At 44.6% G+C, this 288,358-nt stretch overlaps 1 protein-coding gene across 4 annotated transcripts; it reads left to right on the top strand.

Moving 5' to 3' along the window:
• The first annotated feature begins 163,394 nt into the window (after positions 1-163,394).
• Positions 163,395-277,072, top strand: NTF3 (neurotrophin 3). 4 transcript variants are annotated; one of them, XM_060254218.1, is made up of 2 exons: positions 163,395-163,863; positions 275,768-277,072. In XM_060254218.1, the coding sequence occupies exons 1-2, from the start codon at positions 163,846-163,848 to the stop codon at positions 276,563-276,565; spliced, it is 816 nt and encodes a 271-aa protein (XP_060110201.1). In that variant the 5' UTR covers positions 163,395-163,845; the 3' UTR covers positions 276,566-277,072. The 4 variants fall into 4 exon arrangements, with proteins under 4 accessions (XP_060110201.1, XP_060110203.1, XP_060110204.1 ...); XM_060254220.1 differs by lacking the exon at positions 163,395-163,863 and adding an exon at positions 164,583-164,603; XM_060254221.1 differs by lacking the exon at positions 163,395-163,863 and adding an exon at positions 212,874-212,894.
• Positions 277,073-288,358: the final 11,286 nt, after the last annotated feature.

Below are 288,358 nucleotides of genomic sequence, written 5' to 3'. Positions count from 1 at the left end.
GTTCACTGAGTGACCCTGGGCTGTTACTCACTCTCAGCCGAACTTACCTCACAGGGTTGTTGTGAGCATAAAATGGAAGAGAGGAGAACAATGAATGAGGTTGTAAGCTATGGGTCATCATTTGGTTGGGAAATTGTGGTATAAGTATCTAAATTTAAAAAAGGACAAAGCTGATACCCCACAAAATATTATTATTATTATTATTATTATTATTATTATTATTATTATTATTATTATTCCTCATCCAGACTAATGCCAGGTTCTAGGCAATGTAGAACAAGAAATACACAAAAAATCAATAAAACTGGTAATTTAAAACAGTTGCAACCCAATGACCATACTTTATAATGTGCTATAATTCTGCTTTCTAGGCACTGAGAGCATTTCCCTCCTTAAGTGGAGGAGGGGCACCAGCCTGTCCTCAAGCAAAAGTCTGGTGGAACATCTCTGCTTTACAGGCCCTGCAGAATTGTAAAAGATCCCACAAGGCCCTGGTATCTTCAGGCAAAGAATTTCACCAGGTCGAGGCCAGGACTCAGAAAGTCCTGGCCCTTGTCGAGGACACCCAAATCTCTTTAGGGCAGGGGATCACAAGTAGAGTTCAACCAGTAGAGCATAGCGCTCTTCCAGGGACATAGAGGAGGAGGCAGTCCCATAGATACATCAGTCTCAGACCACTCAAGGCCCTATTGGTCATAAGGATGCTGGATACTGTGTCCACCTGGGCATTGGTCTTCCCCAGGCTATTAGTTCTGGGAGATTTCAATGCCCATGTTGATGACACAGCATCTCAGCAGGCACAGGACCTGGTGTCATCCATGGAGGTACTAGGACTCAGCCAATTTGTATCAGCTCCCACACATCAGGCCAGTTACACGCTGGACATGATATTTGGGGCAGGTATATTACCAGATCTGGTGACTGCGGAGCTAGTTCTGTGGTCAGATCATTGTGCCCTGAAAGCCCAGTTATACCTGAAACTTTCCTCCTGTTTAGGCGGTGAGCGGATTATGCTCGCCCGCGGAGCCAAATGGACCCAGAGCAGCTTCAGGAGGCTCTGCGGGAACTGATGCCCCCTGGCAGGTCATTGAATGAGTTAGTGGAGGACTGGTAATCCTGGTTCTCCAGTGCAATCAATGACATCGCTCCCTGGCGCCCTCTTCATTGTCATACCAAAGCAGCCCCTTGGTATACCGTGGAGCTGCTGAGGATGAAACGGCAACTTAGATGGTTAGAGCGAGTGTGGCGACATGCTCATGATGAAGAGTCAAGAACCTCTTATAGAATGTTTATGAAGTTCTATGAAGGGACTATGAAATCTGTTAAGAAAGAGTTATATGCGGCCTCTATAGAGTCTGTGAAGTCGCGCCCAGCCCGATTATTTAGAATAATTCAGTCATTAACAGTTTTGCAATCGGGCAATCAAAATGGTAGGGAATTGGATATTGGTTCTGAGACCTCTGTGACATATTTTGCAGATAAAATCTGGACTCTCCACCAGGACCTACCTGCCATGACTGATACAGTATGTGAACTGGAAGCTCCTTGGCCATCTTCTGGTCCTATATTGGACTGCTTCAACAGGCTCTTGCTGGAGGATGTGGACAGAATCCTGGCTGCAGTGAAGCTTACCACTTGCGCCCAGATCCCCGTCCATCCTGGCTGGTGAAAGCCTGCCGGGATGGTATCAGGGACTCTCTGGGTGATATTGTCAACTTGTCCCTTTCAACAGGGACCTTCCCAGAGAAATTGAAGGTGGTTCGTCCACTTTTGAAAAAAAACATCATTAGACCCTGGGGTCTTGGCCAACTACCACCCAGTTTTGAATTTACCATTTCTGGGTAAGGTAGTTGAGAAAGCAGTGGTGGAGCAGTTACAGGTTTTCCTGGATGAGACATACGCCTTGGACCCATTCCAGTCCTGCTTTCACCCAGGCCAAGGGACGGAGACTGTCCTAGTCACTCTCACAGATGACCTAAGACGGCATCTGGATCAAGGTGGGTCAGCGCTGCTGATACTTCTAATCTGTCGGCAGCGTTTGCCATGGTTGATTGCAACCTTATGACACACCGCCTCACCATCTCTGGAGTTTGGGGGTGGCCTTACAGTGCTTTTCCTCCTTTCTCCAGAGATGAGGACAAAGGGCGGTGCTTGGTGAGCAGGCTTCCTTGTGGCATCCACTTATATGTGGAGTGCCACAGGGAGCCATTCTCTCGCCAATATTATTTAACATCTATATGTGGCCCCTTGCCCAGATTGCCCGAGGTTTTGAGCTGGGTTGCCACCAGTACGCTGATGACACCCAGCTCTCTCTGTTGATGAGTGGCTGGCCAATCGCTGCGCCTGACCAGCTGTACGAGGCATTAGGAGCTGTGGCTGGGTGGTTACAACAGAGCCGGCTGAAGCTGAATCCAGCTAAGATGGAGGTCCTGTACCTGGGTCAGGGTGGGGTGGGTATGTGCATCCAGTTCCCGGCTTTGTATGGTGCCACATTGGTGTCAGCCCAACAGGTGAAGAGCGTGGGAGTGATCTTGGATGCCTCCCTTTCCATGGAAGCCCAGATCACAATGGTTGCCAGGTCTGCCTTTTGTTATCTTAGGCAGATCAGGCAGCTAGCACCATATCTATCCCCCCAGGACCTGGCTACAGTGATCCATGCAATTGTCACTTCCAGACTAGACTACTGTAACTTGCTCGATGCTGGCTTGCCCTTGAGACTGATCCAGAAACTGCAACGGGTGCAGAATGAGGCAGCTCGCTTGCTGACTGCACCACCTCTATAGGCGGGCATTTGGCCGGCACTCCGCAGTCTGCTCTGGCTGTCCATTGAGTACCAGATCCACTTCAAGGATCTGGTAAAAGTTTAAAAAGTTTTAATTTTAACTTTTAAAACTTACATGGCCTGGGACCAACATACCTGCGGGACTGTCTCCTCCCATATATGGCGGGGACGTCATTACATTCGACCTCCCAATATCTGTTGGCCATCCCCGGCCCAAGAGGCACCCGCCTTGCCTCCTCTAGGGCCAGGGCTTTTTCAGTCCTGGCCCCAACCTGGTGGAATCCACTCCCTACAGAGATCTGGGCCCTAACTGGCTTATTAACCTTCCATAGCGCCTGTAAAACAGAGCTGTTCCACCAGGCTTTTAGTTGAGGCTGCAGGCGTCTATTCTTGATCTGGTTGGCCTGAGGGCGTCTATTCTTGATCTGCTGGCACTGTCACCTGTGCTATAAAATGGAATAATATCTGCCATCTCTATGGAATAACATCTTATCATGATGTGAGACAGCCAGGCTGGGCAGTATGTGATGATATGGAAAATTTTCTGAGTGCTGTTGAGTTGTCTGTTTATACAATGGTGTTTTTTTTGTATTTTATTGTTTTATATGTTGTACTCCGCCCTGAGCCCTATGAGGAATGGGTGTAATAGAAATATACTAAAATAAATAAATAAATAAATAACCAAAATCTTGCATCTAACTGGGTACTCAACCGGAAGCCAGTGTAGCTGATGCAGCACAGGCAGAACATGTGCTCTGTGGTACTGCATTTTATTTATTTATTTATTTATATTTGGACTTATATCCCGCCCTTCTCACCGAAGTGTCTCAGGGCGGCTTACAACATTATAATTTACATAGATTTGGTTTAAAACATTTACAAATAAGTTAAAACAATAATTAATAAAACAGAGTAAGAATAAAACCAGCGGTCTGTAGATGCATTTTTGTTCCATCCAAAAGATGTTCTCATTGTCGGTTAGATGTTATAGGCCTGTCTTACAGAAGAGGGCTGTCTTACAGGCCCTGCGGAACTGCCCTAGGTTCCGCAGGGCCCGCACCTCCTCCGGCAGCTGGTTCCACCAGTAAGGTGCCGTTATTGAGAAGGCCCGGTCCCTGGTGGCCTTTAGACGGGCCTCCTTTGACCCGGGGATTACCAGCAGGTTTTGTGAACCCGATCGTAGTACTCTCTGGGGAACATGTGGGGAGAGACAGTCCCTAAGGTAGGCAGGTCCTAGGCCATATAGGGCTTTAAGCATTCTAGACTAATTGGAGTTGATTTCCTGTTCTGGCTTCAGCTCAGCAAGGTGGGGGGGGGGGGAATTGCAGCTCTTGTGAACTCCCCGAATTGAGCAGATTGATGGGGTCTGGGAAGCCCAGATACCTGAGGGGACCCCTGGAAGGGGAGCCCTGACAGCATGGGAAACAACATTCTCAGGGATTTCGTTGGTGGGCGAAGCCTGGTTCTTTGTCTATCCTGAAGCCTCACTGCGACAATCGCCATTTTGTATGGCACTAGCTGTGTCTACTGGTAACAAAATACTTTCTTCTAATCGTCTTTCTACTTCAACTGACGAACTATACCCTGCAAGTAAGTTCACTTTGGAATGTAACCTATCAATTAAATTCCTATTCCTATTATAAAGTCATTTTTGATGGTTCAAAAGGAGGGGGAGGAGGCTAAAAGACCCCCCCCCCAAAAAAAAAAATTAAAAGAACAAGCTTATAACTATTGTCTTTAATTCAAATAAAAGGAATTGGACTGAGTATATAGTTGTGGATAGATCTGGTTTAAAATTAAATAAGTGACAATTGGACTACCAACATACTATACAAAGCTTGATCTAAGGTAGAATGTGACTTTATAGAAGAAAAGCTGGATTTCTGGATTTTCAACCTGGCACTCTGAACTTATTCTCTGATTTCTACTATCATACTGATTATAACAGCAGGGAAGAGATGAATAATTAAAAAGATTTTATGGCTACTATACTCTTCATAAGGCAGGGACTTGGTCTTTTAGCAGAAGTGGTAAAGGAACAGATGGGAAAATTCCTGGAGAATTGTAAAGAAATGGAAAATGTGGAAAATATACAAGAACAGAGGTATCAAGGAGCACAAAATCTGTCTGAGAAGCGGGCAAAAGTGAAACGACAACTGCCTGAGATTGCCTTGCCTGATTTTAAAATGAATGCAGTTTATGCACTTACGCAGGAGAAACGAAACCTACAGTTCACTGAGACAAAGAAAGGGGGGAATAACATCAATTCAGCTCCAAAGCTCTTTGTAAACATGCTCAGCAATGAAAGGGAAAAATCAGTCGACTCAATTAAAATCTACAACCTCAGAGCAAGTCCAACAACAAGGATTATGACTTGGAAGGCTTTTAGAAAGAAGAGAATAGAAACTCTTACCATACAGTGGCTTGACATGAGCATTATATTATGGATCTGACATAACATCTTGGAATGGATATTCTGATTTTCAAACTAAGGGATCTTCGTTTTTATTCAAACTATAAGAAGAGATTATAAGACTATTCTCTAACAGGCTCAATATTATGGGACTTAATTTTGAATTCCCCTCCCCCCCTTTTTTTGAGGGATTCTTCAAACCTAAAGCAGGATTATTTGGTTTTTTATTTTTCAAATTGAATGGGCAGCTTGTTTTGGTTTGGTGTGATTTTCTGCAAAGCTCTGTTGCTAAAAAAGAGGGGTTTTAATGACTCTAACAACTTGTAAAACTTTTTAAAATTTAAATATATGCTAATGTAAGGCTAAAAATTAATCTGTTTAATTAAAATTTGGACTATTGTAGCTAGAATTACATACACATATATATAAGGAAAGTGTATACATACCTTTAATATTTTTGCTTTTTCTTGAATGGTTGGTGAGAAGTTGCCCTTTGTTCATTCCCATGCATAGAGATGTCTACCAATGAATTAATCCACTAAGAGTTTTTTTCTTTGCTTTTCAGGGAAGTAAATGAGTACAATTTGATGGGAGTGAGATGAATCTTCCTTATAGATCAAGGTTTCCCTTTCTGTTTAGTGTGAGGTTGTGGGAGCAATTGGGAATGGCTAGCACCTTCTGAGATGAGAGCTGCTGTAAAAACAGCATTCCATGAGTTTGTTTGTTTTTTCTTCTCCTCCCTTGCTTACTTTTTCTCTTTTCTTTTTGAAGACCCATCCTTTTTGTTTATTAAATAGAACTAAATGTTCAAGTAGATGCCTAAATAAGACATGAGTATCATAACTATACCCATCTAACTCAAAAGCCTTTCATGGTTAATGAGAAGCTTGTTTTATTTTCATTCAGCCTTGAGATTCCTTTGTAAATTAGATAGAAATGCAGCTGCTGTTGCTACGTATTGAAACCTCTTGGTTAATAAGCTAGTACTGAAGACCAGAATTTAAACCTTTCTTTCTCTTCTTTTTTTTTTCTTCCTTCTGTTGCTTTATGTAGATTAAAGATACATAGATTTGGTTTTGTATGATCACAGATATGATAGATAAGAATCTGGAATCTGCCACTAAATAGTTATTAGAACAGGAGGATTTTACAGTAATATCAAAAGATCATAAAATATTTGTAGACTTTAAAGGTAATATCTATGCATTAATTTTGAGTCCTTGCAGGTATAATTAATTATATTTTTTTCTTTTGTTTTTCTTGATGTAGTAATAACTGTAATCTATTCTTTTATTTTTCTGTGTCCTATCCCTGATCCTTCCCCCAATTCCCTAATTTCCCCTGTTAAATTTAATAAAACTTGTTATCCTAGACTCATTGGAGTTTACAGGTTAAAGTCAAGTATATGCCAGCACAGAGCGAGTTACAGTAGTCTAACCTGGAGGTGACCATTGCATGCATTACCATGGCTAGGTCCTAATGAGGCAGAAGGGGAGCTAGTTGCCCGGCTTGGCATAAATAGGAAAATGCCATTTTAGCAATACGTGTGACCTGGGCCTCCATCGAAAGAGAGGCATCAAAGGTCATTCCCAAGCTCTTGACTGTTGGCACTGGTGTTAAACGCGCCCCATCAAGAGCAGGCAATCTGTGCTCCAGCTCCCACCCCAGTCCCCCCAACCACAGAACCTCCATCTTTGAGGGGTTCAGTTTCAACCTACTCTGCTTCAGCCAGCCCACCACAGCCTCCAAACCCTCAGCCAAGGATGATGGGATCAAGGCTGACTGGTCACCCAACAGCAAATACAGCTGAGTATCATCTGTGTATTGATGACACCTGAGCCCCAAACTCCATACCAGCTGGGCAAGGGGGCACATGTAGATGTTGAACAACATCGAGCAGACGAGTGCCCCTTGAGGAGCCCCACAAACCAGGGGGTGTCTTGAGGACACATCCTCTCCTTGCACCACCCTCTGTCCCTGTCCATGGAGAGCCACTGTAAGGACAACCCATATATTCCCATGTTGGCAAGATGGTGAGTCAACAGATCATAGCTGACTGTGTTCAATGATGCTGTGAGATCTAATAATAACAGCAGTGCCAACCTGCCCTGATCCAGCTGTATTTGGAGGTCATCTGATAGAGCAACTCGGACAGTCTCAGTCCTGTGGCCAGGGCAGAAACCCAACTGAAACAGGTCTAGTGCCAATGTGTCCTCCAGGAAGCCCTGGAGCTGCTCATCTACTGCTCTCTCAATTACCTTACCCAGAAACGGTAGATTTGATACTGGGCAGTTTGCATAAAGTAATGACTTGGGAAATTTCTCTTGGGGGATGGTTCCAACATCGTTGTATTGTCCCCTTCCCCAGTGCTGAATCTCAGGGGAAAAGTGTGATTTTCCAACATCTTTGGCTTGGATCATATGCAATGCTGTGCCACTGACACATTTTCACATGTTGATTAAATACTCCCTGATGCCCTGTGACCAAGTTTTGCTGATGCAACCAACATGAGTACAGCACTGTAGAAAGGCAGCTTTCTTTGCTTTTTTCCAAAATTACATGCACAAAAGCACACCCCAAACCCTCCATATCTTCCACTGAATTGATGACCATATTGTCACTTCCCCACGGATTTGAAACAAGAACCACATTCAATTTAGGCCCATTCGAAGGATCTCAGGTAAGTGATTTTTTTTGCAGGTGAGTGCATATTTTGAAGTAGAATTGTGAAGGATATAAAAAGAAGTCTTTTGTTCCAAGGAGAGAGACTGAAGACTTGAAATATGACAGAAGCACAAAGATTCTCAGAGCTTTGGAATGCTGTAAGTAACCCCAAGAGACGTTAAATACTCTGCTGCAGCCAGGTGAAGAAATGGTCAAACATTCAGAATAAATTGTAGAAATGTGTGTTAAAATACAGCCCTCACAGGGCTGTAGCAGTGCTTATTATTATGAGGGGATCAGGGAGAATAAAAGGCTTTTCCTAGTTCCAGAGAAAATGGTTTGCAGGGTCACCTACAGAGATGCCAGATCTGCTATAAATCCCTCATGATTTATTTCCTTTTCTTTTAAAAGATCCGTGTGGGACCAGCGAAAGTGTTCTGAGGGAAAAGCTCTCTGTTGGAATGTTTGAGGGCTCCAAGGTTTGATAATCACTGCACTAACATCCTCTTTCATACAGACTGATTCCAGACTCCAGCAAACAATAGTGGCCACCGGTTTGAAAAACGAGTACTTACAGGTTCCTTCACATCCTCCACTTTCCCATGAGCTTTCTACTTTTCCTCTCTGTGGCTTCAGATAACTGTGAAATCTCAACAAACTGAGCCAATAGTAGGTGGATCACTGGTAGATGTATGCCACAAGGGAAGAGAAGAATTTCAACCTTTTCCCTTCACACTGCTTTCCGGACCTCAATCACCCTTCCTAATTGCTCCTCAATCACCCCTCCTATTTGCTGGTTTCCCCAGGGGGGGAATATTCCTAGGACTGGCCAAATGTTATTGCGTCAGAAACCCAGAGCAGCAGAAACAAAAGTCTGAAGCGTATCACTTGGATGATCCCTTAAAAATCCTGTCTTCTATCATATCATCACTGCCAAGAAAAGCAGAACCTTTAGCAATAAGTAAGAGCTGTGTCACCCCTAATTCACTGGTCCTGATATCCTTTGGTGCCTCTCATAAAATAATTTATGTTGTATGGAGACATGCCTCAAACATTGTAAACAGAATTGTGGGTTTCTTTCTATTGTCTGCTGATGTTTTGTCACTAGCACTCTAGGTTGGGTTGCCAACAAAAATACTGGACATGACTGTTTTTGTTTTTTTTAACCAAATAGTCAAATACACACACATGTGCACGATAAGAAAGAAAGATTCCTTGTCCCTTTAATAGAGGCTAGAGTTGCCAACTTTGGTTTGAGAAATTCCTGGGGATTTGGGGGTGGAAGTTATGTGTGGAAAGGAGCTGTTGAAGCTTTTAATGGCATGGAGGTAAATTAAGGTAAAGGGTAAAAATAATCCCCTGTGCAAGCACCAGTTGTTTTTTACTCTGGGTGATGTTGCTTCCACAATGTTTTCATGGCAGACTTTTTCCGGGGTGGTTTGCCATTGCCTTCCCCAGTCATTTACACTTTAACCCTAGCAAGCTGGGTACTCATTTTACTGACCTTGGAAGGATGGAAGGCTGAGTCAACCATGAGCTGGTTACCTGAACCCAGCTTCTGCTGGGATTGAACTCAAGTCATGAGCAGAGCTTGAACTGCAGTACTTCAGCTTTACCATTCTGCACCACGGGGCTCTTAAGATCCCATTAAGCCTTTATTAAAAGTACAAAATATTTTTCTCCAGGTAGCTGGTAACACTACCCAGGATCTACTCAGTCCCGGTCTGATATGCTAACCACACCTCCCCCCACCCTCCATTCAATACATAAAAATACATAAAGGGATTTCTGGGTTTTCAATAATAGAATAGGTAGAAATTCAACAGAGCTAATAATAGGTGAAGTTTTCTTTATACTGCTATTTTATACCTTTTGAAAAAGCAAAAGCACTAAGTTCCTAATTATATTATGGTCTCCTGGGGAGGAATAATAATTGCAAATGTTTATTTAAGTGTTTCATGTGTTTTGCCAGTTGTTGGTTCATCTTACAAAGCGGTTGTGATGACAACCCTCATCTACGGCTCCGAATCGTGGGTTTTATACCGTCATCACCTGCGACTCCTTGAGCGCTTTCATCAGTGCTGCCTTTGCACCATCCTCAACATCCACTGGAGTGACTTTGTGACCAACACTGAAGTCCTCAAGCGGGCGGAGGTTACCAGCATCGAGGCACTGCTGTTGAAGACGCAGCTGCGCTGGGCAGGGCATATTTCTAGGATGGAAAACCACCGCCTTCCCAAGATTGCTCTGTATGGCGAACTTTGCACCGGCCATCGAAATAGAGGGGCACCAAAGAAGAGGTACAAGGACTCCTTGAAGAAATCCCTTGGCACCTGTCGCATCAACCATCACCAGTGGTCTGACCTAGCCTCAGATCGCAAAGCATGGAGGCACACCATCCACCAGGCTGTCTCTTCCTTTGAGAACGCACGCATAGCTGGTCTTAGGACAAAAGGAGATTGAGGAAGAATCGCACTGCTACAGCACCAACCCCAAATCAGACCTTTCCCTGCAGCCGCTGTGGCCGGACCTGCCTGTCCCGCATTGGTCTTGTCAGCCACCAGCGAGCCTGCAGCAGACGTGGACTACTGCACCCTTCTTAAATCTTCGTTCGCGAAGCCAAGCCGAGAGAGAGAGGTTCATCTTAAGAACGTAAGAGAAATCATGTTGGATCAGGCCAGTGGCCCATCCAGTCCAACACTCTGTGTCATACTCTGGCCAAAAAACCCAGGTGCCATCAGGAGGTCCATCAGTGGGGCCAGGACACTAGAAGCCCTCCCACTCCGGCGCCCCCAAGCACCAAGAATACAGAGCATCACTGTCCCATACAGAGAGTTCCATCAATATCCTGTGGCTAATATTCACCGATGGACCTCTGCTCCATATGTTTATCCAATCCCCTCTTGAAGTTGTCTAAGCTTGTAGCTGCCACCACCTCCTGTGGATGTGAATTCCATGTGTTAATCACCCTTTGGGTGAAGAAGTACTTCCTTTTATCTGTTCTAATCCAGCTGTTTAGCAATTTCATTGAGTGTCCACGAGTATTTCTTGTATTGTGAGAAAGGGAGAAAAGAAGTCCTTTCTCTACCTTCTCTATCGCGTGTATAATCTTGTAAACCTCAATCATGTCACCCCTCAGTCGACATTTCTCCAAACTAAAGAGTCCCAAGTGTTTTAGCCTTTCTTCATAGGAAAAGTGTTCCAATCCTTTAATCATTCTAGTTGCCCTTTTCTGCATTTTTCCCCCAATGCTATAATATCTTTTTTGAGGTGCGGTGACCAGAACTGCACACAGTACTCCACAGTACCTTGGTTTCTTTCAAACTTTTTAAGCTTGGTTTCCCCCACCCCAGCCTTCTTCAACCTTTGGGAGATGGCATGCACACATAGCATGGACAGAACACTACCATGCCAGGGGAAATACTTAGGTGGAGCTCTTCTCCCTGACATCTAGTTTTCTATATGCAGAGGGGTATTTGCTTCATTTTATTTATTTGTTTTATTGATCCCCCACTTTTCTCCCTGATGGGAACCCAAGGGGGTTTACATCATTCTCGCCTCCATTTTATCCTCCTGCAGCTCTGTGATGCAGGTTAGGTTGCACAATAACTCAGGAGCCAGTTAGGTGTAGTGGTTAAGTGTGCGTACTCTTATCTGGGAGTTTTCTGATTTCCCACTCCTCCACTTGCACCTGCTGGAATGGCCGTGGGTTAGCGATAACTCGCGTAGGAAGGGGAGCTGCTGTGAGAGCCCTCTCAGGCCCACCCACCTCATAGGGTATCTGTTGTGGGGGGAGAAGATATAGGAGATTGTAAGCCGCTCTGAGTCTCTGATTCAGAGAGAAGGGCAGGGTATAAATCTGCAATTCTTCTTCTTCTAGACTGCAACCTGCAGTTTAAAAGATAATGCCCTGAAATAACAGTATAGTTAAAACATTAAAACCATTAAATTAAATTCAGTCCCCCCTCTTTGCTAATTATTTTTCACATACACAGTTTCCCAGTTATCTTACACAAAGTGATAGGAGCCTGGAAAATGTTATCAAGCTCTGCGGCAAAGAACTTCTTCCTCTCCTGCTAAGCTCTGTATACTGACTAAAGTCTTACTATGCTAAACTGGCTAGTTTTTAGGTTGTTACATTCTACTCTATGAGAAACTGTTGTCTTGATCTGTTGTTCATAATCTGTAAAATTGAAATTTGGAGACTTGACAGAAAAATTAGAGAACTGCAGAATAATTTTCTTAGTTTAAGCCTGACACTCCATGAAACTACTGGAAAACTTAAAACAAAGTCATTTAACTTGGACAGTTTGGCCTGGGGGATACTGCACTGAATTTCTCTGTGTCTACTGTGTTCCTCAGTTCTGTGTTTGCTCACTACAAGTGACTCCCGGGGCACAATTTTTGTTGCTCCTGAAAGCACTAAAATTTTGAGGTATGGTAACCTACTGAAGAAAAAAATGATGAGATTTATGGAGTTTTCAGCATCAGGTGTAGCTGATTCCTAATTAAAAAGTACGGTGGTGACCTTGGCAAATCATTAATTTGAACTTTACCATACATTTCTCGGCTTTTCTGAGGAAAAAATGTAAACAGCCAGAGCTCCTTGGAGGAAAGGTGGCGTTAAGGATTTGTGAAACTTTCTTGATAAATTGTGTTAGCTGTATCAAAATACTTTGGGTTTCCTTCAGAAATCCTCAAATGGTTTGCCTAAGGAACAAGGTAAATGAAATATTTGCCCAAGCAAATGAAACACTTTACATCTTGATGAATTGCCCATGTTCTATCTCAAGAATAGTTGACATCACTTACTCCATGGGTGAATATCTCAGTGTGAATAAGATCCATTCTGTATATGATTAGTTTTATGCATATCTTTAATTAATGGAGTGCTCAGTTTGAATTTTACCACTAAAAAGGCTTATTGCTGAAACATATTTGGTATTGGTTTTTGCATATGGAGACATTATGCACCTTTTAACCTGTATTTATGCAAATAAACATTTGTCTTTACATAGGAATTAGGTACTTACAGGCTTAATGATAGGATTGCTGTTTTTAAATATTTTAGCATTCACAACTGTATTATTAAATTATATATTATATTTTGTATATTTGTAATATTTGCACAATTATATTTTACTTTCTTTTTCTTTGTTTCAACCTTTTTGGCTACCTTTCTCTTGCAGGATTGTGTTTTTCTCCCTTTTTTTTGTTTTACTCATTGTCTGAGAAACAACCTCCAGTTCACTTCAGGGAAATCTAGCAAAAACGTAGCACTAGTCTTACTGAAGCTCTTTGGGCTTCCTCTGAAATTTTCATAATTTTGCCCTCACTCTTGATGCTAGCAAAGAATGCCAAATACATTATGGTGAAATAATTTGGAAGGAAGATAATGTGTGTGTTATGTCTACTTTGAGACTCATTTTTCAATGAATGTTGTGTTGGAAAATTCTGATTCTCTTCAGCTTCGCTTCTGTGAAAAAAGTGCCATTCCACATAGTCCTTTAGGGGGCTCATTACACTTAAACAGCAAAATGTTTCCAAAAAACTCCAATTTAGGCAGAGTGCCCACTCTTGTTCTCCAAGTTGGCTTGGGTTCATAAGAGTCATAATTGAGCTTTAGGTTGGTATTTCATGTTGGACCACAAAAATCTATGAAATTAACTAAATATTGGCAGTTCCAGAGCTTTTGAGTTTGTGAATCATTCTAATTATGTTACTAGAAGGGAGTGAAAGTTGGCAGTCCTACTTTTAAAATGTGATTTAACTAGAGTGGAAACCGCTTCTCATTTTGTGATCTCCTATCTTTTGATAATTATCAGCATTTGATTAAAATACATCCATGTTTTTATATTATTATTCTTGCAACCATTTTCCTTTTCTTTTCCCATCTCTGTTATGGTTTGCTCCTCTCTGAGATTCCTTGTATTGTAACAACTGTAATGGCACCTCTCTGTAGTGTTCAGAAATGTGTGTTATGCTGCCTCTTTTACTGCTTTATGATTTCCTAATAATTTTCGCTATCACCAAAGGGTCTAGGCTTCCCAAACCTCCCGCTCTGGCGGGAGACTTCTGGGTTCGCAGCCTCATCTCCCGCTCTTCAAAACTCTGGAAGCGGGGGTGGGGGGTGGAGGGAGGGGAGAACATACCTTTAGGCTTCATGTTGTAGAGCTCCTGAGCCGTTTGCAAAATGTCTGCCCCTTTAAGGCTTGGCAGGAAGCAGAAAGGGCTTCTGAGAACGGCCCCTCTTTTTCTTTGCTTTCGTTTTTCACAGGAAGTAGAGTTTTCCGGAGGAAGATCTGGTAAGTGTGTGTGTGTGAGAGGGAGGGGGCAGGGGATTCCCTAGTTTGGAGGCCCTCCCCCCCTTTAGAAAGTGTGGGGGGAGGGAAATGTCTACTAGGCACTCTATTATTCCCTATGGAGAACGATTCCCATAGGGAATAATAGGAAATTGATCCGTGGGTATTGGGGGCTCTGGGGGGGCTATTTTTTGAGGTAGAGGCACCAAATTTTTAGTATAGCATCTAGTGCCTCTCCCCAAAATACCCCCCAAGTTTCAAAACGATTGGACCAGAGGGTCCAATTCTATGAGCCCCCAAATATGGTGCCCCTATCCTTAATTATTTCCTATGGAAGAAAGGCATTTTAAAAGGTGTGCTGTCTCTTTAAATGTGATGGCAAGAACTCCCTTGGAGCTCAATTATGCTTGTCACATCCTTGTTCTTGGCTCCCCCCCCCAATGTCTCCTGGCTCCACCCCCAAAGTCTCCTGGCTCCACCCCCAAAGTCCCCAGATTTTTCTTTAATTGGACTTGGCAACCCTAAAAGGGCCTCACCTTAAATTTATTCGTTTTACTGAAATAATAAGATGGCTTAGTTATATTTGATTTATATAGAATTAGTTATATAAAATGACAGAATGGTCAGTGCATGGGAGTGGTTCATTGGGGTAGCTATGAGGTAAAAGGGGATCTTTTACTCTAAGTAAAACAGCTGTTTTCACCTAAACAAAAAATAGAGTTTATTTAGAAGTATACTAGCATAATGATTTCCATATGGTTCATAACTAGGGTTGCCAGGTCTGTGTTGGAAAATACCTGGAGACTTTTTTTTGGGGGGGGGGGTGAATCTGGGAGGGGGGGTTGGGGAGAGGCCTCAGCATAGTACAATCCCATAGAGTCCACCCTTCAAAGCAGCCATTTTCTCCAGGGGAGCTGATCTCTGCCAGCTGGAGACCACTTGTAAAAGCAGGAGATCTCCAGGCTCCACTTGGAGGCTGGCAACCTTACTAACCAGTATGATTTCAAGATTGGTAAAGTTCTCCTTCTTTCTCTTTATCATTGTTGTATTTGCCGTCAAATCACAGCTGACTTATGGAACCCCGCAGGGTTTTCAAGGCAAGAGATGTTCAGAAGTGGTTGGTCATTTCCTGTCTCAGTGTCATGACCCTGGTATTACTTGGCGATATCCCCTCCAAATACCGGCTTAGCTTCCAAGTTCTGATGAGATTGTAGTAGTCTGAGCTATCTAGGTCAGGGCATCTTCATTCTCTATTCCTTAAACAGACCTAGTCAAAAAGGCTAATTCCCCTCATTTGCCACTTAGTCTAATGACGTCCATACAAAGAACACAGGCTTTTCTCAGTCTCCACAGCACCTCACTCAGTCTCTTCACTCACTCAACTCCTTCTTTTCTCTCCTGCCATACACAAACCCTCTGACCAAACCAGTCAACTGTGTCCCCTGAGGTGCAACTACCAGCCAAACGTCACCCACCCATCCAGCCCCCACTCGTTCTTACCTTTAAAAAGGTAGTCCCCTGTGCAAGCATGATTCGTTTCTGACTCTGGGGTGACGTTGCATCATGACATTTCCATGGGAGACTTTTTATGGGGTGGTTTGCCATGGCCTTCCCCAGTCATCTACATTTCCCTGCATCAAGCTGGGTACTCATTTTATCAACCTCAGAAGGATGGAAGGCTGAGTCAATCTTGAGCCAGCTACCTGAACCCAGCTTCCGCCGGGATTGAACTCAGGTCGTGAGCAGAGCTTGGACTGCAGTACTGCAGCTTACCACTCTGCGCCAAGGGGCTCTCTTTTCTTACCTTAAAGATCTGTGTTTTAAACCACATATAAAACCCTACATAATATTATAGAAATAAAACACAAAATATTTATATAGCAAAACACCACAGTCACTGACCCTCTGTCAGGGTCACCAAACTCAGGGACTGCTACATTTCACATCATGTGCATACTGCTCTCATTGTGTCAATTTCAGTCAGTGGTTTTCTAGCAAAACCATGAGAATCATCCAAGCCAATCAAATAATATGGCAGTGTGGTCAGGGAGGAAAATAGCAAACAGTTGGCAACAAGAAAAAACAGCAGACTATGGGGAAATAAGGGTGTCAATCGGCATCAAAATAACATGAATGTCTGTCAAGGTGAGCATGTTTTGGATCAATTTGTTTGGCTGCATTGAAAGGGCAGTGTGTAATACGAAATCTCCAACCACCAGATGGCTGCTGGCTTAGATTGCTTTAAAAGGGGATTAGACAAATTGTTGGAGGATATTAGCCATGATGGATAAATGGAACCTTGTACCTTTAATACCAGTTGCTGGGGAACGCTTTGGCTCTGTACCCTGCTTGAGCTTTCCTGAGGCATCTGAATAGCCATGAAACAGAGTGCATAATAAGATGGATCATTGCTCTGATGCAGCACAGTAAGAGAGCCAGTTTGGTGTAGTGGTTAAGTGCGTGGACTCTTATCTGGGAGAACCAGATTTGATTCCCCACTTCTCCACTTGCAGCTGCTGGAATGGCCTTGGCTCTGCCATAGCTCTCATAGGAGTTGTCCTTGAAAAGCAGTTGCTGTAAGAGTTCTCTCAACCCCACCCACAGCACAGAGTGTCTGTTGTGTGTGTGGTGGGGGGGAAGGTAAAGGAGATTGTGACCGTTCTGAGACTCTGAGATTCAGAGTATAGGGTGGGATATAAATCCAATATCGTCGTCGTCATCATCATCGTCTTCTTCTTCTTCGCTAGTGTTGAAGAGAGTTTTAAAATTAGAGTAATCAGAATAGTTCAATGCTTAATGAAGAGATTGTTTTAAAAGAAAAAGACATGTGGCTTTTCATCAGCCTGACTAAGATTCATGGCTCTGTTCTAGCTGCTGGCCATCCATGAGAGCCGCCTTGAACGCATTTAATTGCATTCTGCTTCTTCATACTGTCAACTGATCTCTTTCAAGAATAAAATACAGTCAGTATTTTATATATATGGTTGTGTTTGGTTAACAGAATTCTTTCAGCACCCAACTTCTATGCTGGCGCCTTTAAAAAAAAAAGCTGCTGTATTAGTAATATAATGAACCTTTTTAAAATTTATCTGGGGGGAAATTTCACCTCAGTTGCATGTAGCAGGAGGCTTACAGAAGAGGCTTTCCATCTTTGTCTTTTTAGGACATTGTCACCTGCACACTGGTAAAGAATGTTACCAAATGAAAAGCCACTTACAGGCCCTGTTCAGACAATGTGTTGAGTCCGTGTTAAACTGACCTGGTTCTGTTCTGAATATCTTTGTTCTGGATATTATCGATCGGAGTGCCATGCTGCAATTCAAATCACTCCGTGGTGAAGCTGTCTTCTGCCGTCCACACGACGGCACTATGCAGGGTTTTTTTTGTTTCCCCCACTATTATGCGCATAAGCACGTTATGCTTAGATGCACATATGTGCATGCGCATAGATCAGAAAACATTATATGGTTATGCAGTGATGCACATATCGTTAAGTATTTAAAAAATGGCGACTGTAAACCAGATGTCTGGGGCTTCTTTTGCTCTGGGGCAGCCTTCAGACATCTGGAAGTTGGTTAATATCGCAGCAGAACTATCCAGACAGAGAAAACTACGAGGTGAAACGGGACAACTCAAAAAACACTGCAAAGGAGCAGGTAATAAAATAATCCAGTTTGGAGAACGATTGGGGGGTGGGGGGCGACAATGATTGACTACCGGGGGGGCAGATGTTGCTGTCTGATCAGCTACTTTTAATCCGGCAGGAAACAGCAGTGACAACTGATTAAACTGTGCGTCTGAACAGGCCCACAGTTTTCTTTCTGTAAAGACAAACAAACAACAAAAACACACAGTGAAATCTTACAGCTGTCAGTATTGCACAAACAATAGGCTTTTTTTGGAGAATATTTACTGCACCATAGAGCTAGGGTTACCAGGTCTTGTTGGAAAATACCTGGAGACTTTGGGAGGAGGGGGGGGGGGTGGATCCAGGCGAGGGTGAGGCCTCAGCATGGTATAATGTCATAGAGTCCACCCTTCAAAGCAGTCATTTTCTCCAGATCTCTGGCAGCTGCAGATCAGTTGGAAAAGCAGGAGATCTCCAGACCCACCTGGAGGCTGGCAACCCTATGACAGATAACTTCTAGGGGCAGCAAAATAACCCCAACATCATTAGTGATTAATAGTGACATTTTCCTTTGCAATTGTTGGTTTCCTAATCTGATTATTGTGAAGCCCTCACTTCTGAGGGTAACAAATATGACTTTTGATGGGATTGATGAGCTCTCCTTTGGAGATTTTTAAGTAGCGGCTAGATGGCCATTTGACAGCAATGCAGATCCTGTGAATTTAGTCAGACCGCCAGAGGGCCGGCAGGAAGGTATGAGCTAGTGCTTTGCTCTCATGCCCCTTTCTTACTTTTCCAGGGTAATGCTGATCACCACTTTGGGAGGTTCAGGAATGAATTCTCCTCCAGCCCAGATTGGCCCAGTCAGAGGATCCTGGAGGGTTTTTTTTTTTTTGCCTTCCTCTGGGCATAGAGTAGGGATTACTGGGGGAGTGGGGTGGGAAGTTTGTTACTAATTTCCTGCATTGTGCAGGGAGTTGGTCTAAATGACCTATGAGATCGATTCCAGCAGTATGTTTCTATGATTCTTTCTTTGGGGATGGTAAGAATTTGTCTTCAAGGAGAGAAAATACTTAAACTATCATTTGTGTACACTTTCCCACAGGGCTTTATAATTAAATTACAGGGGGGTAGATTATGGTGGAATATTTCCTTATGGTAGAATGGTCCAACAATGAAATTAGTTAGACAGGTGGGGAAAGGGGCTCTCCCTCACTGGATTTTTTTAACAGCAGAAGCTGGTCATGCCATCTTTTGGGAATGTCCTACTTTTGGATTTCATGGACCAAGCAGGAGTTCAGACTTTAACATTATCTCTGTCAATTGCTGCATTAACCAGTGATCTCAGAACAATGGGAATAATTTCCTGCAATGGACTTCAGCTCACTCAGAAAATATGAAACTGTATATAGGCCATACTTACATCAAAGATCAACAACTGTTCTGTAGCTCTAGGAGAACTTTAAACCCAGATTGGGAGATTGCAATTGCATAAACTGAGGGACCATTTTGATTGTAATGGTTGTGAAATTTTTATTTTAAATGAATTTGTATAACTAAAACTGCAAAAAATACATTAGTGCTGCAATGTGACTATGAACAGGCATAATCTAACTGAAGTACTGTTCCAAAACTCTTTTATGTCCAAAAATAGTTTGTTTAAATCTGTATCCAGATTTCTCAGTCATTCACTCACTATATATCAAAATATTACGAAGCTCTCAGGTAAATTTCAGCATACTACAAATACTAATAACCTTTGAAAGCATATATGCAAGTAAATAAATAAATAAAATAAAAAATACAGTACAATAAAATACAACATCATTTCTTTGCTTCAGTTATACCCCGCCTTCATCCCCAATTGGGACCCAAAGGGGCTTGCATTGTTTTCCTCTCATCCATTTTATCTTCATAGCAACCCTGCAAGGTAGGCTATGCTGAGAATGTGTGACAGCCATCCAGAAGGCTTCCATGAAAGAGTAAATCCCAACCCCCCCGTTATCAATATAGGTAGCTGTCAGATCCAAATGAACAAAATAATTGCATTCATGTATGTATATATCAGAGCAAAGTCAATAAGGTTTGTATTGTGATGGAATTTATCAATGTGGACTATTTCTTTATGCAAGATCATGTCCTTCTTGGGTTTGAACATAATAAGTTAATTTTGACTTAATGGTCATATCCCTGATCTGTAGAAACACTCGGATAAAGCTGTCGCAATGGATTTATTCCGATAATGAGCAGCTATTAATAAATCAATACCATTTTTCAAATCACAATCTTCTTTAATAGTACACCGAAAGGATCTCCTGGGATTTTATAGCCAGTAATTTGTTCTATATACAATAGGACAGTGTTTCAGAATCTTTTTATTCTGTCACATTTTCAAGAAATATTGCCAACAGTGGCCATATGCTAAGTTGTAAATTATATGACAGATAATGGTATGGATAATAGATTTGTAAAAAGTTTTCCCTGAAGTTCACTGAGATCAATTTCTTAAGAAGCATATCCAGTGCCAAATATCTACCTAGATCAGCCCCCAGTCCCCTTTCCTTCCCATCCGGGAAGAGGTAAACCTGTTATTTCTAAGATTAACCATCCAAGAGACTCGACCTATTAGTCCCTCCTGTTCATAAGACAAACAAGGCTCTTGGCAATGCAACCCTGGGTAGTTACTTCAGCATTTGTCCACAGATTTCAATGATTTTAGACTGGATTAACTCTGAGTAGGATTTCCCTGTAAATGTTGCATGTTTTCTGGAATGCACACAGACAACATATTTTGGTTTGGATGAGGGTCATTTTGTTCACTAATAATTTTGTTCAGATTCTTCATAATCATAGTGGCATATGTTTAGACCAATTCATCAGTTGTTTCCATTTGGATTGTTTTAAACCAGCCTTTATTTGTAACAGTCCCCTCCTACACTTTTTGTGTTGTCTATAAAAATCATCGTGATGGATTTCCAGATATCTGACAAAGGGAGTTTTGACTCTTGAAAGCTTATACCCAGAAAACCTTGTTAGTCTCTGTTGTGTATTGGCTGTTTTGACCGCTGTTTTTTTTATTTTTACTCCAGGACCCTCCAGGATCCTGATGCCTACATTCTGATTGGCTGTTCTTTAGAACCAGCCAATCGGGACACGATGCATTTCTCTTAGGAAATGCAAATAAAGGATCCTGGAGAGACCAATAGGGTGGATTGCTGACCACATAAGGGGTTGTGTTTAACTCAGGCCAAATATATATAAGGAACTGCCCGTTTGTGTTCAGTTCATTTCTGCTCTTGTTCAATAAACATTCGTGCCTATCTCAAGCTGGCTGAACTCACTGTACAATAGTCTCTAAGGTGCTAAGGTCACTGAAGATCTTTCAAGCTCAGAACGGATTTTTCGTTAGGAAGGAGCTTTGAAAGGTTCACTAAAGCCTGGATTCCAGAGCCAATAAGAACAAGGCTTGACCAAGTGTCAGCGACTGATTGGATGGAACTTTCAGGAGAGGGTATAGAAGTGGCAGTTGAGAGAAGGATCGGGGAGAACGGCAGCAGCTCTTCAAGAAGAAAGTTCAGGAAGAACTGGGTGAAGGAGCGGCTAAAGAGAAAACAAGAGCACAGCCTAGGCAGAGGCTAGAAGCTCTGTGGCTGAGTTTGCCTGCCAAGATGGGAAAAGGGCCTCAGGGTAGACTGCAAAGTAGCCTGATTCAGTCCTATCCCAGCATCAACAGGAAGCTGCCAGGACAATCAAGACATTCTTCAAGAGTAAGTCTATGAAATACTGGCTGGAGAGAAGGGATTAGAAAATCTGGCCATTTTATTTTAATGGGGAGAGTAACTGTTAGAGTCTTGTGAGGTTTGCAAACCTTTGGGGTTTTATCGGATTATCACAGGGTGAAACTACCTTTTCTTCCTTCACAGGCAAAGGGCTTATTAAAACTCTGCACTGTTAACACAGAATGAAGAGAAAGAAGAAAAAGCGGGAACTTAAAGACTTAAAAGACTGCCAAGAGAAAATAATATCCTAAGATAACAAGGTTCATTATGAGGAGTGAAAGTAGATTCCACAAAAGCTGGAAGATATTTTTATTTTTATTTTTCTATTTTTATCCCACCCTCCCTCACAAGAAAGAGAAGAATGGAAGATCAACAATCCCTCAGTCTGGACCCCACCACACTCTTCTGGCACTTGCCATGTCCTGAAGACCTTCGCATATACCCCAAAGAAAATCAATTGTGTACCATTTTATGGAATCCCCTGTCATAGTCCTTGATTTTAGAAAGACTTGCCAATAAGTGAGTAAGGCCACCCACCATACCACTGGGTCATTCAGGCAGTACGGTCTACTGTGGCTGGCCATGGTTTACAGTAGGATCATTCTCATCCCTGCTCGCAATAGCTAGACATGCCAGGGATTAAATTAATTGGATTAATACATTTTGGAACAGCCATGATTTGGCCATCACTGCTGCTTGTTTGGATCATGCAGGTTTGCTACTAGACTGAGCTGAGTACAAATAGGGAAGGGAAGTAGGGGGAGGGATGGCTGCAATGGGTTTGGAGAGGACTTTGGGGGTCCAGCCTTCCATTCCATTCCATCCTCTTCTGGAGAACCAGAAGAGAAGAAGAAAGAGAAGAATGGAAGATAAACCCTGTGTCAGACACACCACACACTTCTGGCACCTGCCACATCCTGAGGACCTGTACATCCAAAAGAAAAATCAATTGTGTATTTACTTATGGAATCTCCCATCAGAGACCTTGATCCAAGAAAGACTTGCAGTTGTAACTAAGGCCACCTAACACACCACTGGTTCACCTTGGCTGTATTATCTACTCTGGCCATGGCTGAGAGATGGATAATTCTCATCACAGTACATCACAGAGATGGATAATTCTCATCACAGTAGCTAGAGAAGCAGTGATTTTATCAGCAAAGCAGAGAATGCAAAGCACAAGCTACATTACTGAGCAATGAGTTTTAGAAGAACTTTTGCATGTCTGGCCCTTGCAAATTTGCTAAGACTGAACTGAGTACAATAGGGGAGAAAGTGCTTACCCCACTGGCAGCACTGGACACTCTATGTAGCAGGGGGTGGCACGGCAGATGTTATGGGGTTCAGGTGGAGTGAGAAGTGGATAGGAAGATAATAAGGGTCATCACTGGCTTCTCAGTCCATTAGCTCCTCTTGGGGACCAATGGAAAAGGCAATGCTTTGGCTTAGACCAGAGGATGGGGTGGTAGAGGGAATAGAATAAGGAATTGTGAGGGTTCCTTTCCTTCCTTCCTTCCTTCCTTCCTTCCTTCCTTCCTTCCTTCCTTCCTTCCTTCCTTCCTTCCTTCCTTCCTTCCTCCTCCCTCCCTCCCTTCTTCTCTTTCTTTCTTTCTTTTCTTTCTTCTTTCTTTCTTTCTTTCTTTCTTTCTTTCTTTCTTTCTTTCTTTCTTTCTTTTCTTCTTTCTTTCTTTCTCCCCTCCCCTCCCCTCCCTCCCTTCCTTTCTTTCTTTCTTTCTTTCTTTCTTTCTTCTTTCTTTCTTTCTTTCTTTCTTTCTTTCTTTCTGTTCTTGTCTTTCTTTCTTTTCTTTCTCCTCTCCCCCTCTCCCCTTTCCTCCCCTCTCTCTCTTTCTTTCTTTCTTTCTTTCTTTCTTTCTTCTTTCTTTCTTTCTTTCTTTTCTTTCTTTCTTTCTTTCTTTCTTTCTTTCTTTCTTTCTTTCTTTCTTTCTTTCTTTCTTCCTTCCTTCCTTCCTTCCTTCCTTTCTTTCTTTCTCCCCTCCCCTTCTTTCTTTCTTTCTTTCTTCTTCTTTCTTTCTTTCTTTCTTTCTTTCTTTCTTTCTTCTTTCTTTCTTTCTTTCTTCTTCTTCTTTCTTTCTTTCTTTCTTTCTTTCTTTCTTCCTCCCCTCCCCTCCCTCCCCTCCCTCCTCTCTCTCTCTCTCTCTCTCTCTCTTTCTTTCTTTCTTTCTTTCTTTCTTTCTTTCTTCTTTCTTTCTTTCTTTCTCCCTCCCTCCTTCTTTCTTTCTTTCTTTTCTTTCTTTCTTTCTTTCTTTCTTTCCCTCCCTCCCTCCCTCCCTCCTCCTCCCTCCCTCCCTCCCTTCCTTCCTTCCTTCCTTCTTCCTTCCTTCCTTCCTTCCTTCCTTCCTTCCTTCCTTCCTTTCTTTCTTTCTTCCTTCCTTCCTTCCTTCCTTCCTTCCTTCCTTCCTTCCTTCCTTCCTTCCTTCCTTCCTTCCTTCCTGTGCCATGAAAGAGGGGACCCAGCATATCCAGACTCTGATGAGAACTGTTTAATTATGCCACTAGAATTCGTCTTCTGCCTACTTCTTAAGCCTGAGCTGAAGACAAGATGTCACTTCCAGAGTGAATCTGAAGAGAACATCTGTGTTTGTGCAAGAAATAACATCATGGTATCACCTATTAGACCTGCATTTGCATGTCCCCACTTCCGCTCACTGTTAGCACACGTTGGCAAGGCTAAATTGTCTCTAATTGGCCTCTGGGAGTTCAGGGTCAGAGTTCTCCCACTACAGTGGTCCCCTCCCCCCCTCCACAGGCTTAGTAGCCCTGTTCACACTACAGTGAGCATATGTATATTCTGCAGGTACGTGCATACACCTGTTCATAAGAAAGAGCCGACACACATTCAATTTGCAAATGAAACCAGGTTCCAGTATTTGGATCAATGTGGGATTTCAATCTCATATTCAGCTGAACATGCTTTGAATGTAATATAAGAATCATTCAATGTACATAGTAAGAAATATAAAGAAACAGATTGTACATGCATTCACTGTAACTTGTGACTATGGCTTTGATATCTAGCAAAAATGTCTAGTTGTTTGGCTTTGCATTAATCCAACCAAATGCACATCCCTAGATTCCTGTGTCTTTATTTTAAAACTAGGGAGTGACCAAACAGCTGGTCCCTTTTCCCAGTGGGAACTGATTTTTCTCCTGCTGTATAAAACGTTTTCCTCTCCCTTTTGTTCCGATGTTTTGTCTTTTGTTTCTATGTTTGAGCTGTTTGGGTGTGGATCTGAGTGTGTCTGATGAACAGGTCCAGTTCTGCCTTGCTTTGTGAGCAGCAATGAGAGCTGATGGAATGTAGGGAGGAGGGCCAGCAGTTAGAGCCCTCAGTTCACCTAGAAGTCCATTGGAATAAAATCTAGAGCAGTGTAGAAGTAAGAGGAAGAACTGCAGCCTACTGCTGTCTGAAGAAAAAAAGATAACGTGGCAATTAAGTATGGGAAGTATGAGTAGAGTGATCATTCAAAAGTTTGTTGTATGTCTTTTCAAGAATCACTCCAATGTTGTTTGTAACCTTCAATAAAAGTTAACTCCTTGTTTATAGTTAACCCTGCTGTCTGAATGTCTGCTGTCTGAGGGGAAGAAACACACACACACGCACAGAGTTATAAGCGCTCAACCAATCTATATGTTAGGATATGAATAAATGGTGACAACATCTCTCTCTCTTTTTATGTGCATGTGTGTTGTGCATTTGAGTGTGTGTGTGCACCTGGTGCTTACCAGAGTTGACCCAGTTTAGCTTCTAAAATCTGAAGAGATTGGGTTTGCCTCGGCTATCCAGGTCAGGGCTTGTGACAACATCTGTCTGAAGCAGCATTTGAGTCCCAACCCCAATAGCTCTGCGAAGTGTTTGAGTTAGGGATGGTTGATAAAGGGGATTGTGCTATCCAGTCTGATAGTATCTTTGTGAATGAGAGCAGGGATGTGGTGTGTGAAAGGGTCAGGGTTCTGGATATATTTAAAAGAGAAAGGACAGGGGCTGACCCATCTGTATCCCTGAGCCTGTGTGACAGAGGTTGTGGTAGGCAGTAGGATCTGTTAGTAAGGGTCACAGCATTTCTTTGTCTGCTAACTGGAAGCTAACAAACATGACATACTGGATTTGTGTTTTAATTATTTTTTTTTCTGACTGCACATCAGCAGTCTCAATACAGAAGGAAGTCAGGCAATTGGAGCAGTGAGGATGAGAAGGCCTTTCCCAAGTCGCCAAGCCAACAAGCACAGTTGGGGGTGGGGGGTGGGAAGGAAATACATATTTGCCGAATTACCTTCTATTTTGTGAACTGTTTAACTGTGATGCTTGGAAAAAATTCTCTGTTTTCTTATGCCTACTTCAGACTCTGTACATTCTAGGATGCAAAGGTGAATATGATACAATTACTGCAACATCTGCTTTTAAATTTTTTTACCTATTTATATCTCAATGTAGGTTTTAAAGCAAAAGGAATCAAAGTTAAGGAATGCTAAAAATGGGGCCGAAATCTAGGTTGTCCGTTGAAATTTCTTATTTAAAAACAGACAAGGCAGCTATTTTCCACCTGCTCTTGGGTGTTCCATGTGGTTTCAACAGGGTTAGTGAAAGCTCACACCCCCCAAAATGGAAATATGAGGAGAAATTTTTATTGGCAATGCTATATACAGAATAATTATTAAGGCACTCCTGACAAACTGGGTACAAACTAAAATTGCTTACATTGGATAGTTCCCCTCTCCCCTTAGGTTTTCTTTATAATGAACAATTGATGTGCAGCTATTTATTCGAAATACTCTGATCTGTGAAAGGAATTATTTTAACAGATTTGTAGATGAACAAAGTTTGAGTCCAGTGGGGCTTTTAAAACCAACAAAGTTTTATTCAAGGTATAAGCTTTTATGTGCATGCACACCTCTTCAGATACAGTGAAATGGAAGTTATCGGTTCATACATATAGATAGAAGGTGAGCAGTAAAGTAGCATACAACATAATGAAGATGTTTAACAGATTCAAGGACCAAACAGGAACAACAAGCTTAGTTTATATGGTTACTATTCCTTTGAGTTTAATTTCAGGGGAGAACATAGTGAAGGAAATAAATATGTCAAAATTGGAGATTGAGGGGCAGAGATATCCTTAATTGTGGAATGCTGAGAATAATTAACTGAGACCCTGACATTACACCCCATCCATCTCCTCTCAAGCATGGAGATGACTTTACAACATTTTCTTTGAAGTGGGGTGATTGAGTTATCTCCCCTGTCCCCAGATCAGAGAAATACCAGCCTATCATTCCAAATTACATTTGTAGGTGGTTGAACATGGTATCTGGTGAGAAGAACAGAGTCACAAGAGACTCCCTCCCCAGCTGCTGGGTCTTCCATGCTGTTGCTATGGTTGGGGTAAGGTGGGATTTGTCATAGTCTGTCAGGATTCTGGTCTTCTCACAAAGCACTCTGTTTATCAGTCACCACACATACAGGGTTCAAAAGCAGTGAGAGTAAGAAAACAGGAAATAAGAAAAGCTTTAAATTGGGAAATAGGAGATGGGGGACTGAGTCCTGCCAAGATGAAACAATGCAAACATTTCATGGGTAGCATCTCTGAACATTCACAGGCTTTCCATGTATAATTCTTAGCTTTGGTCCCTATTCTTTCCTGATGATTCTTCAGCGGCAAGGAGGCTTTTCACCCCTGAACATAATGTAGACATTGCTACATTAGATCAGTGGTCCTCAACGTTTTTGGCACCAGGGACAGGTTTTGTGGAAGACAATTTTTCTAGGGACTTGGGGGGTGGAATTCGGGATGATACAATTGTGCACTTTATTTCTATTAGTTTGGTGTGGTGGTTAAGTGCGCGTACTCTTATCTTGGATAACTGGGTTTGATTCCCCACTCCTCCACTTGCAGCTGCTGGAACGGCCTTGGGTCAGCCATAGCTCTGGCAGAATTGTCTTTGAAAAGGCAGCTTCTGGGGAAGCTCTCTCAGTTGTGGGGGAGGAAGGTAAAGGAGATTGTGAGCCGCTCTGAGACGCTGAAATTTTGAGTGATGGGCAGGATATAAATCCATTTTTTTTATTACTGCTACTGCTGCTGCTACTACTACTACTACTACTACATTGTAATACATAATGAAATAATTATGCAACTCACGGCCCGGTTGCTAACATGCCACGGACCAGTACCCGTCCATGGCCTGGGGGATGGGGACCCCTGCATTAGATGGATCAGAGCATTTGGTACAAGGCAGATCTATAATATATGGAAACATATATGTGTCCCCAGATGCCATCCTTTTCATAACTGCTGTCTCAGAATACCAGCTGTCCAAGTGTGGTGCCTAAGGACTGCTTGGTTTAGCATCTAACCGACTGCGCTGATTGTATTAACTTACCCCACATAATCCACCTTGAGTCTTGGTAAGAACTGCAGACAATAAAGAAATATGGAGAGTTACACCCTTTGAAGCCTAGAAAGATGCAATTCTTCTTAGGACAGCACTGTAAAGCTGCAATTCTGACACAGAATCATAGTTGGAAGGGACCTCCAGGGTCATCTACTCATCAATGACTAAGGAGCAAGTCCCATTCACATACATACATAGACCTTTATTGGCATCAATACAAAAATACAATATACCTTAAAACCAACAGTGACACAATGGGATATAATAAAAGACCAGCAAAAGTTAAATGGCATAAAAATAGCTGTGGGCTATGCATGAGTGAAAGCCTCTCTGATTTGGATCGCAACCTGTAAAAAGCAAGCAACGTGAGTGGTAACAAAGTTGTGTTTCCCGTGAAGTAAAAAGCGGGCCTTGGCATTGTCAGAAAGGCCTTGATGGTCAGAGAGCAGAGCATCTAGGTATTTTACTCGTGGACTGCTATAGAAAGGACAGTCCAGAAGAACATGAGGGACCGTTTCGATGACTCCTTGGCTACAAGGGCATCGTCTAAGATTGTGGGGGATTCTGTGGTATCTTCCAGAGAGAATGGCCGAAGGTAGTGCATTAAATCTAGCCAGCATGAATGCTCTTCTTTGGTGAGGGTCAGTTAAGGAGAGGAAATAGGGAGCTAATAGCCCGGGGGCCTGGGATAAACCCAGATAGCTTGGGAAGCAAGTTTTCCGAGCTGCCTCAGTTAGACGTTGCGACTGGATGTCTAGTAATCTGCGTTTGATGGATTGAAATACCACAGGAGCAGAAGATAGGTAAAATGCATCCAAGGAAATTCCTATGGATGTGATTTTCTTTTGGATCAGAGTCAACCATTGGGATGCATGATGGTCCATCAGCATCAAAAAGGTGAAAGTCCCCTTCATCTCAGTGGGGCTGGCACCTGTGGATGCGTGATTAGGTTTGCCCTGCAACTTTGTCGGCGATCTCTTAGGTTGCAAGTAGAACAAGCCTGCGGCTCAGTAGTACAGCAAGCCAAAGATCACAGGTTCAGCCTTCAGTTAAAAGTATCCGGTATGAGGTGATGTGAAATGCCTCCGCCTGAGACCCTGGAGAAACACTTCCAGTCAGATTAGACAATACCGACCTTGAAAGTGTGATGATCTCACACAGTGTAAGGCAGCTTCTTCTTCAAAGGGCCATGGCTCACTGACAGAGCATCTGCTTTGCATGCAGAACATCCCATTTATAATCCTGGCATCTCCAGTTAAAAATGATCAGGTAATAGGGGATGAGAAAGACTTCCACCTGAGATTGTAAGGAACTGCTTTCAGTCTATGATGGTGGTACTGACTTTGATAGACCAAGCGCCTGATGTAGGGATGGACCTGAACCCAAGCCAATGTTCCATCTAAACATTGGCTGGTTCGTGAACCCCGGACCAAGGTTCGGGAAAGGAGACTTCCCCGAACACTCACCAAACTTCTGCTTGGTTCAACTGTTCAACGCCCCCATGTGCACATGTCATTTCCAGGTGGTGCAGACACTGCCCCCCGTGTGCTTGCATCATCTGGGAGTGACACGAGCATGTCACCTAATGTGCCTGCATCACTTCTGGGTAATGCTGCTGTGTTGGGAGTGCTGCCCAATGCCAACTAGAAGTGGTGTGCATGCCTCGGGGAGCTGATGTACTTGCCGTACATCTAGATGATTTCCTGTAGTTTCCTGTTTGTATTGTACTTCTAGATGATGCGGGTGCATCATGGGTACCAACTGGTTCAGTTCCAGCAGGCTTTGCTTGGGGGTTCGGTTTGAGGCCACCTGGTTTGTGAACCCCGAACTGGGCTTTCCTGGTCCGTGCCCATCCCTAGTCTGATGCAAGATAAGGCAGCTTCACGTGATCATATATTATGATCATCCTTAACTGTAACCAGACTTAAAGAAGAGTAACTGCAGTGACTCGTACTCATCACTTGTCCTGGTCCCTTCCTTCTCTACTTCTATTGTTTCCCATAATGTCAGCATTCAGTCCTATGTTGCAAACAGCACCAGTTTGTTTATCTGGTTAATGGTGTTCCATGGGCATTGATAGCACTATATGAAATAAAACCATCAACTACAATCAATGTTCCCTCTAAGCTGCAGAGTCTTGCGAGCAAAAATTCTACTTTGTGAGCTACTGGCATTAAAGTTGTGAGCTACTGCATAAATTAGTGTGCTCTGGGGTCATCCTTCCTGAACTAAGACAAAAATGGGTGAGCTGGAGGCTAAAAATCTGTGAGCTAGCTCACACTAACTCAGCTTAGAGGGAACACTGATTACAATGACGTTACCATTCATGTATGTGCCAGATGATCATTTAAGTGTCTGCCAAAAGACAGTTTGTTCACCACAAGAGCAGTGGATTCCCCTTTAAACACCTCGCTCTAGCATTCCCTGAACTTGGAACTCTGTGCTCTCCACCTTACTTCATGGAATTCATTTAAGGACATCTTATTATTGTCAAATTATTATTTTTTCTTTCTCGAGGCAGAAGCAAGAGCGCACTGAAGGACTCAAGACGCCACACGCCACAGGAATGTCAGACTTCCTGCAGGCAAATAACTGGGTAAACATCAAACATTCAAACTAAGTTCAGAGTCTTCCTGCTCTCTACTAACCTTGGAGGTAATCCAGCCAAAAACTGAAGCGCTTCCCTGTTCTATTGATTAAGCAACGTGTACTTAACTTTCTTGCCAAAATCCATGAGATTTAAGAGCACTTAATTTTGGCTGTATGGCTGTAGCTAGCACAAACTCATTCTTTTAAGATGGGAAACAATGTATTTTTTTTTTCAAAAAACGTTGCCAGATGCTCAAACTTGAATAGCTGGCCATCAGGTGGCGTCTCTCAGGGAGCGACAAGTTGCCCAGAATGAGAAAAGGCAATGCCTCTGGGAGGGAAATGGTGGGGAAATTTGGAAGACCTCTCTGGCAGCACACTAGCAGTGGTTGAGTTGCATTTGGCGAAACTCAACTGCTGTTAGCCTGCTGCCCAGAAAGATCTTCCCTCCCATCGTTGCTTTCCCTCATTCTGGGCAACCTGTTCCTATCCCTCCAGGTAACCATGAAATGATGAGCATGTCCAGAGGCACAAGCTGAAGGGCTCTTAGCCCATGGCGAAACCATCTGTTAAATCTTGGCATATTGTTCTGTCTGTATCTTATTTATAAATTGTATTTTTTGCTTTTGTAGTTGTAAGTGGCTTTGGGTCTCTTCAGGGAGAAAAACAGGATGTAAACCATCAAAACAAATTAATACATTTTAATGGACAATTCTAAGATGTCCTTAAATGGATTCCATAAAGCTTTTAGTGACTGAGTATCCTGACATCTTCGCTAGAGGTGTAAATGCTCCAGTAGGAACTACCTTTAGTTCCTTCTTCAGACCAACAGCCACAGTGACACAGGGGCTCAGTGACAGTGGCAGGTCAAATATAACGCGCGCGTGCATACGCACACACGCACATAGAGCCTGAGGTAGTATGAGCCATTGTCCTGCCCTTTGAACCAACTACATCGTTTTTCTGCTGCTGCTGAACTTCCAGGACCCCTTTTGAGTTGCAACACTAGAGGGCGCTCTGTCTCTGTGATATAGAGCTGACAGGTAGCTCTTGGTAAGGAGGCTGTCTGTTGAGGGACTCAGCAATTAAAAAGAGATATTTTCTCTGAAAGGGGAGGGGGAGAACGTGTCAAATAAGGGCATTCTAAAGGCGGGGGTTGTTGTACATCGGAAGGAATGGTAGCCTTATCATTGGAATGGATAATAAATGTGTTTTAGTGTAAATAAAACCCCTCACAAATCTAGGAACCATAACCCTCCCTTTAAATCCCACATATTTTCAAAATTTTGAAATGTACCTGGAATATGTTACAAGATTTTTATTCAGCCCAAAAGACAGTGTGTATAGCGGTTAGAGTGTAGAACTAGAAACTGGGAAACCTGAGTTTGAATCCTCAATTTGCTATTGAAACTCACTGGGTGATCCTGGGCCAGTCAAACACTCTCATTGTAACCTACCTCACAGAGTTATTGTAAGGATAAAACAGAAGAGAGGAGAAGAATGTAAACCACCTTGAATCCCCATTGGAGAGAAAGGCAGGGTAAAAATGAATTCAGCTAAAGTAAACTTGTGAGAAAAAGACATGAATGTTGAACTTGTCTTCTCTCCTTAAGAAATTACAGAGTGTCCCCCTCACTATAAACACAGTAATGTCAATACTGGATTGGATCCAACCAACTTTTCTGTTGCTGAGAAATGAAGAAAGGTTTCCCTTTGACACCAGCAAAGGCTATACTGGGAATCATGGGACCTACCTGGACAAAAACCACATGAGACAGAGGCTGTAGTAAAAAGAATAGGGTGAAATCGAGGGGGGGAAATGACCCTAAGCATAGCCAACTTCTGATTCAGATTAAATCACTTTTGCTGACACCTTGCTTGGAGTCAGTGGTTGTGATCAGACAGGCTATTTGGCCTGCCATAGACACCCTCTCCCCGCAATGTGCACATCTGTTCCCCACCACCTGCTCATCCTTACCTCATTGTAGGATGACTCACATATGCATTAAATAGCCACAGGAAACTTCCTGCTGGCAGAGTCCTTACTGTGCCTCTGTTGCATGTTTCCAGCTGTCTGATTGGCCTGGGCATGCCATGCACGTGCGGGATAGGTGTGAATGCTCCACCCTGTTTGTGTGTGTGTGTGGCCCGTGCTTGTCTCAGCCAGTGGGCAGGCACCATCTGATCACTGTGGCACACCTCAACCTGGGTCAGCTTTTTTAAAGCCAAAAGGCCACCGCGGCAACCAGCTTGTCTGATACTAACCAGAGTGACCCAACAAGTGTGCTCCAGAAATGATACCATCTTAACCATCTTAACCAACTAAATGTCCCTGTGTTTGGAGACCAATACAATAATAACCTAACAATCACTGAGTCCTTAGCAAGGAAGGCAGACTATCAAGTAAGTAAATAAATCATCATCATCATCTACAGGTAGAGAGAAAGAAAATTAGGGAAGAGTTTATACTGAGAAATTGAATGAAGTAGACCCCTCTGATGGAAGGATTTTGGATCCCATCGAAGGACAACACAATCTAATTTGTTTAATTTGTTATACACTTTTTCATGTGAGTGGGGTGGGATCAGGATTTTATTTTATTTTTTTAATTAATCTTTCTTTATTTCAACACCATATTGATGATATAACAACATAAATAACAGAAAATACAAAATACATGATAATAAACATGAAAAGTGCAATCAACCCTCCCACCACCATTCAGCCACTCTCCCAATCACCCAAGGAGCATTAGGAGTTTATCACTTCACTATTTCTATTATACCAAAACCAATCCTTTGCTTTTCACCCAACAATAAACAGGATCCCATGCCTCTTTACATTTTTGTAAATTGCCATCTTGTAATCTTGTGGTCAATACATCTAATTCTGCAGCTGGGATCAGGATTTTAAACCCCAGGCAAAAACATTTCTGGGCCGTGGCCCTGACTATTCAGCTCCTCAGGAGGAAACAAATGACGCTAAGAACTGTCACACTGACAATAGACTCCAGGTGGTTGTCCTTCCCGTAGCAAATAAAATGAACTCATAGGGATTGTAGAAATTTAAATAAGAAACTTTACTTGTTCAGTTGATATGGTTTTTGAAATTTAATTTGATTTTTGAGTGCAGTTATAGAAACCATAAAGGAAATCAGATATCCATCCCTGTGGTGAGCTGCCTTCCTCCAGGGTAGCTTGGTTGTTTCAGAGTATTTTGGAGAGTGGTAAAGAGAACTGTACCACACACAGCAGAACATGCCAATGTACTATGGTCTATCCAGATTATTATGCTTTTCTTCAACTTCTTTATGAAGGATGCTTCAAATGTGCTTCAATGGTGCCATCATATCTCTAAGCAAAGACAAGGACTAGTCTAGAGCCATAGAACAGTGCAACGCCCTCTACGGGTTCAAGGAGCTTAGTGTATGCCTATCAAGCACCAGGCCACTTCTGAAATTTTGGGGACTTTCAAATGTAGGATGGGACATGAATTCTGATGCCCTGTCCCCCAGTTATTGTGTGGGCTATGTAAAACAGAATTATTCAGAAGGGCATTTTTATACAGGAAAAAGGGCTGTAGTAGAACAGAATGGTTTGGGAAGGTGCCTTTGAAAAGGGAACAGGGCTGCAGTCTGTGACTGCAGTCACACACACTAAATAATCCACTTCCAATTCACTTCTCAACTGAGTTTTGCCAGTTCACACAGTAAAATCCAGTTGGAAAGTGCACTGAAAGTGGATTGAAAGTGGATTATTTAGTGTGTGTGACCACTGTAATATGATCACCATCTTCAAGTACTTGAAAGGCTGTCATATAGAGGATGGTGTGGAATTGTTTTCTGTGGCCCCGGAAGGCAGAACCAGAACCAGTGGGTTGAAATTAAATCAAAAGAGTTTCCAGCTCAACATTAGGAAGAACTTCCTGACCGTTAGAGCGATTCCTCAGTAGAACAGGCTTCCTCAGGAGGTGGTGGGCTCTCCTTCCTTGGAGGTTTTTAAACAGAGGCTAGATGGCCATCTGACAGCAATGAAGATCCTGTAAATTTAGGGGAGGTGTTTGTGAGTTTCCTGCATTGTGCAGGGGGTTGGACTAGATGACCCTAGAGGTCCCTTCCAACTCTATGATTCTACTGTCAATGACTATGAGATGTATCATGCTGCTCTTATTGCATTGTCTTCAGATTCTGTAATTACGTCTCCATATTGTTTGAAATGTCAGGTCTGATTCTTTTTTTGCACTATTTGTAATTTTTATAACCGTAATCATATTGCACTGTTTATTAGCTATCTCAAATTATCGTGTTATTTATTTGCATTGATTTATACAGTTTAATCTGCCTTGAATTATAATGAGGAAGGTGGGTGATAAATAAAGTAAGTAAATATTTTGGTGCCGGGGGGGAGGGCACAGTGGGAGGGCTTCAAGCCCCACTGGTGGACCTCCTGATGGCACCTGGGTTTTTTTGCCACTGTGTTACACAGAGTGTTGGACTGGATGAGCCATTGGCCTGATTCAACATGGCTTCTCTTATGTTCTTAATAAATTCTGTGTTCCCAGGGCCGTAATGGTTGGGAACTCCCAAAGTTACCCTCCGCTTGTACCTGCTCTTCCGATGGCTTCAAATACCTGCCCGTTCTGCCTGCATTCTCCCTCTCTCAAGGCTTCATTCCCATACTAAGAAATGCTTCCAGTTTGCTCAGTGCATATTAACGGAGCACTGAGCAGCCATGAATGTTTGTGTATTTGTGCTTGGAAGTAGAAAAGATTGTGTATCTCATTAGTTTTTTTTTTTATTTAAAAAACCACTCTTTATATTAAAGACAGTTTTTAGTCTCCAGAGAGCAACCCTATTAAGAGCTATTTAAAAAGCATGTGCACCCTATTTAAAAGTCAACTGGGACAATGTGCAAGCAATTTATAGGAGGACCTCCCCAGTCAGGAACTGTTTTGTTCTCAGGACTGTACCATTATTTTAATCTGTTTATATAACTGAAGCCCCCCACCCCACCCTTGGTAATAGCACCCTAATGGCAACAATACAGTTCAGGGATGGGAACATCCCCTATTTATTGAAATACATTTTATCCAGTAGCATAACAGACTCCTGGGTAGCAGATAGGCATTTTGAAAGGATTTTGGTATAGGCATTTTTGAGGAATTGTAAAATCTCTGCAGGGACATGATTTGTTTTATTGTAAAGTCGTGCGTTCTGATTTTAATGTAGTAACGTATGGCTGTGAGAGTTGGACCATAAGGAAGGCCGAGTGCAGAAGAATAGATGCTTTCAAATTGTGGTGCTGGAGAAGACTCTTGAGAGTCCCTTGGACTGCAAGAAGATCAAGTCAGTCAGTCCTAAGGGGAATCAACCCTGACTGTTCCCTGGAAGGTCAGATGCTGAAGCTGAAGCTCAAATACTTTGGCCACCAAATGAGAAGGGAGCACTCACTGGAGAAGATCCTGATGCTGGGAAAGACAGAAGGCAAAAGAAGAAGGGGGTGGCAAAAGATGAGATGGCTGGACAGCGTTACTGATGTAACTAACATGAATTTGAGCGGACTTCGGAGGATGGTGGAAGACAGGAGGGCCTGGCATGACTTGGACCATGAGGTCACAAAGAGTCAGACTCGACTGTGTGACTGAACAACAACAAAGCTGTGCATATGGGAACATATAAGCCTACTAACTTGTAATGCTTTGAAATGTTATTTTGAATTTTTGTTTTGTTTTTTGTAAGAAATTCAACAAGCATTTTATCATATTTTTTTTTTAAAAAGAACAGATTCCCATTAAGAAGAATGTCACAGCCCAGAATGCATCAGGACCTCCAATTAATATTGAATGTGTTGGACTGAAGAGGAACTCTCCCTCACACTTGCTAGAACTTTTGGACGAATATCCCAGATTTCATATAGTTACCGGCACCGGGAAGATGGCAAGTCATAGAGATGGCGCATGCTCCGATGGTCCCTTCTGACCAAGGACAAGCACTTATCTGTGTATATTCACCACTGCTGCTCCCACCCTGTGGAATGGCCTGTCTGAGGTAGTCCCAAAGGCCCTACGCATGGTAGCATTTCAGAGAATGTGCAAACCAGGAGTACTCAGGAGGGCATTTTTACAAAGAGATGGAAATGATACTGTAATAGAAGAATATAAAGGGTTGCTTCTGTAAGGGACAGTAATGTAATCCATCTATGTAATCACCTCCTTGAGAGCCAGCATGGTGTAGTGGCTAAGAGCAGTGGACTCTAATCTGGAGAACCAGGTTTAATTCCCCACTCCTCCACATGCAGCTGCTGGGTGACCTTGGGTCAGTCACAGCACTCCCAGTCACAGGATGTCTTCTTCTTCTTCCTGCAGTGCCTTCTACCTTTGTCACTCCTCTCCCTTTCTTTATAACAGTTTGCCATGCCTTGGACCAGTTTGTGTTTGTAGCCCCGCCCCCGCCCCTCTTTCTAGCCCGAACTACATTGTTTAGTCAGAGGCCTCTGCTGTTTGGCTGAGTTGCGTTTCTCATTTTGTAACCCACCTTGGGCCTCCATGAGCAAAGTGGGCTAGAAATGAAGTTGATAACAATAAACATAAGAATCAAGATACCTTTTACAACTGTTAAGGTGCATTCAAGCTCAGACTACATCCTTCCCCTTAACAGTCCCCTGCCCTGAACCTCTTCTAGTTCAATCTTCCCATGAGGACAGCTGCTTCTTGACCGTGGTGCACACGGACACAGGAGATGCCAATGTGGTGTTTCTTTTCCACTGCCACCCCATAAACCCTGTTCAGAAAGTGTTGTCGGCTGTGTGTTCCTGTAGAAACTGCTCTACAAAGGAGCTGGTCCAGTGTGAAGTTAAGCATTCTGTTAAACATTCTTATTTAACCAAAGTGTCCAATTTACGAACACACCCAGCTTTTGAAGCCAGCGCATCTTAATCTGTCCAGAGTAAGTGGAACACAGAAGAGAAAAGCCTCCAGAAAATGTGCAAAATGGGCAATGGGGGCGGGAAGGAGGGAATGCCCAGGCAGTGATCCGTAGTATGAGAACAGAGGTGTTAAAAGTACACAAGAATGTTCCTGTTTTCATCTGTGAAATGTTGGAGGCTATGCTGAATGTACTTTTTCCGAAAGGCAGGGAGGGAAGAATGTCAAAATGAAGTTCCAGATTTGGCACAGTTCAGCCTTTTGTTGCAAATAACCCAAGCAGCCTCAGAAGTCAATGTGTCTGCTACTCTGGAATACATTTAATGGCTATCAGATAACATAAGTCACACTGGGTTTTTTTTTTTTTTAGTAGCTTTTGTCGCAAGTACAGATGGCCTGGTGGCAGAACATAGCAGCCTTCCAGACAGTCCCAGAGCTGATTCATGCAAAACAAAAGCAGCTTCATAGAGCCAAAAGAGAACTTTGTTCAGACAGAGAGAGGGGAGAGAAGGGGGAAGGTGCCACATGAAAAAAATGCAGGGAAAAAGAGATGGAAGAGAGACAGGGGAACCTCATGCTAGTGTCAAATAGAGATGTTAAGGTTTTGTTCCCCTCAATTTTCTTCATCTAGTAGCAGCTAGATAGTCAGAGTCACCTGCCCCTTTTGCTTTCCTCTGTCACATGAAGGGAACATGTTGATTTGTTGCTTTCCTTTGGGACTCATAATGGGCAACAGTGCAGAGAATGACACTTTGCTTGGGGAGAGAGTGGGTCACATTTGAAGCAGGCATTTGCCTCCTTGGAAGCAACCGGCACTCGAAACTTGCACCAGATCTTTGCATCAGGAAAATATATCTTTTGATGTGACTTCAGGGATTGCCCAGGACTTGTTCACAACATGGGGAAAGTATGGTTTCTGTGCCAAGATTTTACAACTCTTGTGCAAAGCCTAAAAGAAAGGAAAACAAACTGGCTCTTTAACAATATCCCGGGAGGCACTGAAACAGGTGTCCAGCCGTGAAGTGCTGAAATTCATGCAGGCAATGTGGCTTCAGATCACGTTCTGTGATTATTTTTTTTTTAAAGAATCTATGAGCTTAAAAGACCACACATTTTTAGAGTTGCAAAGCTGATGTTTCTTTTGGTTGTTCATATAATGTGTTACTCAGAGGTGGACCATTTCCTAGCTAACCACAGACACGTCTTGAAACAAATTGCGGTGAAAACCTGACAGCGATAACCGTGTCATAGAGAATTGGGAGGGACATGATGCACACTGGCTCATAGAAACATCAGAAAAAGTAATTGCAAGTTGATATAACGCTCACTAACATCCTTCTCGATTTTTACATTTGGTTATGACTGTGCTCAGCTAGCATAGTATGCTATAATATCTGAATATCTGAGCTGAGTTTTTGTTTTCCCTTCCAGTTTCAAAATATAAATATTGAAGTATTTAAGTAAGTAAAAAAATGCTGGCGAGTGAGAAAACTCCAACTCTGCAACCTGGAGAGCCATTGTAAGCACAATAATTATAGGTTCCACTGAACTCAAAGCCAAACTAGGTGTACTTCCATCCCTGGGTTCACCCTGAGGATGCACCTCCATTTTGGAGTATCTTGGAATACCTTTTGTGGAATCCTGGAACACCTCCCCTGTGGTGGAGGAGTGGTTCCTGCCTCCTCTCCCCCTGCTGTTTTCCTGACCCAAACAGTGCCAACACCATCCCCAGTGCCATTTCAGTTGTAGGGAGAGACAAAAGCCTTTCACCACTCCCCCCCACTCTCTCCCTGGCTCTTCCCCCCCCCCCTCTAAAGAAGACATGTGCTTGCACACAAAAGCTTATACCTGGAATAAAATGTTGTTGGACTGCTGCCACAGGACACCTTTTTTGTCTCTCTCTTTCTCTAGCCCTTTCCCTCTCTCTCCCCTGCCAGCCAGTCGAGTGAAGGGTTTCTTTCTCTCCTCTGCAAAGCAGGAAATAGGAGAGACTGGACAAAAGGAGCTGCAATGCAAGAAACAGGAAATAGGAAACAGCAGATAGCCAGTTGTTCAGTGGAACAGATAGGACCACTACGGGAGCCAGATACGGCCCCCGTGCAGTATGTTTGACACCCCTGCCATGGACAGCTCTGCCACCCACAGGGCAGTTCAAGGTATTTTTGTCTCCTTATGCCAGGTGTATGTATCCCCTTCTGAGCCTGTACCACTGTTGGCTTGGTGGGTCAAGACCTGTAGGGGATGAGGAGGGACTGTGTGTCTCAGTAGCAGAGCATTTACTTTGCATGTGGAAGATTCCAAGTTCAGCCTCCAGCACCTTCAGTAAAAAAGGCTCAAGAACTAGGTGAGGTGAAAGACCTTTACCTGAGATCCTGAAGACTGACAGTGAAAGTAGACAATATTGACCTGGATAGACCAGTGATCTGGCTCAGTAGAAAGTTGCATCCATGTATTTAGGAGGGTATGCCACCAGGTTTACCAGCTGTGGGTTGGGACATCTTTGGGATTTGGGAGTGGAGCCTGGAGGTGGAGTTTGGGGAAGGGAAAGCAGAGCTAAATTTCTGCAAAGTGGGATTCTGTCTTCTGGCTGTTTGAGGAATAAATCCACACTGAGCCTTGTCACTCAGAAGTGAAATAGAAGTCCTTTATTGTAGAAAGCCTCCGTTCTTGATAGGAAAGGCAGAGTAAGAACTTCTAGCTGTCTATCTAAGCTAGGATGGAGAAAGATTATTAAAAGCATGTCCAGCCTTGCACAAAAGGGGGAAGAGAGAGAGATGCGCATGACGAGAAGAAAGGAACTCCTAAGAATGGCATCCTGGGTAACTAATGGACGGCAGCAGGAATGTACTGAAGGAAAGGTCAGGAAGCACTATATCTAACCTTTACTGACTCTCTCCTGCTCTCCTGAGACTGAGATGTCTGCACAAGCATTAAGTGGCATTGCCATTGCCTTCCTCTGCAGAGTCTTCCGTGGAGTTCTCCCTTCCAAGTACCCACCCTGCTTAGCTTCCAAGATCTGATGAGATCGGGCTATGCTCGACTGCCTTACTTCCCTCTACAGCACTTATACCCTAGAAAATCCCTGTCTCTGCCACCCTGTGGCATACCTAGAATGGTTTTGCGCTTAGGCTTATTATTTAATTCAAACTCAAAGAAGGATCTCAAAAGAATTTCCTTTTCAAATAAAGAACTGAGGGATGATCCCACCTTGTGATGCTTACATTAATGAAATAACAATAAGCAAACTTCAGATCTCTTTTTTTCATACATAAGTAGGGCTGCCATGTTATTAAGCCATGTTGTGGCTGGAGAGCTCCTGGGATTACAACTGATCTCCAGGTGACAGGGAGAAAATGGCCACTTTGGAAGGTGGATGCTACAGCATTATACCACATTGAAGTCCTTTCTCTCCTCAAACCTCACCTTCCTCAAGCTGCACCCACAAAGTCTCCAGGTATTTCCCAACGCAGAGCTGGCAACCTTAAAGATGGGCTATATAGCTCAATAATTAAGGTATACAGAACAATAATTAAGATGGAACAATTCAGGCGGGCTGTGCCCAAGCAGACTTAGGGTCAGGGCTTTTTTTTTAGCAGGAACGCACAGGAATGGAGTTCCGGCTGGCTTGGTGTCAGAGGGTGTGGCCTAATACGCAAATGAGTCCATGCTGGGCTTTTTCTACAAAAAGCCCCGCATGAAACAATGGTGATGTCAGGGGGTGTGGCTTAATATGTGAATGCGTTTCTACTGGGCTTTTTCTACAAAAAACCCACCGCTTAGGGTATCACAGCTTCTTCTGTCTTCAATCAGAAGACCCTTGGAGAAGAATGGATTTGTAGTTTCTTGTAGTCCTTAAAATATTAATATATAATTTTATCGACAAGCTGGAATCCTCCTGAAGTGACTACCTGCTATTTTATGCTCTCCAATCATTTACAGAAGACTGCACCTTTCCCCCCTTATATGGATTATGACAACTATTTAGCCCCCTAGTAAAGTCAGGGTTCCATGAACCCCCCTGCATCAAAAGCAACTCATCTCTTCCTCATTGTTTGCTGCCCAGAAGAAGAATCTGTCATGTGGTCCATGACTTTGTCAACAGACCTGCCCACAAACATTTTATAAAGTAACATTCTGTGCCAAATTCTGCAACAAGAAATGTGGAGTTCTTTGGATCGTATAAATTCTGAAATTAAAAAGGGGCAGAGAGGGTCATTATTTTGTATAAAACATGAAGAATTCTCTTCTCCCCACCCCCATTTTGCTACCAGCTTGTGTTTCTCTGTGCCAGTGGAAGCCCAGGGACCGAACTCTGCTTGAAGGGTCTTATCTATTTGCACTTATGGGTGGACTGTGGTATTATGCAACCCCCTTCCTTGATCCTTGATCTGGGAAGGCTAAGCAACACTACTCCAATCGGGATCATATTCATGCCATTCCTGAGTCCTGCTTTAGCCTTATAGGAGAGCTGGCTGCCCCTAAATGAAAGCAGTGAGCTGTGAGGCAAATACAAGGGTTTAGGTGTCCCCAGGTGCCAATATTATTCTTTGAGTATTAAGTGTGAAGTGCTGAACAAATAACTTTGGCTGTGAGGCACTGGGAGAAGAGTGTGCCAAACACCGTCCGTTTCAGCCTAGTGACCTCCCCCCAGCCCCCACACTGTACCTTCTTTGGGTTGCTCAGCATTTCCATAAGAAATGTCTTTCCAAAAGTTGGGATATTTTTTAAAAATAGGTCTCCTCTGGGCCAATGAAAACCTGGTATTTCAGTGATCCAAAAGCGGAGGTTTAAGAAGGATTATTTTTTTATTGGGCATTATTAAGCAAATAACTGTGTCTTGATCAAAGGGAAGATTTTTGAAAAAGGGAACGGGAACAAAGAAGGAACAAAGAAGAAACTTCATGCTATGTTTGTGGAATAGCAACAACACTTGCCACCCTGAAAGGAATTGGTAGGAGTGTCAAAAGCTATTGTAATGTGGAATTTTCTGACATTTTGCTAGGGAACTCTGTGGAAGAAAGAAGACATTTAAGATCAATCATGCCTGCCACATGGCTCATCTTCAAATTCCAGAGATTAACCATAGAGCTTCATCAAGAATGTCAGCCATGTTGGCCACTCTTGTTCCAGGGAGTGAAGAAAACCCAGGATTGGTTCTTTGCTTTGAGGTAAGAGGTCCTTTGGGAGAAAAACCAAGTGGGCTTATCCAGGGGCGGATTAAGGCTCACTGGTGCCCTAAGCACTGACCAATCTTGGTGCCCCCCTCCTTTCCACACTGACCCAGTCCATTTTAGTTGTTGACCTGTCTGACCAGATATACAATGCAGGTTGCAACAATACAAAAATTTATTCATATGATAACACAATATACTGTACAAACTAAGCCAAGCTTGGGCTACACAAAGTTCTACAAAAATGCAATACAACATCTATTTTAATATTTCACAAGTTAAATGTATCAAAGTTCCAATATTAATGACCTGAAAGGCATTTTTCTACATTTCATTTTCTTAAAATCACTGTTAACATCCTCAAAATTAATACTTCTCAGAATGTCTGCTTCAATTGTTAATATACACAGTGAGTTGAGTCTTTCTTGAACTGATCTATTTGGGTTTTTTACACGTTTCAGTTGTGAGAAAGACCTCTGTTGTGCAAAAAATATTCTTAAGGGAATTTCAGCATTTGGAAAGGCACTCTCTAGTTTGTCTTCTGTAATTGTGTTGTAAAGTTCCATGTGAGTGAAAGTTTCTTGGTTGCATCCAAAAGTTTCTTGGTTGTTTTAAACTTATGAAGAACATATGAATGGAACTGCTGAAGCTCTGTAGACAAAGTGTTGTTCATGTTATCTGGATAAGCATCAATGAATGTCTGACAAGTCTTTGAATACCTTTCACTGTCTGATAATTGGGAATTAGCACCTTGTTGGGTGGCATTAGAAACATTTGTCAGACAAGAGAATCTGTCTGCTATTTCAGTGTACACCTTTCGTCTCCTCATTTCTGTTTCTAACTTTTCAACAATTACATAAAAAGTGGAGGTACGGAATTTGTCTCTGGCACTGAGAATGACCTCTGGTGCATTTCCATTGTTGGGCATTATCTTTCTTATATGCTTACGCGTTTGAGTTGCTATGTATTTTACATCAGGAAGCATCCTTTGCAAGTGATTCAGATCTCTCAAACTCATCTCTTGATGTGTGCAACTGGTCTGCCAATGATGAATGCAAATCTGCACATGTTTGCAAGATCACATTTTCACTTTGAAGAAGTTGACTTGTTCTATGAAACTTTTCTTAAGTTTCATTCCAAAAATTAAGCATGAACACAAATTCCAGTTCTTGCATCTTGTTTGCAATACTCTTTGCCTCCGTTCTAGTGTCACCTTTTTGCAACTGGTCATCTGATAAATTTCCCAAAGTTTCCAGAATCTTGAAGAAAGAGTTGATCATTGCTGCAGTTGCCACAGCATGTGCTTCCCATCTAGTGTCTGAAAGTGATTTCAACACTTTTTCTGTTTCCAATGCAATCTTTGAGAATTCTCCACTGAGCAGTTGAGGCTGAAAAGAATGTGTAGAGCAGTTGTACAGTGGAAAAGAAATCTACTGCAACTTGACAGCAATCCACAGCACTTCGTCCAACGAAATTTAGTGAATGAGCTGCACAGGGTACATAAATGGCAAACTGATTTGCATCCAAAAGTTTTTGCTGCATGCCATTGTAACGTCCAGACATGTTGGCAGCATTGTCGTATGACTGCCCTCTGCATTTAGCAAAATCCAATTTACAATCATCACATAAGTACTTCAACAGCTGCTGTGCTATAGCTTCAGCAGTGTGGTTTGTAATTCCAAAAATGTGAGAAATCATCCAACTGACTGTCCATCTTGCAAGTATCTGAGCACCATGCTCAGTTGGTCAACATGCGAAAAATCAGGCGTTGAGGCCACAGATAGTCTGAAGTACCCAGAAACATTAATTTCGTCAATGATGATAGAGTGCACTTTCTTTGCCATTAACTCAATAAGTTCCTCACATATCGTTTTGGACAGGTACGAAGGGTTGCTGTTTCCAGCATTGCTATACCGTGATATGTGAGCAGCCAAGAATTGGTCAAACTGACTTATCAATTCAAGTAGCCCCAAATAATTCCCATTATTGAGAGACCCAAATTTTTCCACTTTTCCTCGGAATGCCAATCCTTGTTCAGCCAATGTGCAAATGACTGCTACAACACACTGAAGCACATTCTCCCAGTAATTGTACGCCTCTTTAATTTGCTTTTCCAGTGGCTGTGTCAAGCCTAAGCCTTGTTTCTGAGTTAAATATGTCAACATGGCATCTCAGTGAGTTGTACTTTTTTCATGGTTGTCAATTACAGCAGTGTTTCGCCAGTCACTGAATCCCTCAAAATGTGTTGACCCTTTGGGCGCAAATAGTTTACAAACAAAACAGTAAACTGATCCTTTTGAAGGAGAGTACAACAGCCATTCTCTCTTGTAGTGTTCACCATTGGCTTTTATTCCAATTTTTTTTTCTGTGAACAGTATCTCTTTGGCTTCCCACTGATGAAATTGCAACACGATTTGTCAAATGGCCCATTGTGGTGCTGACATTCACTGGGTCCACAAGCAACCCAATAAGTCACATCATCGCCATAAAATTCATCCCACATCCCTGGGTCCTTAGCTTTGTTCATTTCATCCTTGGTCAGTTCTTTAAACACTTTGGACAGTTCAAAAGCATTTACACATCTTGTCGTGGAAGTAGGTCCAGGTTGTGGCACTTCATCATGTGCAATGACATCATGAAAATCTGGCCTTGCACCAATACTGCCTGTTTCTCATGAAGGAGATAGATTTGATTCACTTCCTGTTTCTGAAGACTGACACTGGTTTTGATCTGTACCATCTTTCTCTGCAGTTTGTAAGAAGAAATCTGTCAGCTTTCCTGTCTTGGCTACAACAGACAGATTATTTTGCTCATTCTCTTTTGCATGTTTTCTCTTTTGCACACCACTCAACTGAACACGCTTCATTGTTGATGTTTACATGGGGCTGAAATTAAAAAGGGGGCAGAGAGGGTAATTGAGATTAACTAGGGATTCATAAAGAATGTCACCCATGGTGGCCACTTTTGTTCCAGGGGGTCAAGAAAAGCCAGGATTGGTTCTTTCCTTTGAGGTAAGAGGTGCTTTGGGAGAAACTAAGTGGGCACCAGAAGAAATTTTGGGAAGTCCCATGGCAGCCTTGAGCACTGTATTTTGAACTACTGGTGTCCCCATTTCTCTACCCTATCCTCTCTTCCTTCCCTGCTTTTCTCTATTTATAGCCACCTTGTAATTTAAGATTTTACATATCTGTGATTAAAATGTTTAAGAAATAGTTACATTGGTAGAAAAGGGAAAAGGTAAGAATGGGAAGAATAAACAGTAAATTAATCAAGTACATCAATAAAGGAAACAATGGGAAAGGATAATTAGCATAAAGCAGACTTGCTGAAATCTTACTCATGATGAGAGGATGTCCATTCTTTTATTACTCTTTTACTTTTATTATTTTTTTACTTACTCATGATGAGAGGATGTCCATTCTTTTATTAGGGAACTTAGATCTCCAAATAATCATGTATTTTGAAATGTATCGATTACTTCTTCTGAGGTTCCATAGTTTAACAAGGCTTATACTTGATGTTCGGTCTGAGGAGTGTGTCTGGATCCTCAGAAACATGCCAGCTGGAATTCCTGAATAGTGCAGGTCCCAAAGCCCTGACCTGGAAAGCCCAGATCTTGACAGGTCAAGAACCAGCATGGTGTAGTTACAAGCGGCAAACTCTAATCTGATGCACTGGGTTTGCTTCCCCACTCCTCATGAAGCCAGCTGGGTCAGTCACAGTTCTCTCAGAACTCTCTTAGCCTCACCAGCCTCACAAGGTATCTGTTGTGGGGAGAGGAAGGGAAGGTGATTGTTAGCTGCTTTGAGACTTCTTTGGCTAGTGAAGAGTGGGGTATAAAAACCAATTCTTCTTCTGATTAGTACTTGGATGGAAAATCACCAAGGAAATTGAGGGTTGCCACGCAGCAACAGGCAATTGCAAAGATTCTCATGTCTGTTACCATGATTTTTAAAAAAGAAGGTCCCAAAATGATGACCAGCATTATAACACTTAGGAAAGTGTTCAGAATCACATTCCTTCTAACCGTAACTGTGTTCTATAATACAGGGGTGGCCAACGGTAGCTCTCTGTGCTGGGGTTGATGGGAGTTGCTGGCTGGGGTTGATGGGAGTTGTAGGCAAAAAACATCTGGAGAGCTACCGTTGGTCACTCCTGCTATAATAGATAGTACCAAAGGGGATGAGAGAGATTATCAGATGGGAAGCACTTGTCATGTTGTTGCTTTTTTCAGCAGGAACATACAGGAATGCAGTTCCGGCTGGCTTGGTGTCAGGGGTGTGTGGCCTAATATGCAAATGAATTCCTACTGGCTTTTTCTACCAAAAAAAAGCCCTGGTTGTTGCAGAATTGAGGCCGTAGATTTCATCTCTCTGATCCTCAAGGCTCTGATCATTATTTTTTGTTGAGTAATACAGAGATTTTGGTCAAGAGAAAAAAAATATACAAAAAAGGTATATAATAGCATCTTATCAGGACCCACCAAAATATCTCAAACAGTGAGCAAGCTCTTGATTTCTCCAGAATTCTTCATAAAGCAGGATAGTCAGTGCACAAAAGAATGGGGTGATGGGAAAAAGACACTACAGAGTAAGCAAAGGACTAGGGTGGAGCCCATAATCTCTAGCCAAGCACTGTGCTTTGGGGGTATTTGCCATTTAATGTGGGTGTGGTCTAATTTCTGGTGGAGAACTCCCGCCTCAACAGAGTTGCAACTGAATCCAGAAATATTTTAGTGGTTCTTATGTTCCCAGCACATCCAAGTAAAATATCTACTTTTAAAATTGCATGCACTGCCGTGGGGCAGATCAAATTCAGCTTGCAGCAAGTCAGAGAATTTGAAAAGCAGCTTTTGAAATCAGTTGTGATTGATCAAATACACTTGCCCATTTTCCCTAAAGAAGTGTTTTATGGGCTGACCTATGTGGGTTTCCACAAAACGTTAGGGTGTTGGTGGCAAAGGGTTTGAAATGATTAGCAATTATTTGCTAAGATTGTGCCATAGCTGTTATTATTGATGTCTGCTTCTGACTTTTTGTTAGGTATGAAGAACTTGGCGCTGCCCCACCAGGACAGCAGAGTAAATACATTTCAGTTGCAGTGTGTTGATTCTGGATGCTTTCCCCTTTTGGGTGAATTCCAGCCTTTAATTTGGGCTATCAGGTGAATGAGTTAGGAAAGATATACTACACATACACGCACAAGCACAATTTTAATGGTAGCTGCAGTTTGTGTAAGGTGTATACAAAGCTGGCATTCCTTATCCCATAGGAATGGTCTAAACATTGGATCAGTTATATTAAATCATTTGAGAAGGGGAGAATGGATGATGGTAAGACTCTCAAAACCAGTCTGAGGACAATGTTCATTTTTAAATAACATTAATTTTTGCCCTATAAACTCATTTTGATTCCCATCAACTTATTTAGGTTTGGGTCTAGGTATGTCAGCAGATTACCCAGATTAACAGTGCAGTCCTATGGAAAGTTACTCTGTAGGCTCACACGGTAAATTTTACAGCTTGGATGACTTTTCTTGGAACTGCAGTCCTAAGAAGAGTTACACCCTTTTGTGGGCCTTGATTCTGCTTAGGCCTGCATTGCTGGAGCACTTGGTAGTGTTTGGTAACCTGATAATTTCTTGAATTAATCTGTCATATTCATCTGGTTGTTCCAGATTTATGAGGTTTGGCATAGGGCTACCTTGTGTTCTTTCAGTTTGAATTCCCTAGATTTCAGAAGACTGTCAGATTTCTCACACCAATGACGGAAGGGCAAAATCAAAGAATAAGGGTGTCTATGGGGGACAAACAAAACAGTTGTCCAGTGGCACTTTAAATACTAACAACATTTTTTTCAGCATGAGTTTACATGAGGCAGAGCTCTCTTTCTCAAAAGCAATGGAAAGGGAAAAAAGCAAATGTCCTTATTGTAATACTGAAGGGGAAGTGGGAAAGGGATGAGCTGAGCAAAAACAGGCTAGGTGTGTTAAATCATGTGTGATTCTCTGTGGCAGGTACGTGACCAGTTGAATGGCTTACCAGGTTTAGACTGTTATACCTAACAGATGATGAGAGAGGTCAGAGGTTCTAGTCTCTGTCCCATACAGCAGAAATAAACAAATGTGCAACAAAGTAGGGTAAACAAGTGGATGCTTCACTGAAATTGGAAGGCCTCAGATTTTAGACTATTTCCTGTTATCTGAGTAGTGGTAGTGATACAGACTATTTTAATCCTTTGTGTTAAGGCCAGGAAACAGAGTTTCCTCAAGTCAAGAAGTCCCCATTAACACAATCAAAGGTCTTATCTGCATCCAAAAAGATAGAAAATAGAGCCAAGATAGAAAAAGAACTAAGGTGGTCTTCTCCCTCTTAAATGGGCACCAGGCTGGGCAGAGAACTGGACAATTAGTCAAAAAATCTTGCTGTTAGAATTTTTAGGAACTGTTTTATGAGGGAGATTGGCCTTTACCAGTTAGCATATATCTGAGGGTCCCAACTTGGCTCTGGCAGGACAATATGGTGACTTCATACACTGTCTAATGCAATTTTTAAAAATGTCACTGACCAGATGTTTCATAGGGGGTGAAGCTATGTTTGCCATTGCTGCCTACCATTCTATCCCGTAAGTCGTCTGGGCCTGCACTCTTTCCGGATTTCAACTGTTTTATTGTTTATTCTGTTTCAAAATTTGCAGTGGGAGACAGGAGATAGTTCTGCTGCTTTACTAAGAACTGTGGCATTTCAGCCCCTCCCCCTCCCAAAACCTATCAATCATTTCATTTGGGGGATTAGTATAGCTTTTTATACAGCTTTGAATGCAAGTCTAAAAATGTTTGTTGATGGATTTTGTGTGACTGGATTTTCTCCCATGCATGTCTTCAATACTGGAAATATGAGTTCTACTTCTAATTTGTTTCAACCTACAGGCAATTTTCTAGCCCTCTTTCCAACCTCACAGTAGGATTAGTACATGCATGTTGATAAGAATTGTGCAAGTTAGACACTAATTATGTTTACTTTGTATTAGGTTTAATTCATTGCAATTTTTGATCTGATGGACTAGAACAGTATGAAGCTAAATCTCTTCATAATTTTCTTTCAAATCTTTAACCATTTTTATTGTCTTTGGTATGTGGTGTAAGAAATTATATGACCTCATACAAAAATCTTCATGGTACCAACAGTTTGGCTCGCTCTTGGGTTAGAAAATACAATTGTGCTGTCTTATTTCTGTATGTATCTAAAATTTGATCCACACATTCAGGAAACAATTAGTCTGGTAGTTTTGAAGTTGGCCAGTAAAGTAGAAAGACGATTTTGCAAATGCAACTGGATGGTCTTTGGAGGCCTAAAGATATAATGTAACTCAGAACTGAATTCCTTGTTTCTACTATGCTATCAACTCTGAGTAGGGTTGCCAGGTCTTACCTAACTCCCCAGGGGGTGGGGGGCGGTGGGGAAGAATCTTCTCACATGTGCTTTGTGTATGTGGCATGATGACATCACCTAGAAGTGGGGGTGCTCTAGGAATTTGAGTAAAAACTCTATGGTGCCATAGCATTTTACCCAAATTGCTAGAGCATCCCCCACACTATGTGCCCAGTGTGATGATGTCACTTCTAGGTGATGTTATCATGCTGGGCATGTCAGGCATGATGGAGCTCTTTGGGGATGGGGATCCCACATCAGCCAGTTCCTTGCTGAAACCAGGGGAACCCCCACCCCACCTGGAGGCTGGGAAGCCTAACTCTGAGCACAATATAATACTTTGGGTTAATCACTCAGAAACAGTGGAGAAAGATCCTGCTATGTAGACTCTCAAAGATGCTAAGGATGTGTTTAGGTTTACAGAGGCTTAGTAAACGGGGAAAATATTTTATGGTTGAATCATGCAATTAAAAATGTTCTGTTTCTACAAGAAAGTCCTTTAGTCCAGTATTAGCTCCCCAAAGGATCTTGAGGATTGGTAGCTTGTAGAACAAATGGCTGAAGTAGAATGCTAAGGCAACAGAAATATTTGCCATGCGGTGTAAAACACAAACATTACAGTACAGCCAAGTTGGTCCCACATGATGAGATAAAGACCAGGCACTGAGATAAAGGTCAGCTTAGATCAGATGAGAGGTTTTCAAATTGCGTACTGGAGGGCCTTGGGTTTGTCTGCTTGACTTGAATCTTGACTGCTTGGTTTGTACCATGGTATAGAGAAAGTAGTGGCATATACTCTGACCATGGGTACTGCTAAAACTTGAGTGTTTTTAAAAATTATCCCAAAGGTACCCTAAGTACATCTTGGGAAATAGTACTACAGTGTATTATCTAATATTTGATTTATTTATTATTTATTTATTTATTCAATTTATGAATTGCCATTCCCTACAATGTAAGGTTTTTGACTTCCAGTCAATCATCTGTGTTTTATGCCCAGTTTATCATGTCAAACCTCTAAATACCAAACTTCCTTCTTCTATGCTCACACACTCCATTGATTCCCCCCCCTTTTACAAAGTAAAAGCCTCATTTTGCATAAAAGGGACTAACTTTTTTGATTGCTTGTTAAAACTGTTATGTATTGAACATAAGCTGTGTACCGCATGGCGATCACTACAGAGGCGACCCATGGGTCCCAGGATGTAGCTCGCCAGACGCCCCACCCATCAAGATCTGTGGCGGGAAGTTTGACTGACCAGGATTGGACTGGTCAGAAGAGGGGGCAGTCCCGGGGAATGTATATAAGCGGGACCCGGCCGCGTGTTCCCTCTCTTGTAATGTGCTACTGCATAAACCATGTTGCCTTCAAACCGTCTCGGTTCTCAGTACATTACAAAAACTGAAATGGAAACATGTTGCTATAGTCCTTCTGTCCTCTGGATATTCTGTTGTTTGGTTCCCTCCTTTTTGCTGTTGTTGTGTGTTTCATTTTTTTAACACACATCATTAGATGACCTGGGCCTGAACATGCCCTCCTTAACACATAAGAATCATTCAAAACAGCACTCTTTTTCTGTCGCAGGGAGAGTACAGAATTAAATAGTCTAATTAATGGAAAGACAGGTGACCTCCCCTCAGAGGTGACATGGACAAAGTCTTGGATCTGAGGCTACAAAGTGACAAAGAGGTGAAAAGAACTGTAAGATACCTGAAGATAAGACAGCGGACCAGAGAATTTCGACTGTTTCTTGTAAATTGCCCTAAACCTAGAGGATAGAGGAATGAATCTAAAGGATTTCTGACAAGTCTAGTTACCACAGTAGGAGATGCCAAGGATGGAACTTGGTATCTTGCACATGGGGAAAAACCCCTACATGTGTATAACCCTGAGCCATCATGTTAATTGAAGGAGGGGAAGAAGAGGTGACTCTTAGGGATTGGCCAGCTAGCTTGTTACTTCCCACAGGCTGTTGTCTGATTGGACGAAATAATTCATAGCCTCTTCGTGGAGTCTCCCTCTGCCCAATTCCCAGCATGGACCAGGACAGTGGAAAAAGAGTGACTTGAATTGAAGGTCCAGATTGGTCACATACTTCACAAGTATAGGCTGTGAAACAAGGTGTGTCGAGCTTTCTGCAAAGGGGATAGTAAAAGGGTCATATTAGCCTGTTGGTTCACAACTTGAAGGGAAAATGTGGCAGAGAAATTCCACCTCCCATCCAGGCTAACATCTGACTGCACTCATATTCCACAGTGGCTGAATGAGAGATGAAGTGTTATTTCACCTGTGGGCCATCCATCAACAACAGTGGAGATGACCAGTGGAATCAAGCACTGTAGTAGAAGCCAAACCATCAGCTAATAATTAGTGTTTACACGGGGCAGCTGTGCTGAGTATAAACATAAGATGTCCTTTTAAAAGAGGGGTATGGAGTGTATCTATTCCCCATCTTATGGCTTATAAAATTTTATACTTTTCCATTCCATTCTCACTAGAACCCTGTGAGACTGGTTGGGTTGAGAGAATATGATGGGCCCAAGGTCTCAAGCAAATTTTCAGACAGAAGGGCATTTGAACCTGGCTCTCCCAGATCCTGGCCCACTCGACCACACTGGCTTTCAGTACAAATGGTGTCTCAACAGAGTGACTCCAAAGACCATCTGAACCCAGCTGAAATAAGAGCTCTCTCTCAGAAGCAGCAGTGAGAGTGGGAACCCTGGGGAAAGTCAGGGCCATTCCCTGGTAGGAAGGGAATGCCGGTAACCATGATCTGACAAGAGGAAATTGCCTGCAAAGAGGCTGGGCTTGGAAGTGTTATGTTTATCATCGAAACAGTAGCAGCCAGGGAGCCCCAAACCATCACTGATAGTTCCAAAGACACCCATGGAACTGAGAAGAGAGGCAAACTACTCTTTGAGGAAAGCCAGTGAATCTGAGGCTTTGTCATACCACACCTCACTAGGGAGGGGGAAGAATCCTTTAGTCAGGCTGGCACACAACCAAAGCCTTTGAAAAAGAGCCTTTTGACTCCAGCTCTATCAAATCAGGCCTTTCGGCAAACTGGTGACAGAAAGAGCAGGCAGCTCTGGTGTGTGAACCCCAAGGCATAGAAGGCACAAAGAATGGGCTTTTATCAGCACCATTTTAAAAAGCCACAGTTGGTACAATCGTGAGGAGGCCTGTCCCTTTTTACCAATAATAACATAGTGGAAACCCACACACATTTATTCTTTAAATGTAGCTTATTCTTCACTAGAATGACTTGGAAATGTTTCCTGTGGCTGGCCTGTGCACACATGCGATGTGTGCCTGCACAGAAGCCATGACGATGAATCCTGAAGGAGCTGCAGAATTGACTTGCTGCTTTAGTCATGACTCTACTCATCTGCTCTGACTCTCTGGGATCTGTATCAAGTTCAGCACCAAACAACTGAAAGCACAGTATCCTCACAGAGTCTTGACACTTCCTTTCTTTCCTCAAGAGGAGGAATCCCCAAGTTCCTGTGTTCTTCTGCTGCCTCAACACTCTGCTGCCGCCTCAGTAATAAATTATTTCTGGAGCTTATTTTCTAAATGGTTTTGCTATAATAAAAATATTGTTTCAATACAAATATATTTAAAAAGAGCAATCACAATATCAGGTGGTGAATGGCCAGGTACAAAATGAATCATGCAGATTTGCTTATGAGATTGAGCTGAACACAGTACAAAGGAAAGTGCTTACCTCACTGGCTCCAGTGGAAGACTTCTCTAGCAAAGGGCTGCACAATGCAGCAACTGTGCAGTTCCTAAGGGAGGGAGAGGGTAGAAAGATGGGGTCAGCCACAGGCCTTCCATTCTGTTGGGAAACAATGGAATGGGAGGTCTGTAGCTGGCAGGTACCTGTTTCCCTTTTCTTCACCACCCTCTACCACTCCCTCTACCATCTCACTCCACCCCATCTCCAGCTCACCGGTATCCCCTCCTCCACTAACTCTCTGTTTCCTCTCTTACAACTACCCCCAACTACCCCCAACTACCCATTTCCCTTTCCTTCTCCACTCCTACCACTCCCTCTTTTTTGAGCACCCCAGTGTTGTGAGAAAAAGACCCCCAATTTCAGAACATCGTAGTCACCCGTTTGGTTGCCAGGATGCCTGGAGATTCAACACACACACATCTGCCAGGAGAACATGGGCTTTGTCTACCAGACCATAAGGGACTTATGTGAGTACTAACAGCCACAACATTGCAGCAGCACTCAGTGTCACTGGAAGAGTGCTAACCAGGAGAACAGATGGGTTTCCAGCCGCTCTGTGCATGCACCATCTCGGCCGTTGCAGCGGAAGAAGTTGCGCCACCAGGAACTGTCCAGGCAAGCGGTTTCCAGCCTTGACCATAGAATCCATATGGGAAGGCTAACATCACCAGCAGCTATCTTCCTGCAGTGCCAGACTCCATTACAGGGAAGCGGGAGGCTCACGTACTCAACAGATGTCACCTATGCATAAGGCAATCAAGCTTATCTTAGGTGTGGATCCTGTCAGACTGCCTAAGCCTTTGTCCAACGGAACCCAAGACAAAGGATGGTGCCAGTAGAGGAATGAAGAAGAGGAAGAACATCTTCACCCAAAGCCAAGTTTCTTTGTATAGATCGGGTGTTACCTTAGGTAGCAATTTGGCCACCTATTGTCACCTTTTTAGATAAGTTTTGATAGCCTTACTCACCTCCACCCCAATAATTTCTCCCATTCTTTCCCTTAATGGTCATCCTGGAGCCTCCCCCTTTGGTCCATTGTTACCTGGAAGTCCAATCAGGTAATCAGGGCCAAGTCTGCTCATTGGCCAGATATAGGCATCCAATCAGGTGCCCTAATAAACTGGTTATTGGCTACCGCATAAGGCCAGCCCTTATGGTCATTGCAGAGCCTCCCCTTTTTCTGAGGTCATGTACCAGCTGACCACTTGTCATCTGCCCCTGTACCTCCCATCCCCTAAGGGCTCAAGGTAGTCCTTATAACCTGTGACCCAGCTCCCCACAGGTGTGCATTTAGCAGTACCCCATTCCTGATGTTTAGATACATCCTTGATTCTTGGCCAGTTGAGGGTCCCTTCCCCCTAGTCCTTGTTTGTCACCATTGGAGCCTTCCTTGAAGACTACGATGGGTAATTATCACCCTGTTTGTTCATCCTTAAGTTACCTCTATGCATTTCTCTCTATTTTTATTAGGACTGTATGTGAAGAAGAAGAATTGCAGATTTATACCCCGCCCTTCTCTCTGAATCAGAGACTCAGAGCGGCTTACAATCTCCCATATCCTCTCCCCCCACAACAGACACCCTGTGAGGTGGGTGGGGCTGAGAGGGCTCTCACAGCAGCTGCCCTTTCAAGGACAACCTCTGCTAGAGCTATGGCTGACCCAAGGCCATGCCAGCAGGTGCAAGTGGAGGAGTGGGGAATCAAACCTGGTTCTCCCAGATAAGAGTCCGCACACTTAACCACTACACCAAACTGGCTCTCTCTCTGTGTTGTATGTATTCATTACCTTGTATGTGTGTTCTATATTTTTCTGTAATAAATTTTAATAGTTTTACTTAATTAGTGTCTTTCATAAATTTAGCAATAATTTCTGGAAGTGGAATCCTGTATACATAGATTCTATATCCTTTTTAAGCCAAAGGTGCCCACCTGTCAATTCCCCAACCTCTTTTGAGGGCATTTTGGCTTACAGTGTGTCTTCTAACCCATTCTACCAATGGAATGGGAGGTCTGTAGCTGGCATGTACCCATCTCCTTTTCCTTCACCACTCCCTACCACTTCCTATTCCATCTCCTCCATTAGCTCTGTCATTCCCTATTCATTTCCCTCCACCACCCCAGCAAGGGGAACAGGTACAACAGGGAAAGAAGCTGGTAAGCTAGTGGGTTAATGGGGGTGGTGGAGGGAAGGGAAGTGGGGATGGGGAGGGGAGGGGAAGGGAAGGGAAGAGGGGATGGTGGAGCTAGAGGAGGGAAGAGGAAAAGAGTAGTAAGAGTGATGGGAGAGAGGAAATAACAAACAGTGGGGATGGGGGAGGTAATGGGTTAGAAGACACAGTGGAGGTAATGTGTTAGAAGACATAGTGGGGGTGGTCAAAAGAGAGGAAACAGAGTTAGTGGAGGAGGGGGTTCCAGTGAGCTGGGGAGGGGACAGAGTGGGAAACTCCAGATCACTGTGTCTTCAGCACAGCCTTCACCAATCTTGCTGTTTCTGGAGCCTTTGAAACAATACAAATAAAACAGCAATTATTTTTTTTAAAAACCCATTCAGTCAGACACATGCCCACAGCTCAGTTCCCACACTGTGTGGAAGGAGGCTTCTAAGATGACACTAACCTCCAGAGGCTCAGAGCCTAAAACATGCCCTGAGAAAAATTCAGTGCTGAGACCACCCAAATGAGGCACATTAGCTCCATCTCAGAAAGAGAGAAAAACAAATCTTGGCGTCCCCTGAAGAGTAAATTAGAAAACAAAACCCAAATTCATGGGGTCACCTGCAGATATGGGGAAAAAATGCCAGAAATTGCGGCTGGGGAAGCCAAAAAGGTAACAATTGTAGAAGAATAAGGACTGACTAAATTTTATTTATTTATTCATTTGATTTTTTTAGTTGACGCCAACCTGAAGGGTCTAAAGACTGAGAAAGGCAAGGAAAACTCAAATGGTAGTCTAAAAGGGTTGCCCTGGAAAGTATCAACAACCACCCATCAACAGAGCAAGGAAAACAATAGAGTAGCCTCACATGGGCTACCCAAATAGCTCCGCATGCTGTAAACCAGCTAAGGCATAACCCCAAATTATGGGGAACATTGGTGTTCTGCCACTGGCTTGCAGCTTCCACATGCAATAGCAGATAGACTCTGCAGGTCTATGAACCAGAGAGGCAAGTACAAGTTTAAAGACTCTAATTAAGGTCTCTTGTTGGATGTGTTTCTTTTGAAGCTGAAGCCAAGTGTCCCCTCATGGGCTGTAATAGCACTGCTGTCATATGTTGCCGGCCCATTTCTTTATTCAGCTAATAGTGCAGAACTGTTGGCTGATATTTTTTCAGCGGCCACTGATTATTCACAGATAACTCTCTGCTAGTTTTGTTAAGTACCCATGGAGGGTGCATTCATGCTACATTAAATAATGTGTTTTGCAACTGGATTTCTACTGGGCAAGAATAGCAAAAATCTAGTTGCAAAACACATTATTTAGTGTAGTGTGAACGCAACCGGAGACTTGTAGGAGATGATTTCTCCCTTCTGAATGGAGAGCTGTATAGCTCTCTGTTTGCGAACAGAATTCAACATCAAAACAGTTAATCAGATTATGTTGATCAACTTAAACAGTGTGGTGTCTTTTTAAAAAAGACTGATTTCTTTTAAAAGAAGAAGAGAATAACATTGATACATTCATTCTTGCTCAGGAGAAGAGACCTTATTTGCAATAGTGTTCCCTGGTACCGAGATTAGAGGACAGTGTCGCCACTCTTGATCCAGGTCTTTCTCTCTGTTATTTTATTTTGTACAGCTTTGGCAATAACAAATCCCCTCTACCTTGTTGTGATCCATCTATTAGGGGAGCACAACACTTATTGGAGAGAATGTTGCCCCATCCCCTTGTAAACGGCAACCCCAGGCCCAGTGCGTCCATTGGGCAGCTGTAGGTGGCTGCCTGGAGCATCAAACTGGGGAGAGGATGCCAGTTTGGGCCCTCTCATCATCCCTTGCTCCTAAGTGGATGGAAATAGTCTGCTCAGAAGTGGCAGTGAGACTCCTGGTCTCAGCATGCACACTGCTGCCACCCACTTCTGCTCTGCCTCTTGCGTCACAGATGTGAGATGTAGATCAACAGTGCGCTGTGGTGGTGCACACATGGAGACCAAGAGCATCACTGCACTCACCCTTGCTGGTGTTGGTGGCAGGGTGGTGGTGGCACCTTGTCTGGGGCACTGGCCTTGGGCCGGCACTCTAGCCCTGCCACTGGGCATCCTATCCCGCAAATGTAGAGTCCCATATGGTAAAGTGCTATGAGATTTGTGGTGGTGGTGAGGATGTAATTTCTACCATTACTGTGTTGGACACTGCAGAATTGTTCTGCTGGTAGAAGCACTTTAGTGAAAGGAGCCTTTCCCAGACACAAAAACAATCCACTGTCACTCTAAACTGTCCTAATGCTGTGGCGGATAGGCCAAGATTCCTTGGATTCACTAGGCTGAACTGCTCTGAATAGAGCCTAGAAAGGCAAGTGAAAGAGGGGGAGAAGAAGGGTGGTCCCAGGACAGGAGGAAGTAAAGTGCCTGAGGAGGCCGCAGATCCAGGAAATTGGGGAAGAAGAGAATTCAGAAGTTGAAAGAAGTGACTCAGAATTAACAGGAGAAGAACAAGTGGGAGTGCATAGAAAAGTGGGAAAGGAAAATGGGCAGAGAGGAGATGGGCATGAGGCTGGGAGATGCAGAAGTGAGCCAGAACAAAGACTATTGCTTTAAGTAGGAGCTTGTTTAATTTTGCTCTGAAGAGTTGTTCAGCAGGTAGCAAATTAATAGAGTTTAGGTGCACCCAAGAATTTGCTTCATGAGATTGTAACATTTTGCCTTCTAAATATTACAGTGGGAATATTCTTCAGCTTGATACAGTCAACAAAAATCCACAGGGTGGGCTTACAAAACCAGTTTGTTCATTGGTCCTTGCCCACCCTGTCATTTCATCTTTCTCCTCCTTTATCATACCTCCTCTTTCAGCATAAGGCATGTTTAGTCCACTCAGCTAAAGAATATGAACTCTCTGAAGGGGTGATCTCCTAAACCTTGTAATGGCATGTATGGTGTGAACTACAGCACCATTTCCCCCTACAATGTATAGCGTCACATAAGCACACACACATACACAAAGGCTTCTGTGAACAGGAATTTACATGCTTAACTCTGAGAATGGAGTATACACTAGAGGGAAGAAAGAAAGAGAGAAGCTTGAAGAACTGAATATAGCTAGACGTATTCAAAGTTAACTTTACTTAAACCAAAAGCTACCCAGAAGGGATGAGTTTGGGGTTTCATTTGGGATGGGGATTGCATGGGATGTCAAGTCCATGGAATAAAAAGGGCTAACATGACAGATCACTTGTGTAATTGGGAGGCTACTAAGAATAAGCTTTCATATGTGGCAAAACTGCACATGCTAACAGGATTTCACACACCTTCGCTCTGGGGCCGCTGGTGGACACCCACTGATAATTAATAGGGCCAGTACGGAAATGGTTGTAATGCTGTCATCATCAAAAAAGAAAAAAAAATAGAACACCAAGGGGTTCAATAAGTTCCCTAACACATGTTTAACATACCCACATGGCTAAGCAACACTTTGGAACGGCTTGTAAAAGGAAACCACATCCAGCTAGATTGGGGTAGAGGAGGATTTACTGGTCCTGTGTTGAAATTCAGATTTTTTTTAAAAAAAAAAATAGCAACCCAATGTATAGAAGAAACATCTTTGGGGCATGGAATCCTTTTAGTATTGGGTGTTTATTCCTCCTTTTAAAAAACGTGCCAAAGGATTACAGTCAAACATTTCTTGTATACATGTTTGGTACACACAGCTGAAGCATTTTTTCTCCCTCCCCATGGTAAAGTAAATTTCAGGGCCTAATTAGATGAGTTGTAGAAAGATCCTTGATCAGATCTTCCTAGAAATTTTGAAAAATAAATAGCAGTTGCCATGGGAACCCAAATCAGATCAAAGCCCTCAGGGGAGAGGGTTGCACTCTTCCATGCTTGCAGGGTTCTACCAGTCAAAACTACAACCCTGTTGCTATTATGAGCTTTATGGAGGAGTCAGTGTCAATTGCTGATACCTGGGGTGACCTTGGAGGCCTAAACAAAAGTTCAGGATGGAGCCCCAGAACCACAGCCATAATCCACTGGGGTACTAAAAAGTAAACACATGAGATCCTGGGGGTAATCAAGCTCAAGCAATGGAAACCCCCAGTAAATAGTACTTTTCAGTCTTCACTAATACTTTACCATGTAATAGTATATAATAGTATCAGACGCCTCTCATGTCCATCCTATGTCTTACTCAGCAGGCAGGGCATTCTCCACAATGTGCCATGTGTGCTGAGTAAGACATTTAAAAATGAGGCCTGGGTTCTCTATTCTTTGAGAATTTTTTTTCTCCTCTGTGTTTAAAACGATGCATTAAGAGGACATTGCTCTGTGAGAGAAGCTCAGCTGTGGATCAAGATTCCGAAGCCGGACCTTTTGCATCAATTACCGGTCAGTTGAATGGATATTTTTATCCCCGTGAATAGTGCCATCAGAGACTTTTCTATGTAGCTACCTGGAGAATTTGTAGCAGAATTTTGGAGAGCAGTTTTGACTTATGGAAGTATGGACAGGGACTCAGGAGTATGTTTGTATATTTTTGTTGTTTGTAATTTCTAATTGTACTATTGATAGTTCATTGCATACTGTCTATCTTGATACTTTTGATATTGTATGAGAGGTGTCTGTTTGATACTATTATATATTATTACATGGTAAAGTATTAGTGAAGATTGGAAAGTACTATTTACTGGGGGTTTCCTTTGCTTGAACCATCCACTGGGGGCCACTTACCTCCCCCCCGTCAAGGGGGGGAATCCTGCTAAAAAATGTAAATATCAAGGCCAAGCCAGTGAGGTGGATTAGGCTGAGTGTGTGTCCAGGCCAAATTCAGCCAGCACATTTTCTTTGCAGACTGGGGATTTTTAATCCTCCCAGGTAAATAAGCTAATACTGATCACTATACATTGCTGCCTCTCTATTCTTGCGCTGCCTCATAGGAGTTGTAGTTATTTCTCTGGAGAAGACTAGTTTTGTAGACAAACACATAGCCGTCATGGTACCTTCACATGTTCTTGACCAGCACATGAAACAAATTATGTACAAAAGCTTGCAATACCCAACCATTTCATGTTTTTCCTTGGGTCTTAGGCTCAGAGCATTGACCATGAGATATCTGTAATGAATGTCAATAAATCAAAAGAAGGTTTGCAACTTACAGATACACACCTGAACAACGCCTGAACAGCATACTCATGATTGCTACAGTACTGACATTGTCTTCAGATTTTGATGCAATAATTCAGAGAAAAAAGGTGTCAGTTATCAGAGACTGTTAAATAAACAAAATATCGCAAGAGTGCCAATGTGTTAAGCATGTTTTATTTTATGTTTTTGAAAAATCTTTGTGTTTGTGTCCATAAACTTTATATCTCTACTACCTGATATCGCATAGTGACGCTTCAGTCTGAGGGCAACAATCTATGGTAAAACTGCCCTCACACCATACAGTTTTCCCTCAGAGTGGTATCGCTGCATGATGCCTTGATGTGATGACATCACATATCACTGCTGAGGGCATGGTTTCCCCACTGGTCAGCTGACCCGCAGTGGGCAGAAGCCCCGAAAAGTGAGGGATCCCTTACCTCCACCTGAGGAATGGGAGTCCTGCTAAAAAATGTAAATATAAAATATGTATGTTTTAGCTACTCAGCCTTCTAGATTCCTGTTGTAATTTCAGCCCTTGCCAGTTTATTTGAATGTTACCCATCACAGGGTGCTCTGGCAGGAAGGCAGGAAAGTGTGACTGCCCTCCTGGTGCTGCATGGGCTCCTTCTCTGGCTTCATCCTGGTTGTGCCTCTTGCCTGAGCCAGGCTCAGAAAGACAGGAGTCTGCCAGGGTCACTTCACTGCTTGTAGGTGTCTTTGGCCTCCTGTCAACCAAGCACCTTCTTTCTTGTTCTCCTAAACAGCCAGCTTCACAGGGTCTCCTTTTATCTTCTTCTCCATTCCCAGCTTCTCCCCTTCCTGCTTATCTCCATCCATGTTCTACCTGCAGGTAAGTTCCATAAGTGTGAGGCTGCCTCTGCTCCAGAGTCCAAGATCTTGGCCATCACCAGACAAAAGGTTTGAGAAAACATTGCCATTTTGGAGTTTTGCAGAATATCCCTTCCTGCTCCTCAATTCTTCAGATTTATTTCATTTATTATTCAAAACATTTATTAGCTGCATTTCAACTTTCTGGAACTCAGTGTGGCTTGCAATATAAACAGAACAAAAAAATTAAAATTCCTCTTTGATTTGGAATTGATTTGAAACAGACTCCAGATTCCCCCAAACAGGACAAGAAATGGACTATTGGATTTCAGGGAGAAACTGGGTGTGGCGGAATTACAAGAATTTCTCTTAACAATGTTTGTTGCAGGTCATCCCCCCTACTTCTCTTTTTGCATTTTAATTATAGCCATGTTGTCCTTCGAATAAACAGACAATTAAATGCAGGGGGTGTGCAAGGACTTGTGAGGGGCATCTCATTACCCCCTCCAACAATTTTTCTTCTTTCTTTCCCTAAAAGCCTCCACATAATCTCTCCCTTTTCCTGCTTCCTACTCACCCACCAGCCACCCTAGTTTCTATCATTTATACCCCATCTTCCTGCACAATGGAGACCCAAAACAAGTTACAGCATTCTCTTTTCCTCCATCTTATTTTCATAAGAACTCTGAGGTGCATGAGGCTAAGAAGGTATAACTGGCCCATGATCACCCAGTGAGTTTCCATAACAGAGTGGGGATTTGAATCTGGGTCTCCCTAGTCTGAAATGCTAAACCCTACACCACACTGGCTTTTGTGGGATGGCTGCTGTTGGACAGTAGTAAGTGGCCAGGCCTAGGTGAGTCATGCAAGTTGGGTGGTAACAAATTGCCTGGCAGTTGCTGCCAATGTTCCCTCTAAGCCAGGAGCGTCAAGCTCGTTTGTTATGAGGGTCGGATCTGACATAAATGAGACCTTGTCAGGCTGGGCCATGTATATCATAAAATATAATGTCAGTTAGTGGAGTTATAAACTTTAAAAGGACACAGACAAACACAATTAAATATTTTTAAACAAAACCTGAAATAAAAGATGCTTAAAGGATTATCACTCTTGCAATATTTTGTCTCTGATAACTGACACCTCTTGCTCTGAATTACTGAATCAAAATCCGTAGACAATGTCTGTGTTGTAGCAATCCTGAATACACTGTTCAGGTGTTGTTCAGGTGCGTATCTGTAAGTTGCAAATCTACTTTTGACATTCATGGTCAATGCTTTGAGCCTAAGCCCCAGAAGAAAACATGAAATGGCTAGGCATTGTGAGCTTTTGTACATAAGTTGCTTCATGTTCTGGTCAGTCAATGGAGATAATAGATGTTTGCTCTGTAGCTCCTGTGCGATTGAGCAAACCTGGCAAAGCAAGCTGTGATGCAGAAGGAAGCAAGAGAGGGAGAAGGAAGCAAACAACTGTGAGTTGCTCATGGGCCTGATAAGAGCCCTCCGGGGGGCTGATAAAGCCCTTGGGCTGCACATTTGACACCCCTGCTCTAAGATGTGGAGTCTTATGAGGAAAAATTCTACTTTGTGAGCTACTGGCATTAAAGGTGTGAGTGAGCAATTTGGCTACTGCATAAATTAGTTTGCTCTGGGGCATCCTTCCTGACTTAAGACAAAAATTGAAAGGGAATTGAAGGGAATTGAAAACAAATCAGTCAGTATCATAATGCCCCTGTATAAATCGATGGTGCGGTCTCATTTGGAGTACTGTGTGCAGTTCTGGTCACCGCACCTCAAAAAGGATATTATAGCATTGGAGAAAGTCCAGAGAAGGGCAACTATAATGATTAAAGGGCTGGAGCACTTTTCCTATGAAGAAAGGTTGAAACGCTTGGGACTCTTTAGCTTGGAGAAACGTCGACTGCAGGGTGACATGATAGAGGTTTACAAGATAATGCATGGGATGGAGAAAGTAGAGAAAGAAGTACTTTTCTCCCTTTCTCACAATACAAGAACTCGTGGGCATTCGATGAAATTGCTGAGCAGACAGGTTAAAACGGATAAAAGGAAGTACTTCTTCACCCAAAGGGTGATTAACATGTGGAATTCACTGCCACAGGAGGTGGTGGCGGCCACAAGTATAGCCACCTTCAAGAGGGGTTTAGATAAAAATATGGAGCACAGGTCCATCAGTGGCTATTAGACACAGTGTGTGCGTATATATAAAATTTGTTGCCACTGTGTGACACAGAGTGTTGGACTGGATGGGCCGTTGGCCTGATCTAACATGGCTTCTCTTATGTTCTTAAAAATGTGTGAGCCAGAGGCTAAAAAAATGTGAGCTAGTTCACACTAACTCAGCTTAGCAGGAACACTGATTGCTGCTAGGCCTGGCCTCAATGAATCAGCCCTTATAGGCCAAAACAGCTGAGAAAGGGTCCTGGCCCCTCCCCCTGCCTTTTACTGGCAGAAACTAAGACTTGAAAGCTGGCAATATTGTTGTTGTCACCTAGCAACAGCCACTGAGGGCATTTATTTTTAAAGCCAAAGGTGCTGCTTTTATCATGGAGGGGGTGTGTGGTTAACCTACCAGTCTAATTTTATTTCAAATTTTTCTGCAAACCTGAGGTGTTGTTCAGGTTTGTACAAAGATCTGTCTTGTTTATTCATGGCCCCATTTTCCAGATTTAAGATCCACAGAAATGGCCACTCTAAAAAATAAGAGATATTGATTCTTCTGAAGCAAAATAATTTGTAATACTGATATACAACCCTTTTTCATAGACATCTTTGTTTATATCTTCAGTCCTATATTGGAACTAACTGGTGAAATGACCAGAAGGTGCCTCCTAGGCAATAACCACAGGTGGTCTGTAATTTGATTCCTAAGACTAGAGGTTGCTACGGGCAGAGAAGGAAAGTTTCTATGCACAGTGTCTCATCAACAATGTGATCCTAAGCAGAGTTCTAAGCCCACTGTCTTCAAGGCACTTTGAAAGGTGTAACTTTACTTAGGATGGCACTGTGAGAGGCTAATCTACAAGCTGGCAAGTGTTAGGGTAAAATTCTACTAATATTTCAGAGCTTGATTTCCAAGTAAATTACAAACTCCTTTATTTTTACATTTAAATGGTTCTCCAATGCTAAATTCAAATGCGACCCTACGGGTAATAATGAACAAGGTCTAAATAAATATGATGATGTATGTCACAGAAATGAATTCTAGAATAGGAGCTGAAATACCCCCACAGGGAGTGGGTTCCCGCCCCCCTGCTGAATAGGACCTTTGGTGTCCATTAACAATGGACTGACTAATGCTGAGTTGTAATAAAATGTCCGCACAATCGATACTACATTAATGGCTTCAAACTGTATGCTAATTAGAGCTGCAAGCCAGAGGACTGAAAGGGGCTCCAACTGAAAGCGAGTCACAAGCTCCATTTTTAACAAACACTTCCATTATCACCCACTCAGTGGTGAGTCAACTTTGCTTGTGTTGGAAGCCACTACGGGATTTCCTTTAGAAAGTTTATTAGCTATGACTGATACGCCCTTAAGAAAAAAAAATCTCACAATGACTGATGTTTTCCCGTCTTTGTCTGGCACATTCTTTGTCATCTGTTTGTCTTTTTGGGAGGGACTAAGGTTCTATGGCAGAGCATCTGCTCTGCATACAGAAGGAATCAGGATCAATCCCTGGCAGGTGTTGGGATGGACCCTCTGCATTTGGAACCTGGAGAACCACTGCCAGATGTTACTGAGCTAGAAGGATGAATGGTCTAACTTGTAGCCAGACCCTTGATCTATCAGACATCAGACATCTCTACTCTGACTGGCAGCAGCTCTCAGAGGTCTCAGGCAGAGGTCTTTCACATCACCTGCTACCTAATCTAGCTTAACTGGAGATGCTAAGGACTGAATCTTGGATCTTCTGCTTGCAAAGCAGATGCTCTACCACTGAGCTATAGCCTCTTATTTACACTGCCTTTGTTGGTCTATCAAAGTTAGTACTGTCTAGTCTGATCGGCAAGAGGTCATTCACATATATTACAATCTGACCAGCGAGCCTGCAGCAGATGTGGACTACTGCACCTTTCTTAAATCTTCGTTCGCGAAGTCAAGCTGAAGAAGGAATCTGACCCTTTTAACTGGAGTTGCTGGGAACTGAATGGAGTGCATACAAAGCAGATACTCTACCATTGAGCCATTCCACTTGTTATAAGGTAGTTTCAGTCTTTTATCCCTGGTTTTGCAATGGAACTGTAAACTGTAGAAAACGTGAAGTGAACTAGTATTAAGTACCCATTAGCATTCAATAGAGGTCATCTGTTAGACTTGAATAGAGTTAACTATTAAGTACCCATAAGAGTTCAACAGAGTTTGCTATTTTCCTCAGTTCTTTCAGGAGGAGGAGATGAAGAAGAAGAAGAGAATGGATTTATACCCCACCCTTCACTACCCAAAGGAGTCTCAGAGTGGCTTACGATCTCCTCTCCCTTCCCCTTTTCACAACAGACACCCTGTGAAGTAGGTGGGGCTGAGAGAGCTCTGCAAGAACTGCTTTTGAGCAGAACAGCTCTGAGAGAGTTATGAGTGACCCAAGGTCACTCCAGCAGTTGCATGTGGAGGTGTGGGGAATCCAACCTGGTTCTCCCAGACAAGAGTCCACAGTAGGTATTGGTGTGAGCAGACCACTATACCAAACTGGCTCTCACTAAATGAGAAGTTAAACAGAATTGAGTTAAGGCAGGAAACAGAATGTAAGACTGATTGGAGGTGTAACAAAGAGTAGGGTGTCAACACTGTATAGGTTTAAGTTACATTTGTATAATCTTCAGTTTAGCAGATCTTCTCAGTCAGGAATTTTGAAAGAGAATGGGTGGACCTTGGCCTGGACCCAAACAACTGTCTAATGTCCTTCATACCCAGTGGAGTTTGGACTTGTGTTTCTCAAGCAGGAGGTATCGGCTCTTCCCATTCCACATGACAAAACACATCTGAAACTGTCCAGCTGAGTACTGCCTCATAAGCTGAGTGTTGAGTTTGTTAAGAAGAAGAAGAGTTGGTTTTTATACTCTGCCTTAAAGAGTCTCAAAATGGCTTATAATCACCTTCCTTTCTTCTCCCCACAACAGGCATCTTGTGAGGTAGGTGAGGCTGAGAGAGAGAACTGTGACTGCCCCAGGTCACCCAGCAAGCTTCCTGTGGAGGAGGACTGGGGAATCAAACCTGGTGCTCCAGATTGGAATCAGTCACTCTTAACTGTTACACTACTCTGGCAGAGGGATGGGGCTTCTGTCCAAAGTGAAAATGTAGAATAAATTCAGTAGTGATTTATTTCAGGTCTCCTCAAGGTGGTATTTCTGTCACCATTGGAGGCACAAAAACACACATACACACACTTCTCTGCAAGTCTCTCTGATCTTTGGAGAAGAGATAGAATCCTTCTCTGCACAGGAATCCATGACAGAACTGCAGCTCCTGAATGAGTGGTAGCATACCTAGGATCTAATTCTGTGTCCATTAACTACCTCCAGGCACAAGAGCTTCCATATGGAAAGATAATTTTCTCCTGTAAAACATGTTTTATTGGCTGTAAAACATGCTTCCGTTTTGGGCTTTGGGCATTTGACTACCAACAATACTGGCAGTTCCATCGATTCCTTCTCATTCGAGGTGGTGCAGGACACCACCTGCATTTATCAGTGGGCAATCAAGCCTGAAAGTCATGCAAAATAGAGATTATTATTAACCTTGGGCATACTTGGAGAGAGATGAGGGTGAGTTTTGAAGCAGAGGGCTGCAGCTTCTGCATCAAGGGCACCAAGTAATTGGCACATCTTCCTCCGTGTCTACACAGAGTTGTACCCTCTGCTGGCAGAAATCATTATCTCCATTTAACAAAGAAGGCAAAGAAAACAACAGCAGTCCTGGGGGCTCAGGTTCACCTGGATGGGAGGACAACAGTCACACTGAGCCATGCTTGCTTGAGGACATTGGCCCAAGCCTGTTCCTCCATGTAGGAGATGCAAAGCAAAGTGAGCATTTAAAATTCCAAAGGAGAATCATGACTGTGAGTCTGCCTTTCCATCCATTTCAGTCAGCTAGTTTGGAAAGCCAGGCATATGTCTTCAATTAGCTCCACCCTCCTTTGTAGGAAGTAGTAGGGAGGCCAAGTTAGAGATAAATCAGAGGGGAGAAGCAGCTTCTCCAAATGCGTCAGGGTCTGTCCCTCCAGGACAGAGGGGCTGAACATCAAGGGTGTTTGTGCCTACCAGCCAGCCATTGAAGGAAGGAACCTTTCTTCTGCCTTTGCTGAAGTCTGATTCTGTGCTCATTTATTCAGAAGTAAGCCCCATAATTTTCTGTGGCACTTGCTCCTAGATCAGCATGTAATTTATTGTGAATTCACTTTGCAAATGGAATACATGCTAGGCCAGGGGTAGCAAAGTCTGGCCCGTGGGCCAGAACTGGCTAGGGTTGCCAAGTCCAATTCAAGAAATATCTGGGGACTTTGGGGGTGGAGCCAGGAGACTTTGGGGGAGGAGCCAGGAGACATTGGGGCGGAGCCAGGAACAAGAGTGTGACAAGCATAATTGAACTCCAAGAGAGTTCTGGCCATCACATCTAAAGGGACAGCACACCTTTTTAAATGTCTCCCTTCCATAGGAAATAATGAAGGATAGGGGCACCTTCTTTTGGTGCTCATAGAATTGGACCCCCTGGTCCAATCGTTTTGAAATTTGGGGGATACTTTGGGGAGGGGCACTAGATACTATATTGAAAATTTGGTGCCTCTACCTCAAAAAACAGCTCCCCCAGAGCCCCCGAAACCTCCAAATCAATTCCCCATTATACCCTATGAGAATCGATCTTCACATAGGGAATAATGAAGACGTTTCCCTCTTCACCCCCCTTCCCCCTCCGTGCCCCCCCCCCCGTTTCTGGCAAATTTGATGCAGGGGACTGGCCTCTCTACTCACGAGTTGCTGCCAGCTTCTCACAGCAACACAGGCACACCAGCTGGGCACTTTATGGCATGGAATAGGAAGCCGGCAGAACTCACTCACCTCCGGAGGTGCAAAGGCACATGGTCCTTTGGAGGCGGGGCTGGGCTCCCCTCCCTTCACCGGCCAGCTGACTGGGGGCAGGAAGCAGCCTGAGAAAATGGAAGAGCTCTGGCTGCTGCGATCGGGGCTGGATGGGAAGGGCTGCCATTCTCCCCCCCTCCCGCTTTCCCTTTTTTGCCGCACGGGGGGAGGAGGCTCCAAATCGGGGGTCTCCAGGCCAAGCGGGGGATTTGGGAAGCCTAGAACTGGCCCACCCAGGGCTTTAATCAGGTCTGCAGGACTCTTTTCTCCTTCTCCTCCCTCCTGTCCTCACCCTTTGAAGCTCTGAGGCTGCTGAAATTCCCTGCTCCTTCTTCCTTTTCTTTGTAGGCTGAAGCAAGAAGCAATTCTGGGCTTGCAAAGCTGCAAAGAAAATGCATAATGGACTTTCCATTTTAAGGTCTCTGTGCCCAGAGTAGTCTATCTGGGCACAGAGACCTTAATAGAAAATCAGTTTCATGTTTTCCTTGCTGCTTTGTCTGTGCTGCAATGCATTTTAATGGAGCAGAGAGCTCAGTTTCACTTTTCAGCTTTTATATGGCCAGTTAGAAGCTGCTCCTTGCTGGGGTTGTGTGACCTTGAAAATAAAGAATTGATGCTTTGAGCCAGCATGTCTCTGCTGAACAGACCTTAGAACTGGTGCTTAGTGAGTACTCTCACCTGGGAACCCACAGCCAATGGGGGATATTACACTGAAGAGCCATTGCCAATCTGAGTAGACCTGAGGACAGGGGAAGAAGCTTGCAATGTCCAGCTGTTCCTTGTTTTCCTAAACCCAAAGCATTTTATATTTTTGGTTTATATTTTTAGTGTCTGATGTGATCCTTGTGCTTTTTCTTGATGTTTTGTTTTCAAAATTGCATCCCCCCACCTTTCAATTTTAAACAAAACACTACAAGAGTTTTAAGCATGTTTGTATTTTAAGTAAAATATATATATCTTTAATTGTGTTTCTCTCTATCCTTTATAAAATTTATAATTCTACTACCAGGCATTATACCTCCATTACCTGGCCCCACAAAGTCCCATTTATCTCAGATCCATTCCTAGTAACAAATGAGTTCGACACCCCTGGGCTAGGCAATTTGGAAGGCTAAATGTATTTTCAGATCTCCCCACCCCAAACATATAATCCCTACTCCCATTTGTTCTCTTCTAGGTTTTCCAGTCGCCATGTGGGGAATGGAGTTTTCTCAGAACTCCAGTTGATCTCCAGATTATGGAGATCAGATCCCATAGATAAAATGGCAGCTTTAGCAGGTAGACTCTATGGCATCACATCCCTGCTTAGCTCCCTTCCTCACCCTAAATCCCATCCTCCCTAGAGTCCACCTTCAACTCTGCAGGAATTTCCTATCCCTCTTCTCTGGTTTCCCTTAAAAGGTTTGGACATCAATGGAAGAAAAAGTGTTTTCTTTTCATTTTCTCTGGTATGCTGGTGGCGGCCAGCCCCCATTTAATCTTCCCCACTAGAATATCAGCAATGAAACAAATCCAAGTGGGTTCACTGGTTTCATCTTAAGCCCTTCTCCCTCTAGCTGCCCTGTGCAATTTAGCCACAGAATCCAAGGCTTTTGCAATTCAGTACATACTGCTAAAAAGTAGACGTCCAACACAATTCTTTGTGAAGTCCCACCTTCTGCCATGGAATCTTCTTAAGGTTGTCCACTGAGAGCCAGTGTGGTGTAGTGGTTAAGAGCAGCGGACTGTAATCTGGAGAACCAGGTTTGATTCCCTGCTCCTCCACATGCAACTGGGAGGCCTTGGGTCAGTCACAATATTTGACCGAGAGAGAACACGAGTTTTCTGGGTTACATCTCTGAGGATGCCAGTCACAGTTACTGGTGAACATCAGGTCTCACAATGCCAAGACCATGGCCACACAGCACGTAAAATCTACAACGACCAGTCACAGTTTTCTCAGAACTGTCTCAGCTCCACCTACCTTACAGGGTGTATAAAACCAACTCTTCTCCCAGAATTACAGCTGATCTCCAGAGTAGAGAGAGAATTTCCCAGGGAGAAAATGGCAGCTTTGGCAGGTAGTTTCTATGGTAACAGAGCCCTGCTAAGTTCCCCCCTCTCCAGACTCTGCCATTCCTAGGCACTGTCCCCAGTTCTCTAGGAATTTCCCACACCAGAGATGGCAACCCTACTGCTTTTCCTCCATCCCACTCCCCAACTTTATGCATCAGAACAACTGAAGGAAATGCATTGTACTGTCCTGTTGATTGTACTGACACACTATGTAATTTGCGTTGAGTCTTTGTGAGAAAAGTGGACTAAAATGAATAAATAAAAAGTGTAAATCTGTCAAGAGACCCTCTGTCCTTTTCTTTTCTGTTTCCATATAATCCTGAAAGTCTTGAGAGAGATCTGGGGTGATCCTGACACCAATTAAGTTGTACTCGAATTGTCCCTTTCCCGTAATCCCACGGGTTTGCAAACTGGATGTGGCTACTTAGAGACAAAATGGAGGCACTCAAAACTTGTTCTGAGGTATACTCCCCTTTTAATCTTTCTTTCTTTCCGGGACTTCTAGAGAGCCCTCATTTCTGAAAGCAAAGATGCTGGAGGTCTCAGAAATAGGTATTGGTGTGGGCAGACCTCTGTTGCTTAAGAAAATGCCCTGGGATCATCTGTACTCAAAAGGTGCACCATCTTTTTAAAAACTGTTCTGCTTGGTTATGGCTGTTGTGGTTGTTGCCATAGGATTAGTGGAGTCTTCTGCCCATAGTCAAAGGCATTCTTATTTTGTCTATAATAATTTCTGTTGAGCCATAGTTCAAATTAAGCCAGGCCATGTACGGCTTAGTAAATCAACGGAAAAGAGAAGAAGATATTGGATTTATATCCCGCCCCATACTCTGGATCTCAGAGTGGTCACAATCTCCTTTACCTTCTCTCCACCCCGCCCCCAACAGACACCCTGTGAGGTAGGTGGGGCTGAGAGAGCTATTACAGCAGCTGCCCTTTCAAGGACAACTCCTATGAGAGCTATGGCTGATCCAAGGCCATTCCAGAAGCTGCAAGTGGAGGAGTGGGGAATCAAACCCAGTTCTCCCAGTTAAGAGTCCGCACACTTAACCACTACACCACACTGGCACGTAAGAGTATCTTTTTCTTGGACTGGAATGTCATCTTATCCCAGAGATGCTACATAGTAAAAGTTGCTTCTTTCCTCACCTGGATGTGGTAACATGAAGCGATCCAGTCTTTTTGTGAGGCAGTCATGGCCTTGCCACAGACTCTTGCCATATCAGTGGGGATATAATGATGACATGATGATTTATACCATGCTTTTCTCCCCAATGAAGATCCAAAGTAGTTTACAACATTATTCTCTGCTTCCTCCTTTAACCCTCATAGCAACCACCTTACAAGTTAGTTTGGACTGAGAGAGATTGACTGTTTCAAGGTCACCAAGTGAGCTTCCATGGTCAAGGAGGGGTTCTGACCTGGATCTCTCATCTTACTCTGACACTAAGCAAACATGGTCTAAAGACTCTTGGCTTCCGCCCTGACTCAGATGGCCCAGGCAGTACTTGGATGGAAGACTTCCTTGAAATACCCAGTGGAGAGGACAAAGGCAGACTCTATTCCTCTATTCCTTTATATCCTGCCCTGAGCCTGCTTCGGCGGGGAGGGCAGGATATAAATAAATAAATAAATAAATAAATAAATAAATAAATAAATAAATAAATAAATAAATAAGTAAGTAAGTAAGTAAGTAAGTAAGTAAGTAAATAAATATTCAGCGACTTCTCTGAATATCCTTCAGCCTCCAGTAGGAGTCAGTCACTAGAGGTTGACATGACTTTCAGGTGCAAAGACAAACACACACACAAAAGAAGATTCTTGGCTTCTTTTAAGATTGTGTGTTGCCCTAAAGATAGGAGCTACAAAATATTTTTTAGACTTCCAAGATCCATCTACTGAAGTTTAAAAACTCTTTCCTGTTTGCTCACAAACTATATTTCTTTGCATCTAGCATTGAAAATACTTAGTTTCCTCTTAAAATGTTATTTAAATAGGCTGTGGTCCCTGAGTGTGGCACACAATATAAGTAACCTTGCAGAAATTAAGCATAACTGTAGGAGACCACCTGGGAATTTGGCTTATTCCACCTTGAATTCCAAGAAGGAAGAAATTTGGGCTATATGTCTGAAAATACACATCACCAGACAGACTCTTCAAGAAGATGCTGTCATGTTTTAAATGAAAAATCCTTTTAACTCTTGAAGCAAAGACTTGGTGGAATCATTCACATTCAACTTCCTATGATACAGGTCTTACAACAATAGTAAAGTCTGTTGGCTTCAGTTGGAAACAGATTATTAAATCTAACTTTCCCCACTGGGATGAAACACAGGGATTGTATGCATAACCCAAGGGGAACCTCCCTGCCCAATTTTAGGCATATCAGAGAAATATTAAATGTATATTTACTGTTGTGAAGTAACACAGTCTTTACAGGTAGCCCCCTGCTAGGGTTGCCGATTCCCAGGTGGGGGCAGCGGATTCCCTAGTTTGGAGGCCCTCCTCTCACTTCAGAGTTAGCAGGAAGTGGGTGGAGGGGGAGGGAAATGTCTGCTGGGCACTCCATTATACCCTATGGAGACTGATTCCCATAGGGTACAATGGAGAATCAATCCATGGGTATCTGGGGCTTGGGAGGTGCTATTGAGATAGAGGCACCAGATTTTCAGTATAACATCTGGCAGCTCTTCTCAAAACACTCCCCAGGTTTCAAAAAGATTGGACCAGAGGGTCCAATTCTATGAGCCCCAAAAGAAGGTGCTCCTATCCTTCATTATTTCCAAAAGGCCTGCAGTCCCTTTAAGTGTGATAGCCAGAACTCCCTTCGGAGTTCCATCGTGCTTGTCACACCCTTGCTCCTGGCTCCACCCCCAAAGTCCCTAATTATTTATTGAGTCGGACCTGGCAACCCTACCCCCTGCTGCTCTGACTCTGCACTCATTCAGTGGAGCAGTGGGACCAGAACAGGTGGAGGGAGCACTGAGCAATGGTGTAGGAATTCCCCAAATCTCTTTGGTTTTTTTCATTGAGTGTTCAGAATTTCTAGAGATTTGTCACTATGATGTTTCCCCCACTTGCTGCCTTCGAATGCTCCCATTCTCCATACCTTCCCCGCCGACTGGGCCCAAATTGCACACATTGATTACAGTCAGAGATTTCAGCCACTAGAGGAGCAGTAAAATGTTCCTCTAGCTTCAGAGCTCAGCAATCTTATGCATCAATGTTTTTGGGAGATGGGTGATTTCACAATCTTTTATCTCTGATCAGGCCCCCCCAACTTCTAATTTTCTAGTACTATCCAAGCCAGCCGCTACAATTCATAGTTGGCGAGACTTCAGGAATTTAAACAAACATTTGCAGATGCCAAAGAAGCCTCTTTTATGTTGGGAGGGAAAGCCCAACGAAAGAATTATATTTTCAATTGTCAGAAAATCCAAGGATAATAAGGAGCTGGATAGTCTCCCAGTCTCTGGTGTTCCTTTCTTCCAGAAAGCACCTCTTGTTAGGCCAGCACTGAAAGATGAGCAGGTGGTCAGTAATAAACCAAATATCCTAAACAGGCAAATGTGCTGTTTACTAACATTGGGTCAGCAGGGTGCGGAACAGAAAGGATTTGACGTTTTAAAGTCTAGAGTATGACTGAAGAAAAAGGAACGTTCAGGTACATTTTCATGCTTGAAATTCACTTGGGAGCAAAATCTCCAGGATAGTGAGAGTTTATCTTTAGGAGTGGCTCACTAGAGACAATGTAGAGTAGTGGTTCATGTAGGTCCAGGATCCGAGTTCAAATCCTTTTTTAGAAGAGAAACAGAACCTTCTCTATACCAGCGATCATTAGTGACAGATAAAGCTGCTGTCCCTTTAAGAAACATTTTGTCATGCTGGATTCAGTAATATCACAGTAAATCCAAGAGAGGGCTTTTATCATCTTTGTCACAGAACGCCTTCACTGACCTGCAAGTGCCATTCTATTCTAGGTCCTCTGAGAAGTCGACACATCCAGTGGCCATCCCAGGTCCTGCCCAGTGGTGCACCATTCTCCCAAGCCAGTAGTTCTCTGCCGCAGCACAATGAGCTTCACTGTGTGACTGCAGGTAAGCTGTGTGTATGCAAGAAAATACTTTAAAACAATCAGTTATTTTTAAAAAGTGTCCTGTTTAGGGATGGGTAAGAGCCGGGGAAATGTGGTTTGGTTCGTGACATGCCCAGTTTGTGAACCGTGAACCATCACGAACTTTTAGCAGCTAAATGAACTGATTCACTTCATGAAGTTTATGATGCAGTAAAATGTTCTCCTGATATGCCAGAGGCACCAAACTTGCAGGCTGACTCTCTTCTACCTGCCCTCCAAGTTTGGTGAGGATTGAATTCATGGGGTCTGAGTTATGGCCCACAAAGAAGGCACCCCTAGGAAAGTGCTTTCTGGGGAAATATATCCATTGACAAACTGCCACTAACTGCCACTAACTGCTTGAAAGTTTATGGAAAGCTTATTCTGGTTGATCTGCTGTGAATTTGAATTCGCAAACCAGAAACCAGCAAAATTTGTCAGCTTGTGCCCATTCGTAGTCCTATTAAACAGAGCATCTGCTTGAAAACTTGAAGAGTTACTATTAAAGTCATACATGACTTCACTCTTCATCATTTTGTGGTTGGCTCCACCACTTGTGGCAGCCATTTTGTGGTCAACTCTGCCTTCTGTGGCAGCCATTTTGTGGCTGTGCTCACCACTCTGTCAGAATTCCACAGCCACCCACAGCTGAAAATGTTTTGGGTGAATGCAAGAGTGACACCACATGTGATGGTGTCAATTCCAGGTCACACTGAAAGTGGCATCATGGTATCAGTGTGACAACAATCATTCCCCATCCCCTCATTTCTCTCAGCATTTTCCCCCAACTATGCAGCTGAGCAGCTGGAAACAGAGCCTGCAAGAGATAGGATGAATCTCAGTGAAGTGGGAGACTTTGCCTCCCTAAATAGCTATCACAAAGAGAGTTTCTAAGTTTATAACTCTGAGAGGAGGAGGTACTTTTCCTTGAGCTTGCTTCTCTCTTCAACCCTACTCTCCTTTTCTAAATTAATTTAAAAGGGAAAGGAAAACATTTGAAGGGATGAGAAGTTCTGTCTGTAAAATGGAACCGTAATAGCTCATATTGGTGGTGGAAAGTGTCATCAAGTCACAGCTGACTTACAGGATTTTCAAGGCAGGAGATCTTCAGAAGTGGTTTGCCATTGACTGCCTTTGCATAGGAACCCTGGGCTTCCTCGGTGGTCTCCCATCCAAGTACAACCAGGACCAACCCCGCTTAACTTCCAAGATCTGACGAGATTAGGCTAGAATGGGCCATCTAAGTCCGGATGATAGCTTATACACTCATATAAATCATCACTTGATGATTTCATCCAGTGATGACTGTGTGAGAAAACTGGCCCTCAAACATATTCTGAACATGTTTCTTCTTTCAAATCAAACTCTGTCTCACACACAGAAGCCTTAGATCACCTTTGAGGCTCTGTAGCTAAACCTCTGTTGTAAATGCCAAATTTGATAAAAAAAAATTGGAGACACATTTGTAATGCAAATAACCCATTTTGGCCATGGCAGGTTTTACATTTGCATTGCAAAGCCACAGAACAAGACTTGCTTTCATATCTAGGAATGGCATCAGAGGTACATTTGAAAAACTGTCTCAGCGATTTGAGAACTGCACTCAATGCCAACCTTCTGCAGTACCCAGATAGCAAATATGTTGAAAATGTTCTTCATTGACTAAAACCTTGCACATTAATCAATGTTTAAATATCTTTCTCTGAGCAAAAAGAAAGATATATGAAAACTAGCTGAAAGCCATAGCTTCTGGGTTAGAATAGTTTGGGCAATGTTTTCAATGCACTGTTAAGCTGAGACTTCAGAAGGGGAATTGGTTCTCCTGCCAGCAGGAAGCAGAAATCAGGCAGGCATATGAACATCACATGTAGGCAAAGAATCTACAGATGTGTTAGCAATTTGGGCTCAAGGGAGAACAAATTTTAACAATTGTATTTGTATGCTCTTCATTTTAGAAAAATAAGATGCGGCCAGTAAAAATAAGATGCAGCCTATATTTGTGTCCGAATGGTATATTTTTGAAGCATAAGGACATTCAATAACCTGATGAGAGGTTTCATTAGATGACAACATGATGGAATGAAACCTGCTCCCCTCCCCAGGTCATAAATTCATAACAAGAATAATCTTTAGAGAGCTAACATTCGTTATTTAGAGAGCTAACATATGTTTTAGAACTAGAAATTTATTTATTATTTTAAATATTTATAATTCACTTTCCTCCCCAATGGAGACCCAAACGTCACTCTCCCTTCACTCGCCAAAGTGAGCTTCCATGGCATGCAAAAGCCTGGGGGAGGGGAAATAACAACAACAACACTCTCCAGCTGGACAAATGTTCTCTAGTAGGGAACAGAGATTTGGAGGACTTAAGACATTAGAAAGACTTCAGGAAATTTTTCCTGGAGACTTCACAAAAAACTTCTTTGACCTGGCCTGACCTGGTCAGTGAGAGGAGAAAGATAGATGATAAAACTCCTGAGAGTGAGAAGGAGGGCATCTTTTATGCTGATTCCATCAAGGCAGGCAGAACTCTTGCATGAAGTCTGTAGGAGGAAGCCATTGCCATGTGCTGGCTTACACACCTGAGCAGAGGCGTCAAGGTAATGGATCTCCTTTAGAACAACTGTAACCTTTTAAGTTAAGGAGCCTGCCTTATACTAAGATCCAGTAGAGCAGGGTTTTGGGGCCCAAGGGCCAGATCAGGCCCCCAGAGAGCTCCTATCAGGCCCGCAAGCAACTCACTGTCATCTGCTTCCTTCTGCATCACAGTTTGTTTTGCCAGGCTTGCCCAATGGCATAGGAGCTGCAGAGCAAAGCCTCTTTTTTTCCCATTAGCTGACCAGCCCATGAAGCAACCTATGTACAAAAGATCACAAAGCCCAACCATTTCATGTTTTCCCCTGGTTCTTAGGCTCAAAGCATTGGTCATGAGATTTTGCTGATGTGGGAATATGTGGGGTAGCCCTCCAATGGCTTTCCTTCTTTCTCCATGGTTGGGGACACAGGGTGATGCAGGGTGAGAAGGTGTCCATCAGGTTCCCCCTAGTGTGCTGGGATCCTCAAGGATTTTGCTGATGTGGGAATACGTGGGGTAGCCCTCCAATGGCTTTCCTTCTTTCTCCATGGTTGGGGACACAGGGTGATGCAGGGTGAGAAGGTGTCCATCAGGTTCCCCCTAGTGTGCTGGGATCCTCAAGGATCACTTCTTTCTCCAATGTTGTTTAACATCTATATGCACCCCCTTGCCCAGCTGGCATGGAGTTTCGGGCTTGGATGTCATCAGTATGCAGATGACACACAGCTATAGCTGTTCCTGGGCAACCAGTTGGCCAGTGTTCCACAAGATCTGGCCAAGAGTCTAGATGTCGTGGTGGGCTGGCTAAGGAAGAGCAGATTGAAGCTAAATTAATCAAAGATGGAAGTTCTGTGACTGCGGGGAACAGGGCTGGAGCTGCAGTGCAGATTACTGGCACTTGATAGGACTCCACTAACCCCAGCACCATCAAGAGCCTGGGCGTGACACCTCAAAAAGCAGCCCCCACAGAGCCAAGGAGGTCCAACTTATGCATATTGCTACGGTGGTGTTTTTTTCATCTAGGCAAAGCTCAGCAATTAGCTCCCCACCTACTCCGTTTGGACCTGGCCACTGTAATCATGCAACAGTCACCTCCAGACTAAACTACTGTAACTTGCTCTATGCTGGCCTACCCTTGAGACTGACCTAGAAACCCTGTGTCCCTAACCATGGAGAAAGGAGGAAAGCCATTGGAGGGTTTGGAATGCAGCAGTGCCAGTCCTGCCAAGAACTCTATGGATGGCACATATACAATCTGTGTTGCACCAGCTGCACTGGCTTCCAGTTAGGGTTGCCAATCCCCAGTTGGGGGGCAGCGGATCCCCCGGTTTGGAGGCCCTCCCCCTGCTTCAGGGTGAGCAGGGGAGGGGAAGAGAAATGTCTGCTTGGCACTCCATTATTCCCTATGGAGATGAATTCCCATAGGGTATAATGGAGAATTGATCTGCAGGTATCTGGGGTTCTGGGGGGGAGGTGTTTTAAGCTAGAGGCACCAAATTTGTAGCATAGCATTCGATGCCTCTCCTCAAAATACCCTCCAAGTTTCAAAATGATTGGACTACGGGGTCCAATTCTATGACCCCCAAAAGAAGGTGCCCCTATCCTTCATTATTTCCAATGGAGGGAAGGCACTTAAAAGGTGTGTGGTCCCTTTAAATGTGATGACCAGAACTTCCTTGAGTTCAATTATGCTTGTCACAACCTTGCTCCTGGCTCCACCCCCAAAATTCCCAGATATTTATTGAATTGGACCTGGCAATCTTAGAAATCAGATCTTGGCTGATAACTGTTCTCTGCACTTGTACGTAGTTCCCTGGAAATTTTAACTTGGAGAGAGCAGGAAAAATTGTGTTATATATACTTTCAAGTCTTTTTACTGAACAGCCTTATTCCATCCAAGAAACTTAATAAAAGGTACTGTTTTTTCCTTGTTTCCCTCTAGCTTTATTCAGAAATACCACTTTTAGAAATCAGTTGGGATGTGTCTATCAGGTGGTGGTTGGCATAGAGACTACACTGGTCCAAGTACAAAGTATGGTACCTCATTTAAAATGGTATTCAAAACCCTAGCCTTGGCCAGTCACTTCTGTCTTAGCTTAAGTTACTTCACAGAGTTGCTGAGAGGATAAAACAGAGGAAGTTACCTCACAAGGTTACTGTGAGGATAAAACAAGCACACTAACCTAGATCTTTGATGGAATAATAGTGTTTAAAATATACTGAATAAATAGCTCAAGGATGTCCATAGATGTAACTCAAGAATATCAGGACTCACTTAACAATATTTGGGGTTAGGGTTACCAATTCTTAGTTGGGGGCATGGGATCCCCTGGTTTGGAGGCCCTCCCCCTGCTTTAAAGTTATCGGAAAGTGTGTGTGTGTGTGTGGGGGGGGTTGAATGTCAGATGGGCACTCCATTATACCCTATGGTCTCCATAAGGTATAGTGGAGAATTGATCCATGGCTATCTGGGGCTCTGGGGGAGCTGTGTTTTGAGGCAGAGGTACCAAATTTTCAGCATAATATTTGGTGTCTCTCCTCAAAACCCCCCTCAAGTTTAAAACAAATTGGGCCAAGGTGTCTAATTCTATGAATCTCCCTCAAAGGTGCCTCCTCTTCCATTATTTCCAATAAAGGGAAGCCATTTAAAAGGAGTGCAGTCCCTTTAAATGTGATGGCCAGAACTCCCTTTGGAGTTCAGTCATGCTTTTCACAATCTTGTTCCTGGCTCCACCCCCAAAGTATCCAGATATTTCCTGAGCCTGACCTGGCAACCCTGTTTGGGGTATATACTGGTGGCTATGCTGCATCTGTTGTACTCCTGTATAGTTTTCTAGCGATTTTGCAGCAAAAGGCTGTCTCTACTTTATAGCTTATTTCAGAAGGGAACAAAGTGTCCCCAGCTTGGAAATTTCCAAGTTAATAGAGGAATCTGGCCCATCTGATCACGGCTTGACAGGGATTTCCAATAAAAATTCAAATAAAAGACCACACAAAAAAAACTACATCACCCTCCATTATTTTTTGTTTCTTTGTCAGTTGTTTCTGGTAAAAACGTAGCAGAATTTCATGAGCTCTTTCATTAACATGGATGATTGTTTCCCAGTTATTATTAACATGTTGCTATTTTTATTAGTCCTTTAATTTGTTATTACAAATTTTGAATAAAATGACTAATAGAGAGCAGTGACAATGAAAGTGGGCCTGTAGGAGTTCCAGGAAAGGAAAATAGACGCTTTCTCCTTTGTGTTTTCCCAACAGTTTCCAACATTGTGTGTGTGAGAGGCCTGGTTAATTTATTTATTTATTTTATTGGATTTATACCCCGCCCTCCACGCCAAAGCAGGCCCAGGGCGGCTCACAACAGTAAAAACATGTACAGATATTAAACATTAGCTAATTAAAACCTTAAACAATATAACAAAACATTTTAAAAACAATTTGGTGCTAATAATACAGTCCAATAATTTCAGTTAACATAGTCGTTGGTTCTGTGTTCTGTGTAACAGTCAGTTGGCTACATCAGTCCAGGCCTTCTCTCGCACATAAGGTTGCCAGGACTTTGTTGGAAAATACCTGAAGACTTTGGAGGGTGGATCCGGGATAGGGTGGGGGTTTGGGGAGGGGAGGGGCCTCAGCATGGTACAATGCCATAGAGTCCACCCTTAAAAGCAGCCATTTTCTCCAGGAGAGCTGATCTCTGCCAGCTGGAGATCAGTTGTAAAAGCTGGAAATCTCCAGGCCCCATTTACACACAGCTCCTGATCCATTTAGTCTCCAGTGGCCTATTTACCTTGTAACACCAAGGAGAAATCCCAGGGCCACAGTGACTTTGGTGTTCCTCTTCCAGGTGGGGTTCTAGCTTAGTGGAGAAGCTTCTAGGTTCAGTTCCTGGCATCTCCAGTTAGAAGGATTATGTAGTTGATGATGTGAAAGACTTTGACCTGGTCAGTCCTGGAGACCCATTGCCAGTCAGAGTAGACAGTATTGACCTTGACTGACCAAGGGTCTGGTTCAATATAAGGCAACTATTGCTCTGACCTGGATAACCCAGGCAAGCCTGACCTTATCAGATCTTGGAACCTAAGCAGGGACAACCCTGGCAAGTACTTGGAAGGGAGACCTTCTTGAAATACCAGGAGTGGGAGGCAGAGGCAGGGTGTAGCAAAGGTGTGTATTATTTGCTCTTTCCACAGCAACGGTCCCATGGGCACTCATTCTTTCAGGGTCAGTGGCCTCATGTCTCTAATACAACTTGAATGTCTCGCCTCCAACCCAGAAGACACTCCCCCCCACCTAGCATGTACACAATTATTGTTTCAGAGCTGAATTTACTTTTTCTTAGTGCAATGGGCTAATGGATCTTTCTGCACTTCCTCACCACCACTGTGTTCTCCTCACCAGGACTAGGAATAAGCCCTGTTGGGAAGAAAAATACAACTGGCTCCAGAAAGAGGCTCTGGGTGATTGCTCCCCCTTGCTCTCTTCCAACCCACCCAAGTGAAGGTACTCACTCCTCTCCACCTCAAGGGGAGCTGATCTCTACCATCTGGAAAACACCTGGAGACTGGCAACAGTGGTTCCCCAGGAGGAAATGCCTGATTTATAGTGTGGAGTCTATGGGATTGCACCTGTCTGAAGTTCCACCCCTCTTCAAATCCTATCCTCTCCAGGCTCCACCCCTCAAGAAGAAGAAGAATTGCAGATTTATACCCCACCCTTCTCTGTGAATCAGAGACTCAGAGCAGCTTACAATCTCCTTTATCTTCTCCCCCCACAACAGACACCCTGTGAGGTGGGTGGGGCTGAGAGGTCTCTCACAGCAACTGCCCTTTCAAGGACAACCTCTGCAATAGCTATGACTAACCCAAGGCCATTCCAGCATGTGCAAGTGGAGGAGTGGGGAATCAAACCTGGTTCTCCCAGATAAGAGTCCACGCACTTAACCACAACACCAAACTGGCTCTCTCCTCAAATCTCCAGGAATTTCCCAACCTGGAGTTGGCAACTGCTAAGTCAGACTGGCTGTCATAGGGGGACTGCTACTGAACAGAAGCAAACAGCCAAGCCTAGTTAAATCATGCCAGTCAGATGGCATGAAGTCACCTAGAAGGTGTTATCAGGCCTAGGGTAGCCAACCTCCAGGTTGTAGTGACAAAATTTACTAACACCCATTAATATATGCAAATTATTATATTCATCAACAATTCTATTCAACTAATGGTAGAATAATACACATGTGAGGCAAATATCCATATGACATTCAAAGTGTAGCAGTATCAATATTGGAAGTCCCTGTTAATAACAATTCTTTTCCTTAATGGGAACCAATGCTTCCTCCTGAAGAGAAAAAATGTGTATATTCTTTTCTCATAGACGGATTCATCTTTTATGGAATCCCAAGGACAGGCTGTCAGCTTCTATCCACCTGTTTCAAAGCTTTCATCAATGAGGGATATTCCACACTCTCAATTAATTCCAAACATCAACCAATCCTTCAGATAGTTTTTACATATGGGGCATGAAGCCTCCAAAACGCTCGCTCAAAACCGGCACATGGTCAGATAAGGCTCCATAAAGTGTGAACATGTCTGTGAGAAGAGAATGACACTTTTTTTTTCTCTTCAAAATTGATACAGCTATGTTTTGAATGTCATATGGATATGGTCACACTCCCTCTCCTCCCCCCTCCCCCAGTTCTGCTGGCAGAGAGATCAAGAGCAGGACCTTCAAAAATGACTTTAGCTTTTGAGCCGGACTGTATGAGATCAGACCAGCTTCCCTGGTTTTCAGAGGTATCCCTTGGTTAGTTCAAATCAGGCAAAGAGAACCAGGACCCATGCTTCCTTGGAAAAGCCACTGACAATCTTGCTGGCGGGATCACTATGTGGTGTCTAGCCTGGGTATTCAGCTGTAAGTTGAGAGTGGACATGTTGGGCTGCAGTAGAACAGTTTGATTTGAGCCCTGTAGCACCTTAGAGAACAACAAGAGTTTGGGGGTGTAAGCTTTTGAGAGTCAAGCTCCCTTTGTTGCACCCCAAAATTCTTGATGGTCTCTAAGGTGCTATTGGACGCAAATCTAACTGTAACTTGGAGCTGAAGGCCTCCACCAGTCATCCCTGCAGTGCAGTATGTTCTGTGCAAGGCCTGTCACCTAGGTGATCAGTGGTGGCAGCCATTGAGTGGCTGCCATATGTACTTTCAGTTCCACATCACAGCTGATCACCTGGGGGGGGGGGGTCTGTGTTCTGAAGTGATCAGCAGTGGTGTAGGAATGGGAATCTCATGAGAGAAAAGGAGGGGGGGAGGTGACTTATTTGGGCCCCAAATTAAGTTATTAAAGTTCAAGAATAGCACTTTAAATTGCACTCAAAAACATATTGGATTTGAAAATCAAACAAATTAATTTGGAACAGGCATCATATGCTCATTGTGGTATGTTTGTGGTAAAAATCCTGGCTGCAGCATTTTGGATCATATTAAGTTTCCAAGAGGTTTTCATGGCAGGCCTATGAGGTATGTGTTACAATAATAATATAATTGTTATGTAATGAGAGTGTGGATTATTGCAGTGAAATCATGTCTCTCTAGGGAAGGGCACAATGGTGCACCAGCTAAAGTTGGCAAAGGGTACTCTGAGCCAGGGGTACCAATGGAGCATCCAAAAACCAGGACAGTTGCTAAACCACCACCAAAAAGCAAGACTGACCCTTTCATGGGAGTGCTAGCCTATCTAGCACATGAAATCGTGTAGCTGCCTTATACTGAATCAGACTCTTGGTCCAGCAAAGTCATTATTGACTGGCAGCAGCTGTCCAAGATCTGAGGTAGTGGTCTTTCACAGTCTACAGCCAGACTCTTTTAACTGGAAATGTTGGGGACTGAACCTGGAACCTTCTGCATGCCAAGCAGATGTGCCACCACTGAGCTATGGGCCCTGCACAGGTCACAAAGTGCTATCCAGGTTCAAAGTGCACCTAACAGCCGTTCTGTTTTCTTCAGATTCCACTGAAGTTTCTTAACTGTTTTCCAGACTGTTACAACCATCATCGGCTGGCTCAGCATGTCCACAGCCACATCTGACATTGAACACATGAAGCTACCTTCTACTGAATCAGATCACTGGTCCATCCATTGTCTATTCAGACTGGCAGCAGCTCTCCAAGGTTTTAGGCAAAGAGGGTTTTTTTTTTTTAACACATTTCTTCCTTTCTGGTGCTTTTAACTGGAAATGCTGAAGACTGAACCTGGGACTTTCTGCATGCCAAGCAGACATTCTAGCAGAATGATTCTACCACTGAGCCACAGCCTCTCTCAAAGATTGGTCACTCAAGAAATAGAAAGGAATGTTGCTATGACTTACTGGTGCCCTCCCTGTAACCTCTAGTCTGACAGTGAAGCAGAAGACATGAAACCAAATATAATTGAGCAAGAGAAAACTTAATCTTCCAAGTAGAGACAAACAGTGACTAGTCAACTCCAAGATTGTAGCCAGCAAGAACTCCTTTAGGATTTTGTCCTGGAATGTTGTGGCTAGCTAAGGAAATAAGTTGATAAGAGCTTTACTATCTCCAAAAAATTCAGATAATATGCCTTCAGAAAACTTGGCTTCATGGTGAGAATAAAATTGCATTGCAAGAATGTAGTGTGTTTGCAGATCCAGTATTTAAAGCTTCGGAGAAGAGACATCAGACTAGCCAATTGTTTTGAAGCTTAGTGGTCCAAATTTCCAAATCCTCTTTCTGAAATGGTCAAATGAAAGGCACTTCTCAATTATAAATGTGTGAGTAAATTCCATCACAAGGAGCCAAGGAGTTCTACCCAGGCGAAATTGGGACACATAATCTTTCTGAGCCTCAAATAAGAATGGATTATGTCATTTTAGACTCCAAGAAGATCAGATAATTTATCATATCACTATCCAGGAAAAGATGATGGAAAGCATGAAGGCCCCAAATATGTCCAAAGAAAAGGGTTGCTTTCTTTTCAGGGAGAATTTGCCCAACTGTAAACACAGTGGGTTGGATCCAACCAACTTTTTTTGCTGGTAAAAAAAGAAAGAAGAGGTTTCATTTTACCACCAAGAAACATTATGCTGGTAATCATGAAATCTGCATGGGCTAAAGCCATATGGAGTGAGGGCTATATTAAGCAAGAGAATCAGACATGATTGAAAAAGCCAGCTGGATCCAATTGTCAGTGTGTTGCAAAATCTCCATGAACATTGAAATCCATTGTTGATTAACTTTATAAGTGAATATAGGAAAGCTAAGTGTAGATTCACAAAGAGGGGGTACATAATAAAATAAAGCAGAATCCAAAACACAGTATCCGATGGTATCCATGAGAGATATTTATTAGCCCCCACCTCTATTTGTTAATAATATTTATTATTTTAAGTTAGTAATATTACAGAACAACTGAGATGTCATCCAGATTTTTTCTTGTCTGCAGTGGCTAATGAAGTAAGTTTCCAGTCTTAATGTCCACAGATGATCACTAACTCTTTGTGGGTAACTCAGATAGGATTAAGATATTTGCTTAATGGATACAAAACTATTTGTAAGAGAAAACAATAAACTCTAACAAAACAAAAGTCCCGTTTAGTAAGAGATTGTCAATACAGTGGATTTATGATCAGCCAGTCGAACTGGTAGCATGTTTTTAATCTTTAGGGATTCTATCCCATGAAACTTTTTTTGGAAGAGACATTAGATGTGTGTGTGTGTGTGTGTGTGTGTGTAAAGTCACAGCTGACTTACGGTGCCCCCATAGGCAAGTGATGAAATAGAGGTGTTTTGCCATTGCTTTCCACTGCAAAGGCTTCCTTTGGTCTCCCATCCAAGTACCAATCCTGCTTAACTTCCACAATCTGATGAGATCAAGGCTATACTATCCTATTCCAAATCTCAACATTTAGATGCCCATACTATAATATCCTCAAAACTGTGCTTGCCATCTTACATTTTACAGGTTTTTGTAGAAGTGCATTCCCCTTCCCCTCTTTGGAGGTTTGAAATGAGCAAAACCTTCACTCAGAGTTTTAAAAGTCCCCCTGCACCCTCCCCCCGAGCAAAGAACAGGCTCAAAGGGAGGAAGTCAGTCCCATTGATTTCCAGCTTACCTTCATACAAATGCTAATAGGAGCTAGCAGGAAAGATAATGGGTGGATCAAACTCTCCTCCTTCTCCAAGCAGGGAACAGAGATATGGGAGGACTTTAGAACTTTAGACCAGAAAGGCTCCAGGAATATTCTCCAGGAAGAAGCTCCTGGAAACACTTCTCTGACCTGGTTAGGCTTCCCAACCCCCCCCCCCCGCCCTGCCGGGGGACCCCCGAATTAGCAGACTCCTCCCCCGCTCTCCAAAAATCCGGAAGCGGGGGGGGGGGAGGAAATGGCGCCGTGTCTCTTTCACTGCCTGCCTCCCTCGCAGGCTTCAGGTTCCTCCCTTCCTCTGGGTTGCAAAGACCCGCCCACCACCGGCCTGCTATTCGCTCCAGTCCAGCCTCCCTTTGCGAGGTGCATGCTGGGACTCGTAGTCCTTGCATCCTCTCCAGCTGCTGGGTGGCATCTCCTCAGGGAGTCTGGCTGGTGGGGGGAGAAGCTCCGCCCCCAGAAGACCATGTGTGTTTCTACCTCCAGAGGCTTCAGTCGCTGATTGAAAGGCTTCCTCTTGGGATGGTGTGTCTGTGTTACTTTGAAGAAGTTGGCAGCAACTTGTGAGTAGAGAGGCCAATCCCCCTTCAAAGTCGCCAGAAATGGGGGGGGGGGGGGAGTCTGCTAAGCACTTCAGTATTCTCTATGTGGAGATTGATTCTCATAGGGTATAATGGGAAATTGATCTGGAGGTTTCAGGGGCTCTGGGGAAGCTGTTTTCTGAGGTAGAGGTGCCAAATTTTCAGTATAGTATCTAGTTACTCTCCCCAAAGTATCCCCCAAGTTTCAAAATGATTGGACCATGGGGTCCAATTCTATGAGCCCCAAAAGAAGGTGCCCCTATCCTTCATTATTTCCTATGGAAGGTAGACATTTTAAAAGGTGTGCGGTCCCTTTAAATGTGATGGCCAGAACTCCCTTGGAGTTCAATTATGCTTGTCACACCCTTGTTCCTGGCTCCACCCCCAAAGTCCCCAGATATTTCTTGAATTGGACTTGGCAACCCTAGACCTGGTCAGTGGGAGGGGAAAGAGTGGTGATAAAACTCAGGGGAGCAAGAAGGAAGCTCTCTTTCTTTGGGGGGTTGAGTCCATGAGAGGGGAAAGAACTCTCAACTGAGGAGGCAGCCATTGACCATGTGGCTGGCCTAAAGAACTAGAGAAAGCGGCCTCTGTAGAGATCTGAAACTTCCTAAACAAAAGGAGCCTGTCCTATTTTAACACATGATAAGGCATGTGTAGAGAGAAGGACAGAAGATATGTATTTACCTGTTTCTTTTAAATCCTTTGCTCAGTCTTGTGCTGTGCTAAAAGTATGCTTGTGAACATTTTCTTTTTAATAAATACTTCATACTCTTTGATGCTGGTAGTGATTCTCTGTACCACATTTACCATCTTGGACACACTATTTTAAAAGGAGCGCCAGGGGGAAGGCAAGCAGTTGGCAAGTGGCCATTCCTCCAGGGGCCTGCAAAGGTGTAAACTGTCCCTGTGATGAACAGGCACTGGGCAGTGAGAGACATAGAGGCAAGGTCTCAGAACTCGGAAGGAAAGCTGGGAGTTCTGACCCTCTCAGTCAGCAATTCCTACAAAGGTCAGTTGATAGTAGAAGGTTATCATAGAGAGAGAAAAGCCTCTTCAATGGTGTGTTCACACTACACTAAAATAATGCGTTTTACATCCGGATGTTTGCTATTCTTCCACAGTAAAAATCCAGATGTAAAATGCATTATTTAGTGTAGTATGAATGCACCACAAGTGTTGCAAAAAGTGGAACATAGCCTGCAGGCCAGAGCAGGCCTGTTTCCCCACAGAGTGTGTGGGAATCTGGTTTGCCCAGTCATTGAAGCCTGAATTACTTACAGTGATGAATCTCAAAGGAGGAAAAAAATCCTACTGAGTGATCTGGAGATCATCCAACATGAGAATTCTCTTAAATCTCCTTCAAGGAACCCAAGCTGCTCTCCTTGCAGTTGAGGTTAGGCCTCCTTCCATAGTGGTACAACGCTAAAGGTTATGCTTATGTACTGGATCAAGCATCATCAGACGCTAGTAAACAGCCTTCCAAAATTTATGGTTGAACAAACAATACCAAATAAATGGATTAGGCAGTGTGAAAACATTGTCCTTTTATGGTACTTCTATGGAAAGTCTGGTAACTTTAGAAATCTGTGCTTTTAAGGAGAATTAACAAAAATTTACTCCAAAGAATCTTACAGTGATTTGCAAGTTATTCAGAAGAACTCTTTCTTCTCTTAATGGTGTTAGGTGAGTCACAGTGGTCACGCTCAACATTTGGAACAACAAGATTTAACATTTTACCAGCCTTGAAATACTTTGACAAGGCTAGTACATTAGCATATTAGATTATATTTTTTAGACTGTTTTTAGATTATTTAAATATTTAATTGTTAACTGTATTGAACTGTATAATCTTGTTTTATTGTTTTAATCTGGCTTTTGCCATGTCCTGTAAGCTGCCCTGAGCCTGCCTCGGCGGGGAGGGCGGGGTATAAATAAAATTTATTATTATTAGCATATGACTTTGGGTAAACCACATGGAAAAGACTTGGTAGAGCTGCATCAAGATCTGTAGTCAATGGACAATTAAAGACATTACATCTCACATTGTGCTGAAGATTATGCTCCCAGAGCCAGGCTTTTGAAGGATTACACTCCTTGACAGATACCTCCTTTCTTTGTCTTTTGCTCTCTGATTTGGATAAATATGCTAATGACTAAACATCTCCATTTGCCTTGGCAGCTTGTAAGATTTATTATAAATGTGCCCAATTGATTGCTGTTCTCTGTTACATAGAACATTTAACTTAACTGTTGAATATAAAAGTAGTAATCTGTGATAGAACTTGCAGAGCAGACTTGACACACCAGAAATTTGTGTTAGATTGCTGTTGAGAAAATGAACTTCACGTGGAGTCTTTTATCTTAGTAAAGCAATAGGAGCCCTTTATTATAAGAAACTTCATTCTAGAGAGGATAGAGGTAGTTCAAAATGCTAACTAGCTAAACTTGGATGAAATCTGTACATCAAAAGGATAGTATCAAAGCAGTAGGAAGGGACACACAGGTCCTGATCCTGCCCCCCAAGTCTTCCTCTAAAGTCGAGACATTATCAAGTCCTTTTGAGCCACTCCTCCTTGACCATTGATTTACGGGGCTTAAATAACCCAGGCTGGTCTCCCTTGGCTCCACCACTCTTATCTCCCTTATTGTGAGGCCCCTGGGCCTTGCAAGTCTTTCTTCTTTCCCTTGGGTTTAGGGGCGTGGTCACCTGGTACCCCAGGAGATTCAAAGAGCCTCCGCCTTTGGGAAGCCTGGGGGGACTACTCAGTCACTGTTTAAGTATGGCCCTGCTAGCCAGCTGATTGACACAGCTAGTTTCATCAGCCTTGGCTGTGCCCATGGTTTTGTCATTGGCAAGGGTGTAGGGATGGTTGATTGGCCTGCGCCTCAGTGGAGCATAGCTGCAAGACGGAGCTGTTTGTTAGTGACAGCAGGGAGGTTGGAGCTAGGGGGGTGGGGTGGTCCTTGCTTCCAAACAACTCTAAAGGCCAAACTGGATGTTATGTTTTTTGGCAAGTTGTGTCTGGGTTTCCCTGACCCAACTAGTGTTCCCTGCAGTCTCATAACAGCTTCAGGGAATGTTATTTTAAAGATCAGTGGAAGCCTTTGTCCACTTGGAACTGTGTGGGACTGGGAACCCCAACAATATGAGACACTGAGGGTGATTACAGACTGGCACTTTGGGCCGACTCAGAAACACCTCTGAAATCAATGCAAAAAATCCTTCCAAATGGCAACATCTGCTGCCCATCCCCATCCAGTCCCCACCATGTCCTACAGCCTCTGGAGAGCAGCTCAAAAAGCTACCACTTTGGAAGTGGCAGCAGATTTTTAAGCCATACGGCAGTCACCTCCTCACCATCTGGAAGTGGCAGGGTGCAATCGAGGCGCCCTGGCCTGTGAAACAGCCAAGCCAAACTGCTTTGGGCTTTCCTCCCCCTTAAAAATTGTTGAGAGCACTTGAGCACTTAACTTGTTGGGGGGGGGGGGGAGCAGTCCAGCTTCTGAGGCACCTCCACGTCTGGAGGCATCCAGCCACCTCACAGATGAAATGCAGGCATTTTGCTGGGGAGCATGTGGAGGCTTCAGGAAGGCTCTTTTCCAGCCGGCCCAATTTGGGACACCTCCCAAGCTGCCCGTCTGTTAGCAGTCTGAAATGACCGAGCTAGAAGTTATTTACATAAATTTGGAGCAGCACATGTTGGGAATATCCAGCACACTACCCCAAAAGTTACGTAAATTCCCTGTTTGGGGGTTCTTTCTCTCCATGGCACAGTTCCAAGTGGAAAACTACTCCCTCTGCTCTTTAAAATGACATTCCCTGCAGGTGATGTGTAACTGCAGGGAACATGATTTGGCCAGAGGAATCCAGATGCAACTCACCAAAAAATGTAAGGCTTAATTTGGCCCAACCCTGTTTCCCATCCCACAACAACATATTTGTAATTTGAAAGACTTGAGTGTCCATCTCCAACTGAATAAAAGCAGGGGTCTCAAAACTTTTTGAGCACATTTGGAATTTTAACACAATGTGGTGAGTGCAGCCACAAAATGGCTGCTGTAGCAGGTGAAGCAAGGCACAAAATGGCTGCCACAGCTTACTTTCAGTCACACAGTGGAGATCCTAATGCTGTGGTAACACCTGTTGCAAAAGTAACATTTTGTTAAAAAAAAAATCTGCACACCCAATCAAATCTTCAGCGGCCAATCATAAGCCCTGCTAGGCAAAAGCTCCACCCACTTTCTGAAAACGTTTTGGCACCAAGAAAGTGTTGGTGGGTGCTGAGGTGCCCATGGACACCTCATTGAAAACCTCTGGCATAAAGGCTGTTTCAAAGGACTGTGAATGATTAAAAGTCACTTTTAATTCTTTTATTTCCAGCTGCCTCTTTGCCAAATTACATTGAGATGTATTTGATCACAAACATACTGAGAATGCTCCTTGACTTGTTCTCTAGAAAAATGTGTTTATATTCAGAGTTCGCCACAGCTGCCACTAATGATCATCTAGTGGAATATATAAAAGCAACAGCAATAACAAAGATAAATAGAGGGGAAATGAGAAAATCCATCTAACCCATTGCAAATCATGCCAACAGAAGTGAAATATTAATTAGCCATTTCTCTTCACGCACACCCACTGGTAGATCTTCTATAGCAGTTAAAAACTGCCTTTGAAGAAGTCACCCTGCTGCAAACATTTATTTATGCATTCATTACATTTATGTAATTGTACAGAGACGACTATTATCCATGCTCTTTCCCCAATAAAAATTAATCCCCAAACTGTTATCCTCTACAGGTACCTATATCAAGGGGTTCAATTTCCTTTCCTTTAATGACAACTCATTCGACAAAAGGTGTCAGGTCAGGCCACACTAAATTATTTGTTTGTCCGTTCGTTATAAGTAGTATATTTCTATAATATATATATTATAAGTAGTATATTTCTATAATATTTTAAATTCTATTTTATTTCTAGATTGGAATTAACCCTTTAATTTTTTTACTTAACCCCATCATAAAAAAATATCTTTTTCCTTCCATGTAATCACCGCTGAGAAGAATTTTGCCCCGGCTAAACTGTAATCCCATTTTTAAAGTTTTATTGGGGCAATGATACAGAAGGAAAGGCTTGAATCCGGCCTGCCTGTGGGTTGTGGACTTGATCCTCATTGCCCCTGCCCAGGTACTTTTTAATGTTGAATCAAACATGGCAAAATGTGATCCAGGATCTCCCACATGACATGACATGCTGCTGGATTTTGAGGGAGACTGACCACCCCACTGAATGTTTAGTGAGGCATCAAATGTACAGTTGAGCAGATGTGCCAGGCAAATATCTGAAAGTATGAAGATATGGCACTGCCCAAAGAAGCAAGTTAATACTATGGTAATCGTTGATGGAGGCGAACATTGCAAACCATACCAAACCACCAGTGTCATGCTCCCACTATCCTCATTGGATGGTTAAATGGCCATGTTGGATGCATTCTCAAAACTACTTAATGATAGTGAACTCTGCTGGGGATTACACCTTAGGAAATGTGTTTTGCAGAGTCAGTTGGAAGTATTCAGTACCTTCAAACAAGGTAAAAAAGGTAAAGGTTGTCCTCTGTGCAAGCACTGAGTCATTACCAACCCATGAGGTGATGTCACATCATGACATTTTCCTGGCAGACTTTTTACGGGGTGGTTTGCCATTGCTTTCCGCAGTCATCTACACTTTACCCCCAGCAAGCTGGGTACTCATTTTACTGACCTCGGAAGGAAAGAAGGCTGAATCAACAGTACACCAGTACAAATTACATTCCATTCTTGGCCCATGCTACAGCAGGTCCAGAAGATGACATTAGTTGCTTTTCTTGCTGGGAACAGTCAAGTCTGGGACAGCCAATCCCTATGAACACCCCCCTCCCACAAGTGCTTGAGTGGGAAGGTGCAAAATCCCAGATGTGGCAGGGATTCATTTCAGGGCAGCTTGGTAACAAGCCCCAGGCAGGGCTTGAATCCGAAAATGGCCATCTGGCCTCATTGGTTCAATAGAGAAAAGAAGCTAAGGAAACACTGCATGGCTTAGGCAGTGGACACACAAGAGAAAAAGTGTAAATGTGGGGACCCTGGACCAGGGAGCCCCAGGAGAGAAGCAGAATTGGGCATCCAGATGGCATTTGCCAGCCAAATCCGCAGAGAAGAAGAAGACCGCAGATTTATACCCCATCCTTCTCTCTGAATCAGAGTCTCAGTGCGGCTTACAATCTCCTTTATATCCTTCCCTCACAGGCAAATATCTGAAAGTATGAAGGTTTTGGCTCCCTGTGAGGTGGGTGTGGCTGAGAGAGCTCTCCCAGAAGCTGCCTTTTCAAGGACAACTCTTGCGAGAGCTATGGCTGACCCAAGGCCATTCCAGCAGCTGCAAGTGGAGGAGTGGGGAATCAAACCCGTTTCTCCCAGATAAGAGTCCGCGCACTTAACCACTACACCAAATTGGCTCTCTGGTGTTATTGTAAAAGACCCTGACAGCCCCATGACCATGACCTCATCCTGATTCATCCATTCAAATGACCTCCCGGAGCTCTCGAACAAGCTTGTACCGCACAAGAAATCATTTTATTGTTACCTGTGAATACTGAGTAATGCAACACTGGCATTTCAAGTGGGAAACCTATGATTATACTGTGCCAAGCAATTTTTTAAAAAAATTATACGGTGAGGTACATATGTTTTACATGCAGCAACGTACAATTACAGCTGATTCTATTTAAATCATTGCAAACAATAAAAAAGCACACAGGGCAGTTAATAAACGAGGAAGGTGTCATGTGGTAACCTGTCCTATGTTAATATCCCATCAGATGGAAAAATTAGACAATGTGGCTCTTTTTTCTGGAACCACCACGGAAAAGGGAATGCAACTGCCTGTACATCCCTTCCAAGGACACACAGCCAAAGGAAGTGGCAAAGGAAGAAGATTCTTCAATAACTCATTCATTTTAAAAATGCTCATATAAGTGAGAGGCCTAATAGTTTGTGGAATGAACAAATTCATTCTTAATGGAGGGACGCCGGTTGTTTCAAGTCCTTTCTCAGAACCCACCTTTTCTGCAAATCCCTTGCTTAATCTACCTCTGTTCCCTAACCCAGGGGACCCCGACCCCCGGGCCATGGACCGGTCCCGGTCTGTGGCCTCTTAGCAACCTGGCTGTGAGTTGTATAATTATTTCCTTATATATTACAATGTAGTAATAATAATAACAATAAGACGACATTGGATTTATACCCTGCCCTCCACTCCGAATTTCAGAGTCTCAGAGCAGCTCACAATCTCCTTTACCTTCCTCTCCCACAACAGACACTTTGTGAGGTGGATGGGGCTGAGAGAGTTCTCCCCAGAAGCTGCCCTTTCAAGGACAGCTCTGAGAGAACCATGGCTGAACCAAGGCCATTCCAGCAGCTGCCAGTGGGGAAGTGGGAAATCAAACCCGGTTCTCCTAGGTAAGAGTCCATACACTTAACCACCACACCAAATTAACAGAAATAAAGTGCATAACTGTGTCATCTCGAAACCATCCCCCGCCCCAGTCCAAGGAAAAATTGTCTTCCACAAAACTGGACCTTGGTGCCAAAAAGGTTGGGGACTGCTACCCTAACCACTAGCGAGGAGTGAATCCTTCCCCAACCCAACAGAGTGATCCTAGGTAGAGTAATTCCAGACTGTGCTCATGAGCAGAACTCTGCAAAGGAAGAGCTAGTTTTATACCCACCCTTTACTACCCAAAGGAGTCTTGGAGCAGTTTACAGTTGCCTCCCCTTCCTCTTCCCACAACTATCACCCTGTGAGGTAGGTGGGGCTGAGAGTTCTGAGAGAACTGGGACTGACCGAAGTCACCCAGTTGGCTTTAGGTGGAGGAGTTGAGAATCAAACCCAGTTCTCAAGATTAGAATCCACCACTCTTAACCACTGCACTAAACCAGCAGAACTGTGCTGTCTGTCAGTAACTAACAAAACTTAATAGACAAGAGCAAGAGTCCAGTAGCATCTTAAAGACTACACATTTTGTGGCATGGTGTGAGCTTCCATGAGTCACTGCTCCTTCTTCAGTTAATTTTCTTTATTTTGAAATAAAGGATCAAAGGCTGGGTAAACAAACATGGATTCTGATATTTGGATACACTTAGTTTACAGGTTAGGAACATCAACATTTATTTTATTTCCTTTTTATATATATCAACTTCATATATACCCCATCTTTCCCACCAGTGGGGACTCAAAGCAGCTCACACTGTTTTCCTCTCCTCTGTTTTATCCTCATAATAATTCTGTAAGATAGGTCAGGCTGAGAGTTTGTGACTGGCCCAAGGTCACCCAGCAATCTTCCATGGCAAAATGGGGATTCAAACCTGGATTTCCCAAATCCTAGTCTGACACTATAACGTAGGGGTGTCAAACATGCGGCCCAGGGGCTGAATCAGGCCCCCGCAGGGCTCCTATCAGGCCCTCGAGTAACTGGCTGTCATCTGCTTCCTTCTCCCTCTTTCTTGCATCCTTCTGCATCACAGCTTGCTTTGCCAGACTTCCTCAATCACACAGGAGCTATAGAGCAAAGCCTCTATTTTCTCCATTGGCTGAGGCTCCTCCCTTGTGGAGGAAAGGAGAGGGATAGCTTGCTTTGCCAGGCTCTCTCAATCACACAGCAGAGCTACTGAGCCTCTCTTCCTTCTATTGGCTGAGGCTTCTCCCCCTCCTGGTCTCCTGGGGAAGGAAGGAACGAGCCAGAGCTTCCTTTGCCTAGTTCTCTGGATCGCACAGGAGAGATACAAAGAAAGCACCTTTGAGACCAAGGAGTGCTAATGTTTTAAGTATATTATAGGGATTTTTACAAAAATCATTGTGTTTGTCTGTTTCCTTTATACAGTTTATATCTCTATATATACAGTTTACATCTCTAAATATACAGTTTATATCTCTGTACAGTTTATATCTCTTATGATACACAAGGCCTGGCCCAACAATGTCTCCTTTATGTCAGGTCTGGTCCTTATAACAAATGAGCTTGACACCTCTGCTCTAACCACTCTATATCACATTGCATGTAGCTGTTAACTAAATATTCAAATAGCTTTTTCTCTCACCCAACTAGACATTGAACTGTTTTCCCATCCTCACCTTACCCTCAGGGCCCAGCTGGGATTTTTTTCCTGTGTTTTGTCTAAATGACTGTTTTTCCTTTACACATTTAGCTGTCAAGATTGCTTTATTGGGAGAACATCTTCCCCTCACTTCCCAACACATTTGTTTTGAAATAAAGTATACTCACACATTTGTTTGGGAATAAAGTATACTCACCCCCATCCAGTTCAGGATGTGACATACACACAAAAGACAGCCTTGTGCACGTGTATGCCTAACTTCAGGACTTTTTTTGATCAGGAACACACAGGAACAGGGCGTCAGAGCCCAGCTGGGATTTTTTCCTGTGCTTTGTCTAAATGACTGTTTTTCCTTTACACATTTAGCTGTCAAGATTGCATTATTGGGAGAACATCTTCCCCTCACTTCCCAACACATTTGTTTTGAAATAAAGTATACTCATACATTTGTTTGGGAATACTCACCCCCATCCACCTCAGGATGCGACACACACACACAAAAGACAGCCTTGTGCATGTGTATGCCTAACTTCAGGGCTTTTTTTGAGCAGGAACACACAGGTGCTAGGGCATGTTGCCTAATATGCAAATGAGTTCCTGCTGGGCTTTCTGCCTAACTTGATAGTGCAACTAAGGATAGTGCATATAGAAATATTGCAGCCCCAAGGTATTTTGACAGCAGAAGGTAACATGAAGGATCAAACAGAATTAGAAGAGCAAAGCTTTACATTAGATTGGTGGCCTAGAATGCAATTAATATCTAGGTACAAAAAAGATAAAATGATTGAGTTTTGTAAGGAACAATGTTTATTTGAAAAATTAATATTAGGACCGAAGGAGAAACGGATAAAAAAATGTATGGGTATTTATTACAGATCAAATTAGAATAGGAGACAGTCAAAGAGACAATGATTAAGTGGTCGCAAAATTTAGGGGTTGAAGTAAACATTGACCAATGGTCTCAAATATGGAAAATAAGTTATAAAATGACAAAATTGATAACTCTTAAGGAAAACTTGGTAAAGTTGTTCCACCGTTGGCACTTAACACCCAGTAGATTATCAAAAATCTTCGCTAAAACTCCAAACCTGTACTGGAAGTGTAAAGAGAAACCAGGTACATTTTTTCACATATGGTGGTTATGTAAAAGGGCTAGTAATTATTGGGGGAAGATACATGAATGGTTACAGAAAGTGTTGAAAAAAGTTATACCTTTTACACCACAGATTTTTCTCCTTAGTATGATGCAACAAGAAATCAAGAAAGAAGACAGACATATGGTAGTACATTTTGTAACAACAGCTAGAATTCTTTATGCTGCTCATTGGAAACAGATGCATGTACCTACAAAGGAAGAGCTCATAGGAAAAATTTTAGAAATCGCAGAACGAGATGTTTCGACAGATATGGTAAATGGTAAATCTAAGGAAGAGGCATTAGTTAAATGGAAGAAATTTTATGATTGGCTAAAGTAGACAAAAACAAAATATGTAAATAGATCATGTGAATGGAGGGAATAGTAAAGATAATGTAAACTGAAAGGTGAAATTTATAATTATTAGTTAATATTATATAAAACTCTTAAAATTTGTAAGAGAAACGTATTACTAATTGGAAATGATTTTAGTACGGGAAATCAGATATATCCCTCAAATAAGATATTGTATAGCTTATTCTTACCTCTGTACGTAAATTTAAATTGGTTTTTACAAATGACCTACTTAAGGATACTGATGATAAGTGTAAACATTATGGTTTTTTTTTCTTTGTGGTACCATATCGGTCATTTCCATGTTGTGATAATATATAAGTGAAAATTAATAAAAAATTATATATATACATATATATAAGAAATACTTGCTGCAAATATGTTTCCCCTCTCCAAGCCAGTAGCAGCAACCAAACAATCAACAAAAAACCCCCTCGTTTCCAAAAGCTAAAATCTTGGTTACCGGGGAGCATGGGTTCCACCCCCCCCCCCAGTTTCCCTTTACCAGTCAAAAACCTGGTAGGTAGAAATTATTCTGTTAAATGAAAGGATTCCTTGTTAACTGCTCTGACAAGAATCCATTGATTTAGGGTTGTCTTTTCTGGCAAGAGCCCCATGGTGCAGAGTTTGTGACTGGCCCACAGTCACCCAGCAGTACTGCAGTCCTAAGCTCTACTCACAACCTGAGTTCGATCCCCGGTGGAAGCTGGGTTTTCAGGTAGCCGGCTCCAGGTTGGCTCAGCCTTCCATCCTTCTGAGGTCGGTAAAATGAGTACCCAGCTTGCTGGGAGGGAAGTGTAGATGACTGGGGAAGGCAATGGCAAACCACCCCATTAAAAGTCTACCATGAAAATGTTGTGAAAGCAATGTCACCCCAGAGTCGGAAATGACTTGTGCTTGCACAGGGGACCTAAAGTTGCCAAGTCCAACCCCAGAAATATCTGGGGACTTTGGGGGTGGAGCCAGGAGACACTGGGGTGGAGCTAAGGGGGAGGGGGGGAAACGGCGCCGGGGAGCGTGGGGTGAGTGACTTAGTATGCCTGGACATTGGAGGGCACTACATCACTACATCACTCTAAGAGTGTATAGGTGTTATCTCTTTGAACAGGATCTCTCTCTTTATCCTAACCTGGGAGCTGCCTTCTGACCCCTTCTTTCTTTGTCCTCTCACTCTTGCTTTACATGGCCTTCCATGGAGACACATGTCTCTGCAGTTCTCTCCTGCAGATATAATTCCCCGACACTCCACACACATGATACTGGGCAAGCTGGCCATTTGTGATAGGGAAAGTACTCTTTAAATTAGGCTTCTCTATCTCTTTTTGATTGCAACTGGAATGTGAACTGGATCTACTTGAATAAACATAAGTTTACCTTTTTTTGCAATTTACTCCTTGGGATATTTATTTACTGCACTCAGTATCATGATTCTATGACTGGGTAAATTCTGTTATAGTAGCCAGATATCCCAATACAAACACATTCAAGGGTAAACAAAGAAGTAAATTGAGCAGTGAGCTTGCTACTGAGGCAAATTCACCATCATTGCAACCAATGTTCCCTCTAAGCTGCAGAGCCTTGAAAGCAAAAATTCTACTTGGTGAGCTACTGGCATTCAAGTTGCGAGCTGCTGCATAAATTAGTGTGCTCTGGGGTCATCCTTCCTGAGCTAAAACAAAAATGTGTGAGCTGGAGGCTAAAAATCTGTGAACTAGCTCACGCTAACTCAGCTTAGAGGGAACACTGATTGCAACACCCATAAAGTCTTCTAAGAACTGGCTACAGGAGAAACACGTTCTTCTAGTTTTAGGGCAGAACCTGGATCAACATATTGCTAATTGGTTGGTCCTTCTGTCAAATTTGAAACCCCCTTCCCACCTCTCCTGAACCCTATTTCATTCTTCATATAAACAGTGGGGAAGAAAGGAAGAAAAATAAAGCATCAGACAATGTTCATAGTAGATAAATTTGACGGGCATTTGAGGGAAAGGTTAAAAAATAAACATTCTCATCCAAAGCAGGGAGGAGGACACTTCCAGTCTACAGGCTGTGCATGAGCAGAGCTTACCTTGTAGCCGGAAAATCCACACCCATCTTCCTTTGAAGGTACGTCTGTCTTCACCCTGAGTTATAATAATAATATGTTGTGCCCGAGGAACATACCTAAAACTTTGCTAACACTTGGATTTGGGCTCAGTGTTTAAGAAGAAAGAAAGAAAGATATTGGATTTATATCCCGCCCTCCACTCCGAAGAGTCTCAGAGCGGCTCACAATCTCCTTTACCTTCCTCCCCCACAACAGACACCCTGTGAGGTGGGTGGGGCTGGAGAGGACTCTCACAGCAGCTGACCTTTCAAGGACAACCTCTGCCAGAGCTATGGCTGACCCAAGGCCATTCCAGCAGGTGCAAGTGGAGGAGTGGGGAATCAAACCTGGTTCTCCCAGATAAGAGTCTGCACACTTAACCACTACACCAAACTGGCTCTCCTCCTTTAACCTCCTTAATCTGCTCAGGTTCATGAAATGCTATTCTGATGGCATGCGATAGTATCAGAATTCATCCCATTCAAATCTGGACATCAATTCATATTACACATTTAATGCTCTCCTGTTGTGCCCCCCCCCCCCAAAAAAAAAACAAGGAAAGCAAGGCGAGATGGACATACATCAGTTTTGCTATAAATTTTGTAAAAAAAAATGTGTAATGTTACCCACACCCCAATTATTATTGTGCGACCTATGCTATTTTCTGGGTTTAGTTACCTATCTTCGTCTGTAATTAACAGTGAACAAACCAAAATGCAAATTTAAAACCACAAACCAAGTACCATCTTCTTCATGTGTGTGTGTGTGTGTGTGTGTGTTTTGGTAAAATAGCTCTTCTTCCATGTCAACTTTGGATGGCTTCTCAGTTAAGTCAAAGGTTCATTTTTGGCACGGAAGAACAGCCAAAAATGTATATTTACATTAAAAAGTAGGGTCTGGGTGTTGTACCACATAGACCTTTATAACTTGTCAACCATTTGCGTAAAAGGCTCTGTACTCCCATGTTTGCAACTTTGCAATTTTTTTTACATTTTAAATGGTTTATTAAAATCTCAAAAGTAATACAAAAATAAAATAAAATAAAAAGTGAAACTCAAAATTACAGAGCAAAACAAAAACAAACACAAAATAGAGCAAGACTGCAAAATAATACATACATAGTATATCCATACCGACAAATCATCAGATACTCAACAGCAAACAAAATTCAAGTATCTACTTGGCAATTTACAACATGGATTACTTTGGGAAGTTACGTATTGAAAAAAACCGAAACCCTTTCTCTTCAAAATTTGACATATACGATGAGTTATCAGATGTAAGAATTTGTGATGCCAACATATCTGAAACAAGGATATCCCATACTTTTATAAACCACTTTCTAACTGTTGGAGCAGACCTTTTCTTCCAGTATTGAGCTATTCCAATTTTTGCAGCAAGTATTAAAGAAGCTACTAAATGTTGCTACAATTTAGTAACTTCTGTATTTCCCCAAAAGTTTAGGAGTGTAGAGGCGTATGGAGAATTAGGCATTGTAGCTCCAGCTATACCGTTAATGACTGGCAGAATCTTGTTCCAGAAGCACATTATAATTGGGCATTCCCACCAGCAGTGCAAAAATGAACCTGGTGCCCCACATTGCTTCCAGCAATTTGGTGATGTTACTGACTTGCAGTGATAGAGTTTTTGAGGAGTCATGTACCATCTTGAGAAAACTTTGTAATTTTGTAATCGAATGTTGTTCAACTTCGATTTAAACAAACAGTTCTAAACAAACATTTTCTATTGCGACTCACTCAGTATTAAATTGCAATTTCTATGCCAAGCCTTTTGTTGCAATGATAACAATGACCATTTCTTTCTATTTAAGAGCTTTTGAAAAATTTGTATGAGTTTATACCCCATATATCGGGGTGGCCAACGGTAGCTCTCCAGATGTTTTTTACCATGGCCAATGGCTGGGGCTGATGGGAGTTGTAGGCAAAAAACATCTGGAGAGCTACCGTTGGCCACCCCTGCCTTATATGGCTGATGAGCAGTGATCCCTCTAAGCTGAGTTAGTGTGAGCTAGCTTGCAGGTTTTTGTCCTCCGGCTCACACATTTTTGTCTTAGCTCAGGGAAAATTACCCCAGAGCAAACTTTTTTATGCAGTAGCTCACAACCTTAATGCCAGTAATTGCTACCTTACTGATAAGTGGGTTGGGCTGGTGGGGAATCCCTGCTCCCCTTGTACAATCTCCTGTCCTTAAGAAGTTGAGGAGGGGGAAGGGGAAAATGTCCTCCGTAGTGATGCACCACAAATTTCCCTAGTCTTTATGGTATTTACCATTGAGAATAGGGAAAATTCCTAGAGAGTTGCCCAGAATAGACATCACAGCCTTCTCAAGCTGCACCCTCTCCAGGCACCACCCCCAAAATCTCTCAGCATTTGCCTAGGGAGTGTTGACAATCTATAGCAGAATAGCTTAGCAAAGGGTTTTGTGAACCCTTCGTGGGTGGCTCTGTATTGTATTCTAATGTTCTTCTAGCTGTTCTTCATACCCCCAGTGCATGGAGTCCAATACTGATTCTGAATGGGTGACAGTAGTGGAATGGAGGTGTGCGGCAACAGGCTTGCCAGCCCTATTTCCTTGGCTTCTGGGGGCATGGGGATTTTTGCAACCCTCCCACTTATCTACGCAGCAGTATACTGCCTTTTCTTCTTTCCTTACTTCCAGAAGGTTTTGCCAACTTGTCTCTGGGTACTACCCACTGCTACCAACTAATCAGGAAGATTTGTACTTCTAGCACTTTATACCAGTTTGCCACATAAAGGGCCATAAACTGGAGAGCCAGTTTGGTGTAGTGGTTAAGTGTGCGGACTCTTATCTAGGAGAACCGGGTTTGATTCCCCACTCCTCCACTTGCACCTGCTGGAATGGCCTTGGGTCAGCCATAGCTCTGGCAGAGGTTGTCCTTGAAAGGGCAGCTGCTGTGAGAGCCCTCTCCAGCCCCACCCACCTCACAGGGTGTCTGTTGTGGGGGAGGAAGGGAAAGGAGATTGTGAGCCGCTCTGAGACTCTTCGGAGTGGAGGGTGGGATATAAATCCAATATCTTCTTCTTCTTCTTCTTCTTCTTCTTCTTCTTCTTCTTCTTCTTCTTCTTCTTCTTCTTCTTCTTCTTCTTCTTCTTCTTCTCTTCCAGTTTACTGTGTCTCTCACACAGTACTAACTAATACAGGGACAATCTATTGAACTTTCACAGATTTGTTCTTTGGGGATAGGGCACTCACCCATAGCACCTTCCTTTGCCCCTCTTTTGAAAGTGTGAGTGAATCAGACATGGTATGAACACAAAGACAATCTTCCAATTATGAGGAAGTTTCATTCACAGAAAAAAGTGCTCACATGATATGTACAAGTGTCAGATTGAGCAAGCTTCTAAAGAAAAGTCAAAATAACATGCGGTCTTTTAGCCCTAACTCTAGATATATCCTCCGAATGATGCTGGACATTCGATGTGATAGGTGCTTCATCAAGAGAGCCTGGAGAATGGAGCGAGGGGGCAGGAGATTGCTCTCAGAGGATGGGAATTTGGTCCACCTAATTAGGAATGTGTATCAAATTAGAATTTATTTTGGTTGCAGTGCCTGCTATGATATCTAACAGTCTCTCGTCCTACGATGGTGGAGATGATGATGATGATGATGAAGAAGAGTTGGTTTTCATACCCTGCTTTTCTCTACCCTCAGGAGTCTCAAAGCTGCTTACAATCTCCTTCCCTTCCTCTCCCCTCCACAGGCACTTTGTGAGGTAGGCGGGGCTGAGAGAGTTCTGAGAGAACTGTGGCTGGCCCAAGTCACCCAGCAGGCTTCATGTGAAGGAGTGGGGAATCAAACCTGGTTCTCTAGATCAGAGTCTGTTGCTCTAAACCACTATATCATGCTGGCTCTCAGATCTGTTATTAGGGCCATGACATGTTTTTTTTTTCCCCTTTAGGAAATGTCAACATTGATGCCAAGGCTCCATTCATGGGGTGCAGCTGTAAACTTCACATCTTGCCAACAATTGTGGAATTGTCTGAGCACATCTCAGTTATCATACACAGTCCTTTGGGCCAAATGCAATATGGTTTGAGAGTGAAGGGAATCTGGAGGGCCTGTATGTGATGGTCCAGTCATCATCACCAGTGAAATTTAAACTTACAAAACATGGGGGCAGCTGCTGGGGCCAGGGATTTTGGCATGACCCACTATGCTAGCCTCCCACCAGGAAGCTCTTCCTCCACCTGCCCACCCACTCGCTTGCAAGCCCTCCTGTCACCCACTCTTCCACCACACATGCTGTGCAATGCCACTGATGGATGGGCATGTGTAAGGTGCCTGTAGCTGAGATCATGGGTGATTGGAGGGCTCACAAGGGAGTGGGTGGGAAAGGACACACAGGTAGGTAGAGTGGGAGGGGCATGTGTGCAGCTGTGTGGGAATAGGGGCACATGGAATGGGTGTGGCAGTGGACAGAGAAGGGGGTCTCAGATAATCTCTGCCCAGAGTGCCCCAAACCTGCAGCCGGCTCTCATTTACAGGGACAGACTGCTGAGAATTTCAATAATTTGAAATCAAAGTGAGCACGGAGAAATGGTTGTTTTCGTCAAAACATTATGTGTAAGAATTGGCCTGCATATTGTTTGGATAATAAACAGTGGCTTCACCTATGTGCAGAAATATCTGTTTTGTACAATACCTCCAATACAACGCCTAGCTTTCATCTGTTAAATACCAGCGCCACATGTGTCATTTCTGCCCATTTAGGTTTTGAACTTTGGAAGGGGAAGCTGTGGTTGTCATTTGCCCCCAGCACACTGAGGTCTTGCTGCTGTTCAGGGACTCTTGTCTGCTCTGTCAGCACTGCCATAATGATACAGGTAAAAAACACAAACTTGTGAGGCTTTTCTAAATTCCAGAAGCAGGAGGCACGCAACACGCAGAAGCTTGCAAGCACTGGAGAACCCATTTATTTAGACGTGTTAAGTATATGTCAGCCACATAAAACAATTCTCTACAATTTAATTGCTAAATGCCCACATTCTTAAACACTTAAGGATATATTATTACTTATTTCCCCCCTCTTCCTTGCTTAATGTGTAATTATATTTAGCATTCTATAGTGGCACACACCATTTTTATTTTTATTTCAATGGTGCTCATAAATTTAGGAGCACACCTTCCATTTGTCAGAGTAGGATTCTGTAATTTTCAAAGCACGCTCATTAATAATAAAGGACCAGCAGAACACAAGCAAGGGAAAAGGGAGCTTGGAGACACGCTTTATTTAATAAACTCGTTGACCCAATTAAAGAATAATAAATTAAGATCTGCCTGTATGTCCTGTGACCACTTGTAGACCCTTAGAATATTAAAATAAGAGACAATAATGACCTTCACATGATTACTCCAAATCCGTGAGGAGCTTCTGGCTGGCCAAGGAGACTTCCATAGAGCTGAATGAGGAAGTCTGTGTATCAACAGGTGCTGGACATATATCTCCATATCCATTAGAGCTGCTGAAGTTATGCACACGCAGTAAGACCAGCTCTCCTATCTTAGGGGTCTCCCACTCCCTCCCTGCTGTCTCCACTGGCACTCAGTTGAGGTAAAAATTCTGAATGGGGAAGGTGATCAGTGTCAGTGACAAGACCATGATGTCAATTCTGGCATGGCCTAGAAGTAACATCATCATGTCAGGTGACACTCTAGCATTAGGCCTGAACTTTGTGGTTAAAATATAGAGTTCTGGGCAGAGGCGTCACTAGGGTGGGTTGCACCCTGGGGTGTAACTGATTAAAGTCACCCCCCCATTGGGCATCACCCCTTTTGGAGGGCTGCGTCACCCCTTCCGCACACAACCCCTCTCGGCTCCCGGGGTTCCTGTTTGGCCCGGCAGGCCCCAGGGGCGCGCCGCACACAATCAGAGGATATACTGACTGGAAATGCAGCTGCGGCCTGAGAGGCACGGCTGGCTTCCCAGCATTCACACCTCTAGGCCGGGCCGCGCTGGCGGGGGTGTGCCGGGCCTCAGGGCGGATATCCAGCAGAGGCTTCCAAAGGCACACAGAAGCCCCGCCCCCTGCCAAAAGCGCGCTAGTTTGCCCGCTCTCTCCTCCGATGCGGCGGGCTGCTGGAGGCTCCGTTGTCCAGGGCCAGCCCCTTCCTGGGGCCAATGAGAATGCTCTGGGGGAGGGCCAATGGCCCCCTTGGCCCCGCCCTAGTGATGCCGCTGGTTCTGGGCAAATGTTAGAACATTATCCCCCTATGCAGAGACATCATTTCTGAGTCATGCTGGAGGTGACATCACAATGTCATTAGCAATGTCACAACATTGTCCTCTGGAGGCACCCTAAATTCAGGTCTCCTGCTGGTTGCCAGCCTCACACATGACCTATTTGAAGTAGACTTTCCAGTCTCCAGGTCCAGTCAGAGTATCCCCCAGTTTTGCATGCTCCTCCCTGCTGTTAGCCAGCTGCCCGGCAGGGGAAGCCCCACCCCAACAGCTATGATGTGCCTTTAGAGTTCAGGCAGGTTCAGAAGCTTGCAATTGCTTCAGTTTTGGAAGGTGTGTATGTGCCTTTAAATAACAGCAAGACTGAAGTTGTCGGGGGGGGGGGGAGCAGGAAGAGCCACATGTGTGTGAGAAAGAGAGGAAGAGAAAGAGCCCAGTCCCTTGTTTTGCATTCTTTTCAGAAGCTGTTCATGTAGTTAACTAGAACCTGAACATGGGATAGAGGAAAACGCCACTCCCTAGACTCCTCTCTCCATAAGTTGGTTGAAATATAGCAGATTGTTACATTCAGCAACTATGGGGAGTAAAGCTATCTATACCTGGCATTCGATTGGTGATCCCCTCCTCCTACCCTGTACTTTAATTGCTATTTCCATGTTTTGGGGTGTGTATTTTAGTTTTGGTCTTAAGCTGACTTGGCCGGGAGTTAAGGCATGTTTTATTATGTATCTTTAAAATCTGTTAACCACCTTGGTGGCCCTGATGAGGGCATAAAAGTGGGATATAAATCTTGTAAATAAAGTGGTTTGGAAGACCGCAACCTGAGACCTTGGAAAGCTGCATATGATCAGAGTGGACATGACTGACCTTGATAGGATTGCCAGCTCTGGGTCCAGAAATTCCTGGTTGTTTGGGAGTGGAGCCTGGGGAGGGTGGAGTTTGGGGCCCCCATTAGGGTACAATTCCATAAAATCTACCGCCAAAGCTGCCATTTTCTTCAGGGGAACTGATATCTGCAGTTTGGACATCAGTTGTAATTCCAGGAGATCTCCAGCTCCCCCCACCAACTGACTGGCAACCATATACCAAGGGCCTATCTCAGTTTAAATAGGACCAAGGCTCCATGGCCAGGCATTTGGTTTCCATGCAGAATGATTTGAACCCAATATGACTAGTTGGACCAGTAGCAATACTAATGGCTTGATAACTTGAGGAAAGAAGACTGTAGCAGACAGGGCTATGAATACTATGAACATATGATCACTTATGATAGTCTAGCCTCTGAGTTATTTATCTATGAATCTAGAATCTGACTAACTTGATAATTAATCAGTCTCCAAATAAGTTTGTTTGTTTTGAATTAGATTCATTCAGAAATTACTCCAATCTAAGAATTGTTGTTTATGGTAGGGTTTGTAATTAATTCCAGCAGTAATTCCTAGGGGGTCTCATATCTTGCATTCTTCCTTCCAATCAGAACTTCTAGCAAATCAGAATTTTTATCAGTTACATCACAATCTTGGGAAAATTTATACCCCCAATACTTTAACATAGCATATTCCTCCCCCCCCCTTCTTTTTAACTGGGATGTGATCCCAGTAGCATTTTAAAGAAGCCCTCCGTTTAAAACATGTTCTGAGAGGTTAAAAACCCACAGAGCTATTAATTATGATATTGCAAGCGAATACACCAATAATGAAGTAGCAAAAGTTAGAAAGCAAAGTCTGACTACTTTTTTTTTTTGTCAAGACCCTAAATGCATGAATAGGGAAAGGTATAGAAGCCAGCCAAATAATGGGGGAAATTATATAAAGAGCCTTCTATGGAGGAGTGCAGATGGCTTTGTTCCTGCTGTTCTAAGAAAGATAAGTCAGGGCTTGCACTGGAGAACCAGCAAAAGTGCAGGCTAAAGGAAGAGTTATAAATAACAAATGGGAAATATTTTTAATGGGAATAAATCTTTTGGCTGACCTAATGGGTGATCTGTATTCTCTCTCATCATTTAACTAATTGCCCAGTTCATCTCCTGTATCTGTGCCTTTCCCATCAAGTGTCATGGTTGTGTATTTTGTCCTTGGGTTCTTCTGCTCATTTTTTCCTATTCTATTCAATAGTATGGCTTTATTGGCCATAGCCTTAAGCCTAATCACATTAATATATTTTTAAATTCCCTTTCCCCTTCTAAGTCCACTCTAATTTAAAAAGTTTTAAAAGCATTTATTTGATGCTGAATTGCTAAAAGATAAAAAGCCAAGGATTTAGAACATTTTGTTCCTTATCCTGCAGAAGAAAGGAAAAACTTTTATCATTGTTTGTAAACTCATCCTTCTCTAACAATGGGATTATCCATTTCTATCTTTGCTAAATAAAGCATATCCAAGGACTAATGAGCCAAAGTACCTATCTTTCCCATATTACAAAAACACTGATCTTCTGAAAAAGGGACTCCAGCAAAAAGAGCAGCTGAAAATTCTTATTCATCATTTTTTGGACACAAGAGATAAAAGAACTGAAACAAATTTTGCTACTGCCAAAGTAACATTACAATCATTGTCTGCAAGCAAATAAAACACAGTTCTGAGGTAAAGGGAAAAAACTGGAAAAAATATGGAACAGTTCACAGATTTGCATGAATTTACCTAGTCTATGAAAATTCCCAGGAAGAATAGAAAAATCTTACTTACTGTCCTCCTAGCAGATAAATAGTATCAGATTACGGAGAAGGTAGTTAAATTTTGCTCAGTTGCTCAATAGCAAGATCTATCCAGGCTTCATTGGAGAAGTAATTAAGTTGTATGAACATGTATTTAGTATACGGACATGTAACATATTTCCCCTTTTTCATTGATATTTATTGAATTGTAATTGATTGTATAATGGAAATATGTTGTTTAACTACATTGGTCTCTGACCATAACAATAAATAAAGATATAGGGGGATAACTGGAAAAAAAATGGAACACATCACACATTTGCATGTCATCATCCTTTGCTTTGTCAAGACAAGAATATCCACCACTTTTGTCCAAGGGCCCACACTCCCAATGTTTGCCTGGTTAGGATGGTACAGTAACTCACACTTTATAGGCATTCATCATGAGATGACTAATTCTGTAATACTGCAAAAATGCATTTTATAAGAAAGCCTGTTATGTACTTTCATAATTAGAAGCGAGGAGAATGGTTGGTACAACTTTAAAACTAATAGAAACCTCATGAAAGCTGGTCATATAAAAATATGGTCCCATTCTTGAACAGATTTATTTCACTTGGATTTTAATTTTAAAGAGACATTTTAATTATTGTGAGATGTAAAAGCTATGCATGTGACAATTATTGGGAGGAGAAATATTTTACTTGGGCTTTTATGCATCTTTACTGATGTACTTCCCATTTAAACGGGTTTTTAGTGTGCATAGTGGTTTGTTGCTAGGGTTGCCAAGTCCTCTTCATCCCCCAGTGGGGGACAGTTATCCACGTGCTGTGCGCTGTGTGCCATGCGATGAAATGACGTCGCTCAGAAGTGATGTAAACAAAATGGTGGCGCCCGTGTGGGACTGCTCTAGGCATTTCTGGGAAAACTTTACGGTTTTCCCAGATGCTCTAGCCATTTGGGAGGTTAAAACTCTATGGCACCTATCACACCATAAGAGTTTTACCTCCCAAATGGCTAGAGCATCAGAGAAAACAATAGATTTTTCCTGGAAACGCCTAGAGCAGCCCCGCATGGGGGCCCCCCGCCATTTTGATGATCTCACTTCTGGGTGACATCATCGCACCAGCAAAGTGGAGGGAGGCTCCCCCCGCCAGCCCAATGTGGGCCGGTGGGTTGAGAACCTCCCGGGCGGGAGATTTCTCGCCCGGATTGGGGGGTTGGTAGCCCTATTTGTTGCCAAGATGCCTCCATTTTGTGTTATGCTCCTTCTATCCTACCATCTTGTTTTGTACCAGTTCCTCCCCATCCCCCCAGTATGTTATTAAACCAGTAGAAAGTTTCTGGTCATTACAGAGACAGAAGACAGTCAGAAGTGGAGACAGGACTGCACCTAGTCCCATCATGCTAACTGACATAGAAAACGAAGCCTCATATTGCCCAGAAAAAAACCTCATCTTGCACAGTGTCTTGGCTGTCAAATTATTTTTCAAGGAACCCCACTATACAATCAGTGTACTTTGAACTACAAAGAGAAAGTTATCTTCTGTCATGGACTGACTGTCAGAATGATCCAATTTAGACTATTTGAATTGCCCACCAATGCCCTGCTTTCCTGATCAGACCAAAACTGCCTTCAAACACTGCCCCCCTCTACACCTTAAAATCTTTTATTTTAAAATCTTATTCGGAAATGTCTAACTCTGTTCTTCCCCTTGTGATGTCAGGTTGCACATTTTGGCCACCTTCCTCCTTTCCAAGCCTGGAACAAAAAAAAGTTGTTTGGTTTTTAACTCTGCGGTTTGCCCTATAACTTGGGCCAGAATCTGCCCTCCAAGGGTAATCAGATGCAACTTACTCTGCCTGGTGTTTGGAGAAGATAGTTTGCCTTGGGAGATGTTGAGCTCTATGACTGGGGAGGGGGGACGTTTTTTTCCCTTCCTTTTTAAAACTATTTGTTGCCTAGATGCTTGGACCACTCTGCTCAGAACTGTGCACTCAGTAACCAGTTTGATGTAGTGCTTAAGAGTGGTGGACTCTAGGGTGTCTGTTGTGGGGAGAGGAAGGGTAGAGGTGGACTCTAGGGTGTCTGTTGTGGGAAGAGTGGTGGACTCTAGGGTGTCTGTTGTGGGGAGAGGATGGGTAAGCAGCTTCAAGACTCCTTCATGTACTAAACAGTGGGGTGTAAAATCAACTCCTCCTACTCCTTCTACTTCTTCTTCCAATCTTTGCTTCCTTTATCTGTTTGGCTTCTTGCTTCTCTGCTTGTGTGGAATAACTTGCAAAATGTTTGGATGCTTGTAATGGTTGGCTCTTTAGATGGACTTCTAGTATTGGGTTTTGATATTATTCTGATTGCCTGAGATTTGTTAATTCCCTAACACAGAAACCTACATTATTCCCCTTAATAAATGTCATTTCTAATCTCATAATATCTGAAACATATATTCCGTCCAAACTTGTAAAGATGGCTTGCCACTTAGTCACATATCTCCTAACACCATTGTGTAGATCATTCACTGCTGTCTGAGGGCATTTTTAAGCCAGGTGTAAAATTTTTACATCAGGTATAAAATTTAAGCCACCAGCTCCTAGGAAAGAGACCTTAGGCTCAAGCTATTACAGTGTGGATTTAGGTTTCAACAGGAAGTAGGTCACCTGCACACTGAAGCTTGTCTAGTGTATATGTGTCATCTGGCCACAAATGGTAACAGTTTACTCTCCCTCCTTGTATGCATATTATGCTTTGACCAATGAAACTACACTTCAAATTGTACCAATGCAGGGATTACATAAATATACAAAAATGACTCACATATAGTTCTGATTAACTGCCAAATGTCAATTCATAGAACTGCTGATGCTGATGCTGAGGGAAATAGAAAGACTTGTGATTAGACAAAACAGAATTTCCTTGGGAGGTGGACTCTATGCATGTTTATGTTTCTGGAAAATGTACCTCTAATCAAAATTTGATTTGAATTTAGAAATTACTGCTTAGAGAATGCTTTAGTTGCATTTCAAAGGCAACCCAAACTATTTCAATACAACTTACAGGATTTATTAAGGCGTGGAGTTTATACCTCTCAGTCAATAGTCTACATCAATTCCTCAGGCTTCTGGTCAGCTTCCATTTGATTATCCTCTGTGCCTTAAGTCCAGTATGAGATATTTTCACAAGTTTCTACTAAAGAGAATCCTTCTGAGGTAAAATATCCATCACTCTTACTGAGACAAAGGATGGTACCGCAGGAGTCTTTAAGCTAACCCCCTGCATGTTATACTGCATCATTTTCAGACTGCACAATGAATTGATCTAAATGCCAATATTTTGAGATTAAATTTAACATACAAAAGTGGTCCTGAGTGGTCCTAATGGAGCTCCATTATGGCCATGAAGCAGTTTCAGATTTATCAGTGGAATGTCATCACCTTTCACCAAGTCCGTTTTGTTCAATGGCCTTCATCATTTCTGATTAAAGTGACTTTTTAACGGCTGCTTTATTTAAGTAAGGCTGAGTAAGACCAGTCCAATAGGTCCAGCTGTGGCTTGCTGAAATGGAACTGTGTAAAATTTTTATCAATGACATTATACCAGTGGTAGGTAACCCTCAGCATATGTGCACAGCACAGCGTGGCTAGACCACTTTTCTTAGTATATAGGGTTGGTTTGCCACCCAAGGGACCAAGGTGAATCTCTGAGGCACTGGCAACACTGATGGAGCTTAGCTTTCAACCTGGGACCATCTTAAGGTTGCCAGGTTCCAATAAAGGTTCCTCTGCTTTGGGGGGCTTTGATGGCTGGCGGTAGAAACCTCACCTCTAAACAGGGGTGTCGTCACATGATGTCCCCAATGTGATGATGTCACTTCTGGGTGATGTCATTGTGTCAGGGACATAATGTCAGAACACCCCCCAAATTCCCTTGCTGGATGGGCGAGGGGACCTGGCAACCCTAGGCCATTTTATTGATCCTGGGGCTCTGGACAGAACTCCAGGATAGGGCCCAGAATCATTGCCACTCTATCACCAGCTCCCTATTAGGGTGAAACAAGGCCTGGCCCTTGGCCTGTGCAAGGTGGGTGGGAGCTGTTACTGCCACCAGAAGCCATCTGTCCAAGTCACAGATGGGGGGTTGCAAGAGGCAGCCATTACAAGCCTGATACTAGAGCCCCATATGGAGCAGGAATAGTGGCAGAAGCCTGCTAGCCTTCTTCTTCCCCCTCTTTTTGGAGTCAGGGTCCTCCTGGTGTGGGGTCAAGGGCAGCTGCCCCTGTTGCCCATGGGCTAAGACCACCCCTGTTTCATGGTGTATGCCTGGCCAAGGTAAAACCATCATCCATGCAAACATGTTTATTTGCTGGCATGCTGAAATCTTCACAGGTACATAGTGCATGTGTGTGTCCATTTGTGTGGCATGCTCGAAAAAGGTTGCCTACCCCTGGATTATACCAGTTCATACCAGCAGTGAATATAGGTCAGTGTTTTTGCTTTAGGAACTTGTTTTTGCTTCCAAAGCAAATCTTTGCGTGCTTGCTGCTATTCACAGCCTGTTCACTTTTCCTGAATTTTAATTTGGATAATGAGGTAGGGCAGAGAACTCGGTAAAGTCTGAAGAATGAAAAATAAATTACACCTTAACGTGGTGCATTAAAGATTGCAAACCCTCAGAAGGCCTCAGGAGTCACAAAAAATAATGTAGTTTTCATAACTATTCATAATTACCCTCTAACACTTATCTTATGTATCACCTTTCATCTGAGGAAGTAAAGTCATTTTTTTATGAGTAGTGTGAATTAATGGAGGAATTTTTCACCCCAGGCAAAAGTAGGGCAGGGGAAAAATAAAAGAACAAGCGGAAATCTCTGTTTTCATCTCGTTGTTTCCTGCTGCTTCATTGAATATACAGAATTAGCGGTTTTGTTTGGATATGTGATATAATCAAATCAAAATGATGCTACAGAACTGGACAACTCTAGGCTCCTATGACTCTGTTGCATGTAAACTAAATGTAGCCCTCCAACAGGCATCTCTGTCCTAAAATTTACTGTTGGCAGACAAATCAGAAGGTGTGGACAGTAGTATCTTTTCCTAAAAAACAACACTTATTGTAATTTTCCACAATGCAGCAAAAAGGTTTCTAGAACTGGGTCCAGACCAGAAGCTTGGGGCGCACAGGAAGCATCCCTAATTGGGCTGGCTCAAAATGGAGTGGCGGAAGCCCGTCCGCACGCTCCCCCACAACACACTTCGGCACTGTCAGACGGCTGTCATGCACCGTCCCTGTAGCTTGGTTTGGGTTTCTTCCCCCCCCCCCCCCATTCATGTATTGGTCATGCAGATGTGTGCCCATGCACCCATGTGCTTGGAAGCAATGTATTTTTTTTAAGAAAAAAAGCTGAAAGCAGCTTGGGGTGGCCTGGCATGTTCACACCACCAATGTACCTCAAATGTGCGTGCTGGCATTCAGATGCTTGGAGAGGTGGGTGCCGTGTGGCGCAAATATTTGCTACCGCTTCATAAGTGGTACCAGATCAGGATCCACTTCATAGCTTTTTGAGCCATGGCTGGGATGCCTTAGGATGGGGTGAGTGAGGGAGCAGTACAGGAAGCAGATATACACATTTGGATTTGATTCTTAAATCCGTCTACGAACTATCCCTGTGTTGGCTTAATGTGCTGGTCTGGACCCAGCCTAGGACACACCATACTGCAACTGAGAGTCCCCAGTGGCAACTCCATGAAAAGCATCAAAGGGGGCAGATTTGGAGCAGGACTATGGTACAGGGAGTTAAAGGGCTCCTACTTTCCCACTGTGCCAATTTCCCAAGCTAAAACAACCTGGTGGAGCATCCTTTGCCCCTTTGGGAGGCTACGTGTGCTGAAAAGGGAGATAAAGCAGGGTACAAATGCAGTAAACAAATAGTTAAACTGTAATTAAAGGAAGAATCTCTCTCTCTGTATTAAGTGCCATCAAGCTGTAGCTGACTCATGGGGATTGCATAAGGTTTTCAAGGCAAGTGATTAAGCAGAGGTAGTTTGCCCTTGCCTTCCTCTGCAAAGTCTTCCTTGGTGGTCTCCCATCAAAGTACTGACCCTGCTTAGCTCCCGAGATCTGATGAGATCCGGCTATACCAGGGGTGGCCAAACTTGCTTAATATAAGAGCCACATAGAATAAATCAGATGTTTGAGAATTGCAGGACATGAACATCAGATGTTTGAGAGCTGCAAGACAGGGAGGGAGGGAGGAAAATAGATGGGGGAGGGAGGGAGAGGAAGAGGTAGCAAGAAAGCAACTTCAACTTTAAATGCATTCTCCAAGCTTCTGGCTGGCTCAGCTTGGAGAAGTCATTTAAAGAGAGATTTAAAGCCTTCTCCATGATGGCCAACAGGGTGGTAGGGGCTTCAAGAGCCACACAATATGTGTGAAAGAGTCACATATGGCTCCTGAGCTGCAGTTTGGCCACTTCTGGGCGATACTATCCCATTCCACATCAAAAGGAAGAATTTAGTGCCCTGTTTATTATGATTTTTAAAAAACTTACATCTCAGTTTTCTCCCTGATCAGGATCCAAAGCAGCTTTTCATATAGTTCTCCCTGCTTCCACTTTATCCTACCAACAACCACCTTGTGAGGTATTTTAGAGAGGCAGACCGAAGCGTCCAGTAAGCTTGCATGGTGGCATGGAGATTCACACCTGGTTGTCTCAGGTCTTAGTCCAAAACTCTTAACAGCTAAGCTGCACCAGCCCTGGTTTCTTCACCTTGATACTGAATGTCCACAGGTGCTTCGCTATCTTCCTTCTTCCTTTTCCAGTCACCACATGTGGTGCACTACCTTGACATTATGTTGTGTTGGTTCTGAAATGATGTCTTTATCCTTTCTTAATCAAAACATCTCCTTGTGTCATTTTAATTTTGAAAAACCAGGGTTCCACATATTAAAATGTAGAGCTGAGTGCATTTCCTTTTCTGATACTGTATCTATCATCACACAATTTTTATTGTTACAGCATTAGTCATCTTACTCTAGACATAGATCTAGTAGATTTTTATTGCAAGATAAAAGCTATGATACAGGAAATTGCTACTTCAATAAGCAAATTTACTGGTAACCATGATATATTAGAAATTAATCCTCCTGTTTTATGGGCTATTCCCAAATCAGAGGGAATAAAAATGGAAAAAAGCCCCAAATGCAATGCAACTAATTAAAAAAAAAGTTGGAAAGCAATTCTTATTAAACTGAGTTACGTTTTCAAAGACAACTTATGTGATTCAATTTAACCATATTTTTTTTTCCAAACTGTTTTTGTAATTAATTAAGAAGTAATTTTAAACTGTCATAAACAATATGAACAGTATTGTTGGGCTTTTGGAGTAGTGAACACAGAAGTGGCATGCTTTCAAGTCTATTCTTGTGCATGTCTACTCAAAAGGAAAACTCACCGAATTCAATGGGGCTTACCCTCAAGCAGATGTGCAAGGAGCACTGTTTCATCAAACAGTGCAACAATAACACAATCCCCATTGCTTTTGTCTGGACTGTATCTACTTGCTGTGGGTCCACTTGCGGGCCATGCACTCATAAGGGCAGGCAAATGTGAATTTGCAGTTTACATCTTGATCTGGGAATAAGCATGTGTGGCCTGTTCTCAAAATGTCCCAGTTCCATTGTTTGGCTGTATGGGAATGGGAAGAAAGTTAATGGATTCAATCCATCTTGTTCCCCTCTCCCTCCTAGCAGCTGATGGAATTTCACTTTCAGTAGCATTGTTATTGGGAGGGGAATTTGATTTTTTTCCCAAAAATTCATTTCTTTAGATAGAGTCGTTGATTACTCTTGCTCTCCTTTCTATCTTAAAAGAGGAATTTATCTTTCAATTCTCTTTCATTTGTCTTAAATTTCTGCTTGAATAGAAATCAAGGCAGACTTTGGTAACTTCACTCCCTTGTTTTGTGTTACACGCCAAAGGGTGGTGTTCTAGCGAGGGGTTAGGAAGGTTTTGGGAGATGTTGCCTGCCTCGGAGCAAATACAGAAATTTGCAGAAATCCTGAAATTTTGCACAGGAAAACCTTCCTGCCCCCTCCTCTTTCATCAAAATAGAAGTTATCAAAAACAAACACCAGATTTCTAAAAAGACAGAGAAATAAATGAATTCTTGGATTTCAGGGAGAGTTACTGGATGCACAGTTTTAACTGTCATGGTTAATATCCCCCTGTATTCCTGGGTTTTTTTTAAAAAAATTATTATTATGAACATTGTTGGTTAGATTTGGAAACCGGGGTAAAACTGGGGTAGCATTTTGGCAATGGATTGATAAGTTTGGTGTATTTTATCTTCACATATCTGGTGGAAATGTCACTGTCTACTTATCTCCCACTGGTTAATGCCCAGACTGATCCAGGGACAACTTCATGTGAGTGGAACACACAAAGAACCATCTTACTGCATTTGTGTGCACAGACTATCAAAGCAACGGATCTTGGAACTGGCCTGCTGTCTTGCTGATCATCATAAACAAGTAGAAAATGTTTCATGTGAACTTGTCCCATAATGCACTTTGCATCAGGGACACTTGCCAGGAAGATAACCAGAAAGTATAATAAATTATGCGCTTTTCTTCTCTCCCTCTTGCTCTTTGTGCCTAAATGGATCATTCCAACATTTAATTAAATTCTGGCTGTGATGGACTACTTGATTCAGGTTCATGTGAAAGTCTTATATTGGCCAGAACACAGAAACATAAAACTTGACTTCAGCTACACCAGAGGACAATTTAGAAGTCTACCAAAGTAGTAGTCCCTTTCATGGAATTAGCAACTGGGAATGAAAAGGCTGTTTGCCCTCAGGGCATATGACATTATGCAAGACCCAGGGCATATGCATGGAAAAGGAAAGAATCAGTTCCAGAAGATGCCAAGGACTTAGGAAGGTTTCTGGGTTCAGGTCCTCCATTTCTCCTGCATTTTTCTCAGGGCGTCATCCCATTCCTCCGGTTTGATGTAGTGGTTAAGAGCCAGTTTGGTGTAGTGGTTAAGTGTGCAGACTCTTATCTGGGAGAACTGGGTTTGATTCCCTACTCCTCCACATGCACCTGCTGGATTGACCTTGGGTTAGTCATAACTCTCTGTTTTGCTCAAGAGCAGTTCTTGGAGAGCTCTCTCAGTCCCACCTACCTCACAGGGTGTCTGTTGTGGGGAGGGAAAGCAAAAGGAGATTGTAAGCCACTCTGAGACTCCTTTGGGTAGTGAAGGTAAAGGTAGTCTGCTGTACAAGCACTGAGTCATTACCAACCCGTGGGTGCTATAAATTCAATCTCCTCCTCCTTCTGTTTATGGTGAACTTCTTAAGTTAATTCTGGGATTGAATCACAAGCAGTCCACCATGTTTCTCAGCTCCTTTAGTTCATGTGCATCTTTTGCCCTTTCTGCATTGTTGGGAAAAAACACAACCCTGCAACAAACAAAACAAAATGCATGGCACCCACATGAAACAGGCAGTTTCTCTGCCCCCACCCACATCCCAGACTGCTGAGTTGTACTGGGAGGTCAGATCCATTAAATATCTGCAGTATTTATAGTGCAGATCTTGCCAAACTTCTGACAGTTTTAAGCATACAATTTTCCTGAATTAAATTTGAATATATGGTCTCCTCTTAAAAGACTGAAAGAAGCCCTACAGATGGAGCAGGGGGGCTCCCTTAAGAGCAGGTGATTCCTGAAGACGCACAACTGTACCCAGGGAAACCATTGGGGAGTGACTATTACAGAGGAATCTATCTGATTTCCCTTCCGGCTCTTTAAAGATTTGCTTCCTCATTTGTCCCCGCATCACAATAATAGGGATTTAAGTTTTTGAATGGGCTGAGAGCCAGAGATGTAAATGGAGAGTACAAAATATATTGCTTCCTGAAAGATGACTTCAGAGGCTTGAAGGGCCGGGATATGGGAGCTCTCAAACTCCTGGCTAATTGAACACCTAGAGAAGAAGATGGATTCTCCCCTGGGGGCAATTAGCAAAGTAAGCAGAAGTGAAGCTGAAGGAAATTCATCAAGGAGACCTTCCTGAGAATGGAAAAGCATAAAACAGAGAGGCTGGCGGAGCTAGGCAGAGCGTTCTCAGTTGCCATGGGGAAAATAAGATATACAAAGTATGTGCTAGTTTAACAAGAGGAAGGGTTCAAGCATCCATTTTCTAGGCTCTGGGTAAATTTTGCAATATTCCTTCCCTCCCACAACAGAATCCCAGTCCTGAAAGAAATGTTTTATTCTTGTAAAGACATATATCTGATTGTGATAAAAGGAGTGTAAACTGAGTGAGGCCAGCCCCAATCCCACCTAGTCACTTCCAAAGTATAATCCCCCACCCCCCAGCAGTTGCACCCTGCCACATGCTTGATATTTGGGACACATGGGGCTTTTATTACATACTTAATTAGATGTGTATCACTTTTAGGGGAGGGAAGGCAACATGGTATAATCTGATCTCATCAGACCTTGGAAGCTAAGCACATTGATACTTGGATGGGAGACCACCAAGGAAGATTCTGCAGAGAAAGGCACTGGTGAACCACCTCTGCTTCTCACTTGCCTTGAAAGCCCCTTGCCGACCCTAAGTCAGCTGTGGCTTGACAGCAGCTTTACAAACTTTTGGCACATTTCAGAGAGCTCTGAGAGAGAGTGGATAAGAAGTGCTATAAGGGTGAGGTTTGGCTTTCTAAACAGCTGGGGAAGTTGCTGAGAATTTCTGAGTTTGTGTGACTGTGATTGTTGAAAATTCTGAGTTTGTGGTTTCTGGGAAACTGCTGTTTCTTTGGTTTGAGTGGGCTGAAGGTGATTGTTGCTGATTGATTAGGAGTGGCTGTGTTCCTGGGGCAGACTGAGGCCCCACCCTCTTTGCATTATTAAGCTGCACCTTGCCAGAGGCGCAAGCCTTTGGTGCAAGCCGAAGGGCGAGAGCTAAAGGGCTCTTGGCCTGGGGGCTGTGTAAAGACCAGGAACCCAGATCCCTATTTTCCTTGTGTTCCCAATAAAGTAAGTAGATTTTCCAGAAGGAGAGCCACATAAACAAACAGGATTTAAAAGGGGACTGTATATTTTAAAAAAGCTGTCATGAAGGTAGAATGCCAGCAGGGGGGTGGGGCTTTCCAGTGTTTTGCACTGTCACATGTATGGCTATCTGCCCACAGGACAGAAGTCTTGGGTGTGTCCTCAATGCAAGGAGCTCCTAGTCCTCAGGGAACGAGTTCGTACCCTTGAGGCCGAGGTGGTGGAACTGGAGAAGCAGAGACAGTCAGTTAGGCACTCGGAGAAGACTCTCGGGGACATGTTAGATGAGCCCCACTCTGAACATGGCAGCCCTGTTGCTGCCAGGGAGCATGAGGGTCAAGAGCGAACAGGGCACCATGCTGAGGATAAGGGAAACGCGCCCCCAGAAGGGACCTCTTCTTCAGTTGGTGAGCAGGTATCCTTTCACGCCAAGGAACCATCCCTGGGCAGGGGCCCTTGGTAGTTGGTGAATCGATCCTTAGGCAAGTTGACAGCTAGGTGGCAAAACAGCGAAATGACCGTATGGTGACTTGCCTGCCTGGTGCAAAGGTAGCTGACATTACACGTGTTGTAGATAGGCTGATAGACAGTGCTGGGAAGGAGCCAGTGGTCTTGGTGCATGTTGGCACCAACGATGTGGGGAAATGCAGTCATGAGGTCCCGGAGGAAAAATTTAGGCTGCTAGGCAGGAGACTTAAGGCCAGGACCTCCAAGGTAGCCTTCTCAGAAGTGCTACCTGTTCCACGTGCAGGGCTGGAGAGACAGGCCCAAATTAGAAGTCTCAATGTGTAGATGAGACGATGGTGTAGGAAGGAAGGGTTTAAGTTTGTTAGGCACTGGAATGCTTTCTGGAACAAGCAGAAGCTGTACATAAGAGATGGTCTTCACTTGTCCCCAAATGGAACCAGGCTGCTGGTGCTTAAAATCAAAAAGGCGGCAGAGCAGTTTTTAAACTAAATCTTGGGAGAAAGCCGACAGGAGATGAAATGTCTCTGGTTTGGGAGGACTCATCTCAAAGATATGAAGGGTTAGCTGTTGCCATTCTACCGGGTAATGGATCAGAGTTGTCCACTGAGATGGTGACAAACAGTATAGACTATCTGAAAGTCTTGAGGCAGCAGGAGGAAGGTGGCGGGCCTAACTTGCCTGGGAAATTATAGATGTTTGTATACAAATGCTAGAAGTGTTCAAAGTAAAATTGGTGAGTTGGAATGTTTAGTGTTGGGGGGAAACATAGACATTGTAGGAATTTCAGAAACTTGGTGGAATGAGGAAAATCAGTGGGACATGGTGATTCCTGGATATAAGTTATATCGGAAGGAAAGGGAGGGAAGGGTTGGAGGTGAGGTGGCTCTGTATGTCAGAGAGGATATATAGTCCAGTAAGACTGAGGTCAGAGAGTTAGATTCTCTTCTAGAAATGTTTTGGGATGAGATAGAGGGCCCAAAAGGAAATTTAACTATGGGAGTATTATCGCCCACCAAATCAAAAGATAGAAGACAATTATAATATGATGGAAGGATTAAAGATAGTGGCTAAATGTAAAAACTATGTCATAATAGGTGATTTTAACTACCCGCAGATTGATTGGGTCAATATGTGTTCTGGTCGAGAGAAAGAGATTGAGTTTCTAGATGCTCTCAATGACTGTGCTATGGAGCAGATGATCACAGAACCTACCAGGTGTGGGGCGATCCTGGATTTGGTCCTAAGTAATGCACAAGACTTGGTAAGAGATGTAAAAGTGATCGCACCGTTTGGGAGCAGTGACCATAACATTATTGATTTCACCATTTGTATAAATAGGGAGTTGCCCCAAAAGACTGGCACAACCACGTTTAACTTTAAAAGGGGTAAATTCTCTGAGATGGGGAGGCATGTGAAGAGGAAACTGAAAGGAAAGGTAAATATGGTCAAAACCCTTGGGGAAGCTTGGAGGCTATTTAAAACTACAATCCTAGAAGCTCAGATAAAATATATACGAAAAGTTAGGAAAGGCACAAACAGGTATAAGAAAAGGCCTGCATGGTTAACAAACAAAGTAATGGAAGCTGTAAAAGGTAAGAAGGATTCCTTTAAGCGGTGGCAAGCTAGTCCAAGTGAGATTAATAAAAGGGAACACAGGCTGTGACAAATCAAATGCAAGACTGTGATCAGGCAGGCAAAATGGGACTATGAGGAGCATATTGCAAAAAACATAAAGACCAACAATAAAAATCTATTCAAATATATTAGAAGCAGGAAACCAGCCAAGGAGGCAGTGGGGCCTTTGGATGACCAAGGGGTAAAAGGATTACTGAAGGTTGATAGGGAAATGGCTGAGAAGCTGAATGCATTTTTTGCCTCCATCTTCACTGTGGAAGACGAGAAGTGTTTACCCACTCCAGAACCACTAATTTTGGAAGGGCTGAGTCAGATTGAGGTGACAAGAGAGGAGGTCCTACAACTGATTGACGAATTAAAAGCTAATAAGTCACTAGGTCTGGATGGCATACATCCAAAAGTTCTGAAAGAACTGAAAGGTGAACTTCTGGATCTCCTGACGAAAATCTTTCATTGAAATCTTTCATTGAAATCTGCCTCCGTTCCTGAGGACTGGAAGGTAGCAAATGTCACCCCCATCTTTAAAAAGGGTTCCAGAGGAGATCCGGGAAACTACAGGCAAGTCAGTCTGACTTCAATACCGGAAAAGTTGGTAGAAACCATTATCAAGGACAGAATGAGTAGGCACATTGATGAACACAAGTTATTGAGGAAGACTCAGCATGGGTTCTGTAAGGGAAGATCTTGCCTCACTAACCTGTTACAGTTCTTTGAGGGGGTGAACAAACATGTGGACAAAGGGGACCCAATAAATGTTGTTTACCTTGACTTCCAGAAAGCTTTTGATAAAGTTCCTCATCAAAGGCTGCTTAGTAAGCTCGAGAGCCATGGAGTAAAAGGACAGGTCCTCTTGTGGATCAAAAACTGGCTAATTAATAGGAAGCAGAGAGTGACTATAAATGGGCAGTCTTCGAAGTGGAGGACGGTAAGCAATGGGGTGCCACAGGGCTCAGTACTGGGTCCCATGCTCTTTAGCTTGTAGAGCCAGTTTGGTGTAGTGGTTAAGTGTGCGGACTCTTATCTGGGAGAACCGGGTTTGATTCCCCACTCCTCCACTTGCACCTGCTAGCATGGCCTTGGGTCAGCCATAGCTCTGGCAGAGGTTGTCCTTGAAAGGGCAGCTGCTGTGAGAGCCCTCTCCAGCCCCACCCACCTCACAGGGTGTCTGTTGTGGGGGAGGAAGGTAAAGGAGATTGTGAGCCGCTCTGAGACTCTTCGTAGTGGAGGGCAGGATATAAATCCAATATCATCTTATTATTATTAATGATTTGGAGTTGGGAGTAAGCAGTGAAGCGGCCAAGTTTGCAGATGACACTAAATTGTTCAGGGTGGTGAGAACCAGAGAGGATTGTGAGGCACTCCAAAGGGATCTGTTGAGGCTGGGTGAGTGGGCGTCAACGTGGCAGATGAAGTTCAATGTGGCCAAGTGCAAAGTAATGCACATTGGGGCCAAGAATCCCAGCTACAAATACAAGTCGATGGGGTGTGAACTGGCAGAGACTGACCAAGAGAGAGATATTAGGGTCGTGGTAGATAACTCACTGAAAATGTCAAGACAGTGTGCGGTTGTAATAAAAAAGGCCAACACCATGCTGGGAATTATTAGGAAGGGAATTGAAAACAGATCAGCCAGTATCATAATGCCCCTGTATAAATCGATGGTGCGGTCTCATTTGGAATACTGTGTACAATTTTGATCACCGCACCTCAAAAAGGATATTATAGCATTGGAAAAAGTGCAGAAAAGGGCAACTAGAATGATTAAAGGTTTGGAACACTTTCCCTATGAAGAAAGGTTAAAACGCTTGGGGCTCTTTAGCTTGGAGAAACGTCGACTGCGGGGTGACATGATAGAGGTTTACAAGATTATGCATGGGATGGAGAAAGTAGAGAAAGAAGTACTTTTCTCTCTTTCTCACAATACAAGAACTCGTGGGCATTCAATGAAATTGCTGAGCAGTCGAGTTAAAACAGATAAAAGGAAGCACTTCTTCACCCAAAGGGTTATTAGCATGTGGAATTCACTGCCACAGGAGGTGGTGGCGGCTACAAGCATAGCCAGCTTCAAGAGAGGATTGGATAAAAATATGGAGCAGATGTCCATCAGTGGCTATTAGCCACAGTATATTACTGGAACTGTCTGGGGCAGTGATGCTCTGTATTCTTGGAGCTTGGGGAGGGAGGGGGGCAAAGTGGAAGGGCGTCTAGACCCACTTGTGAACCTCCTGATGGCACTTGGGTTTGGGTTTTTTTGCTACTGTGTGACACAGAGTGTTGGACTGGATGGGCCATTGGCCTGATCCAACATGGCTTCTCTTATGTTCTTAAACTCACCTCACTCTTAAGTTAGGACCCCTCTGCAAGTGATTGAAGTATTGCCTCTCCTTTCTGTGATCTGTCAGGGCCGAAGAATAGGGCTACTTTTTTGGATAATGGTGATTCATCTATCCCGCTTCTGCCAAGCCTTCCCTGTGTTCGAGATGGTTAACACTCATCTATAATTAATACAGTCATCAAAACAATAAACCTCAACAACTAGCAATATAAATACAATGCAACCGCAATGCAATATGAAACAGGCCAATGCTGCTTCAACAAAGTGTTTTGCTAAAAGCAAGTTGTAATGTGGCTTCTGCAAATGCTCAGCGATAAGCTGGCTTTCCTTTCCTCTTCTGGAAGCCAGTTCCAGATGTGAAAGGGAAAGTCGCTTGATGAACAGAGAGGATCAGTGATAGCCAGATCTTAAATGATGTATCGGCTCATATGGAGAGAAGCCGCCCTTCTAGTATGTGGGTCCCAGGTGAGGTAGGCTGTTACAGAATAACATTAGGCTCTTGAGTTGAACTTTGAAGCACACTGGTAGTTTCAATGGTTGGTGTCAAGGTAGCTGGATATGTTGTCACCATCCCATCCTAGATAGATGTGGATAAAGGGGACCCAATAGATGCTGTTTACCTTGACTTCCAGAAAGCTTTTGATAAAGTTCCTCACCAAAGGCTCCTTAGTAAGCTCAAAAGTCATGGAATAAAAGGACAAGTCCTCTTGTGGATCAAAAACTGGCTAATTAATAGGAAGCAGAGAGTGAGTATAAATGGGCAATTTTCACAGTGGAAGATGGTAAGCAGTGGGGTGCCACAGGGCTCAGTACTGGGTCTCATGCTCTTTTACTTGTTCATTAATGATTTGAAGTTGGGAGTAAGCAGTGAAGTGGCTAAGTTTGCAGATGATACTAAATTGTTCAGGGTGGTGAGAACCAGAGAGGATTGTGAGGCACTCCAAAGGGATCTGTCGAGAATGGGTGAGTGGCGTCATTGTGGCAGGTGAGGTTCAGTGTGGCCAAGTGCAAAGTAATACACATTGGGGCTAAAAATCCTAGCTACAAATACAAATTGATGGGGTGTGAACTGGCAGAGACTGACCAAGAGAGAGATATTGGGGTTGTGGTGATAACTCACTGAAAATGTCAAGACAGTGGCCTGATCCAACATGGCTTCTCTTATGTTCTTATGTTCTTTTATAGAAAGCTGGTTGCTGCATTCTTCCACAGCTGAAGCTTCTGAATTTTTTTCAAGGGCAGGCCCACTAAGAATGCATTAAAATAGTCAAGCCTGAAAGTTACTTAAACATGGATTGGTGTGGCAAGGTCAGATCTGAACAGAAGACAGGACTATCTCTGAACAGACCAGTAAAGGGAAAGGGCTTTAAAGCTGGGAGTCAGAGATATGTCACTCTTTGATAAGATGTACACTTTTAATATCTGACAGCCAACCTCTTGAACTATTTTAAGCTGCAGAGAACAGTCTTGTGTATGGTTAACAAAAAGATCAGCAAAGAATTCTGACATGATCAGAATGTCTGACTTGCAGACTGGCTCTGCTTGTAAATTTTAAAAAGGTACTTAATTGGCAAAGGACAATTTGTAGGCATCATTATACATAAATGCAGGAGTAATCTTTTCTGTTGCTGACTTGTGTTTGGCTGCAGATGATGTACAGCTATCTGCCCTAGTGACAACCTGTTGTCTTCCATGTATCTATCTTTCAGTCTTGCCCTGCCCCTCCACTCCCATATACTACTTGTCATTGCTAGTGTCTGCCATTCTTCCTAACCCACATTGAAGCACGTAGGTAAACTGGCTGTCTGGAAGCTGTCTCATGATGTCCCAGGCATCGGCGTTTCCTCCGGTTTACAGAAAGAAAGGGTCAAGGTTGACAGAGCAGAAGGTAATGGGTGAGTGAAGGCATGAAGTCACTATGCTGTAGCAGTCAGAATGCCCAATTAAGCTATGAGAGCAGGGCTTTTTTTGTAGCAGGAACTCATTTGCATATTAGGCCACACACCCCTGCTGTAGCCAATCCTCCAGGAGCTTACAGAGGCCCTGTAATAAGAATCCTGTAAGCTCTTGGAGGATTGGCTACATATTAGGGAGTGGCCTAATATGTAAAGAAATTCCTGCTGCAAAAAAAGCCCTGTCTGAGAGATCCAAGTTCAAATTCCCATTCAACCACCATTACTGGCTTGGGCTGGCTATTCTTTCTCAGCCTAAGGTATACAGTTGCCAGGTCTCTGGCTCTTGCCAGCAGGAGGTGGAAGGGAGCGTTCCAGGAGTGTGTGGAGTGACTTTGCCATGTGTGGGGGTGACTTCGCCATTTGTGATGTCCCTGGTGTGATGACATCTGGAAGCAAATGTATTTTGATTCAGTGTAGCATGTGTCACCTAAGGATGCCAGCCTCCAGGTGGGACCTGGGGATCCCCTGTAGTCATAGCCAGTGTTCCCTCTAAGTTGAATTAGTGTGAGCTCACTCACAGTTTTTTAGCCTCCACCTCACACATTTTTGTCTTAGCTCAGGAAGGATGGCTCCAGAGCAAACTAATTTTTGCAGTAGCTCACCACTTTAATGTCAGTAGCTCATGAAGTAGAATTTTTGCTCACAAGACTGCACAGCTTAGAGAGAGTATTGGTCATAGCTCATCTCCAGAGTACAAAAATCAGTTCCTCTGCAGAAAATGGATGCTCGGGAGGGTGGACTCTGGCTTTGTACGCCAATGAGGTACTTGTCCTCCCCAGGCTCCATCCTCAAGCCTCCAGCAGTTTCCCAGCCTGGATCTGGCAATCATACCCCACCCCCCAGCTCCCATTGGTGGTCCAGAGGAACCTGGCAACGCTTTGCCCTGGCAACCCTTTCACACAACAGAGTGGGTGCCATTCACTTTGAACTGTTAGTTGTGATATTGCCAGCAATTTGTTGGGTGCTCAGTTGAGCTGAAGCTTTGTTCAACTAAAAAAAAACAAAGGAAAAGGCTGCTTTTGCTCAAAAACTCAGACACAATATTGCTCTGTTGACCTCAGTGTATACAGCACATGAAAGGCCAAGAAGGGTTTTTAGCAATGTGTCGTGTGCGAGTGGAGTTATTCTTGGAAGGAGAGTGTTGGGCAGTTGTGCAATAGAGGAAATTCTGGTCCTTTTAGCAGGCATGCCCACTGAAATTGATGACCAAAGCTCTTGCCACGATTTCCAAAGAAGAGGGATTTGACCTTTTGCTTGCAGCAAGTTGCCGCAAATATGACGAGTCTCTATGATATCATCACTCACCAAAGAACGCTTGGCTTTATGGAAAAGACCCAGAAGGCCCTGGTGACAGCGTGGATTCATAGCCTGGAAATTACATGGGGAGAGGGTTGGGGCTTTTTTTTAAGGGTATAACATAACATGGGACACTCCTCCCCCTTTTCCTTTGCATTTTTATCCTGCTAAAATTACAGTGTCCAAATTAGGAGGAATTCTGGAAAGAGGCTGTTCCTGCCATTGCAATTACCGTGCCGTTGACTGTGATATTTCTAAGCTGCAGTGTCAGTTTCTGAAGAAGCCCTTCTGTGCCAAAATCTCTCCAGCGGAAAGAATGTCCTGCGTTAAAAAGCACATCACCCCTTTGCACCCGCTCTTTCTGTGACAAGGAAATCCATCTTAACTTTCATTTTGGCTCCAGTTTCTCAGCGTCATGGGAAAGTGCCATGACTTTTTTTTTTTTAAGGAAAGTATTCATAGTAGATCTGTGCTGAATTCCTTTCACGGAATTTGCGAGCCATTTCAGTGACACATTCCGTTTTTTCTTAATTTCTACAGATTATGACTACTTGTTGTCATTTTAACCATTTCAGTTTTACGTTTTCACATTTTGCCCCCCTCTCCAGAATTTACGTACCCTCCATATTCATGGAATATCATTGTACCATATCCAGCTCAGTGCCAGCAACCAGTGGGGGCTTTTTAGGGGATGGGGACATATTAATCAGCATTGGTCCAATGTCACAGTGTCATTTCCTGTGTAAATCCAGATCTGATGTCATTGTAAAACCTTGGATTTCTGCAACTCTATGGTTTACCACAGAGGTTACCATAGAGTTCAGTGATTTAGCATAGATTTTCAGTGGCATCCTAGAGCATCACCCTGCCATGATTATGTCACTTACTGGATTGTGCTGGAAGCAATGCTGCAGTGCCAGATCAAAGCTGACTTCCCCCACGTGCCCATTTTTCTTCCACTGCCCCTACTAAGTGACGCTGGGGGACAAAGGCTGCAGGTGGGAGGTTTTCTGCTTGAGCAGGAGACCTGACCTCCTAAATCTAAAGAATCTGTAATGAAAGGTTCTCTATTAACTATCTACTTGCATGGTTAAAGTCAGGAAAGTTTTAAGATATTCACTGAGGCCATGGAGACAGCAAATTACAAAGTATGCAGATTTGCAGGCAAACAGTGGTTTACCAGTTTGTACATTTTTTATTTATTTTATTTATTTAATAGGCTTATATTCTGTCTTTTCCCGTTACGGGCTTAAGGCAGATCACAACATATAAAAATAGCAATAAAAACCTACACATCAAAGTTAAAACACCAGTTTAAAATTAACAGTAAAAACAATAAATAAAACGTGCCATCGGCAGACAGGGCACAGCATATCAATAACCAGTTGCCCTGTAATAAGCATGATGTTACCGCAAGAGAGGCCAAATGATGGAATAATAGGACTCCCACTGCCTCAACCATAGGCCCAGCGGAACAGCTCCATCTTGCAGGCCCTACGAAGTGGCAGTAATTCAGGTAGGACCCGGATCTCCACAGGGAGCTGATTCCACCAGGCAGGGGCCAGGGCTGAAAAGGCTCTAACCCTGGTTGAGGCAAGTCGGATGTCCTTAGGGCCAGGGGTGGTCAGGAGGTGTTGCATAGCCAATTGCAATGCCCTCTGGGGAGTATATGGGGAAAGGCGGTCCCTCGGGTATGTTGATCCCAGACCACATAAGGCTTTAAATGTCAGTACCAAAACCTTGAAGTGGATCCAGTACTCAATAGGTAGCAAGTGCAGTTGGCGCAGCACTGGCTGAATGCTTGCCCATAAAGGCAATGCAGTTAACAGCTGTGCTGCTGCAATCTGCACTAGCTGGAGTTTCCAGATCAGCTGCAAGGGTAAGCCTGCGTAGAGCGAGTTACCTGGAAGTGACCGTTGCATAGATCACAGTAGCTAAATCCTGGGGGGATAGGAAAGGCGCCAGATGCCTGGTCTGCTGAAGATGGTGAAAGGCAGATCGAGCAACTGCTGTGACCCGGGCCTCCATGGTAAGTGAGGCATCCAGTATCACTCCCACACTCCTCACCTACTGAACTGGCGCAAGAGATGCACCATCCAGGGTTGGGAGTTGGAGGCCCAACTCTAGTCCCCCATGGTTCAGGTACAGGACCTCCATCTTAGCTGGACTGAGTTTCAGCTGGCTTTGTTGCAACCATCAAGCACGGCTTCCCAGGACCCAATCAAATGCTCCAAAGTGGGGTCTGAATGGCCGTCCATCAACAGATAGAGCTGGGTGTCATCTGCACATTGGTGACAGCCCAGCCCAAAACCTTGAGCAATCTGGGCAAGGGGGTGCATATAGATGTTAAACATCATTGGTGAGAGAATAGCTCCTTGTGATACACCACACTCCAGTGGGTGTCGCAAAGAGGTCTGCTCACCAAGAGCCACCCTTTGTTCCTGACCACGGAGAATGGAGGAAAACCACTGTAAGCCAATCCCCTGGACTCCTATGTCGGCAAGGCGGTAGGTCATTAGATTGTAGTCGACCGTGTCAAATGCTGCTGAAAGATCTAGCAATAGTAGTAGCACTGACCCACCTTGATCCAGATGCCTTCTGAGGTCATCTGTGAGGGCAACCAAGACAGTCTCCGTGCCATGCCCAGGGCAGAAGCCGGACTGGAAAGGGTCGAGGATAGAGATGTCCTCCAGGAAAGCTTGAAACTACTCCGCCACCGCTTTCTCAATTACCCTACCCAGAAACGGAAGATTTGAGACTGGGCGGTAATTGGTCGGGGGCATAGGGTCCAAAGATGGCTTCTTCAAAAGCGGATGTACCACTGCCTCTTTGAGCCTAACTGGGAAAGTCCCTGATGACAGGGACAGATTAATAATATCAACCAGAGGACTCCAGACTTCAGCACCACCTGCTTTAACAAGCCAGATGGGCATGGGTCTAGAGAACAAGTGGTAGGCTTCACTGTATGAACATATGAAGCTGCCTTATACTGAATCAGACACTTGGTCCATCAAAGTCAGTATTGTCTTCTCAGACTGGTAGCGGCTCTCCAGGGTCTCAAGCTGAGGTTTTTCACACCTATTTGCCTGGACCCTTTTTTGGAGATGCCAGGGATTGAACCTGGGACCTTCTGCTTCCCAAGCAGATGCTCTACCACTGAGCCACTGTCCCTCCCCAAGATCTGTAGCCAAGATCCAGTCCACGTCTTCTAGAGAAAGCTGACTGAAGTGGTCCAAAGAAAGGCCCAAAACGGACAACGGGCTTCCAGTTCACGTACTGTATCAACTGTGGCTGGAAGATCTTGGCAGAGAGCCAAGCCTTTGTCTGCGAAATAAATCGCAAAAGCCTCACAGTCAATATCCAATTCCCTAACCTTTTGGTTGCCTATCGGCACTGTAGTTAATGTTCGAATTGTCCTAAACAATTGGGCTGGAGATTGCATAGAATTCCTTCGTAGCGGACTTCACTGCCTTATCATAGAGCTTCATAAACGTTCTGTAAGAAGTTCTTGACTCCTCGTCGTAAGAGCGCCGCCACACTCGCTCTAGTCTTCTAATGTGCCCTGCATACTTTTTAGAAGTTTGCTACTGGGAAGTTCCCAGTAGCTATTTAAGCCAGTCTCAGCCCATCCTCAGATGAGGCGGGTACAGGCAGGACTCAGGGGCCAGGTGTGCGCATGTGATCGTGCACATTAAATCCAGAGGGCAGGCATGGCTAGGCTGGGTCAAATGTCTTGTGTGATTGCTCCCATGGACACTGACTTAACTGCTGTGGTGTTATAGAATTTTTTATTAACATTACATGTGTTTAAAACTTCATAAATATCACCACCAGACTAGGGGCAGATGGGTCAGTGAGCTGCTGTTGGGAAGGTATTGCACATAAAAATATAACCACAAATGTATGTGGCTTTCCACTTCCTGCCTAGTCCCTGTCACACAAGTACCATTTCCTCCTCATTAAGCTGTCAACACCATAGTTTGTTGGTGAATAAACAGCACATGGCATAGGCCTCCTGGGAGTGCACCATTCAGAATACAGGAAGGGGAATCACTTGGGTTTTTAAAAAAATCCAAGCAGTTCCTAGATGGAAGAGCAGATGCTCGGAGCAGGTTAGAAATTCAACAAACGTGAGGACAAATAAACATGTAAGCAATATGTACAGACTGGATGTCTGCCTTGCATTACCTTTCTGAGCTTTCATCTCCATGTGCTTGCTAGGGCATTTCAAGGGCTAGCATTTGCAGATCCAGTTGTCTGAGTCCTTCCTGGTGGTGGTAGGGCTTTACATATCACAGTGGTTCTGTGGAACGAAGCCACAAGGAAATGACACCTGAAGTACTATTGCAACATGCAAAGGATGTCAAAGCCTCACTCAAATCAAAGGGACTTCCTTTCTCATAATGGCCATTACCCAGTGTTCAAATTATGCATGCTGGTTTCAGTGAGCATACTTAATGCTGCATCATCATGTGGCCAGTCCCCAAATCCAGCTACGTGGCATGCAGCATAGATTGTCCAAAGGACTGTGCCTGTAAACAGGTGCATCGTCCTATCTTCTGGGGCTCCATGTTGTCAGGAGTTAGCTGCAATATTAAGAAGTGATTTGCCATGTTGGCACCCCTTCTCCCTTGTCCCTAAAATAGCTGATTGGTGTTATCACCACTTATCTGAACTGAGCTAACCTCATGCTCACTTAAGGCAAAGATACTTTTATGATGAGATGGAGAACTGGAGGGGAATACTTTGCTTTTATTAGTGATCGTCACTCTTGAATTGTGTCATGGTTCCATTTCATATCTCAAAACAAAAAAAGGAAGACTTGCAGTACAATACTAAAGAGAGTTAAACCATACAAAGGCCATTGGCTCAAGTTGTCTGCAAAGGGTGTGATCCCAATTAGGGCTGCGCTGTCAGAGACAATGTAAAGTTCTGGGCTGCATTTTGGAACCAGTGCAGAGAAAGCATTATCATTTCCTGGCAGATTAAAAAGAAAAACATTTGGCCCAGTGAAGGGAGGGGGGATTAAGGCTCAAGGGTGCATTTCCAAGATGTGGTATCTATAGGACATCAGACCAGTTAGGTTAAATAGGCAATGAACAGGGCATATCTTCTCCCTTAGAGCACTGACACCTGTAAAGCCACATATGGGCATCTGAAGCTGGAGACGACGGGCCAGCCAGTGGTGTTTATAGATCAGGTATCTTTATAGCCTTGATCTGTTCTTCTTCAACTCAGACCTATTTTTGCAACCTAAAGAAATGCAGAACGAAATCCTGAGCCCAGTTAATCTCCTCAAATCCTGCCGAAGTTCATGAGAGTTGGGCTGCCTAAATGTGTGGTGGGAGGAAGGGAGCCCATGTTGTCGCAGGGACTATCCTTGCAAGGAGTGGTTTCTGTAGGGTAGAATGGATAGGGTTGCCAGGCATAGACTGGCAGATGAACATATGAACATATGAAGCTGCCTTATACTGAATCAGACCTTTGGTCCATCAAAGTCAGTATTGTCTTCTCAGACTGGCAGCGGTTCTCCAGGGTCTCAAGCTGAGTTTTTTTCACACCTATTTGCCTGGACCCTTTTTTGGAGATGCCAGGGATTGAACCTGGGATCTTCTGCTTCCCAAGCAGATGCTCTACCACTGAGCCACCATCCCTCTCCAGCAGCAGATTGGGAAGGTGGGTGCTACCCATGGGGGGGGGGGACAGTGATTGTTGCTACCACATGATGGCATCGTTTGTGTTCTGAACTGGAAGTGTCAGCACCACACCAGGGACGCTCTAGCACTTGTCCCAAAACTCTGGAAATCATAGAGTTTTGGGGTGAGTGCTAGAGCACAGTTCCAGTACAATGCTGGCACCTTTGGGTCATGCTAGAAGTGATGTCATTACACAGTGATGATGATCACTCCTTGCCCCCCCCCCTTTGGGTGACCTGCTTCCACCTGCCAACCAGCAACAAAAATTGCCTGAGCTTTGCCTGCCAGCAATTGCCTGCCAAAAAATGGAACTCTCCCCCCCTCCCCCCCCAAAAAAAAGATATTTCATGTTTTGCAGTTTACAGCTATGGAGAAACCAGTGTTGCCATCCTTCTGGAGATGGAGGTTAAGCTCCTCCACCCAAGGATCTGAGCCCTACGAGTGCCTTTCCACTCCAGTGGGAGCAAGGGGTGGGGATGAGAAACAATGTCATGTGATGATACATGATATCACTTCCTTTTTGTACTTGGAAATGATGTCATGATGCTCTAGAAATTGCGCCTGTATGAAGTCTAGTTAGCAGATATGCTGAAGATGGGCTATTGGTAAGGACAGATAAGTTGAGCTTTCTGAAACCCAATGCACAATTTCAGTGGTCACCCCTCCCCCACCCAATGTGCTGTCCTATCATATGATAAACTCATGTATAAAATGAAAATACAATTGTTTACAAGGCGGGTGCGATGGTAGAAAGAAAAAAAAGAGCAAACCATTTACAGGGTGGGTGTGATGGCGAAAAAAAGATGAGCAAACTGTGTGAAGGGCTTTGCCAACGGTGTATTATATAATTTTAAACCGTAGAGGACATAAAACTGTAGATCCTTTGTTTATGCACCATTGTAAATTATAGTCTCAACACAGACATTAAAAAGCAAAACTGTTACTGGAAATAAGCCAGTTCAAATAGCCGTGACATCGGATTCCTCATTATCTGCGTACAACAAATACGCATGCTAAAAATAAAGAGTTGGATCCTACCAGTTTTTCCACTGGTGCGAGCGGGATGACTCTCCTGTTGAGCTATATAAAAAGGCTAGTCCATGGATCATAGGAGGGCCTTTATAGCGAAGAGAGGGAAACTGGACAAGATTTGCCCTTCCTTCTTTTTGTAGTTAAAAATCAATAAAAATTATAAAAACTAAGATTTGCCCTTCCTTTCTCTTTCATCAGTTAAAAAAAAACAAAACCCTAACAGGATCCATCCCCTAAACAAGAAATTAAGAAAGCACTTGTTGAACCTGAATCCCAAAGTACAGCTTAGAAAACAAAACAGTTAAGAGAAATTCTCTTAATTCCTTTTAACCCAATTTCTCCCTGAAATCCAACAATCAATTTATTTTCCTCTTTTTAGGAATCTCTGGAGACATTTTCTCATCAGTTCCATTTTGATCAAAAAGGAATTCCAGCAGAGGAGAGGCAGGAAAAGGGTTCTGTAAAATTTCAGAATCTCACACTGTAGGTGCTCAGAGGCAGGCAACGTCTTCCCATGTCTTTCAGAACACAGAAGCAGGGAAACCAAGCAAGGCTGAAGAAGGTGGGAGATGCAGACCTGGGAGACACTCACTTCCTACATCCTTCCCAGCTAGGGCTGCCAATCCCCAGGTGGAGGCAGGAGATCCTTCAGTTTTGAGGCCCTCCCCCTGCTTCAGGGTCATCAGGGGTGGGGTGTGGGAAGGAAATGTCTGATGGGCACTCAATTATTCCCTATGGAGACCAATTCCCATGGAGTATAATGGAAAATTGATCTGTGAGTATCTGGGGCTCTAGGAAGCTGGGTGGGTGGGAGGGAAATGTCTGTTGGGCACTCAATTTATTCCCTATGGAGACCGATTCCATGGGGTATAATGGAAAATTGATCCGTGGGTATCTGGGGCTCTAGGGGGCTGTTTTTTTAGGTAAAGGCACTACATTTGCAACAGAGCATCCAAAACCTCTCCTCAAAACACCTCCCAAGTTTCAAAAAGATTGGACCAGGGGGTCCAATTCTATGAGCCGCAAAAGAAAGTGCCACCATTATTCCAAATGGAGGGAAGGCATTTAAAAGGCTCATGGTCCCTTTAAATGTGATAGCCAGAACTCCCTTCGGAATTCAAGTGGGATTGTCACGCCCTTGCTCCTGACTCCACCCCCAAAGACTCTTGGCTCCATCCCTCAAAGTCCCCAGGTATTTCTTGAGTCAGATTTGGCAATCCTATTCCCAGCACATGGTCACCTCACTGGGAATGCACCCCTCAACATCCCCATCCAGTTTAGTGTAGTGGTTAAGAGCATGGACTCTAATCTGGGAGAACCGTATTTGATTCCCCACTCCTTACATGCAGCTGCTGAGTGACCTTGGGTCAGTCACAGTTCTTGAAAGAGCTTCTCTCAAGAACAGTTATCTCAGAGCACTTTCAGCCCCACCTATTTCACAGGGTGTGGGGAGAAAAAGGGAAAGGAGATTGTAAGCTGCTCTGGGACACCAAGTCTCAGGGTATAAATCCAGTCTCCTCTTCTTCTTGCCCTAGTCATGGCCCCAATCCTTTCTTTAAAGGCTTTCAATAAACAGCTTTGGATAGTTTTTAATGCCATTTATTAGCTTTTTGTTTAATATTGTTACATTACTTAGAATATAAGTCAAATTGAGCAGGATGCTTAAGTGTTGGCCTAGAAATATCCTACATAAATTAAAAGGAAGAGATGGAATTCTTCTAGGGCTTTGGTTTATTTGTGAGCATGCAGCATGGTGTGGAATACTAGCAGTAGCAACAAACTCGAGTGTGAAAGATAGTTGTGTATGAAGAAAATGATTACATTTTTTAAAAAACTGAGCCATGTCCCTCTATTCCCATCCCCCTTCTTTCTGAAAAGAAATCCTGGATCAGAAGTAAATAAAATAATATTGCTGATACTTACAGAGCACAATTGCATCATCATTACATTAGCACTTTTCAGGACTTACTTTTCTCAAGACAGAGGGAAGTCATTTCCTGGCACAGTCTAATTTTTTCCACCACCTCAGGTTTCACCCAATTAGATATGACAATCCAGTATTTTGCCAAGTACACTAATCAACATTGCTAGATTTAAATGCTCTATCTACTGGGAGGAGGGGAGATCTTTAAGGGACTGTAAGAAACTAAGAGTTACCTACATTCTCAAAATGGGCCAAGAGGTGTTCTTCTGAGATTATAACTGATCTCTAGACTACAATTTGACTGGAAGAAATGATAGTTTCAGAGGGCATACTCAATGGTTTTTTATCTAGTTAGAATAAATATGATGTGCACCACAGGAGAAACAGTCATCCTAGAGTGACAGCACATCAATCTTGAGCCCCCTCCTCTCCTCAAACTCCACCTCCTTCAGGCATCATCCCCAAATCTCCAGGAATTTCACAAACTGGACTTGGCAAGCCTGTCTGACTAGAAAGGGGGCTGTCATTTGTGCACGGGAAGCTGATGCACAAGCTGAAACCTTCAAGAGGTGATTACCGGGCCACACATCAGTTTCAATTTCCAACCCACATGCCAAGAGCAGCAGGCTAATTTGCTTCCAGAATCAACCCTGTAAGTGAAAGAGGCAAAATTAATTCAAGCAGCAGTCAATGAACAGGCCTCCTGCCAAGTCAACGGCACTGCATTCTTTCCTTCATGGTTCATTCAAGAGCAATGAAGAGTGGAATGGTAAAAGGATCACTTCCCATCATTTATGCTCCATTGTTTAAGTTTTTCATAACAGAGACAGTTGTGCCCTGGCAATCGGGGCATAAATTTTATTAAATCAGAGCCTCAGTATTAAGGACATCTCAGGCAATAGCAGACTTAGTAGCTTGTCATTCTTGCAAAACTCTTTGATACAACCATATATTTGCTGTATAAATCCAGTATTACTGGCCTGCTGAAGGTACTTTCTTTCCAAATAGTTTGATAAGTGTGAAAGATTACTGGTGTTACAGTGTTCCCTTCAAGCTGAGTTAGTGTGCACTAGTTCACAGAGTTTTAACCTCCAGCTCACACATTTTTGTCTTAGCTCAGGAAAAATGGCCCCAGAGCACAATAATTTATGCAGTAGCTCATAACTTTAAGGCCAGGAGCTCGCAACTTTAATACCAGTAGCTCACAAAGCAGAATTTTTGCTCACAAGACTCTGCAGCTTAGAGGGAACATTGGTGTTGAATCACCTCAGATGAGAACTGAAGCAAACATTTGCAAATATTCTTAATATTGCCCATGTTCCAATTTCACTTCTTGCATTTCAAATACACAAATCTGGATTCAAAATCTGAATGCACTTTCAAATGTAAAATCGTGTCTCACAACATAGGATGTGAGTCCTTCGAATCTCCTTGGCATCTCTTGGTCATTCGGGCAGCTGTCAGAGAGAAGAAATGTCATATTCTGACAGTTGTCAGAATTTCTCTGCAAGCAAGGTAGACTATAAAGGAAAACAATCAATCAATGTCATATTCTGACAATTGTCAGAGTTTCTCTGCAAGCAAGGTAGACTATAAGGGAAATCAATCAATCAGCTATCATAAACCCTCTTCAGACAACATCCACAATTCCACATATTGAAATCAATATTTGTAGAGAGGGAAGTGAGCAGTGAGCAGGACCTGCCCCCTGCTTACACATGAATGCAGGAAAGTGAGCACAGTGTGTACACGCATAGCAAGTGTGCATACATAGGCTATGCCCCTGTAATTGGGAACAGTACAAAAGTGGCATTCCCAATCACAGGCATGGAACCTACATGCATTAGGGGAGGGATGGTGGCTCAGTGGTAGAGCATCTGCTTGGTAAGCAGAAGGTCCCAGGTTCAATCCCCGGCATCTCCGACTAAAAAGGTTCCAGGCAAGTAGGTATGAAAAACCTCAGCTGGAGAGCCGCTGCCAGTCTGAGTAGACAATACTGACTTGAATGGACCAAGGGTCTGATTCAGTATAAGGCAGCTTCATATGTTCATATACTTTGCACTCACATAAACACTGTGATAGCACTCTAGTGAATGAACATTGGCAGGGGGTGGAAGCAGTGAGCTCATTCTGGCCCCCCTTCTTCACTGATTTCAGTGCACAGATGTTCCACCAACAGAGGAGACAGGAAGGACGATTTCACCCCTTCCCCCATTCTTGCTGCAGCCCACCTGCGAGGTTGTTTAGCTCCTGTGAATCCCATGAACTTGTGAATCAACTTCCCTCATTTCGGAAAGGACTGGTGGAGGGGAAGGAAGGCAGAGAAGATGTAACTGTCAGAGACATGGAAGGATCCCACCCAATTTCTAATATGTCTTCAACCAATCCAGATCATTTGTCTCATCTGGCCAAATCACCTTTTTTAAAAAAAAATGTGTAACAGCCAGTTCACAGCACTGGAAGGAAAATGTTTTTGCAGCTTGCAGATTTTCAAGTGTTAGGAACCTACGTGCAGAAAAAATGTACCTTTAACTTCATATTGTTGTTGTTGTTGCCGGTATTGAAAGTGGCTGGATCTCACTTTGTTGGGCTGGGCCATGCATGTCGGAGCGAGAGTAGCAGAGTGAGGGAGATGACTTGCCCGACACAGGGCTTCAGGAAAGAAAATCAGGCAGACACGTGCAACTAGTGCCAAAAGGTGTATTAACATATATACACAACAAGTGCTCTCTTGTGCAGTCTATACGATATCACCTCCACGGACAAAGTGCTTCGCCTAACCACCATCTCACAGGGAGAGAGCTGTGTGATGCACACACAGATCATATATAGTCCAAGCAGCCAATCCTGGCCGTGCTGACTCAGCAGATTGCATCACTTGGCTTCTGCCGGCTCAAGCCGGTCTGCTGATCAGGTCACTGTGACCTAGCCTGGCAGCTAGATCACCAGCTGTCGTACTGTAGCTGTCAGGCTGGGTTTATGTAGATTCTTGCTCCAACACACCTCCTAATCTATTTAAACCCAGTGCACCAAAACACTTTACACAGTTTACATACATGTCCACCAGCAACATTACAGTTCATATTTACGTAGCTCGGAACCCTTTCCGGAATTCGTTCAGGAACTCATCATGATTGTAAAACACATCATCGTGTTCCTGTTCAGCCAGCTCTTTCAGACGCTTGGCTTCAGCCTCCTTCTCCCTTGCCTCGCACTCTGCCACCCAGGCTTTCCATTTCTTAGCCTTTTCTTTTAACATTTCCTCAAATCCGGGTGGGTCTGGATTGACAGTCAGAGTGACATAGGGACACTTGTACCTAGCGGGACGTTGGCCTTTGGTGGACCTGGCAGACACCCGTGGCCCTGTGCTTGGACCAGCTTTGTCTTCTTCGGGTTGCTCTGTTCCCACCTCCTGGGCTGGTTGCTCTGCCCCTGTAATTGGGTGTTGAACCTCCTGACTCTCACACTTTACCTCCAGTTCCTGCATTTGAGGCTCTGCCTCCTGACTCTGCTCGTCGGGCTCTGTGCCAGCATTCGGCTCACCTTCTCCAGCCCCACTGGGTGCCACCTCCTGGGCTGGAGTTCTGGGCTGCGCTCCAACATCGTTATCGCTACTTGGCAGCAGGACAAATTGTTTCTGCAAGGAGTGCAACCTTGGCCAGCTGCTTTCTTCATTGAACTGGGCACTCTTACTAAGTGTTATCTTGCTTTTGCTATTGCAGAAACGATAACACCTGGCCCTTGGCTTGTAGCCCAGAAAAATTAGGCTCTCTGCCCGGACATCCCCCTCCCCGCTACTCGTGGAGTGGATGCCAACCCGAGCCCGTGACCCAAAGACTTTTAAAGAACTCAAATCTGGGGTCTTGTTCAACAGTAACCTGTAAGGCACATTTTTCACAGTATTACACCAAACCCTATTTTGCAAAAAAACAGCTGCATGTATGGTTTCTGCCCAATAGGTCATTGGCAGTTGTGCATCCTCTAACATGCAATACATCACATTCTGCAATACAGCCCCATGCCCATTTTCTCGGGGCGTTGCCGGGTTCGTCAGACGGTGGGCGATGCCCTTGTTCTCCAGCCAACGTTTCATCTGGTTAGATAAGAATTCCCCCCCTCTGTCGGTTTGTACAGCCAGGAGATTAACCCCTAATTGTCTCTCCACTGCTTTGACCCACTTGGTGAATGTCTTATACACCTCAGACTTATGCACCATGGTGAAAACCCACGCGTACCTCGTGTGGTCGTCGGTGGCCACCAAGCAGTATCTCCTCCCCGACAGACTCTTTGGCAATGGGCCAATAACGTCTAAATGGACTAGTTCCAGGGCTCGTGTGCTTTCCCTTGAGCTTTCTTTAGCAACAGCACACGCCTTGCTTTTGGTCTTCTTGCAGACCTGGCAATCCAAGTAACATTTGCAAGGATTTACTTTCAAACTAGGCACAAGCTCCAGGGTTTTCTTTAACGCCCTAAATCCGCAGTGCCCAAGTCTCCTATGGAGCAAATGTATACAATTATTGTGCACAGGCTCATTCGACACCTGAGCCACCTGGGCACAATCACTCTGGACCACATACAGTTTACCTTCCCTCTTTCCTGTCACAAGCAACTTTCCCCCACCTTCCAGGATTTTGCAGCAGGTTTTCTCAAATCTCACCTGGTATCCCTGGTCAAACAGTGTGCTAACACTCAACAGGTTAGACTGCAGTGAGGGTACATACAATACATTTTGCAACATACATTTCAGTGCAGGAAATTCCACATTGCCTGAGCAAACAGAATTGGCAGTGGTCCCATCAGCCAATCTCACATACTTATGCTCAGGACCGTCAATGTTTTTCAACAACTCCTTCTCGCAGCAGAGATGGCTCGTTGCCCCGGAGTCTAAAATCCAAGCAGACCCTGTGCTCTCTACTGCAGACGTGACCAGCCGGGTTGCTTCCTCACACGGGCTGGCGGTCCTCCGCCCCCGCCGCACACGCCCCCGCCTCTTCTCCCTCTCAGGGCAAGCTCGGAGCAGGTGCTGCGACGACCCGCATCCATAGCAGCGACGGACTGCAAACGCAGTCGGCTCCACTTCCTCCACCTTCGGACGCCTGCCAGCAGCAAAAGCTGGCTCGTTCTTGGCTGTCTTCCCGGACACACCGATAACAGCACGCTGCCTGGCCGACACCCCCGGACAGCTCACGGCCGCAATTCTCTCTTGGAAGTCAAGCAGGTGGGCACAGACGTATTCCATGGTCAGGGTCGCTACGTCCACCGTCTCCAGAGAAGTTATCAGGGGAGTGTACTCAGGTGGCAACGACGACAGCAAAATGTACACTCTGTCGTCTGGAGCTACAGTCTTGCCTCTTGCCTCCAGCTCAACGAAACAGTCCGTTAGCCGTTTGATGTGATCTTTCACACACCCTCCAGCCGGCATAACGGTGCGGAACATCCTCCTTGTCAAGGCCATGAGGGAACCAGCAGTGGTGCTAACATGCACCGCACTCAACGCGTCCCAGGCAGCCTTGGGAGTGTCCTTCCCTCGCACATAAACCAGCTGGTCATCTCCTATAGATAGCACTATGTTGGCCAGTGCCTTATCCGATAACACAGTCTCGGCAGGAGATAAGTCAGCAGGGGGGTTACTCACGAACAGCCATTGCCCTTCACGCTTGAGGTAGTGTTGCATTCTCAGGCTCCACACCGCGTAGTTGGCTGAGGTGAGCTTCTCAACGGCTACTCCAAGCTGTTGCTGAGCCATCGTGCCGACTCCTCCTCACAGCTGGCTGCCGACGTCCCTCTGGCTCTCAAACAGAGAACGGTGGTGCTTCTGTGTCCTTCACCGGCGTTCCTCGCCTCCGGCTCTTTCCGTGCCATAAAATGTAGCACGAGGTACCTGAGATATAAACTTTATAAAGGCGATTTCAGATGTTTGAATAGCAGATGAATGACAATAGCAGGCTTGTTTGGATTAGGTGTGATATGCAGAAGGGTAGCAGACATGGAGATACCAGTAATGAGACAGGAAATCTAGGTCTCAATAACATCCAGGAGGATTCAGTCCAAAAGGATGTAAAGAATAAATGGACATAAGTCTAACATTAGAAACCACAACATTTTAGTTGTTGACCTAAGAGTAGCAGTGCTCTCACAAAGGAATTTAAAAGGGAGATTAGAAAGAGGAACTGCTGAATTGCTATTGATAATGAAGCTCAAGACAATACATCCTCCTGGACTGAACTTACAGCTAGTTTTCCTATCTCATTACCAAGTGTAATTATTATTTGGCATCTGAAACCACTCCACTCCCCAAGATATAAGAACTGATCCAAGTGTTCTAATCAGGGTCTTTTTGAAGGAAAATAAATCCAGATAGGAACAGAGAAATCCAATCTTTTTAAAAACAATAACAGCTTTTCAGAATAAGCCAAAATAATTTCCCCAATATACATTGTGCTTATCAGAAGAATGGATTCATCTACTCATCCATCCACCCACCCTGCCTCCCTCCCTCCAAAGAAGAAGTGTGCTTGCACACAAAAGCTTATACATGGAATAAAATGTTCTTGGTCTTAAATCTGCCATGGGAGTGCAACATTGTTCTTCTTTCCTCCCTCTTCATCCCCAAAAGAGAAGTAGCCCTGAAGAAGCAAGCAGAAGGGTGTGTGTGTGTGTGTGTGTGGGTGTGTGTGTGTGTGTGAGAGAGAGAGAGGTGGGGGACAGATGCAGGCTTGTATTTGTATCTCTCCTGCACAAAGCAGCCATGGAGCTCTCCATATGTGTGAGAAAGAGAGAGAATAAGGGAGGGAGGGCGGAGAGAGGCAAAAGGAAGGAACAGGAAGCAAAGAACCATTGGGGAAAAACCAAACTACTGTGTGGCTGCAGTAGCGGCCCTGGAAAGGAAGCAGGAGAAGGAGCAGGGCCATTAGGCAGCCCTAGGTGGCCGCCTCTGTTGCAGCTCTGGGGAACACCAATTTGGGCCCTCCCTTCACCCTTGCCTCCTTGGGTGAGGGAAATAGGTGAGTGCTGCATGGCTCCTGTGCCTCAGAGTTTATGTGTTGCCTGGCTGCCAGAGGCTGAGTGATGGCAGGTGGGTGGCACACATGCTCTGAGACTAGGGTTGCCAACTCCAGTTCAAGAAATATCTGGGGACTTTGGGGGTGGAGCCAGAAGACATTGGGGCGGAGCCAGGAACAAGGGTGTGATAAGCATAATTGAACTCCAAGAGAGTTCTGGCCATCACATTTAAAGGGATAGCACGCCTTTTTAAATGTTTTCCTTCTATAGGAAATAATGAATAATAGGGGCACCTTCTTTTGGGGCTCATAGAATTGGGCCCCCTGATCCAATCATTTTGAAACTTGGGGGGTACTTTGGAGAGAGGCACTAGATACTATTCTGAAAATTTGGTGCCTCTACCTCAAAGAACAGCTCCCCCAGAGCCCCCGAAACCTCCAGATTAATTCCCCATTATACCCTATGAGAATCGATCTCCACATAGGGAATAATGAAGTGCTCAGCAGACGTTCCCCCCCCCCTTTCTGGCGAGTCTGAAGCAGGGGATTGGCCTCTCTACTCATGAGTTGCTGCCAACTTCTTCACAGCAACACAGACACACCATCCCAAGAGGAAGCCTTTCAATTGGAGACTGAAGCCTCCGGAGGTGCAAAGGCATATGGTCCTCTGGGGATGGGACTTCCCTCTGCCGGCCAGCTGACTGGGGGTGGGAATGAGCCTGGGAAAGCGGAAGAACTCCTGCTGGGACCTGGGGATTGGCAAGCCTATCTGAGACGCTTGCCCTTACCCTTGCTGGGGGTGAGGGTGTGGGAGGAAGGGTGTAGGTGGGAGGGCAGGGCCTTGCCTTGGGCTCCAGATGCCCCTGAAGATAGCCCTGAGAAGCAGAATGCTTGGGGACCAGATTTGAGCTCTAGATGGGTTGGATATGGCCCACAGGCCACACATTTAGATATACTTCATAGACTGGGCCCTTCTATCTGGTGAAATCAGCCAAGAATTGTGGGAGTTTGTCATTCTACACTGTCATTTTTTAATCAGGAAAGGGACATACAAGGCACTCAGTCTGCATTTGAGTTAAGATGGCAGAGTGGTAGCAGTGGCAGTAAAAGGCCTAATGAAAATGGTGGAAGTTTATTAAGAGCAAGTACTAGGGAAGGCTGCTCCTGGAGAATTTTAGCCTGAAGATTCGCTATGATTGGTTGCTTTGTTTGGACGTACTATGCATCAGGTATATACGACATACATCGTGTATAAATGGAACAAGTGTTGGGAAAGCCGTACTCGTTGAACTTCCACTGGGCTCAATGCCTAAGATTAAAGCAACGAGGGCCTAATCCACAAATAAGCATAGTGTCTAGGACATCACAGCGTGGAGGCTGTGAGCATGGTGCAGAAACTGATGTGGCTCCACTTAGAAATGGCACGTGTTTTTTAAGCATGCATGAATCTGACAGGGCTTGAGCTCTCCTCTTAAACCGAAGGGTTTTTTCCTTTTTTTTTTTTTGATCAAGTTAATCTTTATGCTTCATCATCTTTGCAATTCTTTTTCTTAGTTGTTTTTTTGTTTCAAAAGGGCAGAGAGGGACTTGCTTCCTAAGCTTTCCCCCCCTTTTCTTGTTTTTTTTTTTTTGCCTTTGGGCAGTGCAAAAGCAACAGCAGGGAAATCTCTCAACTGAACAGCGGCTGCCTCCCTTACTGGTGGTGGGGGTCCACATTCTTTACATCTTCAGAGACTTGACTGAGTCCTCCCGCTGCTACTGTTTCACTAATCTCTCCCCTGCCCCAAACAGAAATCTGGCCTTGCCTGTTTCATGCATGACATCAGGAGACACTGGGGACTTCAGGGAAATTATGCTATTTGTCTCCCTATCGAAAATGGAATGGGGAGGGGGGGAGAGCGGAATCAGGAAGTTGGAACGTGATGAAATTCTTTAGCTGTGTCTAATCCCTGGATCTTTTTAAATGGGATTATGATTCGACTTCTGCTGCTTAATTCCAAATGGACCTTGGGATGATGCAAACTGAAAACCATCTTGGAAATGCTGCTTTCGTTCGGGGGGGAATGCAGAAGCGCTCTTTGCTGTTTCCAAACCAAGGATCAGTGACCATTGACTGATAGCTGAATTTTTTAAAAAAGAAAAAAAACCAAACACACCAAACTGATTCTGTCTCCTAAACAAATTGATGCCCAGTGCTTCAGAATGAACTGTGTAGTAAAAACAGACATTTTATTCCAGAAGTAAAACGTTTCTTCAGTTTCTCACATTCTGGCCCTGATCCCGCCAAAGTTAGCCATCTTATTACTATTTAATACACGTACTCAGAAAGAAGTCCCACTGGGGATTTAATTAACTCTTACAGCACCCAGTGGACATAAAATTTAACCCAGTGAATATTTTCTTGAAAGTGGGACTTATTTCTCGGTAAACTTGAACAAGATTAGTCTATACCTCCCCTTGAAACCTGTGGAACTTGATTAAGTTATAGCTAACATGTTTCAATGAGATTTAGGCTGCACTCCTATGCATATATACTCAGAAATAAGCCAGCATGTACAAAATTGGAACTACCAGTGCAATGCTCAACTGAGTTGTGCCATTTAGGGTTGACAGCCTCCAGGTGGGGACTGGAGATCTCCCAGTTTTGCAACCAATCTCTAGCAGGCAGAGATCAGCTCCCCCGGAGAAAATGGCTGCTTTGGAGGGTGGACTCTATGGCATTGTACCATACTGAGAACCCCCCTCCCCTTCCCAATCCCTGTCCTCTCCCAGATCCACCCTCAAAGTCTCCAGGTATTTCCCAACGCAAACCTGGCAACCCAGCTGTATGTCATTGTACTCTGCTATGCTTCCTCCTCTCCCCAGATTCCACTTTCTCCAGGCTCCACCCCAAAGGTGGCTATGCTATTTGGACCAAGACTGCAGCACATGTGAAGAACAACCTTAAGCCTCTCACTGTCCCCCCCCCCTCCCCCACCAAAAAAATGGACCATTTGCTCCACTGGGAAAACTTGCATGTCCTGATGGCTGCCCAAGTTTCCCCAGTGGGACAAACCATGGCTCCCTGCGGTCATTTCAGGTTAGGAAAACAATCTGGTCTCCTCGGTCCACATATTCCTGGAAAGTAATTGGGCAGCTTTCTCTAGACATCAGATCAAAAGTCCTTTCAGCAGCCCTCTGGGGAATACAAGGACATTGCAATGTGTGGAATGGTCCACAGCAGAGGGCTTTTCTTCTAAGCAAATGTGCAGGATCACTTATGGTCAACATCTGCTGGACAGGGGCCATGTTTTCTGCTGAGAAAAGTTTGCTTTACTAAATTAGCTAGGATTCCTGGGAATTCTTGCTATTCATTTAACTTCATTCTGATACTGAGAGCCAGTTTGGTGTAGTGGTTAAGTGTGCGTACTCTTATCCGGGAGAACCAGGTTTGATTCCCCACTCCTCCACTTGCAGCTGCTGAAATGGCCTTGGGTTAGCCATAGCTCTCCCAAGAGTTGTCCTTGAAAGGACAGCTTCTGTGAGAGCTCTATCAGCCCTACCTACCTCGCAGGGTGTCTGTTGTGGGGGAAGAAGATTAAGGAGATTGTAAACTGCTCTGAGACTCTGATTCATAAATCTGCAGTCTTCTTCCTTCTACCGAGACGCTCAAGTAAACTTGTAAAGGTGGAATCTGGAAAAGGCTGCAAAGTTTTCTGAACAGGGATTATCAGGGAAGAAGGTGCACAAGGCACTATATTACAAAGTGCATGATCTCTATTGACAGAGGGGGGTGGGATGGAGTAATATAGAGCTGGAATATCCACAATAAGATCCGAGAAAGATTTAGCAAGGGCGCCCAGACAGAAAGAAGGACTTGGCTATGGTATCTTTAATACTTTACTTTTGAACCTACCCAACCATTGCAGTCATCTTCAGAAGGCCTGCTTTGGGTGCCCCCACCTTCTGAGATTAGGCAGCTGGCAACCTGGGAGACAACCTTCTCAGAAGTGCCACCAAAAACTCTGGATCTCTCTGCCCAGGGATATTTGTTTGTCCCCTTCTGTTGCTGTCTTCTGCCTGCAGGTGAGGACTTCCCATCCATCCACCCCCCCAAAATAGAGTTGCAGCTATGTTGCACTGGAATCTTTGCAAGAAGTATGGTTTATCATCAGACAGAAATTCATGGGAGCACAAATGGGGCACAAACATGGAGAATGATGATATAAAGATTCTTTCGGACTTCCACTTACGAATACCTGGAGTGTAACACCCCTGATATCACAAATGTAGCAGAGTTAGAACATCTCTGGGAGAAGAAGGTTAGCATCACACCAATTGTCACCGAAGCCCTTGAAGCAGTTCCTAGAAGTCTCAAGAAACACCTGGATGTTTTAGTCACTGGACAAATAACACCAGCTCAGCTTCAGTGTTACTTGTTACAGTGTTAGTTGGGACAGCAAAAATCCTGCAAAGATATATCTGCAATCCCTAAGAACTTGGCTAGACCTCAAACTGCAGAACACCATCTACAAGTCAATACCTGACTGTGCCAATTCATTCACAATAATAACAGTATATGCAACTTTTCTTATCCCAGTGTAAGAAAATTCCCTGTTCATTCTTTCATTGCTTAAGTCTTAAGCACTGAAAACTGTAAAATTAATGAGCGATTGGGATAGTCTACCACAGCTTTTTTTCTGTTTCCAATGGCAACTGATGGTACTTTGGGGACGTATGTCTATGAATTTGCAGATGATGATGTCCTGAAAGGTGGTTGTGGTGGGGAATTGTTGATCTTCTTCTGTGCATTCACCAAAACAAAATGCAGCCAGGGCCAAATTTTTCCACAGTGGTGGTGGGGAAATCAATAAAATTGTGGGTTGTGTTACATCCCAGATGCCTTTGTGTTTACAGGAAGAAAACTGTGTGCGGTAAGTGGCTGTAACTTTGGGGACTGTTTACTAACGTGCAAGTAATAATGTCTTGAAAGTACAACATTGCCGATTCAGTTCTTTTTGTGCTGTGCCAAAAGAAAGTGCAACTGGGCAGCCATTTCCCCCCTCACTTTTTAAACATTAATCCCATCTGCAACCTCTTACATCCCTCCAAAGAACTCAGTGCAGAGTATAAAGCCAGGGTCTAATTCATTAAGGAATGTTGCCCTGTCCTTTTATCTTATTAGCAAGGTGTCATTTATTGAGCTGCTTCTGATATAATGAGACATTTGAAAGAGATTGCTTGCCTGCTGCAAACACTATATTTGGATCATATCTAAGAATTCAAAATTTCTTTTCAATCATGTTTCCATATGCAGCTCCAGCAGGGGGGGTGGGGGGTGGGCAGGCACCATTTTAATTTAATTTAACTTAATTTAGATAGATTTATACCTCACTTTTTTCTCTGTGGAGACTCAAAGCAGTTCGCAACATCTTTACCCTCACACAAAAATAATGTTTGGTAGGTTGGCGCTGAGAGAAAGAGACAGAATAATTTAGCTGAAGATCACCCTGCAGGTTTCCTTGGAAGATCCTAATCCAACGCTCTAAATTCCATATCGCTCTCTTTCAGTTTGGGTAGGGATTCAAAACAGATTGCAATTTGGCAGAGGAATTTAAACATTTTTCAGAATTCAGAAGTTTTTCCACACTTTTCCATATCAATGCTGAACAAGGATGGGCGCAAACTGGGAAATGCAGTTCATTTCGTGGTTTGGTTCCCAAACCACGAACCATCACAAATTTTTACCTGCCAAACAAATTCTTCCATTGGCCTTCCAGGACAGTGGCACCACTTGTGGTGGATGAGGTTTTGGGGAGCAATATGTGCCTGGTTCTCTAAGCGGATGTTGTCTCCTGCTCTCATTGATACACTGGCATGACCATGGATTTCTTTCTGTCTCTAAAATAATACAAACTGTCTAAATTGCAAGGGTCATTTTGGAACCAAGTTAACTCACTCTTATCTAAAAATCCAAGAAATGGATATTAACCCTGTAAACCCAAGACATGGATATTAACCCTGTAAGCAGAGCCCAGGCTAGCCCAGTGTCATCAGGTCTTGCAAACTAAGCAGGGTCAGCACTGGGAGACCACCAAGGAATGGGAGACCACCAAGGAAGTCCAGGGTTGCTACACAAGGGCAGGCAATGACAAACCACTTTAGAATGCCTCTTGCCTTGAAAACCCTCCGAGGTTGCCATCTTGATGCAACTTCATGGCAGAAACAAGACAAAAGGAAAGCTGCTGCCTGAAGGTATAGGACCTCAGCATTTGTTTCTAAAGCAACTGGTTGTACTTGTGCATACCGTGCTTTTGTGTGTTAAACCAAGCCTTGAACAGCTTTCAGCCCCAGGCACTAAGTGATTGCACTTTTGCCCAAACTGCCATATTTGGAGGATGATTTATAAACACATAATATCCTATGCACACTGCTGAAACAAACAAGCCACATCATCCCTTCCAGATGCTTTACTTAGTAAGACGATTCCTGCCTACATGTAGTCTTGCAAATTCGTGAGCCAGAAGCAGATTTGCCAGTTACACAATGAGGAATTTTCTTGGAAGAATTTTTGTGATTGTCCTTTTTTCCCCAGGCAGGGCTCTAACAGTTGCAGCTCCTCGATCTCATTTGCTTGCATGTTACTTATTTATTTATTGGGTATATTTTTATCCCACCTTCCTTCCAAGGATCTAATGGCAAGGCATATTGTTCTCCCCTCCACCATATTATTCTCACAACACCCCTATGAGATTGGTTAGGGTCACGGCTTTTTTTGTAGCAGGAACTCCTTTGCATATTGAACATATGAAGCTGTCTTATACTGAATCAGACACTTGGTCCATCAAAGTCAGTATTGTCTTCTCAGACTGGCAGCGGCTCTCCAAGGTCTCAAGCTGAGGTTTTCACACCTATTTGCCTGGACCCTTTTTTGGAGATGCCGGGGATTGAACCTGGGACCTTCTGCTTCCCAAGCAGATGCTCTACCACTGAGCCACCGTCCCTCCCCATATTAGACTATACCCCCCCCTGATGTAGTCAATCTTCCAAGAGCTTACAGGGCTTTTAGTATAGGGCCTACTGTAAGCTCCAGGAGGATTGGCTATCTCAGGGAGGTGTGGTTTAATATGCAAAGGAGTTCTTGCTACAAAAAAAGCCCTGGTTAGGATATTTAATATAAGTATAAAAAATAATTAGAGGAGGACTGATGTATTATCATCGATGATCTTTCCTTTGGCTCTTCAGGGTGTGGATGTGCTTCCTCTTTGCCCTCATAGACAAGACTGCCACTTTAGTCTCCACTCAGTCTATATAAGGAGGCATACTGCTTACCACTGCAATGGGTGGAAACCAGCTCTGTCTCTTTCCTCCCCCAGTCGCTGAAGTTTTGTCTAGTTGGCAACATGTGCAATTTTTGATGATGATGATATTGGATTTATACCCTGCCCTCCACTCTGAATCTCAGAGTCTGAGTGGCTCACAATCTCCTTTATCTCTTTCCCCCACACCCTGTGAGGTGGGTGGGGCTGAGAGAGCTCTTACAGCAGCTGCCCGTTCAAGGACAACCTCTGCCAGAGCTATGGCTGACCCAAGGCCATTCCAGTAGGTGCAAGTGGAGGAGTGGGGAATCAGACCCAGTTCTCCCAGATAAGAGTCCGCACACTTAACCACTACACCAAACTGGCTCTCTCCTTGTCAGGGCAGGTGGCCAGTTGGGCCTGCCTGCCTCACAGCAGCTGCAAGCAATACCTTTGCTCGTACCCAGGCCTCAGATTCAGTGGGAGCTCACAGGAGCGCAGCTCCTGAACCTTCTGAGAGTTCCACCTCCTCCTTCTGAGAATTCCACCTCCTTGTCCATTGAATAGTAGGTGCAGCTGCATAACATCCCTGGATGAGCTCCACCACCTATTTTTCAACAAAATATCCCCTGCTCATACTTACCAGGCACGGGCACAGTGGAAAACATCTCATACATACACGAGGTCTATGCTTTTCAGAAAAACTTTTTCAAAGCTATAAAGAAGGTACATCGTTTAGTGAGAAGTGGAAATTATGTGTATGGAAATGCCAATCAGGATGATTATGTTTGGCTCAAATACTAGCTAGCAGTTCTGGCCTGATGACACCTGTCTGATAGAATAATTAACAGGCACTCTCACATTCTGACATGTTACTGTTTTATGGTTTCCCATGCTAATGCAACCCAGATCAAAGGTTTTCTGAATTTGTTAATTCTACTATTCTGCTATTGGTTTTTAACTTTTTACCACTTGGCATTCCAAACCCCACCAGCTATATGTGGCTCTGCTTATTGTACCTCATTCCTCGTCTGAAGAAGTGTGCGTGCGCACGAAAGCTTATGTTCTGAATAAAACTAAGTTGGTCTTAAAGGGGCAATTGACTGCTATTTAGTTCTACTACTTCAGACCACCACAGCTGCCTATTTGGATCTATCTACATGAAATGCACCACATTAAGCAGCATGGAATGGAACTCCATCAATCTTACAAAGAAACTTGCACAGGTACAGACTGATATTTCCTTTCTTATGAAATGCAAACACCTGGACATTATATCTAAGGTTCTGAGAATTAAAAATCCTCTACAAGCCATTTATCCTACAAACTATGCTGAAAAGTTATGCCTCACATTTTCTAGGAAACTAGTGAAACATCTAATTAGTGTTCTGTACCACAAACAGAAGCTAATCAAGGACAAACTCTCTGAACTGGACATTTCAACAGGGAATCAACCTACCTGGCAAAATTTCCACAAAAAAAGACAAGCCATCTACCACGCCCAACTGGAACTACTGAAACAACGAAAAAACAGAGAACTCTCTATTCTGCAGACTGCTAAATGCAACTCTAAGGACTCCTCCAAGAATATTGTTAACCTGTCACAACACAGATTCAGCCCTTCAGAAGAGTCAGTTCTTTCACTAAATCCACACAGAAGATTCAGCTCTGTGGGAACCTGGGAACCTTTTTCTGCCGTCTTTGCCTAAAGGAATATTTCCAACATACACATGAACAGAACAAGGAAGAACATGCCACATCTTCACAACATATCATCACACACTCCACTGGAGAACATTCACCATCCCTACAACCCAACAATGAACAGGATACTTGCCACTTCATACCAACAAAACAACATTACAAGAAAAAAAAAACCCTTCACATGGACTCCACCCAAAGGTCGCAATGCGACACTGGATCACTACATTGAGTGCTTTTGCCAGAGAGTCCAAACTTATGTGATCAACAAACAACACCACGCACAGCAGAATCTCAACCATGCTGAAAGGAAGGCCATAGACAGTCTCAGGAACAATATGGATATTACAATTAAAGAGGTAGACAAAGGAGGAGCTATTGTCATCATATGAACACATCAGACTACATCAAGGAGGCTCAAAGACAACTCTCAAATACTTCATTTTACAAACCACTGGACTCAGACCCCACACAGGAATATAAAAAAGAACTAAACAAGATTACAAAGGAATTACCACTGAGTATTCAGGAACATATCCTGTTAGACACATCACAGGAACCTCAACCAGGTACTTTTTATCTTCTACCCAAAATACACAAACCAGGCAACCTGGGACATCCCATTGTGTCAGGGATAGGCACCATCACTGAGGGGGTATCTGGATATATGGACTCTATTCGAAGACCCTATGCCACCAGTACTCCCAGTTATGTTCATGATACTACAGATTTTCTGAGGAAAATACAATCTTTGAACAACCTTCCAGAGAACACTATCTTAGCCACTACGGATGTGGAATCTTTATATACCAACATCCCACACCAAAATGGATTGCAAGCTGTAAGTAATATAATCTCTGATGAAAACACAGCTGACTTTGCCATTAAACTGTGCCATTTTGTTCTCACCCACAACCACTTCAGATTTGGCAATGAACTTTTCCTACAGATCAATAGTACAGCCATGGGCACCCACATGGCCCCACAATATCCTAACATCTTCATGGCTGACTTGGAGCAACGCTTCCTAAACTCCCACCCACTCCTACCTACCTTATACCTGCGTTACATTGATGACATTTCTATGGTCTGGACACATGGTAAAGAAGCCCTGGATACATTTCACCAGGCATTCAATGACTTCCACCCCAACATCAACCTGACAATGAACCAGTCTAAGCAAGAAATATTTTTTCTGGACACCACTGTTAAAATACAATACCTTATACCGGAAACCTATTGACCGACAAACATACCTGCATGCCTCCAGCTACCATCCCAAACGATCCATTGTATACAGCCAGGTTCTACGCTACAGCCGCATTTGCTCCAATACTGCTGACAGAGATTCTCACCTGAGGGATCTACAACAAACCTTTTTGGAACTAATGTACCCACCTGATGAAATCAGGAAACAGATTAACAAAGCCAGAATGATACCCAGAGAAAACCTGTTACAAGACAAACCCAAAAAAGACAATAACAGAACACCACTAGTGGTCACACACAACTCTCAACTGAAAACAGTTCAACATATCATCAACAACTTACAACCTCTATTGAATAGTGACAGCTCTCTTTCAAAAGTACTGGGGGGTAAACCTTTTCTTGTACACAGACAGCCCCCTAATCTCAAACAACACCTCACCCATAACAATACAACATCTCATCTGAGCATGAACACTGGTACCAGAGCTTGCAATAAACCCAAGTGCCAACTTTGCTGCCACATTCACCCAGACAACACAATCACTGGACCTAACAGCATTAACTACACCATCTCTGGCTCATTCACTTGCTCATCTTCCAACATTATATATGCCATTAAATGCCAACAATGCCCTTCGGTTCTCTACATAGGGCAAACAGGACAAACCCTCCGCCAAAGGATAAATGGACACAAATCTGACATCAGGAATTACAGAACTGAAAAACCTGTGGGGGAACACTTTAACCTTCCAAAGCATTCAGTGGGTGACCTCAAAGTAGCTGTTTTACTGCAAAGGAACTTCAAGAACAGAATGGAGAGAGAAATTGCTGAATTACAAATTATTATGAAACTTGGAACAAACACCTCCCCAGGACTGAACAGGGATACTGGTTTTTTATCTCATTACAGATGCTAAACTCACTCTCAGAACTTCAAGAACAGAATGGAGAGGGGAATTGCTGAATTACAAGCTATTATGAAACTTGGAACAAACACCTCCCCAGGACTGAACAGAGATGTTGTTTTGGTTTTTTATATTATTACATATGCTAAACCCACTTTCACCAAGTATGGCGATATATCCACAGTATTCCAATGTATTTCTCTTTAAGAATAGTGTATCAGAATAATGCTTTTGTAGTGACATACTCAAACAAGGGATATTGGCTTTTTATTTCATTACATATACTAAACCCATCTTCCACTATATTTTAACGTATTTTTTCCTAAGGGCAAACTAGAATGATGTATATATTTATGTTACATGTTAAAAGGTACATTAGTTGGACAGGAAAAACTTCTGGGAAAGAAATGCCTTCTTTTTGACCCAGGTTTATTAGCAATAGAATAATTAACAGGCACTCTCACATTCTGACATGTTACTGTTTTATGGTTTCCCATGCTAATGCAACCCAGATCAAAGGTTTTCTGAATTTGTTAATTTTACTATTCGGCTATTGGTTTTTAACTTTGTACCACTTGGCATTCCAAACCCCACCAGCTATATGTGGCTCTGCTTACTGTACCTCATTCCTCGTCTGAAGAAGTGGGCATGCACATGAAAGCTTACGTTCTGAATAAAACTAAGTTGGTCTTAAAGGTGCAATTGACTCCTATTTTGTTCTCTCCTTACTGTACATCCTGCAGCCTGGGGAAATGAAGGTCAGATTGTTACACCTCAAATAACATTTTATTGGGGAATATTAAAATTTCTTAGCTCAAAATGGTAGGTCTACGAGAAGTGAGGTGAGCAGGATCTTTGTCTATGTCTACGGAGATAGACCACTGAAAATCCTTTGGTTAATAATGGATTTTATTATGGCATAGGGTTTCAAATAGTTACATCTCAATCAAACAATTCCAAGCATACCAGAGGAATACAAGAGGTTAGCTGAATAAGCTGAATAAGCAGGATGTGGGAAGGTGATACAATACCTAGATCTTGCAGGGTAGGCTCAGTCAGAGGAAATGCAAGGCCTCTGGAGGGAGATTTCTCTTGAGAGGAAGGGGGGGTGAGGGTAGGAGGGATGGCTTTCCTTCTTTTTTTCTCTCAACCCTGCTTCTCTCTGGACCCTTTTTTCCTCTCCTCCTTCTCTAACCTGACAGGTGGGGTGGCCTGTTTTCTAGGGTAAATTACGCCACATCAAGCAATTCAGTTACCCAATGAGGGGGCAGAGTGTCACACCAATGGAAAATCAGAGTGTCATATGTGGAATATCCAATCAGAGATCATTCGTATCATAAGATCAGAAAAATTTCCAACCAATGTTGAATGTCAGAAGTAATCCTGTGCGAGTTTGCAACTTTTATGATGTTTACAGACGATGTGGTTTGGGTCAGATCCCTATTTAAGCGACAGTTTACATTCACAATAGATTGGAAGTAAGAGATTGTGTAAGAAGAGCAGAATTCGAACTTACATCTCCAAATAACGTAGCTAACAGCTGGGACTACTTTGCTACAATGCGTTTCAGAATCAAGAAGGAAAAGACACATTATTTTCTGTTGATGGGAAAAGGAAAATCCTCAACTAACTGTTTTGGAAAAAAATATGTTCAAACAGACATCTGTGTAATAGCATCTTAGGACCAATGTAACTTTCTGGTGTCCTGTGCTACAAATGTGCATGAGTCATGTGCTGGGCTCTGACATATGCGAGCAATGTAAGATCGTCTTGTGCCTGTTGTATTACAAACCTTGTGGCACTGTACAAATCTCATAATCCTTTCCCTCCTTCATAGAATACTAACTTCAGTTGCTATTTTGGTCACCATTCGGCTGGACAACAAACTAGTGGACCATCAGGCATGAGGTGTAGGACACGCTCAAAACATGAGAACAGAAGACGACTTTCTCAGGGCCCTGATAAGGGTGGAAAGACTGTATTCATGATGTGGAATAATTTGGACTAGATAGACACAATTAACAGATCAGTAACAGATGAGATGCGGAGAACAGAAGGATTGGCTGACTTTTTCGTTTGTGTGAACCTCTGATGTTTCTGTCCTTACTATGTGCTTCAGTTGTGAGTCAATCCAAACATTATCTCTAAACCATACAATAGACAAAGGTTGCCAGGATAGATCAGAACAAAATGGAACTTTTGGATGCAGAAGGTCCCAGGTTCAGTCCCTGGCATCTCCAGCTAAAAGGACTAGTTAGTAGTTGCACAGGACTAGTTCTGTGGAAATGTGAAAGGCCTCAGCCTGACATCTCGGAGACCTGCTGCAAGTCAAAAGTAGACAATACTGACCTAGCCAGAGCAAAGGTCTGACTCTGAATAAGGCAGATTCATGTGTATCCATGTCCAAAGGCACTTGGGCAGCGTCTGCACATCATTGGACAGTGTGTAGATATTTCTACCACTGGGCCAGCACCTCCTATCACTATTCTTTATGTTAGGATGGTTGGAATTTAGCAGCAGATTCTACAGTGCTTTGTTACAATCAGTGATGCAGGTTTTCTGTGGAAATTTGGACTGGAAATTTTTTGGAAAGTCTTCCAGAAAAATTTCAGATCCATATTTAAATAATCAGTTCAAATATTTAAATAACGTTAGCAACATTTAAATCAGGCTGTCAACAGAAGGCAAATACACCATGGTACAACCCTGGACCGTGTGTAAGCACCGGTGTTTGTCCATTTTTCACATTTTGCCCGTCCAACATGACTGATCTGGAGCAGAACGGCCCTCAGCATTATTGATGAGCAGACTATAGTTACGTATGAGGAGTGGACATTTTCCCACAGGCCAATAAAGCATCAGAAAATCTTCCGTTTGGGGAAATTTTCCACCACATTACTGGTTGCAATAAGTATAGATGTTGTAAACAGACTGCGGCCTCACAAACTGAGACACAGTTAAGACACAGAGAGCAGAAGGAGAAGGCTCCTTCGGGTAGTCCAGCTGCATTCATACATCACAACGAACTCATTAAACAAAAGTGTCTCCACATTGCTGGAAATTGTCATCATGTCCAAATGCAAGAAACTTGGCCAGCTGCAATTGGTTGGATCATCATCAAAGCAGGAAATGTTCAAACAAGCTCTGATGAGGAGGAGAATGGGAGGAGCTAAAAGAGAAGGCAAACATGGCAAACCCGCTAGGATTGTGCCCGACACTGACAAATGGTTCAGAGTATGAATTTGTCATGAAATCTGAATGCAGATTCAGAGAGAGGCAGATAAGGAAATCAAAGAAACCCTGGAACATGTCAAGTCCAATGGCCCCCCTGGTGGCACTGACCATGAAAGGTGTATGTTCACCTGCCACTGTCCACTGTCACCAGCCGTGTCCCAGTAGCTGTTCTGGCATGGCTTGCACTCCTCCATCATAGCTTGGCTTTCTCCAGGCTCGCTGCAGCAACCCACCTTGAAACCTTCCCCAAAAATTAAAGGGGCAGTCTGCTCCTAAAGGACTCTCCGTACATGGAATGTATTAGTACCAATATGTATCATTTTGAGTATCAGGCCTGAACGCTGGAAGATAGTCAGTTAGATGCAAGTGCTCTTCGGCAGGAACAAAGTGCAGTTCCAAAGAGCCTCCGCTCCTGGGACTGGCGGGAAGAGTTCCGAGGTCAGTGGGCAGCACTTCCAGAGCCTGGCTTCTCTGGGTCTAGAAATGAAGCCTTGAGTCAGTGTACAGAAAAGTATTTGAGATTCCGTCTAGATCAGGGGTGTTGAACTCATTTGTTATGAGGGCCAGATCTAACATAAATGAGACCTTGTTGGGCTGGGCCGTGTCGGGTCAGGCCATGTGTGTACCTATTTAAAATTAAGTAGCAGAGATATAAACTCTTTAAAGGACACAGACAAACATGACTAAAAAAACTCCTTAAACTAAAACATGCTTAAAACATTTAGCACTTGTTGGTCTTAAAGGTGCTTTCTTTATATCTCTCCCATGGGATCCAGGGAACTGGGCAAAGGAAGCTCTGGCTCTTTCCCTCCCTCCCCAGGGAACCAGGAGGGGGAGGAGCCTCAACCAATGGAGAAAATCGAGGTTTTGCTCTGTAGCTCCTGTGCGATTCAACAAGCCTTGCAAACCAAGCCGTTATGCAGAAGGAAGCAAGAGAGAGGGAGAAGGAACCAGACAAGAGCCAGTTGCTCAGGGGCCTGATAGGAGCCCTCCAGGGGCCTGATTCAGCCCCTGGGCCACATGTTTGACATCCCTGACCTAGATGAATCAGTTCCGATCTTGCTCTTGATCCCTCTCCCTTGACTTTTAACACAATGGAAACTGATGTTTCTCCAAGCTCATGCACAAAGGGCGTCATTTTTCACATGTTGAGCTTTTGGAGATTGCTGAAAGCTTCTGACAGTTCTTGTTTCTTTGCAAAACAAAACAAAAGCCCAGTGGCACCTTAAAGACTAAGGCCGTTTTCCCACTCACGTTTTACTGGCGCCACGACCCTCCTGACGCCGGCGAATCTGCCTGGATTTCGCAACAGAAGCGCCGGCGCTCCCAGAAGCGCCGGCGCTTTCCGTCGCTAAGCCAGCGCAAACGTTTTCCTGCATCTTTGCGATTTCCGTTTGCGCTGGCTTAGCGACGGAAGTAGCCGGCGCTTCTGGGAGCGCCGGAGCTTCTGATGCGAAATCCAGGCAGATTCGCCGGCGTCAGGATGGTCGTGGCGCCAGTAAAACGTGAGTGGGAAAACGGCCTAACAGTATTTGTTTCTTTGACCGGCTTCCAGAGGCATTCCTCAAAAACCAAAAGCAGTGACGGAAAAGAAAAGCAACCTCCCTGCAGGGCCACATCCCCCCCTCCCAAAATGTAATCTGATTAGTCACAAATCATGACACAATTAATCCAGCATGGGGGGAAAGAAAACCAACTCCTTGTTTTCCACCCCTTCTTCATCGTTCTAAACTGGCGCTTTGATGAAACGCTTCATTGCACATTTCCACGGAGGCGTTGTGTGCTGTGCCCATTGTCTCTGTGTTCCAGCCACCATGGAAACACAACAGACTTGCTGAATTTATACACACAGCAGGGACACAACCACCACCACCACCACAGAGCTTTCCACAACAACCAGCGTGTTTCCCACCTTTCCATTTCTATGCAATATTTCAACCACAAAGCGGTGCTATTGGGAAGGCTAAACGACTCCTGAGATGAGAGAAAAGCCCATTCTCTCCTTTTGTTGAAGCAAAAGACCAAACTGGTGGAGCTTTGGGTTGCAGTCTAGAATGCTGCCATACTGTGATATGATTTCCATAACGTAATTCGAAACACACCAAAGTGTTTCTCCTAAACCCTCATTTTCTGATCCCGCACTTGTTGAGGTTACCTAGATGTGCTGTGTGACTCTTTTTTTTAGTGAGGAGGTAGGGAAGGACTGTGGCTCCGTGGCAGGGCATCTGCTTGGCATGCAGAAGGTCTCAGGTTCAATCCCCAGTATCTCCTGCTTAAAAAGATCAGGTAGGAGGTGACGTGAAATACCTCAGCCTAAGACCCTGGAGAGCCGCTGCCAATCTGAGTATCATCGTCATCACCATCATCTACCTTTATTGGCATATCAATAGTCACAGAATAGGTAATAATCCAGACAATAAATACAGAATTCATCAAATATAAAATTTCATACCAGAACAAAAATGACACTATGTGAAATTCTCTGAGTGGGCAATATTGACCTTAATGGACCAAGGGTCTGAGTCAGTATAAGGCAGCTTGGTGTGTGTTCATCTGTTCACCGTGATGTTGCCAGACAGAAATGGCTGGGTCTCACAACAGTCTCTCCAATTGCAGATGTTTAGCTTTCTCCACTACCACTAGGCAACCCCCCCCCCCCCCCAAATTAGAAGTTTTAATTGCGATCATCACCGCTAGGCTAAAACTTTCACTCTGTCTCTAGTGATGCAGTCTCTTGAACTGCGGACTGAGCTTGCAATCCACAGCTTCCTGAGTTAAGAGCTGGTGCCAAAGGATTAACCCCTTGGCTAGCAGTAGGCAAGAAACGAGCCTACTGCTCCCTGCTATTAAAATGGAAGTTTGTGTTCAAGGTATTTCTTTAGCACACCCAGAAATAGTTCCAAGTGCAGTCCTCAAAGCATGGGGAAGATCTATTGCTGCTATAAAGAGAAGGGTTTAGGAAGGTAAACCCCAGGGTTGGGGGCGGGGGGAGGAGATGGGTTTCTTATTAAAGGAGCAAGCAGAGACTTTTCATTCACAATTGGGTAAACTGGGCGCATTCAACTTGTTTCCGTTTTGCAAAGTTGTAAAAACAACCCTTCCTCCCCCCCCCCCCCCCCCTCCAAGCACATACATTTGGCAAGATTAGGTGATGCAGCTCAAATTACAAGGCATGTTGATTGCAGGCGGCCACAAGCTCAAGTGGGGAATGGCAAGGACATCTCCAGTAGGGAAGAATGCAAAGGGCCAGAGGTAACCAGGCCCTGGTCTGGAAATGGACTGGGGAGCTTTTGCTTAGTCCTTTTGCTTGAACTGCGGACTGAGCTGGCAATCCACAGCTTCTTGAGTTAGGAGCCGGTGCCAAATGATTAACCCCTTGGCTGCTGCAGGAACAGCCTCCTTTGCTTCTCAGAAAAAGATCTGCTGCTAATTCTTGCGACTTCTCTGCAAGGGGTGGAGGGCTGGAAGCATTGCTTAACATATTGTTCCAAGCTGAGACTTCTTTTCTTTACAAAACTATATTGCATTCTGGATGGAAACTGCAAAGTGCTGAAAGGATGAACTTCCTTGAGGATTGGAAGACAAGCAGAAACCTATAGAAGAATAGATATATATATTTTAATTTGAGGCGCCTGTGAAGAAAGAATCCCACGGCACTCAGATGTAAAAGCCAACTCGGGGAACAGAAAATGATGATGAGGCAGGTACAATGTCTATAAAATAGAGGGTAATTTTTAACACTTTAATGATAACATGTGCTAGATGTAGTCTTGATTAACATACTATGGAATATGCATACATGTGAGATATGAACTGTAGGAATGTATGTGTGTGCATGAATATGTGTATACATTGCAGTACATGTCAGAAATGTGGAGAATGTTCTCATTTACTGGAAATTCATAAGATTTTAAGGGATCCAGAGGGAAGTGCCAGAAAACTTGAGAGTCTTCATGTACTACCCAAATGGGAACCCACATTTTTCACCAATTGACTGCTAAAGATGTAAACCATAATTATTTATTCCGAAACAAAATGTTCAGATATCTCCAGGCAGGCCTATTGAACTCTTACCAGTGAATGTCAATATTTATCGGTTTCTGACATTGATCGTTATAAACGCACACATGTGTATATATGAGAAGGCAAAAACGAGGGAGGAAACAAAGATACTTTTCATCCTGGATGTGGAGATGATTTCACACCCATATGAATTTAACGTGTTTTAGTTTCTACAGGGTTTGATCATATCTGCCATGGACTGATTGGGTGGCCATTAGGAAATGGTTCTCCTTCATCCCCTTTCCCCACTGATCAAATGAATGAAGAACCAACCTCACAGGGTCGGTGTGGGTAACAACTGGAGCCAATTATTTTAAAGCGTTTTGTTTTTGATTAAATGCACTGAAATTATAAAAAGGGGCAGGCAAGACGGGTTGATGGAACTAGAAAGCGGTTTCTTTAGACAAGAGAAGATTGTGTTAATTATAGTGCCATCTTGATAGATGTCAAAGCGATCACAAGCCAAAAGTTAATCCCTGCCTGGAGTGAAGCTTCTGAACTAAACTGCAGGCAGATCACCACAGCCTGTTGAAAGAAGTTCACTAGGACACACCATCCTGTGAAGATGCACAACAAATGATTTTTTTCCCCCTGCCATCAGCTTTCTGGGTGGGAAAGGTTGTACAGAACAAACCGTCCTCTGTGACCTCAGGGTTTTTGGTTCTGGCTTGCTTGCTGCATTGTTAGAATCAGGTGTGTGAAGGGGGGAAGCACCCACATGTGCGCGTGCACGCGCGCACACACACACACAAGCAATGATTTAAGCATATAAATTTAGAGGGAGAATTAAGGAGGCATGCAGCTAAAATTATCGCCTTGCTTCTGGGTGAGCCAGCAAGATAAAAGTTTTGAAAAAAAAAAAGGTTGAGAACCGGTTGCTGCTGGTTGCTGCAGAGGAATTTAGGTTTGAACCCCCCCCCTCCTTTTTTTTTCTTTCTTTTCTTAATGGGATCACCTACAAATCAAATTCTCATGCCCACTCTTGGAAACCTGATTGGCGGGTAGGATTCTGATTTGATAGCAAAAGGGACCCAATCAAGCACTGCTGGGTTCAAACCTGATTTTAAAATATATATTTAAAAAAAAGTTTTTAAAGCAAGCAGAGTTACAGTTTTCTCCTGGCTCCTCCTTTGTTTTGAGTGCCTTTAAATGTGTGAACAGAAATTAACCATTTGCTGTCACCTTTCCTGGGTGTAGATTTAAGAAGGGGAAGATGTGCTGCTGTTGATTCTATTTTATTGTCCTCTTCCCAGCTGGAAGTTGAGAAGGGATGGTAACAATTTATGGCTGCAATTCTAAGCAAAGTTCCTAGGGAGCAAGGCTCCAGTTGGGGTCTACTTTTTGAATAAACACGCTTTGGCTGGGTCTGCAAGCATCCCCTTGAACTCCGTGGGGACTGGCGATTTTGCAGTAAACACCCGGGATCAGCAAGGAATTCCATCCGATTTTTATTTTTGGACAGATGCTGTTCTCGGTCACTAGTTTTTTTTTTTTTTAAGTTGCGGGAGGTGGGGGGGAGCTAAATTGGATGCATATAAAACACGTACGTATAAGGAGGGGGGGGGGGAGTATGAAGAGGAAAGCCTGCAGATAAAATAAAACAAAAAACACCCCGGGCCGTCTCCGGGCTTGTCAATCTGTTTTTTCTCAGCCCGGGTTTGACCGCGGCCAAGAGCCGCGGCGCAGGAGAGCGCGGCCGGCGCGGCAGGGGTTAATGCGGCGAGCCATCTGGCTGCTGGTTTGTTATAATCGAGCAGATTCGTGTTCGCGGGACTCAGAGTTTTAAAGACTCCTCACCCGCAGCAGAGCCCAGCAAGTTTCTGCACAAGACATCTGTGGACCTCTTTTCTTCTTCTTCTTCTTTTTTGAATGACCAGATTATATCCATCCACCTCTCTCTCTTCATGTCGACTTCCCTGCAAACGTTCACACGGATGCCATGGTCGTTTCTACCACGGTAAGCAAGGGACAAGGACGAACAAATAATAATCATTATTATCCGCAGTCGGCTTTTCCTCTCCCTCCCCTTGTTGCGATTTTCTTGGGCGGCAGGGGAAAATCCCCAGGATGCGGCTGTGCCGCGCGATCCCCAGCGGGTTTACTCAGGAGGAAGCCCTGTTCGGGTCAGTGCTTCTTCGAGGATCGCAAAGTGGGAAGGAGCGGCGGCGGCGGCGGCGTGGGGATTGGAGGAAGCATCCTCCTGCTTCGTCCGAGCCTTCGTCGCTTGTGCACAGCTTGCCGGTCGCCTCGCAGGCTGTTTCCGCGCTTGCGGGGCTTCTGGATCTCTTCTTTGCTTCGGTGCCCTTTCAGGTCTTGGGAGGCAAACCGAAGCAAGAGGCGGCTCCGCGGGAGCCACGGGCCGGCCGATTCTTTGGTTGGATCCGGCAAAAAGGGCTCTTAATAAAAAGTCTTGCAAAATTAGAGGGGGGGGGGAATCCAGCTCCAGCAGTCTTCTTAACGCGCGTAGTGCTTCGATTCCCCTAGACCACCCCAGGTGAGCGCGCTTCCGAACAAAGTTTGTAAGAACCGTTGCAAAGACAAAAACAGCCCCCCCCCCCCCAATATTTTCGTGCTGCGCTCTTCCTCCTTCTAACCTGCCCCCTCCCCCCCACTCTCCTTTCATAAATTCTGTGGCGCGATCGGGAGATCAAAGGCATTCTTTTGCACGTGTAACGAGACCTCGGAAGGTTTGCAAAGGTGGTTTGTTTGCACAGGCAGGCGTGGAAGTTGGGCGGGGGGGGGGCGGGAAGTCTCTTCCACGTTGTGCGGAGAGCAGGGCTCCGTTTGCTCAAGTCTAGCGAGGTCCTCCTCGTGCGTAAAAGCAAGCCTTGGAAAGTCCCGTTGTAAAAGCAGACATGCACGGAAGAAGTTAAGCGGGAGAGGGGGCGTCCGTCTACCCTGCAGTTCCGCCCTTCTTTTTGGAGACACCGAATCGCTCCTACTTAAGACCGGGCGAGCGGGAAGGGGGTGGGGGTCGCGCACCGAGGAGGGGGAGGAGGGAAGAATCTTGGAATGGTTCGGATACTTTTTCGCTCCCGTCCTTAATCCGTGGTGAAAATAAAACGAGGGAAAGGGGTCCGCGTTGGTCTCGCGCTGGAAATAGCCCGAGGTGCCCCCCCCCCCACACACACGGCATTTGGGTTTGAATGGAGCGCTGGCCCAGCCGCCTTTTTGGGTGACTGTTTTGTTTGTGGCGCAGTTATTTCGAGAGGCAGCAGTCAGCGCGTGGAACCCGTCGCGGGCGGGCTACATGCGGGAGGAAAGCTCCGGACGTCGCTTTGCAACGGGGAGGGGGAGGGGGGGTTAGAGGCTGGATGTGCAACCCCCAAACACATGCACACGCGCGCCAGTTGGGACTGGGAAACTATCTGCGCGCAAGAAAATTGGGGGGGGGGGGTTCTTTGTAATAGGTAAACACACCTCAGTGGGCCAAGGCCCCGATCCCCCGCATATTCCTTAGAGAGCGCTCCAGTGCAGACGACCAACTAGACAAACAATAAGGCTTCGCCCAGGACTTTGCCAGTTCAGGCTGCAGGTGAGTGGGTGGGTGCGCTTGTTTGAATATCCTTTCGTAGGGAAAATAGCTTTCTGCGCATAAAAAAATGGCATGTCAAGGCTAGGTTGAATCCTCCCCCCCCCCGTTTTTTTTTTAATAGCAGGGATTTGTTTACCGCCCCCCCCCCCCCTTGGAGAGCATTCAAAATGCCCCCTCCCCTTCAGCCTGAAGTGGTTCGGCCCAAGGAAGCATCACCACTTATTTCGAAGGCCTATCTGAACTGGATCTGCTTCCCGGGGTTGTTCCATAGCGCTTTCTTTGGTGTTTGCCTTTTAGTGGCTTGTTTTGAAGCCCCAAAGCAGGTCACTGGGATGGTTCTGGTAGACGTGCCAGGGAAGTAACGGGGAGGTGGGCAGGTGTGGCCCAGAAATACAACCCTGGCAGAAGGTCTGGGAAAACGACCATAAAGCTTTCACCAGACAAAGTGTTCCTAGTGCATTCCCACTAAGCGTTATCAAGGGACACTGAAGGGGCAAAGGGACTTGGATCCGTTTGCAGCACAAAGGACACCCCGTTGTTCAGTGTAATTGTTTGGGGCCATGTAGCAAGTTGCTCAGTAATGAAGAACATGCACTCTGTACATGCTCAGTGGCAACTCTGAGATGATTGCACACATGCATCTTGGGACAAGGGCCAGGGATATCCCCTTCCAAAACTGGTGTGGTTAAGGTGGGAGGGATGCTAGACCCAGGAGACTGTGGGTTGAAGATAGGGGTGGAGCGGATTGAATCCATATTCCTGGCCCTTGAAAAAAAATACAAACTCATCCCAGCATGTGGTGGCTGTGCATTCACAGAGCTTGTGGGACAGTTCAGAGTGTGTGCTTGTGCATGTCTGTATAAGCTCTTGAGCAAAAAGGAACTTCCTCAGCAGCACATGTGACAAGCTGGGGAGGCATAAGTTAAGCATGTTTCAGAAGGTGTGAAGCAGTGATAAAAGAGAGCATCTGTGAACATGCAGAGAATTGCTTTTCTTTTTCCACAGACAGCCCTGTGTATCTGGAGTAAGGGCATTTGCAATATAAAGTTTACCTCTGCATCCTAAGTTCCTTTTTACAACACTCCTCCTACCTTCTGACGGGGGTATAAAGACTCAGAGATCTCTGTTCCTACTCATATATAACGAAGGGAGCTTTGAATCACCAAAGTTTATATGCCCCCAAAACCTTGTTGGTTTCTAAGGTGCTACTGGACTTAAATCTACTGCAGACCAGTGAGAGGATGTGGCTTGGAGCCTCCAGTATCTTTCAAAACAAGGCATCCAACATTGCCCGTGGGAATTCAAGTTGGGATGGAGATGGAGGAGGATTGAAGCATTTCTAAGAGAGTGGATTTTGTTGTTGTTGCATTAGAAGCCAGGAGACCCCTGTGGAAGGGAACAGTGGACGGGATGATGTGTTCATGAAGCCAGAAGGGGACCAAAAGGTTTGAGTGGAAGAGCAGGTAAAGCGATAGAGGGGAGCAGTTGATGCTGAGAAAAGGTTGGTGTAGGCAGAGGGAAGGAAAGGGAGAGGTCTTGTGGGAGGGTAGAATGGAGGGACTGTAAGGGGGAGGATGAGAAGTTTGGAATTTTCAGGAGGGGCTTTGTGGGTGGGAATGAAGAAGAAGGGGTAGGAAGGATGGGGCGGGAAGACAAATGATGGAGGGGAAGCCTCATTTTTAATAGAATCTATCGTGCAATTACACAGCGGACATTTCTATGCTCCTGAGACTTAAGTGAGGACCAGACTCATTTTCTTTGTCCACAGGGAACTGTAGCTTTGTAGATGGAAGGAGAGTGCTAAGAATACAAAACAACAATTTAAGCTCCTTCACCAGTCGGCCCTTATTGAGAGAAGCTGTGACAGTTGAACCTGTATAAAAAGAGATTTGATCCTGCAGTGAAAGTATGCAAATTGATCAGAAGATGATTTACATTTCTAGTCATTCATATCTCAAAAAGCATCTCTGGAAAGACTATAGATTAAAATGACCCAACGGATTTGGATTTTGTGTGGACCAGTATGCTGTTTGAAACTTTGGAGAGCTGGAATACCTGCTTTACGAGTGCAAAAAGGGATTTCAAAAGGCAAGCTCATTTATTGTAGAAAATGAAAATAAACATACCTGTGGTCAAGTCTATAAAGTGATGCTGGGCGTATAAGAAAATATATTCATGAGGCTGGCATCTCATTGAAACTGAGCCGACTCACTTGCATATGTAGGGTGAACATGGAAGGAACCTGGGATAGACAAACAGAGCAACACTTGTTTGCTCCGAGCTTTAGTGGGGACCACAGTCCTGCAGTGTCATACCATCCAGGTTTCTTATTGGGTTCTTGACCATCATAAAGCAGGATTCACCCCCTACTGCTGGTGTATGTGATAATAGACAGTTGTAGCTTTTTGTCACAATGGCCACTCTACAGGGGCAGTATCTGAACTGTGAACTCCTCTCATTTCAGTTCTAGCACCTTCATACGATCAACAATGGCTAATGACTCGGTGGTTTCAGGATTGAGGCTGTAGAATGGGCTGGCTTGGCTGGTGAAGGGAGGGAAGTAGCAAAGAAGTACTGAAAGGCCGTTTTCACACTCACGTTTTACTGGCGCCACGACCATCCTGACGCCGGCGAATCTGCATGGATTTCGCAACAGAAGCTCCGGCGCTCCCAGAAGCGCTGGCTACTTCCGTCGCTAAGCCAGCGCAAACGGAAATCGCAAAGATGCAGGAAAACGTTTGCGCTGGCTTAGCGACGGAAAGCGCCGGCGCTTCTGGGAGCGCCGGCGCTTCTGTTGCGAAATCCATGCAGATTCGCCGGCGTCAGGAGGGTCGTGGCGCCAGTAAAACGTGAGTGCGAAAACACCCAAAGTGACAAAGCGAGATGGTTCAGACATGCATGCTCAACCCTTGAATATGGGAATGACTCACAGAGCAGATGTTACAAACGGAACTTTCATATCAACGCACATTAGTAGCGCTTATCAAGAAAGACAAGCTCAAGCAATCAGTAGCTGTGCTAATAGAACAAAGTGGGAGTCCAGTGGAACCTTTAAGGCCAATGAAGTTTTATTCAAAGTGTGAGCTTTAGTGAATAAAACTTTGTTGGTCTTAATGTGCCACTGGACCCCCACTTTTTTCTGTTGCTTCAGACCAACAAGGTTGTCCACCTTAATCCAGCTATGCTAAGAAACTGGAGGATTTCTTTACTTGGATTATATAGGCTTGTATTGTATATATAACTCTGTAAGGGATCAGGGTTTGGTTCTGTCCACAGTTTGGAAGGAAGCAATGTGTGATGTCTGGACCATGGCGATGAACTGAAAACTGCAAAGGAATTTTCTGAAAGGAACCCTGGTGTTTATATAAGCAATCTGATTCGAAAACAGTACCTTGGCAGATTCCCAATTATTAAATTTGTGTGGGTGTGCGAGTGAAGGGACGTTCAAAGCTGTGCTGAGGTGGCAGTTTCACCACTGTCTATTTCTCCATTTTTGCTTTTCAGGGATCAAGTAGCAATTTCAATGGAGCATATTTATTTAAAAAGTACTTTGTGAATATTCACCTTCTATTGCCTTCTGTTGGCTGCCATTGTTTCTCTCACTCATGTCTTTTGGATTCCCTTTTCTTGGCTAATGTGACTTCCTTGGTTTGGGATTGTTCAGAGGGCCAGTCCCACCAAACCAGGGATGATGAGGTGTTCTTTGCAAGACTTAGTGACATGTTCAATTTGCTACTGTGATGACATCACTAGATGCAAGTAGGGGTCGATTCACACATTACAGAGTATCCATGTTCCCATCATGGTGTCGTATAGAGGTCCGCCATGAATCCTGTTGACAAGTTCTGGTCTAGGATTTCTGTGCTTATCACTTAATTCTTAGGTGCCGGATGTTCCAATATGGAGTGCAGCATGTGGGGAGGGTTTTTTATGTACATTTCTCCAACTAGGCAAATAGCTTCCCAGGGTGTTTCAGGCTGAGAAAATTGTGTGTGTGGGGGGGGGGGAGGTGAAGAGACGACTCCTGCTTCACAGCACCAAGATCCTGATCTAAATTACACCAGTGCACACCTGTGAATTATTCTGAACACAGAATGGGTAAAACAGACAAATAAGTGAATGATCTCAGTTGTTTCAGTACAAAAAAGGATTAAAAATGTATTTCAGTTTGGCTGTAGTTCTCAGGGTTACCAATCTCCAGGTGGTAGCTGGGGGATCTCCTGGGATTACAAGTTACCTCCAGGGGACAGAGATCAGTTCGCTTGGAGAAAATGGCTGCTTTAGAAGGTGGACTCTGTGGCATTAGACTTCATTGAAGCCCCTCCTTTCCGCAAACCCAGCCCCCCAAATCTCCAGGTATTTCCCAACCCGGAGCTGTTAACCATGGTAGTTGAGTCAATATGTAAGGTTATGAATATGCAAGATGACGCGAATTGATGTAGTATAACAATTGCACCCTGCCTCTCACATCATTGCCTATGTATATTTATTTATGCATTAATGGTAATGTAGCAGTTCTGTGGTGTAGAGTGATAACGTTCAGTACTGCAGTCCAAGCTCTGCTCACAACCTGAGTTTGATCCCAGCGGAAGTTGGGTTCAGGTAGCCTGCTCAAGGTTGACTCAGCCTTCCATCCTTCCAAGGTCGGTAAAATGAGTACCCAGCTTGCTGGGGGGAAAGTGTAAATGATTGGGGAAGGCAATGGCAAACCACCCCATAGAAAGTCTGCCATGAAAATGTGATGCGACGTCACCCAAGAGTCGGAAATGACTGGTGCTTGTACAGGGGACTACCTTTACCTTTACCCTGTTATTCCAAAAGCACGTGGAATACTGCAGGGTTGCTAAAGAAGACATAACTTAATTCTTGGAGCTTCTATGGACATATCAGCTTTTACATATTAATTTGCATTTTAAGTTCTTTGGTAACATATAAGTGTGTATAAAGAATCATACAAATACCGTATCTACAAAATTTCTTTACTGCTTTGTGAATAGTGTGGTTTCAGTAGTCCTAAAAGAACGTTGAGCTAAATCTTTGCATTCAGATAAAGCACTTAAGAGTTGGGGGAAATCATGTGATTGAATCCTCCTCCATGTTAAAATATAAAACACCACTTTGCATCTAGAAAGCTGGTGTATGCGTGAGAAAGGCTAACCCATAATACTTCTTCCTGACGTACTGCTAGTTTTCTAAGGGCAGGACATTTTGTCAGTAGTGTTTATGATTAGATAGCCAGAAAGGACATAAGGGTCAATTTCTGTGCAAGAATTGCAGTACTCTGGAGAATAAAGCAAGGAGTAAAGTTTAAATCACAGTGAAGCAGATCACACTTCCTTTCCCCTAATCCTATTGTCAAGCTGCCTAATAGCCCAAACTAACCATATTTTATCAGTTTAAAAGCTAAGCAGGGTCAGTCATGGTTACTACTGGATGGGAGACTACCAAGGAAGAGCTGGGTTGCTATGCAGAGAAAGGCAATGATAAACTGCTACTGCTCATGTCTTGCCTTAAAAACCCCATGGTCCTGGGGTTGTCATGAGTCACCTGTGACTTGACAGCACACAATTATTGTTCTTTATTAATCCTAATGTCTGGATTACTGTATCTGTCTGAGAACCATAGGTTCAGGTGGGTAGCTGTGTTGTTCTGAAGCAACAGAACAAAGTTTGAGCTCAGTGACACCTTTAAGACCAACACATTTTTAATTCTGAGTAGAAGCTTTCATGTGCATCCACACTTCTTCAGATAGTGAATAAGTGTGCATGCACATGAAAGCTTAAAGTTAAACTTTGTTGGTTCTAAAGGCAGGGCTTTTTTTTGAGCAGGAATGCACGGGAATGTAATTCTGACTGGCTTGGCATCAGGGGGTGTGGCCTAACATGCAAATGAGTTCCTGCTGGGCTTTTTTTGTAGAAAACATCGTGAGAAACAATGGTGACATCAGGGGGTATGACTTAATATTCAAACAAGTTCCTACTGGGCTTTTTCTTAAAAAAACCCCCTGTCTAAAGGTGCTACTGGACTCAATCTTTGCTCATCTGAGAACATGGGAGATGTCATGGCTAGCGGGTCCGACTTGGCTGGCAGAAATCTGGATTCAAATCCTTGCTCAGCTGTAAAGCTAACTGGGTGACCTTTTTGCCTGTGGTTCATCCTCTTTGTTCAGGACTCCTTAGCCACCAATGCAACCATTAGACTTCTCCAGGTTATTAGAGGGCTCACTCACGAGAGGGATCATATTCTGCATCAACAGTCAAGTTTCCGGTTATTTAGTAGGAGAAAGTGAGTTGAAACTCTTGCCATGGACTGATGATTTCCTGCTAGAGGCTTAGCTGATCGTCACATACACACGCAACCTGCAAGGGGAAGGAACTGATTGGGGTGGTTTATACATGGGAAAGTCTTGGGTTGTGAAGGCCTTTGAAGGTTAAGACCAGCACTTTTAGTGTGAACATGGAAGCCAATGTAAAGATTGAAGGATAAGACTTGTGCATGTAACACCATGCTCCCGTCAACAATCCCAGTGCCACATTTTGAACCAGCTGTAGTTTCTATGTTATCTTCAAGGGCTGCCCCATTTAGCACGCTTTATGATAATCTATTCTGTGATGTGATGAGAGAGAGAGAGTTTTAAAAGGGTCTTTGTTGTGTAGAAGTCAAAGGAGTTGCTTTTATTATTGGTGTATTTTTATTAACTCATGAGCCACCTTAAATCCTGTAAAGAAGGCAGAGCGGTATATAATTTTAAAAAATAAATATAATTTGTACGTTAAAATCAAGCAGCCCCTGCTTTCAAAGTGGTTAGCCAGGAGAATTTCCATTGGATCGTATATGCTGGGGGGAATATACAGATTATATATGGATTATAAATAGGCTTGGTGTTCCTTCAACTCTTATTTCCGATAATAGTTCCCTATTTCCTGAAACACATTCAAGGTTCTTTTCTTACAACCTTAGAACGTGTTCCTTATTTTGAAGTTCTTCAGGTGGCAGCTCTAACTGTAAAGAGCCATATGTGGTAGGATTACTCATGACACAAATATGAGAGGTTACTAAGAGGATATGGAAGCTGCTGCTGTCTCTGTGGTTTTGAAGAAGGTGTAGTAGTACACAGAAATGGGTTGTTCTTCTGCATCTAGTTTGTTCTCGTGGGTAATGATCATGTGATGAGGGCTACAGTGGCCCACAGTGGAATTGACCTAGACCTGCAGTTACCAAAGGTTGATAATTTCTACAGAGCATTTTTCCGTAGTGTTAAACAAATGCCGGTAGAAGAGAAGGAACAGATGGTCAGATGGGAATATGAGCTGCTATTTGACATGAGGAAGATGTGAGATAAATTGGCTGTGATGTAAGTCTATTTTCCAGTTACTGTTTAAACAGGGAGACAAAATTATGATGTAAGAACTAAGAATTGCCTTGGTAGATCAAACCAAGAGTTCCTTTCCACAGATCCTTTTTAGAGCAGAAACTTTCTCCAACACAAGATGTTCCGAGTGTCTTCATCAGGGGAAGGCACCTTCAAAGGTGGAATGAATCTCTGAGGTTTAACCCGAGGCCTGTCAAAGTTCAGTAATGTTTTCCTTGTTGGCAAAAACAGCTATGGAGGTGATGGCTTTCCCCATATAAATGACAAACAGATGCTGATACTTGTCCTCTGAGAATTTGCAAGATTTTTTCTTTAAGAATAAGCATCAGTGACCACTGGCTGAGAAGGTAATGTTATCTCTCCTACTCCTGACTCACAATATGGTTCCCACATTTTGACTTTCTGGGAAGGGGCCTGCTATCATTCCTAGAACTGCTCCTGGATTTACTTGTTGCCCAGAAACCCTATATGTAGGGTTGCCAATCTCCAGTTGGGGACAGGGGATCCTCTGGTTTGGAGGCGCTCCCCCCGCTTCAGGGTCATCAGAAAGTGGCAGGGGGGGGGAGGGAACTGTCTGCTGGGCACTCCATTTTACCCTATGAAAACTGATTCCCACAGGGTAAATGGAGAATTGATCCATAAGACTGGGGGGGGGGTCTGTTTTTTTCAGCATAGCATCCTGTGGCTCTCCTCCAAACAACCCCCAAATTTCAAAAAGGTTGGATCAGGGGGTCCAATTCTATGAGCCCCCAAACAAGGTGCCTCTATGCTTCAATATTCCAAATGGAGGGAAGGCATTTAAAAGGTGTGTGGTTCCTTTAAAAGTGATTGCCAGAACTCCCTTTGAAGTTCAGTCGTGCTTGTCACAGCCTTGCTCCTGGCTCCACCCCCAAAGTTCCCAGATATTTCTTGAGTCTGTCCTGGCAGCCTTACCCCTGTGATGCCAAAGAGAAGCCTGACAATGGCAGAAGACAGATTGCCACAACAGAGGTGATACAGTTGGGGCCCTTTAAGGCCCCGATGCAGCTACTGCTGCCAGATGTTGGTGCTTTAGATGCAGTCTAGAGTTTCTCTGAAGACTTGCAGGACTGCTAGCTCTTGTGAGACTTGAGGAGCTGTCTGGGCATGTGTTGTCTGCTCCGTTGACCTCAAAATGGGCTTTGAAGCAGGCCAGGGATGTGGTGGCTGGGCTGTCTCCATAGTGTGCAGGAGAGACCTGGCAGAGATGAGGAGGGACCCACGTTGCAAGGCCTCATGCTTCTCTGGGGCTGAGGCCATGCAAGCTCCAAATGGGGGCAGAAAGGGGCACAACGGATAAGCTCCCAATGCCAGGGATGTAGACACCCCTGAACCCTACAAGGCTGTAAAGCCGGTTAGAAAGAGGCTACAGAAGAGTGGCCATCATGATTTTGCTTGGCAGCTATAAATTGCTGTGAAGCCAATGCCCCTCACAAGACGTGTGAGTGATAAAACATAATACATAAAATTTCCCACAGTGATTATAGAACATGCACCTCATCTGAATGCAAAGTAGCTCAGATCTGTTGGCCAGAAAATGTCATTGTACAGTTGGTACACTAGGTAATAAATATATAATCATTGTGACAACAACCTGAATAGTCTAGACCAGGGGTCCTCAAACTTTTTAAATAGGGAGCCAGTTCACTGTCCCTCAGACTGTTGGAGGGCTGGACTGCCGTTACTGTACAAGGCCGCGGGTCGTCAGTTCTCCGTCTTCTGCATCTCTCTCCCTTCCCCACACCACACACCCCGGCCTGGGAACTCACCTCACCTCGGTATCACCTCACACTCTGTCTCCGCCGCCTCAGCCCAGTGCCGGAAGCGTGCGTTGCTAACGCGAGTTTAGGTCGAACGTCACTTCCGGTCTGATTTTGCCATAACCCGGCGGGCCGCATAAACGTCCTCAGCATTTGAGGACCCCTGGTCTAGACCAGGGAGCCTGAGCTTCTCACAATTTGGAAGCTAAGCAGGGTCAGCCATGGTTAGTAATTAGATGGGAGACCATCAAGGAAGCCCAGGGTTGCTATGCAGAGGAAGGCAGTGACCCCAACCAGGGGAATGTCTCTTGCCCTGAAAACCCCATGAGGGGTCGCCATACATCGCTTGCAACTTGGCAGCATTTAATGATTATTACTTTACAATAGTTATTACAGTTAACAGCATTTCGAAGAAGGTCAGCTAATACAATAATTTGGAAGCTGGTCTTGAAAAGCATTTTTTTTTTATTTGAAAAAATATTTCATAAGGGTTTTTTTTTTAATAGTCCCTCCTTCAAATTTCTTTAGGAAAAAAAAAAAAGCTCTGAAAAAATGCCTGCCCCATTTCTCCATTGTATTGATTTATTTAAATATATATACCCCTTCTTTCCTTATGGCTGCAAATGGCTTTCAAGTCAAAAATTAAAATATACTATAAAATAAAACCTTGAATAACCTCCCCCGGCTCTCCCCCCTCCCCCCCCCCCGAAAAAGGTAGCTCCAATCTACCGGCGCAGCGGGTAAAGAGCCTGGGTGTTTTACTGGAGCCTTCACTATCAATGGAGGCCCAGATAACAGCCACTGCCAAGTCAGCATTTTTCCATCTGAGGCGGGCGAGGCAGTTGGCTCCTTTCCTAGAGCGTCAGGACCTAGCAATGGTGATCCATGCGACGGTCACCTCAAGACTGGACTACTGTAACGCTCTCTACATGGGGCTGCCTCTGTGCCGGACCCGGAAGTTACAGCTAGTGCAGAATGCGGCGGCCAGGCTGCTACTTGGTCTCCCAAGATGGGAGCATATACGGCCGGGGTTGCGCGGACTGCACTGGCTGCCGATTGTATACCGGATCCAGTACAAAGTGCTGGTCATTACCTTTAAAGCCCTATATGGCCAAGGACCGACTTACCTGAGGGACCGTCTCTCCCCATATGAGCCCCAGAGAGCACTGAGGTCAGTAGGAAAAAACAGACTGACTATCCCTGGGCCAAAAGAAGTTAAACTTCAAAACACCCGCACCCGGGCCTTTTCCGCCGCGGCCCCACACCTCTGGAATCAGCTCCCAGAGGAAGTATGGGCCCTGCGGAACTTAGACCAGTTCCGCAGGGCCTGCAAGACTACCCTCTTTAAACAGGCGTTTATCAATGACTGAATTATGGGTGCACAGCAAAGGAAACGCCAAAATGGTCTGGTCTAGGGATCCACCACCACTACACCATCTGACAGACATAGCGTCAAACAATAATGTTTACTGCCAGACTTAATAGTGTTAGATTTAGAAATGTTTTAATTAATTATTGATTGGTTTTAATGTGATTTTAATGTCTTATTATTGTATTGTTCACTTTTAAATGTTGTTAGCCGCCCTGAGCCTGCTTCGGCGGGGAAGGGCGGGATACAAATAAAATTTTACCTTTACCTTACCTTACCTATACCTGAGCCCGCTTTGGCGGGGGAGGGCAGGATACAAATAAAATTTTACCTTACCTTACCTCATTAAAAGCCCTGGCAGGCCTTACAGTGACTCTAGCTAGAGAGAGCAGTCCCCTCATGTCCTCAAGGAGCAGCTTTCGCTTGAGTGGGCCTATGGTAAAAATGGTATGGGCTTTGGCTGAGACCAGGAAGGCTACCCTAGCTTACAGCTAGAAGTAGCAGGAGTCAACCTGAGTATTGCAGCTGGCACATGGGGACATATGAGAAGAGATGGTCCTTCAGTTATGTGGGTCCTAGGCCATAGAAGGTGTTAAAGGTTATAACTAGCACCTTGAATTACGCTTGGAAACAAACTGGCAGCCAATGTAGCTATTTCAAAATAGGCCAGATGTGTTCCTGTCAGCTTATCCCTGACAATAATTGGGCTGCAACATTCTGAACCAGCTGCAGTTTCTGGATTGTCTTCAACAGCAGCCCAACGGAAAGTACTTCTAAGAGTGGTGCATAACAGTGAAACATGAGGAAGGATAGGGAACCCTGACAATTTAATCCCTGTAGGCAAGATAGCCCCCTCCAGCAGTGATATGAGGATAATCAACCTGATCCAGAGTCATACCGGATACATATGTAGTACATATGGAATGTGGACATAGTGTTTTAGGTGTGTGGTGAAAAGTGCTATCAGTCACCCCTAACTTATGGTATCCCATAGGGTTTTCAAGGCCAGAGATGAACAGAGGTTGTTTGCCACTGCTTGCCTTTGCATTGTGACCCTGGACTTCCTTGGTGGTCTCCCATCTAAATACTAACCAGGACCAACCCTGCTTAGTTTCTGAGATCTGACCAGCTTGAATTAACCTGGGTCACCTAGGTTGAGGGACATGATTCAATTGGACATTAAAGGACCTTAGGAGGTGGTATTTGTGAATTTCCTGCATTGTGCAGGGGGTTGGACTAGATGACCCTGGAGATCCCTTCCAACTCTATGATTCTTCTATGATCCTATGACTTTTAGGATCTCGGGTAGAAGTTTTTCACATTACCTCCTACCTGATACTCTTAATTGGAGATGCTGAGGTAGAATTTGAAACTGTTTCTCTGTAAAGTGCTGTCAAGTTGCAACTCATTTATGGTGACCCCCTTATGGGGTTTTCAAGGCAAGTGATGAACAGAGGTGGTTTGCCATTGCCTGCCTCTGCATAGCAACCTTGGACTTCCTTGGTGGTCTCCCATCCAAGTGCTAACCAGGGCTGACCCTGCCTAGCTTCCAAGATCTGATGAGATCAGAAGAAGAAGAAGATATTGGATTTATATCCTGCCCTTCACTCCGAAGAGCCTCAGAGCGGCTCACAATCTCCTTTACCTTCCTCCCCCACAACAGACACCCTGTGAGGTGGGTGGGGCTGGAGAGGGCTCTCACAGCAGCTGCCCTTTCAAGGACAACTCCAGCCAGAGCTATGGCTGACCCAAGGCCATGTTAGCAGGTGCAAGTGGAGGAGTGGGGAATCAAACCCGGTTCTCCCAGATAAGAGTCTGCACACTAAACCACTACACCAAACTGGCTCTAACCTGCACCATCCAGGTCAAGTTTTTAAAATATATATTTAGTTTAAAAATGTGAATTATTATTACTGTTATTCTGGACTGTCTCTTAATTCCTCCCCCCACCCTTATGTGTAACCCTTCCAATAATTTTTCTCTCCATTTGCAAAGCAGCATTTTGATTTAGATGAAAAAGTGCAAATTGGTACACAGTTTAGTGGGTCTATGACAAAACAGCACACGGGACTATAATCTGAACTTTTCAACATGGGTTGAAAAGGCTAGGTTGTTTCTTAATCCAAAGAAACAATTTTTGGAATAATTTCTGCAAGCCACAGATGAGTATGGTTCCAAGAAAGGGGGGTTAATGTGTGTTTTTGTGTACAACTGTGGTGACCAAACCCATTTTTTTTAATCAAGAGGTATATGTGAGTGTGAGTGTGTGTGTGCTGGGGGAAAGGAACGGTTCCTGTTATAGTGCTGAGCCTTGGAGCTGGCAGAAGCAGCATGAGAGACACTCTGCTTTCTCCGCCTTTCTTCTCACAAGTTTTCTGACATCTGCAGAGGCCAAGGGAGGAGTCAAGGCAACCACAAATTATGGTTTGGCTAGTAAGTCAACCTTGCTATTTGCTTGGTTATTTCAATATCCAGCACATTCCAACTCTCTTCTGCCTCGGCAATATACCTCCACTGGCCATGTGAGGATTTTCCTCTTCTCCTTTCTGCTACCCTTTTCTGGAGCCCTTTCCTTTTCAAATAGAGTTGCCAATTTCCAGGTGGTAGCTGGAGATCTCCTGGAATTACAGCTGATTGCCAGTTCACCTGGAGAAAATGGCTACTTTGGAAGGTGGACTCTATGGCATTGAAGTTCCCTCCCCTCCCCAAACCCTTCCCAGACTGCCATCTCCCAAATCTCCAGGTCTTTCCCCGCCCAGAGTTGGTAACCCTATTTTCAAAGGAGTCTTCCCATAGATCTTAGATTCCTTTGCCTTCCTGTTTCACCCCTCACCCCCAGCTTTCTTATACACTTTTGTGGCCTACCTAGTAACCCCTTCTCCTTGCTCTCCAGTTCGTGGCAGCAGTTGGGTGTGTCTGGGTGTTGACATTTATGAGTTCAGCATCTAGGCCAACCTTCATTGGGCATCTAATCCTTCATCAGTAAGGATTGATGATGCAACAGCATTAATTGAACCTGGGAAATTAGCAAGGTTTTATTGCTGTTTAGATTTGGGATTGACAATGTTTTGGGAATATACTCTCAGTTACTATCAACCTTTGTTTTCTTAGACTAGAGATACCAAGATCTGAAGGTGGAATGAGTCATAGCTCTCACTCTTCCTGCTACTGGCAACGATCAAACAGGTTTGGCAGGTTTTGTTTAGAGCTTCTAGTAACTTCAAAACACTTTTGGCTAGAGATAGTGAATGGAATGATATGCAAATGATGAGTGCCTTCATATCTTGTAACTCTTTCTATAAAAGATGTGTAATACCTTTCATGAAGACCAAACAAAATAAAAAGAAACAGTGCACAAATTTTTGGGCCCTCCAGAACTCCTTATCAGGCTGGATGTAAAAAAAGGGAGAAAAAAGTTCAGTCCATGCTCTGAAGGCTCCTTTATCAGCATCCTGTGTAGGTTGTTTGGCCGACTTAAATGGCCATGGGGTGGGGCTGGTATCAGAGAGCACCTTTGGCATTCCAGAAAAGAAGGAGAAAATGGAGGCTGTTCAGTTGAAAATATAAACAACCAACAATTGAACAGAGTTCTTTTCCATGCCAAATGGACCACCCAGTCCCTTAAGAGGTTTAGAGCAATGGAAAAATATAGTAATCCTTACACTAGTGATGTTGGAGATTGACTGTAATTGATTAACTAAGGAAAGCGTCAAAGTGGCTGATCTGTAGGGCCAGCAGCAAAGATGCAAAAGCCAAATGGAGCCAAAATCCACTGGCTATGTGACAAATTCTGGGGGGTGGCGACCAGTCTTATGCAAAATAGAGGAGAATGGGTCTTATTACCTTAACAGATTTTGCAGGTGGTATTAGCCTACAATGAGAATACTGTTGAAAGTTGAACTGAAAACATTACCAGCATCTCACCTAGCTTCTCTGTATCTGCTTAGACTTTTTCTATGGGCTCTGGGTTGTGTCAGCAAATTTATCCTGAAGTGAAATACAGAGGTGAATCTGGACATTTCTGCTGTAGAGAAACAAGAAATTTCGAGGTAACTTTTTAGAGCCAAAAGCAACAATGATGTCATGCAACATGTTGTCTAAGCACCTATTTCCATCAGTTACTGTAGCAGAAATTCAAGATGAATTTGGAGGTTTATGTTTGATGAAAAATCCCAGGAATGTAGAGAAAGAAAATGGAGTTCAATTGGAAGTTATGGGCATGGTTGCAATCAGAGGCAATGTCAGAGCCTCTCATCTGGACCCAGGACAGGTATTTCAGTGGTCAGGCAGCAAATAATCCAAATGGGAAGAGCAGCAAAGATACATACATGTGTTTGATGGGTTGCTCCATGGCTGCAAGACTGAGCACAGGTTGGGGAAGAGTCTAGTTCCTGTTATAGAAGAAGAACCTTGCATAAAGAACAACCCATTTTTCTTTCCAGAGTTGGAAATGAGGGAGGAAAGAAAGTTGGCATTCAGAAGTACCATCTGATTGGCCAAAGTGGAGGAGGAAATCATTCTGGGGTCCTGAGAATACCCCTCCCCCCCCCCCCAAAAAGAAGGTAAAAGATGAGAGGGCTTCAAACAAGGAGAGGTGCTTTCCTCATTGAACTGTGGCCAATTCAAGCACTGGAAATTACACTACAGCCAATTACACTGATTTGTTTCTGAGAAATGTTAATGTGGCAGGATTCTTTCATGGCTAACAATATATTAATTGATCGCTTGAGAAGCCTTGCTTAACTGTCCAATAGCCTGATAACTGGCCTTCTGCAAGCTCTAGGTCTTTCAGAGTAGAAATGGCTAAAAAAAGGAAGCTGGTGCTATGTCAAAATGGAGGGAGGAGAGAAATGTGAACTAAAATGGAGCCTTGAAAGAATCTGCACTCAACAATGAAGTTCACTGGGTGACCTAGGACCAGTCTCTCCTTTCAGCCTGATCTGTTCCACAAGGCTGTTATAGGGATAACACGAAGAAGGGCAGGATAAAAAGGTATTAGACCAGTAGAACACGATATGCGCTTGGAGTTAGCACCTTTGATAGAAGAGTGCATACATGGGTATTTCTAAATATGCTCCTTATTTTGGAATAGGAATTTTGTCAGCAATTATATAAGTTTTCAGTGGTGAGATCTTCCATCTCATGTCAAAAGAAATCCCATTTTGTTAACAGCTATGTTGGCTTTTTTTACTACCATTTTCCTCTTGAAGCTTGCATGTTATCCTTAGTATAGCAGAAAATGACTCCTGTTCTGGTTTGGCATTTGTGGCTTCCTAAACATTCTCCTTCTTCATTAACCATGTTTAGGCATTTTTTGGCCAAGTGATTCAGTACACATTTAGTTTTTCCTTATAAGTCATTCCTCTCACTCTCATCGTCTCCCTGTCTGCTTTTGCTAAGAAATCCTTTCCCATTTGTCTAAATGTGTTAAGCTTGGTATTTAAGGATAACATTCAAAATTGCCCCTCTCTGTTTTCTTCTCACCCAAAGTTTTATCAGGTACAATCCTGCTGAAGAGGTCTCCTGAGGAACCTCCATTGAAATGAATGGGAGTAGCATAAGAGTAGCATAAGAGGGCAGTGACTTCAGGATAAGCGCAAGAGAGAGTTCTCATATGGATTGAGCCCATTAAGGGACAAACCGTTAATGGACTGAGAACCATTAGGTAGGACTTAGGAAGGACTTGCAAATTTTGGTCGCCCTGAATCTTAGCTTCGTCTGCCCTAAATAATATGTAGTAGAATATCATCAGGAGCACTTATCACAGCTTTTGGGTTTCCTTGGCCTACTCTTTTATCACCTGCTGCTGACATTGAAGGTAGGTGGCAAAGTGATGTCAGCACATGGATAAGTTCTGCTCGTGGTCGAGGGGGAGGGAAGAGCTAGACATAAAGGCTTCCACTTTTGCAACAGCTGCATATTTAATGAAATGTGTACTTTGGGCCTCAATTCCTTTATCCTGCCACTTTCACCTTGCAAATGTATTTCCGATATTCCTTTTCCAGAATCCTGCCCCAGCTCTCTCTTTCTTTCTGCACCGAATCCCAGATTTCTCCTGCTTATTTAATACTTGTGTTTCACATTAATTCCCCCCAGATGTATGTTCTTGGAATTTTCCAGCCCGAACTGGTTCAAATGTTGCCCATATTTTTTTAACCTTCCTTGATCTTTCTATCTTGTTGTTCTAATTATTAAGGCCCCATTGTTTGTAACTGGTCCCAGTTTATTGCCATCTATAAATTAAACTGTGTACTATTGGGTGTCTCCTCGCCCCCCCACCCTGCGCCTAGAGAATGCCATGTATTGTTAAGACTGGGGCTGATGAGGCTTGTGGCATACCCCCCAACCACTCTCCCTGCCTTGAAACACCATTGCTGTTTTATTGTTTCTTAATGTTTTATTGCTGCCCGTCCTCTGAACGTGGAGTGGGTGAGTGCCGTGCAGCAGGAGAGAAGTTGCGTCTGGTGTAGCGTTTGTCTGAAAGCTGCCTCTTATTACTCTAACAGCTTCCATGCACCCACATTGCCTCCCCTTCCGTCCAGACAAATGCTGTTGTAAACTGAGATCATTTTTCTTGCCTCCGGCTATGGTCATGTCGTTCTCGCTCTTTGAATTCCTCCACCGGCTCCCTGTCCTCCTCCTCCTTCTCCACTGCCTCAGATTTAAGCTTCGTGCCATAGCTGGAAATAACTCAACCTTCTTAGCTTTGGTCTGGCTGTAAGCCTCTCGGACAAGCATAGTTGTGCCCCCAGTTACCCTATTGCCCACATCTCCAACTAGCATGTTTCAATTATTGTCATGTACAATTCCCCTAAGTATATTCATAATTTCCAACTATTGAGCTGGTTAGTTTTTTAAAAAAGTCACATGCTCTGTGCCCTTTTGACCCAATCAGATGCTTGAGGTGGCTTTTGGTGATAAAGTCGCTGAAAGAAATTAAGCAGAATTTGAATGTATGTAAAATATCCAGGTATCAAAGAGGCTGAATCTACTCATCACTGGATGTCGGTGTAAATAACCATTTACATCCTGGATTTTCCTGCATGTTTACAAAACCAGCAGGAGGTGAGTGATTATGATAGCAAAGCTAGAACACCATATCTGGCAGGATGTGGATCCAGCCTGAGACTAAAATTCAAAAACAAAACAAAAAGCCAATGTCCTATTCTTGGAGCAACACATATTTTAATCAGTCTGTCTGTCTGTCCATCAATCTAATCTAATCCATCATCATCACCATCATCATCATCCTTCTTTCTGTCCAGCTAGCTTGCTAGCTAGCTAGACAATGACACATGGATTCAGATTTTACAGTTAAAAAAATAAAAGTAGCAGAAATGAGAAAGACAAACACTGTTATCTCCCAAATGGCTACTGTGGAAGTGGCATTATAGCACTGAAGAGTCCTTCCCCTCCCTGTTCCCCACCCTTCTCAGGCCCCACCCCCCAAAATCTCCAAGTATTTCCCAACCCAGAGCTGGCAGTCTTGTTCTATCATATTTGTTTCCTGATTTTCTCAAAGCAGCTGACATTCCTTAAGACCAACCAATGTCTCAATTCACAGAAACACAAGTAAAAAGAAGCAGACCATAACCTCTACTCAAAGCACATTCGGAAAGCTTCACTTTACAGACCCTCCAGACTTCTGTACAGTTGAGAGGCCTTTCTTATTTCCTCAGGAAGCTGGTTTCAAAGCACAGGAATGGCCACCAAGAAAACCGGGAGCCCAAGCTGAATCACTGAACATTGATTGATTGATACACACCTTTCTCTCCAGTGTGGACCCAAGGCATTCTCTCCAATGGGGACCCAAGGCATTACGTCATTCTTTTCCATTTTATTTTCACAACAACCCTGTGAAGTAGGTTAGGCTGAGTGTGTGAGCCTGGCCCATGGTCACCCACTGAGCTTCCATGGCAGCGTGGGGATTTGAACCTGGGTTGCCCAGTCCCTTGTCCTAACGCTGTAACCACTATGCCATACTGGCTCTATTGCACTCCTGTAATCTTTCTGGATTTTCCTGTCCAGGTATTACAATCTCCAATGACATGGAGACCCAGATTTTTTGCAGGGTTTTTTAAAACAAACAAACAAAAGTAGCAGAAATGAGAAAGATAAACATTGTTATCTCCCAAGCTTCCTTCTAGAGAATCAGTCCATTCAGATCAATACTGTCTACTCTTGACTGGCAGAGGTTCTCCAAGGTCTTATATACCAGTCTCACTTCAAAAGGCTAGCATGTTTGAAACAGGACGTCATCAGATCCACAGCCAGCCTGTTAGGGTTCCCAACATCCAGGTGGGGCCAGAGATCTCTGGAACTACAACTGAACTCCAAAAATCGGTTCCCCTAGAGAAAATGACTGTTTTGGAGGGTGGACTCTAAGGCATTGTACCCAACCCTACCCAGGCTTCTCCCCTAAATATCCAGGAATTTCCCATACTGGAATTTCCCAAACTGTTAACTCACCCAGACTGGGTTAGAACATGGAATTCTTTACTCCACAGTGTATAGTAGGTGACATTATTAATTGTCACTCAGATTTTGCCATTTTTAATAGGCTATAAAATGTCTTAGCTATCTCAGTCTGTGGAGCAAATTTCTACTGCTTCAGACCAACTCAGCTGCCCACCTGGAGCTATCTCAGTCTGCCTAATGGTAGTGCCAGCCAATGTTCCCTCTAAGCTTGCAGAGTCTTGTGAGCAAAAGTTCTACTTTATGAGCAACTGGCAGGCCTCAGATTCAGTGGGAGCTCACAGGAGTGCAGCTCCTGAACCTTTCTGAGAGTTCCACCTCCTCCTGGGAGTTCCACCTCCTTGTCCATTGAATAGAATGTGCAGCTGCGTAACAATCCCTGGATGAGCTCCACCACCTATTTTTCTACAAAATGACCCCTGGCAACTGGTATTAAAGTTGTGAGCTACTGGCATTAAATCTGTGAAATTATACTGTATAAATTATTGTGCTTTGGGGTCATCCTTCTTGAGCTAAGATAAAAATGTGTGAGCTGGAGGCTAAAAATCTGTGAGCTACCTCACACTAACTTAGCTTAGAGGGAATGTTGGTGCCAGCCCTGGTCTGGCGAAGGGAAATCTGTGAGGTAGAATGCTTCTGTTGGCTTAATTCAGGATGTCCTGTGTCTTCCTGTACTGTATATATCTGAGAATTAAGCAGGGAACACACTTGTATGCAGGGGTGGTTTTGTAGAAAAATAGGTGGTGGAGCTCATTAACATAACTCATTAGCATATGCTGCCCCCCCACCATCCAAAAGGAACCCGAAGCTAGAAAAGAGAGCTTCGGGTGAGCAAAGCCGACCCCCCCCCCAGTCAAAAGGCCAGCAAGCCACCCACTGCTCAAAATCACATAAGAAATGGAGAAAAGGATGCCAGGGGCTTCTCCAGGGGTTAACAATGGCTGTTTGGGGTGTGACAAAACCCCTGGTGGCTAGCTGGCTGCCTGCTCTCCTAATCCAGGGATTGTTATGCAGCCGCACCTACTATTCAGTGGACAAAGTAGGTGGGGAGGAGGAGGGGGAACCCTCAGAAAGGTTCAGGAGCTGCACTCCTGTGAGCTCCTGCTGAATTCAAGGCAAGTTAATGGAGGCTTTATTCTTATTTATTTGTTTCTCCTTAAGTGATGATGGCCATGTTGGGGTATGATTGTGCATAAAAATCCTGTTTGTTGCCATCCAGATTTGCAAGTGCAAAGAACTAGCTTGGCACATTGATTGAAGTGTTGGGCTGGAATCTGGAAGATCCAGATGCCCATCCCTACTCCACCATGAGAGCCAGTTTGGGGACAGTGGTTAAGAGTTGTGAACTCTAATCTGGAAAATTGGGTTTGATTCCCTGCTTCTCCTCCACATGAAGCTCCTCCACAGTCACAGTTCTGTTAGAGCTCTCTCAACCCCACCTACCTCACAGGATGCCTGTTGTAGGGAGAGGGAGGGAAGGTGATGGTGAGCTATTCCCAGAGTCATTCAGGTGGTGCAGGGAAGAGTGGCATGTAAAACCAACTCCTCCTCCTTCATGAACTTTGCTGGGCGACCTTGACTTAGTCACACACTTTTGGCCTAACCTATCTCACAGAGTTATTGTGAGCATAAGATGGAGGAGGGGAGTGTGATGTATCTACTGCCATGAGTTCCTTGAAGGAATGACTGGAGTAAAAACAAATAAGCAAATAAATATAGTGTGAGGAACGACAATTGTGGAGAAGTAAAAAAGAGCCATAATAGTAGCATAACGACTTTATGGTGTTCTGAGCGTGTCTGGTGGGGTTCTAAGATTTTGAGGGGGGGGGCAATGGGTTAGACAATCTTGATCTGAATGAGGAGATGGAGAACTGCTATGGGGTCCCCTGATCTTAGATACAAAATTGAGAATGTTACTAGGTTGTGTGGTGTCTAGGGCTGCCAACCTCTAGGTGGGACTTAGTTTTCCCAGATTTACAGCTCATATCCAGACTGCAGAAATCCCTTCCCCTGGAGAAAATGGCTGCTTTGAAAGGTGGGATCTAAGGTATCATACCCTGCTGAGGTCCATCCCTTTTCCAAACCCCGCCCTCCCCAGATTGCTTCCAAAGATATCCAAGAATTTCCCAACCCGAGTTGGTAACAGTAGGTGGTCCTTTGCCTGTGATGGAGCATGTCCTTTTGGATCTTATCCTGTGCGTACAATAGCAGCTCTCAAGCAAACTGTATGAGATGCAAATATTAGGAGTTCTAAATCTCCAGAGGCAGGGAAGGATTTGAGGTTGAACATTTGAAAGGGTTGGCCACTGGGGAAGAGGAAAGCACTGTGGGTGTGTGAGTTCACTGCAGGGTGGAGATTTGATTTGAGAACTTCCTTTGCTCAAGGCTCTTGGTCACTCTGTCTCATATGGCTCTATGAACTAACTTGGGAGATGCTGGGGCTATTCTGTGGAGCTCATGGAAATGGGGGAACATCCGTGACTCTGGATATACAAGAATGTGAGTTGGGAAAACAAGCAATCACTTAATTGTGTCAAACATGGTAATGGGAATTACTCCTGGAACTTCAGGCACAGAGTGGATGCTATGGGAATGTGTGTCCAATTATTTTCAATGAGCTGCAGTGTGGTCTGGAGTAAGGGTCCTTTCTTGTGATAGAAAACATCTGGCATTCGTAGAACTCTTTCGTTCTTGCTGCACATGGACACACTTGCATGATTCTCAGCCCTGTGGTACAAAATGAAAGGCTAGAGGTTTCTGTGGAGAACAATTATATGTGTATGGTGGGGAGTTCTGTAGCCAGGAATGGTTAATAATGGTTTTTTCAGGAGCTGAGAGGATAAGCTGGGTTTCAAACAGTAAGGACATAGTTCTCAGTGACTGTGGATGAAGGGCGAAGTTGGGTAAATAGGAGAGGGTAAGACCACTGGGGAAGAGGAGAGATAAGGGACAATGCTAAAAAGTGGGCTGGCCTTATTTTTATTTTATTTATTTATTTATTTATTTATTCGGGATTTGTATCCCGCCCTTCCCACGAGTGGCTCAGGGCGGCTTCCAACAATAACAATTTAACAATTTAAATATAAACAATTAAATACTTCACATTTAAACATTAAAACCAATACATTTCAATTCATAAAAACAATGCAGCTTAAAACCAATAACATATCATTTTATATAAACAGATGGCAGGCCAGTTACGTCAGGTTCCATCCCGGCTAGGTGTAAGCTAGCCGGAAGAGGGTCGTCTTACAGGCCCTGCGGAATTGAGCCAAGTCCCACAGGGCCCTCACCTCTTCCGGCAGCTGATTCCACCAAGTGGGGGCCATAACGGAGAAAGCCCTATCTCGAGTGACTTTCAGGCGGGCTTCTTTTGGCCCGGGGATAGAGAGGAGATTTTGTGTTCCTGACCTCAGTGCTCTCTGTATTATTTGTCAGGGACGCCAGCCTCCAGGTGGGACCTGGGGATCCACTGGAATTACAACTCATCTCCAGACCACAGATATCAGTTTCCTTGGAGAAAACGGGTGCTTTGGAGAGTAGATTCTATATGGCATTGTACTGTACTTAGGTCCCTGTTCTTTCCAGGCTCTGCCCCAAAAATTTCCAGCAGTGGTTTCCCAAACTGGATCTGGAAACCCTATCATTCCTTCCCTGGCCAGTTGCTGGGGGGACATGGCCACCCTAGTTATGGTCCAAGGCCCAAATCCAACTGATTCAGCTCCTTGATTCTCTTGCCTGATATACACTTCCTCCAGATGCGCCTTGCTAGAAATGAGAATAGATGAAGACGGTGCTCCAAATTTATTGTGCATTGTATACATGCATCCTAAAGAGTCTGAGTCAGAACACATTATATTTATTTACTTACTTCATTTACAAGCCTGCCGTTCTCCGTAATGGGGACTCAAAGCAACTTACATTGTTCTCCTTGCCTCCATTTTATATTAACAACCCTGTGAGTTAGGTTTGACTTAGAGTGCGTGAGTGGCCCAAGATCACCCAGAGAAGCTTCCATGGCAGAGTGTGGATTTGAACCTAGGTCTCCCAGATACTAGTCTGACTCTTGAACTATTATTCCACATTAGTTCTGTAGTGCACATATGAATATCTTGAAGGTGCCATCCCTGTCATCTTTAAGACTGTCAGATATAAGGCGCAAGATAAGAACATAAGAGAAACGATGTTGGATCAGGCCAATGGCCCTGTGTCACACAGTGGCCAAAAATATATATATATATATATATATATATATATAAAATACATATATATACACATATATATACACACTGTGGCTAATAGCCACTGATGGACCTCTGCTCCATATTTTTATCTAATCTCCTCTTGAAGCTGGCTATGCTTGTAGCTGCTACCACCTCCTGTGGCAGTGAATTCCACATGTTAATCACCCTTTTGGTGAAGAAGTACCTCCTTTTATCTGTCCTAACCCGACTGCTCAGCAATTTCATTGAATGCCCACAAGTTCTTGTATTGTGAGAAAGGGAGAAAAATACTTCTTTCTCTACCTTCTCCATCCCATGCATAATCTTGTAAACCTCTATCATGTTACTCCACAGTCGACGTTTCTCCAAGCTAAAGAGCCCCAAGCGTTTTAACCTTTCTTCATAGGGAAAGTGTTCCAAACCTTTAATCATTCTAGTTGCCCTTTTCTGGACTTTTTCCAGTGCTATAATATCCTTTTTGAGGTTCAGTGACCAGAATTGCACACAGTATTCCAAATGAAACCGCACCATCGATTTATACAGGGGCATTATGATACTGGCTGATTTGTTTCCAATTCCCTTCCTAATAATTCCCAGCATGGCGTTGGCCTTTTTTATTGCAAACGCACACTGTCTTGACATTTTCAGTGAGTTATCTACCACGACCCCAAGATCTCTCTCTTGGTCAGTCTCTGTCAGTTCACACCCCATCAACTTGTATTTGTAGCTGGGATTCTTGGCCCCAATGTGCATTACTTTGCACTTGGCCACATTGAACCTCATCTGCCACGTTGATGCCCACGCACCCAGCCTCAACAGATCTCTTTGGAGTTCCTCACAATCCTCTCTGGTTCCAGGTTCTACAATTCTAAGTTCTACAGTCCCAAGCCAAGCTTGAACACACATAGAACAAATGTCCAGATAAATGAGGATGAGACTGTGCTATCACTCATGCCAGCTTGGGGCAGCAGCCTCCCATCCTGGAAGTAAGCTAACAGACAGGGTGATCAGATGGTGCATGGGCCCTGACGAGAACAGGGATGGCTGCACACACCCTGGAGGAGCAGGTATACCACTCATGCAGTTGAACGCTGCTTCCCGGGTGCTCCCCGGTTGTTCAGACAGCCAGGAAAGGAGCCCTGGAAGTGCCTTGCCAATTTCCTGCCATTTTGTTACCTTTTTGTATGTGGTAGCTTTTTGAGGCTGTGGAATGATGGGTAAGGGGGGAGTGGGGTGGGATCCAGATGTTGCATTTCAACACACTTTTTTGGTCTGGTCATGGGGTGTCCCTGAGGTGGCTTAAACTGGCTGCCTGTAACCAGCCATGGAGTTTCAGGTCTTTAAAGATTTCCTGCTCTTATACAGAATCCATATGCTGGGTCAGACATCTGCAGTGGCAAGAATGCACCTCTAGTCAGGGCTGTGGTAGGGAAACTGGGAGTTTATGGCTTTGTGGGGGGAATGAAGAATCTGGCTTCCAGAGAATCTCAGTCTTCACTTAAGAAAGGAAGCTTCTAGCCCCCACGATTGTTAAGATACATCTGAAAATGTATCTTATGAAGTGTATGGAGAATCCTTATAGAAACCTCAGCAGGCAAAGGAATTGTGGAATATGATTTCCAGTTGTGGGACTTCTGTGGTCCACACATAAAAAAAAAAAAAAGCAATTGTACAAATGTCCGTAATCCATACAGATTGCAGTTCTTGGTGCAGGTTTCTCCCCCCCACACACAAACACAGCATGAATGCTGCTGTGCCCATATTATTTGTTGCTTTCGACCATGTAAACACTCAACAAGGAATTTATTTCTAATGCCACATATGGTAATACGTACTCTAGAGTTACAGGAGCTAATAATACTGGTGCTGAAATAATGTTGGTGGTGGGTAAGCCCTCTTGGCTGTGAGCATTTCCCATTCATGTCCCTTTACCACCTGTGGTGTGTGAAAATATTTGATCATGGAATGGCCCTCCCATACATAACAGCAGCTGTTGCTAATAACTTTCTGTGGTTTTTTCATCTTGTAAACAGCCCCAATAGGAGCTAATAACACTTCCGTGTATCAGCTGCATTGGTGAATTCCTTTAAAAATATAGGGCTGGGCCAGGCAGCATTAACCAGCAGACTGTTTATCTTGCGTCATGATGCTGAGGCTCTTTCCCAAAGAGTATGAATGTAAGGCATAATTAGTGCACAGGCCCTGCCTCCCTCTCAAGACATGTAGTTCAGTAACACACACTTCTGCTTGCAAGTTAAGTCTCACTGAAGTCCAGGCTGTACTTTTCAGATAGCAGCTGGGGATTTACATGACTTTAATGCTTTGTCGGAAAGAAAGCTAGGTTAAAATTCTTCTCCCTGACATCTGGCTTTCTACCTGCAGGGAATTCTTTTGTAGGGAGGAGCATTCCATCAGGGGATCCCCGCACCCTGTAGTACATCGTTGGCACAGGTTTGCATCTTTTAGCATCAGCTAAACCTGAATTCAGCAGGGTTTGTCCTAAGCAAGTGTGCATGCAGCTGCAAAGTTCAATGCTTAAATGATTGCTGCAGTCATAATTGACTTCAACGGAATCCAGGCTTCGTTGAATTTGTTTCTGGATTTTGCCCAGTGACTCTGGTTTTCAGACTTCCGAGAATACTTTCCACATCTGCTTGTCCGCACATCTGCTATGGACACTCTGCATACTTCAAGAGGGTTCTGGGGAGAGATTTGGGTGCATATTCTCTTCATGCAAGTTGCTGCATAGGGTTAGTTGGTAGCTTAAATGTGAGTTCATGCAAGCAGTTGGAGAATGTGGCCTCAAACCCACCCAGTTCTCTCTTGAGCCTGAAAACTGTAGGGGCAGATTGGCACTGGTCAGTAAGCTGTCATCCTTGAAATCTCTTCCATTATTCCTGGGAACACTGAGGATCATCTGATAAGGTTCTGAGGAACCCCAAAGTCTCTAAGGAACTCCAATTTTATTCCAGGTCTCTGATGAGAGATAGATACTACATGTCTCAAGAAAGCACACTACTTGTGATCCTAGGGGCAAGATAGGGAGCAAGGACCAGGGCATTTTTTTTTTTTTTTTGGAGCAGGAACTCCTTTGCATTTTAGGCCACACACCCCTGGTGTAGCCAGTCCTCCAAGAGCCCTGTAATAAGCCCTGTAATAAGAGCCCTGTAATAAGAGCCCTGTAATAAGAGCACTGTAAGCTCTTGGGAGATTGGATACATATGAGGGGGTGTGGCCTAATATGCAAATAAATTCCTGCCATAAAAATAGCCCTGGCGAGGATCCAAAGAGAAATAACAAAGCCGAACACATAACTGGAGAGAGTCCACAGCTTTTACTGGAAAGAATCACAGGGATATTGGTGTAGCAATGGACTTGCCTGTTAATCAATGGCACCAACCACTCACCCAGCCCACCTCTGCCAGATGGCAAGTCCTGAGAACCTGCAAGGATGCAAGTCACTGCATAGTTCTCTTGCTATATGTGGGTGAGACCTAGGTGACATATCGCTGAATGGCCACACCCATGAGCCATTATGGGGCTCCCAGACTAGAGGAGGTATGCACACAGGGACAACCTTCCCCCAACACTGGATCCAGCCAAATGGCCTATTTATTCAAGAAGAGCAGTGAAAAGAGCATGTCAGAATTTCTACAACAAATGTCACAAAGGGGTGAGACCAATGGAGAGCGGGTGAGGAAGCTGGAGCCAATCAGCTAGAGGTCCCAGCTGCAGCTTCTTTAAGGAAGGAGGGGCAGAGTGAAGACTTTGGCCTCCAGGTCTGCCTGAAAGCCCCACCCCCCTGTGACCAGGCCAAATGCCTGACTGGCTGCCTGTGGTGCTACTGGAGCCAATTGCCAAGGCCGCTCACCATCACCACAAAGCCAAGGGAATCTTTCTCCTTTTGCCAACTCCCAGCCCTTCAGCCATAAAAGTGGCCCTGAGTAAATCCAGGGCTGCCACTTCTCAAAGTACCAAAGGAACACAATGTTTTACTGTGTTTTATTGAATTTTGTTTTCTTGCATACACTCCCAGTCATAACAGAACAGCGAGAGATGTGGGGAAACCTCGGTTAATCAACTCCATCTTCCCACTTGGTAATTAACAAATTAAGATGAGTGGCAAACCACTAATGTGGAAAAATTAGATGACTTAAGATTTGCTCCAGTAGTAAGAGCAGGGATGGAGAATGTCGGCAGTGCAGTTCCTGACTCCTGATCCCAGCCAGGATTCCAAAGTAATTGCAGGCTAGTCCAACCTGATTTGATTACTGTAATATAAACCAGTGTGGTGTTTCTGATAGGCTGAAGAATTGCCTTGCTGGGCTGAACTGAAGAAATCCCATGTCAGAGTTAGGGATGAGCAGGAACCAAACCATGAAGCAAAATTTGTCACAAATTTTGCCCTGTTTGTGGTTTCTGAACTGAAGTTTGTGGTGGGTCTCCCATCATGAACTTTTAAAGCAGTTTGTGGTGGTTTGAGCAGAAAGCGGGGTTTTAAAGGGACCCCATGTCTCTTTAAACCCCTGCTTTCTGTTCCCAGCCTTGTAAACCCTGATTGGGTAGAAAGGTGCATAATTTTTTTCCCTCAAAGGCTGCTAGGGTTGGCAATTGCCTAGCAAGGCCTGGAGTTCTTCTGGAATTCCAGCTGAACTCCAGACTACAGAGATCAGTTCCTCTGTTGACAATGGCAACTTTAGAGGCAGGAGTTAAGCCATCACATCCCTGCTGAGCTCCCTTCACTCACCAAGCTCTGCCCTCCCCAGGCACCACCCTCAAATCCCCAGAACCTTCCCAAGGTGAAGCTGGCAACCCTAGGAAGGAGCTGTTTTGTGTCACACCTTGTCTTCTGTTTGCCAAGAGCAAGGAACTTCTGAGGCAAAAAAGAGTTCACACTCCTTCACAATCTAGAGCTTTAAAAAAATTATGCTAACTTCCCTCACACGGTAGTCCTTTGTGGTAAATTTAAGTATGTTCCAAATGTCAAACATAAAACTAAGATGATTAATTTTTCACACAACGCAGGACCAATGTTCGTTATTATCACATCTCAGGGCAGTTACACTAGTTTACCATGATGTTATATATAAGCAGTGGGGCAAAACCAACTTTGGTTAGATTATGCCTGAAGACATTTTGCTGAAAGGGACTGGCAGAGTTATAACACTATTTCATTACAGAATCCATCAGTGCCCACTATTCTGATAGGATTCTTGGTATCCTATACTGAAGGTTTTCTACTGATTCTTATATTCATTGCTGATGTTTTTACATCACCAAGAGATTGTCAACCTAGAGCTATTTTAACTGATTGATCAGAACTTATCTAAGCTAGTTGATACTAAACATGCAGTTTTCTAGATAAATGATAAAGGCGTCTAAAACTGCTTGTACTTTAGGCTCTCTCTCTCTCTCTCTCTAGGTGCCAGTAAATGACAAACCAAAGTCCTGTCTGCTAAGGGGAGAGTTTTTTTGGTTTTCTGTTTAGATTTTTAAAAAGAGGAAGCTACACACAATGCTTTCAGAAATATGAAGAGTGATTCTCACATATGATCTCTTTAAGAAAGTAACTGTAAGGACATGAAGCTGAATGAAAAATATATTACATATTTTTCATTCTGGTTTTATATACCTCTCTTCTTGGCAACAGACCAGGAATGTGAGATTCTAGCTAGGCCAGTAAAATTCTAGCTTACTTTCTGGCTGTTTTCGCACTGACCTTAATCAGCAGCGATGCCCCTCTTCACCGCGCAGGATCAGCGCGGATTTCGCACTAATTGCCGCGGAGCACCCGGAAGAGCCAGAAAGTCCCGCGGCTTTTGCAGCACAAACGGAAACCGCCCAAAACCAGTTTCCATTTGCGCCGCAAAAGCCGCGGGACTTTCCGGCTCTTCCGGGTGCTCCGCGGCAACTAGTGCGAAATCCGCGCCGATCCTGCATGGTGAAGAGGGGCGTCGCTGCTGATTAAGGTCAGTGCGAAAACGCCCAATGAGGAGGAAGTCCTGTCAGCCCAAAGTTACTATCTAAATAAGAGGGTTGCCTCCTCCCTCTTTGAATGAGTTGCTGTTCTGGTCTTGCCTTCCTCCTGCTGGCTGGATTGCAATCTCTGGTGTCTTTTTGGGTTGAGTGTGATTGAATAACTGATCTCTCCTGGTGCTGAATACAATGCTCTTCCCTCACATGAGGATTTGGGCTTTTCTGCCTTACATTTGGGAGACAGGTCCAGAACCATAAAACTAGGGATGGGCTCTACTGTGAGTAAGAAGATCTTACCATTGGACGTGCTAAAAGGAAATCTTTTCAAGCATAAGGGTAGCTTCAATTTTTATTTTTTTTAAAGTGTTCCTTAGAAGTTTAAGAGTTTGGGGAGTGTTATCACATGGAAAGACAACAGCAAAAACATGTGACCACTATAGCTAAAGTTGCCACTCTCCAAGTGGGGCCTGGAGTGCCCCTAGAATTGCAACTGACTTCCAAACTCTGGAGATCTGTTACCCTAGAAGAAATGGCAGTTTGGAGACAGACTCTGTGGCCTCACATTCCTGCAGAGAGCCCTCCCTTCCTTGGCCTCCATCCTCCACAGCCCCCCCACCCAAAAAAAAACTTCCAGGAATTTCCCAGCCCAGACTTAACAACTGTATAGCAAAAAGGGAGCACACTTTACTTGAAGGGGCTGAGATTTAATGGCACCATTTTTTGTTCCATTTGGTCCTGACATTATCATAAAAAAGAAAATAGGAACGGTGGCCATTTTTTTAAAGTCAGTGCTATCTACTGATTGTACGTTCTCACTTTATCAAACAATGCAGTTTCTCTTGAACACATGGAGCTGTCTATACCATTGATAGGTACAAACCAGCTTACGAATGAAAGTTCATAACAAATTTTGATGCAGTTTCTGGTGGTTGCAGAGAGCAGAAAATAGGGGCTTAAATGGTATCAGCCATCTAAACCGCTGGTTTCTGCTCTTCACAAAAAACAGCTGAGTGGTGGGGAGCTTTTCCCAGTGATCAGAAAGCAAGGGTTTAATGTTTAAATGGTTCATGAACTGATATGAACTGATATGAACCAGTTCAGTTTGTGAACTGAACTGTTGGTTTGTGGTTCGGTTCATGGTTCAGCCACGAGCCAAACCACAAAAATTCAATTTGTGCCCATCCCTAAATACCATTGGTCTATCAAGGTCAATATTGACTCATCTGACTGGTAGCAGCTTTCCAGGATCTCAGGTTGAGGTCTTTTATTTCATTTTCTACCTGATCCTTTTAACATAGTGTTGCCAACCCCCAGGTGGTAGCTGGTGATTTCCTGGGATTACAACTGATTTCCAGGTGACAGAGATCGCCTTACTTGGAGAAAATGGCTGCTCTGGAATGTGGACTCTATGGCATTATACTCCATTGAACTAATCAATCAGTCAAACCTTTAATGGCATATCGAGTAAGCTAAGTCAAAGTGCATCATTGTCAGAATAAGATGAGAAAGAAAGAGTTATTCAGTTAAAATTTAAATATAATTCTCACTGTGCCTTGTCTTGAGGGATCTTTATGGCACATTGAAGAAATGAAGCATCTTTCTCAGTTATGCCAGGAAAACGTATTTCAAAATATATTGGACCTTAATATAATCAAGCAATCCTGTCTTATTTTCAAGAATAGGGTCCAATAAAAGAAGATGTAGAATTGTTTCAATACACGTTCACTTACATGGGCAAAATCTAGCAAAGTAGGCTTTTGGAATCTACCATATTCCTGTCCTTTCCAAACCCTGCCCTTCTCAGGCTCCACCCCCAAAATCTCTTAACTCAGAGGTGGCAACCTTGTTTTAACTGGAGACCCGGGGACTGAACATGGGTCCTTCTGCATGCCAAGCAGGTGCTCTACCACTGAAGCTGGAACCCACCCACTTCTTACAAAAAGACCCCTTTAAGAAGTTTTCAAATTAACTCAATTCAAACAATTAATGCATTAAGTGCAATAGGACATTAATCAGTTAAATGCTGTTTTGACTAGGTGGAAATCTCCTTGCAAAGATTTCTCTCCCAAATCATCTTCTTGAGGTTGCCAGTGCTGACTTGGGAAACTCCTAGAGATTTGGGGAGGTGAAGCCTGGGGACAGTGTTGTTTGAGGAGGAGAGGGTCCTCAGTGGGGTGTGTGTGTGATATCATAGAGTCCACTCTCCAGAGCCACTATTTCCTCTCAGGCAACTGAGAAGTCTGGAGGCCAGCTGTAATTTTGGGAGATCTGCAGACTCACCTGGAGGTTGGTAACCAGAGAATATCTTAAATGCACTGTCTTGAACTTCTTGCAGCAACTGAAGAGTAAAAATGCAATTCCTGACAGATGTAGATAAAGAAGAATGATCCTCTTACTCATGTGTTTTATGCACTTTAAATTAGGTAGGAAATTAGGAGGAATAATTCAGGCCAGAAGAAGCAATAAATGCTGGCTGTAAAAAAAAAATCCATTCCTAAACTGACCTTTATAATGAGAATCTGTTATTGCTGGGTTAATTGAAGTCAGAGGCAATCCTAGCTCTAGAGGAAGGGATAACTAAAGTCAGGGAGATCTTGATTATGCCAAAGTTGTCCCAGCAGCTGAAACTTGTTAGGTGTCAAGGAAAACCTCAGGAATTTCTCCTGATTGGGTTTCCTTTTTATTTCCTTCGTAGACCGCAGCCATGAGAGGAGCAAACAAAACCAAGAAAGATAAAACGTTTACTGAAAATGTTTTAAGCAATGATCCAGTGCGCTGATTACCAGAAAAGTTTGGTTTTGTGGTTTTCATTACTTCATTTAAAAAACTGTGAGTTTGAGCCATTGCGTTCCACCACCCCCACCACCCCGGGGGCCACCATTTTTGTTCATTGTAGTATGGAATAAAAAACTCTTCCATTCAGTGGAGCACAGTGACTTTCTCTATAGGAACATGGAAAAGTAGGTAATGAGACCTTTAACTGATGCAGGGCAGAGATGGATTTGGATCCAGCCATTTTTTTCACTCAATCTGGCCCATTTCCCCTCTGTCCCTTGTGGCTTTTGTCCATGCAGGGTTTGTGGTGCCCAGTATATAGGGATCTTGGTGGTAGGGTTGCAGAGCCAGGTTGGGAAACTCCTGGAGATTTGGAGATGAAGCCTGAGGAGGACAGGGACCTTGGTGGGATACAATGCCATACAGTATACCCTCAAAAGCATCCATTTTCTCCAAGGGAAGTGATAGCCTGGAGATGACTTGTAATTCTGGGGGATCCAGAATTACAAATTTTGATGCAGTTTGTGGTGCCTGGAGGCTGGCATCCCTAGCTCCTCCTCTTGCAGCAGCCATTTTGTGGCTGCACTAGCCACACTGTGTCGGAATTCCAAAGCTGTACACAGAGTCAAAATGGTTGGGGACCCCTGCACTAGAGATTTGCATCGTCCCTGCCTCCTGTCAGTTGCCAATGCTTGGCTAGCAATCCTACCAGCATAGCTTTTGGGGCTGTCCAAAGGGAACCCGTCTTTCCTTTTTTGGCAACAAAAAGCTTGATTACATTCAACCAATGTGACTGTTTCTTAAGGACCTTCAACATTGTTAAAAGTATGTACATATATGGCTTTTAATAAGTATTAAATCTGAAGAGTTGTATTTTTTCATCTATGAGTGCCATCTCATTTGCTGACAGTTTCCTTCCCGATGTAAATTCCGGTTAGTCTTAATATTTTGTTTTGTTTTCCTTCCCTTATTGTTTACTTGTTCCCATTTCTTCGTCTTTATTTTTGTTCTGCGTTTTTTTAATTCCTTCTCATTTGTTCCCATATGTTTTGAATCAATGCAATTCCCTTCCCCTCCCCCACATTTCTTTTTCTGTCTTTACTATTTTTCCTCTCTCTCTCTCTTGCAGACTGAGTTTATTATTTTGATTTTCAAGGCTTTGATTGCAGTCCTCAGATCACTTTGGTTGTAATGCCACAGAAGGCTCCTTGGAGTGAAACACCATTTTAAACAAAATAACAGGGTGCAACTGGCAAAGCCTGTTTGTTGTGACATGCAAAGCATCAGAATCTTGATTTGTACACAGCATTTAGGATTTTTTTGTTAAAGGCAGTTTCTTTCTTCAAAACCTTTTGGCTTCTGATGCTAATTATAGCATTTTTAGTATTTGTCGCAGTTTTGTTACTTTACTCATTATACCGTGACTGTAGGATAATGATTAAAATTGTGGTGGGATGTAGATCACAGGAGAAATACTGAGAAATTGAACCAGTCTGCATTGTCTGCAAGTATATAGCGGGGGGAAAGATCTTGGGGTCATGGTCTCAACTTGGCATTAGTTCTGCACAGTGGCAATGGACAAGGCAAGCTCCAATTTTGGAATGTATTGTTTTGAAATAAATTTATGCTGCCCTATCCAAAGGGCTCAGGGTGAAACTACATTTTTAGTGCATTGATGAAAAGCCTGATCTTATGGCTGAAAATCTTACATATGGAAATGGGGTGGGTGCAAAATGTTGTTGTGGGGTTCTGCCTCTCTTTATTTATTTACTTCATTTATACCCTATTATTCTCCTGAATGGGGATGTAAAGTAGCTTATATTGTTTCCCTCTCCCCACAACAACCCTGTGAGGTAGGTTAGGCTGAGAGTGTGTGACTGGTCCAAGGCTACCCTTAGCAGAGTGGGGATTCAAACCTGGGTCTCCCAGATCCTAATTTGACACTCTAACCACTGTGCCACACTAGAGGCAGATGCATCCCTTTCTGTCATAGAATTCCTGTCTGGAGAAGGGAACATGATGGTAGGTTTTGGTGTCATCTGAATAGCGTTTCCAAGTTCTGTGTATTGGAACAGAACTATTCACTTGTATGGAAGGACACTGTGGGACGTTGTTGGGGATTCCACTCAGATGGAGGGGATCTAGCTTGTTCCTTTGTGTATAGGCCCTTCCCAGGTTTTCCTTCTCACAGTGCAGTCCTAGGGTACAGTTAAACCTTTCCAAGTCCATTGAACTCAATGGGCTTAGAAGAACTAACACTTCTTAAAATTGCAGCTAAAGGTCTGTTCACAAGTTGGTGAGAACACGAAAAAAAGCAACATGTTATAATACTGACATGCCTCACCAAACTTTTGGAGTTTGGGAATCTCAGTAAGCCACATGAAAGGTGTGATATGATTGATGTGAAATTGCTGGATTTCCCAAAAACCTGTTGGCAAAGTCCCTCACCAGACGTTAGGGACAATGTCTTCTGGATTTGGTTCAGTGTCAGAATGCAGTTTGCTTTTTATCATGGAGCAGATGTTTTTTAAATAGTGCTGGTTGGCAGTGTTGCCCTGTGGCTTCTTTGTTTCCACCCAATGCAAGTCTTTGGCTCAGAGTGGAGGCCTGCAGAATAGACCCTGAATGCAGTGGAAGTTTGGAGGGCAAACTGATGGTTCCACAGTTAGCATCAATTGAAGGAAATTTGCAAGCTTGGACTTGGGTGCAGGTTTTGAGTAAAACACACTTGAGGAAAATTGCACATGTCTGTGGATGATTCACAAAGATCACAATTTATCCATACTCAGAGCAGCCAGAACAACTCGCTTCAGGAAAAAAAATTCATTTGTCCTTCTGTTTCTGCTTTGCTTTGTTGTCTGCCTTTTAAACACAGAGGAACCCCCCCCCCGTGAAGGGAAATTCCCAGATGCAGATGTTCCAGCTGTGCTAATTCCCTAGGAACTGTCCCTGCTTAAACACTAGGGAAATAATGCAACTGCTTATTAAAAGCTGCAAGTATTCACACATCTGCACAAAGGCTCTTCCAAGTTTGAGCCCCATCCTGGCTCTCCAGAAGTTAACACAGCAATCCTGTGCACACTTTCTAAGAAGAGCCATTGAATTCAGTAGCGTTTGTGCACCATGGAAGAGGGAGAAGAATGTCTAGACAAGCCTGTGTACCTCTTCTGTAATATAACCAGTGTTGTAACATTAGTAACAAGATAATATATGTGCTTTGAAAACTTGTGCTATATATGCTAAGTGTTATTTTTCTGTGTGAAATATTGGAAATGTTGATGAAAAGAGTATCTTTGGGATGGGTCAAATGAAACATTTCATTTGCTTTTCCCCATCGCTTTTTGGACTATTCCAGCTAAAACCAGTCACTGCACTAGAGGCCAGTATTGAATGGTAGTTTGTGGTAAGAACTAAAAGCTGAAACCAACGTGTAAAAAATTGCTATATTCAACTTGCCAAGTTGAGCTGCACCATTACAAAATTTGCAGAAACTTGAAATGAAATGTCTGAGCCTTGAAAACCATTTCTGTATCCCTAGAAAAGTCCTGATGGATCAGACTGAAGGCATCTTCTGGTCCAGGACCCTGTTTCTAATAGGGGCCACCCGGCAGTTCCTGGGATGATCATGAACAGGACCTGAAGCTTGCCCTCATAACTTTTGTCTATGAATGTTTCTAGCATCCAGCTATCCAGTCTACTTTCTGTCAGGTTTAATAGCTATCAGATCCACCCATGGTTATTGGCTATGATCGCTAAATGGAGATAGTTAGACCTCTGAAGAGCCGGAAATTATCATTTGTGAATTTGTCTGTTTTCTAAGCAATAGCTATCATCATGGCAGTGACTTCAGAAAGGAAGTCCACAATTTCACTGTGAAAAAATACCTTTAAAGCCAAGGGTGGGGGAAGCTAGACTTTATCTTCCTTCCTTCCTTTCTCCCTCCGTCCCTCATGACTCCGAAAATTTTACATTTCCACTTTTATCTTCCTTGTATTTACTGCCAGCCAGTTTAATTGGGTGACCCTGAATTCTAATGTTTCTAGAAGAGTCACATTACTCATTTTCTACATTTTATAAACTTATGTTAAGTTCCCCATCTTTGTTTTTTCCTAACCGAGAAATCCCATGCACTTTCACCTTTCCTTGTAGAGGGAAAGAATCATCCCTAAACTGCGCTTTGTCCAGTCATTCAAAACTTAAATTCTCCCCCCCCCCTTTTTTTTTAGCGGGGGAGGACATGAAACTTAATAGGCTCAATGATGCTGATGGAAGAAAAGGCAGAGGTGGACCGTTCACTTTGGGCTCTGTGTGTGTAACTGCCTGCTACCATTTGCCAGAGCCTTGAAATTGCAAAATTGGTAGGTGGTCTGTCAAGAAGAGTAGGGAAGAGCATTGTCAGTGGGAGATGGGAAATTGACAAGGACATTTGAAGTGGCTTGCTGTGTTATGTGTTGATAAGGCTTGACCCTCTCTCCCTCCTCCCCATGATCTGGGGGCTCAGCCAAATTCACACGTTAAGAAACACAGTGGGCCTAACAAAACAGTCTCGATTCAGCCCTCGTCAGATTTCAGCAACAGGGTCGCAGGTTCAAAACCAGAATCCTCCATAACCAAACTGAAACGTACGTCCTTGGAAGAGCTTGGCGGGGAGCCAAATGTGGAAGGGGTGAATTATCCAGTTACCAAAATCTCACAGGAGCAGCTGTTGCTGTTGAGAGCTTTCGGTCCAAGATGGTGGGAATCTTTGCTAAGAAAAAAATATTTATAATCTGGTGAGCTTTCAGCTGTTATCAAAGGTAAAATATAAAATTGAAGGAAAGCAAACGCTGTGTAGGGAGCATGCAGAAGATTTAGAGGCTCTTGACAACCAAAGGCTCTCAAGAATCCAAGTTGCTCTTCAGAGCCTGCAGAGTGGATGCAGATGAAAATGCGGTTCTTGTGCAAATACTTTGAAACCGGTTGTTGAGATGTATGAGAGAGATCAGGCTACAGAGCTGCATGGAATGTCTCCCATGGACTTGCATGATCTCTTCCTTTCCTCTGACAGACCCCCACCACACCAGGTGTGACATTCCAACATGGCCAAGCAAGCCAAATGTGTGTGTAGAGGAGGGGGAAGGGTCTACCCTCAAAGTGTCTGACAGCTTTCCCAGGCACTTGGCATATTGGCTGCGCTCAAGAAAAGCAGTGGAACCACAGATGGGAGTCTGGGGAGGAATGACAGGCTAAGTGTTTCTGAAGCACATGTGAAAGAGCCCCACTTGGCTTGGAATATTAGACCTTGAACATGGTTATTGTCATGTATTACCTGAATTGCTGATTTGATGGCGCTTAAAAGAGTAGCGTAAGCAAAAAAAGACACGTCTGTCCCAAAAATCTTGCAGTCAGGTTCAGATTGTGGAAGATACAATCTGTATTTCAATAGTGGAAGAGATAGTATATGTTTGAAGGTGGAAGAGAAAATAGATCGGACCTGACTGCTTGAGATTTGTGATTTACTTTTAACTAGGTGGGGAGCACATGGATGGGGAGCAGCCATAACCCCACATAAATCTATCTCCTTTTGTAGATGACAGGGGGGCCTTGCTAGTAAGTTTCTTGTGCTGGGACCCAGGGACAGATTAAGGATCTAGTTGCTGCCCCATTAGCCTAGCTGCCCAGTGGGCTTCCTGTCTGTTCTAGTCTTGTGTTTTCTGCTTGAATTCCTTGGATTTATAACACTTGAGATATAAGCACTTCTGGATCGCTGTTCCTATTTGTATCTGACAGAGGCTCTTTGACTCTCAAACCCTGAAAACCTACCTGGTCTTTAGGGTGCTAATGGACTTGGATTTAGCTCTTCTACTGCAGACCAACATGGTTATCCTCCCAAAGCAGGATATTTGACTGCCAGGATGATTGAGCTGTCCTGCATTGAGATTAACTGCATGCATGAAAAAGTGTGTGCATTAGATTTCATTTTCTGCAGTAACAAAGACATTGGTGACCTGGCGGGGGTGGACAATGCTATAAGTCATAGCTGATGTGTGGCAACATCATAGGGTTTTCAAGGTGATGAACAGAGATGGTTTGCCATTGCCTGCCTCTGCATAGCAACCCTGGACTTCCTTGGTAATCTCCCGTCCGAGTACTAAGCAGGGGCTGATCCTGTTTAGCTTCCAAGATGTGACAAGATTCAAGCTAACCTGGGCCATCCAGGTCAGAACAGTGACTGGGTGGCGGCTACTTAAATTAAATCAATGTCATGGACACGGGGGGGGGTTGTAGCAGGAACTCCTTTGCATATTAGGCTACACCCCCCTGCACCTGATGTAGCCAATCCTCCAAGAGTTTACAGGACTCGTCTTACAGAGCCTATTGTAAGCTCCATGAGGATTGGCTACATCGGGGAAGGGGTATAGCCTAATATGCAAAGGAGTTCCTGCTACACCCCCCCCCCCAACATTGACAGATCTTTACCTGTTGTAAGCATGTGGATGTCCCCATACAGGTAGAGAGCAGGTAGGATGGTCTACCCTTGATGTAGTTGCCATCTTCTAGGTTCTGGAGTTCTACTGGTATTACCACTGATCTCCGGACTACCAAAATCAGTTCCCCTGGAGGATATTGAATATTTAGTGGGTGGAGTTCGTGGCATTCCCCAGATCAGAGTTGGAGTTGGTAACCCCTACCCATGCAGATTTATGAAGCCTCTAGTATTTTGGAATATTCTGTGGGATGGTTTGAAAACTATGAGTGCCCTTGTTAGGCACTGATTGGATTGTTCCTTGGTGGCTCACATCATGGAACCTGAGTGGAAGGAAAACTCACTGGCTGATTTCTCACTCACCTTATGCCGATCTCACATTCCTCTTCTCAGTGGGGCTTCCTTCCGATTTCACACTATTTGCCCTGGGGCTGCAGCTAGCATCGGCGTTTTCGCACGGAAAACAGAAACCTTCTTAAAACCAGTTTCTGTTTGCAGCGCAAAAAAGCCGAAGCTAGTTGCATCCCCGGGGCACATAGTGTGAAATCAGAAGGAAGCTGAGAAGAGGAATGTGACAGCAGCATGAGGTGAGTGGGAAATTGGTCACTGTGACATCACAAGACATACTATAGAGCAGGGGTCCTCAACCTACGGCCCACGGGCCAGATGCGGCCCGCTGAGGACATTTATGCGGCCTGCCGGGTTATGGCAAAATCAGACCGGAAGTGACGTTCGACCTAAACTTGCGTTAGCAACGCACACTTCCGGCACTGGGCTGAGGCGGCGGAGACAGAGTGTGAGGTGATACCGAGGTGAGGTGAGTTCCCAGGCCAGGGTGTGTGGTGTGGGGAAGGGAGAGAGATGCAGAAGACGGAGAACTGACGGCCCGCGGCCTTGTACAGTAACGGCAGTCCGGCCCTCCAACAGTCTGAGGGACAGTGAACTGGCCCCCTATTTAAAAAGGTTGAGGACCCCTGCTATAGAGATTAGCTAGCCACATGATGACAAATATTTATTTTCTGCCACCACTTCAATTCTGAATTGCATCCAACTGAATTTTTCCATGTGGTTCGTGGACTGCTAAAACAGAGGTCTGAGTCCACAATAGGTACGCCTTCAGTGGCTTGGTTTTATGTATTCCTGTGTTCATAAAATCACTTAAATTTGGTCAAGCAAACTTCACTGAAAATGTAGAGGATATTATCAGAGCTGTGTGAGGCATCCGCTTGTCAGCTTTCTGTGGATCACTGTGGATTAATTGCCCTGTCTATAGTAGACAAGGTACTGTGGGCTGTAAAGGCCACCACTTGCAAATTGGATCTTTGCCCATTGTGGCTTGTAAAAATGAGACAATGGGAATTTGGAGGATGGTTGGTTAAAACAATTAATGCCTCATCATCTGAAGATGGATTATCCTCGGCTTTAAAATAAGAAAACAACTTTGGATAATTGGGAGATGGCCAACTTTAAACATGCATTAAGTTTTCCTTTGGAGAACAGGATAATTGAGCCAGTTGTAGCAGAGCAAATCCAGGATTATCTGAATGAAACCTCTTCCCTTGACCTTTGTCAGCTGGACTTCAGACTTGTCCTGGATCACAGAAGTGATACCCCTATACCCAGTTTTACATCTTTTAAAGAAAGCCATCAGGACCTGCTTTCTCTGTCCTTCAGCAATTCCCAGAACTGCCCTACCCCTGCAAGCAGGACTCAGGGAACTGAACAGTTGGCCCCCTTCCTGGATCGCGACGACCTAGCAACAGTGATCCACCTCGAACGGTCACTTCGAGGTTGGACTACTGCAATGCCCTCTACATGGGGCTGCCCCTGTCCCGAACTCGGAAATTGCAGCTGGTGCAGAATGCTGCGGCCCGGCTGTTATTGGGCCTCCCAAGATGGGGACATATTCGGCCGGGTCTTCGGACTCTGCACTGGCTTCCAGTGATATACTGAGTTCGGTACAAGGTGCTGGTTATTACCTTTAAAGCCCTATATGGCCTGGGACCTGCCTACCTGAAGGACCGTCTCTCCCCACACGTTCCCCAGAGAGTACTGAGACCGGGAACCCAAAATCTTCTCGCTATCCCTGGGCCAAAAGAAGCCTGCCTAAAATCCACCAGGGACAGGGCCTTCTCTGTTATGGCCCCTACATGGTGGAATCAGCTGCCGGAGGAGGTGAGGGCCCTGCGGGACCTTGTTCAGTTCCGCAGGGCCTGTAAGACAACCCTCTTCTGGCTAGCCTACACCTAGCTGAGATGTGAAACTAAATGTAGCTTGCCAGACTTGTGATACATATTTCTGTAATGTTCAATGGTTTTATGGTTTTAACAGTTTTATATGTTTTTATTGCTTATATATTTAAATATCTGTTTAATTTTTGTTAAACTAACTGTTGGGAGCCGCCCTGAGCCACTTGTGGGAAGGGCGGGATACAAATCATAAATAAATAAATAAATAAAATTTCAACAAATACATAAATACATTTATAATCAAATTAAAACAGGCAAAACATCACAAAAATATAACTATTTCAAATGGTGTTTAAAACCAAATCTAGTACATTTCCCCTGAGGGGAGAGAAAGGGATGGAGGAGGCCAGGCTCGAGGACAAACCGTTGTTGTCCTCAATCGTCTCTATTTTACAGGCCCTATGGAATTGTACTAAGTTCTGCAGATGTCATTAGGCAGAGAGTTCCACCAGGGCAGAAAAGGCTGTGGCTCTGGTTGAGGACATCCGGATATCTTTTGGGCCAGGGATCACCAGGAAGTTCTTCTCTCTAGAGCGTAATGTTCTTCTGGGGGTATACCAGGAGAGGCAGTCCTGTAGGTACATTGGTCCCAGATAATTTAGGTCCTTGAAGGTTAGTGCCAAAACCTTGACCCTGATCTGGTATTCAACCTTGAGCCAGTGCAGTTGGTGAAGCACTGGCTGAATGTGCACTGTCAGTGGGGTTCCAGTAAGGACCCAGGCTGCTGCACTCTGGACCAGTTGTAATTTCTGGGTCAGTATTAAGGGTAGCCCTGCATAGAGTGAGTTACAGTAGTCTAACCTGGAGGTGGTGACCATTGTGTGGATTACTCTGGCTTGGATCAGGTTGAGACAAGAAGGAGGTCAGTGGCCTGACCTGGTGCAACTGGAGATACACCAGTCTGACAATATTTGTGATCTGGGCCTCCATTGGTAAGGAAGCATTCAGAAGCACACCCAAGCTCTTGATGGTCAGCACCATTGTTAAAGGTACACCATCAAGAGCTGGGAGTTTAAACTCCAACCCTGAATTCCCCTACCTAGCTTCAGAACCTCCGTCTTTGATGGATTCAGTCTCAACTGACGTTCCTTCAACCATCCAACCATGGTCATCTGGCCATCAACAGATTCAGCAGGATGTCATCTGCATACTGATGACAACCCAGCCTGAAACTCCTCATCAGCTGGATAAGGTGGCACATACAGAAGTTAAACAACATTGGAAAGAGGATTGCTCCTGAGGGACCCTGCACATCAAGGGGTTTAATTAAGGGACTAAACAGATTGTTATTGTGTCCAGAAGCACCTTTTTAAATTTTTGCACATCTTGAAAGAGCTGACTGTGTCATATTGATCCATATGCTACTAATCTCTGTGATAACTGCAATGTGATTGTATGTATGACTGCCCTTAAGGATAATTAGGAAGCTTCAACTAGTGCAAATGCAGCTGCTTTTGATCTTTACCAGGTTGAATTCAAGGTGCTGTTCTGGGCTTATAAAGGTGTTCAAGGCAAGGGATCCACATAGCTGAAGGCCACCTCTCTCTCTGTAAGAGTCCACCTGCCCATTAAGATCAAATGAGCAACCTGTGTTACTTAGTGCCACCCTGCTACCAGGCTAGGGTTGCCAGGTCCCTCCTGGCCACCAACAGAGAAAGGAAGGATAGAGTTAGCAGATCCAGGTTGGGAAGCTCCTGGAGATTTGAGGGTGAAGCCTGGAGAAGACTAGGACCTCAGTAAGGTACAGTGCCATAGAGTCCACCCTCCATCCTTGTTCTCCAGGAGAACTGATCTCTCTATTCTGGAAATAATGACTGCCCTTAAGGATAATTAGGAAGCTTCAACTAGTGCAAATGCAGCTGCTTTTGATCTTTACCAGGTTGAATTCAAGGTGCTGTTCTGGGCTTATAAAGGTGTTCAAGGCAAGGGATCCACATAGCTGAAGGCCACCTCTCTCTCTGTAAGAGTCCACCTGCCCACTGATCTCTCTATTCTGGAAATAATCTGTAATTCCAGGGGATCCCCATGTCCCACCTGGAGGCTGGCATCCCTATCAACTGCAGTTCATGCCCCTTGGAATTTGTTCCTTATAGAGATAAGAAGGGCAATCTTTTATCTGGTTCCCATAAGAGTGTATGGCAGTTGTGGCCAGACTGTGACTTGGGAGCCATATGTGGTTCTTTCATGCATATTGTGTGGCTCCCAAAGGTTCAGGAGGAATTTAATGCAGGCTTACTCTCAAATCAGCATGCTCAGCATCGGGCCCTCAGTCAGTCAATGAGTGCTGACCCATAGGTGGGTGACTTTTTCTGCCAAGTGTGAAGCGGAGAAGGAAGAGGAAATAGGCAGGCTTGCAAACTCTTCACCACCACCACAGAGGTCACCCAGAGACAGGGACCAGTTTCCCACTAGGCTTGTTCCAGTGTTAAAGCTGCAGTACTGCAGTCCTAAGCTCTGCTCACAACCTGAGTTCGATCCCTGGTGGAAGCTGCATTTTCAGGTAGCCGGCTCAAGGTTGACTCAGCCTTCCATCCTTCCGAGTCGGTAAAATGAGTACCCGGCTTGCTAGGGGAAAGTGTAGATGACTGGGGAAGGCAATGGCAAACCACCCCGTTAAGTCTGCCGTGAAAACGTTGTGAAAGCAACGTCACCCCAGAGTTGGAAACGACTGGTGCTTGCACAGGGGATCTTTCCTTTCCTCTCTCTGAATCAGAGACTCAAAGCGGCTTACGATCTCCTATATCTTCTCCCCCCACAATAGACACCCTGTGAGGTGGGTGGGGCTGTTCCATTTTGTTGTACTGCTGTTGTATTCTGGATTTTTTGTAAATTGCCTTAGAGAAGGGAGGATATAGCTTGAATAAATTTGCTTCATATTTGTTATATGTAATGGTTTTAAGGTTTTAACTGTTCTAAATGTTTTAATTGTTTATATATTCAAATATTTGTTTAATTTTATGTCTGATTAATTGTTGGGAGCCGCCCTGAGCCACTTGTGGGAAGGGCGGGATACAAATCATAAATAAATAAATAAATAAAATAAATGTATTCTTATCTTATAAAATGGATATAGCCTTCCCTCCCCAGTAAATCTAGAACTTCTCTTTGGATGAAGTGTGTTAGTTGACTATGGTAGTAGCATGGACACTAACCAATAGGTATTTCTAACCGCTAGGTGAAAGTGATATATTTTTTTCTTCCAGGGATGGAGGGAACAGGTTCTTCCTGATACGGTTTGATGCTTGCCTGAATCTAAAGAGCCTTGATCACCAATTACTGGAGGATAGGAGAAACATGCATATAGAGTGAGAATAGTAATGGGGTTCTCACACCTCTTCCATCAATCAGAAAAAGTTACAGCTGTACACTTCCTTCAGATGAGTTTCCTTTTTTTAAAAAAAGAAAGCGACACAGGTATGCATAAAAAGTTCCAGAAAGTTTGTGCTTATGTGCTTTCTCCATCACTACAAAGTAATTCAGCATACTTAGGAACACTAGCAGATATTGGGGGAGGGGTAGTGTAGCTTGCTGCTTTTAGCACAGACCTCTTGGAGGAAATGTTTCTTTGCTTTTGAGTTATTCCATGGCTGTCAACCATTAGCTTAGTTCCAGTTGTTTTTCCTAGATTTAGCACATAAAATGTTGGAAACGTGCCTAGCTGGGAAATTGCATTTCCATTTCCACACCTGCTGTGCACTAGAATTTTATAAGAGGGATAAAGAGCCTCCCTCCCTGAACAGTTCCCATTAAAGGGTAGCTACCTGAGACCCCCAGTGCAATCCTAAGCAATGCTTTAGATTGCTGCATCCGTTGAAGCAAATGGGCTTAGATGTGCATACCTTTGTTTAGGATTATGCTGTAAATCACAGCCGTGCCATCCCAGGCAACTTCTGCCCTTTCTTTTTCAGAACGACATTCTGAATAATCTGTGCAATTGCTGTCCAGACATTTTCTGAGTCTGCTTAATGGCATTATCTTGCTCTGCATGAAGGAAAGGTGATGAAGGCTCCTTGTTGTACCAAGCACATAGTAACATGGCCACATACAAGTAGAAACAGAAAGGTCCAGGCCATGCTGCCAGCATTGCACAGGAAATATCACACGTGAGACTTCTGGGTGTCCCTCTGGTATTTGGCAAAAACTCTATGGTAGAACCTGGTTTTACCATAGAGTTTTTTTACCAAATATGAGAGCAATGCCAGAAGTCACTGACATTATGATGTCACTTCCTATGCTACGCTGGCAGCATGGATTGGACTGTTCTCTCTCCTGGTACTGTTCTGGCAAGGTTTTTGGCTTGCTGAAGGAGGGAGCCCTCTACACTGATAACATTGTACCGGCGGGGAGGGCGGGATAGAAATAAAAAATTATTATATTATATTATATATAACATGTCATTAAATCATCATTATCATCTACGAGAGTGCTTCGTGTGGATTGTCAGGGTGCTTAAAGGATAGGGGAAGTTACACAACTATGTAATCTGCTGTGTAAAAGAAGCTTGCATCTAGGGTTACCAACTCCGGCTTGGGAAATTCCTGGACATCTGGGTGTAATGCCTAGGGAGGGAGAAGTTTGGGGAGCACAGGCAGATGTGATATCTCTCTTGAACTTCTCTTATCTATGGTATACCATAGGGTCTGTTTTCTCTAAGAGCCCCGTGGCACAGAGTGGTAAAGCTGCAGTACTGCAGTCCTAAGCTCTGCTCACAACCTGAGTTGGATCCCCAGTGGAAGCTGGGTTTTCAGATAGCCAGCTAGAGGTTGACTCAGCCTTCCATCCTTCCAAGGTTGGTAAAATGAGTCCGCAGCTTGCTGGGGGGAAAGTGTAGATGACTGGGGAAGGCAATGGCAAACCACCCCGTAAAAAGTCTGCCATGACAATGTTGTGAAAGCAACATCACTCCAGAGTCGGAAAAGACTGGTGCTTGCACCTGATCTAAAGTACGTTGCTTGGTGATTAGTTGCAATAGCAAGAGATTTCCAACCACCACCTGGAGGTTGGCAACCTTAGTCCTAACTCCGACAACTAATTGCCATTTGCTGGGGGCAGCCCAGACAAAATCACAGCAGGCACCCAAACAGTCCTGCTCCCAGTGTGACAGTATCAATTCACATAGTATCAATTCACACAAGCAGCATTTCTACCCAAGGACAGCCTGGATACAACGACAGCAATTCCTTTCTTTTCCTGTTTTCTCTGGGATGTAGGAATATGGAAAAACACTGATTATATTTTGGTTCAGGATTGCCAGGTCTACTTACCTGGCCAGTGGGGGATGGAAGGGAGCCTTCCTGGAGTGGAGAGGGTGGGGCAGTATTGCTGCATACAATGTTGTTGGCACAATGATGTCACACAGTTACAATAGAGTTTTGGCCAAGGCAGGGGTAGCCAACGGTAGCTCTCCAGATGTTTTTGCCTACAACGCCCATCAGCCCCAGCCATTGGCCTTGCTGGCCGGGGCTGATGGGAGTTGTAGGCAAAAAACATCTGGAGAGCTACCGTTGGCCACCCCTGTTAGCTAGAGCATTGCTGCACGATGTGCCCAGCATGATATCATTTTTGTGTAACCTCATTACACCAACAGCATCGACATGGGAGGGGCGTGTTTGAGGGTGGGGCTTCGTCCACCGGCCAGTTGGGTGGTGGCGGATTGGGGCCCCGGAAATCAGGGGAACCCCTGCCCCAACCAGGAATCTGGGAGCAGGAGGAGAGAGCCACACAGGCATTCACATCAAATCAACCTCAAATCCTTAGAAATGCAATTTATATAACAAATTATTCATAGAAAATACAGTATATCACAAAGTGCAAAGAAAACTACTCCCGAAACAACCAGTCCTATATCGAAGTCCAACAGTTTGTTCCTTGAAATTGGAGTCGGGAAGTAGTGTGCAATGCCGTGAAAACAGAGTCCAGTGCTCCAATTCTTCTCTGTTAGCCAATATCTGGATGGAATGCAGCAAGGCAGTAAGATGCAACAGGGATGTGCTAAATGCCCTGTTTCACGTGAGGCTTTAAGGAGCTTCGGCAATGACTAAAACCATTCCTATTGGAGACCAACGCTCCTACATTCGACAGACAATTGACGGGTCTGGCAACTGTATTTTGGTTACTGGGAGAAACCAGAAATAGACAAGTCTAACACCCACTTTTTGTTTCTCCTCAGTTGGGCCTGAGCAGAATGAGAGAAGGCCAAGGCTGACAGAGGTCTGTAAATTAGTTATTACCATAAGGTTTAAAGCTTATACAAAGACTGTGAACGTTTTATTAGAAGACAGAAATAACACACTTTGAAAGATGGTGGCAGCAACTGATCTCTGTAGCCTGCAATCAGTTGTAATTCCACAAGAACTTCAGGCCTCCCCTTGAGGTTAATAACCCCACCCATGTCTGATTAAACATCATCTGCATGCTAGAAGGGAGGGCAATTTTCCAAACAAGCAAAGAAGTCTGGCTGCCCCATAATTCTCTGACCTGAAGCGATTACCTTTTCAATTCCCTAAAATGATGCCCTCAAAGAAACCTAATCCAGTTTGACCTCATTCAAATTTGGGGCCATCTGTTCATCTAAAGGTTTTATTGGCTTTATTAATGCTGGATCTCTGTCCCTCCTCTGCTGCTAAATTCTCTATGCAAATATGGGTGGGTCTCGGCTGAAGGCTGCGGTTGCAACTGCAGGCTTTATTTGTTCTTCCCCTTTTATTGAACAAAGCAAGAAATGTTTACTTTGGGATCTATCTGCTTGTTCGAATGCAACACCTGCAAATGTTAATTTCCTATCCGTTTCTACCATGTAAATGTTGCGTGCATATGAATTTAAGAAACTGGAAACAAAAAGAAAGGTTTTTTGGTAACAGGAAGCTACCATGAGGGAGGATCCCAGAGAATTGCTGTAGTTGTATCCAGGCTGTCCTTGGGTAGAAATGCTGCTTGTATGAATTGATACTGTGTGAATTGATACTGTCACACTGGGACCAGGAGTGTTTGGGTGCCTGCTGTGATTTTGTCTGGGCTGCCCCCAGCAAATGGCAATTAGTTGTCGGAGTTAGGACTACGGTTGCCAACCTCCAGGTGGTGGTTGGAAATCTCTTGCTGTTGCAACTGATCACCAAGCAACATACCTTGGACCAGGTGTGGCCAAACTTGCTTAATGTAAGAGCCACATAGAATAAACATCAGATGTTTGAGAGCTGCATGACATGAACATCAGATGTTTGAGACCAGGAAGGAAGGAAGTGTCCGGAGTCGGGACCGTTGCCCCTTTTCCTGGACCTCCCGCCCGGGATCCCCTGTCTGGCATGTTCCAGGGTTGCGGAGGATGACGCCCGCACTGGCTGTTCCACAGTGACTTCCGATGGTCTGGCCCCACCCTGTGGATCCCTCGGGAGTAGTGCCACAGCGAAGAGCCAGGAAACTGATGCCTTCACCCTGCTCGGATTGTCTGGAGGCAAGGGTGGAGGAAGCAGGGCAGGGGATTTAACTGGTGAGCTAAGAGCCTGCCGGGGAGGAAGAGCCCATGGCTTACCACGTCAAAGGCACAGAGAGAGATGAGTCAGTGGTTAAGCACAGGAGACGACCAGAGAGGGAAGAAGGGTGACTTTTAACCCCCTCCCTTCCCAGCCTCAATTCTGAGGCAGTGCATGCATTCTCAAGGGATCTCTGGCGCTGGAGCCACCACCCACACCTCCAGCCAATGCTGACCCCCGCACCCCAGACAGGAAGGAAGGAAGGCAAATAGTTGGGGAGATGGAGGTGGAAAGAAAGCAACTTTAACTTTACACGCATTCTCCAGTCTTTTGGCTGGCTTGGAGAAGTGATTGAAAGAGAGAAATGCCTTTTCCAAATCCGCCAACAGGGTGGTGGGGGCTTTGAGAGCCACGCAATATGTGTGAAAGAGCCACACATGGCTCCCGAGCCACAGTTTGGCCACCCCTGCACTAGATTCACATGGAGCAACAATGAGACTCAACAGAATCGGCAGTTACCTTAATATTCCGTAGAGAGTCTTACGTAAGGCACTGAGCTTTGGCAGCAGATGTATAGAGATTCCTCAAAAGGCAATTTAGCATGGACAGGGTTCCCTGAAAATGACAGAGCCAGGAAATTTCGAGAGTGGTTGGAGATTCTTCCTTTTCTCTGAGCAGTTCTATGGCCTCGCTGGGAAACATTTTTATAAATAGGAGTGTCTTTGCCTGTAATGCTAGAGGCTGCTCTTATATTGCCAGCTATTATGGCCTGATTCAGGTAGGCTGGGGCGTTAGATAATTCTCACATTTCCATTCAATGTATTTTCAAGATGTGTGAGCCGGCACCTCCGTCTGAAAATGTAATTCAAGAAGGAACCCTAACTCGATCATTAAGGCATGCCATTTTCCATGGCCTAGAAGCACATGGCGCTGCTGTAAGCAGCATGACTTCCACCGCTTTGATGTCCCCCAACACAGAAGGTCAGGTTTCCAATTTGCAGCTATTGAGGTATGCTGGTCTTCTCCCTCTTACGGAATAGACCCTCAAGAAAAGAGCCTACAAAAGAAAGTGGCGGTACATAAAAATGTTTAAAGAACTTAAGGAATCCCCTTTCACAAGGTGTGATGATGGCCGCTGACTTCAATGGGTTTAAAAGGGGATTAGACAAATTCACAGATGGTGCCTGGGGAAGTAAATGGAACCTGTATGGCCAGAGGGAACCACCACAGAGGATGGTCATCACTTTCCTGGACTGCTTGTAAAAACCCAGAAGCACCTCCTTAGCTACCCCTAGCCCAGGTCTGAAACAAAATCCTGGTTTAGACAGACCTGTGCAGTAAAGGAGCTCTTTTGCTTTTGGTGTTAGGGATACAAAATCCAGTCCCTTCCCCACCCTTTCCCATTTTAATGCATTAAAGCTTTGGAGTGGGTAACGGCCAGGTATTTAAATTTGATAATGTCGCCTTTGGGTGCTTCTCTGGAGGTCAACTGTGGGGATCACAGGGTTTGTGGGTTCAGGCATTTGCATCATCATATTTACAAGAGTGGCTCAGTTCAGACATAATGTTTGGCTTGTTTTAACCATATTTAGTTTGTGAATCCAGAATTCAGCTTGCAGATGAGTTTGCAAATATGGCTTTACCTCTGACAAAATCGGGTTTCATATCTGCAGGGAACAGGCCAGGATGATATCAACCTTGATTAAGCAAGCAGCTGCAAACTGTGGCTTGGTAGACCCTTAGTCAGAGACAGGGGTAGAATTCTAGCAGAAGCTCCTTTGCATATTAGGCCACACCCCCTGATGTAGTCAATCCTCCAAGAGCTTACAAGACTCTTTTTTTGTAAGCTCTTGGAGGATTGGCTACATCAGAGGTATGTGGCCTAATATGCAAAGGAGCTCCTGCTAGAATCCCACCTCTGGTCATAGAGGAGTGGCCTACACTACAGCAGGTGGAAGAGCTCTTACCTCCCCCTCCCAGCTGTTTCCTCATGCTGAAATAGTGCTGGGGCAGGGGAGAATTCTTTCCCCGTTTTTGCTGCTCCAGGGGCTGTGGGGAAATAGAAAGCAACCCTTTAAAAAAGCAGCATGTCTAGCTAGTTTGGTCCTAATATATCAGGAAAGAGCAGGGCTTTTTTGTAGAAAAAGCCCAATAGGAACTATTTTGCATATTAGGCCACATCCCCTGACACCAGGCCATCCGGAACTGCATTCCTGCTCAAAAAAAGCCCTGGGGAAAGTAGGGTTGCCAGTTTTCAGGTGGTGGCTGGAAATCTCCTGGGATTACACCTGATCTCCAGGTGACAGAGATCATTTCATCTGGAAAAGTGATCACTTTGGAGGGTGAACTTTATGACATTATACCCCATTGATGCCCCCTTCTCCCCAACGCCACCCTTCTCAGGCTCCATCCCCCTATTTCCAAGTATTTTCCAGCCTGGAGCTGGCAACCCTAGGAAGGAGTGTTCTGGACATAGAAAACTCTCTCGTTTTCTATGCCTATTGCATGTTTATTTGTGGAGGGGCATTGTGGAGTATTATAACCCTGACCTGGATAGCCCAGGCTAGCCTCATCTCATCATTTCTTGGAAGCTGTGTCAGCTCTGGCTAGTATTTGAATGGGAGATCTCCAAGGGATAACCAGGGCCCTAAAGTGGAGACAGGCAATAGCAAACCACCTCTGATTTCCTCTTGCCTTGAAAACCCCACAGGATAACCATAATTCAACTGGGACTTGACAGCACTTTCCACTAGAGTTGCCAGGTCCTACCTGGCTCCAGGCGGGGAACCCTTCTTACATGCCATGACATGCCTGGCATGATGACATCACTTGGTAGTGGCGTTATTGTGCTGGGCATGTTGCCAGGGGGATGCTCTATCACAGGGGTGTCAAACATGTGGTTTGGCAGCCCCCAGAGGGCTCCTATCAGGCCCTCGAGCAACTGGCTGTCATCTGCTTCTTTCTGCCTCTTGCTTCCTTCCGCATCACAGCTTGCTTTGCAAGGCTTGTTCAATCACACAAGAGCTACAGAGCAAAGTCTCTTTTTTCTCCACTGGCTGAGGCGCCTCTCTTGGGGAGGAAGGGGCGAAGGCAGAGCTTGTTTTTCCAGGCTCTCAATCGCACAGCAGAGCTACTGAGCCAAGCCTCTCTTCCTTCTATTGGCTGAGGCTCCCCCCCATCCCCTGGGAAGGAAGGAAAGAGCCAGAGCTTCCTTTGCCCAGTTCCCTGGACCCCATGGGAAAGAAAACACCTTTAAGACCGAGTGCTAACATTTTAAGCATGTTTTAAGTTTTTATATATATATTTGTGTTTGTCTGTATTCTTTATAAAGTTTATATCTTTGCTACCTAATCTTAAATAGGTACACACATGGCCCAGCCCAACAAGGTCTCATTTGTGTCAGATCCGGCCCTCATAACAAGTGAGTTTGACACCCCTGCTCTATCACTTAGGAAAAAACTCCACGATAATCATAGCGTTTTTTTCCTAATTGATAGAGCATCCCTCTGGCAATGTGCCTGTTGCAATAACATCACTTCCGGGTGACATTATCATGCCAGGTATGTCATGGTGTGTCAGTGCTCTTTGGGGGTGGGGCTCCAGCTGCGTGGTAGTGAGTTGGGGCCCCTGAAATCAGGGGAACCCCTACCCCCAGTGGGAGGTTGGGAAGCCTACTTTCCACCACCATTCAGTGTTGTGAAACCCCCCCCACACACACACACACATACAGACACACTGCAGCCTGAAGTGACAAAGTCCAGACACAGGTTTACAGCCTCCAGTGAGGCTTCAATGCCATGCAAGTGAAAATGAAAATCAGGAGTTTTGAATTAAAATGAACAATTGACTAAGCACTGAAATGAAACTTCCACCAGCTGAAATCTGAAGTGGCTGGTGGCTTTTCTATTGAAATCCTCTGGTCTGCCTGGGAAGATTAAATTAGAAATAGAATTAGAGAAATGTCTGAAACCCAGAAGCTGCCAGCAAATTTCCACAGAAATCTGCTGCTTGGCACAAGAAATTGGGACTGGAAATAAACGTTCTCTGCTTGGTTTCTCCCATATCAATGCCAGTGCTGAGTGTTAATTGAGTAGTAAAGCTGAAAGGAAGGAAGTGTTCCTTGTGAAAGCTGTCTTAGATCTCAAGGGAGGCAAAGTTGGGGTCTCCGAGTCCTCAGGATGGCAGAGAACATAGTGGAAGACCTCAGGACAGAGGACCAACCTGAAGCATTTAATGGCTTTGATAGTGTGTTAAAAATGGAACGTTGGCATGGGTAGATTCAGGCTGAGTGGAGCCACTTTGGGGAAATGGTTGTGTAACCCTTTCAGCAGCTTAAAATATCCCCCAGCTGTTTTTCTTCTTTGGAAGAAAAAAGACGGAGGGACCCATATCTCTGTCCTTGCCCGCAGAAAAGCGGCTTGAATGGAAGTGACTGTAAGATGTCAGAAAAAGAAACAACAAATGTTCGATGGGTAGGATTAGCAGTCTTTCAGACAGCACAAAATATGCAATGTAAGGATACAAAAGGTAAAGTCATCTCTACCCAGGGTGAAAATGTCTCTCCAACAACCAGCCAAAATCAAGGACGGCAGACTTTCCCACTGGCCACTGTAGCTGTGTCATTGACAGGTGTGCAGGCACGAGCAGGTCACCCACTGGTAGTGGTAGATCTTCTGCACATGAAGCTGCTGTTAAAAGTGTAAGAGCTGGCTAGGCCATTTTTGTTACAGGTTTTTTTTTTTGTCTATTCACTTATTTTACTGATTTTCTTGCCAAGATTCAAGGCAGATTCCAAAATGTTAAAACAGTAAACAAATGGTATAACGCATAAACAATACAATAAACTGTGTGTGTTAAGTGCCGTCAAGTCACTTCTGCCAGGACAACTCTATGAATTAATGTCCTCCCAAGCATTCTATTATTAATAGCCCTGCTGATGCCTTGCAGACTGGAGGGGCATGGCTTAATTGATGGAGTCAATCCATCTCATGTTGGGTCTTCCTCTGTGTCAGAATTTGCTCCTCATTGCTCAAAGTGGAGGGGGGGGGCTGCCCTTCCCTGCTAGGTTATTCTAGGGATTGCAGAAATTATGCATGTGAAGAGTATCAAAGTACCATAGCTTATCAAAGAATTCAGGTTTTCACGGCTGGTAACATCATTAGGGTTTGTAGAATCTTTCGGGATCAAGTGCCGTGTTCTACTGGAGAAAGTTTTCCTTCCAGACGTTTCGTTCTCAGCTGCAGAGAACATCCTCAGGCGCTCAGACCTTCTTGGCTGCTGTGCATTGAGTGGGGCCAGGGCTGCTGGAGAGCTGCTATTTGTAGGCTGGAGGGGGTGTGATGAAAGGGCAATTGTTTTGTGGATGTGCCCATTGTTTGGTGGGGCTTCCTGGAAGGGGCTTCCTGGTGGGGCTTCCTGGAATCATGGAGAGGCTGCTTTGAATAACTTTCTCCTTCATCTGAATTCAGTCCATCCTCGTATCCAGTTCACCGTGGAGAAAGAAAACAATGGTCAACTTGCCTTTCTTGACGTTCTCATTACCAGGAAAGATGACGGAAAACTCGGCCACACTGTATTCAGGAAACCCACACACACCGATCGCTATCTAAATAAGAATTCCAATCATCATCCTCGCCAAAAACGTACAGTTGTAAAAACCCTCATTCACCGTGCATCACGCATCTGTGAACCAAGCCAACTCCAACAGGAACTACACCACCTCAAACAGTCACTGCAGGCCAATGGATACTCCCAACAAGAAATTAGTAGAGCCCTCCATCCCAGGAGACCATCCACACCAAATCCCGAGCCACACACAAATGTGGGTACAGCCTTCCTGCCCTACATAAAATCTGTCACCGACCGCATTGGCAAAATTCTCAAACGCCATAATGTTGACACAGTCTTCAAGCCCACACAACAGATCCGCCACATGCTGCGCTCGGCCAAAGATATGAGAGATCCACTTTCAACCCCTGGAGTCTACAAAATACCCTGCTCCTGTGGTGCAGTCTACATTGGCACTACCCAACGCAGTATCAACACCCGTCTCACCGAACACAAGAGACACTGTCGCTTGTTTCAGCCAGAAAAATCAGCTGTAGCTGAACATGCACTTCAAGAAGGAGACCACGTCATCCACTTTGAAAGAACTGAAGTCCTTTCTACGGTCTCACATTATCATACTCGCCTGAACAGAGAAGCTATTGAGATTTACAAACACCAGCACAATTTTAACAGAAAGGAAGAAGGCATTTTCATCCACCAATCTTGGTACCCAGCTCTGCAAAACACCCTACAGACTATAAATTGCAGAAAGTCTCAGAACAACCAGCAAATTCCACAGAACAATCAGCACAGTCAACAACCATCTTCCTTATCTTCAAACCCCTTCCAACCTTCCCAGCAATTAACACAGAACAATGGTCACATTCAACAGCTAGTTTCCTTATCACTACCCTTCCAGGAAGCCCCACCAAACAATGGGCACATCCACAAAACAATTGCCCTTTCATCACACCCCCTCCAGCCTACAAATAGCAGCTCTCCAGCAGCCCTGGCCCCACTCAATGCACAGCAGCCAAGAAGGTCTGAGCGCCTGCTCCGGCTGCAACGCCACTGAGGATGTTCTCCGCAGCTGAGAACGAAACGTCTGGAAGGAAAACTTTCTCCAGTAGAACACGGCACTTGATCCTGAAAGATTCTACAAACCCTAATTACCATAGCTTAGTGACAGGACATGTGCTTTTGCATGCAGAAAAGTCTTAGGTTCATTGCCAGCATCATCAGTTAAATGATTCCAGGTAGTAGGACCTGAGACCCTGGAACGTCACTCCCATGTCCATTCAGATCACACTGGGTTAGGCAGATCAGTAGAATGCAGCTGGCAGGGGGTTGGGGGTGGGAGGGGTTGTTCCAGGAATTGAAAGTGTAATTGCATGATATACCAACATCAGTGGAAGTGACATCACACGCTGTGCCAGTGTCACCCAGAAGTGATGTGGGCAAGCCAGTGACATGGGGCGGGGGGTGGCACTCTGGTTTTGGGGCAGAATTCTATGGTAAAATAAGCCTTAAATCATAGAGTTTTGCCTCAAAACCAGAGCTGTCACCCCCCCCCCCCACACACACAAACACATCACCAGTGTGCCTATGTCACTTTTGGGCAATGTAGGCATGCTGCATTTATTTCTGGCAATGTCACTGTTGGGGGGTGGGATTTCCTCCTACCGGGCAGCTGGCTTGAGAGGGCAAGAGCCTGCAAAATCAGGGGATCCCCTGCCCCCAACTAGGGAATGTCAACCCTACCATGTAGACAGGGAAGGGACTAGGATTTCCAAATCCAAGGTCAGAAATTTCTAGAGATTTTGGGGTGGCATCTGGAGACAGCAGGGTTTGGGGAGGGGAGGGACCTCAGCAAGACATAATGTTATAGGATTCCACTTTTTAAATCAGCCATTTTCTCCAGGGGAACAGAACTCTGTAGTCTGGATATCACTCGTAATTCCAGGAGATCCCCTAGGTCCCTCCTGGAGGTTGACAGTCCTAGATGGGACCCTGCTTTCTGGAGAATGGTGTTTTTGGATTCCTCCATGCCAATCAGGTATAATGGCAAGGCTGTATCATGAAATCTCTTCTTTGGCCCCTCAGGATGATGTCATGGCGCATATGGATAGAAAAATTAGACATTAATGCTAATTGGAGGCTTCCTACAGCCAACAAGCATCCAGTGTGGTGTTATTTTTTCCAAGGCACACTTCAGTTCTTCTCATGGCGCATCAATGTCTGGGAACCTCTGCCTTAATTGCTCATTAATTACGTGTTTTGTTTTGACTCATCCTTTGTTCCTCCAATTCCAGTGTACTAAGAAACCTGCAAACTTTTTGCTAAGGCTACTTTCTAGGACCATCTTTGGGGACCCTCTCAGGTTCACAGGGTCTCCATGTAGCATTAGCAAGAGCAGGTTGGTTGGACAAAGGTCAGATTCCTACTCTTTCCCATCAAGCTTTCCAACACAATTCCAAAGTCAAGAGCAGCTCCAGTGCTGCACTTGTTGTTAGCAAACTCCAGCTGTGGCCAATGAAATATGACTTGGGCAGCAGCAATGCATGTGGGATGTCTTTGATAGTAACAAGTGAGAAGTAAAGATTTAACAGACTCCAACGACCACCGTATTTAGAGCTTGATTTACAGCTTTCGGGTCAAGTCCAGATTCTCATGATGGGAGTGCTGTGCTGGACGAACCACAGCATGGTCTGCATCACCACTAAAAAATGAAAAACTAAACATTTCTCCCATTGCTATATGAGGAGCCTAAGTGAGCTATGAATTACTGGGATGTGCTTTCTGTCCAAAAACCAGTCAAAAGAGAAACCGAGAATCCTTGCGGCTTGTGGGACACTCCTTATAAGTCAGGAATCAGTGAGAGTAGCACGTATTTTTTATCTCAATATAGTTTTGTCAAGAGGACATAATATAAATCATTATGGTACATCCCCCAGTTCTCTGGGGAACAGCACTATTTAGAGGCCTTTGGTACTGGAATGGTCTGAATTTTCTTGTCTCCCATTGAAGCCAGTTGGAAGTTAAATACTTTTCAGCACTCTACAGGAATGGGCCTGTTGTTTTTAATGGGAAGAGAGGCAATTCAGCGTTGAGGCAAGATGAGAGAACTTTCGAGCTTGGAAGCACTTTCCTTGCTAACATGATGCAGTGTGTGGTGAATGGAGAGGAAAAGCAACCCAGAAGCATCATTCATGATCAGAGCTGGGAGTTGTTTGATTCCTGTTTTTGAAAGCTGTCCTCTTCCAGCTGTCTGCAACCAGAGCCATGGCTTTTTTGGCCCTGCCCCTGACCTGGTGGAACTCTCAGCTGAGTGATATGCATGCCTTGCAGGACTTAGTACAGTTCCACAGGGCCTGAAAGGCAGAGATGTTCCCCCAGGCCTACAGTTGAGGACAGCAATGCTTTTTATTTAGCCTGGCTCCTCCTTCACCTCTTGCCCTATGGGGCAGGGTACATTTTAGTACATCTGAAACTGTTTGCACTGTTTATTGTTTTAACTGATTTATGGATGCATTTATTGGAATTTGTTACTCACCGCCCTGAGCCCTGCATGGGGAGGGGCAGTCTAAAAATCAAATTTATAAATACATTATAATACATTATAAATAAAGGATAACCCACTCAGTTGTTTTTTTAAGCTTAGTTTCCAACACCCAAAGTTGAAGTCTTCCTAAGTGGGTCTAAGGAATTATGAGGGGAGACTTCAGTGCATGGTAAGGTGGTAAATTGGCCTGGGAAATTCCTGGAAATTTGAATGTGGTACCCAGGAGAGAAGGGAGCTCACTCAGCAGGGATGTGACTCCATACTACTTGCCCTCCAAAGCCGCCATTTCCGTCCAGGGGACACTGATCTGTTGTCATTCTGAGAGAACTCTTAAGTCCCCACCTTGAGGTTGGTAACTGTAGCACATGATGATACCAGTCCTCAGCAAGACTGGATATATATTTGAAGAGCCCAACAAATTGAGATCCCAAGTCAACTTTCTGTGCTTATTTTTTACCATCTTAGGAGGAGGAGGAGTTATGGACTATGGAAGAGAGCAAGTCTTTTTTGCTTTTGCTGTGAGGACTGGTGAGAGGAGGCACCTTGTTTGGAGGACTCAGTGCAGATCTCTTAACCATAAGTCACAAACAAGCCTGGCACTTGTATTGCAACTAAAACCCTTCCCAATGTACCTGTTTTGAATTCAGTGTCAGTCTAGGGATCCGAGGGCAGCTTGAGAACTCCCAGCTCAATGGAATAATTACTTTTCATACCATCCCTCCTCAATGGATGTCCCTGTCAGTACAAAAATATCTAGTACCACAGGACCAGAGACCAGTGTCTCCACACCAGAAGTCAATGCCCACACTCCTATGCATCATGTGACTCATCCCAAATGCTTGGACTTCCAGCCAAATGTGTGAACTGACTCTATTGGAAAGCTATGCGTTGGAGGTGACATCAGATGATACTGAACTTTGATCTGTGGTTTTATTTATGTATATAGCACTGTCAATATGCATAGTGCTTTGGCAGAGTATAAGAAGGGTAAGTCCCTGCCCCAAGGTTATGGGATTCAGTAACTAGAGAAGAGAGGGGTGGTGGTAGGGAGAAAAAGCTCCATCAATATTACATGGAGTTAGATTCAGCTTCAGTAGGGAAGGGGTTTAGTGGGACCAAAGACTTTATGGAAAAGGTGGGTTTTGAAGGAAATGAGAGACATCATACAGGTGGTCTTGGAAGCAGTTCAGGGCATAAGGAGCGGCAAGGCAGAAACAACTGAGAGAACAGGAGACCTTCAGATGGTTGAAAACAGTGAAACTGGAGATGTGAAGGTCATGAGTAAGTATGGTCTGTTCTGCAGACAAAACCACCCAAATGGCTGTTTTGAGGCAGCACTTTTTGGAGACTACAGAGGCTCAGCTTGCTCGGGTATGGAAAGCTGAGGGTATGAAAAACCTCATGTCACAGAAGAATAGGTGACAACTAGGTCAGTATACACACACATACAGAGATGAGGGTGAACAAGACCATGCAGGGCTCTGAAATGAAAATTAAGAAGACTGTGCTAGAGACAGGAACAGACATGAAGTTAGTGTAAAGATTTATAGGTAAGGTATTAAAGAGGAAAAGAATGGTGTTGACAAAATAGCACTGATAGCGGTCCAGTGCTTTTGTTCAGGAGATGGATAGGACTCATGCTGTAGATAACTGCATGAGTTGCTGACCGATTGAATGCAAAGAGTAAGACAGGTATCCAGGGCTTTTTTTGTAGCAAGAACTCCTTTGCATATTAGGCCACACACCCCTGATGTAGCCAACCCTCCTGGATCTTACAGCAGGCTCTGTACTAAGAGCCCTGTAAGCTCTTGGAGGATTGGCTACATTAGGAGTGTGTTGCTTAATATGCAAAGGAGTTCCTGCTACAAAAAAACCCCCCTGCAGGTATCTAAGCCAAGGCATCATTCTTTCACTATGGTGAGGTTCTCCATGGATGTGGAGGGTGTTTGAGGAAATGAAAGCTTGGGAGGAAATCTGAGAAGTTCAGTCTTGGACATGTGGAATTAGGTGATGAGACTGAAACAAAAATATCAGATAGGCAACTGGAAATGCAAGATTGGGTAGGTGGAGAAAGATTGGGGGTTGAAAGGTAGAGCTGAATGTCATCAGCATATAATTAGTATTGAAAGCCACTTGATGAAGTCGCTCAAAGACAGTGAGGAGACAGAGCATAGAAGACCAAAGACTGTTTTCTGAGAGATTCCAGTGGATAAATGGAAAATGGAGAAATAGCTTCCCCCTATGGAAATGTTAAAATGAGTAAGTGGACAAGAAGAGAGCTGGCAGAAGGCAGCAGCCTAGGAACAAAGATACTTGAGTAGCATAAGGGAGGGAGAATAGACAGCCTGAAGAGGATTTGGGCTGAGAGGCCAGATGACATAAGCAGCTATCAGCAGTATGGATGTTGTAAATCTTGCCACAGTCATCTTCAGCAGTTGAATTTACTGTGACAGAAGGTGTCAGTCAGATGTGAGCCGGTCACCTGGTCTATTTAGTTTGTGCCAAACAGCTACAAACACCTGCTGAACATCTTAGCATCCGGTTTTCGCAAAACCGTGCACGTGCAAACATGCTGCAGATTGAAACCAATCAGCCGAAATACCGAAGGCTGGGATTTTGTTTAAAAATGTAGCTTTTATTTATGACTGATTTATATGATTTGTCTACTGAGTGGAGCAGCTATGCAGTAAACAAGTATAGGGTAGCTTCCAGTTGACAGTAAATTCCCTTCGGTGCCGAACATTCTTAATTACACCTTTTCTCATCAGCCTTTCTGAATTCTGGGGGCTGCCTCAGGGTCTGCCCTGCCCCTTTAGTGACCTACTTCCTGATGTTGCCATGACTACATCACAGTGGCTTCAGAACTAGGGAGGGAGGGAACAGGAAGATCCGAGTCCAGTAGTACCTCCAAGGGGACGGATTTCCTACGCCTTGTTCCTCCCGTTCCTGGTGGCTCCCTCTCTCACAGCCTGTGAAGGATAGCTAACTGTCATCCTTTTCAGGCCAGTTGCTTTTAGTCAGGGCTTTTTTTATAGCTGGAACTCCTTTGCATATTAGGCAACACATCCCTGATGTAGCCAATCCTCCCAAGAGCTTACAGGGCTTTTCTTACCGGGATTGTAAGATTGGCTACATTGCCTCCCATGCATGTTCTAGGGAGGCTAGATTGGCTAGAGGATTGGCTACATCAGGGAAGTGTAGGCTAATACGCAAAGGAGTTCCTGCCAGTGTTCCCTCTGAGTTAATGTGAGCTAGCTCACAATTTTTAAGCCTCCAGCTCACACATTTTTGTCTCAGCTCAGGAAAAATGGCCCTGGAGCAAACTAATTTATGCAGTAGCTCACAACTTTAATGCCAGTAACTCGCAATTTTAATGCCAGTAGCTCACAAAGTAGAATTTTTGCTCACAAGACTCCACAGCTTCGAGGGAACTTTGGTTCCTGCTACAAAAAAAGCCCTGCTTTTAGTGATGGCCTGATGGTGCAGGTGTCCTCTGATCAACCCTGTGCGCTTATGGGAATTTCTCTCCTTACGGGAGGTAGAGAGCCAACCAGTCAGTGGCCATGATTGAGCCCTGCTTTCCTCCAAGGTACGCTGAGCCACCATAAATCTGCTGATGTGTTTGTTTAAAGAGGGAGGCTCCCAAGGTGTTGACTGTCCTACTTCCCCAGCCTCTGGCAACTCCACAAGGCTCCCAACTCTGGGGCATGATGAATTCTCTTGCTCTCATTGCTGATTACACTGTGCCCCAAACTTGTTCCTGGGAGCAATCTTTTGTAGGGATACCTTCTACCCACAGAAGGATAGAAGCCTCCTTACATCAGTATGATCAGCAAAGAGAGGTCACTGTTTCCAAGGAGTTTACGATCTGTAATAAGCATCCAGGATCAGGCATTGGAGCCGAGACGTTTACATAGGGAGCTGTTTCTAAAATTGTTACAACTGTGTATTTTACCCACAAATTTGTTCCTCCAGCGTGACCTTCAGAAAGACTCTTCTGCTAAATAGCTGCCATGCTTGTTTACTGTTCCTGTGCCTTGAGTTCCCCCCTCCCTAGAACATGCATAGGAGGCAACCTCCCTCTCTTTGTTCAGCCCTCTCCTGAAAATCTGCCTTTTCTGGGAGGCTTTTGGCCTTCATCCCAAATTTAAGAACGTTTACTGCATAACTTCTTACCTTGCCTTTTTGTCTGCTTATGCTGACTATGCTAGCCTTGTTTCTCTTTGGCTTCTTGTCTTCACCAATCACTGGTTTTGGAGGACTGCAGTAAAATTCTGCAACCTCCTGATGGGGCCTGGAGGACTCTGAGAATTACAACTGATCTCTACGGCTCATTTCCTCTGGAGAAAACAGTTGCTTTGGAGGGTGGATGCTATGGCATTGTAGTGGGGCTGCCAACTGTGGCTGGAGATTTTGGGGCTGAATTTGAGGAGGTGAAGGAGCTCAACAGGAATATGATTTAATACAGTCTACCCTCCAAAGCTACCATTGCCTCCCTGTTGCCTGATCATTTGTAACTCCAGGAGCTCTCATGCCACCGCCTGGAAGTTGCAATAATAAATCACTAATATTTATGAACATTCAATAAGTTGCAAAAGCTTAATGCAGAAAAATAATTTACTTGCTAATCAATCCTCAGAATGTTCTGCAGTTTAAAGCACTAAGCATATATTCACATAGAATCATGTAAACGCTTACAAAAACATAGCGGAAATAAGATAACCAGTGCCAAGATGCATAAGTCACTAAGAGAGTCCACCAAGAATGGAAAATTCCAATAACTGGAGTATCCTTGTAGGTGCGGAGACCTCTCTGTGAAAGTAGCAGTGTTGCTATGCAGTGATGTATCAACATGACGATGCTGCTATGCAATGAAGCAAAGACACGATGATCATATAATGAAGTATTGATGATAACACGTTTCCTAGGTAAAAACCACGTGTTTCAGTGTCAACCTTAGTCTGACCCAATTACTTCATAACATCTGGAACCAATGCTCAAAAAAGTACATGCAGAGTTAGTCAGTTTCTCTCTGTGGCATTAGGTCTCTCCCCTTCCGCAAACCCTGCCCTATCCAGACTCCCCTCCCAAATCTCTAGGATTTTCCCACCCTAAGTTGTCAGCCCAAGGCTTAAGGCAGTTTTGGTTTGTAAAACTCTGTAAAAAATTTTTGTTGATGATTCTGTATAAGTCGTTATAATTATCTCTGTATTTATGGGGTAAAGGAGATCCCCCGGGTGCAATCTGAAAATCTCCCAGAATTACAATTGATCTCCAGACTACAAATATTTGTTTCCCTGGAGAAAATGGTTTCTTTGTAGAGTGGCCTCTGGGACATTATACCCAGGTGAGGTCACTCTACAAAGCCTGCCCTCTTTGGGCTCCACCCCTAACTGTCCAGGAATTTCTAAACCTGGTGTTGGCAACCCTCGATCTCTTTAGTGGGAGAGAACAAAGGGAAGAGATCTCTGCTGGAATGGAAGAGTTCTGAAAGTGTCCCAAAGATGCCTCAAAGAGAAGAGTATGGTTGAGTTCAGTTATAGAAGTCCAGTGATGGGATAAGAGGGATCCATGTGATATCAGACTGGGGAACACAGGAGGGAAAGGGGAACTTGTGATGTATGTATGTTTGTATACCTTTACTATCAAAGAGCTAGTTTCCGTTTAGCCCCTCAGGCCTGTATGGGAGGTCCCTCACTTAGAGCTTGTTCTTTTGTGTGTGTCTTAGTGGTCTTCATCTCTACGTATACTCTCTCAAAGCTGGAGGCAATCTCAGCAGAGCTACCAGAGTCTCCTGTGTGCTGGTTATTGAGCATGACTGAAAGGAGGTCTAAGAAGTAAGCTTACAGCTAGGGATAGGCACAAATGGAAAATCCTGGTTCAGTCTGGGGCTCGTGAGACAGGCAACCTCGGACTGAATACATGAACCGAACATCAGAGCCTAAACCCCCACCTGAACAGAACTGGTTCGGGCAGCCTCACTCCCAGTGTGCCCACATTACCCGGAAGCAATGTATTTCTGCACTTCAGGGTAGTGTTTGGCCTTGCCCCCACCATGCCCCCATTTCCCAGAAGTAATGCAAGTGTGTCAGTGATGCTTACATTACTTTCAGAAAATGCAGGCATGCCAGTGGTAGGGCCCGATGCCACTTGGAAGTGTGGGTGTGTATCATGCTGAACACGATCCAGAGCCTGCCCCAAAAGCTTGGGGTGAGTGTCCAGGGAAGTCACTTTCCCTGGACATCGGCTCATGAGCCCCATACTGGGCAAAGTCTGGGCCAGACTTTGGCTCGGTGTTTGGGTCTGTGCCCATCCCTACATACAGCTAACCACTAAGCCTCAGAAGAAGCTACAGAATTGACTTGGTAGTCATGGGGGCTTTTTCTGGTGGGAGGAGGAAGGGAAAGAGGAGGGAAGAGACTGACAAAAGAGATGGGCTTTGTCTTTCTCATTCAAAGGCCTCCATTCAGAAAAGAAGACTCAGCAGATCACAGAGCTCGTCTGCCCTGGCCAACCATCTGTCAAGGCATAGATAGGGAAAGAGATTTCAATAGAATTATGGTTGTACATCTATTCTTTGGGTCCCATTTTCTAGAGTGCCCATCATTTAGGGCTGAAGTCCATTGCTAGTTTCCTTTCAAGTAATTTGAGGGCTGATGAGGGGCATAACCTTTTGGTCCCCTGTTACTTTTGGATGAATGTCAGCTCTCTCGTAAGGGTAAGCCAAGGCTGTCTGTTGACATTTGGGGATGGCTTTTGCCCACAGCTGCCTTCTGAACTGCTAGCTTTCCCAGCTGGCACTGAGAGAGATTTCTGCTGAAATTGGCAGTACGTGAACCGTTCCTCTCCGTTTGTCAGCATAGATTTGGCACCACATGGATAGTGGCAGAACTCTGTCTGTTTTCTCGATAAAGCTCTGTTCAGTTCTTGCTAAGACACTTGGTAAATCAGAGATGAGTTAAGGCTTACATTTTAGAGAAATCATTCCATCCACAACTGTCGTCCAAGTGTCCCTTGACCAGCACTTCACATGGGAATTGCAGCTCTGGCTGTTGGAAATCCAGGTGTCCAGGGGTTTCTGGTAGCTGGTGGTGCACTGTGAGAAACAAAACATTACCGATCAGAGAGTTTACAGGGCAAAAATCTCTACAGTTTATATCTGGATTATGTATTTAGCAACTTCTGGAACTTAATTTTATAAGGCTTGTGATTAATGGTTGTGTTTTATAAGGGCTGGATGAATGGTTTGGCTGGAGTGGAATTGGATGTAGGGAAGTAGGCTGGCCAACTGTACTGTTACTGAGCTGTAATTTAAAAGGAGGAGGGGGTCTTATTGAGCAGCATTTGTTTAGAGCTCTGCTTTTTGTACATGTAACAGCCCATGCGTCTGAGTCTTAAAAAGAAAATCCACCTCCCATGAGACTCCTTGTTGCCTGACACTTTTCCCCTACTCAAATAAATGCAGGATAAAAGGAAGGGCACCTGAAAACCCCGGGCAGGGTTTTTGTTGTTGTTGTTTATACAGTGCAATTTTTTTAAAGGAAGTAGTAGAAGAAGAAGATACTGGATTTATATCCCGCCCTATACTCTGAATCTCAGAGTCTCAGAGCGGTCACAATCTCCTTTACCTCCCCCCCACAACAGACGCCCTGTGAGGTAGGTGGGGCTGAGAGAGCTCTCTCAGAAGCTGCCCTTTCAAGGACAACTCCTACAAGAGCTATGGCTGACCCCAGGCTATTCCAGTAGCTGCAAGTGGAGGAGTGTGGAATCAAACCCTGTTCTTCCAGATAAGAGTCCACACACTTAACCACTACCCCAAACTGGCTCTCATGATAGTTACTGGGATCTGATGTAGGAGTAGACAATTCAGGGTGAAGACAAGCATACTATTGTGAAGAGGGGTGGTGGTGGTTTTACCGGGCTTCTGTTGCTATGTAACCAGATGCATAGTTCTCTCACACAGGACAAATTCTGGCCAAAAAAAGAATTCCAGCTCTACAGGTTGTCTGAGAGATCCAGACTGGTCTTCTTTAGGGTTACAAGTTTGTTTCAATGTGGTCACAAGTTTGAGCAAATTGAATTGAGGGTGGCCTGTTGTGACCTTAGCTAGGCATGTTGTGACTGAAGTTGCTCCAACCTGAATGCCACATTAGCTTTAGTTCCTATGTAGCAGGTGTTTGTCACCTCTGTCAGTTGCAATTCATTGGATGAATTTCAATTGACTCCCTTTATCATTTGGACAATGTCCTTGGAAGTCCCCAGTGAGTTTCATGTGTGCTCAAATTTTGCCTTCCCAGTATGGTTGAAGCTCATTTAGAAGAACTGGTCATATAAAAACAGTGCTTCTCTCTGGGAAAGAGATTTCCCTTCATAGGGTTGTCAAGGTCCAACTCAGGAAATATCAGGGGACTTTGGGAGTGGAGTCAGGAGACCTTGGGGGTGGAGCCAGGAGCAAGGTTGTGACACTCTGAAGGGAGTTTTGGCCATCAAATTTAAAGGGACCACACTCCTTTCAAATGCCTTCCCTCCAGGGTGGATAAAAATCAATGATTAAAAAAAAAATTCAAAACATGGGATTTTTTTTATTTATTTAAATCAGATTTCTTAATTTAAATAGGATTTTTTAAAATAAAATGCTTTTTGAGGAAAATATATTATCATCCAAAGGTTATTTAATAATGAAATAAGAATTAGTTTTTAATTCTGAAGCATAAGGCTATATATTCATGCAATCTTTAAAAAATTTTGGTAATAAATTCTATTAATCCATTCACAATGTCATGCTCTTCCAGAGGTTTCTATAAGATTACTGGGTAGTTTCTCTGTCTACAAGATATTATCACAGAATACAGATGCTTGGTTTTGCGGTTCTCAAAACTGATTTGTGTCTGCAGAGATCACATGCCTCTTCTACATAGCAAAAATGTTATAAAATGTACAGAGTTGAGAAAAAGACCTTAATCTACAAACCTATGTACACAGAATCAACTCCTTAAGTGCTGTTTCAAAAAGTTCAATGAATAGAAAAAGATTGCTTGGAGTGGAATAGAGCTGCACAAGAAGAAACTTAAGTGTGAGGAGGGAGGGGCAAGCAGTAAAAAAGACTTTTGATCTTTGGTGTGTATAACCCGAAGTTTATCACATTATCTTTCCCTGGAGGAGAAAACTAGCCAGTTCAGTGTTAGGGTTGCCAAGTCCAATTCACGAAATATCTGGGGACTTTGGGGGTGGAGCCAGGAGACATTAGGGATGGAGCCAGGATCAAGGCTGTGACAAGCATAATTGAACTCCAAAGGGAGTTTTGGCCATCACATTTAAAGGGACGACACACCTTTTCAATTCCTTCCTTCCATAGGAAATCATGAAGGATAGGGGCACTTTCTTTTGGGGCTCATAGAATTGTATCCCGTGGTCCAATCTTTTTGAAACATTGGGGGTATTTTGGGGAGAGGCACTAGATGCTATACTAAAAATTTGGTGCCTCTACCCTAAAAAACAGCCCCCCCCCCGAGCCCAAGATACCCGCAGATCAATTCTCCATGATTTTCTATGAGAATAAATCTCCATAGGGAATAACAGTTCCCAGCAGATATTTCCCTCCCCTCCCCCTGCTTTCTGACGACCCTGAAGCGGGGGGAGGGCCTCCAAACCAGGGGATCCCCTGCCCCCCCTGGGGATTGGCAACCCTATTTGGTGTAGTGGTTAAATGTGCAGACTCTTATCTGGGAGAACCGGGTTTGATTCCCCACTCCTCCACTTGCACCTGCTGGAATGGCCTTGGGTCAGCCATAGCTTTGGCAGAGGTTGTCCTTGAAAGGGCAGCTGCTGTGAGAGCCCTCTCAGCCCCACCCACCTCACAGGGTGTTTGTTGTGGGGGAGGAAGATAAAGGAGATTGTGAGCCACTCTGAGACTCTTGAGTGGAGGGCGGAATATAAATCCAATGTCGTCAATGTCATTATAATGGCAGCAGGCTGTAAGAGAGTCTTTATGTAGAAAACTATGATTTTAATCAAGTCTTACTGACTAGTGATTTAAATCAAATCCACCCTGCTTCCCTCCAGTGGAAATAATGGATACGAGTACCTGCTTTTGGAGCTCATAGAATTCGACCCCCAGGCCAATCTTTTTGAAACTTGCTGGGGGGGGGGGTTGAGGAGAGGCACCAGATGCTATGCTGAAAATTTATTTTACCAAATTTATGTTACCAAAAAGCAGGTAGTAGCTGTGCTGTAGGATTTGTCTGATGGGGTTCCACAGAACCGTACTCTGTGGGGAGTCAGCTGACAGTCTGAGGATTGGAGACAAGAAATTAAGTCACAGGCAGACAAGAAGGGCACTCTTAAGCTCGGTCCCTTCGCAGCAGACTGAAGGAAGAGGTTGCAAGTCAGGGCGTTATAGTGCCTGAGGGATCCTGATTGGTCCAGGTGTCATGTGCTGAAGTCCAATCAGGTGATGCCTGAAGCTGGAGATTACAGCCCTGGTGGCACTGTTGGGCTGCATAGGCTCCAGATTCGCCTTGTCTTCTGCACTGCAGCAGGTCATGCAGCCTGTGTTGTAAAGTGGTAGAGCCTAGGAGGCCTCATTTTCCATTCAGTGGAATCATACTATCCAGATGGCTGAAGCAATCTATCAGTTCTTGATTCCCAAGAATTAGCATTCATTGTTTGTGGCCAAGTCATATCATAACTAAAGAGAGGATCTGAAGGCATTAGGAACTATATCTCAACTCCTCAAATTATTGTGGAGGTTTCCTCCCTATGTAACAGCATTTGTGTAATTTGCCCAGTATATGATCAATTCCTACTCACTAGCTGAGCTTTTCTTCCAGCCAGGTGGCGTTAAACAAGAGCTTTCCCTTTGTGAACACCTCGGAGTCTTGAGATAGGGTAAGACATTGTCATCTTTGGAAACACCAATATGTTCAAGGTTCTATTTTATTTGGCTTCTGTGACTCTCCAACGTTAGCTTATCTGTACAACATTAATAAAAATGTGAGGTTCACAAGTTTCTGTAGGAAAGAAGGTCAAGCTTATTTATTTATTAAGGAGATAGTTTTGGCCTCTTCCCCAGACTCCTGCTTGAGGCAGGTTACAATTAAAAATAATAAATGATCAGAAGAAAAAGAAACAAGCCATTAAAACAAGCCCAGGGACTTCAGAACAGGATTCAATTCTTCCTAAGGTACTTGGGTAAATCATGGATGATTTTAGCCTTTAATAGAAATCATTCTATAAATTCTCTAGAAATTATGAGGTTTGGTCTGAAAGGGGACCTGGGCCCCAAGAAAGCTGAGGAACAAGAGGACTATCACTTTCTTCCTCTTACAGGCCTGGCTAGTTGTGGTCAAAGGAATGTTTTTGTCATGGGCGAGGGGTGTCAGGCCTTTTGTTCCATGACAGGAGCCTATGGAAGCAAGGAAGGGTAGAAATAGTGTCATTATAAGACCTTGGCTTCATTTCTGGCCAAAACCCCTGAAATAATTTCACTGCATCCCAGTTTTACTCTAGCAACCCCACAGATCACTATGGTTTGACCACAGAGCTCCAAGGAGAGAGGTTCCAGTTTGTTGGCTGGAAATGATGTCAAGGCATTTTGCAACACCATTTCCCCTTTCCTGTTTCCCACCCACCCCCCAAACAGCTCTTTCAAGCAGGAAGGATTGGCAGGAACCCTCTGCTAGAAGCAGGTATGTGATATCCCACCATGGATTGTTCATTATCACCTTTCTTGTGATGTCCGAGGATCTTGACTACACATTCCCATGCCTGGAAAAGGCTCTCTTCTATCTCCCACCCTTCATCAAAGGAGACTGAAGAATGATATTGAATCTTAAAAATGTGCCCAAGAGAGCTTTTTGTCAGTGGCATCCGGTGTGCCCTCTCTCTCTCTCTCCTTAGACTTAGCTGATCAGTCACACTCTTTTGTAACTTCATGACTGGATTACTGTAATGTGCTTTAGGTTGGGCTGCCCTTGAGGATAACATGGACACTGTAGCTGATTCGGAATGAGGCAGCCTGATTATTGTCAGGACTATCTGATGGCCACATGTCTTACCCAAGAGCTGCATTGACTGCTGATTTTTTTCCAAATCAAATTTAAGGTGCTGCTTAGGGTTGCCAGGTCCTGATGATGTGCTGGCATAGTATAAGAGAGACCCTTCCAGTAGTGGGACAGGGCTTCACTACACAATGACATCATGTGGAACTGACATCATCATGTCAGGGACATGTTGCAACAATGCTTTGGTATGGGGGGAAACTCTATGATAAAATCACCCTCAAACCGCTTTTTTGCCCCAAAACCAGAGCATTGCTGCAGAATGTCCGAGATGCAATGATGTCACCTCTCGGTGATGTCATCACATTGGGAGACACTGTACAGTGACATCGCTATTTGGGGCTGGGGTTTTTGGAGCAGGAGAAGCTCCAAAAACCACAGGCTGTCCTGCTGGGACCTGAGAAATGGCAACCCTGTTCAAGGCAGCTCACAAAGGAAAAATTAATACAACAAAATAATAAAGAACAACATAAGAATTATCTCTCTGTATAAAACTCCCCTATGGTGGTGGCCAAATGGAGCTCCCCCATTGGCTTATGTGTGCATTCCATGCACTCAACAAATAATTGGCCCATCACAGCCCACTCAGCATCTCTGGCCCTCCATTGGCTCACTCCCTCGCCCCTACCTACTGCACACCTAGGAATGTTGAACAAACCACCAAAACAGTCTTACCTCAGCGACAGACACATCTGCAATGCTTCTCTGTCTCCTCTCTGTCAACTGGCCTCAGAAAGGCCTGCTGCTTTACTGTAGCCTCATGAAAGGTGTCACGGCCGCTGTCAGCAACAGACCTCTGCCACCCTATCAATGGCCCAAACAGATGTCCTTCCTACACATGCAGCCTCTGAAGGCTGCTGAAGTAGCTTGGCCCTTCCAAGAGCATTTCCTCAGAGGCCATGGCTGCCACCTCTTTCCTGTCACTCCCTCCCTCCCTCCTTCCCTCAGTTTCACCCCAGGACAGATGAGGATTGAGCCGCTGGGGAAGCTGTTAAAGGCTGTTGCTAGGCCAACAAAGTTGCCTCTGTCAGTAAAGGGAGCCCAATTATTCTTCTGACTGGCATGACTTAACTAGGCCTTGCTGCTTGCTCCTGCTCAGCAGCAGCCCCCCCCCCCCCCATGACAGCCAGTGTGACTTAGCAATTGCCAACTCCAGGCAAATTCCTGAATATTTGAGAGGTGGAGCCTGGAGAGGATAGGGTTTGAGGAGGGTTGGGATCTCAGGTAGGTATAGTGCTTAGAAGTCCGAACTGTATAAACCCAAAGCCAAAGAGTCGACTAACTGGGAGTTTTACATACATTCAGACTCACCCGTTGCAGGAGTGAATGGAAAAGGTTGCTGACATTTTTCAGAGGATGGTGGCTGTAATCTTTCCAGGTAGCAAAACGCAAAGGGGAACCAGGCCCTACGCCTGTTGGGTCGATTCAAACCAGAGCTTTCAGGAGGAGCTGAGAGACTTTTTACTTTTCTCTTTAACAGTCATCTGCTGGGTGTGACCTGATTGATGGCTGCAAGTCATAAAAGCCTCCAGGAAAAATACCAGCAGAATTTGTACTCTTTTACTACAACAAATGCAGTCGGCAGGTCTTTCCAATCTCTCGTTTCATTTAATTCTGTTTCCATATGATATACAGACCATGTATAATTTGCAAATGGAATATCAATAACTGCTTCTGTGGAATATCAAGTCCAGTTTTACAAAATTTTAACTCTTTTTTAAGGTAGTATGAATATAGTTTGAATAAAGTTTGCTATTAGAGCCACTTGTCCCTTGCAACAAAACAAGCCAGATATTCTTGCTGAGAGAGCTGTATGCTGATCATCACTTTGGCATTAGGGCTGCCAAGTCCAACTCAGGAAATAGCTGGAAACTTTGGGGCTGGAGTCAGGAGACACTGAAGGTGGAGCCAGGAACAAGGTTGTGACAAGCATGATTGAACTCTGAAGGGAGTTCTGGCCATCACATTTAAAGGGAACACAGTCCTTTTAAATGCCTTCCCTCTGTTTGGAATAAGGAACGATAGGGGCAACTTCTTTTGGAGCCATAGAATTGGACCCGCTGGTCCAGTCTTTTTGAAACTTGGGTGTGGGGGGGGGCGTTGAGGAGAGGCACCAGATGCTAAGCTGCAAATTTGGTCCCTCTGCCTCAAAACAACAGTCCCCCCCACAGCCCTAGATACCCACAGATCAATTCTCCATTATACTGTATGGGAATTGATCTCCATTGGGTATAATGGAGTGCCCAGCAGACATAGCTCTGCCCCCCGAACCACTTTCTGATAACCCTGAAGTGGGGGGAGGGCCTCCAAACCAGGGGAATCCCCTGCCCCCAACTGGGGATTGGCAACCCTGAAAGAGAGAGAGAGAAAGAGAGAGTATCATGATGTCACCTGACAGCTCAGTTGCTTCATAGACCTGGCAAGAGTCAAGGAGACAGATATTCACGCCCAGTATTTTAGTCGCAGGCTTCCTCCCTGCCCTGCAGCTCCAGAAAATCTCTGCTTTCCTGCCTTCTCTAGAGGTTACAGTCAGGAATGTGGTTGAGTAGTAACTGGGCATGCAGAAGACACCACCATAGTGGCACAGATCACCCAGTCTCAGGATTTATGAGCTATTTCATCATGTTGTCTGTTGGAGGAGAAGGGACTTACAGTGCTCTGTTAAGTTTCTATAGGGGGCCAGACTATGGAGTTTGCCAGGAACATATTTTACAGAGACATAAGGAAAAATGTGTCCTGGCATCTCATCCATTTGCAGCTCTCAGACGAGTCTTTCCTGTGCATTTGTCTAAATGTGCCTCTCTGTCATACAGCTTAAAGGGACCTGCCTTGTCCCATTCCCTGTTGAGCGCAGGAAATCCAAAGCTGGAGCACTCCTAAAAGACAGCTGTCCATCTTCTGCTGGAAGACCTCCACAAGGGCTCTCCCTCCCTCCCTGCCAAGAATGCTTGAGTTTTGGATTTCCTGAACTGGGTTGGACCAGAGGGCCTGTGAGACCCTTTCCAGTTCCAGGACAGAGAGATGCGTGTAATTCCATTCCATCTAGGACATACAAATGTCAAACATTGTAGCAGAGACACCATAATTGATATATGTGGTAGCGATGTCGACCCGTTTTTTCTTTAATGTGAAGTAGTCTTGGATAAGGAGAGCCATGCCATATCTGTTTGCACCTATAGCTGGCTAATCCTGAAAGAGAGTTTCTAACAACAGTAAAAGGACATGGATGGATATGGGCTCAGTGTCTGTAGACTTTCTCAACTCTTCATATACAGCACAGATATTAAGGTTTTGGGGCTAAAAAAAAAAATAGTTTCCCACAGGGATGGTAAGTATTTCAGGCATTCAGCTGCGTTGCTCTGTGGCCTGCTTATGTAAGTCCCATTGGCTGCAAGTCAAGGAAAGCCAGAGGCCAATGGTACTTCTTATGAGCAACCAGTTTCATCATTCCAGGCATTGTTTATTTGCTCAAATTGAGCAAGACAGCATGCAGCTGCAGCCCAAACACCGATGCTTCAGTTTGTAAATAAATGGGTGGGCTACCGAGAAAATAGTGGAGCACAAATGGGATTTTGAGGAAGACTGCAAGCATCCAACGCTTTTAATCAAATTTTGCAAATTCCTCATCTAGCTAGAGTGTCACATGCAGAAACCTGTTTCCGCACGCCTCTGGCCCCTAGCTGGATGAGATTTTGATGTACAGGTATTTATTTGTATGAAGGAATGCTCCATCGTGGGAGACCCTCATCTGCAGCATGAAGTGGTACAGCTCGTGTTTGTGCAAACTCAGCCAGAGCGAGACCTGCCTTTGACATAAATTGTCTCTGTTTGAGAAACTGGTGTGAGTGTGCTGATCCCAAAGTTTGGACTACTCAGATACAATAGAAGGGGAACACAGGGTACTTGAAGACAATAAACAAAGGAAACTGTGTTCTATAGTACGCTACATTTAAAGTATACAAACACTCCAACTCAAATTTTGCAAAAGATATATAATATAAGAAATAACCAATAAATACAAAAATCCCAAAGGCTCAACTGTATAGAAGCAATGTTTTTGAAGTAACAGCAAAATAGTCTTCCTCAAGATTTTCATAGTAAGTAGATGTCCTTGTAGAACTAATACGGTGTGTAGAAGCCTCCAAATAAACCTTAGATCACACAATGCAATTTCCGGATGTTTATAGCACCAGGGCTTTTTTGGTAGAAAAGGCCCAGCAGGAACTCATTTGCATATCAGGCCACACCCCCTGACACCAAGCCAGCCGGAACTGTGTTCCTGTGCATTCCTGCTCAAAAAAAGCCCTGTATAGCACATTTCATAATGTAGCCCTTCTTCAGGTAAGTCTTATTCCACTCAAGGGCAATTCTCTTAATCCAATTTTGCAACATTCATACAATAAACTTCCTTTTTGGGATCCCGATTAACAGCATCTCTTAGCTGTACAGCTTTACATAATTCAGGGCTTGGGACATTACCTGAGCCTTGAATTATGTAAAGCTGTTTAGCTAAGAGATGCTGTTAACTGGGATCCCGAAAAGGAAGTTTATTGTATGAGTGTTGAAAAATTGGATTAAGAGAATTGCCCTTGAGTGGAATAAGACTTACCTGAGGAAGGACTACATTATGAAACACTCTATAAACATCTGGAAATCACTTCATGTGATTTAAGGTTTATTTGGAGGCTTCTACACACCTATTAGTTCTACAAGGACATCTACTTACTTTGAAAACCTTGAGGAAGACTACTTTGCTGTTACTTCAAGGACATTGCTTCTATATAGCTGAGCCTTTGAGCCTTTTATATTTACTGGTTTTCTTATATTGTATATTTTTTTGCAAAATTTGACTTGGAGTGTTTGTATACTTTAAATGTAGTGTACTATAGAACAACGTTTCCTTTGTTTATTGTCTTCAGGTTCCCAAAGTTTGAGCATAAATTTCTTATTCTTTGGGTATTTTGGTACTATGGTTGACAACATCTTTCTTAATGCATTTAACTTACAACTACAATGTTTTTTGGAGAAAAATCTGTTCCCATAATTAGTTTTTGTTAGAAACTTGTGGGGAAAGCCTCTGTTTTTTATTTTATATGAAACATTTTAAAGTCATCTTTCTACCCAGCTTAGGGTCTACAAAGCAGAGAACTTCATGAAACACACGAACAAGAGTTAGTGAAAGTCTGAGAGGGAACATCAAATAAAATTTTAAAAAACACCCTTTGTTTATTATTAAGTTATTCATTTTATTTATTAAAATGTTTATGATCCACTTTTTCTCATGGTTCAAGGCAGTCTTCATCTACTGGCTGAAAACCAATGATTGAGGGGGCAAATGAATCCCCAAGGGGAAAGAATTCCAGAGTTTTGGTGCCACAACTGAGAAAAAGCGTTTTCTCACACTGCCACCCACCTAGCCAAGAATTACCAGACCCCTTGATGGAGGCAAGGGTACCACGCTGCCAGGACCCACCAACTTGCTGTTAGCCAAATTGCCTCTGAGATCAAGTTGGGGAATTAAAATTAATAGGCAAATGGCAAGAACAGGATCAAAAACCTATGTTTACGGGAGTCAGGCCTTTCCAGAGACCCAATAAAATATGAGGAGATTGGTTACTAAAATTCAAGGTGTTTTTACTGAGAATAAAGATCGCACAATCATACAGTTACGCTAGCATTCACACAATCATTAAAGAACTAGGAATATACAGAGATGAAAATAGGATAGGGACATTTGCATTAGCAGGATCAAAGTGATGATCATGGGTGATACAATTACCTGTCCGAAGCGAAGATCTCAATAGTAACGGAAGGAGGGGAGGAGAATAGCAAGAACCGACCAGCGGATCTCACAATAATGGACCCAAACCTGATCAGGGTGAGGGGGCTATCTCTGCTGGCAATAAGGGGGAATATCACCAGGAGAACCCCGAACACCCACTTACTTTACCTTAAGCAGTCAAATTCATAACCTGGGGCAAAAGGGACTGTGACCACTGAGCAATGACTCTGATTGGAGTGGACACTGATCTTTGCCCTATTGATTGGTTCCCAAGGAGGACCAATGAAGTCCAAGGTTCTGTTACCACGTGAGAATTTGGAGTCCAGATGCTAACTACTAGTTCCAGGAAATTTAGCAAGGAAAGGAAAACCATGGATGTGGCATGTTAGCTGCCGAGTCTTGATGGTGGGTATTGACTTGTTGATGAGTTCCTGGCTCCATTGGTGTAACCGCCTTTCATCTGAACCAAAAGTCCTCCATATGCATAGATGTGATTGCAGCTGTGAATGTGATGCGGCTGCTTTGCAGTAATGGTGGCTAGGAAGAAAATGTGTTGTCCTTTTCCACCCTCCCTCTGGGAAATGGCTTTTTCCTTGGCTTTCTCTTCAGAATAGTGAAGCCTGGTCAGTAATGGAGGGGATGACGGGGACAGTAGTCTCCCTGCCTGTTACTGTGTGTGTTGAACTGTACATCCTGTGCTTTGGCATGGCTCTGTGTGAGTCTCTGGGATAAAACTCTCCATTCCTGGCAGTATTTGGGTTAACTGCTTGGAGTGGGAATACAGTCCATTGCAGATTTCTACCAATTGCACACAGTCCTTAGTAGGTAGTCATGGGGAATCTTTTTGGGAGACCACAGCCTTTGGCTCACATTCCCCCCCCCCCAAGACCCCAGTTGACATCTGTCATGGGGATTTCAACCTTGTTGCTTTGCTCATGGTTGACATCTGGATCCTCCATCTCTCTCTAGCCACACCCATGAGAAGGGATAAAGAGGGACAGAAGAGTTAGAGGTGTCACCTCCTAATCTTCTTCGTGGTCTCTGTGCAGTCCCACACATGGGTCTTGCCGCAGGCAACGGATCCATACCTCGGAGCTCCAATAGCTCGCCTATGGCGCTTTTGGCGCGCTCCCCTCTTGCCCTGGGGAGCAGGCAGCGACTGCGCATGCCTGGAGCGGGGGGGGGGGGAGCGCCCATTCCACTCAGTTTCTTCCCTACCGCCGCCCGGACAACACCTCCTCGCTGCGTTTCCTCCTTAGCTCTCTTGTTCTCCTTCGATTGGTATCGTATTTCTTCCTTGTTTTCTTCATATTCCTTCGTATTTTCCACTATTTTTCATCCCTAAAAAAAAAAAAAGAGTCCGTTTCTGCACTTTCTTTCCCCCCTTTTTTCTTCCCTCCCTCCCCTCCCCCGTCCGGAGCGCATGGAAGGGAAGGTTACGTTCAAAAAGTGCAGGCGCTGTGGGGCTAAGATCCCCACCACTGACGGCCACAACTACTGCCTCTTCTGTCTTGGGGAAGCCCATCGAGTGGACTCTTGTCCACACTGTGCTAATTTCGGGAAGCAGGCCCGCAAGAACAGTGCAGCAAGGCTCCAGAGCTTTCTTCTCGAACGGTCTTTGAGGGCAATGCCCACGTCTGACTCGCCGCCTCCCCCACCACGAGCGGGAGATTCGGCTACTCCGGAAGCGCCTCTCTCGAAAAAGCAGACGCACAAGTCCGGAAAGAGACTATCGAAGCACGCCGAGACCGGCCATAAGTCTTCTAAGAAATCGCGTCATTCCGACTCCACGGATCTGGATTTGGCGCCTAAAAAGCCTCGTCACTCCGAATCGGCTGATTCGACTTCGAGGAAGCCCTACAAGTCGCACCCGGCGTCGCACCCAACTTCGAAGACGCCTCGGGCCTCGGCTTCCACTGCTATGGAGCCCAACGTGACTCTGTCTGGGCAACTTCTACTCCCTCCGGAACTGTCGGCCCCGTCCGATGTAATTGCTGACATGCCGCAGCTAACTCCTCATACATCTACGGCTGTAGAAGTAATTCCGATCCGATCTCGGTCACCTTCGGTCCGTAGCGTGGTTCCCTCGGAGTTTCTCGAACCCGACCTATCCACCGACCCTACTCAACCATATATGAAGTCTTCACTTCAACTTGGGTCATTCAGAGATGTCGCGGTTTCTCCCTTGTACAAGGAGTCAGCAACTCAGAGTTCGGCTCAACGAGTTCACTCTCGTTCTCCACCAGATCAGGTCTCCACGCGTCGGATTCGATCTCGTTCACCAACACCTCTTCCTCGAGTCCGCTCTTGCTCCCCACGTAGGCGCCGCGATTCCGGCTCGTCGATTTATTATCAACACCACGGTCATTATGCACGCCCACGCTCCGACTATTCCTCCCGTCCACACTATGATTACTCATCTCATTCGCGATCTCCTTCACCAAGGATTCGGCCTCGCCATCGCATGTCCCGTTCCCCTGCACCTTATTTGGGTCGTGAGGTTCTTACCCCTCGGATCTGCTATGACGACTCCTCTCGAACCCGTGGCTACGATCGCTCTCCTCGAACCCGGGACTACGATCGACTCCGAGAGTTCTCTGGACTTTGAGACCCTGAATACCTTCCATCTCGGCACTTGGAGCCATCTCCAGTCCACGACTGTCCTCGACTTCGGGTTTCGGACAAACCGTGTACCACCTCTGCGACGGCTTCGACAGCCCCCATCCTTAGTTCTCCGCCTCGATCATCTAGGGATACTCAGACTCCCAAGCCTCGAGCCTTGGCCTCGGAACCGATCGCACCACTTCACTCACCCTCTAGAGAGGACTCCCACTCCGACAAAGAATCTTCTGCATCGTCGGATTCGGAGGACCACCCTACTTCGCTAGCCTCAGAATCAGCACCACAGCTCTGTCTTTCACCATCAGATGCCTCTAAAGCATACTTAAAGCTTATCACCACCATGGCTGAGACTCTTAAAATCGCCTTGCCTTCTGACTCCCCTAAGGTTTTGGACATTGTACACGACCTAGTACAAGCTGACTTTCCACCAGGGTCACTCCTGCCGATGCTGCCTGTGCATCTTGAGGGTTTGCGAGAGGCATGGGACAAGCCGGCCTCTGTCCCACCTACTTCTAAACGGTTTGACTCGCTCTACAGAGTACATGCCCCAGATGCTACATTTCTGGCTGCACATCCAGCGCCTAACTCCATGATAGTACACTCCGCCACTAAGGCCAAGCCTTCTCGTCACCCCACACCGCCCGATCGCGAGGGTAGAAAGCTGGATACCCTGGCACGGAAGTTATTTAATTTGGCCTCTACCAATTCCAAGCTCAATAACTATTTAGCCTACTTCTCGGCTTACATCTTCAATTTGGCGAACCAATTTACACCCCTCATCCCCTCCCTTCCAGAAACCTCCCAGAGAACGGCATCCAATTTAGTATCTGAATTGTCCAGAGTGTCCAAACAGCAGATTAAGAACATAAGAACATAAGAGAAGCCATGTTGGATCAGGCCAACGGCCCATCAAGTCCAATACTCTGTGTCACACAGTGGCAAATTTTTTTATATATATATATATATATATATATATATATATATATAGAGAGAGAGAGAGAGAGAGAGAGAGAGAGAGAGAGAGAGAGAGAGAGAGAGAGAGAGAGAGAGAGAGATTAACTCTATACGACATGCTGTTTCTTGCTCTTCACGGGTTTTTGCTTCCTCCGTTGCTTTGCGCCGTCATGCCTGGTTGCGATCTACCAACCTCCAGCCAGATATTAAACAAAAGATCGAAGACCTCCCTTTCGATGGCCTGGGTCTCTTCCATGCATCCACGGACGAAGTGCTGACCTCAGTTGATGATGGCCACAAGCGTGCCAAGCGCCTGGGAGTTTCCCAACCTAACTCCCAACAATTCACTCGGGCAAAAACATGGAAACCATCGTTTCAGAAACGCCAACGGTCACCCAAACAAGGCGACTACTGGAGGAGGAGGGGTACACAACAAAAGCCTCAGTTCCAACAGAGGCCTAGGTCCCAGCAGACCAAGAAGACCCCCCTCCCGGCTAAGCAGTCTCTTTGACTCTCTCCAAACTCCACCTGCTTACCAGACCCGTCTCTCATCCTTCCTCCCAACCTGGAACTCGATCACAACCAACACCTGGGTGCTAACCATCGTGCGTCTAGGCTACGCAATCAAGTTCACTTCACCACCTCACCACCACTATTTCATAACTACCCCGCCCTCTCCTCACCTCCATCAAGAAATTCTGGACTTGCTCCAGAAAAACGCCATAGAACCCGTTCCTCCTCAACATCGAGGGACAGGTTTCTACTCGAGATACTTCCTGGTCCCCAAGAGGGATGGAGGCAAGCGTCCTATCCTAGATCTTCGGAAGCTGAACAAACACATCGCTTACAGGAGGTTCAGGATGATATCTCTTCAAACCATCTTGCCTCTGATCCCCAAGAATTCTTGGATGGCTTCCCTAGATCTTCAAGACGCTTACTTCCATGTAACGATCCGACCTCAGCATCGGAAGTATCTTCAATTTGCTATGGGCCAGCATCATTTTCAGTACATATCCCTGCCTTTCGGTCTCTCCACTGCACCCAGGGTGTTCACCAAATGCATGGTGGTGGTGGCAGCTGCCCTCCGCATCCGGAACATACCAGTCTTTCCATACATCGACGACTTGCTCCTCATTGCACCAACCCCGGGACCAACTGGAAATCAATCTCCACACGACACTTTCTCTCCTAACTTCTCTGGGCCTGCGTGTGAACACCTCCAAATCACACCTCACTCCAACCCAGGACTTGCAATTCATAGGGGCCCGGCTACGCACCTCTCTTCATCGTGCTTTCCTTCCGGAGGACCGAGCGCTGACCATCATCACTCTTGCCAAATCTGTCCAGCAAGAGCCGCTTCAAACTGCCTTCATCATCCAACGCCTTCTGGGCCTCATGGCAGCTACTACATCAGTCCTTCGCTTTGCCAGGCTGCGGATGAGACAACTGCAGATCTGGTTTGTGCGTGCCTTTCATCCCCACGTGCAACCGCAAGGGACCCTGCTCACCGTTCCCCAGAGAGCACTTCTTTCTCTCACCTGGTGGACTGTACCCGACAACCTTCTGGCCGGCATGCCATTCCTACCACCTCTCCCAACGGCTACCATAACAACAGATGCCTCCAAGTGGGGATGGGGAGCCCACTTAGAGGGCAAGACTGTCAGGGGACTCTGGACTCCCTCAGAGAGGGCCATGCACATAAACTGTTTAGAACTGATCGCGGTGCACAGGGCCCTACAATCGTTCCTCCCACTCATCATGGGTCGGCACGTTCAGATCTCCACAGACAATATGGCAACAGTCTTCTACATAAACAAACAAGGGGGCACCAGATCCCTCCGGCTGTGCCATATAGCTATACTACTCTGGGAATGGTGTGTCAAACACAACATCTATATGACTGCTGTTCACCTCCCGGGTGTGGAGAATGTTCTGGCCAACTCTCTCAGCAGAGTTCGGATAGATGACCACGAATGGTCCATCAATCTGACCTATCTTTGTCGCATCTTTCGGTGCTTCGGAACACCCAGGGCGGACGTCTTTGCCTCCAGAGACAATGCCAAATGTCCTCGCTTCTATACCAGGAGAGGCAACGACGCCTTTCTACAAGTTTGGAGAGGCTCCCTCCACTACATCTTTCCTCCAACCCCTCTGCTGACACGGGTTCTGATGAAGATCACACGAAATGGCACGGACTGTATCCTCATTGCCCCATGGTGGCCACGGCAACCGTGGTTCACGAGGCTACTACAGATGTCCTGCCACACTTACTGTCGCCTGCCTCCTATGGGCGATCTCTTATCTCAGGCCAACGGCCAGATACTACATCACAACCCTCAAGTTCTGGCCCTGACAGCCTGGAGAATCCGCCCTCCTTCCTCTCTACTGAAGTAGCTAACATCATCCTCAATGCGAGAAAACCTTCCACCAGACTTTCCTACCAACGTAAATGGAAGTGTTTCTGTTCGTTCGCAACCTCTAATCATCTGCAAGCAGAATCAACGCCCCTAAATCTGATTCCCGATTACCTACTGTCCTTACAGAGGTCAGGACTCTCCTATTCATCCTTGAAAGTTCACCTCTCTGCCATTTCCGCGTTCCACGACCCCGTTGACGGCAAGACGGTGTTCTCTCACAGTCTTTCCAAATCTTTTCTCAAGGGCATGCTTCACCTTCACCCACCTGTCAAACCATTTGTTCCGGCTTGGAGTTTATCCCTAGTTCTTTCCCACTTAATGAAAACTCCCTTTGAGCCCATGGCTACTACCGATCTCAACCTTCTATCTTGGAAGACAGCACTGCTAGTTGCCCTTACTTCAGGGAAACACGCAAGTGACTTATGTGCCTTCCGCCATGATTCCCCTTACACCATTTTCCACAAGGACAAGGTTGTTCTGCGACCAGACCCTGCCTTCCTTCCTAAAGTTGTCTCCCAGTTCCACTTATCGACATCGACTTCTCTGCCAACGTTTTTCCCCAACCCAACTGACCCAGGACAAAGAGCCCTGCATTCCTTGGATGTCAGAAGGGCTTTATCTATCTTGCTCGTACACAACCTTTCCGTAAGGACCCTAATCTGTTTGTGGCCTACGGTAAACCTCACAGAGGGCACAAAATTTCTACCCAGAGACTATCTAAGTGGGTAGTTAGTGCTATCAGGTTGTGTTATGAACTGGCTAACCAGCCTCTACCCGAAGGCCTTAAGGCTCACTCTACCAGAGCGGTCTCGACGTCTTCGGCTTTTCTACAGGGCGTCTCCCTAGAGGACATCTGTGCTGCTGCATCGTGGTTCTCTCCTTCCACATTCGTCTCCCATTATGCTTTGGACGTTCGTGCGAGACGAGACGCCTCCTTCGGCCAAGCGGTCCTCAGATCCATCTTCCACTGAAGCCATGGGTGAGTGCATCCGCTTACATCTATAACCTGTTGCTGTTATGTAATTTATTGTGTGACTAACTCTCTTCTTTCACCAGCACCCTCCTCCAGGACATTCAGCTGGCTAGTCACCCATGTGTGGGACTGCACAGAGACCACGAAGAAGATAAACAGGTTGCTTACCTGTAACTGATGATCTTCGAGTGGTCATCTGTGCAGTCACACACGCCCACCCAGCCTTCCCCGCTGCTGGTCTCTTGTGATTGTTGCTTAACCTTCTCTGATGTCAGTACCAGTGGCGGCTGGAAGAAACTGAGTGGAATGGGCGCTCCCCCCCCCCCCCCGCTCCAGGCATGCGCAGTCGCTGCCTGCTCCCCAGGGCGGGAGGGGAGCACGCCAAAAGCGCCATAGGCGAGCTATTGGAGCTCCGAGGTATGGATCTGTTGCCTGCGGCAAGACCCATGTGTGTGACTGCACAGATGACCACTCGAAGATCATCAGTTACAGGTAAGCAACCTGTTTTTACCAGGGAACTAGTCTCTGCTGTTACTAGTAGGCTGTAGCCTACACATCTTTGCAGAAACAGTGATATTAGAAACACTGGACCCAATTCATATTCATATCAGATAAAATGTATGAAGCTCAAAATAAAAGTACAAACATATTATGGAGGGCTCTGGGGAGGGGCTGTTTTTTCAGGTAGAGGCACCACATTTTCAGCCTAGCATCTGGTGCCTCTCCTGAAACACTCCCCTCCAAGTTTTAAAAAAAACTGGACCAGGGGGTCCAGTTCTATGAGTCCCAAAAGAATGTGCCCCCATCTTCTATTATTTGCAATGAAGGGAAGGCAATTAAAAGGGGGTGCAGTTCCTTTAAATGTGATGGCCAGAATTCCCCTTGGAGTTCAATTGTGCTTGCACAACCTTGCTCCTGGCTCCACCCCCAGGGTCCCAAAATATTTCCTGAGTTGGACCTGGCAACCCTACCTCAAAAGCAGCCATTTTCTTCAGAGGAATGGATCTCTGTGACCTGAAGATCTGTTATAATTTTCTGAGATCTCCATGCCCCACCAGGAGGCTGGCAGCCATACTACCTGCCCCAGCAAAGGAAGCCAAAAAGGGGATGGTCCACGTAGGGGCTGCAGATCTAGGGAGAAGGGGTTTTACTAACTGTCCAGAGCACCTTAATACCCAGTAAGAAACAAAATACAAGCCTAGAGGCTGTAATCACATGCACTAAATAATGTACTTTCAATGAACCTTCCAACTGGATTTTGCAAGTTCACAAAGTAAAATCCAGTTGGAAAGTGGATTGAAAGTGCATTATTTAATGTATGTGATTGCAGCCTTAACTGTGCCTACTTTGTTTTGCTTACTGGCTCTTAAAGCATAGGGGGATGCACACTGCTTGGAAAAGATTGTCATTTGCCATTCAGGACTAGTAGTTTATTGTTAACAGTACTGGGGATTCCAGAAGTACACCAGTTGCACTGGAATTTCTTTCCCTTTGTGTGAAGGTCACAGGTGCACCCATAGGCACCACGGGGAGGGGGCTACAGACCAATCAGAGCTCCCAGACATATGAATACATATGTTTCAGGACACACATTGGTTAGTGATACTTTTCCGGTTTTTGCTGCTGTGGGAAATACGGATGTCTTATTAGCAAATGCAAGCAACCAGAGGCAATCTGGAACCACTCTCTTGGCGGCGATGCACAAAATGCAAAGGAAGACTTGGATGGGGTTGTTTGCTGGGGGATGAGACATTGTTGTGGCCAGTCAAACATCATTTCCAAACTAAAAGACTCCTATCAAACTATTAACCCAAAGAAATCAGGCAACCCCAGAGCGTAGCGTAAATGAGATCAGGCAACGGGGAACTCATCATATGGACTTTGTTATCCGAAACATAACAAATGTGATAATGATTTCAAGAGCAAAAAGAACAAGGAACTGAATGAAGAAACTTCAAAACAAAAGCAACATCAAAGGAATATTAATTAATTTTCTTGCTTAGGGGTAGCAAAGAGCTTTTGGGGCACAGGGAGAAAAGTTTTGCCAGCCTCTTTTCCTGCAGTGACTGGATGCTATGTTATTTCTCCCCACCGCCACACCCCAGTTCACTTTTCATTCCCCCACCCCTGCACTTGGTGTGGAAGGGATTTTGCCAGCTGACAGTACAAATAAGATTTCAGAGCCTCGGGTGCCAGCTAGAGAGTGGGACCCTGGAGAACCCAGGTTCAAATCCATATTTACCATTGTATGTTGCTGCCTTTTGGAGCTGTTAGGACACTAGAGCCTCCCTGGCTGTGCTGCTTGAATAAAGGTGAAAGGAAAGGTCCCCTGTGCAGGCACCAGTCGTTTCCGACTCTGAGGTGACGTTGCTTTCACAACATTTTCACGGAAGACTTCTTTCGGGGTGATTTGCCATTGCCTTCCCAGTCATCTACACTTTCCCCCCAGCAAGCTGGGTACTCATTTTACCGACCTCGGAAGGGTGAAAGGCTGAACAGCTTCCGCTGGGATCGAACTCAGATCGTGAGCAGAGCTTAGGACTGCAGTACTGCAGCTTTAAGACTCTGCCATGGGGCTCCTGCTTGAATAAAGGGGAAGCCTTCAATCTCTACTAGGGATCATTCCAACTGACCTTGTTGGAAATGTCCATGTTTTCTTAAATTTACAGGGCCTCTCTTCTGACCACCTTGAAGACCTCCTTGCGGAACTGCCAGTAATTTGACTTCTGCACAGTAGCAGCATTCAGCATGTATTATGCACAAGGGCATCATGGGATGGCTCTTTAAAAGCATCTAGGCTGGGCTACATGTGCTGCTTTCAGTCCTGCATCCCTCTCTCTACCCCTCTCACCTTGCTTTTCATAGCAAGCCAAGACTTTCCCCTGTTTTTGGCTGGGGTGGGTGGTGATGGTGGTCTGTGTATACAACAACAACAACAACAACAAAACACATCTCTAGCTAAGACAGCCTTGGGCTATTTCATGTCAGTTGCCCTCAAAACTGCGCTCTACTAAATACCCTGAGATTACACAATATTGAAATCCCCAAGAATACTGCAGACGAAATTGATCAGTTTGATGAACTGAACTTTTGGTAAATAGAGCCTCACCCACCCACTCCCACAGGTAAGGTTGCCCAGTCTCCCATGACCTCCAGCGGGGAACGGGGTAGAGTTGCCAGCACCAGTTTAGGGGACACCTGGAGATGTGGAGGTTGAACCTAGGGAAGACAGGGACCTCAGTGGAGTTCAATGCCATAGAGCCTTCTAAGCCTCCATTTTCTCCAAGGAAGCTGATCTCTGTAGTCTGGAATTGAGCTGTAATTCTAAGGGATCCTCAGGTCCCACCAGGAGGCTGGCAGCCCTGCCCACAGGCAAGGTTCCTAGCTGTGGAAACAGATATGCTGTGTACATTGTATTTCCCCCTGTTGTTGGGAATAATTGACATCTTTCATCCTCCAGTAGCACCTGGAGATCTTCCACCACTACAATTGATCTCCAGGTGACCAAGATCAATTCCCCTGGAGAAAATGGCTGCTTTGAAGGGTATGGCATTATACCCTGCTGGGCTCCTTCCCCTCCCCAAACTCCACCCTCAAAATTACCAGGTATTTCCCAACAAAAAAAACCTGGCAAGCCTAGCACGCTTCTCAGCTTGACAGCAAAACACATACACACATACAAGCCCTTCCCCACCCCCAGAAGAGCAGGGAGCTCCACTGAACTCATTTTTACAGTCCATATTGAGTCCAGAAGTGCATGGGGCCTCCCTGTACCCTAAGATGTTACGAGATTAAGTTCTGCTGCTTTAGATACTTAAGGGAAACATCCACGGATGCTTGCTTGGAACACAGAAAGATGGAGAACTGTGGCATGAGGTGTGGAAAAGGAATTGAAAGCACTTGTACAGACTGCTTATAGAAGGCTTCACTTGCATTCATAAGTGAATCCTACACAGACTTAATATTAAGGCTGCTGCACCAGATGTTAACGTTCAGTATACCCTTGCTTAATGTAAGAGCCTTGCTTAATGCAAGAGCCACGTAGAATAAACAGATGTCTGAGAGCCACAAGACATGAACGTCATTTTTGAGAGCTGGAAGGTAAATAGGGGGAGGGGTGGAGAGGTGGAAAGAAAGCAACTTTAAATGCATTCTCCAAGCTAGCTGACAGGACAGTGGGGGCTTTGGGAGCCACACATATGTGAAAGAGCCACTTGTGACTCCTGAACCGCCATTTGGCCACCCTTGCTCCAGACTGGACCGGGCTTTGCAGGCTGTTGCAACGTGGCTTAGACTGAGCGGGCTGAAGTTGAACCCAGCGAAGACAGAGGTTCTCCATGTGGGTCGTGGCACTCTGGGGAAGGAAATATCTCTCCTGGCCTTTGACGGGGCGCCTCTGAAGACGGCGCAACGGGTAAAGAGCCTGGGTGTTTTACTGGAGCCTTCATTATCAATGGAGGCCCAGATAACAGCCACTGCCAAGTCAGCATTTTTTCATCTGAGGCGGGCGAGGCAGTTGGCCCCTTTCCTAGAGCGGCAGGACCTAGCAATGGTGATCCATGCGACGGTCACCTCAAGACTGGACTACTGTAACGCTCTCTACATGGGGCTGCCTCTGTGCCGGACCCGGGAACTGCAGCTAGTGCAGAATGTGGCAGCCAGGCTGCTACTTGGTCTCCCAAGACGGGAGCATATACGGCCGGGGCTACGCGGACTGCACTGGCTGCCGATTGTATACCGGATCCAGTACAAAGTGCTGGTCATAACCTTTAAAGCCCTATATGGCCAAGGACCGACCTACCTGAGGGACCGTCTCTCCCCATATGAGCCCCAGAGAGCACTGAGTTCAGTAGGCAAAAACAGACTGAATATCCCTGGGCCAAAAGAAGTTAAACTTCAAAGCACCCGCACTCGGGCCTTTTCAGCCGCGGCCCCACAACTCTGGAACCAGCTCCCAGAGGAAGTGCGGGCCCTGCGGAGCTTAGACCAGTTCCGCAGGGCCTGCAAGACCGTCCTCTTCAAACAGGCGTTCACCAATGACTGAGCTAATGTTTACTGCTAAATTAATAATGTTTACCGCCAATGTTAGTTTTAGTAATGTTTTGATTATTGATTGATTGGTTTTAATATGAATTTAATGTTTTATTACTGTATTGTTTCACTTTTAAATGCTGTTAGCCGCCCTGAGCCTGCTCCGGCGGGGTAGGGCGGGATATAAATAAAATTTTACATTACATTACATTACATTACTGTACAGAGTCAGAAAAATATGGGCAATGCTGCAGGATAGTTCTGGGACATTAATTCTCATGATGTGGAACAAGTCTGATCCAGCTGTGACTCTTGGTCAGAGGTCAATGTTCAAATAAATATAACCTTGTAAACAAAATTTTTGGAGGCAGATACTCCAACAGGCTGCATTCCAAACTATGGGTCCTCTAATCAAGCCATTTAAAAAATGGGAATTACAGGCCCTCCTGCCTTCAGAGGGAGACCCACAGTGTGAATCTTTCCTGGGAGTAAGATTCATTGAATAGACCTGCTTAGGATTGCACTGTTTTATTGCAAGCCTGGAAGAGCTACACATCTTAAATATGTCAGTGCATGATTTAATTCTCCTTGCCAATTATGAAAGGAGTTATTAATGACACCTCCTATGAACAGACCTACATCAAAGCAATTGGGCTGCATAATTTGCACAAGTAGGAAAATGATAGTTATCTGTAGAAGTGAAGTATATCAACATGGTACACAGAAGGGAGGGACGGTGGCTCAGTGGTAGAGCATCTGCTTGGTAAGCAGAAGGTCCCAGGATCTATCCCTGGCATCTCCAACTAAAAAGGGTCCAGGCAAATAGGTGTGAAAAACCTCAGCTTGAGACCCTGGAGAGCCGCTGCCAGTCTGAGTAGAAAATACTGACCATGATGGACCAAGGGTCTGATTCAGTATAAGGCAGCTTCATATGTTCATATGTTTGCAATAAAAATATTGAGAAATGCTGTATTAGGCTGCAGACAAAGCAATGTATCCTTTCTTCTTCTCCTCCTCCATCATCATCATCATCATCATCATCATCATCAATCATTGTAGTATCTAGTTACTTCATTTATACCGCACCTTTCTCCCCAGTGGTTTTTCTCTTCTTTATATTATCCTCACAATAACCCCTTGAGGAAGGTTAGGTTGACTGGTCCAAGGTCACCTAGCAAGCTGCTATGGCAGAGGAGGGATTCAAGCTTGGCCATCTCAAGCCCTGGTCCAACCTTGTCACTGTAACACCATTCAGGGTCAATGATGATGATAATAATTCTCTTTTACTGAATTTTAGCGTTTTATAATTTTATAATGCAGTAGAACTGGAAAAGAAGATGAAACGTATTTTTGAAGAAATTAAAAAAAAATTGAGAGGGGAGAAAGAGAAATTTCCAATGCATGTATGGGTCTCTGTGCAAAGCAGGGCGTCCCTCTTGTATGACCTGGAAAATTACCTGCGGAGAGAATAGCAATACCTGTGCATTGCTTGAGTTTTCAGTTGTGTGCTTAGATGAATTTCGGGTGAGGAGAGAAAGAGGAAGGAGATTTTCTACCTGTTCTTTGCCAGCCTCTTCCATCAGCTGCCTCTGTTTTAATTTATGAACTTCTCTGTGTGTGTGTGTTTTGGGGGGGGGGTTTACGAACGTTCATTCTCAAAGTAGCTTCGGCAAGCAATAATGTAAGTTCTCTGGCCCTGAGATTTCAAAACCAATCCTGGCTGAGTGGTGGGACCAGTTCATAAATGTCTAACTCCACCCCCTGATGGTCAGTTATGGTTTCCAAGTCCACCCTAGACACTGGTGGGGAGTAGGGCTGCCAACTGCAGGTTGGGAAACTCCTGGAGATTTCAGGATGGAGCTTGAGGAGGGCCGAGGTCAGATGCACATAAACTGACGAGATGGGCATGGATGAAAGCCAGATGCATGTCGGATTTTATGCGGTTATCCAAACATTAGCATCTGGCAACGGTCGTTGGCTCGTTCCTGTCCCGAATTGCCACGATTGAGACGCGGACTTTTTTGATAGTACATTAAATTGGAATAAGAATGCTTCCGACGACTCCCGCGCGTACTTTCTATGTTTGAACGCTCCATTGTAGCTGACTCGTCACAAGCGCACATCCGCTTCCCTACGAGAGCCCATTCCAAATGATATCATTGCGCAAGCAATTGTTGACTCAGCCGTTCAACCTTCCAAGGTCGGTAAAATATGTACCCAGCTTGCTGGGGGGGGGAAAGTGTAATGACCGGGGAAGGCAATGGCAAACCACCCCGTAAAAGGTCTGCCGTGAAAACTTTGTGAAAGCAGCATCACCCCAGAGTCGAAAATGACTGGTGCTTGCACAGGAGACCTTTCCTAAATGGGATGGGAGGCAGATCGCCCACCTTTGCTGTCTCCCTGCCAGGGGAGGAAGATGACCCATCTTTGCCATCTCCCCGCCAGGCGGAGAGACAGCAAAGAGAGTTGCCTTGCTCCCCCCCTCATTTAAACACCACGGCGGGGTGTTTAAATGGGGGGGAGGAAGATCCCCCACCTTTGCTGTCTCCCTGCCAGGCGGAGAGACATCAAAGAGTTGCCGTGCTTCCCCCCCCCAATTAAACACCATGTCGGGGTGTTTAAATGGGGGGGGGAGGAAGATGACCCACCTTTGCTGTCTCCCCGCCAGGCGGAGAGACAGCAAAGAGAACTCCTGGGCTTCCCCTTCCTTTCCAGGTGTTTAAATGGAGGGGGGGCAGATCACCCACCTTTTCTGGCACCTTTTTTTTAAAAAAAGCCAAGCACGAAATCCCACGGTACTGCGCTTGCGCGAGTGTGGAATGCCATCTCAAAAAATGAGGTCCCGTTGAGACCTCTGATCAACCAATGACGGGACCAACGCTGCTTAGAACTGAAGGATGGAGGGATGTCTGATCAGGAAATTCGTTGTAAAAAAGCTGCGGGGTATAATAGCGACGGGTTAGGGATGGATTTAATGGTGAGTGTGACCGCGGCCGAGGACAGGGACCACGGTAGGGTACAATGCCATAAAGTCCGCTCTCCAAAGCATCCATTTTCTCTGGGAAAACTGATCCTTGTAATCTGGAGATGAGCTGTAATTTCTGGGGTCCCCAGGTCCCATCTGGAGGCTGGCATCCCTAGGATCAGCCCAACTAAATAGATTTCCGGAATTCATTGACTCCTCCCCATTTTATCTACCCCCTCAAACCCCCCACTCCCCCATAGCTCCATATAGTTGTTTCAAATGGTGGGAGCTTGCAGTGCCAATGGGGGTGGGATAAACAGAGCACATGCTTGACTGTTTACTCTCCCATACACCCAAATGCAACCTAGAATTGTATAAGGTGGAGAAGGTTCCGAAACCTTCTCATTTAATTCTCTAACTGCAGAATGTGTTTTCTACAGTGCTGTTCCTGCACCTACTGCTGGCTGGAGAACTGAGATTACAACAGATCTCCCGGTGACAGAGATCAGTTGTCCTGGAGAAAATGGCTGCTTTGGAAGATAGATTCTATATGGCATTATACACCACTCCCCTCTCCAAATCCTGCCCTCCTCAGGCTGCACCCCCAAATCTCCAGGTATTTTCCAACCCAGAGCTGACAACCCTATGCTAGAATCCAAGACACAAATCAGGCACTGTTTTCCTTGAAAAGGCCTTTGCTTGATGTTTACTTGAGGCACATTTGGGTGGTGACCCTCGGGTTACCATTCCTCAGTTGGGAGTGGGGAATCTCCCATTTTGGGGACCTCCCTGTTTCTTTCCCCATCCCCAAACAGTGACATTGCGATGGGTTGAAGTCACTCCGCAGTGATGTCAATGCATTTGAGGCTGATTCTACCATAGAGTTTTGCTTAAAAATGAGAGTGTTGTTTTGCGACATCCCTGACATGCTGATGTCACTTCTGCGGGACGTCAGCAAATCATGATGCTCCACCCCACTTCCAGAAAGTTCCTGTCCGCCTCCCTAGGTGACTATATGTTTCATGATGTACTCTAGGCACTGTCTTTCATCTATTTTTGCAAAGTGGAAGCAAATTGTTAAGGGAAGAAAAATTGCAGGGAAGAAAATCTCCCCTTTCCAGTAGTCCTGAGACCAGCCCCTCTTGCTCATTAGAAATGTCATCTGAACTCTGAAATGAATGAACTTTCTGTCTGGAGGAAAATAAGAACGCTAGATGACATTGGATGCGGCAGCAAGCCAGATGAACTGTATTGATTCTGTGGCTTGGCAGGTTCATAGTGAGATAGTTTTGTTGCTTCCTAACGTGCTAGTGAAAAGACATTTCCAATCCCGTCAGCTGACATTTACTACAGTCTGGAACCAGAAAGACTTCAAGGAATGCTTCACATTTGGGGCCACTTATCTGGGGTTTCTCTGATCACTTAGGCCTCTCAGGCCTTTCAAATTTGGTTAGGACTCCATGTATAGCCTCAAGGTGACTGTAGCAACTCTGACGGCTGCTACAGCCACTCACACAGCTTTCTTCTCTAAGTAGGAGTTAGAAATATGGATGTCAGATTCAGTATCTTCACAGAACCAGGTGGAACTCTTTACTCACCTGTCTGCTACAGCGCTAGTTGTTGCGGTAATACCACCTTCTGTCAATCTCCAGGGGTGGCAGTGAACAGCAGACAAGCAGCGCCCTCCTTCAGCAAGCTCTGGTAGTGGTGCAAAGAGTAAGATGTTTTGGTGTTAGGAGTATTTAGAGTGACCTCCTGGCTTCCTGCAACAATACCCACCTGTAATAATTTCATCATTAGAATTTTTGGAGTAAAATTTCACAATTAGAATTTTATTTGGACTTTCAACAGAACATCAAATTCACTGTAATTTCCAATTTGCCTAAGATACATGGTCCTGGTTTATAGTGAATCAGATCCTTGGTCTGTCAAGGAGTGTGATCATTCAAGTAGTTTGGCTCATCATCGCCACCTCTTCCCTTCAGATCAAATGAACGTAATCAGATGTGCACATCCGGCTTCTGTGCCCCACTTATCTTTACCTTGCACTAAAACAACTTCCATGCAGATTAAATAGCCAGAAATAGCTACCTCAGTGAAGTGCATCCATGGTGGGTTTCCAGGCATCTGCTCCCCTGGGTGCACTATGGAAATGCATGAGCAGTGTGATCGTTCCACTCTGTTTCTGGTGCATCCTCTTTTTTTAACCCCACTCTGACATGTGCTTCAGCACCCCCATAGAACATGGCCAGGAGCACATACGCATTTGTTTGCTTCTGTGTGCACACAGCGGGAAGTAGGGGGGAAACCCAACCCTCCCACGGGTCTGTGGTTGCAACATGTTAGCAGTGTAGACAATCAACCATGGGCCCACAGCATTATGAGGCTGGCTTAGGGGGAGCACTGTCTGATCGACATAAACTACCCCAAACTCAAGCAGCTTATTTCAATCCGATATACTGATGCTGAAACCTGCCCGTCTAGCCACACCCAAGGTTAGTATTGTCTGCTCTGATTGCCAGCAACATTCCAGGTTGAGGTCTTTCTCATCACCTGCTTCCTTATCCTTACAAGTAGAAACGCCAGTGATTGAACATGAGACCTTCTGCATGCAAAGCAGATGCTCTGCTAGTGACTCATGACCCCATCCTTCACCTGCGGCCCCAACAACAACAAAGTTGGTCAACCAGTGTGCTACGACAGCAAGTACTGAGGCAAGGGTGGGGTATTCGATCTGTGGGTTTGGATCATTACTACGAGATGTTTCGTAATGGAAGAACACTTGTCTCTTGGGAATAGCAACTGCGCTATGGCATTGTGCCACTGGGGAATGCATCACAAGAATGAGGCTTGCTGTGCATACCAGATGGAAGTATGTTGGGTAGAGTGGATTGAGTGCAGGACTGGGAACCTGGCCCCAGGGTTCACACCCTTCTCAGCCTTGTGCAGTTACAGTCTAACCAGTGTATGACATTTTTTGTTTGATTAAAATAAAATATTCCCATATAAGACCAAAAGTCCTAAAAGAGGCTAGAGGTGGATCAAACAAATGCATGCTTGAAGACTAATGCCAAGCTGAGACTGTAAAGTGCAATTGATATTACTACTGCTACCAATCTATCTGGACTGAGTTTTGGCATATTGGTCCTCATCCAGGCCATTACCATACTCCTGCAAAAGTCCAGAACTTGCAGCTGGTTGTCATTCAGATCTTGTACACAACACTCCAGCCTCTTTTGGCAGTTTCATAAAGATGCTAAACGGCATGTAGGACTGAATGGGACCATATAGGAGCCCATATTTCATAAGAAACAGAACCAAAGAATTGTTTCTCAGCACGGCTTTTTGGTAATCAGTTAGGAAAGAAAGTGCTGGAACAAAGCACGCTGGGTGCCTATTACTTTTAAGTGGGCCAGAAGGATGCCCTGGTTGATGGGATTAAATGGACCAGAGAAGTCAAGGGGAATGTTATTAATTACAATATTTGTAGCCTGCCTTTCCTCTTGGCTCAAATAAGGTCACACTCTGTTATTTCTCTCCTAGTGAAAGTCATCCTTCAGGGCAATCAAGAAAGCCCCATCCCCAAAACTGGTCCTGAAAGTGGATTAACATGGTTCCAGTTAATCCACATTCTCTGTAACATCCACTTGCAGCCTCAGGAATGGCAAAAAGCAGAAATTAAGTCTTCCCTGGCCTCATCCATCTCATAATTCATCTTGTCTCATGTGTTAATGCCTGTGACAATTGATTGTCATGGAGATTCCTTAGCCAAGTATTAATCGTGACTGGGAACGTGCTGCAGAGGAGTGCTGGGGAGTGTGGGGCTACCTGTACATCCCATTTCCATGAGTAATGCCCAGCCTCAGATTTGTCTCTTTTCTGTTCACATCTGCCAAGAATGTACTTCTTGGTGTGGTTTTAATACAGTTCATAACATGGAATCTTCAATCCACAGTAGCTACAAAGAATTGCCAACAAGCGTGGCCACAAAAGTAGAAAAGAGGTCAGAGTTTAATCCTGATGCAGTATATTTAAATTGACATCCACTCATACCTGACTCTGATGATATCTGAAAGCTTCATTTTTTCCCCTGTGCTGCTATCTGGTTATCATATGTGTAGCAGCATCTGCTACTCCGGGTTTTGAAACAAAGCCTTGCAAGGTATTGAGCAATGAAGATCTTTTTGAATCAGCAGGTGGCTTTTGCTGCCAAGTATTAACAAAAAAGCAAAGTATTCTGGATGTCTTAAAAGTGCAATCTCAAGAATGCTTTTCTGGAAGTCAGTCCCATTGAATAGGTCTATTTAGGGTTCTAAATAGATCTGAATAGGACTGCTGTCTTAGACTCAAACAAGTTGAAGTGCAATGGTTGTGGTTTTCTACATTGGAAGTAACCAAACTATAATGTAGATCTCTGGAACTGAGCATCCATCTTCAGAAATAGCACACCAGGCACCTTAGGCCAAATTAGAGAAGAGGCTGTTTCTGCCTGTATTTTCTTTGTGAATTTTCATAAGATTGCCAGGTGCCCCAAGCCATCAGTGGAGGATGGGGGTGTTGGGTTGCCAGATCCAGGCTGGGAAATTCCTGAAAATTTGTGGGTGGAGGCTGGGGAGGACCGGGACCTCAGTGGGAAACAATGTCATAAAGTCCACTCTAAAAATCATCCATTTTCTCCAGACCTTTGTAGTCTGGCGATGAGCTGCAATTTCTGGAGATCCCCAGGTCCCACCTGGAGGCTGGCATCCCTAGAAAACAGAATGTTTTGGTGGACCTTTGGTGTCATCCAGCAGAGCAATTACAAGAACAGAAATGGAGTTTAAGCACTCCCATGGTCCTCTTATGTGCTTCTTAACTCTTTGCTTCTTGGTTTAGTCAGCCAAATGTTCCTGGGCAACCCTGCTTCAGACTTGAGAAGGTGTTCAAATAATGAATGATCCTTCATTTGAAAAATCCCTGCACCTTCAATAGGTTATGGTAAAGCTGGATAAGAACAACTCTCTCACACATGCAGTTGTTTTGGGGATGGGGGATTACTTTGTAGGGAAGGGCATTCAGTGACAAAAGTCCCTGTCTTCCATCTGAAGACCAAACACAAAGTTCACCACCTCTTTCAGAACTAAGCCCTAGGCTGCATGCATGCTATAGTCTGCTTTTGACTGACATTATCTCATGTTTTCCATTCGGCTGATAACAATATTCTTGGGGGAAAGTTTGGCCACACTGCTTTATAACATGGTAACACCATTTGTTTTCTTCTGATGGAGTGGGGTCCACAATTGGAGTGTACCATGCCACCAAGGGCTTGCTAGGTAGTTCACAAGATTTAAATTCCTCTGAGCTCTGCTGCAGGGGTAGGGTAGCTCTCACTGGCAAATATTGGGCGATGGCAGAATTGCCATCCTCTAGGTAGGCAGCCAAAACAAAGAACTGCAGCATGGAGAACAGGAAACAAAAATACACTGCTCCAGGCACAACAAGAAACAATATAGTAATAGTCAGTAATTTTTTTTTTTTTTACAAATAATATACAAATGCCAACTATAAAATATGGACTATGGTGGGTCGATCCAGTTCACCGTTTCAAATCTTCTTCAGGTTCCAGGATGAATAGATTGAATCTAAAGAATGTATAGCCCTGTTTGCTGAGATTAAAACAAACAAACAAACAAGGCTAAATTATTGAGGCATAATGATTAACAAAAATAAAGTGTAAGCATTCAAGAAAACACCTGCTTGCTATCACTTTGAGGTGGGGCCAAGCCGGACTCCAGAGAGCTTACAATCTTAGTAACTAAAAATGAAAAAAAAAAGCAACGGAAGTCACAAAGGCATAATAAATTAGTAACAAGAATCAATTCTGAGCGCTTAAATATAAACCTACTTGTTATCACTTTTGGAATGGGGCCAAACCAGACTCCAAGGGACTTACAGTCTTATTTGCTAAAGTAAAGAGAGGGAAGAAACTGAGTCAGGCACTTATACATAGAGACTGAATCAATTAGAAACATTTTACAACTCTTCAAATAGATAATACATACCAAGAACGTGTGTTTATGTGTGAATGACTGCAAACATTTACTAGTAGCCAAAGCCTACAATAATTATACAGGGAAAGATTATCCTGAAAAACCTTCAGAGTACTATTTAAAGCAGTCACACAGCACAGGTGTGAGGCTACGAGATTGTCTTAAAGTTACAAGAATACAAAAAGATCCAATAACATACTTGATCCTTCAGGATATATAATTTAAAATTATAATATAAATTTTTAATTCTATAGTCTTTTATTTTGTACTGGTATATAATACAGAATTTAAGAAAGAACTAAAAGTTGAACTTGTGGATCTTCTGACAAAAATATGTAATCTTTCATTGAAATCTGCCTCTGTTCCTGAGGACTGGAAGGTAGCAAATGTCACCCCCATCTTTAAAAAGGGTTCCAGAGGAGATCCGGGAAATTACAGGCCAGTCAGTCTGACTAAAATACTGGGAAAGTTGGTAGAAACCATTATCAAGGACAGAATGAGTAGGCACATTGATGAACCCATTGATGAACATGGGTTCTGTAAGGGAAGACCTTGCCTCACTAACATGTTACAATTCTTTGAGGGGGTGAACAAACATGTGGACAAAGGAGACCCAATAGATGTTGTTTACCTTGACTTCCAGAAAGCTTTTGATAAAGTTCCCCATCAAAGGCTCCTTAGAAAGCTCAAGAGTCCTGGAGTAAAAGAACAGGTCATCTTGTTGATCAAAAACTGGCTAATTAATAGGAAGCAAAGAGTGAGTATAAATGGGCAGTCTTCGCAGTGGAGGACGGTAAGCAGTGGGGTGCCGCAGGGCTCAGTACTGGATCCCATGCTCTTTAACTTGTTCTTAAATGATTTGGAGTTGTGAGTGAGCAGTGAAGTGGCCAAGTTTGCAGATGACACTAAATTATTCAAGGTGGTGAGAACCAGAGAGGATTGTGAGGCACTCCAAAGGGATCTGTTGAGGCTGGGTGAGTGGGTGTCAGCGTGGCAGATGAGGTTCAGTGTGGCCAAGTGCAAAGTAATGCACATTGGGGCCAAGAATCCCAGCTACAAATACAAGTTGATGGGGTGTGAACTGGCAGAGATTCACTGAAAATGTCAAGACAGTGTGTGATAGCAATAAAGGCCAACGCCATGCTGGGAATTATTAGGAAGGGAATTGAAAACAAAACAGCCGGTATCATAATGCCTCTGTATAAATCGATGGTGCGGTCTCATTGGGAATACTGCGTACAATTCTGGTCACCGCACCTCAAAAAGGATATTATAGCATTGGAAAAAGTGCAGAAAAGGGCAACTAGAATGATTAAAGGGTTGGAACACTTTCCCTGTGAAGAAAGGCTGAAACACTTGGGGCTCTTTAGCTTGGAGAAACATCGACTGCGGGGTGACATGATAGAGGTTTACAAGATTATGCATGGGATGGAGAAAGTAGAGAAAGAAGTGCTTTTCTCCCTTTCTCACAATACAAGAACTCGTGGGCATTCGATGAAATTGCTGAGCAGTCAGGTTAAAACGGATAAAAGGAAGTACTTCTTCACCCAAAGTGTGATTAACATGTGGAATTCACTGCCACAGAAGATGGTGGCAGCTACAAGCATAGATAGCTTCAAGAGGGGGTTAGATAAAAATATGGAGAAGAGGTCCATCAGTGGCTATTAGCCACAGTGTGTGTGTATATACCATATATATATATATATATATATATATATATATATATATATATATATATATATATATATATATATATATATATATATATATATATATATAAATTGGCCATTGTGTGACACAAAGTGTTGGACTGAATGGGCCATTGGCCTGATCCAACATGACTTCTCTTATGTTCTTAATATAAAAAAAAGAAAAATATATAATTTAAATTTATGAATGAAGAAAAACCCTTTCTGTAGCAATATTCCCTAGACATTTTCAATTATATAGTCTAATAATTGATAGTGGTACAAAATATAGAATTTAGATCTGCAGATATGAGGCTGCAAAATTATCTTAAAGTTACAGGAGTGCAAAGAGGTCTAATATCATATTTAATCCTTGAGGATGTAAAGTTTGAAATTGAAGGAAGACTCTGTAGTAGTATTCTCTGAACATTTTAAATTTTATAGTTTTTAGACTTATACTGATATTTACAGGGGGGAGGGGTTAGCAGGAACTCCTTTGCATATTAGTCCACACACCCCCAGATGTAGCCAGTCCTCCAAGAGCTTACAGTAGGCCCTGTAATAAGAGGCCTGTAAGATCTTGGAGGATTCGCTACATAAGGGATGTGTGGCCTAATATCCAAAGGAGTTCCTGCTACAAAAAAAGCCCTGTGTATAAAATACAGAATTTAAATCTGCAGGCATGAGACGGCAAAATTATCTTAAAGTTACAGGAATGCAGAGAGATCTAATGACATATTTAATCCCCCAGAGTGTAGAGTGTGAAATTAAGGGATGAATAAAGGCCTTTTTCTATAGTATTATCTGGACATTTTTAATTCTATAGTTTTTTGTTTTGTACTAGTATATAATACAGAACTTAAATCCATCAGGAGGGTAGGCAGCAGCTCTAAAAAGATTCACCATTGGAGCCTCTTCAACATTGCCATGAATATGAGAAATGTACTCCAGGATTCTCACCTTGATAGGTCTGGTGCTTATATCTATGTATAGTTTTTGACATATACATGGTCAGCAATATACAGAATTGATAGATTTACAGTTTGTATAAGAGTGAAGTTTCCAAGAGCCCAGACCTCTAGGGTGCACAAAAGTTTGAATCTCCATCACTAAATGACAAGCCAAACAGCCTCTACCACACTTATGGTGTCCTTTTAAACTCAATGATCTGGGCACTGGTGTTGATATATCAGAACTGACAAGTAAATCACCCAAACTTCTATTTCTTCTAAAACCTATGAGAGGTTTATTCTCACAGCCAGGGACTCTTCTCAGGATGTGCCAATGTTTTAAAATAATTTGTTGTATAGACCTTGATAACAAATTGCAGTGACATCACCCGGAAGTGAAGTTTGCCAGGGTGATGCGCTTGGAATGATAGTGTCACTTCAGGGTGACGTTGTCATGCCGGGCACATCACAGCGTGTGAGGAGGATCCCCCACCAATAATGACAAAGATGAACGGACCAAAAAACAAGCTGCATCATTTTGCAAGTCATGCATAGCGCGAGTATCCAAACCAATTTGAAACGAACCAGCTATTTTAGGCATGAATTGTGATTCGTATTTTGATTCATGCCCATCCCTACTTGTGACTGAGGATTGAGGAGCTGGATAGGGTGAATTAATCTCTACCTACCAGCCAAGACCAGTTCTGAGTATTTTGTCACCAAGGGAAGATACCTGCACTGTCTTTTGGGTGGCATAAGCCCAGGAAGGCATGCCAGTCACCTGTTGTGCTGCTCATGTGTGAACCCCTGTGGTGCCACAATGCCCTCCATGCTGTGTCACTCCTACTTGCTGTTTGCATGGGCTGGAATCAGTCCCATTGACAGCTTTCCACCTCACAGTGTGCTAAGGCTAGACTTTGAAGGCGCAAAAGTAGGGTAGGGTTGCCAACTCCAGGTTGGGAAATTCATGGAGATTGGGAGGTGGAGTCTGGGGAGGGTGGGGCTTGAGGATAGGAGGGAAATCAACAAAGTACACCATGGAGTCCACACTCCAAAGTATCCATCCTCACCACCTGGATGTTGATAAGTCTAGGTAGCACCACTTCAATTCACCCAAATGGCAGACACAGTCTTGCATGCACAGCTCCACCGAGCACATAAAAGTGTCCCAAACACTGCTGTGAATGGGAAGGCTTCTATGAGATCTTCTTATGTTCAGTGGAGCCATATGCACCTTTGGGGTGAACTGGAATCCTATGGAGGATTGTGTTCAAAGTTGTGAGAGCTAAGGCTTATTTTCTTTTCCAAGTGGAGACATCAGTAGTTCTTGTACCTCAAAAGGCTTATATGTAGAGTTTGTAAGAATTACCCATTCCCCAAGGAGACAGTCCCATGTTTTTCTGCATGGTTCTCCATTCTAAGCATGCCCAGAAAGCAGCAAGGCCACTCATGCAGAGATGCAATGGGCTGCCTCTTCCGATTGCCAGTACTTGTGCCTGAAGCAGAAGCTCCTAGAGGAGGCAGATTTGAAGGAAATACAGCTACAGCAATCAATCATGCAGAAATACAGTCAGCAGCCTCATCTAGATTAAACCAAAGGAACCACTCATGACATGGAATTTGGGATTAGTATACATACAAATAAGCCCTCATTTCCCATTTTTGTTGTGGATGTATTTGTGCATGCAGGGACCCCCCTTTCTGGCCACTATTTCCTTTTCCAGGGTTGCATCCATTTCCCTCCCATATTTCTTTCTTTCACTTTAATAAAATGTGAGACTGAGCAAAGGTTTTTTCAATCCCCCCGAGGTTAACTATCATTGCTTCCTAACTTTCTCCCTCCCTTTTAATATCTCGGCTCAGGATAATGATTCTCCAGATGCACCAGCTTTCAATTGCTATGTTGACTCTCACTTTATTTTCTGCCAAAGGTTTTAGCCTCTTGCAGTCTCTTAATATTGTCTCACTGCAGGCTTACCGGCCTATGCAGATGCGCCTTAAATCAGCTGCCAATTTGTGGGATGACACCATTTTGCTACTAAAGGGGAGACACTAGAAAAGCTGAGCAATGCTTAATAGACAGCAAATGGCTCATCAGACAGGATTTCAGCTCTTCCTGTTTGCAAATTACATTTGACTGGGGGCAGGAGGAATTCCCAGTGGGGTTTGATCTTCAGATGGTGGAACCCACCAACAATCCATACAGCAAAGGAAACATTTCTGCCAGCCATCTTCCCTGCCATCCTGGAAAGAGTTGTGAACAGGATAGGGCTGACAAACCCCCCTGGTGGAGGCAGGGGTCCCCTGCTGCTAGGGTGACCATAATGTCTGAAGGCCAGCCAGGGACACTGGGGGGGGGGGGGTGTGCGCGCCTTGCGCGCGCGCGCCGCCGGAAACAGGAAGTGACGTCACTTCCGGTGACGTCACTTCCGGTGATGTCATGCCACCACCGGAAACAGGGAGTGGCATCACTTCCTGTGACATCATTTCCCCCGCGTCACCTGCCGGAAACAGGAAGTGACTTCACAGCACTTCCTGTGACGTCCCCAAAAATCCCCCAAATATCACCGCCGGAAACAATTTTGTTCTCAAATCCTGTATATACTTCATCAGTATATGGGATAAGGCACTTTCTCAACTGTGCTGCATAATGCAGCCTATTTATTTTGTCCTGTTGGCTCTGTTGGCTCTATCTGCGCCACCTTCATCACTTTCGGGGTGTGGATCCCCCAGTGGGGTGGTCTCCTGACTCCCTCCGCTGACTGTTTCTGATAGCCCTGCGCCCCCTCTTTCATTTGATATGTGTCCCGTGCGGGTGCCACCCTCCCGCCGGGAGATGCCGCAAAATGAGCCCCCTTGAGGCTTATGGTGGCAGGGCTCGGGGGAAGCGAGCTAGACTGCTGTTCTTTTGAGGGGTTATAGAGTGTTTCGAGCCCGTCCCTGTGGCATCGGTCCCATCGTTGTGGGACCAAGGGGGCCGGCGCAGCGGCACGCCGAAGCAGCCTGTCACTAATAACACCGGTCAAGATGCAGGACAGGAACCTGGAAGTGACCGACAGGCTGCTTCAGCGTGCCGCTGCGCCGGCCCCCTGGGCCCCACAATGATGGGACCGATGCCACAGGGACGGGCTCGAAACACTCTATAACCCCTCAAAAGAACAGCAGTCTAGCTCGCTTCCCCCGAGCCCTGCCGCCATAAGCCTCAAGGGGGCTCATTTTGCGGCATCTCCCGGCGGGAGGGTGGCACCCGCACGGGACACATATCAAATGAAAGAGGGGGCGCAGGGCTATCAGAAACAGCCGGCGGAGGGAGTCGGGAGACCACTCCACTGGGGGATCCACACCCCGAAAGTGATGAAGGTGGCGCAGATAGAGCCAACAGAGCCAACAGGACAAAATAAATAGGCTGCATTATGCAGCACAGTTGAGAAAGTGCCTTATCCCATATACTGATGAAGTAAATACAGGATCTGAGAACAAAATTGCACTAGAAGACACAAACACAAAGCTCCCTTACACTGAATCAGTGCTTGGGTCCACCAAAGTCAGTATTGTCACATAAGAGAAGCCCTGTTGGATCAGGCCAGTGGCCCATCCAGTCCAACACTCTGCGTCACATAACAACATAAGAGAAGCCCTGTTGGATCAGGCCAGTGGCCCATCCAGTCCAACACTCTGCATCACATAACAACATAAGAGAAGCCCTGTTGGATCAGGCCAGTGGCCCATCCAGTCCAACACTCTGCGTCACATAAGAACATAAGAGAAGCCCTGTTGGATCAGGCCAGTGGCCCATCCAGTCCAACACTCTGCGTCACATAAGAACATAAGAGAAGCCCTGTTGGATCAGGCCAGTGGCCCATCCAGTCCAACACTCTGCATCACATAACAACATAAGAGAAGCCCTGTTGGATCAGGCCAGTGGCCCATCCAGTCCAACACTCTGCATCACATAACAACATAAGAGAAGCCCTGTTGGATCAGGCCAGTGGCCCATCCAGTCCAACACTCTGCATCACATAACAACATAAGAGAAGCCCTGTTGGATCAGGCCAGTGGCCCATCCAGTCCAACACTCTGCGTCACATAAGAACATAAGAGAAGCCCTGTTGGATCAGGCCAGTGGCCCATCCAGTCCAACACTCTGCGTCACATAAGAACATAAGAGAAGCCCTGTTGGATCAGGCCAGTGGCCCATCCAGTCCCACACTGCATCACATAAGAACATAAGAGAAGCCCTGTTGGATCAGGCCAGTGGCCCATCCAGTCCAACACTCTGCGTCACATAACAACATAAGGAGGGAGGGAGGGAGGGAAGGAAGGAAGGAAGGGAAGAAGGGAAGAAAGGAAGAAGGGAGGGAGGGAAGGAAGGAAGGAAGGGAGGGAAGGGAGGGAGGGAGGAAGGAAGCGAGGGAAGGAAGGAAGGAGGGAAGGAAGGGGGAGGGAGGGAGGGAAGGAAGGAAGGGGGAGGGAGGGAGGGAGGGAAGGAAGGAAGGGGGGAGGGAGGGAAGGAAGAAAGGAAGGGAGGAGGGAGGGAAGGAAGGAAGGCAAGGGAGGGAGGGAAGGAAGGAAGAAAGGAAGGGAGGGAGGAGGGAGGGAAGGGAGTGAGGGAAGAAAGGAAGAAAGGGAGGAGGGAGGGAGGGAAGGAAGGGAAGGAAGGAAGGAAGGAAGGAAGGAAGAAAGGAAGAAAGGAAGGAAGGGAGGGAGGAGGGAGGGAAGAAAGGAAGGCCGCCCCCCCCCCCGCTTTCGGCCCCCTTACCTTATTCCAGGGCGGCGGATCCAGCGGCGGCGGGGAGTCCTCCGGCGGCGGCCTCGCGACGAGGGAGGGAGGGAGCTGCCGGGGCTGGCCTCTGGAGGCCTCCAGGGACCAGCGCCGGGCCTCTCCGCTACCGGCGCTGGCCTCTGGAGGCCTCCAGGGACCAGCGCCGGCTGCTCCGCGGCTTCCCTGCGGCCTCCGCTGGTCCCTGGAGGCCCTCCAGAGACTCTGGAGGGCCTCCAGGGACCAGCGGAGGCCGCGGGGAAGCCTTCGCTGGCCGGCGCTGGTCCCGGAAGGCCTTCCAGAGGCTCTGGAAGGCCTTCCGGGACCAGCGCCGGGTGCCCCGCGGCTTCCCCGCGGCCTCCGCTGGTCCCTGGAGGCCCTCCAGAGACTCTGGAGGGCCTCCAGGGACCAGCGGAGGCCGCGGGGAAGCCTTCGCTGGCCGGCGCTGGTCCCAGAAGGCCTTCCAGAGGCTCTGGAAGGCCTTCCGGGACCAGCGCCGGGTGCCCCGCGGCTTCCCCGCGGCCTCCGCTGGTCCCTGGAGGCCCTCCAGAGACTCTGGAGGGCCTCCAGGGACCAGCGGAGGCCGCGGGGAAGCCTTCGCTGGCCGGCGCTGGTCCCGGAAGGCCTTCCAGAGCCTCTGGAAGGCCTTCCGGGACCAGCGCCGGGTGCCCCGCGGCTTCCCCGCGGCCTCCGCTGGTCCCTGGAGGCCCTCCAGAGACTCTGGAGGGCCTCCAGGGACCAGCGGAGGCCGCGGGGAAGCCTTCGCTGGCCGGCGCTGGTCCCCGAAGGCCTTCCAGAGGCTCTGGAAGGCCTTCCGGGACCAGCGCCGGGTGCCCCGCGGCTTCCCCGCGGCCTCCGCTGGTCCCTGGAGGCCCTCCAGAGACTCTGGAGGGCCTCCAGGGACCAGCGGAGGCCGCGGGGAAGCCTTCGCTGGCCGGCGCTGGTCCCAGAAGGCCTTCCAGAGCCTCTGGAAGGCCTTCCGGGACCAGCGCCGGGTGCCCCACGGCTTCCCCGCGGCCTCCGCTGGTCCCTGGAGGCCCTCCAGAGACTCTGGAGGGCCTCCAGGGACCAGCGGAGGCCGCGGGGAAGCCTTCGCTGGCCGGCGCTGGTCCCAGAAGGCCTTCCAGAGCCTCTGGAAGGCCTTCCGGGACCAGCGCCGGGTGCCCCGCGGCTTCCCCGCGGCCTCCGCTGGTCCCTGGAGGCCCTCCAGAGACTCTGGAGGGCCTCCAGGGACCAGCGGAGGCCGCGGGGAAGCCTTCGCTGGCCGGCGCTGGTCCCAGAAGGCCTTCCAGAGCCTCTGGAAGGCCTTCCGGGACCAGCGCCGGGTGCCCCGCGGCTTCCCCGCGGCCCTCCGCTGGTCCCTGGAGGCCCTCCAGAGACTCTGGAGGGCCTCCAGGGACCAGCGGAGGCCGCGGGGAAGCCTTCGCTGGCCGGCGCTGGTCCCCGAAGGCCTTCCAGAGGCTCTGGAAGGCCTTCCGGGACCAGCGCCGGGTGCCCCGCGGCCTCTCCGCGGCCTCCGCTGGTCGCTGGAGGCCCTCCAGAGTCTCTGGAGGGCTTCCAGCGACCAGCGGAGGCCACGGAGAGGCCTCCACCACTGCCGCCGGGCCCCGCGCGCGGGCGGGGAAGGCGGGGAGTGAGGGTGGGAGCGTCCCTGCGCGTGCGCAGGGGCCCTGCGCAGGCGCAGGGACGCTCCCTCCCTCACTCCCCGCCTTCCCCGCCCGCGGCCCACCGGCTCCGGGGCTGCCTAAACCGGGACCTTTAATGGTCCCGGTATAGGCAGCCCGGGATCCGGGATTGGGTGGCCAGATCCGGGAATGTCCCGGGAGACCGGGACGGTCTGGCCACCCTACCTGCTGCCAAGGCCCACCTATCCTGGCCAGAAGGGGAGAACTTACCCCCAAAAAGAAGGAGATCCATCCGATGTGCAGCTAGATTTCTACATCACTGCCCATATGACCTGGAAGAGTCACCATCTCACCCATGATGTCAGGGTGACACGCTGGTATTTGGGCAAAAACTGTATGGTAGAAGCCAAATTTACCATAAAGTTTTTGCTCAAATACACCCAACAGCCCAGATGTGATGACATCACTCCTGAGTCCCATAGGCAGTGACACAGACACATCGCTGTATTTTGGATGGGCCTCCCATCTGCTCCTGGTAAGCCCCACATCCCGTGCTGGTTACCAGGAGGGACCTGACAACTCTAGTCTAGGAACCATTTGGGCAGGTGGGCTCCGTTGGTCCTTCTGGTGATTCCCTCCACAGATGCATAAACACAAGATTACCATAGGGTTGCAAGGTCAGGCAGCCAGCAGGGGATGGGGGGGGTGGGCTTACTGGGAGTTTATCTTATATTTCAGTGACATGCCCATGTGACTTCAACATGACCCGGAAGTGATGTAGGCATGTCAGGGGCATTGGGGTGACACTCTGGTTTCTGAGCAAAAACTCTATAGTAGAATTTGTGGCCTAAGGATGTTACAGATTTGCCTATGAAACGTAAGGTAGATACTGAATCATAACATCACCAAAAAGAGAAAGTTGGACAGAATGTTATATTTTGTATCTCAGTATGGACATATGTAAGCTTAGCTGGAGGTCATGCTGGATATTATTCACCTAAGAAGATCCTCCTGGGATTGTTGGTATGTCTGCTTGTGAGACTTTTAAGTTTCCTCAGAAGACCTTGAGAGCTTTCCAACTGCAGGGCTACATGGTTCAAATCCCCAAACCAAAATAAAACAGAATTAATTTTGCCTCAGGTATGAGAAGCTGCTGTTGTCCAAGTTGTGAGCAGAGCACTCATGGGGGCGGGGGGGGGGGGAGGATGAGACAGAACTCTGCTGAAAACAGATTACGGTATTTGTGAGATGCAGTCTGTGTACACTGGAAATGTTTGAAGTACATACCTAAAAATGTAAACTGGTCCAACATTAGACTTAAAAATCCTCACCCTCCCCTTTTGGAACCCAGTTCTGAATGCTGGGGAAAAAAACCAGTGGTGCTCCTGAGGACACCATGGAAACACCATGGGGTTTTCTGTCCTCAGCCAGCTTTGTATGCCCCCAAATCTCATAGACACCATTTTATCTGGCCATGGCTGCTGCAGCTGGCAGGCAGCAGTGGGACATCTGGGTCGCTAGGAGCCCCAAGAAATGCAGTTTCCAAGGCATCAGGGCCCTGAGGGACTGTGTTTCCCATGGGACCTTCTAGTACATCAGATACTGATGAACTAACTGAAAAAGGTTGCTTAGATCACAGTGCATAATTTGTACTGGAGACGAGAATTACCAGCTACCAATGTTCATTATTTCAAGCTGCAGGAATGTGAGCTTTAGCTGTAGCGCTGCTCAAAAATAGGGATATTCCAGAACTTCTCCTCATTTAAATTTCTACACAGGTTTAGGAGTTCCAAAATATCTGACATATTCTGAAATAGTGGTCGCCAACCTCCAAGTGGAGCCTAAAGTTCTGCCTAACGATGCCAGCCTCCAGGTGGGATCTGGAGATCCCCTGGAATTACAGCTCAACTCCAGACTACAGAGATCAGTTTCCCTGGAAAAAATGGATGCTTTTGAGGATGGACTCATGGTATTATACCCCACTGAGGTCTCGGTCCTCCCCAGGCCCTATCCCCAAATCTCCAGGAGTTTCCCAACCTGGATCTAGCAACTTTACCCCCCACCAGTAGCCAGGGAGAGGGGGAGTCCTGGCAACCATAGTCTGTTGGAATTACAACTGATCTCCAGACTACAGCGATCAGCTCACCTGGAGAAAATGGCAGCTTCAGAGGGCAGACTTTCATATACCCTTAGATTCTAGGTGATACCCCTTCCCCAATTGCAGTAAGGTTGCAAGGTCCAACTCAAGAAATATCTGGGGACTGGGGGTGGAGCCAGGAGACCTTGGAGGTGGAGCCAGGAGCAAGGGTGTGACAAGTATGATTGAATTCTGTCAATCACATTTAAAGTGACCACATGTTTTTCAAATGTTTTTCCTCCCCACTCCCTTCCCTCCATATGGAAATAATGAAGGATAGGGACACCTTCTTTTGGGGCTCATAGAATTGGACCCCCAGTCCAATCTTTTTGAAATTTGGAGGGTGTTTTGAAGAGAGGCACCGATGCTATACTGAAATTTTGATGCCTCTACCTCAAAACACCATCCCCCCAGATACTCACAGATCAATTCTCCATTATACCTTATGGGGACCGGTCTCCATAGGGTATAATGGATTGCCCAGCAGACAATTCCCCCCTCCACTTCTGCAAACCTTGAAGCAGAGGGGGGAGGGAAGTCTCCCTGCCCCCAACTGGGGATTGGCAACCCTAACTGGAGCCTTATGTTTCAGTAGGGATGAGCTTAAGGAGGACTGCTTGAAAGTCAACCTCATGTTGTTCAATTGGCTTACTCCCAGGAAAATGTCCTTAGGATTGTCACCAATGTACATTTGTTAATCTGGAGCAGCATCTCCTCCCCTCTACCTTGGTCCAAATTGGTACAGTCTTACTGCCACATTTTATGATATGACCCAAAGCCCAGCGAACCATGACCAGCTCCATCTATACTTGATTTTGAAAACCATTTGCAATGCTGTTTCCATTGGAGGAGGGCTCTTATGAATCAGTTTAGTAACGACATTTATTCATTATTCAATCAAGTCCAGGGCAGAGAGTTATTTTGATTCTGAAATCAGCCTCAGTGCTTTAACCTCTATGTTCTTCTCTTACTGTCTCCCAAGCAACTTGCTTTGATATGAGTGTTGTTCCTTTCTGACTCTAAGAAAGTCCTTCATTTCACAAGCTTTTATAGAACAGCAAGATCTTCCATGACAAATTAAATGCATTTTCTTAGATTTTCATTTAGCTGCAAGGACGAAGTAGTCTAGACTAAGGTGAGCTCATTCGCTAACAAAATAGGAGAATGGAGAAAACACATTTCTTGACCATAAAAGGGCAGGTTGCCCATTAACAGAGAGTAACTGGGTTTCTCTCCCCACCCCCACCCCCGCTATTACAGAATGGGGAGGAATCACTGGTAACTTATCAGAAAATGCATTTTTGCAAAGCTACTTTGCCTCTTTTGCCAAATACCAGATGTACTTACGAACTGGCATATTAACATCAGCCCTGTATCTCTTTTCCCAAGGAGCCTCCAGGGCAGAGTTGTGGATACTTATGTCTTATGCTGATGGTTTTTTAATAGATTCCCCATGGCCCACCAAGGTGCTCTTAATGTATGGTCCGAGGCCTCCATACCTCCATGAGGCAACTTTGAGCTTGTTTGCAGTACTACCATCTTGCAGATAGGGGGAGTCTGCTCCCACCTGGCCCACATTTCCAGCCACAGTAGCCCATGCCATTAAGCTTCACAATCCACTTTGGAAACTCAAGAGTTTCAAATGCAGTTTCTGATATGGGGGGGCTATAGCACCAACTTGACATGTGAAAGATATCACAACCATATTCAATCCTTAGCATCTGTAGTGAAAAGAATCTTAGAAATCAGATGTATGAAAATTCTCTGCCTGACGCTCTGGCAAGCTGTTATCAGGACTTTTTAAAATGTGCCCCCAAACACAAAATGTATACTTCTAGGAGAAAAGGTGCCATTCCAAGAGAACATCAGTACAATTTAAAAAAAAATAAAGGCTTCTGCATGACCCTGGTCAAATTCCCAGTTCTGAGGATTTCCCCCCAGTCTTTGTAGGCTTCTCTCAGTCATGGACTCCAAAAAACAAAGCATGTTCACGCATGCAAGGAAAATACACAGGTGTGTTGCAGTGACATACACCATGCCTGTGAATGACAATCACATACTACTGTGGAATTGCAAAAAGTCGTTGCTGAAAATAGTACAGGGGGCAGTAGGTTAGATGAGCCAACGATTTGGCACAACATAAAACACCTTCATGTGTTCTACTTCTGAATATGGAGGCTCCATTTGGGAAACAGCTCTTATTCAGTGCTAGAACACATGCTTTATATCCAGAGATCTTCAGTTCATTCTCTGGCATCTCCAGTTAACTTTGCCTCAGGAGGACAGCAAGAGAAGATTTCTGCGTGAGATTCTAGAAAGGAAATGCCAGTCAGACCAGTCAGTCATGGGCTCTGTGAGCAGTCCGTATGATCCTATACATTTACAATATCCTATGGGTGTGAGTAGTGAGATCTGGACATTATGTGTTTCTGATATTGCATGGGGCTGTGGCTCAGTTTGGTGTAGTTTGGTGTAGTGGTTAAGTGTGCGGACTCTTATCTGGGAGAACCGGGTTTGATTCCCCACTCCTCCACTTGCACCTGCTGGCATGGCCTTGGGTCAGCCATAGCTTTGACAGAGGTTGTCCTTGAAAGGGCAGCTGCTGTGAGAGCCCTCTCCAGCCCCACCCACCTCACAGGGTGTCTGTTGTGGGGGAGGAAGGTAAAGGAGATTGTGAGCCGCTCTGAGACTCTTTGGAGTGGAGGGCGGGATATAAATCCAATATCTTCTTCTTCTTCTTCTTCAGTAACAAAATGTTTACTTTGCACTTAGAAGTCCCAGGTTTAATCCCCAGCATTTTAGTTCAAAGTCCCAGGTAATGGATGGTGTGAAGGACCCCCACCTAAGAATCTGGAGAACTGTTTCTGGTCAAAGTAGACAATACTGATCTTGAGAGACCATTGGTCTAACTCAATGGAAGGCAGCTTCATTGGTTCATGTGTACTCAAAACCTGAAAAATATTGTATTTGTAACACATTTAGAAGCAAAACAGACAGGACAAGCCAAGCCAATTTCCTTGTTAAGTTCATGTGATTGTCTCTCAACTAACTCACAATTCCTTTTTTCCCCTTAGATCTTACACGTGAACAAGGTGATGTCCATCTTGTTTTATGTGATATTTCTTTCTTATCTCCGTGGCATCCAGTCTACCAACATGGATCAAAGGAGTTTGCCGGAAGACTCAATAAATTCCCTCATTATAAAACTCATCCAAGCAGACATTTTGAAAAGCAAAGTATCCAAGCAGGTGGTTGATATTAAGGACAGCACTGCAGACACCGTGAAGAAAACCAAGGCCATCGAGCCTGATGTGGACAGTACGGAAAATGTGAAACTGGATTTCCAGCCAGTTCTCTCAATGGATACAGAACTCTTGAGGCAACAGAGACGCTACAGCTCCCCCAGGGTCCTGCTGAGTGACAATACCCCATTGGAGCCCCCACCTTTATATCTTATGGAGGATTATGTTGGCAATTCTGTAGTGGGGAACCGAACTTCTCGTCGGAAGAGGTTTGCTGAAAGCAAGAGCCACCGTGGGGAGTATTCTGTGTGTGACAGTGAGAGCCGATGGGTGACGGACAAATCTTCTGCCATTGACATTAAAGGAAACCAGGTCACCGTGCTGGGGGAGATCAAAATGGGCCCTTCTCCAGTCAAACAATATTTTTATGAAACGCGGTGTAAGCAAGCCAAACCTGCTAAAAGTGGCTGCCGAGGCATAGACGATAAGCACTGGAATTCCCAGTGCAAAACATCTCAAACGTTTGTGCGAGCATTGACTGCGGAAAACAACAAACTCATCGCTTGGCGATGGATTAGAATAGACACCTCTTGTGTGTGTGCTTTGTCCAGGAAAATTGGGCGAACATAGGTCCGCATCGTTCTGCTATATAAATTATTACGTCTAAATTATATTATATGCATGTAGCATATACATGTTTATATTGTTTTATATATTATAAGTTGTCCTTATTTATTAAACTTCAGCCAACCTACGAGATATATAGAAGCTTTCTCAATAAAGGCGAGAAAAAAGGATGGGTGCGTACCACTGGCAGCGCTACGTTTTCATTTACTGCTTGTGACCTTCCGCTTCTCTGCAGCTTTCCATAACCTGCCTGTAAAATCTTTCTGTAACATCAGTATTTTTCATTCAGTATTGTCAATCCAGTGACTGTCATTGAGAAAAAACCTTCTGTTAAAAGTAATTGGATTGAGTTGCCAAGGTATATAATTTGTGTTTAATTAAAAGAAGTGTAACACTCCCCCCACCTTGAATCCCAGAAACTAAATTCAACAATGTAGCCCATAGCTAACAAGAGCGGTCCAGCCACTGTTTAGCAATAAAATACAATTTCTGTATGCACTGCCAGATTTACCATTAGTGTTCCAGTTTGTGCTTTCTGTGTTGCTCTTCCAGAGTCACTGCTAACGATCTTGCAATTTAAGTTCAGGTTTTATTTTATTTTTTTAAATGCATTTGTTTTGTAACTGGTTTTAATGTTGCCAATTCCCCTTTAGAAGGCTTGGAAAAAATCTAAAATATGCGTAACAGACTCTTGCCAAAGCCAAGAGCAATCTGAGTGGATCATTAATATAATATATAAAAGATGGATTTCTTTTAAAAAAAAACACACACATTTTTATGATGAGCAGTTTTCATTCCCTTTCCAATAATCTGTGTAGTTCCTGATCTATCATTAAACAGATTTTTTTTCTAAAGTGCAGTTGGGAAGAAATCCTATTCAGATTTTAAGCACTCCAGAATCCAAGCAAAGAAGATTAGGCATTCTTGTGATGGACATCAATTCCAAATGACGGAGACCGTTTTGCACTGCCTTTAATGGAGAAAGAAATCTAAAATATTCATTGAACTGTTGTGTTGAACTAGAGCTCTGTTAAAATGGAATAGAAACGCTATTAGCAGAAGGATTTCTGACACACAATGTAGTTAGATACAAGGGTCCTAGTCCAGCTTTAGTTGCGGACAGGTAATCATGGATCAAGTGCACCAATATGCATACAAACGTATATCAGGTTCCATGTTCATTGGTCTGAATGCTGCACAACATTTCCACTTGTACTAGAACAAAAAGCTAAAGAGCTTGTGCTAGAACAAAAAGCTAAAGAAAAAGGCCACTGAAGCCACTTGCACTAAGTCAAATGTATTACATTCTTGGTTGCATTTCCGCTTCCACAAGATCTTGTGCAACCAGGGCAGTGATGCTCTGTATTCTTGGTGCTTGGTGGGAGGCACAGTGGGAGGGCTTCTAGTGTCCTGGCCCCACTGGGGGACCTCCTGATGGCCCCTGGGGTTTTTTGGCCACTGTGTGACACAGAGTGTTGGACTGGATGGGCCATTCGCCTGATCCAACATGGCTTCTCTTATGTTCTTAACCAGTTTCTGGGCACTTTAGTCTATTGGGAGAAAGTCCTGTGGAAGAACTTGCACCAAACTACACCAAATCTGTTTGTGTTTGTGCATTCCTGCATTCAAGCTACTGTGATCTTGTGAAGCATGATTACCTTCACAGGACACAGGTACCATTTCTAGTTTACAGAAGGCGTGTGGATTGCAATGGGAGTTTAGATCTTTTCTGATCAAATTTTGATCAATGGTTGCTATGTACAGTTGTGCACTGTTTCCACATTTTGACGTTTACAACCTCCTGCTCCAGTCTTCCAGGTCAGCTTTCTGTATTTAATTGCATTTAACTTGATTGCTCTTATGATGACACAATACAATGAGAAGAAGTGAGAAAATGGAACAAGGAACTGGTGCTGTATCCAGTCATCTACTAGAAAGCATTACAATATATTATTATTATTATTATTATTATTATTATTATTATTATTATTATTATTATTATTATTATTATTATTATTATTGTAATACCTGTCAATATATGATTGCCAATCTCTCTCTCCAGGTTGCAACAAAGGGTAGGAAAATTACACCAAGGGTAATTTTAGGCACATGCACCCATGTTGTGACAGAATCAAGATTTTGTGTGTTCCCTCCAGTGTTTTTTTGTTAATGAGAAAAGGGGGCTGGTACTTATATGTAAGGTTATGCTAATTTCCACCAACCCCCCCTAGCCTTGGGAGAGCCCCCCCCTCCAAAGGTACTGATACTCAGTACTAGAGAGTACTACCACACACACATCCCCCCCAAAAAGCCCAGAAAAGATTAGGATGTGATGAATCGCTGCTATTTTGGTGGCTGTCTATATCAAGCATCAGGCCTGCCCTTGCCTATTAATAACACTCTTTCTGTGTTGATAATGCTGCGGTGTGACTTACCTTTTCGTTATCTTTGCAAAGCAATGCTTTCTCAACTTTTTAAACAATCCATCCTAAGTCTTTAGAATATATGCTCCAGAGAGATTTCAGGAAACCATCTGCATTTATTTTATCACCTTTGAACATGTGTTCAGGAATGGAGCCTGTGTAGCGGGTTTATAGCTACCAAGAGATTTCTGCTGTCTCACCAGGAAAAAAAACAAAACAAAAAAACCTCACAGAGAATGTGCGTGTGTTTGTTGCACACCTAAAAACCAATGCTCTTCGGTTACATGTGCTGCTGAAAATTTGAATGTTAATGTTTATGCAAAATGTTCTCTTATTTCAATATTTGTTTGGTTTTGAAAGCAGTCGAAGAAAATCCCCCCCCCCAGAAGGATCACAGAATATTTGCATTGTTACTGCACTGTTTAGTACCCTTTTGTTTGTCCCCCTGGCGACAGCTCCCCTCCCCCTCTTTGACTTTCCAGCTCTCAAAATTGTTTGCCAGCTAATGCAATTAACTGTGGTGCCCCACATGATTTTTTTTCTTGCTTTGTTTTATGACAGTCTGCAGCATTATCCTGACAGATGCATGATCATGATGACATCACTGACCAAATCATATGGGTTTTGAACCACAGACAATGGGAGTCCAAGAGAACAAGAGAGGCCAAAGCAGAAAAACAGTACTCCCAACTGACAGAGCGCACATCCCAGGAAGTGCAAATAATCCCCATAAGCAGAATGCCCTTTTCAGCACAAGAAAAGTTCCAAAACTTTGGGAAAACTTTGCTGGAACAGTCTGTTATTTATATTCCCGACCTTTCACTGAATTTACTTATTTTCAAGTGAGTGCCTGAAATATCCAGGGCCATCCATGTCATTCCAGTGAAACATGGCGGGGTAAAATAAGATCAATGGGATCTTGTGTTCTCTGCCCTTGCTTTGTGAATGTAAACATCAAGGATGGGGCAACGGTTGGGAGGGCACAAAACAGCCAGCCTTAGAGCTTGAAAGATGAGAAAGAAAAGGCCAAGTTGCTGGTTAAAGAATGCACTGAGTAAATGCCTTTGCCTGTATTTGGTTACAGACAGGGTTAGCTCTAGGATGGGAAGTTCCCATATATTTGGGTTTGTGGAGGGTGGGGCTTGTGGAGAGGCCTCAGCAGAATGTAATGCCATATAGCCTACCCTCTGTAGCTACCATTTTCTCCAGGGAAACTGATCTCTATTGTCTGGAGATCAGTTTTAATTCTAAGAAAACTCCAAGGGTGCAGCAGCCCCCAGAATGATGAATCAAACCTAAATTGCATGCAAAACAGTAAACTTTACAAAAAAGAATTGCCTTGTTAAGATATCTGTACATCTCAATGCCTGGTGTTCCATTCCTGGGATAATTCGGTCAATTAACACAATCCCGAGAGTGACACATTGGTTTAACTGATCTAAATTTTAGCTGCTTAATTAGGGGAGGGTAATTAACTTTTCCTTAATTAATAATTATCATAACATCAGAAGCATCCTATGGTGTCCCCTCATAGGATTTTCAAGGCAAGAAACAAGCAGAGGCGGTTTGCCATTGCCTCCCTCTGCAGAGCAACTCTGGGTTACCTTGGTGGCATGGCGGGTGGGTGGGAGTAGGTGAGGATGGCAGCAGCCTTGGGCACCACCTTGCCTACAGAGCACCTTCAGGCACCTTCTCCCACCGCTCCACTGCTCTTGGCTTCCTGGGTTGCAGACCCGGGAAGCTGAGAGAGGCGGGACTGCGCACCAGTGTGTACTCTCCTCCAAGCCTGGCTTCCTAGAGAGTGGCCTCGCTCTGAGGCTGCCTCCTCTTGCAGGGAAGGCAGCCAAGAGTGAGGCCGCGCTGCCTCTTTCATCTGCCTGGAACCTGGGTGGATGAAAGAAGTGGCACAGCCTCGCTTCTGGCTGCCTCCCTTGCAAGGGGAGAAAGCCTCAGAGCGAGGCGCAGCAATCCCAGGCAGACGAAAGAGGCGGCACAGCCTTGCTCCAACACAGGCATGGGGGCAGCCTGGGGTGGTAAAAACCCCAGCGCCGTCCCTGCTTGGTGGTCTCCCATTCAAGTACTGAGACCTAGTTTGGTGTAGTAGTTAAGAACAGCGGACTATCATCTTTTATTCCCCCCTCCTCCACATGCAGCTGCTGGGTGACCTTGGGTCAGTCACTAATTCTCTCAGAGCTCTCAGCCCTACCTACTTCAAAGGGTGTCTATTGTGACGAGAGGAAAGGAAAATGATGGTTAAGTCACTCAGAGACAGAGTGAATGGTGGGGCATAAATCCAGTCTCTTCCTCCTTCTCCTTCCCATGGCCAATTTTGCTTATCTTCTGAGATCTTTACAAGATCAAGCTAGTTGAGGCTCTTTGCATTGCTCTTTCCTTCAATATTTAATAAAGGCATTTTTGTGGCATGTTTTAATGCTGACCACCACCACACCGCATGACCTCAACTGTACAAACCTGGTGGAACTGGTACAAGGCTACTTGAAGTCCTTTTTCTTCCCACCAGCCAGCCCTCAGTGCTTGCAGACCACAGGATGAGAGGGCTACTGCACAGAATTGGGGGTGGGGTTCCTATCATGGAGTTCTCTTTCCTGTTGCCCCATCCTGAAAGTAACTTGCACTCCATGTGAAGGGAGTAGGAGGAATAGGAGTTGGATTTATATCCTGCCCTTTACTCAGAGTCACAATCTCCTCCCTTCCTCTCCCCACAACAGACACCCTGTGAGGTTGGTGGGGCTGAGCGAGGTCTGAGAGAACTACTCTTGAGAGAACAGCTCTGGGACTGACACAAGATCACCCAGCTGGCTGCATGTGGAAGAGTGAGGAATCAAACCCGTTTCTCCAGATTAGAGTCCATCTAATTTTAAGACTCGGTGCAGCTTCTAGAGGTCATCTTTCTTCAGTGTTCTTTTGGCCATTTAGAACAGCGTTAGTCATTGGAAGAGCAATTGGGCAAAAGTCCTGAAAGCCAGTGGCTGTCCTGGGATCCTTTACAGCCTTTGGTTAATTTTCAGAGGCCATGCCTTAGAGTCCAGTGAGCTTCTGCCAATCAAGGTAAGCATGACTTAGCTCAAAGCACTACTGGTCTAAGGCAGCTCTGCAAATCTATATTGCCTGGTCACATGTTCAGAAGGACAACAGCCAGGATTTTAACTTATTATAAATGTCCAATATATGCTGACCAAAGCTACTTTAATATCTCTGTTCTTGAGCTTGTAACTAAATGAAGGTGTAACCTAATGTGTGTGTTGTCTCTGTGTATTATTTTCAGTGCACACACACACACATACAGAGATCTCTTCAAGTGGTTTTCACTAAGCATTCATGTGTTGTGCTGCACAATGAGCAAGAAACAGGGAGTTGCATTTGGCTTGAGTCTGGAGCAATAGCTAAGCTCAGGGCTGGGGTATCTTCCTAGGGCTGCCAAATGTGTCTGTCTTCCTAGGAATGCATGCAAAATGTCTGCCTTAGTGCCATCCAGGACTTGAATTCAGCAAGTGCTCACAGAAGCACAGCTCCTGAACCTCCAGCCAGGGTCTGCATGCAGTGGCGAGTTCTCTTCCTGCTGCACACAGATCCCAGAGCACATGCAATGAGATATGCTTTTTTTCCTACAAAATGACCCCTGGTGCTATCTCTGTTATTCTACCTGGTGGAGGTTTCTTAAACAGGCCAAATGCAAGCCATCACCCACTGTTTAATGCTTTTTGGTCTCCTTGGAGCGCTGAACACCTCCCACTATTTAATGTGCTAAATTTTCCTATAAAACTGGTATCCATCCCTCAGAAATTTGAAAGGAATTACAGCCATAAATTTGATTTGCATTTAATTTCCTGGAAATGCTGGGCATCTTTTGTTACCTATCTGCCAGAAATTTGGCTTAGGGAATCCCTTGTCTGATGGGTGGAATCCAAGAAACTTGTGTCCAAATTGGATGGGGAAAAGAAGATACAGCTGCAAAGTGAAATCAATGAGAAACAAGAAAAGGAACTCAATCAAATGAAAAATGAATGAAAATTTTGAAACAAAAAAGTTGCGTGCTCAGATGTGTTTCTTGCAGACAGCTGGAAACATAAAAGGAGTTTCAATTACATGTCTCAGCTGGGTTTTCCCTGTCGTCTTTCTTTCAGCAACATGGTAAGTATAGGGAGAAGGAGGAGGGAAACTGGAACATGAGAGCAGTGGAAGAGCTCCACTAGGTAATGCTTCCTATAAGGGAAAAAAAATCAGCTTCTCCCAAGAATTCTCCAGTAAGGCTGGGAAAGAGCTCTTCAGAGCTTCTAAACAAGTGAGCTCTGACTTATGAAAGTTCATGCCGAAAAAAAAGTTGTTAACTTTCAAGATGCCACTGGATTTCTATTTTGTTTTGGGCAAGACCCAACCCATGTCAGGCAAGTTTTGCTCATCACTGGTATTCTGATGTTTTGTTTTTTAATTTATTTATTTATTTATTTAGAATTTATATCCCGCCCTTCCCACGGGTGGCTCAGGGCGGCTTCCAACAATAGATCCAGCATAAAATTAAGCAATATTTAAACATATAAGGGAATAAACATTTAAAACAGATAAAACCATAAATATTAATAAATATTCGAAATATATATAAAAGAACTCTGGCAAGTTGCATTAAGTTCTCAAGCTAGGTATAATCAAATGTATGAAATTACCAAGCAATATTTTTAAACCAAACTTGTAGTTTTAGTTGGTGTGGACTTTTGAAACCCTTCTTATACAAGAATGATTGGTGAAGGAATGTCTCCATTGGGCGTATTACATTCCTTGCCCTTTTCTAACCTATTTAATTCAAGGAACAATATGAAATAAATATAATTAATAGAAAGGAGTGCTTCTCCCTGCAGCTTCAGGCCCTCCAATCCCTCATGGAAAATTGCGCCTTTTTTTCCTTATAAGGAATACCCCAACTCATTAACACCCTCTAGTGGCTGGGAAAGACAGAAGGCAAAAGAAGAAGGGGACGGCAAAAGATGAGATGGCTGGACAGCGTTACTGATGTAACAAACACGAATTTGAGCAGACTTCGGAGGATGGTGGAAGACAGGAGGGCCTGGCATGACTTTGTCCATGGGATCACAAAGAGTCAGACTCGACTGTGCGACCGAACAACAAAAGTGGACTAAGGGTTATCCTTGCACTGGGAGGGTGGTTATATGTTTGTTCCCAATGCAAGGATTTCCATTAGTCCCAATGGAGCAGTTCCTTCACCAACCATTCACTAGAATGAAAGGCACATTGCTTCCAGTTTCCCTTCCAGCTTCATATTCAGGGAAATTCCAAGTCAGTAATCTGGAGGGAAGAGGAAGGGATTTGCCCTCCCCCACCAATATTACCATAAACACTACCTCAAGCAACGCACATTCCCATCATGCACGTAGATGTGAAAGGTCACTGGTTCTGGACAAGGAGCAAAGCTTAGGAGCATCTGGACAAGGAGCATCTGCTCGTGAAAATTCAGCTGCAATGACTAGCCAGTCTAAGGTGCTCTAGGCTCTTCATGCAGCAAAGGTATGCTGTTGTGAAGGGCTGTCTGAGAGCTTTTTTCCATCTTTTTAAAAGGAGATCAGCTGGGAACTAATATTTGCTGTAGCTTTTATTTGGTTTTCTGCAACAGGCATTGCCCCTCCCTGATTATGGACTTGTTCAACCTGTTTCTTTGGCTATGAAGAGGAAAGGTAATTACCCCAATGGATGGATCTACTGTCAGGGAGATTTTCATGCTCAAGGTGTTCTGCAGGTTTCTGCGTATCATCATGACAACACCTTTCCTAGCAAATATTCACCCAAACCTGTATTCCCACTCTGGCCAGGTGGTTGTGTGTATGTGTGTGTGTGTGTGAGGTTAGAGGTCACTTCTTCAGGAACTTCTATTTGGATTGACTGAAGAGCTGTCGGGCTTCTCTGGACAAGATTGTGTTTACCCATCCTGTCCTTCTTGCTGACAAAAATAGATCTTGAGCCCTCAAAAAATCCTTAAACGCATAACTGTGATGTGAGCGAAGGGCGCCTCTGCTGAAGTCAATGGACTTCAGTCTCTTCCATTAGGCCCGTTCCCTTGCTCTAAGCTTTAGTGCAGTCATAAAGGAAACATATCCATAGAACGCTTTTCTTTTCTTTGAAATGAGTGGCATGCTTTTTAAGAGGTTTTGCTTGCTGAAACTGTATTAGCATTCATGTATAAAGATTCCCCCCCCACACACACCAGTGTAACCTCTAAGCTGCATTAGTGTGAGCTAGCTCACAGGTTTTTAGCGTCCAGCTTACACATTTTTGTTTTGGCTCAGGAAAAATGGCCCCAGAGCAAATTAATCGATGCAGTAGCTCACAACTGTAATGCCAGTAGCTCATGAAGCAGAATATTTGCTCACAAAAATTTTTGCTCACTCCACAGCTTAGAGGGAACATTGCCCCCCACACCAATTCTTTTCTATGGAAATTTTGGAGAACTCTGAAAACACATCTCCTGTGGGTATTTTCTGGTTTGCCAAGAAATGTGCTAAGATAGTACAGGGTGCAGCAGTCTCCAGCTCTCTCTCACTGTACTATAGGGGGTATTTGCACTTCTGCTTATAAAAACTAAGGTATTTCTACTCTAATTCAATACAATTTTATATGAGAACTAAGTTATCAAATTACCTTGATCTGGAAAGCCCAGACTCGCCTAATCATGTCATATCTCAGAAGCTAAGCAGGATTGGCCCTGGTTAATATTTGGATGGGAGACCACCAAGGAAGTCCAGTGTCACTACACAGAAGCGGGTTATGGCAAACCACCTCTCTGTCTCTTGCCTTGAAAAACTACAAGGTGGCCACAACTCAGCTGTGACATGATGGCAGTTTCTACCACCCCCGTGAGGTTATGAAATTATACATTTTATATAGCTAAAGCAGCAAAATAGGTTTAATTTTGCAAGTAAATATTGTATATATTTTAATTGATTCTCAGATTTATGGCTCTCCCCCCCCCCCCGAAAATTTCATGTCTTCAAAATTTCTGGAAATTTTGCCTCTCCAGGGAGAGGTGGAGCTTCACTGCGACAGGAATGCAGGCTTGAACATTTGCCTAGAGCCGAACAAAGTATTTTCAGAATGGACCTTTTCCCATCTCCCTCTGTCTCCCTTGCAACTGATATATGACTTGTTCACTTGTCCAAATGGGAACCTTTCTTGCTGTGTTCACATCCTTCTGTAAAGCTCTGTCTACATTGATGGCATTCTTACTGAGGTTCATCAGGTATTTTGAAAACCACTTTCATTTGAAAAATGGATTTTGTTGACCAAATTTATTTTGGAAAAGGCATGCACAAACACTGCAGCAAGGATTAGAAACAAATTGAGCAAGGTGATATGTGATGGAGTGAAAGGGGTACAGTGTGCTCCTTTTTTCAGTTCTTTAGTAATGGGGGACTTGGGACACTGCCAGTTACTTTTGGAAGGCTGAAGCTGAAGAAGGAGGTGTCTTTGGACTAGTCTACAAGGAGACTCTGTGGCAGATCTGTGGTGGTGGGAGGACAGGGAGCCAGGATTCTCATCATCTTCCACTATGACTTTATATTCATCCAGCAACAAAATCTAATTGCATCCCACTAATTTGCACCAAGCATTTAGACCTCAACATAGTTTGCAATTAACACCAATGCATGTAGCAGTGCAGCATACCTAGGAGCCTTAACAAGGAGAGGACACAAAATTCTCCTCTTGGAGTGCACTGCTCCCTGTCAATTAAAGAAATCAGGGGCATTAGCTTTACTTCATTAAAGATTTATACCTCACATTTCCTATTGATTCAAGGCAGCCTAGAAAAAGAGTTAAAACTTTACAAAATTAAAACCAAATAGGATAAAAATCTTTGAATGTCTCCCCTCACTATAAAGTTGCCTGCTGTTCAGACCCTCAACAGAAGCCCTGACAAACAGGCCAGTCTTCTAAGGCCTCTTGATAACCTCCAATGAGAGGGTTTTTCTCAGCTCTTCAGGGCAGGCCTGTCAGCCCCTTGGTTGGGGTTGGGATCCAATGTCTTTCACCACTCCACACAGTGGTGGGAGGAATTTTTTTTTTTTAAACTCACTGGGAAGAAGACGACGACATTGGATTTATACTCTGCCCTCCGCTCAAGAGTCTCAGAGCAGCTCACAATCTCCTTTATCTCCCTCCCCCACAACAGACACCCTGTGAGGTGGGTGGGGCTGGAGAGGGCTCTCACAGTAGCTGCCCTTTCAAGGACAACCTCTGCCAGAGCTATGACTGACCCAAGGCCATGCCAGCAGGTGCAAGTGGAGGAGTGGGGAATCAAACCTGGTTCTCCCAGATAAGAGTCTGCACACTTAACCACTACACCAATCTGCGAGGGTGTCTCATGCAAGAAAAACTTGGAAGAGATAGCAGTAGCTCTAGGAATTGCTGGAAACTTTATGGTTTTACCATAGAGTTTCTGGTGAGTCCTAGAGCTAATACCACAGCTTCCCAATTTTCCTGGAAGTGACATCACCATACTTGTTTACACCGCCCCCACCAAGTTCCTTCCCCCAACCCTTCCACATCAGGGAGCCCATTCCACAGAGTGGTAGGCAGCCATGATACCAATGTCCCAGGCACTTATCAGTATTGGGTGGGCAGCCACATGAAGGATTCAGAGCCAGATCATGATCAGTTGTGAATCCCTGATGGTCAGCTGTAGTCACCTTCCAGACACCATAGCAATCGAGGAGTAAAATGGCATCTTCTAGAGAGTCAGGCAGAAGGGAAGAGAGAGTGAGCTCTGCTGTTCTAACTAGAATTCCACCTGCTTCTCTGTGCAGCACAGAAAACCCTTTTCAAATGGCAATTTGATAGCATACATTTGACCATTCCTGTTCTGGGCACCAGGTTCCATAAACTACTAAGCAGATGGAATGATCCAAGCCAGCATGGAGCAGACCACCCGCACAGATGAAGGAAAGGAAAAATGTGATGGAAAATACATTTGTTTTTCAAAAATACAACACAAGCCTTAATCCAGGGGAAAACAAGTCAGAAATGAATAGCTGCAGAATTAGCACGGCAGGTAAGAAAATTCAATGGCTGCAATCCCGTGCTTTCTTATGAGTACTATTTGTGGAACCTAGCAGGGCTTACTTCTTAGTAAATATGCCTGAGATTAGGCTATACAACTCCCATCTCTTCAAAAATTCAAAAAGTCCGGAATTTTTAAAAGGATCTATTCATTGCCAGAAGAATTGTCCCTTCTGCACAGGTTTGGCTGGCAAAGCCTTTACCATCTATTCTGCAGCCGGTTGCGAGCCCCTCTTCTTTCCACTGGGTCTCCTTTTCTGCATTCCCTTGTCCCTGTGGTATATTTATTGAA

This window comes from Heteronotia binoei, chromosome 14 (assembly GCF_032191835.1).
Source record: "Heteronotia binoei isolate CCM8104 ecotype False Entrance Well chromosome 14, APGP_CSIRO_Hbin_v1, whole genome shotgun sequence".
Lineage (NCBI taxonomy): Eukaryota > Metazoa > Chordata > Lepidosauria > Squamata > Gekkonidae > Heteronotia > Heteronotia binoei.
This window is presented reverse-complemented; position numbering and strand designations above follow the sequence as displayed.